Source organism: Peromyscus californicus, unplaced genomic scaffold (assembly GCF_007827085.1).
Source record: "Peromyscus californicus insignis strain IS unplaced genomic scaffold, ASM782708v3 Scaffold_4__1_contigs__length_199733344, whole genome shotgun sequence".
Classification (NCBI taxonomy): domain Eukaryota; kingdom Metazoa; phylum Chordata; class Mammalia; order Rodentia; family Cricetidae; genus Peromyscus; species Peromyscus californicus.
In genome coordinates, this window is record NW_026294562.1 from 80,273,861 (window position 1) to 80,562,218 (window position 288,358).

At 43.1% G+C, this 288,358-nt stretch overlaps 2 protein-coding genes and 1 long non-coding RNA gene across 14 annotated transcripts; 1 reads left to right on the top strand and 2 right to left on the bottom strand.

Annotated features, from left to right (window-relative positions):
• The first annotated feature begins 9,229 nt into the window (after positions 1 to 9,229).
• On the top strand, positions 9,230 to 19,267 carry LOC128094201 (uncharacterized). Its single transcript, XR_008212854.1, has 2 exons — positions 9,230 to 14,737; positions 14,861 to 19,267. It is a non-coding gene; the product is annotated as an uncharacterized LOC128094201 (long non-coding RNA).
• Positions 18,422 to 193,850, bottom strand: Tnrc6a (trinucleotide repeat containing adaptor 6A). Of its 8 annotated transcripts, XM_052712381.1 has the most exons (26): positions 193,569 to 193,850; positions 166,530 to 166,655; positions 105,084 to 105,131; positions 85,889 to 85,976; positions 77,864 to 77,885; positions 59,631 to 60,023; positions 45,374 to 47,959; positions 43,976 to 44,152; positions 42,854 to 43,029; positions 41,673 to 41,705; positions 40,140 to 40,220; positions 39,587 to 39,638; positions 34,555 to 34,697; positions 34,016 to 34,162; positions 33,722 to 33,859; positions 32,941 to 33,069; positions 32,402 to 32,479; positions 31,985 to 32,192; positions 29,939 to 30,070; positions 26,153 to 26,311; positions 25,584 to 25,724; positions 24,138 to 24,245; positions 22,741 to 22,962; positions 21,522 to 21,592; positions 20,853 to 20,992; positions 18,422 to 20,441 (listed from the first exon to the last, which is right to left on the bottom strand). In XM_052712381.1, exons 2-26 carry the CDS (start codon positions 166,607 to 166,609, stop codon positions 20,066 to 20,068), a joined length of 5,928 nt encoding a protein of 1,975 aa, XP_052568341.1. In that variant the 5' UTR covers positions 166,610 to 166,655; positions 193,569 to 193,850; the 3' UTR covers positions 18,422 to 20,065. The 8 variants fall into 8 exon arrangements, with proteins under 8 accessions (XP_052568341.1, XP_052568343.1, XP_052568342.1 ...); XM_052712383.1 differs by lacking the exon at positions 105,084 to 105,131; XM_052712382.1 differs by lacking the exon at positions 41,673 to 41,705.
• A 28,317-nt stretch (positions 193,851 to 222,167) lies between these two features.
• Positions 222,168 to 254,541, bottom strand: Rbbp6 (RB binding protein 6, ubiquitin ligase). 5 transcript variants are annotated; one of them, XM_052760636.1, is made up of 18 exons: positions 253,756 to 254,541; positions 248,366 to 248,465; positions 245,886 to 245,922; positions 241,473 to 241,517; positions 239,394 to 239,482; positions 239,181 to 239,277; positions 238,713 to 238,852; positions 236,764 to 236,877; positions 235,724 to 235,896; positions 234,289 to 234,730; positions 232,753 to 232,849; positions 232,558 to 232,636; positions 232,415 to 232,469; positions 229,609 to 229,677; positions 227,404 to 227,766; positions 227,014 to 227,115; positions 224,446 to 226,200; positions 222,168 to 224,138 (listed from the first exon to the last, which is right to left on the bottom strand). In XM_052760636.1, exons 1-18 carry the CDS (start codon positions 253,919 to 253,921, stop codon positions 222,578 to 222,580), a joined length of 5,484 nt encoding a protein of 1,827 aa, XP_052616596.1. In that variant the 5' UTR covers positions 253,922 to 254,541; the 3' UTR covers positions 222,168 to 222,577. The 5 variants fall into 5 exon arrangements, with proteins under 5 accessions (XP_052616596.1, XP_052616598.1, XP_052616597.1 ...); XM_052760638.1 differs by lacking the exon at positions 236,764 to 236,877; XM_052760637.1 differs by lacking the exon at positions 227,014 to 227,115.
• Positions 254,542 to 288,358: the final 33,817 nt, after the last annotated feature.

The window sequence follows — 288,358 nt, forward strand, 5'->3', positions numbered from 1 at the left end:
TCTAGATGCCCAGTGGGGCATGAGTTGCACACAGGGGCTGAAGTCATACAGAAGTCCTGCTCTGTGGCTTCCCATGTCACCAGCCAGGTAGCTTTGGAACAGGCACTGTAAACTTTCCAAAGGCCATGGTTTGTGCAGCTTTTGGGTGGCTTGGCATTTTGACTGTCCCATTTGAAATCCTGCCACGGACTTGCTATGTGCCTCAGTTACTGTTCTACTGCTGTGATAAGGTACCGTGACCAACACAACTTATAAAAGAGTTATTTGTGCTCATACTTCCAGAGGGTTACAGTCTGTCTTCATTAGGGTGTCTATTGCTGTAAAGAGACACCATGACCATGGCAACTCTTATAAAGGAAAACATTTAATTGAGGTGGAGGGTTACAGTTTCAGAGGTTCAGTCCATTTTCATCATGGTGGGGAGCCTGGTGGCATGCAGGCAAACACAGTGCTGGCTACATCTTGATCAAAAGGCAACAGGAAATGGTCTGTGACACTGAGTGAAACTTAAGCAAAAAAGACCTCAAAGCCTGCCCCCACAGTGACATGCTTCTGTTGTGGGATATTGGTATACCGTGTGAAGGTGTATTGCTGTGACTGGTATAATAAAAAGCTAAATGGCCAATAACTAGGCAGGAGGCATAGGTGAGATTTCCTGAGAAAGAAAGGAAGAAAAGGGATCAAGGTGCATAGGAGAAACCAGGAGACACACAGAGGAAACAGGAAATCTAATATGGAAGAGAGGTAATGTCACATGATAGGATGTAGATTAATATAAATGGGTTAATTTAAGTGATAAGAGCTAGTTAGGAACAAGCCTAAGCTATAGGCCATTCTTTTATAATTATTAAGTCTCTCTGTTGTTATTTGGGAGCTGGCTGGCAGGACAGAAAAAAGACCCACTTCCTTCAACAAGGCCACAGCTCCCAACAGTGCCACTCCCTATGAGCTTATGGGGGCTAATTATATTCAAACTATCACATAGTCCATGACCATCATGGAAGGGAGCATGGTAACAGGCAGGAAGACATGGGACTGGGTGTGATATGGGCACATGGTAGCTGAGAGCTCACATCTGATCCACAAGCACAAAGGGGAGAGAGATAACTGGAGAGGATAGTGTAGACTTTGGACATTTCAAAGCCTGCCTCAGTGACACACCTCTTCCAATAAGGCCACACCTCCCAATCCTTCCAAACAGCTCCAACAACTGGGGACTAAGTCTTCAAGTATATGAGCCTATGGAGCCATTTTCTCTCACACCACCACACCATGCCTACCATGAATTCTTTCAGGACAATGCATCTTCAAACCCTACAAACTGTGAGCTTAAGTCAAAGACAGCTCCTCACCAGCATGCCTTCACAACCCACCTGGGCTTGACTTTGATCACAAATTCTCTGAACCAGATATGGGAAACTCAGGCTTTCATGCCTTTCTTACTCAAATAGAGGAGAAATTTGAATGAACTTCCTGGCTTCAGTTGCTCTTAGTTGACTTTAAAAATCACTGATTTTGGGCTGGGGATACAGCCAGTCAGTAATGTAGTGTTTGCCTTGTAAGCAGGAGATCCTCTGAATCAAAAGATGGAAAAGTGTGTGTGTGTGTGTGTGTGTGTGTGTGTGTGTGTGTGTGTGTGTGTGTGTTATAGAATATTCCTTTACTCTGTGTGAAGATGTGTCACTGTGATTGGTTTAAGAAGGAGCTGAATGGCCATTAGCTAGGCAGGAAGAGGTTAGGTGGGACTTCTGGGGACAGAGAGCTCTAGGAAGAAGAAAGATGGGGTCACCAGAGGACAGGGAGAGGAAACAGAAGGTGTAAGATGAATGAGAGGTAAAAACCCACAAGGCAAAATGTAGATTAACATAAATGAATTAATTTAAGTTATAAGAGCTAGTGGGACAAGCCTAAGCTATAGGCTGAGCTTTCATAATTAATAATAAGTCTCCGTGTCATTTTGTGAGCTGGTAACCCAAATGAAAATTCATGTACATATGGCTTCCACTGTGGGGGCACATATTTCCACATAGGACCTGAAAAAGCTTAAAAAGAAAAGTTCCAAAGACACAGACATAGCCCCAGATGCAGCTTCCAAGTTCTGCAGTCTCTCAGGCAGGCCATACTGTAAAGAGATGGGTCTCCTGGCCACTGCCTGTGGGATTGAGCTGTCAATGCACAGTGAGCTAAGCTGCCCGATGGGTTTAAGGTTTGACTCATGCAGTCAGGGAACTCTGCAGGTGCCCAGTAAATCAAGGTCCAGACATGAAAAGAAAAAAAAAGAAGTATAGACAGTCATTAAAAATAGTTTAAAAATAATAAAGTCTTTAAAGAAAGAGTAAAGTAATAATATAGAAAAAAATAAGCCACATAAGGATGGAAAATATCACATCACAGGGAGTTTGGACCTTATGTGGTGCTTTGTTAATTTTGAATTTTTTTTTTCCTGGAGCTGAGGACCGAACCCAGGGCCTTGTGCTTGCTAGGCAAGCACTCTACCACTGAACTAAATCCCCAACCCCTTGAATTTTTTAAATGCTAATAAACAGAGATCAACAGCTGCTGAGAGACATTGAATTGTGGAAGGGACTACTGAACTAAATCAGCCTAGATACTTTATGGATGTCTTGGCTTCAGAATGGAAGTTCAGAATGAAAAAATGTGTTGCATTGGGGGAGAGGTTGTGCTTTTGTTTCCCCAGATAATGAAAAGCTGTGTATTCCTTCAAAATTGATAGAGATCAGATTTGACCAGGGGAGACCTTCTGAGGATGTTGGCTACAGACATGAGAGAGGAAGCCAAGAAAGACTACAGGACAGGTGACATGTAAGCTGATCCCTCTGCATGGGAACAGGTTGGAGAGGAGATGAGACATGATAAATCTTATTGGCTACAAGTCCTCATGATGTATTATTTACATGTCATTCTTTCATATGTCATGGATAGAGATTGATATTACAGTTTGGTTAAGTAGTTCAAATGGACTTATAAAGTTGACAGATGCCTTTTACCTGTTCACACAGAATAAAAAAATCTTCTTTAGCTGACTTGTGCATGCCGCACATTCCATACTTGTGTTAATGCAAATATGTATGTTACCTTTGAAAGTTTATGTGTTTTCAGAGCAAGGGAACCAGACACCAATGAAAACAGGTGGCCCAGGTGATCCAGCCTCTCAGAACACCTCTGTTGCAGTTTCCTCAGAGTTCTGCATCCAGAACAACTTTCAAGGCTGCTAGCTGAGATGGTCCAGCCTCACAGACTATTCTAGCTAGTACTGCAGATAAGCCTTATGCCTTCCCATTGCACAGAGACTGAACAGCAAATATCATGGCTAGCTCTTCCAAGACTTGACCATTATCCTGATTTTCTCAGGGTCCTCCAAAGATGCCATCGTCCCCAGACAACATGAAGCAGTATAGAGAGAACATGATGCCCACAATCCCAAGAGGTGGATAGTTTTTGGTTGTTCATTGGGTTATGCATGTTTGTCATCATTTAGAGGGGTTGATTACAGGGAAAAGGCTAAACAAAGGAGATTAGATTCAGGGATCTCTTTCTGAAGGGAAAAAGGAAGGATATAGTATAAAAATGATGGGATAAAAGAGTGAACTGTTGAGTCTACTTTTAAACAACCACTAGTCTCAAATATTTTACATTAGTATGGATTTTTGTATATTGATACAAATTTAAGGTTATTTTTGTTATACTGTATATGTTTCTATTCTTATTTAAGATATTGTACCTATGCAGCTCATTTTAAAATGTAATATAAAGTTTTAGTCCTTGAAAGCTATTTAGGATAATAAAGAAATACAGGTGAATAGTCATCTATAACAACCAAACTAATAGTCATATTAAGCATGTTTTTAAGGTCATACAAAAATATATTTTAGATAGATAGATGATCTTCAAACACTTCAAAGACCTACAGAATATGCGTTTAAAATGTTTTCATATCATAAGACTTTTCATAACAGTGAGACATGTTTGCTTCCAATTTACTTCAAAAAAGGATGATGGGTATCAAAGAACCTCCATACGGAGTTTGCTTTCTTTGTGGCAAAAGCTAGCCACTGGAAAGAAACTGCCCTTGCCTCAACTGCTGACAGCATGCTGTCCAAATTGGACAAGCAGGATGCAAAAGAAGGAAACTGCTGAATTTTGCCAAGACAAGGTAGGACAGTCCTTCAAAATTCTGGCTTCATAGAAAGCCTAATGTCTAATATTCTAGATCTGTGGACCAAAGATAGATAGATGCCCCAACATTTCAGAGGAACCTTGGGTGACTGTCCAGGCAGCCAGCTGTTCCTGTCATTTCTCATTGCTCTGCACTTCGTGTTTACTCAGGTAATACTATATCCTTCTCAGGTCTTTGATGGGGTCAAAGACTAGATAGATATATTACGGTTTTCCTTAGTCATGATAGAAAATTAGGTACAAAACTTTGTACTTATCAAGATAGACTAGATAACAGTATTTTTTTCTGAATTTGCCAAGTACAAATAGACTGGACATTGTGGACATAATTCTCATCTGATAATTTTCTTTTTGTTTTTGTTTTTGTTTTTGTTTTTCGAGACAGGGTTTCTCTGTGTAGCTTTGTGCCTTTCCTGGATCTCGCTCTGTAGCCCAGGCTGGCCTCGAACTCACAAAGATCCACCTGCCTCTGCCTCCAAAGTGCTGGGATTAAAGGCGTGCGCCACCACCGCCTGGCTGCTGTGTTGTTTTTATGAGCTGGCAGCCCAAATAAAAATCCATCTAATGTATATATGTGTGTGTGTTCATGTGTCCATGTGCACTGTGTGACAGTCAGTCTCCTGCCAGCTCTGCTATAAATAGCATCTCTCATAGGGGCTGTGACAATAACAGTTACCCCAGGTTACTTCTCAGGGACCTGAAGATCACTCTTGTCAAGACCACTGACCCTTGACCTGGGCATTCACAGGGGTCCTGTGAAGAGCTGTGGAGGATGCATGCACAGAGCACAGGGTATCCCCAGTCACCTTTGCCCACACCTTCAATTCCCAGCTTCTCAATTCTATGCACACACGAGGGCTTATTCTGGGGGAAGCATTGGAGAGCTGGGTCTTCTGCTTCCATGCTTGGCTGCCTGGCCAACACAATCTTGCAAAACCTGTTTCAGTTACTAGAATACTGCACAGTAGGCAAAATTAGCCTGGCTCAAGTGGCATTGTCATGGGGGATAAATTGTTCTTCTTGCTAACTAACACTGGTGGCATTTGGAGCAATTCTCCAGAAGCAAGCACAACTGTGTTTCCACCTGAGAACATTATTATTTTTTATTTCTTATTTTTTTATTTTATTTTTTTTCCCGGAGCTGAGGACCAAACCCAGGGCCTTGTGCTTGCTAGGCAAGTGCTCTACCACTCTAAATCTCCAACCCAAACTTTTTATTTTTATCTTATTTATTCATTAAAGAATTTTTATGTTGTGTGTCTAACATGTGCAGGTATGTATGCTTGGACCCATGCAAGTGTCCTCCTCCATAGGGTTTCTCACTGAACCTGGAGTTTGATGTTTTCAGCCAGACTGGTGGCCACTGAATAAGTGAGCCTCCTGTCCCCATGCCTTGTAGCACTGGGCTTATAGTTTGCATGTAGTTATGCCTGGTTTTGTCTCCACAATTGCTGGGGATTTGAACTTGGGTCCTCATGCTCACACAGCAAGCTCTCTTCCTCACTGTGCCATCTCACCCTCCCCAGAAAGAACTTTTTACAAGAAAAAATAAAGCCTGTGAATAAGGTTGAGGTGTGGCTTGGTGATAGAGCCCAACATTTGTAAATCCCTGAGCTCCATCCTCAGCACCTAAAAAAAAAAAAAACAAAAAACAATAAAACCTTTACACAGACTCCACACAGTCAATTTTGTACCACATGGGTTTAATACAAATTTACCAAAAAGTCTTTGGTGTTCAGAGCTTCAGAATGGTACACAAATGGTCTCACATCACATATCTACAGAGGAGGATGCAGAGACTTGGAACAATGGCATGTCCATCACAATGTCACACGCGTGCTCTGTGTCCATCTGCAATTGCAGGCACTGGGAGGTGGGGAGAAGAATAGATCCCCAACTTTCTCTTGGAAAGCTGATGTTTTGCACAAAACTACACCGGAATGTCTGTCCTTAACAGTCCCAGAGGGTGAGGACCCGAAATGCCAACACAGATGAATGATGGCTGCCTTGTGCTAACAGTGCATGAAGAAGAATGGGGTGCCAATGCTGCAACCCGGATGAATTCGAAAGAAGCCAGACAGAGCAGCCTACATACTGGAAAATTCCAGTTATAGAAACATCCAGGATAGGCAGGCGGAGTGACCCACTCCCAACAGCACTCAGGAGGCAGGCAGGAGAATCAAGAATCATAAACCAGCCCAGGCCGCACAGTGGCACCTTTGTCTGAAGAGGGAGGGTGTTGGGGTAGCTCAGTGCTAGAGCACTTACTGACCTGCTCACGACTCGGGGTTCTGCTCCAGCTGGACACCCAGCCAACTGGTGGCTGCCAGTTTGTGGAGGAAATGGGGGAGACCTGGCAAACGTGGTGGTGAGCCAGCTGTAAGCTTGACAGTGGTGCCAGCTGGATTCTGAGCACACTCAACACTTTGTTTTTATGGTGCTGGCAATCTAACCTGGAAACTGGCACCAATGAGCATACTCAACTGCTTCTGACGTGTGCACTGTAAGTGGACGAGTTATGAGACGTGAATTCTGCCAGTGGGATGGTTAAGTTCTTTCTGATAAATAAACGTTCTTGGAGTAGGGCACTGGGCTTTTGTTGTTGTTTTGTTTCTTGTTTGGTTTTTTGTTTTGTAACTTGAATTCTAAATTGGTCTTTTTTTTTTTTTTTGGTTTTTTCGAGACAGGGTTTCTCTGTGTAGCTTTGTGCCTTTCCTGGAACTCACTTGGTAGCCCAGGCTGGCCTCGAACTCACAGAGATCCGCCGGCCTCTGCCTCCCGAGTGCTGGGATTAAAGGTGTGCGCCACCACCGCCCGGCCTAAATTGGTCTTTTAATAAAAAATCCGGAGCCAGATATTGGGGTAAATGCTGAAAGATCAGAGAGACAAAAAGAACAAGCCACAGCTGAGTCTCACCTCGCCAACTCCACGAATCCTCTGACTGAATGTCTCTGAGTCCTCAGTCAAAAGCTCTCCAGCCAAAAAGCCTTTAGTTCCTGTCTCCTCACGCCTTATATACCTTTCTCCACCCAGCCATCACTTCTTTCCTAGTGCTGGGACTAATGGAGTGTGTGTTTCCCAAATACTGGGATTAAAGGTGTGAGGTCTCAGCCGGGCGGTGGTGGCGCACGCCTTTAATCCCAGCACTCGGGAGGCAGAGGCCGGCGGATCTCTGTGAGTTCGAGGCCAGCCTGGTCTACAAAGCGAGTTCCAGGAAAGGTGCAAAACTACACAGAGAAACCCTGTCTCAAAAAAACAAAAACAAAAAAAAAAAAAAAAAAAAAGGTGTGAGGTCTCAAGTGCCGGGATTAAAGGTGTGTGACTCCCAAGTATTGGGATTAAAGGTGTGTGCCACCATTGCCTGGCTCTGTTTTTCTCGTAGACTGAGTCAATCTCATGTAGTCCAGGGTGGCTTTGAACTCATGGAGATCCAGACGGATCTCTGCCTCCTGAGTGCTAGGATTAAATGTGTGTGCCACCACTGCCTGGCCTCTATGTTTAATCTAGTGGCTTGTTCTGTTCTCTGATTTTCAGGCAAATTTTATTAGGATACACAATATATCACCACATGTTTTGTTTTGTTTTTCGAGACAGGGTTTCTTTGTGTAGCCTTGGCTATCCTAGAACTAACTCTATAGACCAGGCTAGCCTCAAACTCATAGAAATATGCCTGCCTCTGCCTCCTAAGTGCTGGGATTAAAGGCGTATGCTACCACCCAGCTAGGCTTCTTCTTTTTTTTTTTTTTTTTTTGGAGCTGAGGACCGAACCCAGGGCCTTGTGCTTGCTAGGCAAGCGCTCCACCACTGAGCTAAATCCCCAACCCCTAGGCTTCTTTTTTAAATATCTCAATCTTTTTGTAAACTTGTATTATTTATTGACTGATTTCTTTTGTTAGATCTCTCTCTCTCTCTGTCTTCCTGTTTACCTTAAGGAAAATGCAGATGTGTTTATAGAGGTTGGTAAGTGAAAAACTTGCAGGTAGACTATGGGCCGGCTGGTGATCCTGAAACAGCTGTTTGCTGTTCAGTCACTGACCATTTCCTTGCCGGAGGTCAGTTATTATTTTGTTCTATTGAATCTTTCTACTGATTTTGTGAGGCCCACCCACATTGTGGAGCACAATCTCCAGTTTTAAATGTTCAGAAGACCCAAGCATAGCCTCACAGAAACATCCAGAATAATGATGATCATATATTTGCATACCATAGTTTCACCCATTTGACACACAAAATTAGCCTTGGAAGATTCTCTCCCTGACTTTGAAACTCCTCTTCCTTGAGGGGAGGCTTCCTGCCTCCACCTCCTCCCCCTGACTTCAGCCTTTCCGAACTCTGTTCTGGCCAGCCCAGCCTCTCTGCTCCTCTTAGAGGGCGTGTTCTGAATGGTCTAGCTGCTTCTTTCAAGGGCAAGCAGGGCCACTTGTGCAGTTTCTGGCCCCACCTCTTTCCCTGCTTCCTTCACTCACATAGCCCATTGCCTTCCCACCTAGCTTCCTCTTGTAACTCCACCCCAGAGCTCAGAACAGAAGGGAAGGCTTCCTGCCCTCCTGTGGAATTGCTGAGTCTCCCAGCTCTTCTCATCCTCTATCTCTCCCTGTTTGCCTGCTGCCTTGGTCTATTTTCTGTTGCCATCACAAAATATCTGAAGCTGTGTAACTTATGAAAAAAAATAGAAGTTTATTTAGCTCATGGTTCTGGAGGCTGAGAATTCCAAGAACATGGTGCTGACTTGTATTTGGCATCTGGCAAGGGTCTTCTTGCTGTGTCGTAACTCAGTGGAGCCAGAGCAAGCTTTCTGGAGAGAGCTTGCACTTATAACATAACCACCCTCCATAGTCCATTAATCCATTAGTCCAATGGACGGGTCGATTTTTTTTTTTTTCACTCTCCAAAGGCTCTTTCTCCAAGTACCATTAACATATGAGAATGAGGATCAAGTTTCTAACATATGAATTGCAAGGAATGGGAGGTCAGAGGACAGAGGGCCAGGGCACCCCAGCAGGTGCCCACCTTTTACACCCAGTGCATTAAGAGTGGTCTCTAACCAGACCAGTGGTGCAAACTGTAACCTCAACGCTCAAGAAGCTGCAGCCAGAGGATTGTGTTTGAGATTAGCCTTGGCTACACACACAGTAAGAACCTATCTCAAAAGCACAAAAAGAAGACAAACAAACCCCCCTGACCTTCTCCCTTTAATTTCCTGTCTCCTGTCTCCAGGGCGGAGGTCCTTTCCAGAATGTGCAGGTTACTTTGTGAGTGGGTGCCTCTTAGATCTTGCTGGCTGTAGCTCCTTCCCTTCACTCACACAGGGAGCTGTGTTGGGGCCAGGAAAGTTGCCAGGAAACCTGAAGTCAAATAGAGGAGAAGAAAGGACTAGAGGCCCTGGGGGCATGAACAGATGGCCCAGGAGTCAGCGGTCCACTGTAGGAGCAGATCACACAGGACCTCCATGCCATGGTAAGACTCAGCACGTGTGGAAGGCAGGCTTGGCAGCTGGGAGCCCCTCTGCGAGTTACTCTCGTTGCATTTGGAGCTGATGGGTGGCGTGTTGGCCCCTGCAGGGATGCACTGGATTTGTCTGAGACAGCATGGCACTGGGGATGCGGACAGCTGGTCGTGGCTGGACCGCTGCTGCTGTCTTGGAGGCTGCCTGATGCCAAGTTTAGCAGCATTTATTGTTGCTGGGGGGAGGGGCTCACGCCTCTCTCCATTAACAGGGTCTACAGATGTGGCCAAACGTCCCAGGATGGAGAAGGACAAAATTACTCTAGTTGAGAGGAACACTGCACTGGCGTCCCACGAAGGCTCCCCTACCGTAGCACCTGGGCCTGTGGTAGGTCAGGAGGCAGCCAGCTGTGCATTTGGGAGAGCAAATGTCCCCAGGCAGGAGGGCCAGGTTGCCGCAGATGCCAGGAGACAACCTTGGGAGTCCTGGCTTTCGAGCTGGGGTGAGGGACTGGTTCTCCCCAGTTGCTGAAGAAAGTCGTTGGAGGGTTGTTGTAATCATGGTAGTGATGGGATTGAGCCGAAGGAAGAGGGTCAGACACCATCTTGACTGTGGTGGTGGCTCTGTGGGCAAGCCTCTATATCTGAATCTGTGTTCTTAGCTTTGGCGACTGTACGACAGTTGTTTATAAAAATGCAAGAAGCTAGCTGGGCGGCGGTGGCACACGACTTTAATCCCAGCACTCGGGAGGCAGAGCCAGGTGGATCTGAGTTCCAGGCCAGCCTGGTCTACAGAGCGAGCTCTAGGACAGGCACCAAAATTAAACGGAGAAACCCTGTCTCGAAAAACAAAACAAAGCAAACAAACAAACAAAAATGCAAGAAGCTGGATGTTACACAGAATCAGGGCTGTGTCCGCAGAGGATTGGTGGTAGAGGGGCAGAGAGGGTGTTGTGGGGTGGTGGGATGCTGACGTGGCCCTATCAGAGACTCTTGAGAGGCAAACAGTTGGGACTGACAATGCTGTATAAGGGCCAGGGCTGGGCTGTGCACGTGGCCTGCTGAGATTGTCATCCCAGGTAGTTCCAACTCCAAAGCTTCATTAGCCGAGAACCAGGAAGGCCAGGAACGGCCATGGCAAGAGCTCTTCCCTGGTGTGCTCGCTCCATCACTCTGGACACACAGGGTTGCACCTAAGAGCTTTTATTTACTTTCACGATTTACTCCTATTCATGGGTGCGTGTGAATGCTTGCATGTATATATGAGCACCATGTGCTTGCCTGGTGCCCTTAGAGGCCAAAAATGAGTGTCCATTCCCCTGGGACTGGAGTTACAGATGATTGTGAGCTGCCATGTGGGTGTTGGAAACTGAACCTGGGTTCTCTGAAAGAGCAGCCACTTCTCTTAACTACTAAGCATTGCTCCAGCCCTACTTAAGAGGTTTCTAAAATTTGATTCACCTCAAAAGCAAGACTCAATTTAAGAATATTTATTTGGGGGCTGAAGAGATAGGTCAGTGGTTAAGAACACTGGCTGCTCTTCCAGAGGTCCCAGCACCCACATGGCAGCTCACAACCGCCTGTAATTCTAGTCTCCTGGGCCCTGACTCCCTCTTCTGGCCTCCTTGGGTACTGCTTGTATGTGGTGTACATGTACACATGCAGGCAAAACACCCATACATATAAAATTAACATAAAAATGTAGCAGGAATCTTAACAGTTCTTATTAATAAAATCAAACCTGAGGCCAGTTATTGGGGTGAATGCTGGAAGATAAGTTTATTAGGGTACACAATATTTTGGGGAACACAATACCACCACATTTCCTCTCTTTTTGTGTAAAATTTAAAAAAGCTTATAACTAATACAAGAAAAACTATCCAATAAGTATATACAATATCTACAGTCAAGAGTTACATTAACAATGTCTAGTCCATTAACATTTGACAGATTCAGATAAAAAACTCCATTATATATTAACAATGTCCAGTCCAGTAACATTTGATAAACTCAGACAAAAAATTTCATTACTTATCTTATTTAAAACAAGTAGTTCCTTTTTTAAAGTATTTTTCTTTTCATAATAGATTCAGTAATCTACCTTTTGTCATTTTTATATCTTCCCCTTTTTCTTTTTAGTGTAGATTTAATTATCTACCCATTTATCTTATTATTTCTTTATCTTTTTTCTCAGAGTAGATTCATATCTATATTCTCTTTTTTCTTTTTCCTTTTTTTTTAAAACAAAACCTCTGAATCTAATCTCCATGTTCAGCTTTTTTCCTGACCATTAACAATTAACCTAAAATTTTTCTTTTCAGAATAACGATACCTTCGCCCATACCCAGCAGGAAGCAATTTTAAGAATACAACACCCACATTCCCAAAGAGGTGGGGTGGGGTGGGTGGGTGGTTTTTTGGTCTTTTAATGGGTTTGGGGTCTGGGATAATTTTCATTGTTTGGGAGGGTTGGTTACAAGTTGTTGGCAAGGGTTAGGAAAAGGGCTAAGCAAAGGAGATTAGATTTAAGGTTCTTGTTTAAAAAAAAAGAAAGAAAAGAAAAAGAAAAAGACAATTACTAGTTTTAAATACTTTACATTGGATTGGATTTTTTATATTGTATACAAATTATATATATTGAGATTGATATTGTTAGAAAAAGCCATACATATATTTCTAATCTTGTTCAAGATATTGTACTTATACAGTTCATTTAACAATGTAGTGCAAATTGCTGATTCTTGAATGTTATTATTACCAACTATTAGGATATAAGAAATGAAAGTTAGTAGTTACACATTACAATAGAACTTGTAGTCATATTAGGTATGTTTTCAAGATTGAGCAGATATATTTTAGATAGACAGGTCATCTTCAAACCCTTCAGAGATCTACAGAATATGGCATTTAAAATGTTTTAATAACTTAGAAAATTTTTCTTTTTTGTTATGACTATGAGATATGTTGGCTCCTGGCAGTATCAATCTACTTCAGAGAAAATATGGGCATGGAAGAAACTGCATATGGAGTTAACTTTCAATGTGGCAAAAGTTAGCCACTGGACAACAAAGTATCCTCGAATCAACTGCTGACAAACAGGACAAAATGGACAGACAGGACATGAAACAAAAGACTACCGATTCTTGCCAAGACAAGTGTGGTTGTGGCTTTATCAAAAGGCATCTTCTGAGGCCAGGACAATATGGCATCATCCCTGAAGTGGCCTTCACAATCCGGAAAAGGTACAGTGCCCTTTTCTTCGAAGGCAGCTGGACAGGCAATGGGCCAATGGCTTCTGAGGTGCAGTGGAACAGCAGCTGAAATAGTTATTCTTGAAGAGTAACTAAGCTCACATCTCTCAATAGTAGACTGGCATTTAATAGAGGGATGTGGAGAAGAACGGGATGCTGAGATAAAGCCACATACACACATAGCCAAGAAGAATGGACAGCTGAATTCAAAAAACATCAACAATTTCCAGAATTTAAAATCCTGAATCATGACATGACACTAGTGGAATTCAGGTGTTTCCGGTACATGGACTGCTCTAACCCAATGTGAGGTTGAACTGTTGACCTTGTGTACATCCTACTTCACAAATGAGTCTGTCAGATACGCTAAGCCTATAGGCTGAAGATGATGCCCCAACACTGTGGAGAAACCTTGGGTGACTGTCCAGGCAGCTGGCTGTTTCTGTCAATTCACGTTTTTTTTGGAAGTTGCTTGTATGCACTTCCTGTTTTTATTTTTGTTAGGTAATATTATTTCCTTCTTGTGTCTCTGAGGGAGTTGAAGATTAGTTAGTTAGAGTTGAAGATTAGTCAGTTAGAGTTGAAGATTAGTTAGGATAGAAAGTGAATTAAGTACATTTTGGACTTACCAAAATAGGATAGATAATGGAATTATTTTCTCTGAATTTGTCAAATACAAATGGACTAGACACTGTTTAGGTATTTATTGCTTGTATATATGGTATATAGTTATTGTACTTTTGTATATAGTTTTTCTTATAACTTTTTCCTTTTTTCTTTTTATTAAAATAGAAAAGGGGAAATATGGTGATATTTTAATTGTACTGAAATGTGATTTTATTTGTATATTAATAAATAAAGTTGCCTGGTGGTCAGAGCTAATAGCAAGCCATAGCAGAAGCTGGGCGGTGGTGGTGCACGCCTTTAATCCCAGCTCTTGGGGGGCAGAGCTAGGTAGATCTCTGTGTGTTCAAGGATACAGCCAGCATGGAGACACATGCCTTTAATCTCAATACCAACCATAGAAGACCTGGAGGTCTGTACAGACAGGCAGTGATGAGGAGGTCATGTGGTTGGGTTTACAACCAATGAGAAGGCAGAACAGAAAGTCTATAAGAAGACAGACACACAAGAAGTAGTTCTCTGGCTGAGGAGGACAGCAGCGGCAGTGAAGGGTAAGGATTTTAGCTCTTAGCTATTGCTCTGACCTCTTGGGCTTTCATCTCTGCATTGGCTCTGTGTTTCTTATTTAACAAGACGGTTACATCTACATAAAAAGGAAAATATTTATTTTATTTTCTCTCAATGCCTTGAGCACGCTAGGCAAGTGATCTATCTGCTTCTCAATTGCATTCCTGCTGGGGTGTGGTGCATGAGTGTGTGTGTGGTGCATGAATGTGTGCATTTGGGTGTGTGGGAGGGCTGTGAAGCTCAGAGGTCAATTTTTGGTGTCTCTCTGTTGCCCTCTGTCACTATCTAGTTTCCTTCTTTTATGTAGTATTTTGTGTGTGTGGCTGAGGTGGGGAGGGGCACTTGTGTGGAGGTCAGAAGACTGCATGGTGGTCTTAGTTGCTTCCTTACACCTTTATGTGATCTCCAAAACTGAATAATTCTGGTCATCAGGTTTTGCAGCAAGGTTTGTTTTGTTTTGTTTTGTTTTGTTTTAACCTAAAGAGTCGTTTTGTCAGCCTCCTTCTCCTTATTTCCAGAGACAGAGTCTCTCACTGAGCCTGGAGCTCACTAATTCTGCTAGGCTGGCTGACTGGGCAAGTCCCTAGGATCCCCTGTCTCTGCCACTCAGTGCTGGGATTACTGGAGCGCACTGCCCCACCCCACTCTTTTAGGTGAGTACTGGGGAACTGAACTCAGCTCTTCATGCTCACACAGCAAGCAATTTACCCACTAAGCCATCTCCTCATTCCCCAGCTTACAAAGTTCTTAATTGACATCTTTATTTCTATCTGTAGATCCATATGCAGCTGGAAGAAATAAAGAATCTCAACAACTCTCAAGTTTTACTCGATGGTTACATCTATCACTGTACAATGTCACAACTAGAAGTTGCCACCCAGCCGGTCTGCTGACCTCATCCAGATGTTCACAGGTGTGCGTGTATGTCCCACAGCTGATGTGACCATCTCATCATTTGTGTACACTGCAGTATCAGCTCAAGCGCTCAGGACACCAAGCATTCCACCACCACCAGGATCTGTCATGGAGCCAACAGTCGGGCTGCTAGCTGCATGCCAGTACTATGGGAATAAGGCTGGGCCTGGGGATACACCTGGCAGGAAGCGGCAGACAAAAAGTTGGAACCTAGGTGATGGCTGGTAGAACTAATAAAGCTTTGAAACCCTGCGCCCTGTGAAATGAGACATGGGACCAGCACACAGGCACTGCTCACAGGCAGACAGGACTGAGAAGCATGGCTCCTGGCCAAGAGCCCTGGCCCAGTCCTTCTCCAGCCAGCTTCCTTTCATTGGCCCTGGTGGCCCTCCAGGCTCACCTTGCTCTCAGATGCTCTTTGACCACACGTGGCTGCTGCATCATGCCATCTAGGTACCTGCTCGGAGGCCAACCCTTAAAAGGGAGTGTACAGTTTGGTTTTGTTGCTTTTTTCTTTCTTCTATGTCAGGTATCATCAGCTTGCCTTTTCAAAGAAGTTAGTTGTTTTTGTTTTAAGATTTTATTTATTTATTATGTATACAGTGCTCTGTCTGCATGCATACCTGCAGGCCAGAAGAAGGTGCCAGTTCTTGTTACAGATGGTTGTGAGCCACCATGTGGTTGCTGGGAATTGAACTCAGGACCTCTGGAAGAACAGCCAGTGCTCTTAACCACTGAGCCATCTTTCCAGTCCAAGAAGTTAGTTTTTAAAACAACCAAATTCATTAAAACCTAGGCACCTGGGACTGGAGCCATGACTCAACAGTTAAGAGCACTGGCTATTCTTGCAGAGGACCTGGGTTCAACCCCTAGCACCACACAGTGTCTCACAACCATGCTTAACTCCAGTTCCAGGGGATCCAACAACTCTGAGCCTCCACAGGCACCAGACATGTCTGCACATGGCGAACAAATACACATACAGGCAAAACACCCATACACAAAATATTAAGTTTAAAAATTCAGCCGGGCGGTGGTGGCGCACACCTTTAATCCCAGTACTCGGGAGGCAGAGCCAGGCGGATCTCTGTGAGTTCAAGGCCAGCCTGGACTACCAAGTGAGTTCCAGGAAAGGCGCAAAGCTACACAGAGAAATCCTGTCTTGAAAAACAAAACAAAACAAAACAAAAAAAAAATTCAAACCAAACGAAAAGCCCAGATGACTTTGGGGAACCACCCAGAGGCCCACGTACTGCACACATGGCTACAGGCTGCTCCATGCGGGCCATCTGAATGGGGTTTGTAAGTAAAGTTCTCCTTTACTACCCTGAGCGCCCCTTCACATGGCTTGGGCAGGGCTGTAAGCTCAGGGCTGTCAGCCCAAGTCAGCTGCCCTGCAACCTTGCATGTCAGGGTTTTGTTTTGTTTGAGAGGGTCTCTCTATGTAGCCCTAGCCACCCTGGAACTCTCTATATAAACCAAGCTGCCCTCACTCACAGAAATCTGTCTCTGCCTCCCAGATGGGATTAAAGGTGTATGCCACCGTGCCCAACTACAGTCAACCTCTTAAGGTGAAGCACGTGGGTCCCAACAGTACCCCACTCCAGTGTCCTCAGAGGCTTTTTGAAAGAAGGCAGTGTAACTGCCTACTCAAAGCAGTGTTTTCAGATGAAAACATCAGCAGAATCTAACATCTGTATGCAGCTGAACTTAAAATTTAAGCTTAACCGGGGCTGGGGTGGGTAAAGCACATGCTGTGCACCCACAAGGACTTGCGGCCAGTTGCCTAGGGCCCATGTAAAAGAGACACGTCTTGTGAGGATAAGGAGTGATGGAGGAACACATGTGGAGAGATGCTGGGGGACAATCTGAGAAACACGGCTCTCTCGAGCAGTTTCGAGGCTGAGCAGCTGCACTCAGGAGAGCACGTATATAGTGCCTTACATGGACAGAATCCCTCATACACAGCAACTCTCCCTCCCACTGACCCTCCTAGATGCTACCCAGAATCCCACTGGGACCAAAACTCTAGTCATGGTAGGGCCTCTCTGGTTTGTTTGGGTTCTAGCTCTAAGAAGCTAGAACCATAATGTCTCAAATCTAGAAATCATGTCCCAAATCTAGGAATCAGCAAGAACACCGTGGAACTTTGCTGAGGATCAGCAGCTGTATGTCAGTGGCCTCGCTCAGCACCAGCTCCACTAGTCATCAGAGGCACAACCCCATCTTCATATCACATGCCTACATGTGGTCCGACCTGCCAGGGTCTCATTCTGCTTCTGTTGCCTTCCAATGTCAACAAGCACTATGACATATGACAAGGTAGGTTACAGGTGAGCTCAGTGGATGCTTGGGGGTCTGATCTGGTATCTGCGCAATGAATTTTGGTTCTGCAGCAAGCAGAGTGGGGAGGGGACTGCTTTGCTGGGGACAAATAAGCAAGGGGAAGTGGCCTTGTGTGAGGAAGGAAGGTCTGTCGTGCTGGGAGGAGAGCCTGCATGGCAGGTCTGGGCGGGTGGAGCTGAGAGCACAGCCAGATGAGTGGGAGCACCTCTACCAGGCCTGAGCACCGTCTAAGTTTAGGCTGACTCCCAAAGGCCACAAGGAGCTTGAGGTCTGTCAGACAGGTCTGTGGGCAGTGATGGCCAAGAATGACAAGGGAATAGAGCAGTTATTAAAAGGTAAATATCAAAACCACTGAATTTTTTTTTTTAAAATCAAACACTTTATTTCCACATAACAAGCGCAAAAAACTCCCAAACACTTTTAACAATACAATTAACGAAGTTATGAAGTCAGTTATATACTACTCAAAGCCCCAAAAGGTCACTCAGCTTAACGTTCCAAATATCTCCACACATGGTTTTTCAAAGCTACCTTTGGTTTTTGGAAAAACCAGTATGGACGTCAATACACACCGAACGCATTGAACATTTGCTTAGGTTACGGTGTCCGCCATTAGCTTACAGCAGGCAAGCTGGAGCGTGATCTGAAGTCATCCACTGGAATAGACCCAGTTCTGCCCTTGAGCTCCCGCAGTGAGGAGCAGGGGCACGGCGGTGGCATCCCCACTGTGTGAGAGGTATGAGAGGTTAACACTAGGAGGCTGTCGAGTCGCTAAGCTTCATGTTCCGAATGGTCCCGCTGAGGCTTGAGATGGGCACAGGTGGTGGGGAAGAGGTGAAGCCACAGAAGAGCTTTGAGCAACAAGATCCCAAAGATGCTCGGGGGAGGAGGGAGCAAGCTACAGCTTCCACTGTTCTCACATTATCTCAGGGTGATTGTGGAGAAGTTCAGGTAAAACGTTCAAATATTTGCTTAGATTTTTAATCTGCTGCTCTATGAGAGAACCCTCATGTGCAGCAACTCTGTAACTTTCATTATAAAATACAAATAAATTCACAAAAAAGAGACAATTAATGTTGAGCAGCCAAAAAAGTCATGGTTTATTATCTGAAGATTTCATAATTCAAACACAACCAAACTGTACATTTACAATCACATCCTATTTGTAAACAGTTAAAAGCCACTGACCTCTTTTGCATCTTAGGACACAAACAGTTAGAATCAAGGCAATGAAATGATGGCATATTCTGTACTGTTAAAAGTTTACCCTTGTTTAGTCTCTCTTCTTTGACTAAGCAAGCATTATAATACCATTTGTGGGCAAAGAAACAGGAACTGGGAGGAAAGAAATTTTAAAATGGTGTAACTCGTTAGTTTGCAACAACATTTAAAATTTTTTATACAACAAACAACTCTGTAAGCCCAATGTCTTGGTTACAGTGTGCATAGTTACTGATCTCGGCTTTAAGGTACAACAGTTAAACATGAACACGGTCACAAGAGAGCAGAGACATTAGAGCCACTGATGGGGTTACAAAAAGTCACCTAGCGATTATCAGCAAACCATCATCACTCACTAATAAGGGACAGCATCTGAAAGCAGACGGCAACTCCAGCTCAAAGCGGTTTGTTTTCTTTTTTTTTTCTTTTTCTTCTTTTGGCAGAGAAAATTCTTGAACAGAGCAATACGTAATATCAGTGCTAAAAGTCGGGGTTTTCTTTTTTCCTATAAGAAACTACAAGATTTTTGACGGGGAACTGGTTTCCTGAGAACCATGCTCTTTGATTTAGGACAGGGATAGAAAACAGAAGAACATGGCCAAATGCTGCTCTTTTTCCCAGAGATAGAAAGCGTCTTTTAAACCACCCTCCTCTTCTTTTTTTTTTTTTTTTGTCTTTTAAATTTTTTTTAAATGATGGAAGAGTAAACATTTTTTTTTTCTCAAAAAACAAACAAAAAATCTGTAAACAAGAAGGTTCACCGTGGGAACCTTCAAAACAACATGGAAAGCCTGTTCAAAGTGCAGGGCCCGTCCTGGGCAGCAGGCGGGCTGCAGGTCACAGCGGTGGCCACAGTTTCTCAAACTGTAGAGCGAAAATTCTTTAGTTTTACAACATGAAAAAACTGGTGCAATACTTTCATTAAGAATCCTACGTCAGTATCTTCACTTGATCTTCTAAACTCCACGATACCACAATAAGGTAGGCAACATGAGGCATAGTAGAGCGCGCTCGCCTTAAGAACATCCTTGAGTAAACATTTACACTGGAACAGCTGCCCCCCCCCATATTGCCGATTAGACGGAGAGAACATCACTCAGTGCAAAGGTAAAAGCTCATACATCAGCCCAAAAAACGGTTTTGCAAAAAAAAAAATAAAAAATAAAAAAAAAATAAAAATAAAAGGTGGGGTTGGGGGTGGAAATGAAGGAAAGAAGGAATCCGAAGGCTAAACATGATGAATACACAAGTGAGCTCATTCCACACGGTTAGCTGTATGGCGCTATTTGGGAGTGTAAATAGATAGATACCCTTTCACATTATAATATTGGCCTGCATGATTCAAGTATTCAAACTGATATGTTCTGGGGAAAACAAAGTGGAAAATGTGCAGAAAAATAGCTGTTCCCACAGGTGGCCCTGGCTGCAGGCGGCGAGCCCAACTTAGTGCTCCTTTCCTTCTTATCTTGAGGTCACAGTTTGCGTCTATACCTATGCGGTTACATGGACTCTCCACCCCCACCCAGGTGGTCAACAGAAAGAAAAGCATTAATGGGGGATGGGCTGCTAATTCCCCGGGGGTCGCTGCTGCTTGGGGGACCCCACAGGCTTGTGGAATAATGTGGGGTCCCCCAGAGGGAAGTGCCGTGAAGGTCTCCACAGTTAGTTCCCGACAGCCCAGCACCATTCCAGTGATTGAGATCGGTCCGGCTGGAGAATGAGTGGGAACAGTCGAGGGAGCCCAGCCGGCTCTGGCTGGACCCAAGAGACTGCCAGCCAGGAGAAGGGGTCAGAGACTGACTTTGTGCAAAGAAGCGACTGATCTCCTCTTCACTGGCAAACTCAGCGAGAATAGTAGTGTTCCCCAGCACACACCTAGGGGAGAGGGCACAACATGAGAAGGTCTTCTGGCTGCTGCACGGCTTCACAAGCTCAATTAGCAGCGGGGTCTGCTCTAAGGAAAAACCAAGGAGGCGCAGAAGGAGCCTGGACTCCCCCACGCTCACAGTGAGCATCCCAGAAAGAGTCATGGGGTGTCTAGACCAGGTCTGTTTCCTGCAGGCAACACAAGCAGTTCTCCATTTATATAATATAAAATTTATAAAATATAAAAGTTTTTATTTATCTGGGGGTCTTGTACTTCCTGGACTGGCCTCCAACTCCTGGGCTCGGATGATCCCTCCTCCTAAGGCTCTCCAGGGCCACCAGGTCTCTCCAGGGGTCCTGGGCTGGGCTTCTCCTCACGGCTCCCCAGACCTTCCCCAACAGGAGTCTTGGGCAACTTACATGTGCAGAGACTTTTGTGCCTTCACTACCTCTTCTTTTGAACTGTAACGGACCAGAGCATTTCCATGTGGGAGGTTCAGATGGAATGTAATCAGTGGGCCATGCTGCATGCACAGGGTGCGCAGAGTTGAGCCATCAATCTAGACAGAGCAGGCTGAGGTTAGGGGATCCATTGTAAGGGCCATCAGGAGGTACCCCTGGTCCTTCTCATGCCAGGTTCAGTATTCCTTTCTTACGTCCACTGGGCCTAGAGCTATGTGATGAGCCACCACACGTGGTATGGTTTCGGTTCTTTTCTTCCCCTGCTCCAGAACAGGACCTGAAGGCACTGCTCTCTAGGGGAGTGGGAGGTAGCCCAGGGGCTAAGAAAATGCTCAGATATAAAAGGGCAGGCCAAGGTTTTTTGAGGTGCAGCACAGCCCACAGACACATGCCTGCAAACCCCATGCCAACACTACAGTCTGCATTGGGTGAGATGGAGGCACCTGCGTTTTTGTGGCTCCCCTCAATATAACAGCACAAGGACCATTGGATCAGACCTAAGGCAACTGAGTATCACCCTCCTCTGGTAGCCTTGAGGACCACTGGCGGACTGTCTTGGAACAGCAGTGCTCCCACGCTCCCTTGCCCACCGTGCCCACTGTGCACATGGAGCGGGCGCCTCCTTACCTGAGGTGTGAGGTTTTTCAGAACAAGCCAATTCGTTATTCTCCCTGAGCTGCCCTCGCCCCAGCTGGACCCTAGACAAAGACAGGGACAGTCAGCGCGTCCTATCACTGTGACCTGAGGGACTGTTCAGGACACAGTCCAGTCAAATGACAGTGAACTCCAGTCCTCAGGAATCAAGACCCCCACCTCTTTTGCCTACTTTCCCCTAGTGTAACAAATAGGCCTGGGGTATCAGTTCACTCCAGCCTGGACCAGGCGCCGACCCCTGCTGCGGGTGGCTCTCTCCGGGAGGCAGAAAAGCCACAACGCTCCACCTCTCCAGCATCATTTCTTCTAAATGTTGCTCCTGGGGCAGGCCTCAGGGAAGCTTCCCTGCATGTACCCTAAGATATGAAGTGAAGCTTTAGGGGGACTGAACCGTTTGCAGCACCCAGACATCCTTGGATTTTGTCTGGGCTACCATGTGCGCCCCCCATCTAGCCTTCCTGCATGGCCCCATGGCAATCACTTCTCTTCTATCAGGAACCACCTGCCCGCCCCCGTGACTACTTACAGGTATTTCACAACTATGTGACTGTAGTTTTCCTGGGATAATCTGACCTACGTCTATTTGAGCTTAAGGATCAATAGCACGCCCTTTCACTCTCAAATGTCTGCTTAAACAGTAAACTTCACGGTCATTCTTGGGATAGGCCAAGCACTACCCAAACAAACCCACTCTCCAAGGCTCAGCTGGGCTGCCCTCCACATAGTCTCTCCAACAGGCTTGCAGCCTGCCGTGAGCAGGAAACCAACCGACTTTTAATAAGATGCCTTCCCAAGAACTTCTGAGAAAAGATGACGACCTACTAACAGGACTGCTGACTGAAGTATCTGTGGGTAAGCATTCTTAGTTATTTGGACAGGATCTCACGTACAGATGATATCAACCTCCTCACCCTTACTGCTCCTACTCTCACTCCCCTTGTGCTAAGATTTCAGGCATGCACCACCACACAAGTTTGGGTAAACATTCTTAAGGAAACCAGTCAAGACTCCTCAAGACAAGAAAATTGTAAAATGTGGCAATGAACTAGGAATCCTGATCAAGCTCACCCCACCTTTGCAGAGTGTGACCTCCCAGCTGACAGTGTTGGCCATGTTAAACGGAACAGCTGGCACTAGTCAGCCAGCACTCAGCAAACAGCCCGTAATCAAGCACACAGCTACTGTGTCCTACCTGGGGTGTATCTGGCATCAGAATTTCCCCATCCTCCACCTACACGAAGGGGAGAATTATCCCACGTAGACAAGGGTGGCTTCTGACCAGTCAGCCCTGGAGGTGGGCGGGATGGAGCAGTGATGTTTTTAGGTGGCAAAGGGACTTTCCACAGCTCATGAGCCAGAGAGGTGTTTGTAACTGAACCAGGAGACCACGTCAATTTGGAATCACTATTTCTGGCTATTCAAAGGAGAAAGGGGAAAAAAGAAAATAAGAAAAATTGAAGAAGGTGGAATAATGTCAGAAAAAGAAAATTTATACAATAAAATCCACTGTCCCATGAAAGGTGAGTCAAACAAATGGAAACTTTAAAAAAAAAAAAAACCACACAAAAAACCACCTAAATGCAACTAAAGGCCTAAAGGAAAAAAACCAAAAGCCTCCCTCAGGACCTATACGCCCTCATCTGTTACTGTCTCAAGACTGTGCAAGCACAGAACTGCTCTCTGAGGCCACAACACAGACTATAAGAGTCCATACCTGTGGACTCCTAGGCCAACTGGGCTACTCCAAAGAGAGACAAGGCAGCAGATAAATTTTACGGTCATCATTTCCTCATGAAGTTTGAAAAGCTATAGCAGTTACCCCAATTCAGGAAGGTGAACTGGCAAGCGCTCACTGGCTGCTTGTGGGGGGCTAGGCTGTTAATGTCCTATCCTGACAACAGAGCCAAGATCAGAAAGGTAAGTGATCTGCACAGCTAGGATGCAAACGTAGGCCTTCTCTAGCTTAAAAACAGCGGAGTGAGAAGGGGCAATGGATTCTTGCCCACTCTTGCTGGCTCAGAGCAGTGCTAACGGGGTGGGGGTGCAGTGATGGAGCAGAGATAACTGTGCCAAAACAACACTAAAAGACATGGGGAGAGAAAGGAGTAGGAAACTCTTCATCAACTGTTGAGCATTCACACCTGAGTTATTACGAAGTGCATGGCCATTAGGCCAAGGCTCCTCCAAGCATGGCTGCAGGAGGCCTGACCACAGCACAAGTTTACTTGAGCAGCAACAGATGCTTACTGAAAACCCAGGGCCACAGCCCCCTAGCTCACTGCAGAGGCCTGACTGTCCAGGGCACACTCACTCTGGCAGTTTATAAATTCCTATTTTCTGCATTTTGCACAATTATCAGTCTGTGAAGGATTAAAAATTAAATAAATGAAAGCAGATGCTTTGGATTAAGCTGTACTTTATCACAGAGATGTGTGGCAGATGTAAAGTGTTTTACATGACTGCCGAACAGCAAATTTAAAAGGGGGAAAATGATGTTTGCAACACTTCCCTTGGATCACAAACAACCCCCAGCCCCTTGAAAAGGCAACAGAGGAAAAGCAACAACCAGGCTGCTCCTGAGAGGCCCACCTGAAGTGCTTTGTGCTGTACTGCTGAGGGGAACATTGTAGTTGGAGGCACGAATGGATGACCAGGCACTAGTTGAAGGCAGCGTGGTGTTCAAGGATGAGGATGACCCTGCAGAAGAGAGTCCAGTTAGTTACCAGAGCAGGACATGGTGTCTGGGAAGTTGCAGGGTCACAGCATGTCCCAAGATAGTAGCCAAGAAGACTTGGATTAAGGATGGGGCCCAAGACAGCAGCTTCCTTCCTGATGACTGTTTCTGTCCTGGCTCAAAACAGGATTTCCTTCTTGCTCCCCAGGAATGGAACAACGGCCAGGAGACCCAAGCTCTCCTTTCAGCACTGGGCACTGAAGAGCTGCTCTTGCTGCTCCTAACTCGGAACAGCAGTGACTTTCTACTGGCAAGGCAGGCCACCAAAGCACCCTGTCCCACATGACCTAAAAGCCAGGCCTTCAGCCTCCTCCACACCTGGGCTCTGTAGTCTTCCTTCCCATGGCCAACACATCCTCTTCCTCCAGTTTAGCTCTAGACCTGACCATCACCTGGTTACTAGGACAGTCCCCCGACTAACCTCCCACAGCATTCATTCCACACCCCATTTCGATACATGGACCCTTCAACTCTAAACTTTTAGTGGTGGCTCTTCCTTTAATAGTAAATTTAATCTTTCAACTTTCAGAACATTCTATCCACAAAGAAGCAGTTTCTATAAACAACGAACTCTTCTGTAACTCCCTTTAAGCCTAGCCTTGTGCCTCACTACCATTTGCTGAACTGGCTCTCACCACGTCTCCACAGCTGTTTGGGAGATTCTGCTATTTCAGAATAACAGATTCTTCACTTAGCACTATGATGTTGCAAACACTTGCTACCTTAGTAAACTACATAGTAGTATAAACTATTGGCTCTTTTACATTTTCTTTGTAAATTACTAAAAGGGACAGAAAGGAGAATACATTACAAGTTTTCAATTATTTTAGTGTTTCAGTAATTCATTTCATTAATTTTTCTTCTAGTGCAAAATAATGGACAAAATATCTACATATGCCTAAGGTGAAAAACAGCCCCGTGGTAGTTACAGGGTAATTTCACCTAATAGCCCTTTAGACAATACATATGAATGTCACTCTTTGAAGCCTTGAAAGCCCAGGCTGTTTCTCCTGAGGAAAGCATGTCAACACTGTTGAGTACAAATTAACTGTACACTTGGCAGTTGCTGACAGCATTATCAGAAAGCCAATGTTTGCAGGTCCTTGGTGTTCACTTACTCAAGCCAGAATGCCTCATCTTACAAGGGGGCCACAGTTAGCTGCATTTTTATGTCCCAATTCCCATGGATGTGAGGAATGGAAGGAACCCCAGTTAAAGTTTCACCAGCCACCTTGAGACGTTCTTAGCCCACAATATGCTGAATGTACAATATGCTGACACCAACTCATGCCCCTACGTACCACTGTTCCTGTCCCTGAGGTGATCAACTTCCCGCACAGTATTAATCGAAAGACTGTTAATCACACTGCCAGGAGTGACGTAAGGGTCAGTTTCAGGGTCAATGTTTGGATAACCTTTCCATGGTTCACCAGGGCGAAATTCTGCAAATGGAAATTCAAAATTAGTGCATGGCTTTAAAATCCAAACTAAATATCCAAACATTCATTCCTAAATTCTATGTGACACCTTCTAAAAGGCCAGGCTGGTAACAGGATTACATACCCCTATATAAACTTGCTTATTTATACAAGAGAAATCATGTCTCTAAGTTTCTATCTTTACAGCATTACAGCAACTCAGGCAGGCCAGAGATGCATTTCCAGTGAGGCTCAGTGTCCAGTGATTCCTTTGACACAGCCAGACAGCAACCACTGACTAGGGGTTTGTATGAGACTCTCACTACTTGGAGCAGAGGGAGTGGAACATACAGACGATGACCCGACTTCATGCTTGCCTTTTAGTCCGATCACATGACCAGGTTAAACCACTGGGGAGGCCAGACATCCCGGAAAGGCTATGAGCATCTTACCTGGTGGCCAGTTAACACTGCTAGAGCCGTTAGGCGATTTGGCACGTGGCCAGCCATCTCCTATTGAACCTGGAGGACTGGCTGGTGAAGTACTGCTATTCATAAAGTCATAGGGAACAAATGGAGATTCTTCCAGCCTAAAACCACTTGAAATAGCACCTACAAAGAAAAACACGATGGTGCAATGTAAGCAAGCTACACTATCAGTCACTTCTTAGTTTCTCCAATGTAGGAAAGCTTCTCATTAGGAATGTAGGTGCCAAACTGTCCAGTTTATTATGTGAAGATGCAAGAAAAGAGGAAGCACTCTGTGCTCCGTGACAGACAGCACGGTGGGATTTGGACACATCACATGAAGAGTGGGTGGAAAGAACCACAGTGGCTCCAGGGTTCTTCCTGGTGTTTCTTTCTGTGTGCCCCTCTGCTTATGACTTCATTCTGATAAAGACAAAATCTTTCTCCTGAGTGCTAGACCTCTATCACTACTGATTTGAAGTTTTTGGGGTGTGTGTGTCTGACTTCCTGGGGCTGGAGTTACAGTCAGCTATGAGTCGTCCAGCACAGTGCTATAAATGAGACTGAGGTCCTCTTCACCATATGGAAACTGCACTGTCTCTCCAGCCCCACCTCATTATGGCCTACAAGTTTTACTCTAGATATATATATCTACTCCTCTGCCTCTGCCTCCTTTCTGGCTTGATCCAGACCCCATCAGACTGTTCTCTTCAGCTGGTCTTCCTCCAGCTGAGCAGTTATCAGTTTAAGACTTTGAGGTGAGTCTCTTCATTCAGCCTCTTTAGACTCAGCACTCCCAGGCATTCCTATGGAGCACTGTCTCGGACTTCTGAAATAGCTCCATGTGCTCCCAATGCCTATTATACTGTACTCACGGGGATCCACATGTTTACTTGGGCTAAGAAATGAGCTTCTCTAGGGCAAGTGTAATACACAGGTTCAACTGTGTGTCCTCAAGTACTTATTCATCTGTATGTTCTAGGTGCCAAGAAAAGTCCTAGGAAGGCACAAGAAATTCCATTAACTTTTGAAGACAAATGGGTAATAATCCTAAGTATATGTGATTATTTCTAAAAGAACTTCAAGTAGCTGCTGAAAAGATAATTATCAAACTTAAGATTTATATATTTATACACATGCACACATTATATTTATACACACACACATATATATGTATATATATACATATACACACACACACACACACACACACACACATATATGTATGCCAGTATATAAACTATAATCCTATCACTGGGAGGCTAAGGTATGGAGATTGTGAATTCCAAGCCATCCTGCACCACATATTAAGATCCAACAGAAAATTGCAGTATTAAAGAGTTTAATGCCATACTATGAACAAACCAAGTTAAACTCAGTGAATGTTCAAAAATAGAATATAAGGACAATACAATCACTTGGGGGAAATATCTCCTAAAAGATCATCAAGAAGGGAATTAATGCCAGGTTGTGGTAGAGTACTCCTTTAATCCTGGCACTTGGCAAGCAGAAGCAGGTAATTTCTATGCATTCCAGGCCAGCTGCTCTACACAGCAAGACCCTGTCTTTATTTATTTTTTTTTAAGGTTTATTTATTTATTATGTATACAATATTCTGTCTGCATGTTCTTGCAGGCCAGAAGATGGCACCAGATCTCATTATAGATGGTTGTAAGCCACCATGTGGTTGCTGGGAATTGAACTCATGACCTCTAGAAAAGTAGTCAGTGCTCTTAACCGCTGAGCCATCTCTCCAGCCCAAGACCCTGTCTTTAAAAGTGTGTGTGTGGGTGGGGGGTGGGGGTGGGGGGCTGGAGAGATGGCTCAGTGGTTAAGAGCACTGCCTGCTCTTCCAGAGGTCCTAAGTTCAACTCCCATCAACCACATGGTGGCTCACAACCATCTCTAGTGGGATCTGATGGCATAAAGTTGTACATGCAGATAAAGCACTCATATACATAAATAAATAATAAAAATCTTTAAGTGGGAGAGGGGGCTGTGCGGGGAAGAGAAGGCTTGAGACTATTCTGGAAATAGATACAGAAATAAATAGACTCCTAAGAATATATTGCTATACCCATAGATCAGTGTATTGCTCAATCTTCATTACAGAAGCTTCTTACAGTAGCTGGTGGTTAACACTGAACCCATAACTGGTCAATGTGCTGAGATTAAGACACACCTGAATGACCAGCTAGCCCTAAATGGATGTCTTTATCACAGCCTTCCCCTCAAGGCGCAAGGGTCTACACAGAAGGGACGGAAAGACTGGAAGAGCCAGAGGCAGTGGATGACTTCAAGGAAATGCTATTTTCTAGACACAACAGGGCAGAGGCACATATGAATTCAGAGGCTGTGAGAGCATGCATAAGACCTGTGCAAGTTCAGGTCAGATAAATCCCAGCACTGAAGGAAGGGACAAGGATACAAAGTCTCACTCCTAGCTGAGGAGCTATCGGCACTGACTCCGGGGGACAGGGGAAAGTCAGTTTCCTTTCAAAGAAGTGACATGTGGTAAATCAACCACTCCAGCGCAGGTCCCAGGAATACTCTGTCAACACAAACTGGCCTCCATGGTTGGGTTGTTGTTTATTTAAACACACGCACACACACAAGCACATGCATGCACGCACGCACGCACGCACGCACGCACGCACGCACGCACGCACGCACGCTTGCTCGGTGCATGTGTTTAAGGTGGGGGAGGATGAGAATGAATGTGAAGCTGGGTGGGTAGAGGGAGATGGGGAGGAGCTGGAAAGAGTTGGGGAGAAGGATGAATATCATCAAAATACATCATAGGAAATTCTCAAAGAATAGATAAAAACATTATTTAAAGAAACTGGAATGTTTAAAAAATATGCATCTGTGTCCTACATCCCCAGATTGCTCTTCTGTGTCATCTGTAACATAGCACAACTGAAGTAAATTTGCTTTCTACTTGAAAGTCTCTTAAATAAGACTTAAGATAGTTCCATTTTTAAGGCTGTGCTTGGTTTTGTGGTTTTTTCAGACAAGGGCTCTTATGTAGAGGAGGCTGGTCACCTTAAGCTCATTATATAGCTCAGGATGACCTTGAATCGAGCCTTCTGTCTTCAACTCAAGTGTGGGGACTACAGGTGTGTGCCACAATGCCTGGCTATTTTTACAAAAATTAAGAATAAAAGGTTTGCTCTGGCTTACCCAAAGCACACTTCTGCAAATAAGGGAAAAGTCTAAGATGAACCTGGCTTTGGAATATATACACAAAAGATGAGGATTCAGTGTTACTTGGGCCTATTTCTAATTAACTAATTTTAATTAACTATTTATCATAATCATAAATTAATAAATTATTAATTAGTTAATTAATAAATAATTAATTGGGTTTTTGTTTGTTTGTTTTTTTGAGACAGGGTTTCTCTGTGTAGTTTTGGTGCCTGTCCTGGAGCTCTCTCTGTAGATCAGGCTGGCCTTCAACTCACAAAGATCTGCCTCGCTCTGCCTCCTGAGTGCTGGGATTAAAAGCATGTACCACCACCGCCTGGTGGGTTTATTATTTATTTAGTTTATGTGCATGTGTTGTGTGTATACACCATCATGTTCGTGTAGCGTGCATGTGAAGGTCAGGACAAGTTGGTGGAGTTGGCTCTCTCTTCCTACCATGTGGTCTTAGATCTGAACTCTGGTTGTCCAACTTGGTGACAAACACACTCATCCACTAAGTGATCTGACCTCCATACTGCCCCGCATTCTTTTTTCAACAGAAGTCAAAGACTATAAAATTGATACCATGTTTGCTGGAGTTTTGATCCAAAGATGTGTTCACAGAAATGCTGTCCACTGTAGTCCACTTCCTTAGTCTTGACTGTGGCTCTTTAATACTGTTCATATCCATATTTACATTCAAGTTTGAGTTCAAGCCTTGAAAAAAAATTAAAATCTTACAAAACAGGACATTTTCCTTTCACTACCAAATTTCTACTTTGTAAAAAGCATATGCAGCTACTGTTTCCAATGCTGCCTAATGTCCCTCAACAAACACAAACACACAGTCAAATCACAGGTGCCCTGGTTCAGTAGGTACTCTAATGCGCCACAGGACTGTTTTCAAACCACAAAGGCTAGTGCTGTTATAGGTGGGAAACTACTCTTCCATACAAGCTCGATCATTTAAAAACTTCCCAGATAGGAGAAAAAAGTTATAAGGGGACCATATAAAGTTGGTAATTATACCCCAAGTTTAGCCATTTTCCCAGAGTGCCGTGTATAATGTATGATCACTCTCAATTGTCATTTGATTTCAAGTTGATTAATTTCTAGATGGCTGACTAGCCAAAAGACGCTATTAAACAATAACAGTTCCTAACTTCAGCAATGACACCTGAGAGAAAGACTCCCAGAGCTGACAGCACAATTTATTTGAGTCTTTGCTGACAGAGTTTATGTCCTCAGATAGTCTCTTGGACAAAGGACAGATGATTCTGTCTTATATACTGCTGTCAGAAAACTGGTAGCAAGTCAGTGTTTTTTAAATTGTGATCCAGGGACTATCAGCTCTAGAATCGCCTCAAATGTTTTGTCATGAAACAAAAGTCTAAACACAGTCCCAAGTAGTTCTTATTCTCAAGTTTGAAATTCAGTGGTTTTAAATTCTGGCATTAGGCCTGTAATAAATTCTTTTAAACCATTCCCAGTTCCATTTTTGCAGAAAATAACCAAATTTTTGCTCGTAGACCTATCAATTAGACCAAGAATTTATAAATATTCTGGATAAAGTTTCAAAAGGCAGCTTAGAGAATATGTGGGCTATACAGCTTTCTGTATGTCACTATGCAAAAGCAGCCACAGATAGTATGTTCAATAACATGGTTCTGTTCCCATAAAACTTGGTGAAACTGGACAGTGAGCCACACTTTGCTCTGAGGCTACAGTGGAATGTCTCTGGAGACGACGCAGAACGGAAAGGCCACCCGGAAGGAAACCCTGCCCTGCACTTGCTCTCCACAGCCCCGTATCTGTCGAGTGGAGTCACTTCCCTTCATCATCGGTACCTTCTCTAGTATCAGCCATGGTGCTAAATGACACAGAAACTGTTGCTGCCAACAAGCCCAAGGATCTTGCCCTAGCACAGAGTTTATTATGTAACATCAGTAGAACCAAATTAGAAACCTCCCAGTCAGAGAGAATTATTAGCAGGACCAACACATACTCCAATTGCTGTCTACAGTCCAGAATATGCTATGAGAACTAAGGTCTTCAACAGAGCTGGGGTAACAACCACATGGTTCATTTTCATGAAACCACTGTTCAAGTGGGAGGAAGGATAAAAAATGAATGAGGTATGCTTAGCCAAGAATCAAAACATAACCAGGAACCTGGGAAAGAGAAAACATACAAGCCTCGAATTTCCTCAGTGAATAAGCGCCTGGTGATACAGAGGAGAAAACAAGAGACAATTCTTCCTCATACCCATTTTCTTAAGCCAAGTGCAAACCTAATGGGGCCTATCCTCAGTAGGTTCCACCAGCAGCACCTGCTTGTCACTTCTCTTCCCAGTAACACTGTCGCCTGCCTTTCTGCCCTGCACACCTACAGTCTGAATTTGAAAACAAGTGTGTCCTTTAGTGTATCCCTCTCAACAGATATACAACTTTCTGAAATACTGTAGTTTTCATGAACAGATAGACACCATCCCTGAAGCATGAAGGTGAGCTTAACCTAGGAGAAAGTACAGTTCCTTTCCACTAAGTAGCATCTCTAAGGCCAGCGCTGTGCTGGAGAGCAGAGCTGCAAAGGCAGTGGAGGTGCATGTGTAGTGGCCAAGCAGGAACTCACCTATAGGAAAGTTGCTGAAAGCATTTACTGGCGATGGCCCTTTCTGCAGCTCGGGTGTAGTGTGGGGCATGACATTGTCAAGGAAGGACTTCATGGCTGGCTGATGAAGCGGCTGCTGAGAAGGCGGAGTCTGCTGCTTCACCAGCAGGCTTGGATCAAGTTGACGAGACTGTTGCATCATCTGCTGCTGGACACTAAGAGGTCGACCCTTCAAACAAAATGATTCAGGAAAATCGTGAGGGTGTATCTTTAAAGGTGCACATTCTTTATTTTTGAACTCACCTCCTTCTCAGAAGGAAGGACACCAATCAAAGTTCTATAGCTACTATGACTTCTGGACAAACAGCAGACTAAAAAGCTTATTTTATTAAACTTGAAAAAAATTCTTTCATTAACCAGTGGAGAAGGCTTTTCTACCTGCTGGTCTTGCTGCTGTCGGTTAGCAGAAGGCACGCTTCTCGGATTCTGCACCCTCTGCTGCTGCGCTAACAATCGCTGAAAGGAGATGGAAAAGGGCTGTCACTGTTTAGCTGTTACAGACTAAATGCTAAGGATGACTATGGTCAGCAGACCTACAGAACTATACTACACAACCAAGTCCTGCCTCATGTAGAAAACCTCTTCCTTAGAATCGTTATCTTGTTTCTAGAAATTCTGCAAAAACCCTGTCTTTAGTCCAATCTAGCTTTTGCAATGCTATGGCCAGAATGAAGGGCTCTGCATATGTTAAACTCTACCAATAAAACACCCCCAACACCCAGCTGTCACTTTAACGGAACTCTCTCCCTCCCCAATCATGGTTCCCTTCCTGGATCTCCCCTGAACACATCTTGAACTTCCTATACGTTCAGAACCTCTTCATCTTTTCTGGCAGGCTATCAGCTCTATGCAGGCTATGAAGACAGTGTCTCTGTTTACTGCAGTGCCTGCATACCAGGAAGACAAAAAACACTTACCTGTAACTGGGAGATCTGAGAAAGCTGGTTTAGTTGGGATAGCTGGTTCAGCATGGCTACCTGTTGAGGGCCAAAGAGCGGGTTCAGGCCACCGTTGTTTGGTGCATACTTCAGCAATGAAACTGGAACCTTAGGATCACAATGGTAAGTTAATAATGTTGCTGTAATATCGTAGACTAGCTAAGCATATTGTCAATTTAATTATCAACTGGGCAGTTAAAAGTAGTGGGCTGTTCCATGAAATGTTACAGCCATTCAAAGTGTTTTCCTTACTAAGAAACAGTTCACACACACTACTTTAGAGTAGGTCACAATGATGAAGATAAACCCCAGCCATCCTATTTGACTTTACTGTTGCCCTCCTCAAGAGGTTTTACAGAAAAAAAGATACATTTTAGATTTAAATAACCAGTCTTTATCCTTCTCTCACACGTCTGCAACAACAGCGAATCAGCACTTGCAGTATCTCAAGATATCAATAATTATTATGATGCCCACTAGTCATCTCAAATGTAAATTTTAATATTTATTTGTATAAATGTTTTGCCTACATGTATTCAGTTAATCACATGCATGCCTGATGCCCAAAGAGGCCATCAGATTCCCCAGGAATAGAGTTCCAGACAGCTGGGAGCTGCCATGTGGGTGGCAATCAAACTAGGTCCTCTGGAAGAGTAGCCATCACTCCAGCCCCCAGACATAAATTTATTCAAGGTTTAACATAAACTTATTCAAGGTTTTTCCCTAGGAAAACGGAGGAGAGGAGCAGGGGCCTGTCTACCTGAGGGGAGAGTAATGGAGGAGGCACTTGAGCACGGAGATTAGGCTGAGATGAACTGAGAGGTTGTGCTGGAGGCTGCTGCATGCCCCGGGGTTGTGCTGCTGTGTTTCCAACACCAAACATACTGGGATTGCCATTCTAGAAACAACCAACAAAATAACCAAGTGATTCTTCAGGGAAAGATGCTCATTATCATTTGATACTACCATTTAAAACACAGTAACCACATACAAGAGACGTTACTACTAAGACAGACCATTCAAGAGAAAGCCTGCAATGCACATCTGGACTTACCTGTCTAACAGAATTCAAGTTTTGCGTACCCAGCCCTGCTATGGAGCCAAGGGCCTGGTTAGGTAGTGCACTATTTGAAGGGGGAAGCTTCATGCTTTGACTGGACATAAACTGCATGTTTTGGGATTCATCTGCTACAATGCCATCCTGATTGGACAGACAGAAAGATGTGTAACACCAGCCAAGCAAACAAGTAGAAGGGAGAAATCATTGCAGGAACAGAGGAGAAGTCACATGACATTCCAGCACCAACAGGAAACAGGTAGAAAACAGAAGAGATCAGATTAGTGTTAATTCTAGAGCACATAAAAAGAGCCAAACACATATTTCATGGGATTAAGAAGAAAATATACACATAACCTCTACACTAAACTGAATATAAATGAAACAATAAACTAAAAACCCATTAATAGGAAAGGCATTTGATTATATATTTTTTTATTACATACATTTTTCCTAAATATTATGGTATTAAGGGTATGGTTGATTAGTCTCAGAGCTTAAAAAAAGAAAAAGAAAAGAAGAAAGAAAGATTGTACCTTATCAAAATAAGGATTGCGCTCCATGGAAGACTCTTTGGAAATCTGAGGCCGAGAACCAGGACCTTTCCCGACCGTTCGATTGTAATCACCAATATTTAGGCTATGTTTATCTATCTCCATTCGCTTGTCTTGTAACATTCCTAATAAATGTAAGTAACTATTATTAGTAGGAAGAGAATCAATTTATTTCATTTAGAAAAGTAGAAAGCAAAATGCTCACTTTCCAAAATGAAACAATTTCTGCTTCAACAAACACATGTAAAAACTATATTTCTATTACATAAATTCTGTACCTTACGTATTTTAAACAGACAGTACTATCTTAATGAACCAATTAGCTTGAAAGGGGACTGGTAAGCAGAAAGCAGCTAACAATCTCATTTTAAAGACTTCTTAAGCAACTTAAGACATCTTACATCATCTCTTATCTACTTAACATTTTATGTATATGTGGTCACTCAACATTTTATGTATATGTGGTTACTCTTGGAGATATGTCCCTTTCCCAAGATAGGGTCTTTCTTTGGCCTCACCAGTTAGGATAGACTGGCTAGCCAGGCAGCTCCAGGAATCCTCCTGTGTCTGCCTCTCCAGCTGTGGGAATACAGGTGCATGCCAGTATGCATGGTATTTTTGTGGGTACCGAGGAATAAACCCCAAATCCTTGTTTGAGAAGCAAGAACTTTAACCAACTGAGCATTTTCTCACCCCTAATTTGCTTAATTTTATAATAAAAATAATTTCCATTAGCAAGGAACAAGATAACAAAAACCCCACCCACTTTGATAAACCATCTATTAAATGCTTACTATGTGTCAAATGTCACTTTAAATGTTCCAGTTACAATAATTAAATGTTTGTAACTTGCTATTATTGTCCCTATTAAGCAGCTGGAGAAGCTAGAGACCAGAAGGGGCAATGTCTTCTCCTCTATAAGATATCAGATATTGTCTGGCTAGGCATGGTGGTGCACACCTTTAATCCCAGCACTCTGGAAACAGAGGCAGGTGAACCTCTGAGTTCGAGGCCAGCCTGGTCAAAAGAGTAAGTTCCAGTACAGTCAGAGCTACATAGTGAGACTTTGCCTCAAAACAAAAAACAAACAAGATATTCTCTACCCATTACCCTCTGACTGCTCTGCCATTAAGTATGACCTCTCTTATTTTTGCTGGACACTGCCAATCTCTAATTATCTACCTAGTTTAACAAACTCCGGAGAACCCAACAGTGCTTTATCCTAATCATTGCACTGGCTGGGCTGGCATTTCTTCTCCTCTCCACAAGTAAGCCCACCACCTCTTTTACCTTGGGTATATACCCAGTGGGTATATATCTCTCTATGGAGAGCACTTGATTATGCCTCTAACATTCACTCACTACCAAGGTTTCAATGTTACCACCCCCATTCAAGTGACTCACCAAATAAAAAAACTTCATATTCTGAATGCTGACTTAGCATATCTACTCCAGTGGCCTACCATCTCTTAACAAAAATTTCATCTCTTAATTCTATACATTTTCCCAATCCTAGAATCTCACCTGATGATTCTCTGCAAATGTTCTGAGAGGTCTATCACCATCAAAATACTCTCATTCCAAGAGAGTGAAAAAGTTTTTAACAAAAGGAAAAATTTCTTTAAACAGGAACACCTTTTAAAACGCTATTAATTTCTTGAGATACATCAGGTATCTGAAATCTACCTTTTAGTACCTGAAAAACCATCCCCAGATCATCAATAATCCCAAGCAACACCCCTCCTCAGTTCTCTCCCCAAACGAGAGACACCAGTACACACCTTGGACTCTGTCTTGCTATCAAACCTCCATTGTTACAGCACTGCTAATAATGGCCAGCTACTGGCATGTCCTTTCATTCCAAAGTCATTTTTTGACTGTTCTATGAAAACATATCTAGATCTATTTATCCATTTTCTTTTGTCAGCCAGCACTGGGGCTTTACCAGAAGATGCTCCTGGGTCAACGAGGAGTGAAAAGCATAGCTTAAGGGGGTCCAGAGCACTGTTAGCTTCCTCAGGCCTGTTTGGTCAGCAAAACTCCGTGGTCAGCTCCTCACATACCTCTAAACAGCACTGTAGCAGTGTTTGGTGAGCTACCTGTGTATCTGTAGCATTACCCAGCAAGTTCTACAACTATGACACATCCTAACTTTTCTGCCTTTCAGCAAGCCATGGTAATGGCAGATTTGCTTTCGTGGGGATAGACACATTCTGCATATAAGCCATTCTTGTCTACAAAGCTATGAATACGTTCTTCACTGTCCTGGAATATTTCACCGTACTGTGTCAGGCCATCAGTTTCTTCATAGCAAAAGAAGTGTGGTAATTCTACATCCTTAGGATGTTATTACTACACAGGCCATCACCTGAATGTTGTTAGCCAACTGGGTAGAAAAGCTTATTGAAGATTTCAACAATAATGCCGGCTGGCAGACAACATCCTCCGAGTATAAATTCTGTTCTCCAGGACACAGTCTGTGGGACATCTCTCTCAGTGATGTCCAGGCCACTGCCAGAGCTCCTGCTTCTGCTCCAGGAACTCTGCCGTTTAGACCTTGGTTCTGGACAAGGCTTCCAACAAGACAAATCTGGTTCCAATGAAATGCACAATAAAGCCAGCCACCTGGAGAATCTGTGCCCTAAATGACAATGAGTAAGCACACAGGCACAGAACCAGTCTGTGGGCTGGAGCAAATAGCTTTGAACACAGAGTGGAAAATGGTGTTCTGACACTTAGTGAAGGCAGTCGAGATATTCTGGAACTCAGTGAATGTTATGAGTTGCTTTTTAGTACTTCTCTGCTTGGTAAGGGTCACGAAAACTTACAACAGTAAAAACAGGCAGTACTATTGAGGATGGAAATCTTTGAGATAAAGGTTTAACCCAGAACTATGGCTCCAGTTAAGAATGGGTAAGGAAGAAATAAGAAATGCAAGACAGAACCACCAATACAAATGATAAACTGTGACCAACTAGAGAAAAATGAGGTACAGGCTTAGCAGCCCCAGCTTGAAAACCTGAAACTTTCTGTGTGTATTTTGCTCAAAGTATAGGTTTCAGATTATAGATGTTCAACTGGTGGTCTGTGCAAATATTCTCAAATCCAAAATTTCAATATTTGAAATTCTTCTCGTCTCCCCTGCAGTGTGTCTCATGTTTTCAATTGGTTATAAAATGTGTGCTCACTTGTATGGGCCAGTCATTTCCTTTCTCTTTCCCATTCTGCTTTATTCAAGTTACTGAAAGTTAACTCTAATTTAGTCTTTAGGCAAGAAATTGGCTTGAGAGTCACTTCCTCAGTGACACAATGGCTCTTGGGGATTGCACCCCCCGTCTTCCTCACAAGAAAGCAAGCTGTTGGGAGACGAGTATAAGATGAGAATGGAGTCTTTTAACCACTATGCTCAAGTTCAAGTGTGCACAATGCCTATGGAAGGTGAGGTGTCAAAGGGTTGGGGTGAATGGGACCAACTACTGTTTTATTTACTGCCTCTCAGCACCCACCCCCTACAATTAACATTTTGGGCTAGCTCTTTCTATAAGGGGAGAAATGCATTTTTATCCTTTATATTATTGTTCTCTTTGCTAGTTGGCACCAAAGCTGTGTGAGTAAAGAGTGCAGGAGAGAGGGCTGGAGAGATGGCTCAGAGGTTAAGAGCACTGGCTCTTCTTCCAGAGGTCATGAGTTCAATTCCCAGCAACCACATGGTGGCTCACAACCATCTGCAATGAGATCTGGTGCCCTTCTGATGTTCAGGTACATGCAAGCAAGCGGAACACTGTGAATAGATAATAAATCTTAAAAAAAAAGAGTGCAGGAGAGACACTGCAAGAAAAAAGGGCCATCCCCCAGTTCCGGGATGCTTTTGCTTCCTTCTGTAGACCAGGCTCCAGGGCTCACCTCATCAGAAGCTAGCAGCCGACACCAGGCACCGCAGAGCAGTGCACTGTGCTTCCAGAGTAACATTTTTCTATGAGTGGCCCTTCCCCTTTCTCTGCGTGCGGAACTCATGCAATCACAATGGGGTGGTACCACAATTACACACCTGGCTGGTACATAGCCAAGATCTCTATACAAGGTATGGGTGCTCTGCTGGGCACCATCCCAGCCTCTTTGCCTTTTACAGGCAATCTACTACTACTACTCTAAGTCCTTGTTAGTTAATAATTTGTAATTTATACACATCTTTCCTTATCCCTTTTATTGTATTCTCTCTGACTGTACTACCATCTAATAAGCTGTAAGGGCAAAGTGGACTCAAATTTCATCACAAAATCTCCTGTGCCTTCTAGAGCCAACCATTTATAATAATTATCAATTAATCCTACTCTCCAGTGAATTAATCTAGTCATCCCACCGTCTTTCTGTGTGTGTGTGTGTGTGTGTGTGTGTGTGTTGGGTGGGGTAACACAGAGGGGGACTATTTGGGGAAAGGACCAGTAGGGAGGGGAAAGAGGAAATCACAGATATTTATGAAAATACTCTAACAATACACAATTACAAAAGAACCTCTTTAATCCCCAAACTCTTGATTAGCCACCACCTAGTTATCTAGCGCCTTCACCTCAGTCAGGCTGCACCAGCTACCCCAACCCTGTCTTCCTTCAACCACCACCTTAGATTTCTTGTCTCAGTCATGGACTGCTTGGCACTTCGGACTATGGTTTGGGATGTATCCGTCATTTATCTAGGTCTTTATTATGCATAGTCCTCTGATCCAGACTACTAAATCTTCCACTCAAATAACCTCCTCTTGATGGGACTCTGCAACAACATAGACTGACAGACACTACACTACCTGAGATGTGCACAGTGATGTGTCCTTTAAGGGAACATCAAAACTCACTTCCTTAAGTGTGCTCACACAGCGCAGCAGCAACAAGGAGTCTTCAGTTAGGAGCCAGGGCGGCTCTCCTGCACTGGGTAAGGGCTCTTTCAACAAGACCTTAACTCAGCTAGGCTTGTTTACCAGTGAGAAAGACTAACTCAGAAGGACTGAATTTTCTCTCACCTCCAGAAAGATCCATCTTATTGCTCTGTACATTTTCTTCTGGTGAGTCTCTCTGGAGGAGGAAAAAGCAACATGTTAGCAGACTTTACCAAGGAAAACAAAAAGTGAACTACTTTCCTGTATTTTATCATTTAAAATGCAAGCACATCATACTTTTTTTCTTTTCAAAACTGTATTTATGTGTTTGGCACATGTGTGCAAGCGCCTGCAGAAGTCAAAAGAGTTTCAGATGCCCTGGAGCTAGAGTAAAGTAGCTGTGAACCACCCCCAATAGGTAGGTAATGGGAACCCTGGTCCTCTGAAGAGGAGCAAACGCTCGTAATTGTGGAACTGTCTCTCCAGTTCTTTTTTAAAATTTATTGTGTTTTAGTATATTTTTAATCTGCAGAAAATTATAAAATTTAAGAATTAAGGTTTGGCAAATTTTACTCTATTCCTATTTTAAAGACTTAAAGATGAGGAATAATTTTTAAGAAAATAAAATAATAAAACTAGGATAAATTATGAACCACCACTAAAGAGGGTAGAGGTTGCTAAGAAAACATATACTTACTGAAAAACTGATATTTGAAAACTGTTTAACAAATGGATTTATCCACGCATCTTCTTGTTTGTTTCCACCTTTCATCATTCCCTTTGTAAAATAAAAGAGTAGAAAAGATGCCATGGCCATCTCTAATTATCCGGACATAGTGATGGACTAATAAAACTTCAAGACAATTCCCAACTCCCATTTTTAGCCAATATTTTCTCCTTCAATCAACTCTTACCAGAGTTGTTAGCAATTAAATAAATAAACTCATTTGATTTTCAACTTCCTTTGCTCCAGTCCTCTGGTATAGCTGTAATGTATAGAGAAATCTCTAAAGGCAGGCAGTCAGAAGGAAAAGACAAAAGCAAAGGGCCTCACTGACCCGTGAAGAGAAAATCGGGCCTCTGTGTAATGGAAGACTATGGGATGCTCCCACTTCACAAATGGACCATGCTCTCTGACATGTATCATCATTTGGATTTTGGAATTCTTATACCAAAGTAAAAAATAGTAAGTAGGTTCTCAAGTTAGTCCTAACAAAACAATTTAATCCATAATTTAATCATGATAGGAGCACTTTACTGAAAAACCAACCCCCCCCCAAAAAAAACCCACTAAGTATTTATACATGATAATGTCTTTTTTAAAAAGTTTCAACTTGTGTAGCTAAGAACACAATATTGTGAGCAGCAGCTGAGCTGCTTGGGTGGACTGGGCAGTACATTGAGAACCAAGGGGCCATGACTGGCAGCAGTCCCAGGGGAAAGCTGGAAGCCACAGAGACCAAAGGACCTTCTCTGTGTATTAATGTCCCTTTCCCAATGCTACTACCTGTTCCTTCTGACTGTGAAACAGAGCACAGCTTCTTAACTCCCCACAAAGGCAGATTTCTAAAGCAAGCACCTAACCCTCTCCAAAGATCCTGAAGGCATCTCTGGTTCCTGCTCCCCTTCCATTGCCTCCCATGGTCTGAACAATTGTCATCCTCTGCCCCTTCCATTCTTAAATGTGCTTCTAACTGTTTCTCCTTTCCACCTGGAATGTTGTAGTAGCCTCCTGAGATCCCTACCTCTGATCCTTCCTCTACTCCAACTGGTTACACACAAACATTAGGCAGCTCTCTTTAAATAAGGTTTTAAAAGGCCACTGAAGTTGCTTTCTACTAAATTTCACTGGCTCCATACTTCACAGTGAAGAATGAAGTTCAAGTTTTTTAGAATGATGACAACACTTTCATTATCTATCCTTCCTCTAACTACAGAGCCAGCTTTCTTTGTCACTTCTTTTTAGAAATCTACCTTTCAGTTCTATCAGGCCACCCCAGGCATCTTCCACATCCCAGCACACACTTGTGTGGAGCTCAATAGCCCATGAAGCTCGCCTGATGCCCCACCAGAGACTAGGAGCCCCTGAAGGTCCGCTCTGTAGTGTATTGGAACCCCAGCACCAAGCACAGTACCTGGCACACAGCAGAAGCTAAATAAGAGTTTGCAGTTGCTTTCTAAAGATTTGTACTAGTAGAGACAGAGGAGAAAGAGTAAAAAGGCTACACACCCTTTCCCTTCTCCTTTTTTTGCCACTCAGACCCTGTAAGGAAAGACAAAGTCACAAAACAGCATGGTCCAGTGGGAAGCACAAGGTTTTGACTCTCCAGACCTAAACTTACGTCCTTGCTATGTCACTTACTAGTTAGGCAATTTTGGGCAAGTCACCACATTTTCCAGTCTCAACTTCCTCCTCAGTGTCCTATCTCAGAAGGTTAGGAGGACCAAATGATTTATGTAAAACATGTAAAAGCACATCATTAGCTACATGGCCAGGCATCCATAGGCAAATCCAGCCAAATGAAAAAATTATAAAATGAAAATGGCAGGTCCTAGAATTGAATCCCAGGATTAAAAGGGAATAACCTTGGCCTTGAGTTAGGCCAGGTGCCCACTAAATACATGACTTATCAATAATAAGTCAAAAGAAAATCATTCTCAAATAGGGCAATGAGGACATTTTAGAGTCACTTGTGAGACTGGTAACCTATTTTGAAAGATGCTCCAGGAGACTCTGCCTCCAGCCCCCAACCCCCAATACTATTTCCCAAGAACACAATAGGAACACAGTGGTTCCTAAACCTGGCTCTACATTAGACACTATTTGGTAAGCTGGGTGCAATTTCCAAAACTTCAGAAGATCTTGGGATACAGTAGACTATGTGTTAAACAAGTACAATCCATTTCTCATGTAAAGCCAGGTATGGGAACACAATCTGCAACTCAGCCCCTTCCTGGGGATTTTCATCCCAGGACCTGAGGGATGAGGAAGAGACATTGGTGATCAGTGAATAAAGAGAATGGTGACTCTGGGTAAGGGGAAAACTGGGACTCTGAGTGAGGAGGTAAACATACAAGATGGAGATGAACTGGCAGTGAAATGGAGTCAACATGGAGATTTGCCCTTCTCTTCATCCTCACCACTGCTGGTACCACCTGGGGCTGGGGTTGCCCCAAGCAGTACTGGTGGAGCTGAGGAGGAGAGAAATCCCGAGCTGTAGCAGTGGGGAGAAAGGAAGTTCCCGTGGTCTTACGTTTTTCTAGGTAGCTGCCCATTCAAGAGGCTACACCTAAGTTGGGGGCTGCCTGGACTGTACTGACTGCCATAAATGGGCAGAAGAGATTAATTTTCTATGGGTAAACTACCTTTGAGATTTAAAGTTTCAAGAGCAAAGCTCACGAAATGTTTACCTTTGATGACATTTTCTTGGTATATGGTGGCCAATTTAAGGATGAGTTAAGCTCTTGAGACGAGTTACTGTTCCACATTCCAATCTCTACATCCTCCTCTTCTTCCCAGCCAGTGGGGCGACTTCCAGGTAATGGCATATCATCACCACACCAGCCATCTTGCATAGATTTGGGTCCTGATTTGTAGATTTGTGATACAAAGACAAACAGACTTTAATGAAACAATTCATCCAAGAGGACAAGCATATACCAAAGTGCAGAGACACTGGAGCTAAACAAAACACATCTTTACTTCTCAAATATATGTAATAGAAAAGGTGTATTTATACTGCATTGAAAGTTCACTGCAAAGAATTAAAACATCAAATGAAACTTTCCATGTTTTCACAAATCAAAGAGTTTTCTTTTTCAAGACAGAGTTTCTCTGTGTAGCTTTGGAGCCTGTCCTGGAACTTGCTTTGTAGACCAGGCTGGCCTCAAACTCACACAGATGTGCCTACCTCTGCCTCCTGAGTGCTGAGACTAAAGGTGTGTGTCAGCACTACCTGGCCAATCAGAGGGTTACTAAACAGAGGCAATGGCAGCTTCTTGCATGTACCCATTTGATCCTTAAAATGACATAAAGGACAGTGAGGATGGATGAGGCACAAAAGAATCAGTTTTGCATGTTTCTACAAGACTGGTCAAGGAGTACTGAAACCACAGGTAGCAAGCAATTATGCTCCACAGACAGCCCTTGGAGTTCCTACAAGGTGTCCTAATGCCAACATGGTAAAAGAACAACATTCACCTGCATCTCAGGGTCTTTCCAATTCAAGATTTAATGGTTTGGACATTTGTCCCATGTTATACTATTTAGTCTCTCTGGTTGAATGGCATAATAGCTAAGTCAGTTTTAAATAATCCAATAAGGTGAGAAAGAAATTTGATTTGGTGGAGGATATGTAAGTCATTAGTAGTTACAGTTTTGAGAAAAATATATTGAACATCATATAAAATAAACCATATCATCCTGCTAAACCAGTGACAATTTAGGAGCACTTGCCTATTATTTAAATGTAGTTTATGAGTTCATCATCAGCACCACTACAAAACAGTTACTAAAGATCAAAAATGACTCACCAGATTTGCTTAATGATTGTGGACCAACAGAGCTGGAGCCCCATGTGGATGCACTGGATGCTGCAGTAATGGGTTCTCCCCAGCTGGGACCACTGTCTATGGGCTTACCCCAGGCTGAAGTACCATTATCCACAGTCGTGGCTGGAGTAGAAGGCTCCCCCCAGGGCTCACCCCAGCCTTTAGAAAATGTGAGAAAAGAAGTCATCAGCATAGATAGAAGGAAGCACAGCAAATAAAGGACAAGGAAGTACTGTAAACCACATGAAGAACTTCATAGTCACATACTGAATAATGATGCTGTGACAAGCATGAGGCACATTTTTATGTAAAGAATATAAATTATTCTGCACTAATATAATTTAACTGTACAATGTTTTAACCTTTTCTTTCAAAACTGCCGTCTGGTGCTAGGGCAGATTCTTTTGAATAATTTAATTATAGCAAATCGTCTTCCTTTGCGCATGAAGTTAGTTCCTAGAAATGCCAGGTTCTTCTGAACTGAAGCTTGTGAACTAAGGCAGGCATGGTGTGAAGGGTTATACTAGTCACACTTTACTGAAAGGACACCCTTCCCACAGCACTGTTGTGGAGAACAATGGACTATATGACTACCAATAGGTAAGCAACCTACTTTATACACACTGGATAATGTTCACTTAAAAGTATACAGGAAAAAAAGGTCTACACTATTACATTAAAGTTGTCTAAACCACGCCCCCCAAAAAAAGTCACAAAAGAACAAAAAAACAAAGATGACTGCCCTAAGAGTTAAACATAAATCAACAAACCAAACTCATATTTAAAAACAAACAAACAAACAAAGCAAACCACAATTAAGTACCAAGAGAATTCATGAAAACATTGCCATTTCCCTATCCAACGAAACATCACTCAACAAAACCTCCATTAACAAAAGAAATACAGGCCTGTCACATTTAGAGAAAATTTATACAGAAAAGAATTCACTCAGTACAGGGGAGGATAAGTAGGAATATACTAGGAAGATACAGTGCAATGTTTTAGATACACACACTATATCCATTATTATTTGAGTAGATGTAGACTTCTAATTTAGATGCCTAATTTAGAAAATTCCTCTAACATCAAATACCAATTATCTACAGTCATTTGGCTTTATTGTATTTCAATAATAAAACCAAACAGTTCAGCCTTGCCTCAGAATAACTGAGAGAAGTATGTAACAATGCCACTTAACCCCTTCTACACTCCTAACAGAGAACAGAGTATGTAAGATAGAGCTGTTGCCTGGTGAACATGACCCCTGGAGCACAGCTTGAGGCCTTGATGTGCACAAGTGCTCTGTTAAATAAATCTATGACAGTGTGTCAGCACAAGCTTGCTTCTAGAACACCACTGGACTCCAAAGAGGATGCTTACCAGAGCCACCGCTTGCCTCCTTGCTTGAGACAGCATTTGCAGACGGCAGCAGCCGATGCATCTGCGCTTGCTGGTCGGGGCGGCCGCTGCCATCCGGGATGTTTTTATTCCACATGTTCACATTTTTGTAGTTGTATTTGCTCGGATCACCCCAAGCCGCAGTTCCATCGTCAATCTCCATTTTTCGTCGTATAGATTCTGGGGATGGCTCCTCCCAGCCTGTGGGTTCTTCCTCCTTTGTCGGAGCTGGAATAGGTCCTCCCAGCCAGCCTGTACCAGGAGGCTTGCCGGTGGCTGGTGGGATTCCCCACGATCCAACAATGTCTTGTTGCTTGTTCCAATCTGGAGAACTAACTGGTTTTGATGAATCTCCCCAACCTAGAGACTGATTACACTTTGGAGGATCTCCCCATCCCTGGGAAGAATTAGGTTTAGAAGATTCATCCCATCCTGATGAATTATTTGGATTTATATTATTTCCCCAAGTAAAAGAACTAGTTTTACCAAGTTCGTTCCAACCAGAAATGGACCTGTCACTGTCACTACCTCCTGAGCTGGATTTCTTATTAGCCTCACCCCAATGATTACTCCTGGAAGTTTCTCCCCAATTATCACCGGCAGAAATGGACCAACCTTGGCTTGACTTTTGTCCATCACCCCACCCCTGTTTGTTCTTTTGCGAATCATTCCATGCAGACTTCTCTTCTTTGCAATTCCCCCACTGATTGCTCTTGATCATTCCTGTAGCAGCAGAATCATCTTCCCACCCCCCCTGGCAGTTTGAGCCTTTGGAATCTCCCCACCTCAGAGTAGGTTTGGGATCGCCCCACCCTGATACAGATGAGGTATCATTACTATTAGGGCTAGTCTTATCTACACATGCCCCTGAGTTAAAAGTCTGTGTTGCAGAGCTTCCCCAGGCCTCTGTCCCATTGTCAGTCTTTCTTTCCCCTCTGGGTGATGTCTCTGTATCCCAGGCAGTATTCTGCTTAATAGGAGTCTGTCCCCAACCGGAGTTGGACAGGACACGTGGATCTAAGTCAGTTCTGTTTACAATGCTTTGGAGTAATGTGTGCTGATCAATTTTTCTTCTGTCTCTACTCTGACCTTCCCCAGTTACTTTCTCTTCAAGGCGTCCAGTGCTCTCTGTACTGCCATCACTCTCCACTGCGCCTCCTGTTTTGGCCCACACACTGTTTTGCTCACTTGTCTGAGATGTGGCAGAACCCTGATCCTCTTCCTCAGTAGACTTCCATCCATTTGTAAACTTCTTACCATTGCCATTTGCACTGTCATTGGAATGCTGATTGCTAGGCAGTTTGTTCCACTCAACACTGGGTAGACTACTGCCAGTGTTCTGTGCAGGACTTCCCCATCCTCTTCGACTTCCTCCAGAATTCGCACCATTTCCACTTCCCCAGGGTGAACTCTGGGAATTTGTTGTCCCAGGCTCCCATGCGCCTCCCCCTTTATTTGTGTTAACTTGAAAGTTAGTGCCTATAGGCCCATTTATGCCAGGCTGCATTAGAGTTGCATTCACAGTGTCACCATTGGCTTGGCCGTTAGGGCCTGCACATTTGTCTCCAGAGTAATTAGAACCATAGGCACCCCATGTAGTACCGTAGGAGCCTCCAGTTTTTGACTCTCCATTGCTAAGGTGAGAAAGGGAAGTGCCATTCATAACTGACGGAGCCTGTATCTGAGGATGATTCATTGTGCTCACACGCCAGGCCCCTGGATTACTAGTAGGCAGTTCATTATTCTGTACTGAACCGGAGTTTGGTAAACTAGAGGTCATAAAGTTAGTAGTGTTATTTGGTCCAGTTGTTTCAGTGGTGATATTCTGAGGTTGACCACTGAACGAAACCTTCTGTGTACCACTTACTTCAGGCTCACACGTTTCCTGAAGGCTGCCCCAGGTACCATGGGTAGAAGAGCCACTGACTTTAGAGTTGATACTCTGATTGTTAGGCAGCTGGCCTATGGTACTACACTGAATATTGATGCCAGAACTCCCACTCCCTACAGGCCCTTTTAGGGCAAGTCCATTGTTTTCTAATACTGGCCAGGCACCATGGTTGCTAGCTGAATTCAAAGTGCTTGGATTTAACCCTCCATTTGATGAAGAACTTACAGTGCCCCAAGCATTCATTCTATTGTTACTATTTTCTGATTTGCTTTCAGGAGCATCCACAGAGACCTGACATGTGCTTATTATGGCTCCATGGGGGAAGCCCCATGGCCCAGTACTACTTCCGTGACCCACATTATTGCTGCTGCTGCTACCAACCACAAACTTGCTTTGAGAACCGAGTCCAGTGCTGTTGCGAAGGCCATCTTTTTCACCACCTGTGTTCCCTGAAGCCATGACAGTGATGTTTCTCTCTGACTCAGAACTGGAGGCAGAATCAGCATCCATACATTCTGAAGCCAACTCAGGATCACTGCCAGGGGCCGAGGGCCATGCTTCTTTTTCCAACAAGTCCTTTACAGCATTCTTAGAGCTTGTGCTACTGTCACTTGTAGAAGACACAGGTCCCCGCTGGCAATTTTCATAATGGGATCCTGAAGTATTATGATTTATATCTAGAATAAAGGAGAAGTACAACTATTTATAAAGTGTTAACCATTTCCAAAATGATATTAGTAGGCTGAGAAGAATGATGATCCATTAGATACATGTCGCTCCTTAGCATTAGCAAGATGCTCCGCAGTATGGCTAAAGTACTGGTTATCTTCCAGCCACCAACTCTCCATGGTCAGTAACTTCACAGGCAGAATTATGCTGCTTCATTCAACACCCTACAGTATTGCATGGAACAGAAAGCCCCAAAGGAATACCTGCTAAACGTATGAACTGGTAAAATCCCAACAAATCAAGAATTTTGGAGTAGGAAAGACTGGGTGGCAGTGATGAATTAGGGCAATCCAGGCTCAGAGACTTGACTTGGGAGAAAATGGACTAGGGAGTAAGAAGCCCAAAACGATTCAGTTTCCTAAAATAGCTTTCTACGAAACTCCTTTGGATGTTGTAACAATTTTGTAAAAATCCCAAAGCCTTTGCACTGTATTTCTATTTTACTAGTATATACATTCAAATACAGTGTTACATACAAGCAAGAATAGTAATTTAAAAAAATTTCCTAATCTACTTTCATAACTATGTTTACTAAGGGACAACAGGGGAAAAAAATTGGTATGTTGAAAATCACCAAATTATTATCTGTAACTCAGAAGCTAATACTGAAGGCCATAAGAAACCAATCACATAATCCAAGTATTAGATGCACTGCCATGTAACTATCATCTATTTTTATTTATTTTTTCTACAGACAGGGTGGATATATGTTTTTGCTAGTTTCTCAGTCTATCTCACTTGGTTTAAGGGTCTGGTGGGTAGAAGTGCATCTTAACAATGGCTTCTTAAGACATCTGCATGAGGGGTAGCTTACAAGTCTAGAAAGAAATCAAAGTCACATTAATAGTATGATTTACTACTATGGAAAAATGAGTCTGCTTCTACTACTTTCTCTCAAGGCACAAAGGCTAAGAAGCAAATGGTGAGTTGTTAAGAATGGCAAGAAGCGCCGGGCGGTGGTGGCGCACGCCTTTAATCCCAGCACTCGGGAGGCAGAGCCAGGTGGATCTTTGTGAGTTCGAGGCCAGCCTGGGCTACCAAGTGAGTTCCAGGAAAGGCGCAAAGCTACACAGAGAAACCCTGTCTCAAAAAACAAAAAAACAAACAAACAAACAAAAAAAAAAAAAAAAAAAAAAAAGAATGGCAAGAAGGGCTGGAGAGATGGCTCAGAGGTTAAGAGCACTGCTTGTTCTTCCAAATGGTCCTGAGTTCAATTCCCAGCAACCACATGGTGGCTCAAAACCATCTGTAATGAGATCTGGTGCCCTCTTCTGGCCTGCAGGGATATGTGCAGACAGAACATTGTATACATAATAAATAAATTAAAAAAAAAAAAAAAAAAGAATGGCAAGAAAAGCAACTAATGATTGATCTGTAAAATAACCAGTAAGCATATTCAAGAAAGTACTGCAAAGGGCAGACTACTGCTCCCTTTTAGAATTATTTTCTCAGAAAGTATCAGAAACTAGGTGTGGTCACACCTTTGGTGCAAATCCTCAAGAGGCAGATCTCTATGACGCAGAGGAAGTCTAGACTATGCAGGAGAAGCCTGTCCTTCTGCCACCCCCAAAGGCAGTCAGTCCATTTAGTTTGTCTTCTAGTCTCCCTGAGAAGAAATAATTCTATACTGCATCACATAGCAACAGCTCTGCAAACATCTGCACCAAATCTTTGGGACAATTCTAGAACACAAGTATTGCCCTCACTTTGCAGTAGAGAAACCAAAGGACAGAAGTTAGAAAACTTATAGAAACTGAATGAGAGAAGGAAGATGTGCTGGACAGTTTTATGTCAACTTGACACAAGCTAAGTCATGAGAGGAGACCTCCTCAATTGAGAAAACGCCTCCAGGCCAGGCATGGTGGTACAAGCTTTAATCTCAACACTCAGGCCAGCTGGTCTACATATAACCCCTTTCTCAACAAACAAACAACAACAACAACAAAATGCCTCCATAAGATCAGGCTGTAGGCAAACCTGTAGAGCATTTTCTTAATGATTGATGGGAGAGGGCCTAGCCTACTGTGGATGGTGTCATCCCTGGACTGGTGGTCCTGGGTTCTATAAGAAAGTAGGCTGAGTAAGCCATGGAGAGCAAGTCAGTAAGCAGCACCCCTCCATGCCTCTGCATTGGCTCCTGCCTACAGGTTCCTGCCCGTTTGAGTTCCTGTCCTAAATTCCTTTGATGATGTATAGTGATATGGAAGTGTAAGTCAAATAAACCCTTTCCTCCCCAATTTGCTTTTTGGTCATGGTTTCATCACAGCAACAGAAATCCTAAGACACAAGATAATTTAGAGTCCTTCCATAAATCAAAGTAGCTAGAAATCTGTGACCGGCACACCACCACCAACAGGACTCAAACTTGGATTCTTCATAGTGGGTAGAGGACAACCACCTGTGAAATGAGGTTATGTTATTTTCATTTGAGGGTAGGGAGCACTAGGAGCCGAACCCTTTTCATGTTGGGTAAGCATTTTATCACTGAACTTCATTCCTGGTCCTTTGTTGAGATGAGGTCTCTCTGTGTAGTCCAGGCTGGTCTCAATTTGTGAACAGTCTTTCAGCATTAGCCATAAGAATATTGAGATTACAGGCATGTGCTACCAGACCCAGCAAAAAAGGGTACTTTTTAATAAATTCGGTTGTTTGATTAACCATAACTACCTTACACAAAGCATTTAGTTACTGCTGTCAGCAGTTGAGAACTCCATTAAAGGTTGAGCATAATGGACCATGCCTTCAACCCTAGCACTTAGGAGGCAGAGGCAGGAGGATGTGTATGAGTTTGAGGCCAGCCTACTCTACATAGTTCCAGAATAACCAATGCTATGTAGAGGGACCCTTTCTCCAAAACAAAACAAGCAAACAAAAAACCCACCAAACCAAAAACAAACCAAGAGACATTGTGCCACTTATCCAGCCTGTGAGACCACAGGTAGGACCTTCTCTCTGTATGCCTTGGTTTCCTCATCTAGACAATAGAGGCTAATCTTAAATGATTGCTGTAAGGATTAAATGATTAACAATTAAAGGTGCTTTTAATTGTATCTGATCCACATAAGGCACGAAATGAAGGGCACCACCATTATTAATGATGCAAACTCACAATTATCATTCTTTCATTCTATCTCCCAAACATGTTTTCATTTATCCTATCACTCTCATTAAGAACAAAATGACAGCACACATCACAGCTAGTGTAAGGTCTCTGCTTTACTATTATAAACACAATGTAAGCTATTATATTCACACCCTACAATAATACCTACTTCTAGAAAACATGTGGGGTGAAGCACAAAACTTCTTTACTAATTTTCCTTAACTCACTATTTTTCCTATTTTTAAAAAAAATATTTTTATTTACATGTCTATGTATTTGTGTGACTGTCATCCCCTCCGTGTGTGTGCGTGTGTGCGTGCATGCATGCATGCGTGTGTGCGTGCATGCATGCATGTGTGCGCTTGAGGAGGGCACTGGGTCCTCTAGAGTTGGAGTCCCAGGCAGCCTGGGTGTTGGGAAGACACTTGTTCTTTGAGAAGAGCAGCAAGACCTCTTAACCACTAGCTAAGACCTAAGCCTTAGCCTTTATTCTTCCCCGTGCACAATAAACCAAAACCATCACCCATTCTTAAATACAAACCTTCCCTCCAAATCTAGAGCAGCTCAGTTTTCATTACTATTCCCCACCTTGGATCACTGCATATGCCCCTGCTACTATTAACCGGCGTGCATGTATTGACACTTCCACAGGCAGGAATAAGAAAAAAAACACTGGGCATCTACAACAAAACTACCCACGCTGAAAACAAGAGAATAGACTTGGAGTTTTACCATGAAAATACACAAAGTGTTCCCACTGCAACATGAAAAAAGAATACATGTCAACAACTCTATCATTCAATTCTGATAAATTATAACTCAAAGATAAATAAGGACACAAAAAGACCAACATAAAAACCAACCGTATGGACACGGTTTAGTTGGCGGAGTGCTTGTCTAGCATACACAAAGCCCTGGTTCAGTCCCCAGCACTGCAGAAACTGGGATAGCATGGTGATACAAGTCTATGATCCCAGCAGTGGAGGGATGTGGTGGTGGAGGAAGGAGGATCAGAAGTTCAAGGTCATCCTCAGCTGCACAATGAGCTAGACAGAGGCCAGCCTGTTTATACAACAGATCCAGTCAAAAATTACCAAGAAAAAATTATTTTCATATATATCAATGGGGAAAAGAGATCTCCATCTTCAAAATCATATAATCACTTACAAAATTAGTGACAAAAATACTTGAAAGTCCTATATTAGCTTTTATTGCAGCCCATAGAAGAGAACTTGCTACAGAAACTCAACCTCGGATGAAATGAAGTAGCAAGACACAGGGCTTCCCCCTCTTCCCCCCACCTCCCAGTTTCTCTGTGTAGTTTTGGTGCATGTCCTGGATCTCGCTCTGTAGACCAGACTGGCCTCGAACTCACAGAGATCCACCTGGCTCTGCCTTCAGAGTGCTGGAATTAAAGGCGTGCACCACTGCCGCCCAGCACGACACAGAGTGTCTTGGCTTAACCAGAGTGTCTAACAGGATTAAAGTGACTCAGACATCACGTGTAGCAAGTACAAGAGCTGCCCCCCAGTATCACACAGAGGGAGTACACAGGGTCCCAGGACAGACAACAGCAGTGTCCCGAAGGACTATATAAGTACTACAGCTAAAACTCAAGTCAACTTAGAACAGAACCAAGTAGATGCCAGACAGAGCAAAGGTCAACGTTTTACATTTGTAGGAGAAAAGGAATATTCAGTACTTGGAAAATGCTTGTTTTTAATGAGACAATAAATCAAAACCACCAAATAAAGTTTTAAGAATAAGGAGGAAAACAAGTTACTGGTAAAGAGGATTTTTTTATTCACTAAAGAAAAGGAACCATGCTGGCCATGGTGAATCTCTGTGAGTTTGAGGCTAACTTGGTCTATACAGTGAGTTCCAGAACAACTGGAAGTACCTGGTCTCAAAAGAAAAGCCAACAGTAGAAGCAATGCTGCAGCTGTGATCCCAGCACTCAGGCTGGTGCAGGAGCATAGAGAGTTCCAGGACACATTGGGTCACAGAAGTGACCCTTTGTCTAAACCTCCTACTCCCACCCCACACCAAAAAAGAAAGAAACCATAAAATAACTAATTGGATCTCTTATAGAGCATGCAAAGTAGTAAGCAGCCATCTGACGCCTGCAAAGGAGTTCCATCACCTTTAATGCTACTAGAAGTGTTTTTCAATTCTGGCCTTGACCTTACCTGGAGATGTCTGTGGTGATCTAATGATGCACTGTTGTTTTATGTCTTCTTATTTACGTTAGGAAAATAGGGAGAAGTACCTTCAGTGATATGACCTAAAACTCCATTTTAAAACTGTAACATACTTGACACTTTCAATAAATCCTAAGATAAATTGTTTTTAAAGTGGGTTATCTCAGATGACTCTCAAGGTATTTTTGATTATGAAAATGCTACAGTGTAGAGAGGGAAATGGTGGGAAAGGAAATAGCAACTCAGGAATCAGAGTCAGAGGCTGATCAGACTCGAAAGTCCAGTAGAACAGGGAAGCCAAAGTCCATTACTCTAAGCAATGTGGAGGAAAAACATTCAGGCTTCTAATCTAAGTACATGACCATGACTTTCCCCCAAGACATAGTGAAGGACATTGAGTGGTAAACCCCTGTATTATAGGGAGAAAAGGGGCATTACTGAGTAAATGTAAAATACAAGTTTTCATATAACGTAGTGCTATACGTTACTAAGAAGTGAAATCCAAATCACCACCAGCTGAGCACGGTGGCACATACCTTTAATCCCAGCACTTGGGAGGCAGAGGCAGGTGGATCCTCTGTGAGTTCGAGGCCAGACTGGCCTACAGAGTGAGTTCCAAGACAGCCAAGGCTACACAGAGAAACTGTCTTGAAACCACAAAACAAACAAACAATGCCATCAGCATCCCATTTAGAAACTGTTCTAGGAGAGTGGGCTAGCTGACCCACACCTAGAAGAGTGAACAGTGCACTGGGGATACCTATGCAAACAGGGTCTATAGGGCAGAGCCACAACTGGTGACATCAGTTAGATGATAATACTCTTAAGAAGCACTGAAGCTGAAGGAAAGTCAATCATTTTTTTTTTTCCTTTCAAATACTTCAATGTTTCTTTTTACCTCAAACACTTTAAGTCTCACCAGAAGGAAGCTTCAGAAGTAACTAGTACTCAGGGCTGATCATGATTCAGTAAGTAATGGTCAGAGTACCTACTTCTGGGCCATTGGTCTAGGAGCAGTATTTTCATGGGCAAGGTGGTCTATGACAACCATTCAATTCTGCTGAGGCAGATGGAAATCAGTCACAGACAACATGTCAATCAGAAGGTACAGAAAAGGCTGCTGAACGCATTTGTAAGCATATTGCTCTTGACCAGATGTTGAATACTTCCACTAGGCAACTGACAGTCAAAAGGGGAGAAAAGAAACAGGAATCCACAAGTTCAAAATGAGCACAGCATGGTAAACCAGTGAGTCAGGAGTTACAAAGGGGAGAATTCAAGAGGATTTCCATGACTCTAGATAAGTTCCTGAATGAATGGTGGGCCAACTTTTGGATGCCAACTTTTCTGAGGCATCCATAAGGCAGAGGGATGTGTTCAAGTTTGGACACACTGAGTTTAAAGGAACCTAATATTAGCTGAAGATTCCGGAAGACATGACATACATGGAGAAACATGAAACAAAGCCAAGTAAAAGAGTGAAACTTGAGAACTAGAACTGGTTAGAGAAACTGCTACATACACAAGAGGAGCAGAGGGTACAAGAAAAGAAGAGCTAGACAATGACACAGAGGCCAAGGGGCAAAGAAGCTTTTAAGAAAGACGTGATTAGAAAAAAAGTAAAAACAAACAACCTCTACTTACAAGAGACTTTTGAAAACAAAAACAAAACAGAACCCACATTTTAAGATTTTTAATAGTCTGCATCCGACATCCTGGTACCAATGGCTCTAGTTAGTGAGCAAGAGGCAGGTTACAGAGAACTACAGCAGTGTATGACAAGACAGTAACCACAGCCATTCCTTTAAGATCTCTAAAAATAGGAGGACAAAAATTCCCTCAGAGTCTCAGGGGTAGAGAGGCTTAGGGGAATTCAGAGCAAGTAGAGACTCCAGTGTGCTGACGGGCAAAAGGAAGGACAAGCCAGTGCTAGAAGCACGAGTTACACACACTATCTTGGAAGAGACCAACGAAGGGGCAGGATGCATTTCAATCTGCAAACACTTTCAGAATCCTAACGTCCTCCAATTCTTGTTCATTTCATCATTAAAGCTTAAATGTCTTTGAGCTTCCTAGAAAAAAGAAAAAGAGAAAAAAAAAGGAATGGGGGAGGGAGGGATGGAGGGAGAGGATGTTTCAAATATCAACAGGTAAGTTGATAAAGAAGAATTTAAGAATGTTCTGTACCACCACCTTAATAAATACACTAGAGTGCTAGAAGATGATGCCTTGTATTCTTTCACTACTTCACAAGTCTATTTTGCCAATAGACAAATAAAACCTTTACATTTTATATCTGAATTCATTCCTGAACAATATAGTATTGTCTTACATGCTTTTTAAATATTTTATACCATGAATAAACAAACAAAGTTACCTTGAAATGCCTAGCAGAAATGTGATCATCAACTATTAGAAGATAGTACTGAATTGTTAATAGGCCTGTGGACAGGGGTGTGATAAATGGCAGGGTCAAAGCTGGAGAAGAGACCACCCTTAGTCTCAGGGGGCTAAACAAAGAAGTGCCATGAAGCTCACCATTTCAATTTCAAGTGGTTCGACCATAATGAACATGTGCATATGTGTGTGACAGACAAATCAAAACAAAATGTGAGTCAACTAAGAAGGCCATCAGCCCTTGGCCTTGAAAGGACAGACACTCACTGTTCTAGTCTTTGTACCGCATGGATTAGGTCATGTGGAAGAAGGAGATCAGAGCACTTTGCTGAGTGTTATCACCACCACTAGTCTTCCAACTCAGCTATCTGACAAGAGCAGGACCTGTCCAGGCTATAGGAGTCGAGTGCAAAGAAGCAGTCTGAAACTTTGTGTGTTTACTACTCCTACTGTGTATATTACGTGAGTGTGCATACCCATGTGCCATAGGTCAGGAGACAGACAACTCTGTAGTGTCAGTTTTCTCCTATCAAGTTTACATGGGTTCTCGAGATTGAGAACTCGGGTCATTAGGATTTGCAGAGCAAGTGATTTTACCTTATGAGCCACCTTGCCAGCCCCCATCCATCGCACTGTTGGAGGCCAGATCAGATAATAACAGGCCAGGGCTTAGCCTGCACAAGGTCCTAACAAAAATGGAAGTGCAGAGTTGCTTGAGAAGAGAAACCCTTACCTGCTAGCCCATCTCATCAAAGTATTCTTTTTACTCTTTGCACCAGAGTATATACCAGAATAAGAGAGGCATCCTTTTCCTTTTGACTATGAAAATTATATTTGGATTTCCATGTATTGCCTCATGCCAAATCTACTCCCTAACCTAAAAAGGCTAAAGAGAGACAATTCTGAACCTCTGGTAGTAGTCATCTACATAATTAGAGTGTCTCTGAGTGACTGACCACGCTACTTATTCTGTCCAATACAGTATCATCACTAATAAGTTGGTTGTTTCCTAATGTGTAAAACAAGTATGGTACTACCTGATGTGTGAAATGAGAATAAGCACCCTCACTAGTGTACAGTCATAACACAACCCTGTCAGGAGCAGTCCTACGATCGTCACACCCACTGTCATTAGCTCTGCAGGATCTGATTCTTATAAGGAGCCTTTTCTGGCTCACTGACTTCCCATGGTCTGTTTTATAGCTAAAGTTTCAGCTACCACTTAAACAGAACACACAGAGAAACATTAATGTAAGTATATGAAATACGCTTGCAAGAGGAGATTCACAATTTATCTTTTAAAGACGAAAAGTATCAGGGCTAGAAAGCTGGCTCAGTGGTTAAGAGCACTTACTGCTTTTGCAGGGGATCCAGGCTCAGTTCCTAGCGTCTATATGGAGCTCACAGCTGCCTGGATCTCCCGTTTCAGGAGATATAATACCTTCTTCTGGCCTCTGTGGGCTCCTGCACACACACGGTACATATATACTCATGAAGGAGCACACGTACACATGTATTAAAAAAAATTTTTAAATAAATCTTTAAAGACAAAAGTGCCAATCTTGTTCTTCGGAGTGTTTCAGTTTCACAGTCTGCATTTCCTAACGGCTTCAGGATTTAATGCCTCCAAATAAATGTGGTGCCCTGCTTGCCAACCTCTTCAAAAAATAGGTAGGGGGGTCTTCTTCATCGCTTTCTTTAGAGGCTCTTTCCTATGCTCACACATGATAACTTCTCATCAGAATGAGCACCTACAAAACTTGGCTATCTTGACCCATACTCATTTTGTACACATGTACATGATGGGGTATGTGTGGGTATGTGTGCATGTGGAGCACAGAGGCTGATGCCGGGTGTCTCCAATCTTATTTTTTCAGACAAGGTTTGTCCCAAAGCCTGGACTGGGCCAATTTGGCTAGACTGGCTTGCCAGCAAGTCCCGAGGATCCTCCCTTACTCTGTCTTCCCTGTGCTGGGACTACAAATGTGGCTGTATTAACAGGGATGCTGAAAGTCTGAACTGGGTCCCCATGCTTGCACAGTACGCACTTCCTGAGTGAACCGTCTTTCCAGTTCCCCGCTTACTTCTGAGATACACAACTCTTACATTTCTGTTGCCTCCATTTTAAAAATAGCTTTGGTCTTTCTTTTCCCAAATGGAAGAGGCATACTAAACTTTTCTGAATACACTATGTCACTTTACTATCTGTTTATCACATACCACCTTACCTGGCTCATAGTAGATACTCAGGCATTTGTTGGATAAGGAATACTCTAAGACTTTAGCAACAGATTGCTTATGCCAAAGACCAACACCTTTTCTTCTAACCTGGCTTCCCAAATGAAATTCAACTTCTTAATTACCTACAACCTGGCCTATATACAATGTTAAACTGTTTTTGAAAGTGTAGGTCTTTCTATAAATATTAGGGTGGCTAGCTAGTCTTATTTCAACTTGAAATAAGCTAGAATTATCTGAAAGGAAGGAACAATTGAGAAAATGTCTCCATAAGATCCAGTTGTAAAGCATTCTCTCTCTCTCTCTCTCTCTCTCTCTCTCTCTCTCTCTCTCTCTCTCTCTCTCTCCCCCCCTCTTTCTCTTCCTGTTTTTGATACAGGACTTCTCTATGTAACAGCCCTGGTTGGCCTAGAACTTGCTTTGTAGACCAGGCTGGCCTTGAACTCAGAGATCTGACTGTCTCCAAGTTCTGGGATTAAAGGCGTGTATCACCACGGTGGCTAGGTGGTGCCATCCCTGGGCTAGTTAGTGGTCCTGGGTTCTGTAAGAAAGCAGGCTGAGTAAACCATGGAGAGCAAGTCAGTAAGCAGCACCCGTCCATGGCCTCTGCATCAGCTCCTGCCTCCAGGTTCCTGCCCTGTTTGAGTTCCTGTCCTGACTTCCTTCAATGATGAACAGTGACATGGAAATGTAAACCAAATAAACCCTTCCCTCCCAAGCTTGCTTTTTGGTCATGGTGTTTCATTGCAGCAACAGAAACCCTAAGACATAGAGATAAGATGATTTATTCAGCATTTAAATATGAGGCACTGAGCTGACTGCTTTAATGTCTCATATACAATTTAGACTTTAAAGCACCCTTATAAGGTTGGGTACTAGTGTCTATACTATAGATTAAGAAATAAAGTCCCTGACAGGTATGGAGGTATACACCTTTATTCTTAGCACTTGGGAGGCAGAGGCAATGAATTTCTCAGAGTCCAAGGCTAGCTAGAGTTCCAAGGTGAGACTCTGTCTCAAAATAAAACAACCCATGAGAAGATCTCATGAATTATTCTTGACCAATATGACACAGGTAATAAGTGGTTTGGGGACACATGAAGTAAGTCTTAGTCAGGATGACAATATGTGTCCTTCTAATAATGTGCTGCTCTAGAGACCTGGATTAGAAATGTCTTCCTTTTCCTTTCCTATTACATCCAATGTATTGTCAGAGAGCACCATGGTGGTTCTGAGCACAGCTCTCTTGCTAGCTGTGAAGTAACGTAATATATCTTAACACATAGAGTAGTGTTTGGTACATATACATAAAAGAGCATCTAGGCAGCAAGTGAGTAGTTACCAGGGATAGTCAGGGATAAAGATAATAGCTACCCTGTAAAGGGTGCTGAAGAGGAAATGTACATAATGCAGAACACAAGGAGTGGGGAGGGCTTGATTTTAACTACAAACTTATTAAATATGGGACCTGACAGAAGATGAAAGCAAGCACAACATTCACTTCTAAGTAAGATAAGTATGTAACTGACGGTAAAGGATTCTCCCCTTGAGCTCCCTATTCAGGATTCTTAAAGCCCAGCTCTAGAGCTCTTGCCACACAAAACATACCACTGAAAAACTATAGGTTATAAAAATGTTACTACAATGCCAATGAGTCCTGTAAGAAATGTCTTTTCTCACCTGACTGGTTTTTGCTGTTCTGCACCTCTCCGTTATTTTGTGGCTGCTGATTTGTTACAGCACTGCTTTCTGATTGGCTGTTTAACACCTTAACAGCAGATCCCAGGTTTGCTGCTATGACAGGAAAATGCTGACCCCTCTTTAGAAGCTGTTTGTGTTCCTGGTGGCGAAATCGTGGAGGTACTTCACGAGGATACCGAGGCAAGGCCTGTGGCTGCTGCTGCTGCTGCTGCTGCTGCTGCTCCTGCTGCTGCTGTTGCTGCTGCGGCGGCGGCTGCTGATTGCTGGCTGTAGCTCGCTTGGCATTATTATTAGTGCTGGTTGCTGTGGAAGTGCCGTTATCAGAGTTGGCAGGCTGAGGCTGGCTTACACTGGGCTTTATCTGTTCTGGCACTAATTCCAACAAAAGAACAGAGGTGGAAAAGATTAGCCAGTGAGGGATACCTTACCTTCAAACTCAAAGGCACTATGCAAATGACCTCAACAGAAGCTTTAAGTGTCAGAACATCCTCACTCAGAGGCTCGAGTTTCTAAAGAGAGGCTACTGCCTGGAGTCAAACTTAACTTCTCCTGACAAGCTACTCAAGTGTCTACAAGGGTGGATGCTCTTGACCAGGATGACACTCATGCTCCTTCTCTCTCTCTTTTGGTTTTTTGAGACAGGGGTTCTCTGTATAGTTTTGGAGCCTTTCCTGGAACTCACTCTGTAGACCAGGCTGGCCTAGAACTCACAGAGATCCACCTGCCTCTGCCTCCTGACTACTGGGATTAAAGGTATGTGCCACCACAGCCTGGCGCTCATTGTCTCTTTATCATATTACACTCTGGCCAGAGAGTAAACACATGTTATTTAACTATGGACCAAAAGAACAAGTGGGGCAAATTGACTGATGTCCTAAAACAGTGGTTCTCAACCTGTGCGTCATATTAGATATTTACATTATGATCTTAACAGTAGTGAAAGGGTTGCAGAATTAGGAAGGTTGAGGACCACTGTCCTAAAGGAATCTTTAATTCTCTACTAACTGTTCTTGCTCTACTCTGTTTTTATATCCTTAATTTTTTAAAAAAAATAAGTATTTTTGTATGTACTGGTGTTCTGCCTGCATGTGTATCTGTGCACAACATGTGTACAGAGCCAGTGGAGGCCATAAGGCGTCAGATCCCTGAGGACTGTAGTTACAGACAGTTGTGAGCCACCACCTGGGTGCAGAGAATCTAACCCAGGTCCTCCAGATGAGCAGTCAGCCTCTTAACCACTGAGCCATCTCTCCAGTACCTCTGCTTGGTTTCTACTTTATCATTTGAGACCTGAGTTCACTATGTAACCTGAGTGCTCCAAAAATTCATTATATAACTCAGGCTGGCCTGAAACTTGCAATCCTCCAGCGCCATCCTCCTAAGTGATGGGGTTACAAAGGGGTACAACCATGTCGGGCTTGATCTCTACTTAAGTACTTACAAGATACAGGTGGAAAAGCCTTCATTTCCACACAAAAGGGTTAAGTTAACAATTTTCCACTGGTGAATATATCTAAGCAAAGGACAAGCTCAGAATAGGAAGCAATGCAGGTGACAGGATGGACCCAATGCAGGTGATTCCCTGTGAGGAATCACCTGGCAGTACCTTAGACAAATCTAAGAAAATACTTGTCTGGTACATGAGTGACTGGAAACTGATAGGTGACTCCAATCAGCAAGAATATCTGTAAATGAACCGATGGAAATACCTTAAAATTGCAAAAATAGACCTCATCTCTGAAACCACAATGGGCACTGTGTCTGGACTTTAACTCCAGCCCCAATGAACCTGCTGTCTCCTCTGTAAGACACCCAGCCCAGTATCAAAGGCTTTAGTCATTACAAAGCACAGAACACATGCTTGTTTAAATACTGGCTGTTTTGTAATGGCTGGTATGGTGGTTTGAAAGACAATGGCCCCCAAAGGGAGTGGCACTATTAAGAGGTGTGGCCTTGTTGGGAGTATATATGGAAGTATGTTAGAGGGAATGTGTCACTGTGGAGGAGGGCTTTGAGGTTTTATATATGCTAAAGTCATGCCTAGTGAGACAGACAACTTCTTGGTGTCTTCTGGTCAAGATGTAGAGCATTCAGTTACCTCTTCAGCACACATCTGCCTGCACGCTATTATGTCCCAACATGATGACAATGGACTAAACCTCTGAAACTGTAAGCAGGCCACCAAAATGAAACGTTTTCCTTTATAAGAGTTGCTGTGGTCATGGTCATGGTCTCTTCACAGCAATGGAAACCTTAACTAAGACAGCCAGCACACCATTCTATACAACCCCACTACAGAACAAAATAAAACTCTGATACTGGTGAGGACACTTGAGGAAATTCTGGTAAAGGCTTAAGCACTCTAGAGCAGCAGTCATCCTTAGTCTGACTGAGAAATCTCGTTTGTTTCTCTTCTAAGAGGCAGAGATGGCCTTAGTCAATCACCCAGCAAACTATAACCACTCAATAAATAGATGCTATTGTTGTGGTCTGCACAAGAGCTATTATCAGGTGCTTCTACTGTAATGATGCTGTGACGGAGGCTGGTGACTGGTCACTGTGCTGTTAGCGTATTCAACCAAGCTTCCTCCTGCACCATCAGCTCCAGGGCTGCCTTTCACTCAACAATCAAAACTAATCTTCCTTCTGTAAAGACTTCCTGAGTTTAACTGATTTTCTCTCACACTAATACTTTCTAATACATAACCATGGCCTCCCTTTTTTTCCAAGGTGATTTTACTTTTTACAGTACTCAAGCAGACCAAGAGAAATTACAGTGAAAAACTAACAAATACTCTATTGTTTGGAATGCTTTCATTCTTTATTATTATTAATTATATTTATTTAGTGTGTATCAACTTGGCACAAGCTATTCATCAAAGCAGAGGGAGCCTCATTGACATAAATGCCTCTTCTGTAAGATCAGGCTCTAGGCAAGCCTTTGGGGCATTTTCTTAATTAGTGATCAATGGGGGAGGGCCTAGCTCATGGTGGGTGGTACCATCCCTGGGCTGGTGGTCCTGGGTGCTATAAGAAAGCAGGCTGAGCCAAGCGGTGGTGGCTCACGCCTTTAATCCCAGCACTCGGGAGGCAGAGGCAGGCGGATCTTTGTGAGTTCAAGGCCAGTCTGGTCTAGAGAGCGAGATCCAGGAAAGGCGCAAAGCTACACAGAGAAACCCTGTCTCAAAAAACCAAAAAAAAAAAAAAAAAAAAAAGAAAAAAGAAAAAAGAAAGCAGGCTGAGCAAGCCATGAGGAGCAAGCCAGTAAGCAGCACTCCTCCATGGCTTCTGCATCAGCTCCTGCATCCAGGCCCCCACTGCTTTCAAGGATATGAAACTGAGTGAAATAAACTCTTTTTCTCCCCAAGTTGCTTTTGGTCATAGTGTTTCATCACAGCACTAGAAACCCTGACTAAGACAGTGTGTGTGTGTGTGTGTGTGTGTGTGTGTGTGTGTGTGTGTGTACACCTGTTGGGCCAGAGGCCAACTTTCAGTGTCAGGTACCACCGTCCACTGTGTGGATCATGGGGACCAAACATGTGGTTCTCACTGGCCCCACCGTTTTCATCCTTTAAAGGAATATTTCTATTGTGTATGTTTGGTGTCTGCCTGCATGTTTGGAGGAGCACCATGTGCATGCTCCTAACTATTGAGCCATCTCTCCAGGCCCATCTTTTCATTTTTGATGCTTACTGACAAGCCTTTAAATAATTTGGGCAAAGTATTTTCTTGGTCTAATTTATGTATTAATTTTTCTCTCCTAACATAATGATCCCAATAGGTAATAATGATGTATATTCCTTTGTGCATCCCACAGTAATAAGGAAAGATTAGTGATTTAAAGTACATTTTATGGCTGTCAAGGTGGCCAAGCAAGTAAAAAAGCTTGATACTAAGTGTGACAACCTATGCTCAATAAGTAAAACTCACATGGTGGAAAAAAAAAAAAGACCAACTCCCACAAGATGTCATCTGACCTCTGCACATGCACATAAACAAAAACAAAAAAAAAATCATGAGTCCAAAGTATCAGAATATTCTAAAGTGCCTCCAAAATAAGAGGAAGATAAAGCATATTTAACTAGAAATTACAGGCAACATTAAAAAAATCCTGTAATTTGGTTTTTATGTGCTTAGTGCCGCACTCAGCATGCTATCTGACACCAACTGTGAACTGTAAAGTAAGCTCCTGCTCCAAGAATACAGAGTTTATTAATACTTAGAATATTAGTGAAAAGCAAAACCCTCTGAGGGCCAGTGAAGTGGCTCAGCTGGTAAAAAGAGTTTGTGGGCAACCTGAGTTCCATCCTCAGAATCCACACGAAGGTGGAAGAAAAAAGTCCTCTGACCTCCAAATGCGTTCAGTGGCACGTGTGCCCCACATAACTCTTCCACAGGTGCACACTCACAATAATACATAAATACACTGTGACAATAACCTAACCAAGGTGTGATTTATGTAAAAAGCAACAAGGAATCTGAGAGTAATTTAACATACAATGTTCTTAGTAACCACTAAAGACATGTGTGAGAACTCTAAGTAAAATGTGACCAGGCATGCAGAGCAGTATCTGTACTATATACACTACCTCATTCAAATAAATGCCATAATTTGAATCAATAACAAAGACTGGCTGAAAAAAAGGCCTGAGAGGGTATATTCTACTTTTTATACTTCAAGACATCATTAAAAACAAGTAAAGACATCAGGCTGGAGATATGGCTCAGTGGTTATGAGCACTGACTGCTCTTCCAGAGGACCAGGTTCAATTCCCAGCACCCACATGACAGTTCACAACTGTCTCTAACACCCAGAAAACAGGGTGCCCTCTTCTGGCCTCCGTAGGCATTAGACATGCACATGGTGTACAGATATACCATATACATTAAATTTAAAAAATTTAAAACTCAAAAAAAAAAATTAAAGCTACTAAATAAATTTGAAGGGGTACAGACTATCTGGGTTTACAGGTAATTAATACTGGATAATTCTGGCTGTTGTACACATGTACTTAAATACTTAATTATGTCAGTAAGCACCCAAACCATTAGAGAGAAGGGAAAAAAGAAAACTGAAAATTTCATCTACTCAAAAGACACAAAAATGAAATAAAAAAATCTCAAAATTGTGATTAACATAAAATGCATAAGATATGAAGAATAAGTCCCAAAAATAAGTGTAATCACCATATATATGAAGTTAAAATTCACTCATTTAAAGGTAAAGCCTCTTAAATTTGTTGAAATAAGATTTAAAGTATATTATGAAAACTACTCCTAAAACAAAACAATGGAGAAAAATGGAAGGAAAAAGGGTATAAAAAATATATACTGCCAAGAAATCCTAAGAAAATGTAAATAAAGCAGTAGTAGTATCACATGAAAAAAGAAACAGGGACAAAGACATAATGAATGAAAGATATTTCATGTTAATAAAAAAAGAAAAATTATGCAAAGATAAAATTTTTCAGAAATCAAACCTCACAGTATCAAAACATATACCAAATGTAAAAACAAAACAAAAAACAAAAGCAAAACACCAGAGGCTGAAGAGATGGCTTAGTGGTTAAGAGCACTGGCAGCTCCTGTAGAGGACCTGGGTTCAATTCCCAGCAATCACAAGGAGGCTCATAGCCACCTATTATGGGATCTGATGCCCTCTTCTGGCATGCAAGTGTATACGCAGATATAGCACCATATACATAAAGTAACTCTTAATAAATTATTTTTAAAAAAAGAAAAAAAACATTGAAAAAAAAGTTGACAGTGGTAATAGCTTTAAGATAACACCCATGAAATAGTCATTAAAACTTAATACATGCACTAAAGAAAGTATTGACAAATTACAAACAGTATAAATAATGAAAAAATTTTCTGGGTCATAAAATAATGTCATTATAAATGACAAACTAGTAAATAAAACTGCCTTAAATACCAAAATCGCAAGATTAGGAAAATAATAAAGCACTAAATAGAACATATTGAGATTCAGCTAAGCCAATGCTCAAAGACAAATTCATACCCTATTTCCAATAATCAAGATATAAAAATATAGAACTCAGGAAGGGCGAATAAACTAAAGGTGACAGAAAGAATGAATCAATAAAAATACTAAGAAAAACCAATTTAAAAGAATGTAAAAGTTACATTTATTTGTATGTGTGAGGTTGCTCATTTGTCACAGCAGTCAGAGGACAACTTGTGGCAATCAGTTCTCTCCTTCCATCATGTGGGTTCCAGGGATCAAACTCAGGTTGCTGGGCTTAGCAGCAAGCACCTTTATCTACTGAGCCATCTCACTAGGTCCAGAAACCAATGATTATAAGTGAACTGACAGGCTGGATCATATTAAAACAAAACAAACAGCACATTCCAGAGTTAACACACTGGAAATGAAAAACAAGAGAAATACTTTGCTAACAATTACTCTCAGGGGCAGGGAATTTGGTTCAACTGGCAGAGCACTTGCTTGGCATGCATAAAGCTACCCTGGGCTTGATTCTCAGCAGGAGGATCAGAAATTCAAGCTTATCCTTGGCGACAAGCAAGACCCTATTTCAAAAATAACATTAAATATAAAAATAAGATTAAAAAAAAATACTGAACCCTATAGCTAGTTGAAAATCTAGAGAAGGGAATGTTTAATACTGACAAAGAAAGAATGGGAAATGTAAATAGGTGAGCTAATTAGTGTAGAAGAAACAGAAACTTAGGAACACACCCATTAGGACTGGGTCATTTATCTATACTATTGTATTTTTTGTTTGTACACCTTATACTATTTTAAAAAATGTGTAGCTCTCTATCTTTTTATGGTTCCAGAGCACAGTATAAGATAGAATACCAATATAACATAACCATAAGTCAAGACATTAGTGGTCACAGCCAGATAGCACATACCTGCAGTAGCAACACTTTATTTGTAAAGGGGAAGACAGTAAACACATGTTTTAGGTTTTGTGAACCATACAACCTGTCACCACTCTTCAACTCTGCCACTGCAACATAAAAGCAGCCATAGATAACAGGCCAAGCAACAACCTCCAATAAAATTTCCCACGTAGAATTAGGTAGTTAAGTGTATTTGGGGGAGAAGCTGTAGTTTTCCAGTCCCTGACCTACAAAATGTAGTTTGAAGATCCTACAGAACAGCAAAATGACCTTCCAACTAGGCCCACATCAGGCCAAGATGACTTCAAAGTTAAACAGATGAAGGCCCCACACATACAAACTCATACTAGTGTGTGTGGCACAAGAATGTGGAGTGGGGGGTAGGGGCTACAAAGGTGTGACTCAGCCATTAAGATCAATGGCTTGCAGAAGACCTGGGTTCATTTCCCACATAGTGGCTCACAACGTCAGTAACTCTAGTTCTAAAGGATCTGAAACCATTTTCTGGTCTTCTCCAGCACTGTATGAAGTGGTACACAGATACACATGCAGGCTAAACACTCATACACATAAAATTTACAACAACAAAAAATGCACACAGAATCACTCCTTTATACCATTAAAAACTGAGAACTTCAAAAAGTTGTGTTTATATTGGCTACATCTATAAGTATTACATCTAAACATTAATAAACTTTTGGTGAAAAATAACTATTTTTTCAAACAAAATCAATGTGAAGTGTTGGCTTTTCTTTTTTTTCTTAAGTATTTTGTTCATCTTTCTAAGGATGTTTGGCTAATGTTAGGAGGATTTTCACATATGCTTCTGCATATGTTATGATAATTTACCTTACATAGTCTCTGGGTAACTCTACTATATAGTCATGAGAGAAAATGAGTGAAAAGAGCAAAAAAGTTTCTATCTTATAAAGAATTTTGATTTTACAGATCTCAAGAAATAATTTTTAGGCACCTCTGAGGGTTCCTATACTCAATACAATTTTGAATGCCATCACTATAGAAAATCCATGCATGCAATGTAATTGAATATAAACAACTTGAACTAAAAATATAAATTTAAGATTCAACATATAGAGAGAAAAAGAAGTCCTAAAGAGTTATAAAATGACAAAAGGTAGGTTTAAGAATCAGAGAAGAAATGGCTAGAACAAGCCTAGCCAAAGGCAGGAAGGAGATAAGAGGTTGTTTGTTCCAGTAGATCTTGATGTTTTTGAGACAGTCTTACTGTACAGCCCTAGCTCGCCTAGAACTAGTCATTTAGAACAGGCCAGCTTACATCTCAGAAATCCACCTGCCTCTGCCTCTCAAGATCAAGAGCCGTTAAGGCCAACATCAATTACATAGCAAGTCTGAGGTCCACAGGACAGCTCTGGCTATGAGAGATCCTGTTTCCAAAGATAAAAATTCTACCCATCAAATAACTAAATTAAACTCTGAATGCCCAAATGCTTAAAGTAGGCCCAGTTCCCAGTGCCGACAGACCCAAGTTGCTCTCAACGAGAGAGGTTTCTTCCTGCAATGTCAGCAGTCAGTGCAGATGTTTAACTGCTCACAGTGCTGAGAACAAAAGACTGAGTGCTAAGCCCTACATGAGACATCTGTATCAACACCAACACCATCAAGGCTCAGCAAACATTACGGAAGAGGAGATGGAGAGAATTTAGGAACCAGAGGATGGGGTGCTGTGAAATGCTGTCCTCTTGACAGGGCACGGCTGTTACAATCATGAACTCATAGCAACTGTGGCTACCTGAACAAGACCTTCATAAAAAAAGAAAATCAAACCCTTCCAGCATACAAGGAACTAGATGATGGAGCTCCAGGCCCCACCCCTAACAGGAGCTACTGGCATGGACAGCTGCTGGGAGAGGAAGAATTATTCTTCTTGGAGGATGTGACCTTTGTACCCAAGCAGTACTAGGTGAACTGAGTGAGTTAACAAACAAACAAACAAACAAACAAAACAAAACAAAGACACAAAGTTAGGATGTATGTTGGGGCTGGACATGGAAGGAGTTAAGAGTAGAGGGAAATGGGGTGAGTTGATGATATTTTATTGTGTATATATATATATATATATATATATATATATATATATATATATATATAATTATTGAAAACTTTAAAAATCTTAAAATACAATTGTTCAAATGATTTTTTCCTTTTTTTAAGATTTGTTATGTATACAGTGTTCTGCCTCTATGCCAGAAGAGGGCGCCAGATCTTATTACAGATGGTTGGGAGCCACCTTGTGGTTGCTGGGAATTGAACTCAGGTTCTCTAGCAAGAACAGCCAGTGCTGAGCCATCTCTCCAGCCCCCAAATGATTTTTTTCTTCATGTACCATTTGTAAGTATTCTTCAAAAGTTTTATACAGAATAGAGGCTGTGGATGTGGCTCAGCTGGCAGAGTGATTGTCTAACATATACAAAGTCCTGGGTCTGATTCCTAGCACAGTATAAACTGGATGTAGGTGGTTACATCTGTAATCCCAACACTGAAGAAGTAGAAGCAAGAGAATTAAAAGTTCAAGCTCATTCTCAGCTACACAGTTTAAGGCTATCCTAGGCTATGGGAAACTCTGTTTCAGGGAAAAAAAGAGTCACAAAATAGTATCATTATAGATTTGAAAAAAAAAGTTAAAACAGCACATCTGAAACTTAGCTGTGGAACAATACTACATGGTGTCTTCCAATACAAAACAGTATCACTACCTTAAACTCCTAAACCCTCAGAGTCAACTATGCTAGCAATATACTCTTCACAAGGAGAAGCTGCTCTTCCTCTCATCTCTCCAACCTCCCGAGAGCCACCACCTCTGCACAGACTTTCAAGACACATACCCAATGAGATGTCAACACTTATCAGAACATTTCAGTAAAATGGGTTTCCAACTTCTGTTGCCTTTCCACTTCGTAGCTTTCAGTAGGATACAGAGGAAAAGCATTTGATCAGCTTAGTGCCTCAGAAGTACCATGGTATCTTAACTTCTATCTCCTGGCATTTTTGAGACAGCAGGGAAAGAAGCCAACTAGTTGAACAATAAGAAGAATAAAGAGAAAAGAGAAAAACACTGGACTGGCGCAAACACCGCTGTCCTGCAGATACCTTCCCATCAGCATGAAAAGTCTGTGTTCTGCAGTAATCAGTCAGCTCTGAAATGCGAAATGCAAAAGATAGAGCCTGTCTTTAAACTGGAAAGCCTTAAGATAAAATGCCAAAATTTTTACTGATAAGTAGAGTTTTAAGGTGCTAGGAATTAGTCTAGGGAATAGTTGCTCATTAATCCACTAATTCCTGCTAATTCTTACTAAGTGGTATGACTTGAAAAATATTTAAAATAGTATATTTTATGCAAGCATGAGCAAATCTTAATATTTCTGTTGAGAAGTCCATAGGGGCCCCTGGCGGTGTTGGCGCAGGCCTTTAATTCTAGCACTCGAGAGGCAGACAGGTAGATCTCTGAGTTTGAGGCCAGCCTGGTCTACAGAGCAAGTTCCAGAACAACCAGGGCTACACAGAGAAACTCTGTCTCAAAAAAAACTGAAGGAATAAAAACAAAAAGAAAAGTCCTTAAAGAAAAATATCAAACAGCAAGACACCATAAACTACCAGTTCAAAATTAAATAGCAAATAAAAAATAGTAAATTGAGTTCACTCAGTTTTAACTTATCTTACAAATTCTAGAGAACAGCTCTGCCCCCTAAATGGCCTCTATCTTCCTACTCAAAGTCTCTCTTCCCCACCCCTTACCAGCAGATTCCTCTTGACAGCTCTGCAGATCTAGATCATGAGTGGCCTTGTTAGCCAAACCCAGGATGAAGTGCCTCTTAACAAAAGGCTAGCGCTGTCTACTCTAAACTACAGGGGCTTCTTTGCACATGAAACTATCTACAATGTTCACAATATAGACTATCGCTGAATCTTGTCCAAATATGTAAGATTCAAGATGAACAAAAATCTCCTTTTCACCTAGAGGCACACCCTACAGAAGAAAATGGCCAGGCTGTCCTTCTAATGTTCCAACAGCACTCTCCAAATGTGCTAGAACTAATTTAATTACCAGAGGTTCTTCATCCTCACAGACCTATTTCTTATCAGAATCTGCTTTTGAAACTGAGTGACATAAAGGTCCACATGCCAAGCAAGTCTGGAAAACTGTTCTATAAGATACTATAGACCAACACCTACAGAGCTCTAGCTTCGTCTGTGACTCAAAAATAAAGTGACAATACCTAAAAATTCAGCTGGAAGTTAACAGAAAATACCCAGTGAACAATTAATGCTACAGAATGCTTCAGAAGTTCTACAATCGTCTGGACTATAGGAAAAATTTTCTAACAGAAATATGGACCAACGGTGGGTTATCTAAGCATAAAAGTAAGTCACATAAGGTTTAAAAACTTGTAATTTAACCAAATAAAATTATTCTGGTTTTAAAATATACATATATTTCAAATTAAAAGGATCTGCTTTCTCCTCCTATACCCTTCACCCCACTTTCCCTAATATAAGGAAAAGATGAATGTACTGCTTTAGTTTAATGAGGCCTAATTTAAGAAAATATTCAATATAACCACTTAGCTTAGTTTTCCCCTCATGGCCACAACCCCACATCTCAGACTAGAAATCTATATAACATGAGAAACACAATAAGCACTAATCAGACAATAACTAATAAGCATGTACAGTTAGTTCATGTGAATTGCTAACAAAATTTCAAGGTAAACAAAAACGGGCAAATCATTAAAAATTAGTACAGTAAATATGACTGCACTCCCAGAGGACCTGGGTTCAATTCCCAGCACACACATGATAGCTCATAACTTTCTGTAACTCAAAGATCTGATACCCTCACACAGATACACATGCAGGCAAAATACCAATGCAAATAAAATAAAAATATTTTTTTAAAAAAGCAAGAAAATCCCACCTTTTTTTTTTTTTTGGTTTTTCGAGACAGGGTTTCTCTGTGTAGCTTTGCAACTTTCCTGGAACTCACTTTGTAGCCCAGGCTGGCCTCGAACTCACAGAGATCTGCCTGACTCTGCCTCCCGAGTGCTGGGATTAAAGGTGTGCGTGCCACCACCGCCCGGCAAAAATCCCAATTTTAACCTACCAATCTTAAAGATTTACTCTTTGTGTGTGTGTGTGTGTACACATGTGTATACACACTCCTGTAGAGTTATGATTCACCTTGACTTGATTGGGCTCTGCTTTAATGGAAGGAAAAAGCAAATTACTACCTAGGTGGGGAGGCCCTGGAGCTGCTGCAGAAACTCCTAGCACGTCATTTCAAAAAGCTGAAAGATGGCTAGGATATTGTAAAACCACAATGGTGGAAACTTAAATTTCCTCTATTTCACCTGGATGCCAGATAATGTGTGTCTATTATTTTTCATTTTATATATATATATAATAATAGATATTATTCCTGTTCTACAGATAGTGAGAGAGACACAGAAGAAAGCTGCTCATGCAAAAGTGTCTAGTAAACAGCAAGTAGAGATAAAAGGTTAAATCAGTGTGATCCCCAAACAATCGTCCTTTTTAATGTAAATTAACTTTCATCTTAATTTAAAATTAAGAGTAACTCAAACTCTCTAACAATAGGAGAATGGCTAATAATGGATTATTATTAAAATATTAAAAATGATTTCATTTCAGTTATAAGACGTTAAGGGAAAAACAAAGGGAAACAAACCAAGATTTGTATTCACTTCTGACAGGGATGAGCCATAGTTGTAGGTTTTAGCTCAAAGTGCTGCTCTCTAAAAACTCAAATTTTCTACCCACATACTTGAGTGCACAGTATCTCTCCAACACTCTGCCTCCAGGCCCCACCGCTTCCAATCCACTAACTCTTCATTCTACAACACAGACATGGGCTGGATTATCTCCCCCTTTGAATGTAGAAGTTAAAGAACCTGTCTAAAACCACAGAAAAAAAGACTGCAAAAAGTGACAATCATTTCCACTTAGTGTCTTCAGCAGTGACTCAAACCTCTCAGCCTCTGGCCATCCCAGCAACACTTCCCTTAGGATACAGCAGAACAAAGGCTCTCGTTCAGAATGCATTCTGAGAACTGATGCTAGCTTAATTAGAATACTGTAAGTGTACATTAATACAGGTGAAATGCTTTGGTATGTGCTGTCTTTTTGGAGGACCTGTTAGTGGGTGTTAATGATACAGCTACTCCTTCTAACTCATCTTAATTCCAAAAGCTTAAAAGAGAAAGTCCCTGGGTTGTTTATTTTGAAACGGAAGCCCTAATTATTGCTTTAGTAGAATCTCGGACTCTCAGTTCAGGGCACACAACTCTGGGATACTCCCACATACTCCCCAAAACTTTGGGCTCTTTTCCTTAATTCCTGAACCTAGTTATTGGTTATAGCTCCCAGATAAACTGCTTTCTCCTATCTCCTGTTTCCTTGGTCCTTTTCAGAATCACCACACACAACCGAAACACACTTTCATTTTCATCAATTTAAACCATTTACTAGTGGCTATCCATTTCTAAAACAAAATGAGGTCCTCAGCATTTTCTGTGAACTTACCACGTACATTAATCCAAGCTTACATGGGTAAATCATCTTCCCTCCTTAGTAAGAGGAAAGGGAAAATGGGGATTCTAATAACCAAACAAAACTGTTTTCTGAACTATTTTCCATGACAGTAGGCAGCTATTTTTGTCCCATCTTGTTAGCACAGAGTTACAAACCTTATTTGTTACACAGCTCAAAGCATCTCTCACAGGAAGAAAAGAATCTGACATTAGGAAGTTCTTAATCAGCAACCATCTCTGTTCCGTTTCAAATATCACCAGACATTGGTCTCCAAATCATCTCACAAAGTAGAAGAACCAGAGTGGTCCCCTGAATAATAAGCCAGAGTAATCTCACTACCACCCTAATTCTCCTAGGAATTAATCTCCCATCTGAGGGATAGAATGAGCTACAGCTATGCACCTCAGAGCATGGGTACAGATTCTCGGGGGTATTACATTAGCTGTGAACAACTTCTTCCGTAGATCCAACAGCCTCAATCGTCTACACCATATTACATGCTTGAAGCCACAGCTTTCTGATGTCTCAATTGTCTACTCTGAAGCTCTGTGAAGCCACTCAAATTCCTGAACTTTGCTCAGCATGAGATTTGATCATTGAAAAATAAGAACTAATGGGATTTCAGAAATGAAAACTGTAATTGCATCATATGACACAGACGTACCTCTTCAAGGATGTACCCCAAAGAGATAAAGGCAGCACCCTGACTCCAGGCCCACTGCAGACTTATTTACAATAGCAAAAATGTGGCAAAACATGAATATGTCAGTAGATAAAGAAACTGTAGCATACACCTGTGTATGAGCACACAAACAGATGGAGACACACACACACACACACACACACACCCAGGGAATGTTCTTCAGCATCAAAAAAGGGTTTCTTGACATTCAGAATGACAGAGGTAACCTGAAGACTATGCTAAGTGAAATAAGCCAAAATACTACATACTCTCACTTAAATGTGGAATTAAAATAATAATAGATTTTAGCTCTAGCCAGATGCTAAAGTGCTTGCTTGCCATTTGTAAGGCCCTTGGCACAATCCTCAATGCTGTCAAAACAAGGAAATCCCAAATACCTCAGAACTGAGTAGTTATCTCTCGGGACAGAGATGAGCCTGAATGGATTAAAGGGTGCAAAGCTGGGGGCTGGGAAGACAGCTCACTGGGTCAAGGCCCTTGCCCTCAAACAGAAGGAAGGTGGATTTAAGTTATCTTGCTATCAAAAATCAGAACAAATTAAAACAAGATAAACCATATAGGGTGACAAATGTGCCAGTTTATTCCAACAATAGTGCTTCTTCACATTGTGCATCAGAACAATTCAACATAGTCCAAATCTGACTGTCCAATGTTCTAATTCATAATTTCTACCTACTATAAACCTCAAGCGACAAACATCACAGACATATATATAGCATAAAAATAAAATAAATGTTTATGAATAAAATAATTGTGACAGTTATGAAGAGAGCTGCCAGTAAATCAAGGATGAAGTGAAATAATAGAAAACAACACACAGCATCCTAAGTGACTTTCTTATAGTCAGTTTAACATTCTTAGACTTGTGGAAGATCTAAGAACCAGAAGGTAGTTTAAGCAAGAAAGTAAAAGGATGATTTATGTTTAGAAAGATATTAAACAGTAGGTACTCAAAGATCACACTGAAGAAATAAATATCTATGGATCAATCAACAATCTAAGACAGGATATAATCAAGTGTCCAAAATTACAGGTGTAAGAAAATTCTGAAAAATGAGAAAGGTAGAGACCAAAAACAGCTGGAGCAACCCACTGGAAGCAAGGCTAAAGGGCACAACGAAGGCAGCCTTGCTCAAGAACCTGGACCAAAAAGTAAACAGGAAATAACATGAAAAAGACAAAGGCTCTTAAAAACTGTAAAAAAAACATGGGTAGGGACAAATGGGTTGGCTAGAGCATAAGAGGTCAGATTAAAAGAACCCTGGAAGAAGCAGAGGAGTTTGGCTATGAAAAGAGAAACCAAAACAACAACAAAAACCAACTAGGGACAACTTTATACTCCTACACAGGCAGGAGTGAGGGCAAGCGTAGTTTTAGGAAGATTAATGGTGACTGTCTCAGAACTCTGATTCAGTCATCATCTCCTTTTCAGCTCCTCTTCTGACCATAGGATCTCACAATGTAGCCCTGGCTGGCCTCAAACTCACTATTTAGACCAGGCTGGCCTTGATCTCAGAGATCCTCCTGCCTGTCTCTGGGATTAAAGGTGTGTGCCACCACAGAGCAGCTCAGCAGCTACTAGTCTTGTCTATTATATGTGGCCTCTCATCTCTCTACCCTGGACTCTTTCTCTTCCCTCTCTGGTCTTGCTTCTCCGTGATCACAAAGTCTCCAGGCCTGTAAATTGTCAATCCCCTTAACACCTCTATGCAGAGACAGATGTTCCATCCATCCTTATTACCTGTTCTGTCTACTCACCTCCTCTGTCTTAAATTTCCACTCCTGTTTCAGCCAGTTTTCCATGTACAGAGGCTAACAGCTTTAAAATATGAAAAGAGCTGGACATGGTGGCACAGGTCTACCATTCAGAGCTCCTAGTTCCAGTCTAGCCTGGGATACAGAAACAACCCTGTCTCAAAACAAAATAAATAAACCATGCCACTCTTTTGCTTAAGCTCTTTATTAATGGCTCCTAGCTGCCTAAAAAAGTCCAAGCTCCTTGGTATGTTCATATGTGAATGCATAACATTTACACAAATTTATAAAGCTCACTTTGACCTGATTGTCGCCTATTTCTTCAGCCTCAACTCTTTCCACTCAAGACTCTGTGTTTAAGGACTACTACCACTGCTCATAATATCACATTGTTTTTCTCCGTGATCTGAACTAGCTCATCCTTTCTGCATTTCATTCTTTGGCCATTGAATCCATAAAGACTCCTAATTTCAAGACTTTCCTTCATTTCTGTTAGATGGAAAGCACTTCCCCTTGCTTAACGACAACTTAAACAACTTAATCAGTCAAGCTACATTGTATTATGTTCTGTTTAACAGTGCCTCCAATGCCCACTATGTAATAGGGGCTCTAAGGATTAACATTTCTTTGTTTATGCATGCCATCATCTCCTTCAAGACATAGTCTCTCGTTGGCCTGGAGTTCACAAATTGCTTGGCTGGCTGGCTATTGAGCTCCAGGTATTCTCTTGTGTTCATTCCCAGCACTGGAATTGCAATAGCAAGCTGTCATCCTCAGCACTTCCCATGGGTCCTTGAGGTTAAATTCCCATCTGACTTAGCTCCCCAGTCAGAGATTAGAAGTTCTCCAGAAACGCCGGGCGGTGGTGGCGCATGCCTTTAATCCCAGCACTCGGGAGGCAGAGCCAGGCGGATCTCTGTGAGTTCAAGGCCAGCCTGGGCTACAGAGTGAGTTCCAGGAAAGTCGCAAAGCTACACAGAGAAACCCTGTCTCGAAAAACCAAAAGAAAAAAAAAAGTTCTCCAGAAACTAACTACCAGGTGGGGTGAGGACAGGCCACTCATGGGAGCCCTGAAGCCGAACAGATGAAAGAAATTCCCTTTTCCCAGGAGGTTTGAAACCTGAACTCACAGCTGAATCTACATATGCATATTTCTTGGCTTCTGTTGAATCTTTTCAATAAATCAACACTGGTATTGTCAAAATGGAGAGAGACTGAGAATTTCTCTCCAGCTTTGGTCAAGACTGTAAATAAATCCACCTATACCCTCAAATTCCTGTCTCTCAGTTTTTTCTTAGGTTCATGTAAACTTTCTTCAGTAAAATACAGGTTTGATCTGTTATTCACTCTTATACAAGAGTATCTAATAGATGACACCTTAACTAGTGTCAATCCCACATCCATAGGTTGTATTGAGTGCACAGACTAATGAGATGCAGAGAGTATACTTCTGACACAGCTAAAACCCCAATTTGGTATGCTGGAGCCAATTAAGTTCAGCCTCTGAGCTGTACAACTTTCACTACTAAGTATTCAAGGACTGGGAAGCTGAAGAACTCCTGGCTCAGGATTTGGGAGGGATTAGGCTCTAAGTCTTCAGCCCAGGGTGCACTAGGTAACCTGGCTCAATGACCACAGAGCTAGCAATGTGTTGCTTAAATGGTAATACAGGAACAGGTGTCACCTTTATAAAGGATAGAGAACAAGGAGCGAAGCAGGCAGAAATTTAACCCCACCCCATCCCAGCTCCACCTCTGCACATAAGACTTTAGAATGGGGCTGGAGAGATGGCTCAGAGGTTAAGAGCACTGGCTGCTATTCCAAAGGTCCTGAGTTCAATTCCCAGCAACCACATGGTGGCTCACAACCATCTGTAATGAGATCTGGTGCCCTCTTCTGGCCTGCAGGGATGTGTGCAGGCAGAACACTGTATACATAATAAACAAATAAATCTTAAAAAAAAAAAAAGACTTTAGAATGAAAGACTGAAGGGAAGACATGTGCCCGAGATGCTCATCAGACAGCATTAGAAAATGGGGTCTACTCAGAAAACAGCCTTAGGGCAGTATCTTCTCCATGTGGTGATATTCACCAAAAAAAAAAAAAAAAAAAAAAAAAAAAAAGCCCCAAAGGACACCATGGTGACCTCACTGCAGCAGTCTGTCCCACCCCAGTTTTCTCCATATACTTCTCTCTCCCATCCCAAAGTGAATAAAAACGTACATAAACAATTTTCTTTTAATGAAAAAAGAAGAAATAGCTTTAAATAACGTACCTTTGATTTTTTGTTCAGTGGCCTAAAATGAAAACAAACAAACAAAAAACAATGTAAATATGAAACTGAAAGAAATGAATTGTTATGATAAAATGCTCATATATTACTATTATATAAGATATACATTTTTATTAAAGAAATTATCATTTAGATGAACTGTACAGGAAAAGACACGCAAAGCATTCTTTTCCCACAGATGTGCCCCATTGTTCTTGATATAAAATTTCTGCAATGGTTCATTAGACATAAAGCATAGAAGACATTTTATGGTGGCTTATAATTTTTCAAATGTGAGCTGCACTTTTCTCATGTTATGTTTAAAATAATTTTATAATGATCACCTTTGTATAAATAGGTTTATCACAAATTTTCCATGTTTGAATGGCTTCAAATAATCAAAGATGAATTATACTTTCTGCAAACATTATAAATAATCACACTGACCAAATTTGTAATAAATTTAACTTCTGGAGATCAAGTTAATATATTATTTACAATATATACTATATAATATCTATATATAATGTATACTCATATAAATTATATAGCTATATAACATATAAAGTTTATTATATATTATGTTATATATATAATATATATAATATATAATATATTATGTTATATATAATATATATTAGCTATGTTAATAGCTAATATAGTCAACTTTTCAGTATTTGTTAAGTGGGAAAGCATTTTTAAGCTTCTGATACGTTAACATCTCATGAAAATGACTGGTAAACCTGCTTCCCAAGGCCTGTGCCTATGTTTACTAACTAGCTCTCTGATACCTACACTGAGGAGAAGGCAGGAGGGCAGTGGGGCCGACTTAGGCAGCCAGCTCCCACTACAAGAGCCTGGACAAGAACTGTAAAATCAGCAGAAGAGGTCCCCAAGTAAGTTATGGAGACCTGAAATTAAGATTCAAGAACGCTCAGGCTGACTAGAAAAGGCTATTAGTAACTGAATAACAAAGAATTCTTTTGAAATTAAGACAAGTTTTACTTAACTGCCTCAAGGCATAATTCATTTTGCTTAGCTGAATAAAATTACTAAGCTACCAAAAATTCCATTTTAAATTTTACCATTATAACTATATATATATATATATATATATGTATATATATATATGTATATATATATATATATATAATTAAAAACTACAAGTTACTCTACTTTTGAAGCCACACCAAATATTCATCTTTCACTATGGTGCTTTGTCCAGTTTTAGAGCTCTAGAGATATACAAAATAATGGAGGCCCATCTTCTATTTTATGGATCAAAATGAAAAGGAAAACAGTGATGGAAGGGAATGCTAAAAGGCCTGTCAAATAGCTTGACACTAGTTATTTATTTCAGGGTGAAGTAATTTTGAAAATCAGATTATAGAAAAAAATAATAATTCTTACAGAGAACTCAGTAAGAATTCCATGAAGTGTGAGAAGTACCATGTCATATATGTTAAGTAATCTTACAAGGCCAAAGAATCAGCATAAGAATTACTTTGTGAGCCCAAAGCCTTTCTTTAAAAAAACAAAACAAAAAACTCCATATTTTTTTCAAAAAAAGATAAATTGCAAGACACAGAAATTATGACATTATTAAAACCAAAGGCATGCAGTGATACTTTTCCAGGCTTTAAAAGACTGTGCTTGTGTGGGAAAGCAGTTTTATGTTGTTCTAGAACAGTAGTTCTCAACTTCCTAACACTGCAACCCTTTCATACAGTTCCTCATGTTGTGGTGACTCCCAACCATAACATTAGATCTGTTGCTGTAATTTTGCTTCTGATATAAATTGTAATGTAAATATCTGTGTTTTCTGATGGTCTTAACCAACCCACAAGTTAAGAACAGCTGTTCTAGAACAATGGACAACCTCACCAGTATTCTGTCACCTACAGAGAATGGCCCTGAGAGGGTCATCCAAGGTATCTGACCCTGGGAAACTGACCTAACAGGGTGAAGGAACAAAGGCAATAGAAATCAAGAGGTCCTTACAACTGATGAGAAGGAAATGAAGAATTTTGCTTCTTTAAAGCAGGTTTCTGGAGGCTAGTCCAAGAACCCAGTGTGATCATCAAATTATTATAATGAGACTTTCCAAGTGAGCCCAGTATTTTAATAGTAATTGTCTCTATTGCCCCAACCCATAGTCATTAGTCATACATATGATTATTGACCACTGAAATGAAGCTAGTTTAAATGGAGATCTGCAAAATATATACCAGATTTCTAATAGTGAGCATTTTTCAAACAATAAAAACTACTTCAATAACAATATTTTGTATGGATTGTGTGTTAAAACAGCAATATTTGGGCTCTATTAAATTACATAAATATATTAGAATTGTCCTTAATGTTTTCTTGTGTTGTTTTTAAATAGGGTCTCACAAAGTAGCCCTGGCTGGCATGGACTAATAGAGATGCTTCTGTCTCTGCCTCCCAAGTGCTGGGACTAAAAATTGTTTCTTTTACTTTTAAATGATCTTGCCTTTACAACTCTCTGAGTCTCACTTTCCTAGTCCTTCAAACGGGGGAAGTTATCTGTTCATATTTCAGAGCTATTTTGAAGATTAAGCAATAAAACATGACAGATTGGGGTATGGAGAAAATATATGTCATTATAGACTATTACAGGTTCTAGCAAATCAAACATGGAAGCAAATAGTTGGTGTTTGAAATAATCAACATTTTCTTACTTTTAAACAATCTTTAGTTGTGATTCCACTACAAATGGAGATATCAGCTAGGAGTAGACAGGACAATGGGTGCTTCATTCCCAGCAGATCTGCAGTACCTGTCCTAACTCTCAAAGTGTCTAAGCAAACTATAGGAGCTCGGGTTCTGAACCCTGGCTTTACTGCTGACAATGTGTGACTTGGCCAGGATTGGTTAACTTTTAGAAAAGAGCTAACTTTCTACTTCATCTGCCAAATGGGGGCAAATGCATTTCTCTCAGCACCATCATGAGGCTCAGGACCAAGTTGGCTCAAGTGAAGGCATAGGACAGTGGGGAGCAGTCAGTAGGTACATATGTTCCTGTACTGTCAGCAGTGCTGCCTGCCTGAGCTTAGCCCAGTTCTAACGCTCACATTTGGAAACGTGCTGACACTCATCCCCAGTTCTTTGTCTTTCTCCTTTCTGATCATCTACAACACCTTCCCAACATTATAATCTAACAGTGGTGCTCTCTGCCTCTTGCTTGTGGGAAGAGAAGAGGAAAGGGAAACTGCAGTCAGGATGTTTTTTTTTAAAAAAAAAAAGGTAACTAAGACAGAATTAATCTAGTTCAACTCACATTTTTTTGGTTTTTGGTTTTTCAAGATGGGGTTTTTCTGTGTAGCCCTGGTTTTCCTCGAACTAGCTCTGTAGACCAGGCTGGCTTCAAACTCAGATCCACCTGCCTCTGCCTCCCAAGTGCTGGGATTAAAGGAATGAGTCACACCCGCTCAACTTAACTTTTAAAAACTGAGCTAGCTACTACTCAACAGTCTTTTCTATGAGTTAGCAAATGGTACCTGGTCTGCTGATAACAATCTTAGAACTGAGGAAGAGGAAGATGCATGAAAGGAGAGAGCTGTAAGAAGTGAGCATCTCACTGCCCTCAATGAGCGCCTCCTCAATCTGGTCACCAAGGTTACAGAGAAATGTACTCATGAGACTCTGAGTATCATTTCCCAAAGGGAGGAAAAGAAGTCAGATGTTTCTACAACCTAAATCTCTTTTAGGCTTTAGTAATTCACATCTATAAAACCTATAAAAGTTCCTTCAATTCCAACAGTAACAGCAACTAAAACAGCATGAATGTTGAAATATACTTTCTATCAGGAAATTCCAGTTTGAAGTATTGTTTTCCCCACCCCTTCACTGTTACATGCTTTCTAGGAACTACAATTACATGTTTAAGTGAAGGATATTCTAAACTCCCCCTCTATAATTAACCTATTTCTCAACCACCCTTTAATTCACTGCAGTTCCCTGAAGATCCCTTTTGAAATTGTCTTCTAAAAATGAGCCTGGGGAGCAATTCGTGCTAACTCTGCACTGCTGCTGTGGCTCTGGCCCATCTTCATGGCTGGAGCTATGCCTGCACTCCATCCAATTATTTTCTAGGTCTAAAACCAGAAGATCCTTCATTATATAAAAAATATTGTACATATATAGCCAGAGTTTTAGAACAGAAAAAAATTTAAAAATGAATTCAAGTCACTGAGCTCCATGTTCATTTACTAGGGTGGGAAATACCATTTTTAAAAAGTACCCAATTTTTATATAGAATTTCTTTAGAGAAAGACTAAATATTTAAATACATACTTAAATAACAAAATAAGAAAAATTGTTATAGTTAAAATACTACAGTGAATTTTGAGGTTTCTAATAAGCTATGAAGGGGGAGGGGCACAGGAATCTGGTTCAGTGTAGAGAGCTTGCTTAGCATCCTCAAAGCTCTGTGTTTAGGCCGGGCAGTGGTGGTGCATGCCTTCAATCCCAGCACCTGGCATTGGCAGGTGGATCTCTGTGACTTCAAGGTCAGCCTGGTCTACAGAGCGAGTTCCAGGACAAGCTCCAAAGCTACACAAGAGAAACTCTGTCTCAACAAAACAAAACAAAAAAAGCTCTGTGTTTAATATCCAGCACTCAAACAAAGAAATTGTGTTACTTGGTTCTTTATTTGAAGCTGAAAATAGCTCATGATATGAACTTATATTTCAAAGGCGCACAGGGGCTGTTAGGGAGTTAAATCTAAATGTTTTCTGTATGTGTAGCACGAGAACCTACACTTTATGTACCATTATAAAATTTTCCTTAATATATTATATCTCAATTTAAAAGTTCACCTGTATATGGTGAAAATAAAGATAACGCTGCATGGAAAGCAGAATAGTGTGATAATTTTGAATACCTAATGGGAAAACAAGGTTTCAATTTTACTTCTGTTTCTGTTGCCATGATGAAACCAAGATTAGCTACTGAAGTCACCTTATACTGAACACAGATTAGAACAGATAACAGCTGAAGTCTTCTTTAGAAGGAAAAGTGCATAGTTCATACATAGAGCAGGCAGATTATGATGAGCTGATGTTCAAACATTCATGTAAATGGTCCTGCCCACCTGACTCATGTTTGTCTCCTACCACCTACTAGGATTTACTTGCTGGATCCTACAGGAAACAAAAAGAAAGCTCCACAAAGCTTGTCTTAACAGTTTGTGACTCACAGTCTTTCATATGGGCCAATCTGGGAGTTTCCTTTTTTTAAGGAGCTATTTGGTAGCAGTGTATGGAAATACCAGCTGTCCTTATTTTGCCAACAGGTTGCATTCAAATTCAGTTATAAGCTGGTTTTCTGCAACTTAGAGAAGCTGTATTTACAGTGGCAGTCTAGACAATGAAACGTAACAATAACTGAGGGCTTTAACCTTTCCTTTCGCTGTTTAGTGGATCGGTAGAATATACAGCATACCTCCTCATGTGGAAGACCTGGTAAAAGCAAGCCATTCTTATCTCTTGGCCTCTGGTGGGTGGTTCTAAAGAGACAGGGGGAGTGTGTGAGGGTGGGAGCACTAGCCGAGGCAGGGGAAGAGGAGAAGAGTAAAAAGCTGTCATTGCAGATCTGATGAGATGCCAAGTAACAGGAGAAATCCCATTCAAGTGCTACATGTAAATTTATGTATACATAAGGGAGCAGCTTTACTGACTTGGTGATTTAGAAAGTTGATTGTGGGGGAAGTTAAAAAATGGACTTTCACGCCGGGCGGTGGTGGCGCATGCCTTTAATCCCAGCACTCGGGAGGCAGAGGCAGGTGGATCTCTGTGAGTTCGAGGCCAGCCTGGGCTACCAAGTGAGTTCCAGGAAAGGCACAGAGAAACCCTGTCTCGAAAAACCAAAAAAAAAAAAGGGCTTTCACAATTGATTCAATATTTACTAATATATGCTATGACTTAAAAATTACACTACAAAACAATGTTTAGAGAAATTATTCTACTAATGTCTTCCTTTTGCAGAATTTCCTCTGTGAACAGGGCAAATTCCAAACACGTATGTGTAAATATTACTTTAGGCTCTTTCTCAGACACACTGCACTGTAACTTACCAGCTAAACCTTGAACTACTTAGGACCAACAAGGCCTAAGGAAACAATACTCAGACACTAGCCAAACAAGATTCTACATTAAGCACAACAAGCAGCCTCCTCACCAACCTCTAGTTTATCTCAGGAGTTCTTTTATGGGCAAATGACACCATGGTCCAAGAGTATAGTAAGCTTTTCCCAACCTTAGACATAGAGAGAACACAACTCTTTCATAAATATCAAACAACGAGGGACCAAACTGCAAAGACAATACTATATCAAAAAGCCTCTGGTGGAGGCCCAAGTCATCAGCCAACACCAGACTCTACACTAGAGCCCTATCCAAACTCATACAATGCATATACTATGTATTCTTTACAGCTTCCACCAAGAGCAACCAGACTTGACTGGTTGGTGAGTAGTGTCACCTACCATTTCTCTTCACACAGCCCTCCAAAAGGCTCTGTACTTCACCCCTCCCCCTAACACCTGCTGATGGTGCCCAAAGTTAGCACACCTAGAACTGATTTATTTAACACTTCTACTTTTTCTGTACTCTCTAAGCAGGTCAACTGTCCCAAATGTACTTGACCACTCAATATGGAACCTAAAGTCAAGCTAGGATGTTCTATCTTCATAGCCACTAAGCAAAGTCTATGGATTACATCAACAGTCCCTTAAGCCAGTCAATCCCTTCCGATCCAATTCAATACTTTCCTAAGGTAAAATACAAACTTTCTGTCACTCTTACTAAAATATTTTCAATAATTTTCCCAACACTCAAAGCCTCAAGAAGAGAATTTACCTACCACTAACTGCCTCTGGGCCATCTCCGGATATTCCTACCCCCAGCCCCCAGCTTCCACATTTTAAGATGTACAGACTACAAATTCCTGGTTTGAGTTTTCTGTGCTTTGGGTACTTTTCTGCTCCTTAATCACCTGACTCATTTCTATCCTAAGAAAATGGCCTGTCCCTCTTGCTCCATCTCAAGCTAAGGTATCTTTCCTCTGTGCTTCAACAGTTTCCCATAAAGACATGCTTCATGTATGTGTGCCTTATGTATCCTGTTTCTTAGTGAATAATGATAAGGTAAGTGCTTTGCTGTACTTAACCCACTTCCTAGCACAATGCTTTACCTAAGAGAGATACATGTTTAAAAGCACAGTAGGACATTTTCATTAAGAGAAATGGAACAGTCATTTGCTGGGTCTTTTAGAACATTTTAAGGTCCTTGAAAACTTGATAGAGAAGACTAGGGTTAGATTTGCTGACTTAGCATGCTCTGCTTTGGGTCCCGTTTCTTATCTTGTATTGTGCCTAGAGTTCTTCTCCAGTAAATGCCTTAGGGCTTGTTTTAAAGTATCTTAATTTAAACTGAAAACTTATAAAGTCAGGACAGGTATCAATTAAAAGGGCCTTTTATTCTTTATCGTGTCAAAATTACTTAAATATAGTTTACTTTATTTCCTATTTTGCACATGTATCTTATTACTTCATTTAACTCAACATTCATTTTACAAAATATAAAGAAACTGAGGCCCAAGAAGGCTAAATAAAATTGATGGACACATCATTCAAAACTATACGAGCAAGCAAGGCTTTAAAACCCTGTCTATCTTCATAGCCATTAAGATATGTATAGCTGTACAGCTACAAATTCTGTGCTCTTTCTACTTATAAAACTATAATAAAATACATAAGAATCACTAATTGAAAGAAAAAGACCTATGAGATGTACTTACCTTTGAAAACTCAATACTGGCAAGATTATCTATGCATTGAATTACACATTCAGCAAAGTACTATATATGTACATTCAAAGACATTAAATACTAAAAATGAATCTTCAATGAAGTTAATAAACTTAAGCAGATGCTTTAACAAAGCCATATGAGTAATTTCCTCTTAGTCTATGTTCAAACTGCTTAACAAAGTTTATCATATACTACCTTCTTTTGAGCAGCTTCCTTCTTTTTCTTGTCGTCTTTTTTCTTTTTCTTTTCTTCCATCAACTGTTCTTCTTCTTGCACTAAATCCCTGAACCACACAGTTGCAATTAACTTTCCCAAAGTGGATTTAGAAATAAAAATAATGTTGCACACAGGTTCATTTTCACTTATAAGAAATAAAGCAAAGTTGTCTTTATTCAACACAACTTACAACCACCTAGCCACATAGCTACCATGTAGTACAATTTACTTTTATTAATTGACATAGCTTTCCTTCACAAGTGTGAGAGCTTTCATCCTAATGTCATATCAAGGAAGGCAACAAAAATGGACAAGTTTTACACTGGGAAACTGCAAGTTCCTTCCAATTCTAGAATGTAAACACTAGGTAAGTTGCAGCTATCTTGCTAAGGGTCCCAATTATCAAGCAGTACCTAATGATGACGGATTGGGATGGTACTTCTGGCTTTCTCTGTTCTCTTACACTCTGTGTGTGTGGCGCATACACACTCTGTGATGATGGATCAAACCCAGAGCCCTGCACATGTTAGGCAAGAGCTCATTACTGAGCTACAAACCCAGTCATAAACATTTTTCCAGTACAAATTATTCACAAATAGGTAACATGTATTTTAGCATTATAATAATCTCAAACTATTCTTTCTTTGGAAACAATAACATATTCATTTAAGTTTGTTTAAATTTTTGGAAACTCAAAATTTCAAAGTTGCCAACAGAAAGATCCTCTTGTTCAGATATCAGGACTAGAGAAACTGTTTCCTCTTTCTCCCTCCACCTCACAGAAATTCAGGGAGAAAGCAAAAACTACTTAAAATTAACAGTGAACTACAACAAAGGGAATCATATCCAATAATAAACATACAGGTCTTAGGTCGATACACCTGCCACGCCTCTAGTAGAGCTCTAGAAAACATTTAAGACGAGAACAGAAAGACACTGGGAGGGGGATTAACGTAAGGAATAGAAAAGCCAGATCCATTCTAGCCACAACCACCCCAATCCTAATCCCTGAGTCCTTCCTGCCTACATGGTTACAGGAAGCATCTGCTTTAAAAACAAACTTAAAACCGAAAGAATGCTGCTCTCTAAGGAAACTAAAACTTCCAAAGGAGGCTCACAAGTCTCCTCCCAGAGTTCATAGCTCTCCTTACTGGAGGCTACTGGTTCTCAATCCATCACTCAAGTGGGCCTGACATGCACATGGTGCTCTGGATTAGTCCTGCCATTCAAGGAGTCTACTGAGAAAAGAAATCTATGAAAATATGGAGGAAACTCTCTAGCTACTCCCATTAGTCAGCCCAGAACCTAAGTTTCATAATACCAATTAGTAAATGTTCTGCATATTGAAGAAAACCACAATACAAAAAAATTGTATCTAGCTTTCTGGAGGACACACTATAAACAACAGGCAGCCATGAAGAGGTTCAGTGGGAAGCCTAACCATTTGTTAAGGCTAAATGGCAGTAGGGAACTGAGAAACAAGGCCAGAAAGATGGGCAAGTATGTAGGAAACTGGAAGAGGCTACAATGTACTACAGAGAGCCTAAATCTGGCTTTTCTGATGGAAGAAGTGTAGGAATGTAAGTAGACTGAGAAAACAGAAATGAGTGGCATCATGCACAACTGAAATAACAGATTCATGACAAATGCATGATTAGACTCCTTTATATTCTATGTAAGGACCATCCCAACAAAGTCAAAGGCCAAGGTTACCACAGTATACAAGAGTGGTGGATTGAATGGTATATAAAAAGATGATAAGGGCATGTCCACAGGCACATAGAGAAAATTCAAAAGCAAAAGCTCTAATTACTTGGCTATCGTCAGCCTCCATGTCACCATGTTAGAATTGAGATATAGTCAGATGTGGTGGTACATTCCTGTAAATAACAGCATGCACAGGCAAGAAGATCCCAAGGTTGAGGCTAGCCTATACTACATAGTGAGATCCTGTATCAGAAAAAAACAAAAATGTGAGCCGGGCGGTGGTGGTGCATGCTTTTAATCCCAGCACTCGGGAGGCAGAGGCAGGTGGATCTCTGTGAGTTCAAGGCCAGCCTGGTCTACAGAGTGAGATCCAGGACAGGTGCCAAAAACTACACAGAGAAATCCTGTCTTAAAAAACAAAAGAAAGGAAGGAAGGAAGGAAGGAAGGAAGGAAGGAAGGGAAAGTGTTTGCATCACAGTATTTCCCAAGGCTGAGATAAGGAGTACTTATTTAATACCATGGTCCCCAGTGGCATTCCAAAGACTGTCTACCCTACTTGGGTCAAGATATCACCCTTATTAGCATTTGTTCTTCATGGTCTCCTGTCAACTACAGGCTCATCCTTTTCAGATTTTTCTCCTTTCTCAAACTTTATTTAGCGTTTGTTTTATAAAGTTAGTACCTTAGTACTTAAAATGTAACAGGGGCTGACATTCAAAGAATAGGAAAAAAGCTATTCAACACTGTCATTACAGTCAACCACCCATGCTTTCCCCACAGAGAAACACATAGATTCTATCTATCTATCTATCTATCTATCTATCTACCTACCTACCTACCTACCTACCTACCTACCTATCTATCTTTTTCTAGATTTTCACATGTCCCACAGTCTCAGTATTTTAACCATACTCTCTTCAAGGCTAGTGGCAAGATATTTCAAAGTTATCGTTCTATGAATTTACATGCTGCTAAACAGGAACTGGGCTCCCCCTCCAGGGCTCTCCTTCTATGAGAACTTAGTATTTTTACTTATAGCGCACTATATAAAGACTTTAAGTGCCCAGAGGGAATTTTCTAGGAGACAGAAATGCTCTGACTGGAGTGGAGTTATATAGTTGTATACATCTGCTACATCTATTACCTATAATCAAAATGTAAATGTTGTATATTAACTGGATCCTCCACGTGGCTTTTTAAAATATGTGTTTTTACTTTATGTAAAATATACTTTACTTTATGCTGCAGAGCAGCACTGGGGACCTTAAATAAACTTTCAGGGCCCAGCAAGATGAATCAGTGGGTGTCATCAAGCTTGATAACACAGGCCCCGCACAGTGGAAGGAGAGAAGTGATTTCTGCAGGTGGTCCTCTGACCTCCACCACTGTGCTACATCACCTTCCCACTCACCCCACCCCCACCCCCACCAGACAATAAGTAAATGTTAAAACTTTTAAGAAATTTCATTTTTTCTCCTGTGAATGTATATGAGATGATAAGGGAAAAACTACACCATAACAAATAAATACTGTAAAGTCTGAACCTGAGCAGTTGGATAGTTTTAAAAACCTAAGAGAAATGATTAGTGAGACAGCTCCTCAGATAAAGGTACCTACCACCAAACCTGACTGACAATCTGAGTTTGATCCCCACAATTCCTATGTGAAAGAAGAGAAATGGTTCCTTCTAGTTCTCCTCTGACTTGCATGTACATGACATACACACATGCTCACAGTAAATAAACACAGTAACAAAATAAAAAATTTTTAAAAACCACAAAAGTACAGAACTTTTTAGAAAGTATGACAGCAATGCGGCAAGTTATACTACAGACAGACAGACAGATGGATATTCCTTCTACCTTGCTACCCCATCCTTGAGGATGTATCTTAGAGCAGTAAAGCACTAGAGCATAAGGCACATGCATGTCAAAGTTCACTGCAAGTCTCTCAAGGAGGCTGAGAGCAAACACTGGAAGGCCCATCGATAAAGAAATGGCTGCTGCATGAAAAGCATAATGAAAAGGAGCCTATCTGCTTACTCACTGGAAGGAATGCCCCAAACAGAGCAAAGGGAGAACCGCAAGTTGTAGATTCACAAACAACACTATTCCCTATCTTTTAAGTAGTGTGTCAAAAGTGTTGTTACACATTCAAGATGAATGTGCAAATGTCACTCTCAGGTGACACATTAATCCCAAGCCTCTGGAAAGGGAATGATGCACAGGTGAACACTATAAAATAGTAGCAGCAGGTCGATCCAGGGGAAATATTAAACCACAGCATAGGCATGCCAGACAGCTGAATGTGGATGGAGTAGGCCTGCATGGTGTGCTGAAACAGTTAATAACTACAAGCTGATGCTTGGCCTGTGTCAGAAAGTTGGATTTCAATAGCTTTCATTCCCTAACTGGGGACTAGGTACCCAGTGCCTGAAGTGCACAAGCACTACAGTTCACCTTGACACCTTGGTTTCTCCTCAAAATATGATATAGGACCAGACTCCAAGAGAGGCCTTGAACAATAAATAAACAATTCTTTTTTTTAAAGAATCTATTTATATTTATTTTATGTGTGTGGATTTTTTGTTTGCATGTGTATCTGTGTACCACGTGTGTGCCTTGTGCCCGGTAAAGTCAGAAGAGGGCTTCATATCCTCTGGAACTCGAGTTAAAGGTGGTTGTGAGCCACCATGAAGGTGGTGGGAATCGAACCCAAGTCCTCAACAAGAGCAACAAGTGCTCTTAAACGCTGAGCCATCACTCCAGCCTGAGGACAATGAATTTCTAACAAGCCCTGCCTCTGGCAAATGTCTTAAGCATGTTTCCCTTTGATGGTGGGAAAATTAAGCCTATCTTCTGTAACTGCATGGAGTGGAACTCGGGAAGCCGACACCTAGTTTCCTCAGCGATTTAACCTACATTCCTTGGTTGATTTTTTTTTTTTTTTTCCAATTTCCTTTCCTTACGAGGAACCTGGGGTTAGACATGTTCCCTGACAGGTAGGAAGACAGGGAGAGGGGCCATCCATGACTTAATGAAGATGGCGAATTTCCAAGATGGCCGACTTCTTCCTCACCCTCCTAACCCAAGACAAAAGCCTGGCAGTTTAAAACAAAGGCCTTATGGGCATTTTTCTCCCTCCATTAGTGTCCCTGCTGAGGGCTAATCAGCCGTCCTGTCTTTCTTCAAACTGACCAACCCTAAGTTAGCGGAAGAAAACACTTCAAAAATTTTAAAAATCCCCACCACTCAAGGAGAGGCTGGGCTTCAGCTTCCAAAGTCCCTACTTTGCTTTGCAGAGTCATTTGTGTGTGCTTGGTGTGTGTGTGTGTGTGTGTGTGTGTGTGTGTGTGTGTGTGTGTGTGTGTGTGTGTGTTTTGTGTGTGCTTGCTGTGTGTGTGTGTGTGTGTGTGTGTGTGTTTCCTCCCCCCTAACAAAAGCCTTTTTGGCTGAGTCTGTCTACTGTGTTTGAGAATTTCCCAACTTCTACTTGTCATGCTCAAGATTTTTTTCCCTGCCTTTTAATTATTTACCTGGCAGAGAAAAGTGAACCTGATCAAGACCCCTGGACAGCAGTGACTGACAAAATCACGAACATTCCACACAACTACATGCTGAGTCCTGCAGGTCTTCCTCGTGAACTGTAAAACCTCAAGAGGCAGGGTTTCTCTTTTTTATTTATTTATTTATTATGGATACAGCGTTCTGTCTGCATGTACACCTGCATGACAGAAGAGGGCATCAGATCCCGCTGTAGATGGTTGTGAGCCACCATGTGGTTGCTGGGAATTGAACTCAGGACCTCTGAAAGAACACCCAGTGCTTTTAACTGCTGAGCCATCTCACCAGCCCCAAGAGGCAGGATTTCTACAGATAAAAAAAGCTTTTCCAGTCAAGAAAGCACAGAATGACATGGATCCTAGAGAGCAGAATAAAAACTGACAGGTTAACAGGACTGACAGACTGGAGTCTTAGAAAAGAAAGAAAAGCATTGGGTGAAAATAGGCAGCACACTGTACAGTGCGAGGAAATCTAACTGAATGCCCAAACCACACTGCAAAGCAAAGCAAAGAGGAGCTGCAAACCAGCCAGCTGTCCTCAGGAGAGCAGACAGTACTGACACAGCATACAGCATACATAAGAAAACACACTGCTGGTGACCAGACTTGAAAGCCCAAGTCTGAACATGTGGCTGAGATGTCGAGAAACAAGGAGACAAGGACAGGTGGTTCCAGTTGCTTTAGGAACAGAAACAGGAGGTAATCTTTCTGATGGCCCAGTCAGCAGATCACCTTCACACACAAATCAACTGCATGCTCAAGCCCGTTATAAAATCCCTATCACATCTGCCAGAAAATCATCTGCCCTCCTTTTCCCTTACATATCCCACCCATTCCTCTTGACTTTCCTGTTTCCTTCTCCACATTTTCCTCAGTCTTGATTTCTGATAATCAATAACTAGTCAGTACTACTCAGTAAGTCACTGGTAACCTAACTAACACCAGCAGATGGTAGGACAGAAACCCAATCACAGCATAAACTGGTAAGGGAATGAGACAGCTAGGTCAGTTTACCCAATATCTCTTGCAGTAAAAATGACAGGAACAGAAGAAAACTAATGTAGAAAAAAAAGAACAAAGGTAGCAATAAAAACAATTATGAACAAGGGAATGTGACAGATGATTTTCAATCACAATAGTAAAAAGGACAGAAGTAGTTAAGGGGAAAGCGATGTGAAAGGAGAAGGGACTCTAGTATTCGGAGGTGGAAGGGGACCAGCAAGAAGGAAGGACAGAGAACGGCGCAGACAGTGAGGGAGAAAGATGAAAAGAGCAGACTGACATACATGCACGAAAACGCCATAACCAAACAAAGGATTTTCATGCAAACTTCAAAATATTAACTGTCAAACATGGTAACACCTGCCTGTAATCCTAGCATTTGAAAGGTATAAACAGGGGGATCAGGAACTCAAGGTCAGCCTCAGCTACACTGAGATTTCAAGACATCAGCTTGAGGTACAGGATACCTCTTTCAAACTCAAGGAAAGACAAGGAGACAATAGGCAAACCCACAGCAATAAGGCTCCAGGTGAAACATAATCCCGATCTTACAGGAAGCTCCCATTACTCCCAGGATTTGAGCAATAAAATAAGTAACATTAATAAAGGATTATAAGTCTTTGAAAAATAGGAATCCATGATTTCACACTGACGTGGATGCACAAACAAGTAAATAAAGAATGAAGACAGATCTTCATTGTAAAATATACACTGATGGAAAAAATACATACATGTTCTCAAAGTATGAGGAAAGCTGACATACAGTTAACATGCGTGGCAACGAGACGAAGTACTTCATGCATTTCCCCACACAAAGAAAAGCACCTCAGTCCCCTACACTGCTCCTGTCCAAAACACAGCTCTGGACTTAATGAGGAACTCCAGGCAAACAGAAAGAGAGGCAACCTACAAAACAGCTTCACTCTTTACACACCAAAAAACCCGCACAACAAAGACTGCCACCCAGTTCCAGAGTACAGGCAGCTAAAACAAATATAACCTGTGACCTTCCACTGACTCTCGAACCAGAAAAAAAAAAAAAGTTTCTTTTTGCCTTGCTGTGGCAAACATTACTGAGACAATACATAAAATGTTAATAAGGTCTTCTCATTAGCAATTATGAATGTCAGCGCTGTTTCCCCAACTATGAGAATGGCATTGTAATTACTAAGAAAAAAATACCTTGATTTTAGAAAACACAAGTTTTTAGGGGTAGAAGAGTATCTTGTTACATCAAGTTGCTCTCAAGCAGTAAAAATATGCATATAAAAAGGGAGAATAACAATGAAAGTTTAGGTTGAGGAAAGGTAGTCAAAACAGATAACCCACCATCAGGAAAGTAGCACTCTGTAGTCTACAGTGCAGGAAATATTTATTTTGGACCTACAACCCTGAAATACAGCACTAGGATCATTCCCATCGACTTTAAAGACACTCTTCTATAGCTTGTCAGGTACAAGGCTATGGTAAAACTTACTCAAACTCCATTCTGCCTACCTGAATCCCTAAATCCCACTCCCCTTTTGAAGCTTAGCTCAATTACTACTTCCTTCACATTTCTTTCCAACCAATACAAACCTCACCCTTGACCTTCAATTAAACAATATACATGGTCTAATTATTTTAGATGTTAATCTCACTGTTCCAAAAAGGACTAATTACTGGTCCAGGGACAAAACCAGTTCTACTTGAACTGTACTCCCTGGCAGAGGGCTCTTAATTAGACAACAATTCCTACTTCCTTCCTTTACTAAACCTCCGTAACTGTACTCCTTTCACTTCTTCCCACCCACACACTACTTCTTCAAAGACCAGATCAAAGCAGCCCTTTCTAAGCACAGCTTGCAGTGCAGAGTTATGGGGCCCATGTCAAGAGGAGGAGAACTTAAACCTCCAGCAGCAGCTTGTGTGGCCTTACAAAGGTGTTTAGCATCTCACAAACCTCTAAACCCTAATTACTGAGGTCCAACTGTACCTCCCTAAAAGGCTGTTGTGAAGACTACAGAGAAAGTACTAACTGAAGGCACGTAGTAAGAATACACTAATCATTAGCTACATGAAACTCACTGCAAGACACTGTGAATGACGGGCTACGACAGAAAGAAGGCAGAGCAAGAATAGAGAGAAAATGGGATTGAACACATAAAAACAACTCTTAAAGCACAATGCAGCATGTGATACACCCCAAAGCAACAGTTAACACTCAGGTTCCCAGTCAGATACCACACACCGAAACCACATAACAATATTAAGGAAGAGTATAGATTTATAGCCATTAGAAACACAAACACACTGGATGTGGTGGCTCACGTCTTTAATCCCAGAGGCAGAGGCAGGCAGATCTCTGAGTTCAAGGCCAGCCTGGTCTACAGAGCAAGTTCCAGGACAGCTGGGGCTACACAGAGAAACCTAGTCTCTGAAAAAGAAAAGAAGGAAGAAAGGGAGGGAGGGAGGAAGGGAGGGAGGGAGGGAGGGAGAGAGGGAAGGAGGGGGAGGGGGAGAGAGAGAGAGAGAGAGAGAGAGAGCGCGAGCGCACACCAGAAGGAAAGAAAGAGAGGAAAAGAAAAGAAAAGAAAAGAAAAGAGACAAACACAAAAAAGTCCAACACATCAAGGGATTCATCCCAAGAAGGCAAGATTGGTTTAACATACAAAGATCAATATAATACAATGTTAACAGAATAAAGACAAGATTGGTTTGATGTACAAAGATCAATATAATACGTTAACAGAATGAAAACAGTTAGTTACATGATGGTATCAGTATACAAGAGTAGCAATCACAAAACTTTCAAACGCTTCCACCAAGAAAAGCAACCCGACTGGGTTTAGAAGAGAACGTCACTAAACTGACAGAGGGCAGTTACAGAAAAGTCCACAGCTTACGTCAGAGGTAACAACTGACTAATATAACCATCTTGACACTTGTCTTTCAACACTAGATGAAACAGACAGACAAAACAACAGGGGCTGGAGATATGGCACACTCGTTAAGAACACTAGCTGTTCTTTCAGAGAACTCTGGTTTGGCGGCAGCTCACATCATCTGTAATTCCAGTTGTAGGGGATCCAACACCCTCTTCTGGCCTTCACAGGCACAGACATACACCAGGCAAAACACCCATACACATAAAATAGATGATAATAATAGTAATAATAAATAAATAAATAAATAAAGCCAGCCCAAGTGAAAGGGAAGGAGGGCTCACTCAGGCAAACACACAGCAAGATCGGAAAGAAAGATGTACATCTATCTCTATTCAGACAGCACGGCCTGTGGGTGTGCCTATGAGGGAGTACATGATTAGCATGCATAGTTAAGGTCCTAGTGTTGATCCCTAGTACTAATTAATAAAGTAGATAATTCCATTTCTGATAAGCATCAAAAAATATATTTAGAAATAAATTTTATAAAAGAAGTACAAATTATATACTTAAAACACAGTATATCTTTAAAAATAAAGGCCTAGCCGGGCGGTGGTGGCGCACGCCTTTAATCCCAGCACTTGGGAGGCAGAGGCAGGCAGATCTTTGTGAGTTCGAGTCCAGCCTGGTCTAGAGAGCGAGATCCAAGAAAGGCGCAAAGCTGCACAGAGAAACCCTGTCTCGAAAAACCTAAAAAAAAAAAATAAATAAAGGCCTAAATAAATGGAAAGATTCTATATTTATGAACAACTAGATGACTTAGTGTCATTAAAATGGTGATGTTATCTAAGCTGATCTACAAACTGCTCTTAACAAAAACTCAACTTTTTCATTAAAAATGACAAACTGATCCTAAAACTCACACAGAAATACAAGAGGAACCAATGCAATTCTGAGAAGGAGAGGATGGAGGACTCCCATGCCTGATTTCAAGCTAACTACAAAGCTACAGGAAGGAAGGCAGTGGACACTGGCCTAAGGATAGCTACAGACCAAATGGTACAGAATCCTGAGACAACGCCCTTCATAATGAACAACTCACTCCTCACCAGAGAAACCATCTTTTCAACAAATGGTGCCAAACAACTGGAGAATTGTAAGAATGAAATTGGAGCCCTCATATCATGCTCAAAAAATAACTCAAAACACGATGACAGACCTAAATGTAAAAACCATACAACTATTGCAAAACCAAAAGAATTTTTGCAACCTTAGAATGAGTACCAAGAGCACAAGCAACAGAACTATTATAGGTAAGCAGACCTAAATATTTGTGTTTAAGGGACCAGCAAGAAGGTGAAAATAACATAGAAAATACTTGTAAATCATAAATAGTATATATAGAGATATAAATATAATACAAACCTACATTAAGAACTCTCAAAATGCAACAATACAAAATACAACCCCAAAAATGATGTGGTGATGCATGTTTATACACCCAGTATTTGAAGGAGAGGAAGCAAGAGGGTCAAGGAGTTCAAAGTCAACCTCAGTTACATATCAGGTTTGAGGCTAGCCTGCACTACATGAAACCCTGTTCCAAAAAAACCAAAAACCAATCCATTTCAAAACTTAAAAACAAGCCAGGCGTGGTGGTGTACACCTTTAAGCTCAGCACTTCGGAAGCATAGCAGGTGAATCTCTGTTCTAGGCCAACCTGGTCTAAATAGTAAGCTCCAGGCCAGTCAGAGTAGCAGTGAGACCCTGTCTCAAGGGGGGAGAGGGGGGAATCAAAGCTGGACAGACAGAGACTATAAATAGACATTTCTCCAAGTCAAACAGCCAATAAAGTCCATGAAAAGATGCTCGACTTCATTAGTCATTAGGGAAATGCAAATCAAAACCGCAAAGAGATGCCTTCATCCACAAAGATGTCTGCATACCAATTAAAAAGACAAGTGTCTCCCTTAATTTGTAAGTTACGCCATTAAATAAATCTCCTTTAAAAAAAAAAAAAACGCAATAAACTTTAAAATCTTGAAAAAAAAAAAAAAAAAAAAAAAGACAAGTGTCCACAGTATGTGTGGAAGTGCAGCTGCTGGTGAAGTGGGGATGGCTTGACTGCACTGTACACAGCCTGGCAGTTCCTAAAAAGGTTACAGCAATTCCACTCCTCGGTAGATATTCCACAGAAGTAAAGCATCCATACAAATATTAGAACACAAACGTTGATGGCAGCATTATTCAATCCTTAAGTGAATACAACTAAAATAACTACTAACTGAGGCAGACATAAATAAAATGTGACACAGTGCTGAGGACTTAGCAGTGCAGCACATGCTTGGCATTTATGAGGCCCTGAGTTCCATTCCTACCAACACAGACCAAGAAAAAAAAAGCTCACATAGTTATATAAGTAAAAGATGACAAATGGGATCTGCACAATGAGATGATGATATTTTTCACCCATTAAAAGGAATGAAGTGCTGACAATGATAAACTATAGGTAAAGCTTGACAATGCACTAAATAAGACACACACACACAAACACTAAAGAATTCTAGTGTATGATTCCATATTTATGAAATGCCCAGAATAGGAACATCCACTAGAGCTAGAAGGCATAGTAAATGATGAGGAGTGGCTGCTAAATATTTGGGATTTGGGGAGAGGAAGTGTGAGTGCAAACATGTTCTGGAATCACAGAGGTGATGAATGTATAAGCCACATACTTCAGATGCATGGAAATTTGATCGCAATAGTGCTACCATTAAAAAGCTGAGAGTCTGTGCCCATAGTCTCAGCACTTAGGCAGGGACAGTGAGTTCAAGGCCAGTGGGGACTACATGATGCGGGGAGGAACAGAGAGTGGTACCTTCAGAAGAATTTGAGGACACATCAAAAGCAGGACAGCACTAAACAATCTTAGCACTGAACAGGAGTTGGCTCTGACTCCACAGCCATTGAGGAACTAGAAGTTTCCAATAGTTGGCTTACAACTGTGGCCTGAAATGCTAACCTGCAGTAATTCAGAGAAAGTTCACTTATGTTCCTTCCCATTTTTATACTTTATTTGTTTGTGACAAGGTCTCACGTAGCCCAGATGGCCTTGAACTTGGGTCTCCCTGCCTCTACCTCAGAAGAGCTGGAATTACAGATGCACCCCACTGGGAACAGGACCCAGAGGGCCTTATTCATATAAGCAAACACACCTGCTTGAGGATTCACAACAAGAATGCGTTTTTCTTGCACCCTTTGCAGCAGTTAACAACAGGTAAAGTGATGCTAGAATGCTCTTAAGATCAGAGTATATTTAGGTACCTGCACCATTTCCTCCTGCTAGCTCACATACGCATTTTTCAGGGGACAGAGACACAGGAGAAAGAAGGGACTACAGTCAACAAAACACAGATGCCATCACTTAAAAACATCCAGGATCACTGCAGCAAACTGCCCAATAAATGCTAACAGACTGCAATTCACTAAGGACAGCAAAACAAGTGAACTGGCTCAGGCTTGTTTGTTGTTATACAAAATCCAATCAATTGCTGTTTGCAGAAAATAGCTTTTAAGGTTCAAAGTATAAAATTCTTCAACTAGGTTCCAATCTGTTTTGAACATTCCACTTAAAATGGGAAGCTGAGTCATTGTCACATAACACTACTGCCTTACTGCCGAAAATTCAAACGTTTCTCCCTGCTTACAAGAAAGGAAACGCTAGGATTTCTGCTGCCTAGCCAACTCAACAGAGTATGCAAACGATGTTTAAAGTAAATCTTAAATAGAACTTTTAATTCTATTTATGTTCACGGAACTCCTCTTAAGACTGAAAGCCTGCCTCAGTTACATTTTACTCTTTCTCTTCAATCTCACCTCAACTCCTCTGACAGCATTCTAATGCATACCGAGTCTCTGGTTCTGGGGGTTTTTGTTTTGTTTCTTTGTTCAAATACATATATTGTTCAAATACATATTCAGTTTTCCAAATTACTTCTCTTCACCTGCCATACCTTGTACACTCAGCATGAATACCTTGTCTACTCAGCATGAATCGAGTCTGTGGCCACAATGCCAAGCTAACCTAAATACCAGGCATGATGGTGCAGATCATAATCTCTCAGCTGAGAAGTATAAGCATAAGGCAAAAGGATCCCAAATTTCAAGTCAAGCTGGTCTTCTAAAGTGAGAATTTGTCTCAAAAAGAAAATAAACAAAAATAGACTACACATTACAAACCTAACCAATGTTTCATTTTCTTACCAAGTTTATCCAACCATCACTGATCAAAGTCAAAAACAACTCTTATGTCCACCAACAAGGAAGCTATCTTCAAAAACTCTTTAAAAGGTAGCAATCACAACCATTAGTCAATTTAAAGTAGACTTGTAATTTCTGCAATTTTAATACTTAGGTTTCAGTTTAAACTAAACAGCATTTCCTATAATGAAAGAAACACTAACTAGGCCAGCATAAAGGTGCAAGTGCTGAATAATGCTAGAGAAAATTCCTTTGAAATGATCAAGAACACCTGCAGGGATGTCCTGAGAACACATACATCACCACTGGTGGGACACTTCAGCCAAGAAGATTTAACCTCAGTCTGGTCATTCAGAAGTGATTAGACAAACCCAAACTGAATTATGCAAAACAACTCGTCAAAAAACTGCACTGTCATGAAAGGGGTTGCAAGGACGCTTCAGAGACAAGACAGCTAATGCAACTCTGGATCAAGAAATGGTGAAAAGAAAACCCAGCATGACAACTGAAAATATGAACCAAACTGTAGTGTAAAGTTACACATTCCATGTTTGGTCATTTGACTGTTATGTACAAGATCCTCTTAAGACATGATGTTGTATTCTGGAGATAAAGTGTAATGACAAAAATAATCATGAAAAGCAAGAGTATTTGCTACCCTAGTTTTGATATTTTGCTTAAGATTACAAATGACTTTTTGTTAAGATTAATTGTATTTTTAATTATGTGTGTATGCGCATGTGTGCGTAAAGCATCCGTGGAGTCTAGAACAGGCTAGCAGATTCCCGAGAGCTAGAGTTCCAAGTGGTTGTGAGCCAGCCAACTCAGGCACTAAGTACTGAACCTGAATTAAACTTGGGTCCTCTGCAAGAGCAACAAGAGCTCTTAATTACCTAGCCATCTCTCCAGCCCTCAAATGATTTTTTTAAAAATGAAAATTAAGTGGACTTTATCTCGATTTGGAGTAAGATTTGTCCAGTCTGAATGGAATACATGTAACACATGCCATTTTATTTCCAATCATGGACAATAATTCTGGGGTTGTCATAAAATGAAACTGTAAAAGACTTTATGCCTTTCAAATTATACTTTCAGACATATTTGGCATGCCAAAATTCAAAAGACATTATAAACTATTCTTTTTTATGATGTTCATGTTCAAATTTTCCAGAGTATTGTCAGTTTTAAGCTAAGCCTACAGTCTGTATTCATTTATCTTAGCAGCTAATTTACCACATAATCTCCAAATTAAGCTAGAAAGCCTAGCCTGCAAGCTACATCAGAGCAAGCAACAGAAAAGCCTAACAAAATCAGGATGATCTTTCACCTAAACAATGGAAGGCGAATGGCAACAACAAATAACTTTATCTAGAGAGAGGTATACCCTGGCTCACTCCTGTCTTGGGTCTTGGGTCTCTGGGACATAGCATCTGTTCCAGACAATCATGGTTCAATGCTAAGTGTCCCAGGTTAGATGCTATATGGTTTACAGCACCTTTATATTTGTTGTACAATGGCATTTAATAGTTGGTTTGAGACCAGGGATCACTATCACAAATTATGTTAACTTCTAAATTACAACACATCTAAATTACAGAAATCACTAGAATGGGCATGAGATATATATTGAGATCATTGTTTTGTTTCTTTTTTTCTGTCCAAAAAGCATAAATGTACATTATATTTTATCAAATGTGCAGTGAAAACACTAGAATTGGAGTAAGAAGGTCTGTTGGAGTCCCAGCTCTGTTATCTGGAGACTGTCTCTCAATCAGAATTTCCTCACTTGAAAAGTAAGATACCAGCTGACACCTTAAGACCCAGCTCTGAATATTCACTAACTATGCAACTTTAGCCTCCAAATATACTTTAAAAAATTACAACAGTTGGGGGCTAGAGGGATGGCTCAGCAATTAAGAGCACCTGCTGCTTTTCTAGAAGACCTAGGTTTGATTCCCAGCACCCACACAGCAGCTCACAACCATCTGTAACACCACTTCCAGGAGATCCGATTCCCTCTTCTGGCTTCCATGGGTACCTGGAACCAATATGTGCAGACATCCATGCAGGGACAACATCCATGCATGTTTTAAAAAAAAAAAAAATTTTTTTTAACTGTTTTGCATCAACTGAGTTATACTAGTTAATGGAGGGTTTCTGTTTCCTCTCTAAACTGGTGATTGTAACTTACCATTGTTTCTCTCACATAAATTTCTATTTCACTTGGATGCTGGGTCAATCTCTCATTGAACCTAAATGGAGCTCCCTCACCACTAACATGCTTTGAAATCCCAGGTTCCACTTCCTCAGTATCTCTCCCTTTCACCTCTCTCCAACACCATTTACATGCAAATCTTCATCAACTCTTACCTAGAGAACTACTGCCCATAATCACACCTGCTCACAATTCCTGGGCTACAAGAGTTTCCTATCATATTGGTACCCTACCAAAAGGCAGGCAGTGGCCCCTTAGACAGACCATCTAAAGATTATATGTAAGTTCTCAGCCTGCCATTCAAAGCCCTCCATATCACATGCCTTAAGACAGTTTGATTAACTGCTTGCTATTTCTGATAGATCAAATTCCTGTGTCCTTCCTGGATTTTGAGTCTTTACTTCTACTGTTCTGATATCTTCTCTGCAGACCAAAATGGATTTGGTTCCTATGGAGAGATGGCTCAGCGGTTAAAAGCACTGGCTATTCTTCCTGAGGTCCTGAGTTCAATTCCCAGCAACCACATGGTGGCTCACAATCTTCCTTAATAAGATCTATTACCCTCTTCTGGTTTGCAGGCATACCTGCAGACAGAATACTGTATACATAATAAAATAAACATTTAAAAAAAATTATTTCCTTTAAAAAAAAAAGTTCCATTCCAATGGTAGTCACCCTCACCTAGACATTACAGCTCCCTCCTTTGAATGTACATGGTACTAACAAAGTGAGACAATTCTAACGGCCAAAAATGTATTTTAAAAGCTAGCTAACCTAATGAGCTAAATTTATCCCTTGTGCCATTCTGCTTAACTGCCACTGGACACCTGGCACTGTCTTGGTAAGAATTTGCCACTTATCCCAGGAAAGGAGGAGAATGGCAACACAACTCTGACACACACACAGAACAGAACTCTCAAGCTGGAGATACACATACTGGGGTTTGCTGGGCTTCCATTATACAAAAAAGATGTTTATATGAATTCATCATTTATATACTTAGGACTTTTCATGTTCAAAACCCTAAACCAAGATCTCCAACAGTGCTGTCCCCCATCCCCTGGACCTTTGTCAGACTCTGAAAACACTCTGATCACTACAAACACTGAGTAGGGAGTACTCCTGGTAGATGCTGGACATCCTACACACTGCAAAGAACAATCCTCAAATAATTAGCTGCTGCAAAATATAAGCAGTGTCCATGGTGAGAAACTCCAAGATAAACATATGGCATGCAGTTGTGGGTTCTACTTTTTAGAAGAAATTTCCCAGTTTTTCAAGGTGAAGCACCTTCCCTTCAGTAAGAGAGTTTAAACACAGCATGAAGGCTGAGCACTCCTGCAGTTACTAGTGGTCAGACCTCCTGTAGTTACTTAACTCTTTATACCTCAAACATCTTTTAGTAAAGCAAGGCTAGGAACAACCTAATTCACCCAGCCTGTCAAGGGTAAAAAAAAAAAAAAAAAAAAAAAAGGCATGTAAAGTCTTTGGATGGGTACAGCAGGCATACGATGAACAGTTGTTAAATTTACCAAGATTCGTCCACTCACTGGTTTCTAGAAAATGCTCAGAGTTTACTAGAGTGAATATTATCTGCTATGACTTCCTGAGCAGGGTACTAATGGGTAAAGATTGATACTTTTTACTTGGGAAAAATGAAGCATGTGCCCATCTAATCTAACCACCTCTCCCCCCACTCAAAGCACCTTAACTGGTCCTTTTCATTGAACACTGCTTTAAAATCTCAGTATTTTTCTTTTTCATATTATCTTTGATCACCTGAAGTGCCTCAAGCACTAAGTGAAATGTCATCCATCCCCTTTTGACCCCTACCATCAACTACCTTGTGTCACCGTTATTTATGTACATATTATATAGTTTCCCTACCAGATTGTACATGCCCTCTATGGATACTGACAGTATTTGATTCCTTTTTATGTAACCCAAGGGCCCAACACACCTTAGTAACTGGATGGACCAAGCCTCTCATTTCATAGATTAGACACAGAAAGGCCCAGTGACTTGCCAAGAGTCAAGGTTATTTTAAGTGGCAGAGTTGGAATTCAAACTCACAAGGCCAATAGAAGAGCTTCCAAGTTCTGCCTAGTCATAAGAAATGAAAATCATGCTTGTATTACGATGTGTACCTAAGTTCTAGGTCCCTCACAGAAACAAGACCTCTGTGGCTGCCCTACAAAACAAACACGGAAGGAGAAAAAGACCCCAGATCTACACTGTCACTAAAATGACACGGTAATAATTCAATCTATTTTGTTTGGCTCTGTATCTTATTATTTCTTTCCCGGTTTCTGACGACATAACTTGTTTAAGAATACAGCTGACAGTTATTTAGCCTCTGATAATGTCCCTTTAAGTGATTCCATAATTATTTAGAGTTCCAGAAAACCTCTCACTGGGTAAGCCAACACTGTTCCTGTGCCAAGAGAACAGATTCTCTAACAGTCACCCCAACAGATTAACATAAATTCAAAGAGCCAGAAATTTGGAACAATTCTACATGGTGAAAAGTATTTGTGCAATTACAAGTGTGTTAATAACCCCAACATAAGCCTAGAACTTCCAATAAACAAGCGTAAACCATATTAAGACCTAAAACAAATGAAGCTGTTTAGCTTGTATTAATCTTAAAGTTTCTGAGAGTCCAAATATGATGCAAAAGAAAAAAGGGAATTGGAAAGGAAAAGCACGTTTTAAAATGGATCTGGAAAAGGGTTAAGTATAGTGCAATTCCCTGATGTTGAAGCAATTACAGCTCAATAAAACTAAACGTTTTCCAGAAATGCATCACTTGGGGGTGGGGGACAAGAAGCAACCCTTCTCTTTAAGGCAGTATTTGATGCTTAAGTTACCAGTGCAAAAGCACTCAGGCCCAACAGAAGTGATAATCCCTTACTGAGAACAATTTTTAATTACTTTCCCAGCTGATAAAAAGAGCACACACTGAACACAGACTAAAATGTAGTTTCAAAGGAAAACAAAACGCAGTTTATGCTTGATGAAGTTCAAGGACAAAACTGTTTCCAATGCAACAGAATCCGCCTGACTACAATGTGCAGAGACAGAGAGGAAAAAATGCGAACACATAGTATCTTTTTATAAAGGCAACAATTTAGCTACAAAGTAATAACGGGGAAGCCAAAACAGTTTGACAGCCCGCCATAAGGGCCGCCTCAATCATGAGTCACACAATGCCTGCAACCATTTACAATAGTAATTAATGCACAAGTCCCCTAATTAAATTCTAAAAGGGTGAGAATGCTTTAACTAAGTTTACAAGAACTGCCTTTTGCTTTTCTTTTTAAGAACGAACACACTCGTAATTACGCGTCTCCCTGCAATGACCCCCCCCACCACCACCAATGCAATATTCCCTGAGGCCGTTTCTCCCGAATGTCTGTTCCCTGCGTGCGAAAGCAAATGACACGGGATGAGGGGGACGGGGGGGGGGGGGGGGGGGGGGTCCGTAAACCCAGGAAGGGCGAAGCAGAGTGGAAACATACGTTTATAAAGGGGGCGGGAGACTGAAGGCTCGCCCATCTTACCTGCTAAGATTTCTCTCTACGTCTTTGGTAGCTTTAGCTTCCAATTCTCTGAAATAGGAAACAAAAACAAACAAACAAAAAAAAAAAAGCGGGGGGGGGGAGGGGATGCGCGTGAAAACGGAGCTTCTGCGGCAGAGCGCCCGCGCGGTGGGGGAGGGGCGGGGCTGCGGACTGCAGCGCTGCGGGCCTCCGAGCCCAGAGCCGCAGCCCGCGCGGGGCCGAAGCTTCCCGGGCCGCCCGTGGCCTCCCACCCTGGCCCGCGCCCGCGGGGACTGCCCCGTGCCGCCGCCCCGCAGCTCGAGGGATCCTGCGGCAGCGCCTTAGGCGGGCTCCCGGCCCCGAGCGAGACTCCCCTCCGGTTCGCTCACCTCATGTGTGTAAAGTGCACGAGCGCGTGGGGCGCGGGGAACGAGGCTCGCGAGCCTCAAGCCCTCCGCAGCGCCGCGGGGACAGGCCCGAGCCGCTGCACCAGCGCCATTTTCTACACCGACCCGCTGCTGCCGCCGCCGCCGCCGCCGCCGCCGCCACCGCTGCCGCCGCAGGCCCCAGACCGGAAGTGAATGCCCCACGCGCAACCCCTTCCGGGGGCGCGCTGGCCCCGGGGCCCCAAAATGGAGGCCCTAGCAACTAGGCCTGCTGGACAGGGCAGACGCTTGGCAACCGCCCGACGCGGCCGGGACCTCGCCGGAGCTGTCGGGGAACTCCGACGCTCCCCGCGAGCGTCTTCGGGGTCTGGCGAGCGCAGACCGCAGCCTTGCTTGCCGAGGCCGGCTCGGGTTTGACTCCGATCTCCCCCCACCCCCCTTCTTTACTGCGACACAAGTTTCCTTCCCCTCTGCCCGGCCCCACCCTCACAGAAACGCCTTAAAAAAAAAAAAAAATTCCACCAAACCGCAAATTCCACCCTTGCCGCTGCCGACGAGCCCGCGCCGTTTTTAAATTCACCCACATCTAATTACTTTTGACCTTGAGCCAGATTATTTAACCTCTCTGCTTGTGCCTCTCCTCCTCGGCTGAAGAATGCGTACCTGAGGCTGCCTGTGAGGTTTCAATACGATTCTATGCCTCAAAATTTTACACACCCTTGACTCAGCAATTCCACTTTCACTAATTTCTGCTCAAGAAATAATCATTTTGGGTTTCACTTTTAAGTACTTCATCATCAAGATAATAACTCACGGCACTGAGAAGGTTGAAAACTGTAACCAGCTACAAAGTCCAACGATATGAGATGGCCTTAAAAGCAGCCACTTGCCGTGCATGAAAAGATGGAGTGGGAAGTACAGGCCTGGGGACTTGGTTACAATAAAAGAATGAAAAGGTAGATTCCAGACTAGTTCTCAGAAAAACATGTGAACACCCAACTATGAATACTATAAGATAAATACCTGTAAAGTATATAAATCTACATATAAATGCAGTAAAATACAGCAATATAATACATGAAGATACAGTTATTACAATAACTGTAAAAAAAATAACAACGTAGACACATACCTGAATGTAAATACAATAAGATACATACCTACAGGTAGATGAAGCAATATAATGCATTAAGACACAATAATAATGCACATAGGTACATATATTCTTGTATATTCAGTGCATACATTGCTTCTTGTAATCTGCAACTTTCTCCTCTACTTAAAACCTGTTCCCCCCCTCTTTTTTTTTCTCAGAAAACTCATCCTGCAGATTACTTCCTTTTGCTCTTTTAAATCCTAAATCCTTCAACTGGCTTAGACCTGCTCCAGTCTCTCCCTTGAAACAAGCTATGTGACTGTTAGATTCTGCTCTGGGAGAAATGTGTTTTGTAATAAATAGCTAATGAATGAATGAATGCCCAGAAAGGAATTAAAAGTTGAGCCAAAATGTTAACTACTGTTATGCATTTTACTTCTTTTAGTGTTTTTAATTTTATGAGTCTATAAACATTTTTTGAAAAAAAATTACAAAACATAAAATGAGTATCAAATAATGCCAGGAATTTTTACATTTTATTTTTGAGATGGGGTCTTACTATGCAGCCTGGCTAGCATAGAACTCTCTATGTAGGCCAGATTGGCCTCAAACTCACAGAGATCTGTCTGCCTCTGTCTCCTGCATGCTAGTGTTCTACCATATTCCCTGGCTTCAAATTTCAGTAGGACCTGTCCTGGTTAGTTTCTTTGTTAAACTGACACAAGCTGGAGTCTTCTTGGAAGAGGAACCCCAACAGAGAAGATGTCCCCCATCAAATTGTCTGTAGGCCAGTCTATAGGCATTTTCTTGATTAATGATTGATGTAGAGGGGCTCAGTTCACTGTGGGTAGTACCACCCCTGGGTAGGCTATCCCAGGTTATATAAGAAAGTAGGCTATAGCCAGGGGTGGTGGCATATGCTTTTAATCCCAGCACTTGGGAGGCAGAGGCAGGTGGATCTCTGTGAGTTCAAGGCCAGCCTTTTCTACAAAGCAAGTTCCAGGACAGCCAGGGCTATTACACAGAGAAAACCTCTCTTAGGGACAGAAGGAAGGAAAGAAAGAAGGAAAGGAAGGAAAGGAGGGAGGGAGGAAGGAAGGAAGGAAGGAAGGAAGGAAGGAAGGAAGGAAGGAAGGAAGGAAGGAAGGTTACAAGCTATGAGGAGCAAGCCAGTAAGCAGCACTCCTCCAGGGTCTCTGCTTCAGTTCCTGCCTCCAGGTTCCAGCCTTGAGTTCCTGCTCTGACTTCCCTATATGACGTACTATAAACTGTAAGCTGAAATAGACCCTCTCCTCGCCAAGTTTCTTGCCATTACGGTGTTCATCCCAGTAACAGTGGCCGAACGAAGACCGGGGCTTTCCCTTGTTTATTTGCTCTTGTTTCTGTTCAGTTCCTGTGGTTGCTTCAACACAACTTTTCTCCAATCTCTCTTCCTTCCCTATTGAGAAGTCTAAATGATTGGACTAATCATTCACAAATTATGTATTTGGAAGGTAAGGATTAATTTTTCCTCTTTATCAAAAACCACAATGGGGGCTGCAGAAACAGCTCAGTAGTTAAGAGCACGTGGTGCTTTTACAGAGGACCTGAGTTCAGCTCCCAGCACCCACACAATGGTTCACAACTGTAATTCCAGTTCCAGGATATCCAATGTCCTCTTCTGGCCTCCTCAGGCACCAGGCAAACACATGGTATACATACATATACACAGGCAAAACACTCATGCACATAAATTATTTTTTGTGATGCTGAGCATAGCAAAAATGTATCCTAAGTAGCACTATACCACTGAGCTACATCCCCAACCAATATTTTTAAATTTAAAAAGTCTCTACAGTAATAAATAGAAAGAACTTGGACACATGAACATGGATAAGCTTTCCTGGAAAGAGCCTATTTACATTATTTAATTACAATTTCTTCAATACTTAGTGTGTGCTTTCCCAAACTGTCCAAAGTACTTTACAAATACTAATTAGTCACTAATTGTTTTTCTTCATACAGCCCAATGAGGTAGAAGTATTATGCCCCCTTTGCTAAGAGCCATGATTAATTTTCCCAAAATCACGCATTAAGTGATTAAGATTTTATATATACAGTTTGGCTCCAAAGCCCTCTCCTAACCACCATATTGCAGATCTCAACTGCATTAGACCTGACATCCTTTTTTGATGATAAATACTTTATAAATACAACCCCTTGTGATCCCGAGATGGAGATCATAGATAACATAATCTACTATATATAATCAATCTACCAAATATGATCATTTTAAATGTATACATATATGTATACATACATACGCATGCTGTAAAGGAGAAACAGAGAAACCGAAAGGAAATCTAATGTCACTCGGTGTGTAAGTGCTCTGAAGACTCCATGTAGGAGCCAGGTCCCACACAGGTACTGACAAAGCAGGGTCTAGCCAATAACACCTCAAAAACTGAAATTACACCCAACACACCATTGCTCTAGAATAGACAAGTCCTGAGCAAACAGAAAATAAATTCACTCATATAGTTCAGTTTTGCTTTTGTTTTTAGACAGGATCTATGCATGTGAATTCACTATGCAGGCAAGATTGGCCTCCAACTCACCAAGATCCTCCTGCCTCTGCTTCCTGAGTGTTGAGATTAAAGGCATGTGCTTTCTTATGAACTTTGAATCACCTCCAAAGTAGTTACAATGCCCAGTACAAAGTAAATGTCCTTAAAGGGTTACTAAATTGTATTATTAAGGAAATCATGACAAAAGTCAGTGGGCACCCAGCCCTGACACAATGCTGTCATAAATATTTTCTATGTGCAGCTGATTGAAGCTGAAGATGTGGACCCCAGCTATACATTTCATTAATGAATGTTTCTATGATATCATAAAAGAGCCAAGGAGTGCACCCTGAGGAAGCCTGATACTCCAGTAATGAAATATCATCAAGATGGGAGGGGGAAACAGGGTAAGCATGTTGTAATGGAGCCCATAACAGGCCAATAGTAAGAGGACCAGTCCCTAAGCTCTTCCAACTAGAGACCTAAAAATTAGTTTTAACACCACCACCACCCCACTACCACCATCATCACCATCACCACCATCACCATCATCTTTCAATGCAACTGCAGGATGTTTTATTTTGGAAATATTTTCTTAGTTTTTTTCTTCCTCTCTTTTCTCACTGACACTCTCCAGCACACCCTGAAAACTCCAGGGTCCCTTTCACAATCCCTTTTCCCTTCTTTTTCTTTATGGTGCTATGCTTTACACAAAACATGATTCACCCATTTAAAGTGAAAAGCCTCATGCATCATGACAAATATATCCATGTAACCACAACCACAATCAATATAAAAGAGTTCTATCACTCAAGAAAATTCCCTTGTGCCTCTTCTCGGTCCCTCCCCGCAGTCCTCTCCCATACAGTGGGCACCCAAAACTACCTCTACGGTTTACATCACCAGAAGTCAGCACACTCATTCTAGCTCATACAAATGGAGTCCCACAGTATATACCCTTTTCTGTCTGGCTTCTCTAGCTGAATAAATCTAAGATTCATTTATATTGTTGTATGTACCAAATTTGTTTCTTTTTGTGAATAATATTCCATTGACTAGATATATCACAACTTGTTTGCCTGTCCTCCTATTGATCAGTTATTGTTTTCAGTGGGTGGGGGGCTATTATTATTATTATTTGGTGGACATTTGTGGGGCAATTTGATCTGAACTGAAGCATTCCCTCCTGGAGGGAGAAAGGAAACTCCTCACAAGTTTGGGGAAAAGCTGAAGTCTATAAAGTTCACAAGATTCCTCTCCAAGGTTCTGTCAGCAATACACAATTGCCGGGGAGAAAAGACTATCCAAAGGAGTTTCATGTGGTCCTTCTGAGAGCTTCCGGGTGCAACTCTCCTGAATGGTTGTCCAGGCTGGAGCGAGCTGCCTTTGAGTGACCTCTGCTCCTGAAACTCCTCACCCATATTCCTGTAAGTAACGCAGTTAACTCCTTGGTTCATTAAGCTGGCCTTCAGTGGCATTATGACTCTGGTCTGTGGTAAATGCCCCATCTGGGATGAGTAGACATTTATTGGCATCTCCCCAGGAAAAGTTAGCACAACAATGGGCATGTTTTCATTTCTCTTAGGTAAATACCTAGAGCTATAGTTGGAGTCATAAATGCCCTCAAAAGGCCACGTGGTAAAGGCTTTTCCCCAGCATGGCGCTACTGGGAGGTGGTAGAGTCTTTAGGTATGGTGATATATTATGTATCCTAATAAACTTATCTGAGGATCAGAGATCAGAGGACAGAGTCAGCCGTTAGATTAGACACAGAGCAGGGCAGTGGTGACCCACACCTTTAATCCCAGCACTTGAGATCTCACGCCTTTGCTTGGGAAGCACATGCCCCTTTAGTCCCAGGAAGTAATATGGCAGGGCAGAGAAAGGTATATAAGGCGTAAGGAAACAGGAACTCACTCTCTTTAGGGTGAGGATTTCGTAGAGGTAAGAACTAGTGGCTGGCTGTTCTGCTTCTCTGATTTGTCAGCTTTCACCCTGATATCTGGCTCTGGGTTTTTATTAAAAGACTGTTTAAGATTTGAACAACATTTAGGTACCTAGTGAGAGCCCCTCAAGTTTTTGTGGGTGTGTCCTTGACAGGGGTAGTGGGAGCCCCTGTTCCTTTTTCCTTGGCCTTCTCAGCCACAAGATGTTTCTGCTCTGCATTGTACTTCTGCAGTAGTATACTCTGAACCACAAGCTAATAAGCAATGGTGCTGTGGGATGTTCTGTATGGCAAATGTGTTGCTGATTAGTCAATAAATAAAACACTGATTGGCCATTGGCTAGGCAGGAAGTGTAGGCGGGACAAGGAGGAGAATAAAGCTGGGAAGTGGAAGGCTGAGTCAGAGAGACACTGCCAGCCACCACGATGAGAAACAGCATGTGAAGATGCCGGTAAGCCACGAGCCACGTAGCAAGGTATAGATTTATAGAAATGGATTAATTTAAGCTGTAAGAACAGTTAGCAAGAAGCCTGCCACGGCCATACAGTTTGTAAGCAATATAAGTCTTTGTGTTTACTTGGTCAGGTTTGAGTGGCTGTGGGACTGGCAGGTGAGAGAGATTTGTCCTGGCTGTGGGCCAGGCAGGAAAACTCTAGCTACACAATGGGATCAACTGATCATGGACTGAACCTTCCAAAATGGTGAGCTGGGAACAAGCAAACAAATAATACCAACAACAAAACCATTTTCTTAGTCTAAGTAGATTGTCTCAGGTATTTGTTACAGTAAGAAGAAAGCTGACTAGCATACCTCTAGAATATAATTGCTGCATCCCAGAATACATACATATCGAACTGTATGAGAAACAACAGAGTGTTACTAAAATAATCTGTGCCCACTTGCATTCCCAAGTGGGTGAAGGGTCATGATTTCTCTGTCTCCAGCAGTGCACATTCTTGCTCTCTTGGCAATGTGTTGGGATAATTCCCATGCAATAGTCGGATGCTCTCTAACTTTAAATAAAAAATGCCACTGTCATCTTACTATCCATCTTAAAATAATGCAAAGACGTTGAGGGCTCTGGGCTCCACATCTAGTATCTTTATTGTCCTCCAATGTCTCCTGTAGTTGTGACCTTTCATCCCCTCCCTTGCTCACCTTGCTTCAGTCATTCAGTCTTTCATTTTCTAAAAGATTCCTGTCTCCTTGGTCAAGAAAGCCTTGCCTTCTCACTCTCCACATTTCTTCTCTCACTTCAGTGCTCCTAATCATGTACTCTGAAGCTATTCCGGACTTTCCATAGTGTCAATCACAGTTGTCATGAAACTTCTCGGCCATCTGTTTGCTCTTTGAGTTTGCTGACTCTCTGGGAAGTTTGGGAGAACGAGGCACATGTCTGCCCCGTTCCTCGGATCTCCACACGTAGCAGAATGCCTCGTACATATTAGGCTCTTCATAATGCTTGCTAACGAATGGATGGTCTTCCTAGCCTCTGCTTATCTCCTCCATCTAAACATCCATATTGCTGCCGAAGTGGTTTCCCTAGCAAGTAAATCTGATGAGCTCCTGCTGCCGCTAGATGCTCTTGAATGGCTTGAAGGCTAAAAATTCTTGAATAGCTGCATTCTATGGAACGCCATCTGAAACCCCTCACATAACATAAAAGGCCTTCAAGAGCCTACCCTGCCCTGTTTCTCAGATTCCCTATTTCATGATCCAGTGACATTGAACTACAGCCAGTTTATTGTGTCTTTCAGAAGCTCTGTGACTTGAACATGCTGTTCCGTGTGAATGGGAGACCTTTCCTCCCCATTGTGTCCACCTCACAAATTCCACTTCAAAGTCGAGTTCAAATGCTGTCTCCTTTGCAAGCCTTCCCTGAGATTCTCTGATTCTCATCAGAATAACAGATATGAGTCAAGTATGAATAGTAAATTGGCATCATTCTAGTTCCCTGTTATTGAAGTGGGAGCCCAGCCCTCTGTAAAGAATTGGAGCATTCAGGGTTGGAATCTCACACGTTTTCATGAGACAACTTATTTTATGGAGCCACTGCTGACGTGTCAGGCCCTAGAGAGTAGAGCATGTCCATTGTGTTCGCTGTACTGCCAGCACCTAGCTTAGTGCTTGGGAGGCCCAACCATTTAACTGAAGGTATTTGTGGAATAAAGAAGAACAAATGTCACCTTCCATTCCCAGTATTTCCTTAAAGTGTGTCAAGTCGCATGATCCACTGCTAGGCAGCCGTCTGTCACCATCAGGACTACTGGCAGGAATAGGACTCCTCTAGATTCCCCCTTGGTCTCTTCAACTGCCATTGTGCTTTATGTTACAAATGCCAGCAGCATTCTTTCAATGATTCTATAGCTTGCCCCCAGAACCACCAGGCATCTTCGCGGCTTTAGTGAGGACCAAATGAGAACCTCCTCTCTGGACTAGGTCCCTCAGACAGTTACAGCCAAAGCAACGGGGTTGCTCCCGCCTTTCTCTGATAACGCCCCTTGTCTGGTCATCCAGGCTGTCCTCCTCTGCTGCCGCTCTTCAGGCCTCAGCAGAGAACTGCTTCGTTCGGTATTTTTCATTCGTGATGCTTATGCCTCCTGACCAAGTTGAAGATAATTTGAACGTTAAGATGCATTATGATAGTAAAAAATTATAGGAGCATAATGGGAAATTATATGTCTTTAAATAGATAGATTCATAAAATCCTATTCACTCATTCAAAGTTTGATGATTCCAAACAAGTGGACTAACTAGAATGATATCCACCCCCCACAACAAATTAAAAAAAACAGACCAAATTATGAGAAAACGGTTTTAAAAACAGGAGGCATCAAGCAGTGGAGAAAGTGAGCTGTGAGAAACGTGAGAGACGGGAGACAAGTGATACGAATTCTACAGCCACTTAGAGTAGCAGTGGAGGACCAGCCACCCCGGGCCGGCGGTGCAAGAAGGGTAACCGACTGGCATGGCCTCTGAGTCCAGAGTTCAGAGACTGTGGAAGCCAGCACGACTAGTGCTCACTGGTTAGAGCAGTGGCTCTCACCCTTCCTAATGCTGCATCCCCTTTAATACAGCTCCTCATGTTGTGGGGACCCCCGACCATAACATTATGTTCATTGCTGCGTCATAACTGTAATCTTGCTGCTGCTGTGAGTCATAATGTAAATATCTGTGTTTTCCGACGGCCTCAGGGGATGCCTGTGAAAGGGTTATTTGCTCTCCAGAGGGGTCACGACCCACATGTTGAGAACCCCTGGGCTAGAGTATCAGGTAAGAGAGAACTTGACAGATGCTCCACAGATATGACGAGGATCGTGCTAAGAACCAAGCAGCACATGCGTGTCAGGAAACTTCTTGAAACGTAGCGGGTAAAAACCACTCAAGGGCCAGAAAAAAAAAAAAAAAAAAAAAAAAAAAAAAAAAAAGATGTGGGCTCACAGAGAGCGTGAAATAATCAGGGAAGAATATACTAACTGGCCCAGGGAAAACTGTAATGGAGAATCAGCAAGATGACTCTGCAGATAAATGTGCTGGACTCCCCCAAATGGTGCTCTGACCTCCACAGGAATGCTGAGACATGTGTGTTCCCCCTCCCCAAATAAGTAAACAATAGATAAAAATAATTTAATGGGCTGGCCACATGCCTCAGCAGGTTAAGTCTGATGTCCTGAGTTTGATCTGGCTGAGTTGTCTTCAGACTTCTATATGTGTGCTATGGCACACGAGATGGTGGGGGGAGCTCATAGTCACACTCATAATATGTAAGTAAATAAACACATACATGTAACGAGATTTTTTAAAATATGTAATCGAGCAGACCCCCAGTGCACTGTGGAAGAACTTCACATGCATGGTTTGCGGGAGACTAAAGGACAGAGGAATAGACGAAATATATGAAGATGCACTAGCATTTTTTCCTTCATTTGAGGAAAAGCATAGCCATAGTTCTTGCCTCCTTGAGTTCCCTGCACTGGCAGACGGTAACCTGGAATTGTTCTGTTTTTAGTTGATGAATGAGGATGAAGAATGCTCCAACGGTTTCCTGCTTCCAGGAAATAGCAACAAGATGGCACCTGGGAAAGCAGGAAGCAACCCTCACCAAACATTCAGTCATCTTGATCTTGAACTTCCTAAGTAAGCTCCAGAACTATGAGAAATAAAATTGTGACTTTTACAAAGAAAAACAAAAGAATGAATCAATTAAACCCAACCAAGGCATAGAAACTGTGAATTCTACATAAAAGGGTGGTGTGCATTGGCAAAGAGGTGGGCTGCTGATATGCACAACATGGAGGAATTTCAAGGTCATCATAGAGACAGAATCCAGGCCACGGTGGGGGGAAGGGGCACCAAAGACCGGATGATTCAATGTATAAAGTTTCAGAAAACATAAGTCACTCTGTGGTGACACAAAACCCATCAGTGGTTGCCTGCAGATACCAAGAGTGTGGGAAAGGATGAGAAGGAAGGATGACAGGAAAGGAAAAGGGAAAATGTTGGGAGATGACAGATAGGTTTGCTATCGTGATTGTGGTGATGATTTCACAGCTGTAGACATATGTCAAAACTCATCAAATCATGCACTTTAAATATGTGAATCAATAAAGCTGTTTCAAAAAGACTCTGATGAGAAACAGGGTGTTTACATAATTTTAAAATACCTCCCACAAATTGCTTATAAACTAAAAGGAGGGGGGAGATAGCGTCTCAATGAACTGATCAAAGTTAGCATCACTGGGCCAGCACACATGAGTCTAGCATCCTTGGGAGGATGCAAACAGAAAAATGTAGCATTACCCCTGTGCCTTTCAAGATATACAACTTGAATCTGGTCATGAAGAACTCACACAAATTAAACTTTCCAAGAGCGAGCTGGTGGTTTTTAGGGTGCCAAGATTTTAAATAGTAAGGGAAGTTGAAGGAACTGTTGCTGACTGAAGAAGACCAAAGCCAAGCCTGGTGAAGCAGGTCTGAAATCCTAACTACTTGGGAGATTGCTACAGAGGAGGATAGAATATTCAAAGCCAGCATGGACAATGTAGGGGATTTTTTTTAAACGTTGGGGGTGTAACTCAGTGATAGAGCATTTGCCTAACATGAGTAAAGCCCTTGGTTTCTACCCCCAGTACAAGGGAGTAAGAGGAGGAGAGGAGAAAGGAAACATTAAGAGGCAATGTTTGACTGTAAACTGGCTCCTCTGTATGAATGTAATCGTGAGACTAAAAGAGGTGTGAGGATTGGATGGTTTCCATGTTAATTTCTTGACTTTGGTGGTTGTAATGAGACTAACTAGAACTTCCCAGCTTTCAGGAAATAAGATGTGACTCTATCCCAAAGCAGTGACGTGTGCATTTGGATATACTTCTAGATGGTTAGTGATTTATTTTCCTTTGATTTAGGGAGAAAGAGCTCTTTGGGGTATTTCAAACTTTTCTTTTCATTTGCAATTATCCTAAGATTCCTTTTGCTTATACATTTGTTGACATATTTGGAACATTGTTGACAGAGACTCATAAAAATAGAGTATTTGGTCAAACATAGTGAATGTTATCAATGCTTTGAGGGGACTGTACAAGCTCAGATCCTTGCCAGTCACTAGAAACACATCTGTCTTCCCATGTGGCGAGTGCTTGTCAATCCGTTCCTTACTTTGGCTTGGTTGCAAGTCTCTCCTTCCCCCTTTTCTTCCTTTCTTCCTTCCTCCCTCCCTCCCTCCCTTCTTCCCTCCCTCCCTCCCTCCCTCCCTCCCTCCCTCCCTCCCTTCCTGTGTGTGTGTGTGTGTGTGTGTGTGTGTGTGTGTGTGTGAATTTATAAATAATCTAAATTTCTCTATGAACAGCTCCCATTTCTTCTTTATAATTATGAGAGTTCTTTGTATATTGAAGCAGTTGCCTCTTTGTCTATGGTATGGACTGGAAACTTTATTTTTAATAAACTTTTTAAACATTTTCAACATCTTAAATGATTGTGTTGGGGACTGAACCCTAGATGTTAGGCATACTAAGCAGAAACTCTGCCACTGAGCTACGTACAGCCAATGTTTTTAACCTTTGTGTTGCCTGCCTTTTAACTTGGTCTCAAGTACTTTAATATGTTGTAGCTATTTTAAGTTTATGCATTCATTTTTTTTGTTAGTGTGTGTTTTAAGATTTGTTTTGTCTTGTTTTGTTTTTGAGACAGGGTTTCTCTGTGTATCCCTGGCTGTCCTGGAACTCATTCTGTAGACCAGGCTGGCCTCAAACTCACAGAGATCCACCTGCTTCTACTTCCCAAGTGCTGGGATTAAAGGCTTGTGTCACCACCACCTGGCAAGATCTTACTTTTAAAGTTATCCCCCAATTCAAGATGGTAGGGAGGCTGTTCCTTCGTGTTTTCTTTTTCTTTTCTTTTCTTTTTATTTTTATTTATTTATTTATTTTTTATTTTTTGTTCCCATGGCCATTACTTGCATTTTGCCTTATTTTCTGTCAATTCTATAGGTTAGATCTTTAGTGTTTCCTCAAAGATTACTCCCCAGGCTGGTACCACTGAGCTGTGGAAATTTTATTTTTAAACTTTATTTTTAATTATATGTGTTTGTATGTGGCTGTGTGTGAGTATGGGCATATGAATATAAATGCCTATGGAGGGCAGAAAAGGTCATCAGATTCCCTAGAGCTGGAATTACAGGTGGTTATGAGCCACTGGACACAGTGCTTGGAGCTGAGCTCTGTCTACTGTAGGAGCATTGCACTCTTAACTGCTGAGCCATCTTTCTAGTCCTAGATGTGGAAACTTTAAGAAGCGGGGCTTCATGGGAGGTCGGCTGGTCACTGGTGTGTGTTCTCGAAGGAGATTATGGGATCCTTGTCCTTTCTTCTTTCTCTTAAAAAAATTTATGTATGCATGTGTGATCAAGTGTGTGTGTTCATGTGAGTATACAAGAATATATATATATATATATGTGCATGTATGTTGTTAAGATGATAAAACTCAGCTGGGTGGTGGTGACACATGCCTTTAATCCCAGCACTTGGATTTATTTACCAAATTTATTTATTTGCTTCCATCTATATTGGAATCACAGCTAGATTCTTTGTGAAAATTAACAAGCCGATCTTAAATAGATAGAGAAATTCAATGGATCCAGAATTGACAAAATAATCTTGTTATTAACAAAGTTGGGGCTGAGGGTGTAGCTTCACAGTAGAAAACTTGATTCGTGTGACAAGACTCAGAGTTCCATCTCCAGGCGCTCTCTCTCTCTCTCTCTCTCTTCCCTCTTCCACCCCCTCTGGATCTCCTCTCTCCCCTCCCAAACACACAGTAACAAAGCACAATAACTGAACAGTTGGAGGCTGCTGTAAGGATGGTTACACTGATCCAAGAAATGGAGGCGATGGTCCCCAAATCAGTCTCGCAGTTGTGCTCAGTTTGGTTGCAATAAGAAAGTCAAAACAATTCAAAGGGGAAGGAGTATTTTTTTAAACCAGTGGCACTGGAGCAACTAAAGATGGAAAAGCAAAGGAACGAAGGCGATCCCTGCGACAAACTGAAGAACGAAGGCGATCGCTCTGACAAACTGTGCCTTTTGTTTTCTTTTGTTGTTGTTCCTATCATCTACTATGTGTCAACATTAACTAAAGCTGGATCAGAGATGAAAAATATAACTACAAAACTCCTAGAAGAAAACATAGATCTTTACAATCTTAGGCTCATACATCTTTATGATCCCAGGCTCGGCCATAATTCCTTAGCTATGCCACTAAAAAGCACAAGCAACAACAATGAAAAGGTAGATTGGACATCATCCAAAGTAGACAGTGGATGTATCAAAGGGAATACTAATAGAGTGAAAACATAGCACCTTATTACAGGAGAAAATATTTGCAAATCACATTTTTAGTAAGGGGCTAGCATGTGGAAAATAAATTCGGAATTCATACAACACAGTAACAAAAAGACACACAGCTCCAGGGTTTTAAATATGCAAAGGAGCTGCATGGTGTTTCTGTAAGGAAGATGTGCCATAGGCTAACGAACATCAAAAGATGTTCAATATCTTGGGCCAAGATGGGAGGCATGAGTCATCATGGAAATACAGACCAAAGCCACAGTAGAATTTCATTTTACATCACCAGGAAGGCTATAATGAAAACAGACAGTTAACAGCAAGTGGAGACAAGAATGCGGGGAAATCAGAATCCTCCTGCCCTACCAACGGGAATGGCAGGTCTACAAAAAGCCAAAACTGAACTTTCATTGGACCTACCGACACTAGATGTGTGCCAAGAGAAAGGAAAATGTATGCCAGCTCAAAAATATCCACATAAATGTGCATCGCACTTTTCTTCCTAGCAGTCAGAAAGGAGTACAGATAACTCAGATGTCCATCAGCTGAGGAATGCGGAGACGAATGTGCAACATATCTGCTCAATAAGGTTATTTGTCATAAAAACCAGTGGACAACTGGCCCATCCCATCTTGAGGATAAAACTTGGGAACATTTTGCTAAGTGAAAGAAAGCCAAACAGGAAAGAGCACATGCTATTACTTGATTCCACTTACATAAATTGTTCTGAACAGGCAAAGCCATAGAGACAGGAAGCAAAGTAATGGTTACCTAGGATAGGGGTTGGAGATTGGAAGATCATGGGGTGATGGAGGTGACAATGTGCTCAAATTGTGCTCATGGCTCTACAAATAACCCTATGCCCATTGCACTGCATACTTTTAAATGTGTGAATTCTTAGGATCTGTGGATCGCACTTCAATAAAGCTATTGCCAGAAATGGCAACCAAACGTTGTGCCATTGTTTAGTGGAATGTTGGGTTACTGTGGTATGATCTGAAGGATTTAACAGAGCTATGTAGGAAAGAAGGCAAAAAGGTTGCTTGATTGGAGCCAGGCATGATGGCACCCTAGTCTCTGCACCCAGGAGCTTAAAGCAGGAGGATTTCGAGTTTCAGGCCAGCCTGAGTTATACATAAGACCTGCCTCAAAACAAACAAACAAATAAACAAAACCACATGCACATACTTTCACTGGACCCTAGGAAACTAAGAAGCAGAGGAGTGTGAGCGGGGTTGTTTACTAGAAGACAGAAAAGATTGAAGCTTCTTACCTACTGTTTACATTTATTCTTTTATTGTGTATGCATGTGTGTGGGCATGCACATGCCATGGTGCATGTGTAGAGGTCAGAGGACATTTGTGAGAGATGGCTTCTCTCTTTCTACCACATGGATTCCTAGGCTCCATCTCTGGTCATCGGGACTATCAGTAGGTACCCTGACTAAACCTTCACATCAGCTTAAGATTGGAACTTCCTTATAGAAGGAAGGGAGAACACTAGCCCAGCAGGAGGGGGGAGACGGATGTTGGATGGTGACGACGCAGGCAGAAGCAGTGCCATCTTGTGTAAGCTCAGACAGATGGACAGACGAAGGACAGGAGGATCTGTTTCGATACCTCAGTGCACGGCAGTTTGTTTCTTCTTGTTTTTCTCAACAAGGAAAGAAAGAGGCAAATGAGGGAGGAGAGAGCAGGGCCCTGGGTTTGAAAGAGGAAAGTTAGGAGAGTTGGTCAGGGTTGAGAGAGGCACGCTGAAGCTTCAGCGGCAAGTAAGGAAATGGATTGTGCAGGGGTGGGGGTGGGGGTGGGAGGGGGCAGGGGGCAAGAGCTGTTCCGGAGCGATCTCCTCCTGAGTCATCCAAGGCAGGCCAGACAACCCCAAATGCTTTCAATGTTACTCATTCGTTTTGGCTTTGAGCCTTTCACTCCCTGGACACTCTCCTCGGGACTAGCTGCCTTTTGGCATCCTTCCTCCCAGAACTGAATGTTCTTGCCTAGTGAGGACTGACTCAAGTCCACTTCTCTGGTTCTATACCATATGCACTCATTAATTCAACCTGAGATGGCTGCAGCACATCACATGGTTCCCTTGCATTGTACAGTGAAAGATCAAACAAACAAACAAACCAGAGAAATCTGATAGCCCAAAGGTGGTAGCAGACAGTGATTTGTTAAGAAGCCACATGGAGATGTTTAGCACAACAGCTGGTGGACAATATACCAAGGAATAGGGCCAGGGACCTGGGGTTGGCACCCTTAGATATGGTGTTTGCTGGCTTCCTACTGGTTAAGCCAGCCAGCTAGACAAGGGAGCAACCACTCATCCGGGACCTACTCACTGAGCACAGCCACAAAGCACCTTCATTATGGTGATCCAGTCCAATTGGAGCTCCAACATCAAGAGAAAGAGGCGGATGCAAAGAGATCCTCAGGGCTATAGCTGCCACTCAACACTGGCATTGCTGCTGGGCTAAGAATCTAGGCACACACAGCACAGGGTGCCTGGCAGCAAGGGGCGGGGTGGCATGGGGAAGGAGCAACATAGCCTTTGCCTCCGATCTGGATGTCGAACCTGCTTCAGCTTCTGAACTTCCTGGGCCACACTGGCCTCCAACTTGTTCCTGAGCCTCTCCAGGCTTCTGTTTCCTTATCTGAGAAATGCAAGATCATAAAACCCACCCCTGAGGGCTGCTTGTAAGAAACAGGGCTTTCCAGCCCACCTCTGAGCGCCTGTATTTGTTAGCAACCCCTCTGCAAACCCCCAGCACAGTGGCACACTGGGTACAGTGGGATGTCTAACGGCCACCCTTCTGGTCTCTTCCGGCATCTTTCTTCTTCTTGGAAACACCCAAGATTAGTGTCCCTCATCTGTGGATTTTCTTGACTCTACATGCTTCCTCCTAGGACTCAATTGTCACGAATGAACTCTTCACCTGCCCACCTGCTCCCTTGTCTGTGAAGGCAGAAGACAGCTCCTGCCTGTGTAGTCCCCAGTTGACAGCACATTCCCGTCGAGTGCTCAACAAACACATGTTGATGGGATGAGGTTTAAAATCGAGTGATGTGGGTTGGGGATTTAGCTCAGTGGTAGAGCGCTTGCCTAGCAAACGCAAGGCCCTGGGTTTGATCCTCAGCTCCAGGGGGAGAAAAAATAGAAAAAAAAAAAAAAGAAAGAAAAAAAAAATCGAGTGATGTCTAATGCTCACTCCCCAAGCCTCACTGACTTGGAAAAAGAAACATGCTCTCTTATCTGGCCCATGCTCCCTCCCATGCTCTCTCTCCCTGCCAGCTCTCAGGTTCCCTTAAACTCTCCCTAGAGACTGGGGAAGTTCAAGGAAGACAGCACAGACTCTGCAGACTTCTATACATGGCTTCTATAGTCTTGGCTCTGTAACTTATCAGCTCTGTAACTTGCCCTTTCTGTGCCTCGGCTTACTCATCTATGGAATGAGTCATACGGTTGCCATGGAGATTAACTAAGCAGCTGGCACAGTGCTTCTAACAGCTCCTGGAACATAGTAAATACTGTATAGGGACTTACTCCCTGCACACTGTTCTTCCTGGCTGCCCCAGGAGTTCCTTCTCTTTCACTGTAGCTGGCTGTGGTGAGCTAACCCAATCATATTAGTTACTTTTCCCATTGCTCTGACAAAATACCAGGCAAGCAACTCAAAGGAGAAAGATTTTATTTTGTCTCACATTTCAGGAGATATCAGTCCAGGATGTTGGGGAAAATGAGGTGACTGGAGAGTCTGGGGCAGCCTCATCAGTGTGGTGTAGAAGGGAGCTTGTAGCTGGTCACATTGTGGTGGCAGACAGGAAGCAGAGAGCTCAGGCCAGAAGTGACACATCTCTGCCAGACATATCTCCTGTCCCTCAAAGTTTCCATGACCTCCCCCAAAGAGCTCCACCAGAGCAGAGCAAGTGTTCAAACCTAAGACTGGGCACATTTCAGACTCAAACTTCGAAGCTGATGGTCTCACAAATGTCACTTAATCCAATTCGGTGGAGTCCAGACAACCTCTTTGTATCCGTTAGGCGACCATCAGTCACAGTTTGCAACTACTAAAACCATGGGGCTTCATGCTTTAAAATTATTTTATTTTATTTTGAAGTAAAATTTTGTTATAGAAAAGGTACATAATGAGCTGTATGTGTGTATGTGTGTGTGTGCATGTATGTGTGTGCATGACTGTACGCATGTGTGTGTGTACAGGTGCACATATGTGTGCAGGCAGAGACCAACAGTGAATGTCCTCAATCACGCTCCACCCTGTTTTTTTGAGTCAGCATCTCTCAGTGGGACCTGAGGATGGTCAATTCAGCTACTGTGGCTGGCTAGCCAGCCCCAGGGACACAACAGTGCTGAGATGACAGGAACAGAAGGAGTTTTTACATGAGTGCTGGGATCCAAACTCAGGGCCTCATGCTTGAGCAGTAAGCACTGTTAGCTGGAGAGCTGCCCCCCTGAACCAGCCACCCTCTGCACTTCAATGCAACCGTGAGGTCATTGAGGAGCTTGTGGGTTCTGTTTGGGATCTGGGGACAGACCCAAAGCTGCACCTTAGTCTACATCCTAGGTGCTGCTGTTGTGGGCCCATGGACCACGCTTCACTTTATGAGACGCTAAACAATGAGGATTTCTCTGTCTCACAAACCTTAGTAATGATGCAAAGAGAGAAACATACCAATAAAGGATCCAAAGAAGGCTAGTAAGAAAAATGTAGGGGCTGGCAAGATGGCTCCCAGGGATAAAGCACCTGCCACCCAAGCCCGATGACCTGAGTTCTATCCACGGAAAGATGTTGGAAGGAGAGGACTGACTCCTGAAAGTTGTCCTCTGACTTTTATACACATACAGTGGCATGGGCACACTTATGTTCACACACAAATATCATATGTGAACACATGGATGGAATAATAAATTCTAAAACACTTTTTAAAAAGATACATAAAGTTGCCCAGACATAAGTCATTTCCCTCCATTGTTTCAACATTTTTACATGTTATCAGGGCCTCGGTGTCTGTGATTCTCATGGCCTCAGAATGACTGCTTAAGCTCCACCCATCAAGCCCATGGCTAGGGCAGAAAGAAGAGATGGGTAAAAGCAAGAACAAGTTCTGAGTGTGTGACCCTTTTATACAACAGTGCATTTTATGCCCGGATACCTAAAACAAAGCCTGCTCACACATCCCAATGCTCAAAGGTCAAGAGAAGGTTTAACTTGGCTCAGTGTGCCCCAAACACAATGACAAAGAATAAGAAAAATGGACATTAGGCAAGCAACCATTAAAATCAGACACATACCACCTGTCACCCTCAAGATGATAAGGTCACTAAGACTGCCTCTCCCCACCTCTGATGCTCAGGCCCCGATGCTGGAGTGGTAGAGGACTATTTGAATGCTGCTCCCAGAATCAAGCCTCATTTCTGGCCCATCATCCTCACGCTAAATAAGCAGATTGTCACAAATTCTCCTGAAGGAAGCCTCTCAGACCCGGGTTCAGGCAAGGAGTGCAATTTTTCCTTCCTTCACCCGTCAGCTACCTCCCTGATGGGGAAGGCACTCTTGGACAAAGCTGCTGAATTAAAAATCAAGGGGTGGAGGTTTGAGACATGACCTGATCAGCCGTCAGCCCAGTCACCAGAGGCAGAGGCAGATAGATCTGTTTGTTGCAGGCCAGGCTGGGCAACACAGGAGACTCTGGTTTTTTTTCGTTTTATTTTTTGTTTTTTTAAAAGAAGGGTCCTCAACAAATGCTTTTGTTTGAGATACCAGAGAAGCAGACTTGCATATCCACAAGGATAGCTGTAGCTACAGAAGCTTCTGGCAACCTTCTTGAATACCACAAACATAACGGAAAACACAGCCATACTACCAAAAGATGGAATGGAGAAAAAGAATGAAAAGTTGCCCACGCCCTGTAACCCATGCTCAAGCCATCAGTTTGGTATTCCAATTTCCTCAATCCAACAGATTCAGTTACACTGGGCTTCTGTGAATTGCAGCTTCGGGGGTGAGAACCCTTGGTGTGGAACCTACCCCCACCCCAGGGCTCTTATTGCTGAGTTCACATCCAAGAGCCCCAGTTTCCTTATCTACAAAAGTGGAAAAACAGTTGCCCTGAGGATGAGACTGAACAAGATGTCTGTGAAGGGCTCAGGACAGGAGCCAGTGCAGTCAAGGGCAAGGGGTAGTGTGGGCTGGGGGGTTGGGTTCGGGGTGTGTGTGTGTGTGTGTGTGTGTGTGTGTGTGTGTGTGTGTGTGTGTATGTGTGTGTTGGATATGTCTAGTCAGCCATCAGGGAACCGAATGAACTAAATGTCCTTGACGATGGTCACAGCGGCAGACCTGGGAGGGCTCTCAGATCTTACGCTTGATCACTACATTTCAGATCACTATCTGATCCATGTGCTGGTGTTTGGAAGATAAGTGGCTTGGCTGCTGTTATGCCCACCTGGGCAAGAAGCCAAGGCTAAGCTGTGAGCCTCAGGCCCCAGTCCAAACGCCCAACATGAGATCATTTCTCTGTGAAGCTGTCTGCTTCCCAACAGGTGTAAAAGGTAGGGTGGGTCATTTGTTCTCCCTGGATCTGCCTGTTTCTAACCTTGAAGCTCTTCTCCCCTGGCTTTCCCTCCACCTCCCTCCACCAGAGACATTCGCCTTTCCTTGTACTCAGAGAGGGCAGGACCTATGGCCCACCACAAACAATGTTTCGAAAACAAAACTGGACAGGAAGATTCCAGCTTTCTCTTCTCTCCCCTGCCTTCCTGTCTCCACCCACTCCCTTCTTTGCTTCCTATTTTGAGACAGGGTCTCCATGTGTAGCCCTGATTATCCTGGAACTTGCTTGTAGCACAGGCTGGATTTGAACTTCTAGTGACCCTCCTGCCTCTGCCTCCCATGTGCTGGGTTCAGGTCAGGTGACACCATGTTTGGCTGTTCACTCACTTCCCACTTCCTGTCTTGTCAACAGAACCTCTTCTAGTGAGAAAACTCCAAGAGCCCCTTTACTTCTGGGATGAAGGGAGGAACGTATCTATCAGGAACAAACTTAGAATTAATCTCCCAAGAAATGATGGCGCTAGGCGGCGACTGTTTATATGATTATCTTTTCAGATTGTCATTATTTTAGGCAAGCTGCAGTTGACAGCATTACCAGTTTGCCACAGGGTAAGTAAAGATTTGGCTCAAGTCTGAGACCAAATCAAAGATTCTTGACAAATAGTTTAATGCAACGTCTGCCACCTACAACAACCATGGTGCATATCAGCTTTCTCTGTGTTCTTCCTCAGACCAGCTCCTGGTTAGGTGTGAATTGTCTAGAGCTGACAGCATCTTAAACGAAGGGTGTTAATTTAAGTATCATTAGATAACATTTATGGTTTTTTTTAAGTGCATCAGGTGCATAGACTGCAATTCAGCATAGATCCTAAAGCAGAAGGAAATGTTTAGAAGAATACATCAAAGGATACATGCTAAATTCACTGACCAGGGGCCAGGAAGAGAAGGCCAGGGATGACGGTGGCAATTAAAAGAGACTTCCGTCTGGGCATGGTGGCATATACCTTTAATTCCAGTACTTGGGAGGCAGAGGCAGGCAGATTTCTGTAAGTTCAAGGACAGCCTGGTCTCCATAGTGAGTTCCCTTACAGTCAGGGTTACACAGAGAGACCCTGCCTCAAAAAAAAAAAAAAAAAAAAGCTACACAGAGAAACCCTGTCTCGAAAAACCAAAAAAAAAAAAAGAACATTAGCTTAACTGTTATGTCTTCAGTTTTTAAAGGAAAATAATGTATATGTTACATATGCCATTAATATGTTTTTACTTTTATTTTTTCACATTTTATTTATTTATTTATATGTGTACACAAGCACATGGGTGCCAACCCTAAAATAATTAAGAATTATTTTATTTAGCATTTTTAAAACATTTAATGAGTTCTTGTATGGTTTAAAAAAGAAAGAAGGTGGCCGGGGAAGGGACCTGTCTGTCTGCTTTGCTGCTTTCGGGGAAGGCAGTGCTGGGGCTGGAACCCGGGCCTCTGCACGGACTCCTCCACTGCTTTGCATTCTTCATCCTTCTTTACTTTTTGACTCTTGGGACTCTACCAGGGGTTTCCATAGCTACATAGATTCTTTTGCATGAGAAAGAGGCAAAAGTCCTCCTTCTTCAATCCGACTGACTAACAGCTTGAAGTAGCCCACATCTTCCTCTTTCTAGGTCTACCCCAGGGGCACTAGTCAGTTTTTATATGAGTTGGGGTCATCTGGAAAGAGAGAGCCTCAGACTGGCCACCAGGTGCATCTGTGGGGGCACTTTCTTAATTCACGATTGATGTGGAAGGGTTCAGGCCACTGTGGGCAGTGCCACTCACGGGCCAGGTGGTCCTGGGGTGTATAAGATAACAGACTGAGCAAGCTATGTAGAACAAGCCACAAAGCAGCATTCTTCCTGCCCTGACTACCTTTCATGATGGACTGTAAGCAGAATATGTAAGCCAAATAAACCTTTTTCTCCTCAAGTTGTTTTTGGTTAGTTTTGTCATAGCACTAGGAAATCAAACTAAAACACCCGCCAGGTCTCCAGTGAATTCCAGGCAGTCCTTCCTTGGAGACTGTAACTTTGGAATTAAAAAAAAATGGGAGCAACAGAGGTCACAGAATGGGTGCTAATCAGGAAGAATGGCAAGAAGATGAGCTAGGTCTTGTAGGAAGGTTTAACTCATGTCCCCCTCCTAAGGCCTCTTCTCTCTTGGAACACATCGTGAAGACTTCACTTAACTATTCAAACACAGCTTCCAAAGATGACATTCATTTAGTTTGGGGCTTTGTATGGTCAAACGAAACAGCAAGAGGGCTGGTGATATAGCTTAGTTGGTAGAATGCTTACCTAGCATGTATAAAGCCCTGGGTTTGATCTCCAACACCGCATTAAAAACAGGTGTGGTGTCCCACATAGTTCTCATCCCAAGACTCAGGAGATGGAAAGAGGACAGAAGTTCAAGGTCATCCTTGGCTACACGGTGAGTTCCAGGCTGCATGATGTCCTATCTCAACCAACAACTCCCCAAGGTTTTGGTGTGTTGACTACGTGGAATTCTGAAGTTCTGAGCTGCAGCCACTGTGCCACTGTGGCTTTTTTTTTTTTAAGAGAGGGTCTCACAATGTAGTTCTGGATGTTCTGGATCTCACTATGTAGACCAGGCTGGCTTTGAACTCACAGAGATCTACCTGCTTCTGCCTCCCGAGTGCTGGAATTAAAGGCGTGCGCCACCATGCACAGTTTACCACTGTGACATCTTAATTGGTTAACCATCCATCACAGACTTTTGATTCCCTTTTCCACAAAATAGAGGTAAATAAATTATAAACAGATTGGACCAATGCTTTGGCTTTTGTTTTGTGGGATTTTTGAAACAGGATTTCTCTGTGTAGCTCTGGCTGTCTTGGGACTCACTCTATAGACCAGACTGGTCTCAAACTCACAGAGATCTGCCTGCCTCTGCCTCCCAAATGCTGGAATTAAAGGTGTGTGCCGCTGGCCAATATTTTGGCTTTTATGTAGATAGGTTATTTTAATCATAATGGTAATTTTTTAAAAAGTGGAACATGATGGTACATGCCCAGGGTGCCAGCACTGGGGAAGTAGGCGGAGGAAGATTGGGAGTTCAAGGTCAGCCTAGGACTCTATAAGGAGGAAATCCTTCAGTTTAAAGAGAAAGTGTTTGTGTGTTTGTTAGGATGTGGGAAGTGACCATTCTTAGAAGATTTTTTGTCTGAGGAAAAAAAGTCTCTTTTTGAAGGCCACAGATGGGGAACGTTTTGGCTAAATCATTTCCTATACTTGATCATCTCTTCATTCTCCCCTCACAGCTTCTTCTTCATGGCTGCATCAATGGCCAGCCACCACGGTAAGTGTACTTGCTCATCCTGTTCGCTGTCTGCTCCCCCACTGATCTGCGAGCTTGGGAAAGGCAGCTGTTTTTTCTGTCTTGTTCATTGCTGTATACCCAGCAACCGGCAGAGGATTCAATAGAAAAGCCCTGAGTGAATGAATGAACGAACGAACAGATAATACTGATTTTCTCTAGGCCCACAAAGAACATCTGGAGTGAGAAGGAGCATCTGTGTCACTATACGTCTCTTATTTTAATTAGTTAATTAATTATGTATACGCACATGCACGTCTACCACAAGGGCAACCTCAGGAGTTGGGACTCACCTTCTACTGTCTTTGAGATAGGTCTCTCATTGTTCACTGCCACGTATGCCAGGCTAGCTGACCAGTGAGCTCCCAGGGATGTGCCCGTCTCCACCTCCCATCTTGTAGAAGCACTTGCTATAGATGCATATGCTATCATGTCTGGCTTTATGTGAGTTCTGGAGATCCAGACTCAGGTCCTTTCATATGTGCAGCAAATACTTCACCCATGGATCCATCTTCCAGCTCCTATTTTACATATTTTTTTAAGGGGAGGAATTGCTTTGGTGGTCAAGTTAGTCTTGAGCTCCTTGGCTCAAGTGATCCTTCTGCCTCAGATGCATACCACCTCGCTGGTCAGGGCTATGTGTATATTTTGTCTTCCAGATGCGGATGCCTCCTCTCATCATCTGCATGACCACATCCTGATGCATCCACTCACAGTGTGGTCCCGCCTCTCATCCTAAAGACTGTCCACTTCTTCACTGCCACCAGAGGGCTTTTCGAAGACCTCGTCCCCACCCTATCACTTAGGAATAACATTAGTCATCTCTTCAAACTTGCTTGGGTGCCAGCTCCCTATGCAGGTCCTACTTCCATGTTACAGGTTTATACCACTTAAGATGTTGCTGGGTGTTTTTAAGGCTAGAAAACATACTTCCAACTGGCTTAGGTGCCATAAGGAACCCTGATATAGCATTGACAAGAAGTCTCACTTGCTCCAGTGGCTCAGCTCTCCACAGATCGCCTTCTGAGGTTGACAGAGAGAAAGCAGCCATAGGAGATTGATGGCTTCGCTTCTTCATTCAACAGTGTCCAAGGATAAGGGAATGATGCATCTTCTTTCCACACTGAGGACGGAACTCAAGGCCTTGAGAATGCTAGGAAAATGTCCTGCCACTGAGCTGCATACCCAGTCTCAAGGCCAGTGCATCATGGAGTTCTCTTCAAGGTTTGTCGTAAGTCCTTGTCTGACTTCCCTCTGGTCCTTGTTGGGCTAAGTTTCTTCATTGCACATATCTGTATTTGTTACTCGTGTAAGTTGATAAAAGCAACTCACAATTCCAGGGCAGAGCACATCATGTTTGGTGAAGTCATGGCAGCAGGAGCTTGAGGCAGTCGGTCGTGTGGCACTCAAAGTCAGGAAGCTGAAGGAAATGGATGCTGGTACTCAGCTTGTTTTCTCCTCTTTCTTCAGTCTGGAACCTGAATGATTGTGATGGTGCCACCGCAGTGGACAGGCCTTCCCATCTCAGTTAACCTAATCAAGAAACCCCTTCACAGACATGCCCAGAGGCTCATCTTTTAGGAGACTAGTCGAATCACCATCACAACAGCCTTAACCCAACCTTTTGTTTTAAGACTAGCATACTCTGGCTGTCTGAGGTCGGGATTTCTTAATCTGTCACTGACACAAACAATGAAATGTTCACTGGGTTTGTGTCAGGCGCCATAGTGTTCCTGCTTCCCTGGAGCTGAGGATCACTGAATGCCTCAAGTGACCCTACAGTGATGGAGAGGAGGTCGGAAAGGTATTGAAGAAACAGTAGCATGCCCCTCACACTTTCTCCTTCGAACAGTTATTTGGAATGTATGTAAACTAATGTATGAGGAAGATAGGGGAGGAAAAAGATCAGTTCAAAAAGGTGAATAGTTTGTAGCGGCGTGGCTTCTTAGATCGCTGTGCCCAGAGCACGAGGTAATAAGCTAGTGAGTCTTAACTGAAATTATACTAAAAAGATCATAGTCAAATGGTAAAAGAATAAATTTGACTTCCTCATTTTGTTTTTGTTTTTGTGACAGAGTCTCACACTGTAGCCTAAACTGGCCTGGGACTCTCTATGTAGCCCAGCATGACCTCAAACTCTCAGCAATCCTCCTGCTTCAGCCCCCAAAAGGTTGAGCTAACAGGCATGAGCCGGCCCACGGGTTGACTTCATCCTCTGGTTATTCCATCATTCACACTTCCTTCATCTCTAGCTCCACCCACATTCCTGGAGGTAGAGATAAGATGGTAAACTGAGGCACATGTGACCTCTTATCTTACACCAAGCAGGGAGGAGGTACAGGCATTAAATAGTTAGGGCTGGAGTATATCTCAGCGGTAGAGAACTGGCTTAGCCTGCTTGAGACTCAAGCTGGATCTCCAGCAAAACAAAACACAACATAACCCCCTTCTCAGCAGCACTAACAACAAAACCCCAGATAACGACAGGAAAAGGTCATTGTGGGAACTGGGAGGATGGTTGAGGAGGTAATGAGCCTGCTGCACAAGCGTGAGGACCTGAGATTGACTCCCAGAAGCCGTGTAGAAAACGCCAGTTGTGGTGGCCCACACCTATAACCTCAGGCTGCAGAGGTGGAGACAGGCAGATTCCAGTCAGGCCTAATTGGTGAGCTCCAGACAAAGGAGACACTCAAAGGAGGCAGATGAGATCTCCGAAGAAGAGACACTCAAGGTGGTCCTCTGGCCTACACACATGCATGCATGTGTGAGTACCCCCCCAACACACGCACCACATGCACACATTAAAATACAAATGAAAAAAGCTAATCACACAGATGCTCAGTTTTTGCTGAGGATCCGCTCCCTGCCGCCCTTCTCCAGTACTTCAGGTAAAGCCAGGAGATGCCTCCTCTAGGCTAGCAGGAGATCCTGAGGCAGTGGGAGCATGGAGCAGGGCTGAGAGCTCCACACTAGGACAGGATGCCAAGTTTAGAAGGCAACTTCTGGCAGACAGGATAAGCAGCTTGCCACAAGACCCAGAGCTGGCCCAGGGAGAGCTAAGGGCTGAGCCTACTCATGGCAAAATGAAGACTGTTAATCACCATGCTGTGTGCTGCTTCCACATGGTTGCCCCACTGCTGCCCCCATTTTACAGATGAGAAGATGGAGGCTCAGGGCAGAATCTGATTAAGGCTGCTGAGTGTAGGAACCAAATCAGAATGTAGGTAGATCTAAGAGATTTTGCTGTTCACTACAACCCCATACCATGTCTGCAGGGGCCTGTGTAGGGGCCTCAGCCATACTGCAGCATCTAGTCATTTACTCCTGTCTCCATTCACTAAGGCTACAGCTGCTTAAGAGAAAAGACCAGGTCTATTCAGCTCTGTTTCTAGAACAGTTTTGGCATTTAACCCACGATGCCAATGTTTGCTGAATGAACTAAATAACCGATAACCGGACGAATGAATGGATGACTGCTAGGGAAGCTTCCAGATCCAGGGTATGGCCTCCAGCTAGGAGGATTTGAAAATATTCTTAGCAAACCGGAGATTGTGCCTGAGCCTGTCCTCAGCCTCAGCAACAAAGCCCTCCAAAAGGAAGAAAGAAAGAAAATGGGGCGTAGCAAGGATTCCAGACTGGATTCCATGACGTCACCCGAAGTTGGATGTCTGCACTCGTAAACAAAGGCTCTTGTGACATGGCCCCTGGCCAGGCTAGCCACTCAGCTTACATGGGGGAGGCGGTGGAAGGAAAGCAGCCCCATGTTGGCCTCCACCCTGTATTCCGCCTCTGTATTTAGCAGGTATCTCCTCCAAGGGAAAACCAGGACAGGAAATCGTGTTGCCATGGAGACCAGAGAGGCCTTTCCAGACAGAGGGGAGAATAAACACACTCTGGTTGGACTTAACCCCCACCGAGCCACAGTGGCCTCATCTCCTAGCCAGTGAGGCCGTGGTTTTCTCTAGAAACTTCTAGCGGCCTCTCCTCCAAGCACCCTCGACATCAAGGGCTGAGTGTTTACTTGGCCCGAGCAGTGTCCCTGGGGAAACACGGGTTTGGGAATGGAGGGAGAAGCCATTTTACATGTCAGCTTCAGACCTCCTCAGACTCTCACGGCTGACCACTGAATTCTGACGATGACTAAACATTTATATTGTGTCTGCTGTATGCCAGATTCTGCCTACTGTGGATCTGTTAACTCATTCAGGCCTCATAGCAGTCACTATTATGATACTGTTACCAGTAAGGAAACAGACACCCAGAGACTGAGTGGTCCCCCCAAGTCCATAAGACAGTTGGTAGTGGCACCAGAATCTAAGGGACCGTGAGAGTGTTCAAACCACAGACTCAATGTCTACTATGACCTGCATTCCATGATTCGCTGCATCAAAAGATCGTTATGGGGTTAAATTCAATGTGCATGTATTGAGCACCTACTGTGTAACAGGCGCTATATTGAGCATGGAAAGTGTAATAGGAAAGAGATGAAGACGATACCAGAGATACACAGCTTTCAGTACAGAAAGAGGGGGACCCTCCTGGAAATCCCCAGGTAGGAACAAGTTAGCCCCTTGGGAGAAGTGAAGAAAAGCCAGAGGAGCCGAAGAAACAAAGGCTTGATCACATAGGGACCAAGGGAGATTTATTTCTAATCGGCAGCGGTGGGATTTGTTCCACATCTGACTCGGAAGACACTGAAGAAAGATAAGTTCACATGCACTGCCAGGGTGCCCATCATGGATCAAAGGCTTGCCCCTTCAGGCCGAGTGCCAAAATGTTATTCGTCTTTTTAAAATAACTACCTTCTAGGTTAACATATAAAACAATGGGTTTCCTCATGGCTGGTGGAAGCAGTTCATTGGGAGCAAGTCCTTGGTAATATCCTCTCTGGCCCCTTCCGGTCTCACTTCCTGTTTCCTGGTCAGCCAGCACACGAACAGCTTCCACTACAAGGTCCTGTGGCTGTTTGAGCTGAGTTCTTCCATCATGCCTTCCCTGCCCCGACGGAGATGTGGTGGGTTGAACGAGAGTGTCCCCATAGCCTCAGGTATTTGAACACTTGTTCCCCAGCTGGTGATGCAATTTGTGACGACTGTAGCCTTGCTGGAGGAAAGATGTCACTGGGCATGGGCTTTGAGAGTGTAAAGACTAGCACCAATCCCTGGCCATTCAGTTTTGTGCTTGTGGTTCAAGATGTGAATTCTCAGCATGCTGTGTATACCATCATCCCTGTTGCCTGCCGCCCGTTGCCATGCTGCCCGCCGCCATGCTGCCCGCCACCACCCGCCTGCTGCCATGCTGTCCGCTGCCCACTGCCTGCTGCCCGCCACTCACCACCCGCCACCTGCCACCTGCTGCCCACCCACCTGCTGCCATGCTTCTCCATCATGATGGACTCTTCTCCCTCTGGAACTGTAAGTCCAAATAAACCCTTCCTACTAAAAGTTGCCTCAGCCATGGTATTTTATCATAGTAATAGAAAAGGAATTAATATAGGAGGTGGCAGAGACAGGCTATGAACTGGAATCCCCAGAATCTTAATTCTCAGGGAGAGGGTGTATGTTGGAGAGGTGGAGGAGTGACTCTCAACACTGAACGTTACCCGAGCTGCTACTTCACTCTGGATAAAAGCTGCAGGTAGGGCTTGGAAATTCCACTAATTTATGTTTGAGCTAGACACATAGACTCCTTGACCTCCGCTGTGCAGCAGTTTCCTCTGAGATTAAAACTTTCCATCTAAGGGGGAAGTTCATTAAGACAGAGTGGATGTGGAACACTCCTTCCTTCAGAGAAGTTTCTTAAGACTTCTTAAGAGTATACAACTCAAAATAGCTTCAGGAAGTCCCTGAAACAGACCGGATTCACTAAGGCCCTTCCTCCTCAAGGTTATATAAACTGTAAGGGCTGCTGAGAGACCCTCTAAGAAGAGCCATGTTCCTGGAAGAGGCTCAGGAGTAACTGAGCTATCTGAAAAGGATGCTCTCTGTGGTGGTTTGAACAAGAATGGCCCCCATAGGCTCATATATTTGAATGCTTAGTCATCAGGGAGTGGCGCTACTTAAGAGGGATTAGGAGGTGTGACCTTGTCGGAGGAAATATACCATTGGCAGTAAGTTTTGGGGTTTCAAAAGCCATAGCCAGTGCCAGTGGCTCTCTCTTCCTGCTGCCTGCAGATCCAGATGTAGGACTTCCAACTGCTTCTCCAGCACCATGTCTGTCTGTGTGCTGCCATGCTGCCTGCCATGATAATGGACTAAACCTCTGAAACTGTAAGCCAGGACCCATTAAACGCTTTCATTTCTAAGAGCTGCCTTGGTCATGGTGTCTCTTCACAGCAATAGAGCACTAAGACACTCAACAATTGTTGAGCTACCTGCAGGTTGTGCAGTACATTTCAGGTTTCCGGCTTTTGTAAGCTGTTATCCATGCTGGGGTGGGCTTTGGTGATGCTGCTGTCTTTGAGTCATTTCTGCTCCTTTAAGTAACTGTTCACCTACACTACTGTAAATAATGCCAATAAAACGCACTGGTCACCAAACGTTTTGGTGGTATTGATGATTTGGTCTGCTAAATCTTCCCTACCTGTCTCCCCAGGATTAGTATCATACAGCAACCTCAGATCCAGGGCCCTACAGCAAGAGCATAGGCTTTGGAGCCTCTAAAAGTCACAGCATGACTTCAGTCAAACTCATCAATATTGCTGTGCCTCAGTTTCCCCTGGCATGTAAGGATTATCAGGAAGGATTAAATTCAATGATACATATATGAAACACTTAGTGGATATTGTAAAGCCTGTGCCTTGGGGATCTGAGAGGCCTGTTTAAAGGGCTCTACGGCTTCCTATTGGTTTTGACAAACAGGAGCCCCAGAGGGGACTGGCGGGAAGGAGGGAGGGGAGCAGGTTTGACATATATTCTGCACCCTCATCACTGTGAGTACTACCTACTTTAAAGATGCCTCTGCTTGCCAGGTGGTGGTGACACATGCCTTTAATTCCAGCACTTGGGGGGCAGAGGCAAGCAGATCTCTGTGAGTTCGAGGCCAGGCTGGTCTACAAAATGAGTTCCAGGATGGCCAGGTCTCCACAGAGAAACCCTGTATTGAAAAACTAAAAGAAAAGTAGAAGAAGGAGGAGGAGGAGGAGGAGGAGGAGGAGGAGGAGGAGGAGGAGGAGAGGAGGAGGAAGAGAAGAAGAAGAAGAAGAAGAAGAAGAAGAAGAAGAAGAAGAAGAAGAAGAAGAAAGGAAAGATGCCTCTGCTCCCTACATAGCCTTCAACACCTCAATCTCTTACAGAGGCCACTGCTCCTCTTGGCTCCTACAGCCCAGTACAGCTACAAGAGCCCTGTGTTCTTAGTCTCAGGTCCTTTTGGCTTCCTGTCAATTCATCCTCTCTTTGGAAAAACTCCTTCCATAGAGTCCTCCTTACATGACCAAATTAGAACATGCCTCCTCTGTCCCGATGGGGTCCGACTGAAGCACTTTTCATTGAAATTAATTACCCAGGCACATCTGGGCGACTCCATGTGTTCTGCCCAGCTTCGCCAAACTACAATTCCGTGCCTTTCCATAGCATCTATAGTTGAGTGTCCCATCAAAACATGCCACCATCCAACTCCCAAGAGATAGACAGAGGTGCTTTCACATGTCAGTGGGTAAAAGCACAGTCCAGGTTAAACACAAAGGGATTTGGCAATGTATTTCAGAATTTTAAAAGCTGGGCCCCTTTGGCCCTACTTAGTCTTTAGGAATTCATTTTAAGGATAATAATCCTACCAGTGGACGCTGGCATGCAAACAGCTATCTGGCAGTAACTGCCCAGTTCAATTAATTCAACCATGGGCCTGGAGAGATGGATCAGAGCATAAGAGCACATGCTACTCTTAAAGAGGACCCAGGCTCAGTTCCCAGCACCCAGCATTCACAACCACCTGTTACTCCAGTTCCAGGAGATCCAACACCTTCTTCTGACAAGCGTTCATATGTTGCCTATACATACATACAAACAAAATACTCAACACATACAATAAAATTAATAAATCTAATAAAAATGAATTCAACTGTTTTAAGGGCTGAGTGGGGGAAGGGCTGGCTGGCAATCAAAACCAGGTTCTAAGCCTCACTAGGGAAATGCTCTACCACTAAGCAACATCCAGTATGTATGTGTGTGTGTGTGTGTGTGTGTGTGTGTGTGTGTGTGTGTGTGTGTGTACATGCCATGGCAGGAGTGTGGAGGTCAGAGGACAACTTGTGGGAGTCTGTTCTCTCCTTCTACCATGCAGGTCCTGAGGATAGAACGGAAGTCCTTAGGGTTGGGGGCAAGCACCTTTCCCTACTGAACCACCTCTCCAGCCCCACACCTCAAGTGCCAAGTAAGTTGCAAGCTTTATAAGCCCCACAGATAAAGTAGTACACAAGTCTAATGCAGGCTCCTTCTCACGCAGCTCCCAGCTTCCATTTTAACAACTAGATAATGGAAGGACATGTACAGTGTGCATGCCTAAAATTCCACACTTAGTGGGGCCTTGACAGGAGAATCGTAAGTCTAGGGTCATTCTTGTCTATAAGAAATTCCAGACTAGTCTGAACTACCTGGTCAGATTGTCTCAAAAAAGGAAGTGGTGGGGGGAATAAATTAAATATCTCCATATGTATACCAATAGAAGATGCCCTGTCTCATTAGTAGAAGAAAATTGCAGGTTCCAGAACCGGAAGTTAAAAATCCGTTTATCTTCCCAGGCCCTGGAGTTCAAACCCAGAGAGCTACACAAAGACAGTGACACAGTATGAGCTTAGTGTGTGTAAAGGTCAGGATTCACTCCCTAACACCAAACACCAAACAAAACTCCAGGGTCCCGAAGACCTCTGCCCAGCACTGGTGTCTCCTAAGTATCTTCCTGGATTTCATCAGGTACGTGTGCCACAGTTTGCCATGGAGTATTGGAAAGCTTAGATTTTACAGTGATAAATTGAGCTTTGGGTAATATATTAACGAACCACTGCAATATGACAAATTACCCGAGGATTCAGTAGCTCAAGACCTTAAACGTGTATCATTCCACTTTCTCCCAAGGTTGCAGCCAGGGTATTGGTCAGGCCTATGGTCTCATCTAGCTCAGGTCAGGGAAGGTCCTCCTCCAGCCTCGCTCACGATCTTTGGCAGACCTGCTTTCAGGCTGCTGCTTGTAGGTTCTTCCTCTGTTCCTCGACACGTGGTGGGCCTCTCCATGGGCTACAGAAAAACAGAGGAGTTGACTCAGAGAGCCAGTAAGAGGGGGCACCCAGGGTGGAAGCCGGATAAGAGTCTTCCTATCACCAAACAGGCACATGGAATCTCATCATTTTGGCAGGTTCTATTTATGAGAAGGGTCTCACTCGCTCCCACACTCAAGGGGGAGAGATTCTATAGGGGCATGGATAGCAGATGTAACCACTAGGGGAGACATGCTGGGTGTGGTGGTATACACCTTAATCCCAATACTCAGGAGGTAGGCAAGTCTCTATGAGTTCAAAACCAGCCCGGTCTACATGGTGATTTCCAGGCCAACCAAGGCTACATAGTGAGACTCTGAGTCAAAAAATGGATAAACAAAAAAACCTGGGTATAGTGGAGTCCGCCTTTAATCCCCAGCACTCAGGAGGCAGAGGCAGGTGGATCTCTGTGAATTCGAGACCAGCCTGGTCTACATAGCAATTTTCAGGACAATCAAGGCTAGAGAGACCCTGTCCAAAAAAAAAAAAAAAAAAAAAAAAAATCAATGTTCCTGCCACAGAAAGCTAATCACAAACTGGGTATGAAGGGGACAGTGGAAGAGGCACCAGCAGTCTAAAGCAGGAGCTGATAGACAAGGTTTTCATTAATCCAACAAATGTGTGTGGAATACCTGCTTGCTATCCTGCCATCATGCTATCCTGCCATCATGTCTGTGTATTAACAATAACATGGTCAGCTGAACAGCAAAGTCCTAAGCTCCCCTGACATTGGCAGGACGGGCAGAGAGGGGCTGAGGCCACCCAAGAGCTAAAAGCAGAAAAACAAAGCAGTGGCCTCCTGGTTCCCAGGTGATTTACAGGCAGATCACTGCAGTCTGTGACTGCTGGGTGCTGGTGAATGGGGGGAAGGGAGGAGTCGAGGGTCAAGCTCCAAAGCTCAGGCTTGGTCAGCTGCGATTTCTCGTACTTTTCTTCTCAGAAAGCAAGCTGGAATGAGACTAGATCTAGTGAAGGGTAACAAGCCCTGGAGTCTGCTGTGTTGAATTTATGGAATCCACATGGGCTCAGGCCCAGCAGCCCAGCTACTTAGGAGGTTGAAGGAAAAGGATCACAAGTGTAAGACCTGCCTGACCTATAAAGAGAGTTCAAGACCAGCCTGGACAACTCAGTAAGACCCTAACTTAAAAAAAAGAAAGAAAAAGAAAAAGAAGAAAAGAAAAAACAAAACCCCCTGAAAAATAACAAAACAAAAACCCCAAGGCTGGGCATAGTATCACACACCTTTAATCCCAGCACTCAGATCAGAAGGTAGCAACAGGCAGATCTCTGTGAGTTCAAATCCAGCCAGGTCTACAGAGTGAGTTCTAGGCCAGCCAGACTATACAGTAAGACCTTGTCTCAATAAAAACAAACAAACAAATAAACAAAATACAAACAATTTCTTTAAAGGTCTGGAGATGTAGCTCAGTGGTAGAGTGCTTGCCTGGCATGTGCAAGGTCCTGGATTCAATCCTCAATATGGAAATAAAAAGAATTTCAAGATTCGGTGGGCTACCAGGTGATATTCAGGAGTGGAGTGGGCAGCAATGGAGGATCTCGGAAGTGAGAGCCTCACAGTAAGAAGTGAATGGTGGGGTTGTCATCACATTTAAAGCCGTTCCAGTGAATGCAGAGAGGCACGGCTGGCAGAACCTAGAGACTGGGGATTTATGAGGGACAGGAAAGAGAAAAGAGAGAAAGAAAGAAGAGGCTGTAAGGGTGTCATGGATTCTGTGAAGGGACCTGGTGGAGACAGTGAAGACTGAGTAAGGAACACCATCAGGAAGCCAGTGTGTCTCCATTGGTACAAAAAGGAGGTCATTGCTGCTGAGAGGAGCTTCAGAGATGGGGAGGGGGAAGAAGAAAGGACTGATTGAGAGGAAGGATGGAGAGGGTGAGTGCAGAGCACTGTTGAGTGTTTACATCCTGTGGACACATGCCCGGGATGGGAGCCATTATCTAAATGAAATGTCTTTCCCGGAAGCATCTAGTGTCTGGGAGGCTGCCAGCCTTTCCTCTTTGCTTTGCTCCTAATGCACAGTTCCATTAGGCCAGGTGAACAGAACTGCTCGTGAGGAGAGAAGAAAGAGAAAGGAGAAAGAACCTGTCCTGGGTTCCGTGACAGGAAGTAGTATAATGTCCAGCGGACAGGGAAGCAGAGGTTCTCAGAGCACAAACAGCAGATGGTGTGAGTTCCTAGACTTAATGCTCAGAATCAGAAACGACCCTCCTCTTCCTCCTCCTCCTCCTCCTCCGTTTCTGTAATGTGTATGTATAAAGCACAGGTTGACAATGGCTTTCTTGATTGCTGTCCACCTTGTTTTTTTTTCTAAGTAATTTACAATTTTTAATTAAAACATAATTGCATCACATGCCCCTTCTCTTTCCTCCCTCCAACCCCTCTGACTCCCTCTCAAACTCATGTTCTCTTTTTCTTTATTATTGTTACATATGCATAAATATATAAATACAAGCTGTTGAAGAATCGGGGCTGACCACAGGATACTGGATAATTAATTAGGGGATTCATTCCTGAGAACCAAATCTCCTTCTCTCAGCAGTCATTAGCGCCTACAATTCTTCGTCAAGGGGCGGGCCCCATGAGATTCCCCCCATCCACTTCAGCGTTTCTGTTGTTGTTGTCCTTGCTCAGGTCTTGTTTAGGCAGCCAGACTGTTGTGGTATCATGAGTGGGTACAGCTTCCTGGTCATTTCTAAGAGACACGATCCCACAGCAAACTTCACAGTCCTTGACTCTTCCCATGTTTCTGCCTCCTCTTCTGAGATGTTCCCTGAGCCTTAGAGGACGGGATTGCGTTGTAGATGTATCCACTAGGGCTGGCACCTCACACTCAATTGCTCTCTGTATCTTGAACATTTGTGGCTTTCTGTCTGTGATGGTCTCTGTCTGCTGACAAGCGAGGTTTCTTGGATGAGAGGTGAGAGCTGCATTTATCAAGCAAAGAGGGCTCTTGAACAAAGGCAGTTTGAGGCTGAGGGTGGGTGGGTCTGAGTTAGGCCTATAGGTGTGGAGACGATGACAGGGGTGGATGGGAGGGTAAAGGCTCACTGTACCATGCAAAGACAGCTCACAAAGTTGGTCCCTGAGAGGCTCTGGAACCAGGCCTGTGAGTGTGGAGACGGCCTCCATGCTTATCTTTTGAGACAGACCTTTCACCGAGGCTCATAGATTAGGCTAGACAGACTGGCCAGCAAGCCCTGAGACTCCCCTGGCTACACTCTCCTTCCTTTCAGCACTGGTGGGTAGCATTGTGCCCGGCTTTTTAGGTGGGTGCTGAGGACCCTGACTTGGTCTTCATGTGTGCAAAGTAAGCATGATACCCCTGCACGTCTTTCCAGCCCCAGGAACACATCTTTTAGTTAAAATGCACCCATGTCCTAGACTCTAGGACCTAGAGCAACCTGAAATCCCGGGAACTTCAGGCAACCATGGAAGTAGCTTTGTGAGCACTGGGGTGACAGGCCTGTGCTACCTCCTCTAGCAACAGTATTTTCATTTTTACTTGTTTTCCAAATAATCATATCAAAACAACTGTTCTTAGTAATGATCTCTCTCTAGCTCCTGTTCGCATTTTAGTAATACACATTGAGAATCATGGCTTTGATTTTATTTTTCATGCAAAAACATCTTTCTGTACATTTCTGCCCATTCCAGTATGCCATCTCTGTCCATCTTAAGACTTTCTGTTTCTTTGTTTCCCATTTTCTCCTGGGGACTCAGAAAACTGCATGGAGTCAGTAGCGTTGGTTTGAAGAAATTGGGTTATGTTAGCTTCTTTTCCATAACGTTTGCTGTGACTCTTCATAAGAAAACTGTTTTTACATGCTTGTGCAGATTAGGACCATGGTGAATGAGTGTGTGTGCAGGGTGGGTGGATAAGATTAAGAGAATAAGTAACGCCTGCACGGATTGGTTTATGAAGTCTCACCATCCAATGCAATCAACACTTTAAGGAATTGATCTGCTTTTCTGTGTAATTCTATTGCAGTAGTGAGGGAGGGATATCCCGCCTCCATCTCAAATCCAGGCTGTCACTCTCCAAGTCTCTTTCTAAGGAGGTCCAGACTAAGGTTCATTGGAATCATTTAATACTATATTTATTTATTCATTTATTTTATTCGTCAGTGCCAAGGAATTACACCAGAGCATTAAACACTCTAAGCATGGACTCTGTCATTGAGTGACACCATGTTCAGCCCTACTAAGTTTCAATCATATGTTGGAAATAAAAAGTGGACATTTACAAACATCAGACCTGAAATAGCCTTACGTTGGAAAGACATATCAGGGCTTTGGAAGCTTTGGATGAATTTGCTGTTCACTCTCCCCACCCCTATCTTGCCTTTACTATCTACAACCTGTGTCTCCTCTCCCCACAGAATAGGAACCCCTGGGTGAGTGCAGGCCTCCCTCTGGGATGAGCTTTGAAGCCAGATGACGGAGGTGTGAGCTGAAACAGCAGCTGTGTGACCTTGAGCTCTGGCCTGCTTCTAAACCCATCTTTTCTAGCTTCCTTTTTTGCTCTTTTTCATACCTGCAGGAACCTGGAAGTGCTGTGAGAGCCTATGTGATGATATATTATTGATAACCTGGTGATGAACCATTCAGGGGTATCCCGCCTTTTAATGTGTGTGTGTGTGTGTGTGTGTGTGTGTGTGTGTGTGTGTGTGTGAGAGAGAGAGAGAGAGAGAGACAGAGAGACAGAGAGACAGAGAGACAGAGAGACAGAGAGACAGAGAGAGACAGAGAGAGAGAAGCAGGCAGGCAGACAGACAGACAGTCAGACAAGCAGACAGGCAGGGAGACAGACAGACTGGCAGACAATGCTGTGGAGCTAGCTTTCTCCTTTCATCTTTACATAGGTTCCAGGATCAGACCGAAGGCATCTGACTTGAGCAACACTGAGCCATCTCATTGGCTCCACATCCAAGCTTTTGACATTGCAATACAGTATCACTGGGACACAGGCTAGTTATCCTGGGACACATGTGGCCCATGGTCCATCATTTCAACCTGCCTGAATTCAACCACTGTCAATATTTTGTTCTACTTGCTATACAATATGTGTGTGCCTGTATTGCTCTGTAATACACAATCACATGTACCAGTCATTTAAAGACTTTGTACATCTTCCTAGATACTTTTACCTGTATCACCTAAAAATAATGTTCTCCTATATAAGCACAACACCAGAATCACACTCAAGGAACCTTAACAGTGACTTCCTGATGCTATCTCACTGTAGAGTTCATATTCTAATTTCACCAAATATCCCTCGAGTTTCTTTTATGGCTGTTTTAATTCTTCCAGTCAGGCTCCAATCTAATGGCATAAACCGCACTTCTTATGTCTCTTAACATTTTTTTCTTCCTGCAAATTTTGCCTACCCATTTGTACAGGACACTAGATTTGGGAGAATCTAGGGGAATTGTCTTACAGAGCATACCACTTCTTGGGCTCGTCTGATTGGGAACGAGAGTCAACTTTTCCTGGCCTTGTATTTCCTTCTGGGAAGTGACCACAGTAGCTCCTCGTAGTTTTCCACACATGCAGTCAGTGTCAGGACTCCACAAACTAATGCTCATAAAGTGGTCGGTACAGTGCTGGAACACAGCTTCCATAAGCATCGCTGTTGTCACCATAACAACTAGCTCTCTTTGGCTGTTATTACCGCCGCCATCTTTAGTCCCTTAAACTCCAAGGCATATTGACACACAGACTTTTTGATTACTTCCTTGACCTTCTGGGATATCTTGCACTTGTCTTCTCTGTCTCTGTCTGTGTCTCTGTGTCTCTGTCTTTGTCTCTCTCTGTGTCTCTGTCTCTTTCTCTCTCTCTCTCTCTCTCTCTCTCTCTCTCTCTCTCTCTCTCTCTCTCACTGAACCTAATTGGTGAATCTCAGCCAGACGAATCTCAAGAGTTTCACCTTCTCCATCTTCCTGAGGCTAGCTTCTTTTTCCATAACCATAAGGTCAGAACCTCCAAATGGCTCAGGCAGGCACCAGTGAAGGATCGGCTGGTGCCATGCCCACCCAGAGAGGAAGGGCACGCTTTGTCATTGCTGGTGCTGTGGTGACCTTGGTGCTGGGCTGTCTGCGCACAGCTGCTGCAGTGCCGTTGAAGGGATGCTGGGGAACGGAGATTGGCTGGCAAGGAAAGTGAGGAATGTGCTGCCAGAACTCTGGGCTCCCAGCCAGATGCTAATTATGATGGCCTGGGGGTGCCAGCGCCCCTGTCAGCCCGTGGAAGGAAGTGTGGGGGGCTGGTGGGAGTGGGAGAGGTGAGAAGCAGGGCAGGTGACAGGGTCTGACAGGTTGGAGAAATACACTTGTTCCCCCAGGGTCCACCCTCCCTGCAGACCCAAGCTGTCTGGGAGAAATTGTGGCTGTCACCATAGCAACAACAGCCGCTGATGTGTGATGCGCAGTGTCTTTATTAGAGAACCCTGCTCAACCTTGTGCCAGCACTTTCCCATCTGAATCTCGTTTCTTCAGCGCAAAAGGCTTCAGATGGGACTGGGGGGGCTGGGGGGGTGCAGTGGAGACGGGATCACTCTCCACTGTTTCATTGAATTTCTGGGGGATGCAGATGGAAGAGAAGCAGATTTGTACGTGGCTGAGACATCATTTAAATATTCAAGCGGCCTCAGAATTCCCTTCCGTTGCACACTGACTGCTGAAGCAGCATTCTGATCGCCTTCCCAAAGGTGCCAGGCACTGCACTCAGGGGACCCCTACGGGAGGGGTCGCCCAGGAGACCATGAGCCCGGAAGTCAAGGCGAACCCTAAGTGTTGCAGACTCCCACCTGTGCGGTGCCGTGACTTTCTTATTGTTCCCTCCTTAAGGCTCAACGTCCTCATCTGTGAAATGTGGACACTCAAAAACATCAGCTGCTTCAAGGTCATGGCCAGAACTAAATGCACTTAGGGATGAGGGTGGTGTGAAGCCCAACGCTGGGCCTCCCTTAGGTGCTCGGTGTGGTTGACATTCTTGCTTCGGCTCTCTCCCCGAGCGAGCGAGCTGCTGCTACGGCTGGGGCTGCTACTATCACCTCACACCTACAGCTAGCACTCCTCCACCTCCTTTGCTGCCGCTGTGGTAATAACACGATGAGTCACCGGTAGCCAGTCCTTCCCCACTGATGATAACAGAGTGTCCAGACCTAACAGCACTTCAGTGAGAAGCTGGGGGTCCAAGCCTGGGGAGACATAGACACTGCGCACACAGATATGGTGCTTCCGGTGGCAGACAGTGGCTGACTCATCAAACTACCAGGGAATCTAACGGGAGGAAGATAACTACTAATTTATTATTTATTTAAAGACGAGATCTCTCTACGTAGTCCAGGCTAGCCTAAAACTTACAGCCCTCCTGCCTGAACCTCTCAAGTGCTGATTTACAGGCAGAAGCCACTAAACTCAAGAAGTGCTGAGTTACAGGCAGGAGGCACCAAGCCCAGCTGTCTATTGGTTTTGAAACAGGGTCTTAGGGCAGGCCTTGAACTCAGTACATAGCCAAACTTGGACTTCTGATCCTCCTGTGCTGGGATTACAGACGCATGTACCTCACCTGGTTTATGTGGTGCCGGGGGCTGGACGTAGGTGCATGCTACTCAAGCATTCGACAAGCCAGATCTCCTGCTCTGAATATTTTTTTCCAGTGAAAGAAAGCTTGCTTTTTAGCTAGTAGCGGTAAGATTCTTTTCTTAGATGAGCTTGCATAGCTGATCTTTGACGTGCCCCCTCTTTATTTTGTCCTGTGGGTTCACCTGTGTGATTATTTATGTAAGGCTGTTTTTCCTTTAAATCACTCCCCTTTATATTGGCTAAGCGTGGTTCTGCAGGAGACACATAGTAAGTACCATGAAAAAAAAAAATGTGACGCTAGTATCAGGGGCCGTGAGAGAAAACATGAACGTAAAAATAATGAAAGCCTACAGGATCATTAAGGCTGGCTGATGCTCTCTTCATAGAGAAACTTCGGAGACTGCTAAAAAGGGAAGCTAGCAAGTTATAGATGGTGTGGAAGCAAATTGCAGATTTCTCCACTAAGCAGGACTGAAACACACGCACGGCAAAGGAGTGCTGCTTACCGAGGCATTTAGTGCTGTCAGGTCTCCAGGGCTGTCTCTACCGAGAGCCATCACTGACCTGAAGGAAGAACCAAGGATGACCTCTCCTCAGGGGATGTGAAGCAGGAGCCAGAGTCCACTGCACCTCAGAGCATCTGACTGTGGCCATGGAGACAGATGAGGGAGAGTTCCAGGGGGAGGACACAGAATTAGTGACGGCAGTAGAGGCCTCGTGAGGTTCCCTTCAGACCGTGGCACCCAGTTTGGAGTCACAGCACCCAGGGAGGAAGATGAGTCACAGAGGCCTCATTAATTGCATGGAGCAAGTACAATTTCCTCCCCTAAGTGCAGCCTCTGAAATACACAAAGTTGTTGTTGAGCCTGTGGATGAAAACGGAAAGACAGGCGCACAAAGAAGTCCTCCTTTGCAGTCCAGAACTTGTTCAGTACGAGGGTTGATACATGTAAGGAGAATGCGGTACTCAAGACAGTTCAGAGCGATGATGGTATTGATAATGAGTCTGGTTTTAAGAATAAAAAGTTGACTTCAAAGCAAAAGAAGAAATATATGAACAAGTAGAAGGAGCACATAGAATAACAACCATTATGCAAGAAGCAGGACCTTCCCACGTGCCAGCCATTGAATTGTCATGATTCTGAGATTGGAAATACTGTCTCTGTCCTATAGACAAGGCCATTGAGGACTTTGGAGGTCCCAAGAGCTTGCCCACATGTGGTGGCTGTCTTAGTTAGGGTTTCTATTGCTATGAAGAGACACCGTGACCATGGTAACTCTTGCAAAGGAAAACATTTAATTGGAGCTGGATTACAGTTCAGATGTTTAGTCCATTACCAGCGTGGCGGGAAGTGTGATGGCAGGCAGGCAGACATGATGCTGGAGAGGTATCTGAGGGTTTTACACCTAGATCTGCAGGCAGCAGGAAGAGAACGAAACATTCTAGGCCTGTCTTGAGCTTCTGAGACTTCTGACTTCTGAGACTTTCATTCAAACAACACTGGAAGGATGACCAGAGTTCTCCATCCCTCCTTACCTGCCACATTGCTGTCATTCTGCAAAGTGACAGCAGCCCCTCTCACTGATAGGCGAGTCTATTTTCTCTCTTACTAGCCTCGCTGTCTATGTGGACTGGGAATGTAGGCACGAGATGGTGAGCTGGTTCTAAGTATGGGCTGCAAAGAGACCATACACGCTTTCACCTGCTCTTTGGAAACCTGACCACTGCCACATATCCAAGGCCAGGCCAGCTTCCCAGGCGGAAATACCTGTTAGAGTGAAGTCCAGTTCCAGCTGAGGCCTGGGCATTGACAGAGCCCAGCCTGTATCGACAGACTTTCTGTCTCCAGCCTGCAGCTGACCACAGATACACAAAGAAGTCCAGCCCAGCCCAGGGGAACCACCTTGCTGACCCACAGACTCACAAGCAATTAGGAGTCGTGAAGGTTCAAGCCATTAAGTTTTGGACTGGCTTTGGTTGGTAAAAGTGAATTGAAAGATCAAGATAAGTCAGTGAGCGAATCCTAGAGTCGGGGCTCATCCGGGTGTGCCCTTCCTTCCACACTGCTCTTTAAACACAGTGCTTCTCAAGAACACTCATGAAGTTTCCAATTTATTTACAACCACACTCTTTGCTTTCCACCCAATGTGAATTGAACGGAATAATGTTTTAAAATGTATGCTGGGGATGGGGGTGGGGAGATGGTTTAGTGTGTGTATTAAAAGCCAACATGGTATTGAACGCTTGTAATCCCAGCACTGGAGAGGCGGAGACAGGTGGATGCCTGGAGCACATTGATCAGCCATCTTAGCCTAATCAACAAGCCCCAGGTCCCAGTGAGAGAAGAGACATTGTCTCAGAAAACAAGGTGGCAGCAGCTGAGAAGGAATACTTCAGGTTGACTTTTGGTGTGTATATGCACGCACACATGGCACTTAAACAGATGAACACGTGCATACACAAATCCACACAAAACACTACATATACACATACACATGTGCACACCACCACACATAAGCACTATATATAAATGCACACACACACACATGTATTATGTTGGCTTCTCATTCCCATCAGAATGCCCTCCCCATCTCCAAGTCTTGTCCACTAATAAATATTACAATCTAAATTCATGCACGAGTCCATCTGGCGTGTGCCTGCTTCCCTTGGCTTGTTGGTACTTTTGTTTACCACCCTTTCCCAGTCAAACACTTTTTCTCTGATACAAGACTCTTCCTGCTCACAAATCTCCATCAGACCTTGGTGAATAATCCTTTTCAGAAATTCTCACAGCCTATTCTTCTGGGAGAATTGTTGGCTGGGCACCACGCCCATCTTCTGACAGCTCCCTGCTTCCATTTATACTTCCTTCAAGAAAGAGGTAATTTAGCAAGCCTGAGATGGCCAAACCCATCAACAGTTCAAAGGAAGGACTTCTCCTTGGTCTCTTCCTGGAAGGTAACCTTTTAGCCCTTGGGAGTCTTACCTGATAAGAGTCTTAATCAGCTGGGCAGGGGGCTATGTCTAGCAGCTCATGTTGTGTAGTTGATGATGGGGGCCCTGGGCTATGATATATATATCATAAATGAGGTTCACCCCTGACCCAGGAACTAAAGACTGGATAACTGATCCCAGATAGAAACCAGGGATGCTGAGGCTTGGCTTGGCAGCCCTGGCCACATTCATTTAAGTTTTCGGAGTCACCCATCATTCACACTGGGGAATGAAGTGCAGTTGCCTACGCCCTGGGCATCTCTTTCCCATGCTGATTTTAGTATGCATCCTTCATTGTCATAAACTGTCACTCTGACTACAGTGGCTTTTCTGAGCTCTGAGAGTTCTTACAGCTACCCACCAAGCTGGAAGACGTCTCTGACCTACCTTCTCACCCTCTCCTCTCTCTTCTCACTTTCTCCCCTGGAGTAAGTGAAACAAACTGTTCTACTTGTTTCTGGTCAAAAGGTTCTAACCATCCTGGGATCATCCGCAATCCCACACTCTCCTCTAAGTGGCTGGTGTAAATTTCTTTTGTCCGTGGTTACGATGCTGGTGATGATTTGCTCCAGCATAGTCTGTACTTTTGCAAAACTCTGCTATGTGGACATGTTTGTGTGAATGCAGCATCCCTATGTTCGACTTTATGCAAATAAGGGGAAGGCTTCTTAACTCATGCTCTCACACCACTAGTGGCCACATAGATTCTACCGCGTCGATGTTCTTATAACTTTCTCCAGCAGTTCTCTGTTCTTGGCTACTTAGATGGTTTGACCTTGTTCTTTTTTTTATTTTTTTCCCCCTTTTTTTTTTTTTTTTGGTTTTTCGAGACAGGGTTTCTCTGTGTAGCTTTGCGCCTTTCCTGGGACTCACTTGGTAGCCCAGGCTGGCCTCGAACTCACAGAGATCCGCCTGGCTCTGCCTCCCAAGTGCTGGGATTAAAGGCGTGCGCCACCACCGCCCGGCTTGACCTTGTTCTTATAAACCAAACCCCAACACTGATTCCTGCACAGGAGTCATTAGGTACTTCTGTCATTATTATCTTGAGACAAATTTTTCTACACACGAATTTCTCAATTAAAGAGAAATTTGGTCCCCAGATGTTCATGCAACTGGTGAGGTGATGAAGACTTGAGGAGTTGGGGCCTAGCTGGAGGAAGTGGGTGACTGGAGGGTAGGCCTCATGGGTTCTAGTCCTGTGCAGACTTTAGCATCTCTGCTTCCTCACTGCTGACTGAACAGAACCAGCCTCCTCATCTACAAGCTATTCTAGCCACTGTGCCTTTACTTCCGTAACGGACTGTTTGCTTTCATAGCGTGAGCCCGAATAATGCCTCCTCCCTTCAGGCGGGTGTCTCGGGTATGACGTCACAGCAATAGGAACGTAACTAACACAGAAGGTAAAGGATGACAACCCTGGAAATATCAACAGCCTCCTGCAATTTGGAGAAAAGCAGGTGAGGAGAGGAGCCGGAAGGTGGGCAGACTAGCACCTAGGTCAGACATGGTTTAGTTGAGAGGGTGCTTGCTATTACCATGGCCTTTCACACAAGACCAGACAGAAGAGGAACCCACAGAAAAGCAACCAACCAGCTTTGAGGGAATGTGGCCTGGGTGGCGGGCAGAGACACCCTGCTGACTACTTCCTCACCTCACCTAGCAAGCAAATGGAGGGTGGAGTCCCCCAAGTAAGGCTGGGAAGGGAACACCCAGGGCCAAGCCTACCAGAGAAGGGGTTTAATGAAGCCGCAGAAGCAGAGCCCAGGGGCCTCTTCACCTCGTCCTCTTTGCTGCCTGTACTTCCTGTCCCAGATGTAAAAATGAACAAAATACAGTGTACCGGCAAGAACAGTCATTTCCCTTCTGCTTTTGTAGGTCGATAGATAATTCCAGAAATTGACAATTCTGGAAACAGATTTAAAATTTTCATTCAATTATTATTATTATTATTATTGGTTTTTTGAGACAGGGTTTCTCTGTGTAGTCTTGGCTGTCCTGGAACTCACTCTGTAGACAGATTGGCCTCAAACTCACAGAGATCCACCTGCCTCTGCCTCCCAAGTGCTGGGATTACAGGCATGCACCACCACTGCCTGGCCAGATTTAAATTTTCTAAAAGGATAAAAGTCATTTAAAACAAAGATTAAAACAACATACATACATAAATATATAGCACAGCAAAGCAAACAGCGCTTGTATCAAATTATAAAAAGCATGGGACATATCAGAGATTACAAGATGACCAAATTATGACAAGTTATACTTGAAATTTCCATCAGTGAACTTGGAATTCAAAACCCCAAAAGAATCAAATTCAGATTTGATAAAGAGAAAAATTCAGATTGCTCAAAAAAGTAAAAACCTGGGCTGGTGGGGCTAGAGAGATGGTTACAGGCGTAAACCGCACTTCTTAACTGTTGCAGAGGATCTGAGTTCAGTTTCCAGCAGCCACAGCAGGGGCTCACAGCTGCCTGAAGCGCCAGCGTTAAGAGATTTGTTTTCACCTCCAATAGCACCCACACACACATGCACATATGCGCACACAGACACATACATATAAACATAATAAAAAAAATAAAATCTCTAAAACCAACAACAATAACAATAAAACCCAGGGTTGAGGACTAGAGAGAAGGTTCTGTGATTGAGAGCACTCTGTTCTTGTAGAGGACCTGGGTTTGATTCCCAGAGGTCCACATGATAGACGACAAGCATCTGTAACTCCAGTTCCAAAGAACATGGCACACCGTTTGGTCTCCATTGGTGCCAGGCACACACATGGAAGGTAGACATACACGTAGGCAGAACACCCATACCCATTGAAAACAAAACAAAAGAGTAGTTGGAAGAGCAATTATTTCAAAAGCAACAATCGAGCACACAATAAAAGCTCTTGGGCTGACCAGATGAAGGCACTCAATGCCAAGCCTGACCATGTGAGTTCAATCCCTCAGACTGGACCCACACAGCACAAAGAAAGGACCAATTCCCACAAGTTGTTCTCGGCACATTTACTCCCCACCCCACCCCTAAAATAAACACAAAATATAATACATTTTTTAAAGCAAAAACTTAGCTTTGGGTTGAAAACAAAAGAATATATAAAGGGTTTTTTTTTATATAAGACTGGGATTGAAAGTCTGAACAAGGCCACAGCAGATAAAAGGTAACAGAGAGCTAGGTTCCCAATGTAAATATCAGATGAATTTGGATCCAAGACTAATGAAGGCAACCAAGACACACAGGGACACTGAGTCAGGACAGAGGGTGGAACTCCAGCGAGGCGGAAAGCACCATAGCAAGGGCAGTGTCCTGCAGACTCTAAGGACCAACCCAGCCAGTAGTCATCAAGGAAGTTAAAAAGAAACGTTCCGGCCGGGCGGTGGTGGCGCACGCCTTTAATCCCAGCACTCGGGAGGCAGAGCCAGGCGGATCTCTGTGAGTTCGAGGCCAGCCTGGGCTACCAAGTGAGTTCCAGGAAAGGCGCAAAGCTACACAGAGAAACCCTGTCTCGAAAAAAACCAAAAAAAAAAAAAAAAAAAAAAAAAAAAAAAAAAGAAAAGAAACGTTCCGAGGCGCTAAAGGTTTGCCTGGCTTACTTAGTTACTTTGTAGCAGGTCTTGTATATCCAGGCTGTCCTCAAAATTGCTATGTAGCCAAGGGTGACCTTTGAACTCTTGATCCCCCTGCCTCCACCCCTCCAGCTTTGAGATGACAGGTGTGCACTACCACACCCAGTTTATGTGGTACTGAGGATGGGACCCAGGGCTTCCTGTATGCTAAGTAAGCTCTCAATGGACTGAGATATATTACCATTGTGGGTTGAGCCATTCTGAATGAAAGTGAATTTTTTGTTGTTGTTGTTTTGTTTTGTTTTGTTTTTTTGAGACAGGATTTATCTGTGTAGTTTTGATGCCTTTCCTGGATCTCGCTCTGTAGACCAGGCTGGCTTCGAACTCACAGAGATCTGCCTGACTCTGCTTCCCGAGTGCTGGGATTAAAGGTGTGCGCCACCACAGCCTGGTAAATGTAGATATTTTTAAAGGTCATCTTTGTAGTTTAGTGTCAAGTGCTATAATATACAACAGAAAACAACATCTTTAATAGTCCTGTGGAATTTTTATAGTTATGAAGGATATTAACAGTCTGCAAAGATCCTTAAAGTAGAAATGTATTCATTCTCTTTCTAAGCACGATTCAAGGAAGAAAGAAGTAACAAAATGAAAGAAGAAGGGAGCTGGAGAGATGGCTCCAGGTTAAGAACACCGGCTGCCCTTCCAGAGGTCCTGAGTTCAATTCTCAGAAACCACATGGTAGCTCACAACCATCTATAATGAGATCTGGTGCCCTCTCCTGGAGGGCAGGCATACATGCAGACAGAACACTGTATACATAATAAATAAATAAATAAATAAATAAATAAATAAATAAATAAATAAATAAATGAATGAATGAATGAATGAATGAATAAATAAATAAATAAATAAAAGATAAATCTTGATTTGAATGATCAGAAAAAAGAGAGACAGTTCAAAAACATATCACTAGGAATATGAAATGTAAGTACTCTTACAGAGCAAATAGGAAGATGATATTTTGCAAAACTTGCACAACTAAATTGATATCTTTCGGGAAAAACAAATAATTACAAGAATAAACACAAGTTTTGATTTGTATTTGATTTTTTTTTAATGTGTGTATGAGTGTTTTGCCGGCACACATATCTGTGCGCCACATGCATGCAATGCCCATGATGGCCAGAAGAGGGCATCGAGTTCCCTGGAACTGGAGTTACAGACTTTTGAGCCACCCTGTGGGTGCTGGGAATTGAAACTGGGTCCTCTGTAAGAGCAGTCAGTGCTCTTAACCACTGAACCATTTTCTTTGAAGAGTAAGGAAGTGGCATTTATTGAGAAGCAAAGAAATTGCTCACTATAGCCACGAGGGGCCTTGAAAATGAGTTGCCCTTAAATTTTACTTTTATACTACAACTAGGACTACTATTGATTCATTTTTATAAATACTACCATTACTAATCATTTGGTTCTGGGGGTGGAACCCGAGGCCTTGCATGTGCTAGGTAAATGCTCCATCACTGAGCTGCATTCCCAGCCCTGGACATCTTAAAGAGTTAGGAACAAAACTGAGCACACTGCCCAGCTCGCCACCTAAAATCCAACAGCTCTACATGCTTTCTTGGAGGAAGTACTTCCAATGAGTTGGCTTCTGAAATGGCTTCTGGAAACAAGCCATTCAACTTTCTTACCAATGGTACCAGAGCACAGAGAAGCCAAAGATAATTTTTTTTTTTTTTGAGAAAACCACATAAAAACTAAAATCCACAACATTGTAAAAAACATCATTGCTCTGTGGTCACTTAGAAACAATACTGGCTAAACACAGCATCATCAAGGGGACCTAGCATGGTCTAGAAATGTAGGAAGGCAGGAAATACTCCGAATTAGGAAGTGGGTCAATAAGCATCATTCACTGTATATTTTGGCTTTTTGTGTGTGTGGTATGCATGTGTGTTAAGGTGTATGTGGGTGGGTGCATGGTCATGTGAGTGTACATGCATGTGGAGATGCAAGTCTGGTCCACGGTATCTTTCTCAATTGCCCTCCATGTTATATATTAAGGCAGAGTATCTCATGAACCCAGAGCCAGCCTGCTCCAGGGTTTCCAGGTCTCTGCTGGGATTACAGGTGGGCCACCACATCTTTCTGGCTTCTGTGTGGATTCCTGGGATCCAAACTCTGGTTTTCAGGCTTGCTCAGCAAGTGCTTTACCTGCTGAGCTGTCTCCTTTTAAGTCCCTTGCTGTGGATATCGCTCTGTATAAATAAAATGCTGATTGGCTAGTAGCCAGGCAGGAAGTATAGGCGGGACAAGGAGAGAAGAGAATTCTGGGAAGTGGGAGGCTAAGGCAGAGAGAGGCTGCCCGCCACCATGATGAGAAGCAGATGTGAAGATGCCGGTAAGCCATGAGCCATGTGGCAACTTATAGATTAATAGAAATGGGTTGATTTAAGACATAAGAACAGATAGCAAGAAGCCTGCCACAGCCATACAGTTTATAAGTAATATAAGTCTCTGTGTGTTTACTTGGTTGGGTTTGAGCAGCTGCAGGACTGGCGGGTGAGAGAGATTTGTCCTGACCGTGGGCCAGGCAGGACCAGGAAAACTTCAGCTAGTCTCTATTTTGCCTTAAAAGAAAAAAAAAAAAAAGGGGGCTGGAGAGATGGCTCAGAGGTTAAGAACACTGGCTGCTCTTCCAGAGGTCCTGAGTTCAATTCCCAGCAACCACATGGTGGCTCACAACCATCCCTAATGAGATCTGGTGCCCTCTTCTGGCCTGCAGACATACATGCAGGCAGAACATTGTATACATAATGAATAAATAAAATCTTTAAAAAAAAAAAAAAAAAAAAAAAAAAAGAAAAAAAAAAATCTTAGCCAGGCAGTGGCGCACATCTTTAATCCCAGCACTTGGGAGGCAGAAGCTGGTGAATCTCTGTGAGTTTGAGGCCAGTCTGGTCTACAAATCCAGTTCCAGGGCAGTCAGAGCTGCCTCAAAAGAACCAGGAAAAAGAAAGAAAAAGGAGAAGGAGAAGAAGAAGAAGAAGAAGAAGAAGAAGAAGAAGAAGAAGAAGAAGAAGAAGAAGAAGAAGAAGAAGAAGAAGAAAGAAAGGAAAATCTAAAAAATTTAATTAGCAGAGTATTACAAAATACTCTCTCACTATTCCCTTGTACGTCTGTCTAAAACCCTTTTTTATTTCAAAGTATTACTATTTTATTGATTTTATTTCCCTTAATAAGTCTCTCCAGAGTTTTAGTTTATTGATTTTTACCAAAGGCCCAGATTATGATTTTATTTAATGTTTTTCCTCTACATTGTTTAACTTAGTAATGTCTGTTTTCATCAGGAGTTATTCTATTTACCTGTTATTTATAGTCATTTGGCCCTTTCTCATATATTCTTTTTTTTTTTAGGTTTTTCGAGACAGGGTTTCTCTGTGCAGCTTTGCGCCTTTCCTGGATCTCGCTCATCTAGACCTGGCTGGCCTTGAACTCACAAAGATCCGCCTGCCTCTGCCTCCCAAGTGCTGGGATTAAAGGCGTGCGCCACCACCGCCCGGCTCATATATTCTTTTTTTTTTCTTGTGTTTTTGTGTTCGGTATCCATGCATGCTTTTTGTGTGCTAGAATGTGGTGGTGGGGGGGGGAGATGGAGTTTACATACATGTGGAGGCCGCTGGTTGATACTGAGTTTCTTTTCTCAACAGCTCTCCTTTATTTTTTGAGACAGAATCTCACTTGAACTCAGAGCTTTCCCAGTTTGGACAGTCTAGGTAGCCAGTTTGCTCCAAGAAATCTGTCTCCTGTACTTTGGAGTTACCAGCAGGCAGCCATGCCCACCCAGCATTTAGGAATTTATGTTAGTGCTGGGGATTAAAACTTACCTACAGAGCCACCCCTTTACCCCATTTTCATATCTTTTTTCATTCTTTCATAATAACGTTTATGATTATGATTTTACCTCTGGTTGCAGGGCTGTCTACATCTTAATCAGTTTTGAAAACTCCATGTTCTTTTTACTTTATTTTGATTTGTTTTTCAGGACAGGGTTTCTCTGTGTAGCTGTCCTGAAACTCACTCTGTATACAGGCTGGCCAGGAACTCAAAGAGAAATGCATGTGCTGGAATTAAAGGTGGGCACCACCACTGCTCGGCCCCTTTATCATTTTCTACAGAAACAGAAATTGCAGTTCTAGTTTGCTCAAGGGATGGACCATTCTCCTTCTCCCCCTCTTCCTCTTCTTCCTCCTCCTTCTAAACCCCATCCCCCCCTAAGGATCTCACTATATACTCAGGCTGGCTTTGAACCTGAGATCCTGGTGCCTCAGCCTCTGGGAGCTGGAACTGCAGGTGGGCACCATTGTGCCTGGCCTTGGAAGACTTTTTTTTCAAGACTTGTAAGTATTTTGGTATCTTAAAAGAAAAAACAAAACAAAACAAAAAAAAACCTCGAGGGCCAGCAAGATGGCTTGGAGGGCAAGATGCTTGCACATAGGCCTGATGACCAGAGTTTGGTCCCCAATCATACAAGGTAGCAGGAGAGAACTGACTCCGAAGAGTTGTCCTCTGACTGCCACACATGTTGCCTTCCTGTGCGCACACGTGAAAATTTAATTAAAAATCAACTTGATATAATTTGTTATTCGCATCTATCAAGTAGCTGATTCTGTAACTTCTGTCCCGGGAACCACTTAACTTCCATTTGTCCTCATACATTTCTGTGATTATATGTGTTGTATATGTTTGAAGAGCATGTACACTTTTGTGTGTATCTATTGTCTTGCATTTGTTAATTCCATTTTTAAAATCTTGATGCTATTGTATTTTGTTCTATCTGGCTGAGAATAGTTGATCTCCTGCTTGGTTTTGGATTTTTCAACGTTTGTAATATTTCCACGGGGATGACGCTTTGTTCTTTATCTCGGCTTTGCCTGAAGTTTGTGAGGCAATCAAGTCAAAGGCCCCTAACCAAACACTGTAAGGCAGAAGGTGTGGGATCCAAATACTTTTAGAATACAAAACATGGACTTTTTTTTTATAATTTAATTTAATTTTACATATCAGCCACGGATTCCCTTGTTCTCCCCCCTCCTGCCCCCCAAAACATGAACTTTTATCTAAAGAGATTTCTAAAGTGTTTTGAATACTTACTTTTAGTTATTATTACTGTGTATTATGGTATGTGGATGTATAGGTGTGTGCGTCGTGATATGTAGAGGGAGGTCAGAGGACTCTCTCCTTCTACCACATGGCTTCTAGGGATGGGACTCAGATCATCAGTCTTTGAGGCTAGTGCCTTTACCTGCCGGGCCATCTTGCCTGCTCGAACTAGATTTCTAAAACATTCTAAGCACTCTAAAAATATGTTGGATGCTACATGACCGAAAATTAAACTCTGCACGTACTTTTTCATAGTCCTACCCTTTCTTTTGGTCTAAGTCTGAGAGCGGCAAGAACTCTCAGCTTCAGAGGTTGGTTTCAGTGTGTCAGAGTTAAGATACTAAACATCTCATGCGTCTATCGCATCTGCCAGGGTATTCACTTGTTTGTTTGCTTGAAGGTGCAGCGGGTCAAACCATCTGCGCATGTCAGGGAGGCACTCTGCCGAGGAGCTGCAGACCAGGCCTGCCAGAGGAGTGTCATGGAGGAAGGTGCTTGCTTCTTGGATGTTCCAAGCTACACTTGGCATCGGAGTGGCTCCTTCTCACTAATCTAGTAGTAATGGAGTCAGCCAGTATGTGAACTGTGTACATGCTCCTGGATCCAAGACCTTCAAGACAAGGAAGAGTATCAGATGCATGTCTTCAGGTTTCTGTGTATGTGTGTGCATGTCTATGGGTCCCCATGCATGTGTTTATGTAGTGTTGCTCCTCGGGTGCTGGTGTTTGTTTGTTTGTTTGTTTGTTTGTTTGGAGACAGGCTCTCTGACTGGCCTGGAGCTCACCAGGAAAGCTAGATTAGTGAACCCAGGTATCCACCTGTCAACCACCTCCCCAAAGCTGGAATTTTTTTTTCTTTTTCTTCTTAGGTTTTTATTAATTTAAGTATACGAGTGTTTGCATGCATGTAGGTCTATGAATTACTTGTGTCCTTGGCACCCATGGAAGCCCAAATCAGAGCGTTTCTGATTCCCTGAGACTGGATTTACAGATGGTTGTGAGCCACCGTATGGGTGCTGGGGACAGAACCCAGGTCCTCTGCAAGAGTTACCAGTGGTCTTAACTGCTGAGCCATCTTTCTAGCTCATGTGCAGTGTTTGATGTGGGTTCTGGGAGTCGAACTCAGGTTGTAGAATCGTTTTACTGACTGAGTGATCTCCCAAGGCCCCATGCAATTGTCTTTAATTACCAAAAAAAGAAAGAAAGAAAGAAAGAAAGAAAGAAAGAAAGAAAGAAAGAAAGAAAGAAAGAAAGAAAGAAAGAAAGAAAAGAAACAAGTAAAATAAACCAAAATAAATAAACAAGATGAATCATCTTTGCCAAGCATCCAGCTGGGTTATTTGACTGTCAGCAGTCTGGTCTCCAGTATGGACCAGGTGTCTTCACATACTCTAGAGCAAGGAAAATGTTTCTCAGTCTGTGGAAAGCTCAGTGCCTGCCATGGAAAGAGGAGGAGCAGGCCCCGGATTGCTCCTGCAGCAGAAACAGGTAGCGATTATGGTAGAGATGTTTAAAGACAGACTTGGACTTTCTCGGACAATACTATTATTAAGATATTTTATTCATTTGTTTTTGTGTGTTCCTGTGTGTATGTATGTGGGCTCACATACCATGACACACATGTAGGGGCAGAAACAACTTATGGGAGTGGTTCTCTCCTTCCCCCACACGGGCTCCACGGACTGAACTCAGGCTGTCGTCAGGCTTGGCAGCAAGCCCTTTTACCCTCTGTGCCCTCTCACCTACCCAGTACCTGATTTTGTTTAGCTCTGTCAATGCTATGCTTCTTCACTAATAGACATCTGTGAGTGTTACTATGCTGGGGGGATGGTATTCTCTAAAATGAAGTAATACACAGTCTAGAATGCTTTGTGTGTGTGTCCTCTTCCCTCCTGAGCTAACGCTGCTGTCCTGTCCCTTTTACTTGATATTCTGGTTATTTTAGACATCCTTTATCTCGTCTCTGAGCACCTCTGGTTCACTGTGCATTAGGCAGGCCTGGAAGTACGACAGAGCTAGCTAGAAAAGGATCCAGTCTGCCCGCCTGTGTCTGTGCTCTTCCGCTGGGTGGTCTCGCGTTCTGTCCTGCCTGAGGTCGACAGCCTCTGCCTGCCATTTCCAGCATGAATCACGCTGTCTTGTGCTATCAGTGTTCTATTTTTTTATAATCTGTCCATTTGTGCCTTACCCTCAGACACACATTTTGAGTTCAGAGCAACCGCAATCCTGACTGAGGAAAACGCCATTTCAACTCAGTAAACCCTGCTGAGAAGCCCTGAGTTCAGGGTGCTTTTCAACAGAGTTCACGATGATTCCCTGGCCTCTTCTCATCCAAGTGTCCTTCTTGACTAACTTATTTAGTCAGTGTCAGGAGGGGTTAGGGTAGTTTTGAGTTTGAACTAAGAATTAAATGCATCCATGCATGTCCTATAGGTTTTATCCACCATTTCCCCGCCTCTGTCCCACTCCAGAGGAAGGCTGTGCTGTTTGGGTTCTGTTACCCAATTACCATTTATCAACACATACATTTAAGCAATAAAAAAAGAGAAAGCTGAAGGAAAGAAAGGAACAGCAGGGCTGGACCTGAAAGAAGGGCTAGGAACAGCCACCGTGCAGGCTGGGAAACGTTGAGCCGAAGGAATGGATGCCAATGCTCCTGTGGTCGGAGTTTCTGAAACAACAGCAGCTTAGGATGTGTTCCCTGGCCAGTAGCCAGGCACTGGTGGCACAAAGCTTCATAGATTAGTTTTGATCACTGCCTGGCATTTCCCATTTTCAGCTTCCAGAGAGGCCACCCTGTAATTTGTATATCTTCTCTTTGAAGACTTACTTTTGACATTCATATTAAATATTGTGCCATGTGATAACTTATTTAGCCGCCTCCTAATGTGTGCTGCAATTAGTTCTATTTAATTGGGTTCTTTGTTCATCTTTCCATTTCTGTCACGACTTCCCCTTTCTTAAGTTCTTTCTTCTAAGTTAATTTTAATTATGTGAGTAATACCTGAAGGCTCAACTTCTTATCAAACCCAAGTCGATCTGGGTTGTCTTTCTCCATCCACGAACGTTCAGAGGTAGCCACTCCTCTGTATGTGTGTGTGTGTGTGTGTGTGTGTGTGTGTGTGTGTGTGTGTGCATTAAGTGTGGGTACATTTACACACCTTACATGTGTTGAGTGCAGAGGCCAGAAGTTGACTCCCCCACTTGGCTTTTTATTGCTGTGATAAAGATCATGACCAAAAGCAACTTGAAAAGGACAAGGCGTGTTCGGCTTACATGTCCCTATCGCAGTACATTGTTGGAGGAACACCAGACTCCAGCAGGAACCTGAAGGCAGGAACTGAAGCAGAGACTATGGAAGAACCTTCTTACTGGCTTGGCCCTCACAGCTTGCTCAGGCTGCTTCCTCACGCCACTCAGGACTACCTATCCAGGGGTCTTCTCACATCAACCATTAATCAAGAAACCGTCCCACTGAGTTGCCTACAGGCCAGTCTGATAGAGATGTTTTCTCACGTTCTCAATTGAGGTTCCCTCTTCCCAGATAGCCCTAGCTGTGTCAAATAGACAAAAACAAACAAACGAACAAATAAACAAAACCGAACCAGGATATTAACATCAGACATCTTCTTTCCTCAATTGGGTACCACTTTATTCTTTGAGACAGAGGGCATCAGATTCCCTTTAACTGGCGTTACTAAAGGTTGTAAGCCAACGTGTGGGTGTTGGGAATGGCGCCCAGGAACTTGGAAGAGCAGCCAGGGCTCTAAACTACTGAGCCATTTCTTCAGAGTCCATCTATCATCCATTTTAAAAATACAATATTAAAAAATGGTTGCATGGTACAACTTGATTTTTCTCCTCTCCCTCTAGAAATATGTCTTAGATCTGGCTATGTGTCTATTTTAAAATCTGGTATAAAGTTTCTTAGAATAGATATATCACAGATTTTATTGTGGTTTGATTGCTTTTACATAGCCCAGTGAGGTGACCAATATGTGAATTGCTCTAGTCAGTGGCTGCTGTCAATGGTATTGCAGGGTATCTCCTCCCACCTACCTCCCTGTACACATAGTCAGAGTTCCTTCATGGAAGACACTGAGCAGAGGACTGGCCCCTGTGTGTTATCTCGGATGACTAGAGCATCACTGTCCCCCAAGGCAGCTACATGTTGTCCCTCAAGTGCTGGGGTCCATTCCCAGCACCCACATGTTACAACCTTCAAAACCCAAATGTGCTGCTATGAGTATGGAACTCTAATTTTAGCTTTACTTAATTTTTTAAATTTCAAGTGCTGCGTGTGTGTGTGTGTGTGTGTGTGTGTGTGTGTGTGTGTGTGTGTGTGTATATATATAAGGTATTTAGACATTGCTTGTAGGGGCAAAAATTAGTCCAGGCACTATGATCATCCCTACAGAGGAAAGCAAACAATGTTTAAAAGGTCAACAAATAGTTCCCCATAGAATAAAAGAATGTATCAGAGATAAATTCATTAAGGACATGAAAACCGGCACATTTTAACTGAATCATGTCATTAAGATACTGCTAATGGCTGTAGCGTTAATTCTCCACAACCTGACAGAATCTAGAATCATGGGGGGATGGGCCATTGGTCATGTGGGGATCACCTTGACCACAGATGTGTGAAGACTCATCTTAACGGTGGGTGGGACCATTCCCTAGGCTAGCGATCCTTTGCTGCAATGGAGACCGTGTATTCATTGTTGATCATTGGAATGGCCTTCATCACTCTCTTCTGACTGAGGACCTAACGTAATCAGCTGCTTCAAGCTCCCATGGCTGTGAGTTCCCCATTATGATGAACTGTGAGCTGAAAGAAATCCTTTCTCCCTTGAATTGCTGTTTTTCAAGTTTGTTTTGTTTTGTTTTTAAATCATAGCAACAGAAAAGAAACCAAGACACTACCCTATTAAAGTTGGGTATATTCACTCTTAAATGTCTTCCAAATGTACCAAGAAGCATTGCCAATTCACAATTTTGTGGAGTGGATTGTTGTAATCTTTTACATTTGGTGTGGCAGAGTTTTCAGTTAGCGATGGGAAATTTGTTCCTGCCGTGCCAGATGGTGCTCCAGAAATGCAGACTCATCGGGATCTCCAAACAGGAGGGAGACTGATGTTTCCCTTTATGGCTTCATCCCACCGTATGATGTATACTCAAAATATCTGTGCAGCTTTCAGGAGCAGGCTAGAAAGTGTCATGGATACAGTTGCTAAAACTGTTCAGTGTGTATGTACAATGCTATGACTCACCACCAATGTATGGAACCTGTGAAAAGAATTCAAGTCAGCGAGCATAGGGATGTTGGGGCTATGCCAACATTTGTTGCTTGAATTGTGCACGGATTTCACCAAGACTCATGGGACTGTCAGTTCCAGTTCAAGATTTTCTTGAGACAAAAAGACATGTTTCGCCAGGTACTTAATAGTCAAAGACAGAACATGACAGTGGTTTCTGGATTTTCGTCAATATTAGAGTGCACGTGAAGACACCACACATGAAGCGCAAAGGGAAAGAAAAACGGACTTTTGCCCTATCTAGAAAGGGATTGGAACTTATATTAAAACCTAACTTTTCATGATGCAAACCAGTCAGTATGCTTTTGCCCACTTTCAAACACAAATCCCGGGCTGGAGAGATGGCTAGGTGGTTAAGAGCACTGGTGCCCGTCCTGAGGACCCAGATTCCCAGCACTCACATGGCAGCTCACAATGGTCTGTAACAGGCCTAGGGAATCCCACAGCCTTTTCTGTCCTCCACAGGCACTGCACGCATGTGGTGCACAGACAGACATGAGTTCAAAACACCCAGATACATACATGCATACACACACACATACATACATATATACATAAATACACACACATTAATAATTAAATAAATCTCTTTTTAAAACCCATGAAGCTATATGAATAACATTTTCAGTGGTGATGACCAACAGTATGCAAATTTTCTGCAGAATCAACGAGAAAAGTTTGAAGAACACATTGGTGGTATTAACAAGCTTTGATAGGAGGCAGAAGCAGGTGGATCTCTGTGAGTTAGAGTCCAGCATGATCGACAGAGTGATTTCCAGGACAGCTAGGGCTACACAGAGAAACCCTTTCTTGAAAACAACCAAAAAACAAACAAACAAACAAATAAACAAGCTTTGAGTTACATTTTGGTGTCTATAACCACCTTTGCATCTCATGCTCTCAACACTGAGTTGGTTCCAGATACAGCAGGTTGAGATGGTTTGGACAAAAGCAGTTTTAAAATTGCTGAAACAGACAAGCTTTTGCTTCAAGGTCAAACAATTATGACAAAGATGAGCTACAAAGATCCCTATGGAGGAAACGAAGACTAGAGAGCGAAAGCCCACTGGGTAATACGTCACTAGTGGGAAGATGTGTCCATGTCTAGACAACACGGGTATATCATTCTTTTCAACTGTGAATATAAATGTAGATCATACATCTCCAGTGGAAGTTTAGCATCAGAACTGAACTGTGCTTTTAAGAGTTAAAAAAAAAAAATCACCCTGGGTTTCAAAGACTTAAAGAGCAACAGAGAAGAACACACCACTGGGTAATTTTTATATTGAGCACACGTTGCGACGGTATTTTAGAAGTGCTGGATTCAATAAAAAATCTTATCAATTTCATGCGTTTCTATCATTAGAAAACACACAGCTACTAAACACTTAAAAATGACATGTGCTGGGCCAGGGTTGTGACTCAGTGGTACAACATTTATCTGGCAGGCTGAAGGCCCTGGGTTTGATCCCTAGCACTGCAAAATGAATGAATGAATGAATGAATGAGAGTGGTTTTCATTTTCCACAGTGTAAAGCTAGAATCACTTCCCTTGTTATTAATGCTTCCTTTCCTGGGAGAATCAGCTCCTAAGATTACATCTGACAAGAGGACATTGTAAGACACCTGACTTCTGTCCCCACACGGAAGCATCTGTGGGGATCTGAGCATCTGGCGGTGGACCTGAACCGTTAGATACAGACTCCTGGGACCTGGACTCTGCAGCAAGTAGAGCCAGGACAGTACTATCTGGAGTCTAACTGAGCCGTACTGCCTTCGGTGGGGGTGGCTAGCAGAGACTCAAGCCGCATTTCTGGTTCGGCACTGTGGCTAAGAAGATGCGCCAAGCCCCAAAGCCCAGTGAGATAGGTCAGTCTCCACAGGGAACAGAAAGATGGAGGCTGGAAGGCAGGGGTGTGGGAAAGGGAAAGATGGCCTCGGAGGATGAACTCCACGCACAGGGAAGCTACAACCAAGGATGAAGGGACACAGCAGGGGTACCCAAGGCAGCTAGACAGAGACCCAAGCACAGGTTAGGGCTGCATGCCTGCCTGCCCTGATCCTCAGTGCCGAGAAAACGTCCTCTTGAGTTTGGGAGTGAGTACCTGGGTTAATTAATGAAAAAGACTCTCAGGAGCCATTGTTGTCATGGCAACCATGAAAGGACCATGGGGATTTGTACAGACAGACAAAAGGAAAGGAGCAACAAGTGCTCCCTCCCCGCTTCCCCCTCCTGCCTGGATGCATGAAATGGGTGTTTCCTCATCCTACCTCCTCTGTTGCCCAGGCCAAACGCTTGTGAATGGGATGGATTCTGTCCTTACCCAAGAGAGGCTTAGAGGTTCGGATGCTCAGTCTCAGACTTTATATTCAGGTTTGAGTAAGGACTCGGGCTTCTGGCCGGGTCTCCTGTAATCCTGCCTTCTGCCCTAGTTCCAAGGTCACTCCCCCTCTTTCCTCTACCTGAACCCTCGTTCCAACACCTCGTACAGGATAGAATGTTCTTCTCGCAGAGGTTGGAAGTGATTCATAGACCTAGCCCCGTGACCACTTCCTGCCCACTGTCTGCTGCTCACACCCTGCCTGACAATCACACCGAGGGTGGAAGGAAGCTTCTAGACTCCCTCCGGGAGTAACCACACACCTGTCACACGATGTCTTGATCCCGTGGTGCCCTTACTCCCTGCTTAAGATGTTCCCTTGTAACATTCTGTTCTGCCAGACTTTTCCCTATGTGCCCAGGTGTCTGCTCTCTCAGGAAAGCCAGAGTCACAGATATCAGCTCAAATAGGTCCTCTGTGGTGTTTACCAAGCCTGAAAAATCTCAAACAGACCTAGTCAAACTCAGTCTACAAATACCGTCTTTTGAAGCTTCTACCTTTTAATCAATAGTATCGAATTGAGTCATTTTCTCCTAAGCTTTCTCTCCCATTAAGTTGTCCAAGAGACTAGCTTATTTGGCTACTGTGTTCTGACTGAATTTAAGGGGGATAAGAATGTTTGTATAGATCATGTATTCCTGGCACATAGTGGGTTCTCAACAAATAACCACTGAATGAATAGAAAAAAAAATGATAATTCTGCCTCTTAAGAGACATGGATACATATTATCAATGGCTGGTATCCAGGTTTATATTTAACACTCAGGCTCTATCTCCCTTATAGTACCCTAGGTGGTTACTATAGCTTACTATAGGTGAGACACAACCTTGCCAATACTTAGCTGAAGTAATTCCTTCATAGAAGCAAGTGGAAATATATGAAACCAGGGTCTCCTTCCCTTCCCATTTTGGTGGGTTTTACTTCCTGTCTGTCTTGCAGCATTCTTACAGACCAATTTTAGCAGCCAATAACCAGGGCATATCATGCTGACCAGCAGACCCCTCTCCAGCCAGCCTTTTCTCTAGTTTCCTCCTGGATCTCCAGAGACGCCTCCTAATGGGTCTCCCTGATTCCTCCCCCCTCATCCCCCACCCCCGGCTCCCCATGCATCCGCTGCAAGCAGCCACTGCTTTCTGTGACACTGGAATTGCACTGGTGAGTAGCAGAATGGCCAGATGAGTCACTGTCAAACTGTTTGGAAACAGACATGTGTATGACCAGAGAAAAACCACTTTCAGGAAGGGATGGATGTCGTCTGCATGGGGGTGTGGGTGTCAGCTGCTGCTGTCTCTGCGTCTCAGGGGCAGAATTTCAAATCTTTGATTTGTACCCCTATTCAACACGTCAGGATTGGGGGTGGCTGCTTCCTTTGTTTTCTCAGAGCACATCAGGGCTGCCAGGACTGACCCCCACCCCCACTGTGAGATACATTACCGGTTCCATTCCTCGGGCAGGGGGGTATCTTGAGATCCAGGACACCTGGCTTCTAGGCCGGGCTCTGCCACGAGTTGCATGACTTTAGGCAAATCACATTACCTCTCTGGGCCTCAGTTTCCACACCTGAGAAATGAAGGGATTGCAGGTTAGCCATTTGTCACCGAATACCCATCCCTCGCCCCAAACACAGCCCAAGTGTGTTTCCCTGTGAAATACACGCACCACATATAACTCCTGGTGCAACCACGGCCTGAATCCCTTTCCTTCAAGAAAGCCTACTATAACAAAGGGACAGATAATACTTAAAAAATAAGCCATCTTTGGTCTGGGGCTCTAGCTCAGTAATAAGGGCGCTTTCCCAGTGTGTGCAAGACCCGAGTTGGTCCTCAATACCAGAAAAGAAAAAAAAAAAAGCCAACCTCAAACTTAGTATTTTGACTACAATAGAGTTACACTTACTGAGTATCTAAATGTATAGTTTTAGGATAGAGGAGGGAGGGAGGGAGGGAGAGAGACAGACAGACAGACAGACAACACGGTTGGGGAGGAAGGAGATGCTGCCAGGCATGGGAGCTCTGGAAGTCACTGGACTGCAGAACATGACAGCTGGTTTTGAGGGTCCCAGGGCAGGCAGCTAAGTGCTGTGGATAAGAGAGTGGCCATTGGAATCAGACTACCCAGTTTATGATCTTAGCTGCCAGGTGAGTGATAATGTTAAAGACCAATTTTATACAAGGCTCTGTCTTCATTTCTTTTCCTTTTGTTGATAAAGTACTTGAACTGTGACGGAGCCACAGAAGCCTGAGGGCACGGGTCGGGCTGCATCCATAGTTCAGTGGAGAGATGGCTCAGTATGAGGACACACACCTTTAACACCAGCACTGTAGAGGCAGAGGCAGGTGGATCTCTAAGACCAGCTTGGTCTACGTAATGAGTTCCAGGACATTTAAATCTACTAGTAAGACCTTGTCTCAAACAAAACAAAACAATACAACAACAAAATCCACTAACCACCGAAGCCCCTAAATGCAAACCAATGATATCCGCTCATGCGCAGTGAAGAAACACAAGTCTGTACCCAAGCTGCAGGAAGATGATGAGATCGTAAGCTGTCTCCGGTACAGCCATTTTCATGGCTTATTTGGGCTCATTCGAGACTCCACTGCGGAACTCAGATCATCTGGTTCATAGGTTTCATGAGTCACCGTATGCAATTGCTCCTTTTGTGAACAACGCCAGCAGCTGCAGAACCAGGTAATTTCTAAGGTCCTGCCTAGCACCAGGCTGCTGGGACATTGCCTGATGTCACCCGTACCTGGTTCTCTTTTCTACATTACTGTCTAAGAGGAATGCCACTTAAGCTACATCCACTAATTGAGCTGTCAGGATTTAAATCTTTTAGCTGCTACCTTCTTGAAGATAGGGTATCACTTTAAAAAAGGAAGGTGCTGGAGGGGTGACTCCGCAGTTGAGAGTCCTGATAGCTCTTCTGGGGTGCCTCGGTTTAATTCCCAGCACCCACAAGTAGGCTCACACAGCCATCTGTAACTCCAGCTCTGGAGGTTCCAATCCCTCTTCATGGTGCGCAGACATACATGGTGCACAGGCAAAACACTCACCTCACACCTTTAAAATTTAAAACAAACAACAGTGCTCACGTCGGGGACATGGCTGTAACTGCGGCACTGAAGAGGCAGGAGGATCGTGTTCTAGGCCAACAAGTGCTGACTTATCTCAAAAAGACCACCAGCAAAACTAGACAACGCGCAAATTCAGGGGCTAGTGTAACAGGTACTTCCATGAATGACTAAAAGATTGAATGAAGCCAGTCCTGTCTGCTGACTCCCTTGAAGCATGAGAACTCTGGGCTTTCTTGTCTCACGTGATAGATGCTCACACAAACACTGAAAACAAAGGGCTGGGATGTAGCTAGTTGGCAGAGTGTTTACCTACCACACATGAAGTCCTGGGTTCAATCCCTAGCCCCGAATAAACTAAGTGTAGTAGTCCATGCTAGTAATCCCAGCACTTGGGAGGAGGCAGGAGGATCAGAAGTTCAAGGTCATCCTTGACTACATAGTGAGTTCAAGGCCAGCTTTGGCTATCTGAGACCCTGCCCTAAGAAATAGAAACACTAAAAAAACAAAACAAATCTGAAATTTGAAGTGGAACTATTGAAACTATTTGTCGGTATTCTCTTTATTTCATTGTGGCAGGGGACAGAAGCCAGCAGCTCCTTCCGGCTGTGCAAGTCTGCTCTGCCAGGCTGCACTCTGGGCCAGCATTCCGATTGCAGATCCTCACAGCTCCTTTCCTTTCAAACCTCTGCAGTCTGGCATCTGCTGCCTCCGCCCCAGTAATGTGGCTTCCAGTAACACCATCAAGATCCTGTAGGCTGCCAAATTCGGCAGACAGTTTCTATCCTTGTTTTACTTGCTTTCCTGATGCTAAATCCTAAAACCATTTGAAATGTCTGCTGGGGGAGTTTGAATTTATTATTCTTATATAAGCAAAAAGACAAAGGAGTCTTGAAAACAGGGGAATAATGCTAAAAATAGCCAGTGATTCAGTTTTTCCAAGAGGACCATCTCAAAAGAGACCAAGTATGACACACAGCATTTAAGATTACAGAGACTCAGCCAGTCATGGTGGCACACACCTGCCATCCCAGCGCTTTGGAGGTTCAGGCAGGAGGATCACCAGTTTGAGGTCAGCCTGAGCTACAGAAGGGCCAGCATGTAACTCAGAGTTCTTACCCAACATGAACAAGCTCCTGTGTTCCATTCATTCCCTGCACTCCATGGAGAGAGAGGGAGGGAAGGAGGAAGGGAGGGAGAGTCCAGAAATTAATTTGTTTCAAAATCTTAAAACAAGATGTATTTTATGTTTCTGAGTGCATATGCTTGCTACTACGTGTGGCCCTGGAGGCTAAAAGAGGGATTGGATTTCCTAGAGCTGGAGCTATGGGGGGTTGTGAGCCACCTGAAGTGGATGCTGGGAGCCAAACTCTGATCCTCTGGAAAGGCAGCAAGTTCCCCAGACAGAGACTAATTCGTTTAATCATTCACCTGTTCATTCACAGGCATGTAACACACAGCGCGCGCGCGCACGCGCACACACACACACACACACACACACACACACACACACACACACACACACACTGAATATCTGCAATGTGTCAGGCATTATTACAAGATGTTGGGGATGCAAAGGGCAAAGCAAGCTAACAGATTTTTAGAGCACATCCCACCTAGGAGTAAGACAGCTGATTGTGAATTAAGAACCCTCTTGGCATGTAACATTCATACAGAAAACACACAGGCTATCTGTTTCAGTCTGGTGAGTTTTCACAAACAGAACACACTGGTTATTTGTAGCACCTGAATAGAGGCACCATATGAGCAGCCTCCTAGACTCTCTTCTGGGACCCCTTGCAGACCCTTGTTCCTCTCAACAGCAAGTGCTTGAATTCTGTATATTGAAATAATGCAGAATCTATTCCAAGTGAATCCCTGCCTTTGTTCAATGTTATTGGTGAGATTTGTGGACTGTGGTGCACAGCTGCAGACTATACATTCTTGTTATTGTGGATTCTCTCTGCCTCTCTACTTGGGAACTTTCCGCAGTAATTACATTCTCCCTTTTCGGAACACTGTCCCCCCTTTTCTCTGCTCTCTTTAAAAGAAATATTTGGTTTTTTGTTTGTTTACTTATTTATTTAGTGTACATTGCATGTATGTGGGATGTATATGCCTCTAAGCACACATGGGAAAGCCAGAGGAGGATACCTCTCTCTACCTTATTCCTTGAAGATAATGTTTCCCCATCATATACTTTGGTTGTAGGACATAAAGAAATCAGTCTGAAACTAACTAGGAAAATGCTCCCGGCTGGCTAGCTTTCAGAGTGGTGGAAAGTGCTCTGAATTCCACCAGGGGGAGAAAAGACATTCATGCCCTTGCCCAACACTGGACCCTGTATACAATAATACGGACATACTTCCAGGAAGAATGTTTGCAGTGATGGAATAGGGGCATGAAGGTAACGGGGGTAACCAACCACTTTCTGACTGGCTTGGAGGTCTGCTCCATGGGAAGGAATTCATGACTGGTCCTGTAAAACTGATCAAAAGCTCATGGCTGGGGAGGTCATAGGCCATAGGAGAGATGAAGTCTATGCTTTAATGAGGCTTAAAGTCTCTTGGCTGTGGGTGATAGAGTAACACAGAAACCAAACAGATACACAGATGTACAACCAGAATGACCTTTTATTTTTGCTATTCTGGGATGGAATACAGGACCTCTGTGTGCTAAACAGGTGTTCAACTAAAACCCCAAGTCTTTTTTTTTTTTTTTTTTTAATTGAGACAGGGTTTCTCTGAGTAACAGTTTTAGCTGTCCTGGAACTCGCTTTGTAGACTAGACAAGCCTTGAACTCACAAAAATTCACCTACCTCTGCCTCCCAAGTGCTGGGATTAAAGGCATGCACCACCACCATCCAGCTCCAGGTCTTTAATATAGTGAAAAAAAAAACCCATATTTTTTTCTTAAAAGAAGCAGCTGTGTGGAGGGGGGAGGGCAGAGCTGGGAAGACTGTTCAGTGGGTGAAGTGTTTGCTATGCAGGCATGAGGTCTGGAGTCCAGATTTCCAGAACCCATGTAAAAGACAGGTGTGGTGGTGTGCACCTGTAACCCGGTGCTGGTCAGGGCAGAGACAGGCAGATCCCTAGTGTTTGCTGGTTAGCCAGTCTAGTTGAATTGGTGAACTCCAGAATTAGTGAGAGAGCCTGTCTCAAAAAACAACATGGAGAGCAACAGAGGAAGACACCTAGTATCAACCTGCGGCCTTCATGCACATAAACACACACACACACACACACACACACACACACACACACACACACACACACACACACACACGTACAAACACCCACAATTTCAAAAAAATCATAAGGAAGTTGGTACTGTAAAGAAAATTAACTTGGTTATGGTGATAAGACACAAGGGTATGTGTGTGTGGGGGGGTAAGTTTAGATTGAGGACCTCTTCAAAGAGAAGCTGCTGGAACCTACTTCTAAAATGCCTGAAGGAACAAAACCACAACGCAATCCAGCACAGGAAAGAAGAGATGGCGAGGACTTTAAGGCCAGAACAAGCATGGTGCATTCAAAAGTCAGCTAGGACTGAGTATAGTCCAGTGGTAGAATATTCATCTAGCATGCACAAAACACTCAATTCAATCCCCAGCACGGACAATAAAGACTAGCCAGGGAGCCACTGTGGTTGGAACCCCCACGGAGGAATGCAGCAAGTTAGTGACCCCGGCTGGGGTCAAGTCTTTCCAGGACTTGTCGCCACACTGAGGAGTCTGGATTTCATTTTCAATGTGAAGTCAACAGAAGATTTTTAAGTAGACTGCTCACATGGTTCGACTTAAGATTTTAAATGACTGTGGGGCTGCTGTGAGATGAACATCGAGGAGGTGATTGAGCAGAGGGAGACGCAAACAGGGCACATGCAATCAACATTAACTCAGAAGAAGATGGCGGGCAGTATAAATAGAGATCGGGGAATGCCTAAGAGACGGGCTTGGTTTTTGAGACAATGACTCTGCGTAGCCTAGGCTACAAACTCTCAACCCTCCTGCTATATATAACCTCTCTAGTATTTCGACTGTAAGTTGTGTTTTACTGCTTTAGAAATTTCTGGAACATTTAGGACGTAGAAGCTATCTGGAAGAAGTAGGTGATGGGGGTTGGTGCAGTCCTAGAGGGTAGCTTCTCCCTCCCTTCTTCCTCTCTCCATCTCTCTCTCTGCTTCTGGTCCACTGCGAGGTAAACATTACTGTGCAACATACCACTCTTACCATGATGTTCTCCCCAGCACAGGGGGGTAAAAGCCTTGTTCAGAACCCCCCCCCACAACCATGAGGCAAACTAAACTTGCCCCCCTACATGTTGTTCTTTTGAGTCACTGTTGAATCACAGTGACACAAACATGCACAGCAGCACGTGAGGTGGCGGGGGGGGGGGGGGGGGGTGGGGGGGGGGGTGTCCAGAACTTGCAGCCACCTGAGCTAAATACTCGGGCAGACGGTAATGGGATTTCCTGAGTTAGGAAGGACAATGGTGCTGCAGGCCACAGGAATATATCATAAGAACTCAGCTGGTTATGGCAAAGCCACTACCTGGAGGGATCATGGAATTCCTCCAGAGGAAGCCGAATTCCAAGGAGCTTTGGTGTTATTTGGCTTGTTATATATCAGCTGTATTCTGTTATGAAAATCATGTGTGCCTTCATAGTTTTCCCAATTGACTTTTCCCTAAGAAGGGCTAACAGTGTGGACTGATCACTCTCTGGACATACACATTCCAGGTATTTGGAGAACAGCCTCAGGAGAGGCTTTTTCTGGAATCAGATATCTCCCTTATCCACTTTCAAGAACTAGCAGTAATAACAATCCACATGAAGATCTCCTGATTTAAGGCAAATTCCACAAGGAGACACCGCCTAGGTCAGGTGGACGTTAAGTAATAGCTTTACACAATTTAGCTCAGACCCTCCTTCCTTACAGTCTTACTAACTTTATAGACCTCTAACTCCTTACCTAACCACTTCTAGGAATATTCAGATAACTTTCTGCGCTGACAGCTATGCTCAGCCAGAACCCCAGTTCAAGCCTCCCTGTAATTATCATCATTGGCAGCATCCGGGGTCAGGTCCATCCCCAGATGGAGGAAAGTACTTTATCAGAGATACCTCTGTATTCTCTAAGAACAGACTTAATCATCCAGGCTACCTGTTTGAGAAGGCCTGGCAGATGTGCCAATTAAGCTTTACTTCCCCCTTTCCCAAACCTTAATTCTAGTTCCAGATCTCCTGTACACAGGTTGCCTAGCAACCGAGCACACTTTCCCCCATCCTGCAGAAAAAATGGCAGATAGCTTAGACAGATAGGAGCCACAGGAAAAAAGAAGACAGTTTTATTTTCTCCCATTGACCTAGCAACTTATAGATTCTTAACATTTTCTACCAATCACATTTAAGATTATAGTTGAGCACATAAGAGCCCTCTTCTTAGATATTACCTGAATTTAGCCTTTAGTTAATTCATTTCCCCATTGGCCACTTCCCTTTGGGAGTTGTAATGATAATTAATGGTTATTGCCTCCCTATGTGATTCTTATCACCCCTCCATTTGACCCTGGAAGCCTGGCTTTGCTAAGGGAATACTACTTGTAAGTGTATGTATACCAGGACTTCCAGGGACGGAGAAGAGAAAAGAGAATGGAAGAACTAGATGGGTAAGAACTTGAGAGGAACAAACTGAGATGGGGAAGAACTAGATTGAAGGGCTAGAAGAGAGGACTAGAGGAATGAGATGGAAGACGAGGAAGAGCCAGATGGGGAAGAACTAGATGGGGAAGAACAAGATGAGGAGAGAGAAGGAGATGGGAGAGGAGATGATATGGGAAAGAACAAGATGGACGAGAACCTGGAAGGGGCAGAACTAGATGAAGGAATTAAGATAGAACCTAGAGGGGACCACAGATAAGTGTAGAGAGAAATCAGGCAGGAAATGAGCAAAATATGAGAGCAGAGTATAAGCTTGTAGAGAGAGAGAACCGACATAGAATAATAAAGTATATGGACTAAGGAGTTTTGTGTACATAGATTCATTTCTTTTCATCAAAGATTAATTATCAGCTGGTTGTAGATTCTTCCTGGACCCTGGGAGGGGACTATCAAGGGGCTGGACCCCCATAGTCCCCGATACAACGGGAATAAATGCATAGAGAAAGGAAAGGTTGTTGAGGGGATGTCAAGAATTCTAGGTTGGACCTGCAAAATCTGGGATGCCTATTAGACAGGCAGGTGGAGATGATGAACAGGAACCTAGACATGTCCCGAGTCTATGGCTGATATGAACAGACAGAAACCTTTTACACATCCAAACAAAGGATTTAAGTGCTAAGAAATTGAGGTCTGAGTGCAGACCCCAGGATGTTCTGATATTTATGGTAAGTGTGAGAGGAGTGGAACAGAGGACTAGGAAGAAATAGGAGGCAAATCCAGAGCGGAGGGGCCTGAGAAGACTGTGACTAACTGGGTCAAAAGCCCCTGAGTGGCATCTAAGACTTAGCCATAGATAAACACATGGAAGGCACTTGGTCACCTTTGCTAGAAGGATTTCACAGGATTGTGTAAATGTGATTGGTGTGGGTGACAGTTGTGGGCCCCAGGACGCACGTACAGTTGTATGTTTCCATATGTCTAAATATCAGTGTTACCAAGAAGCTGTGTGGAGGGGGAAGGGCAGAGCTGGGAAGACTGTTCAGTGGGTGAAGTGTTTGCTATGCAGGCATGAGGACCGGAGTCCAGATTTCCAGAACCCATGTAAAAGACAGGTGTGGTGGTGTGCACCTGTAACCCGGTGCTGGTCAGGGCAGAGACAGGCAGATTCCTAATGTTTGCTGGTTAGCCCTCCCACACAGCTGTTGTCCTACTCTGACAAATGAATATTTATCATAGCTATTAAAAGACAAGCTTCAAGCCGGGCGGTGGTGGCGCACGCCTTTAATCCCAGCACTCGGGAGGCAGAGCCAGGCGGATCTCTGTGAGTTCGAGGCCAGCCTGGGCTACCAAGTGAGTTCCAGGAGAGGCGCAAAGCTACACAGAGAAACCCTGTCTCGAAAAAACCAAAAAAAAAAAAAAAAAAAGACAAGCTTCAAATGTGCACTTTCTCAGTTCCACAAGGTCCTCGCGGATTGACATAGCAAAGGCTGGTCCCTGACTGTTTCTTCCTTATTTTCTCTCATTTCATTCAAAATCCATCCACCTACGCTTCTCCAACTACCAGCTCAGCAAACAGACATCTTTTAGGCATGAAAATACATATACCACAGCCATGTGTATGGGAACATTGTCCCACGGACCCTGAGAGACCTGGAACCATTTAGACAGAGAATTCAGAATTCTATTCAGCCTAAGTGAGGTCTGCAGATGCCCTTGTGTGCTGGCACAGTGTACCCTCGGCCTCACAGAGAGGAGTATGGCTGGAGTGGGGGCAGCAGGAGGGTCTCAACAGTAAGTGTTAGAGGGGGCTAAAAAATGGGAGAATCGGAGGTAAGGGGGTGGAGAGAGTAAGTGTAGACAGCTCTCTGGAGGAATGTGTCCTGTCATGGACTAGTAGCAGGAGAAGATCCAGAGGATGCTTTAGTTTGAGTTATTGCTATTTGTTTGTTGTGCTTTTTGTTTGTTTGTTTGTTGAGACTGACTGGCTTTATACTTGTTATATTGAGGAGGATGGACTTGAACTCCTAGCTCTCTTGCCTCCTCCTTTCAAGAGATGGGACTACAGGCCTGCACACCACACCTGGATAGAGTTTCTTTCTTTTCTTTCTTTCTTTTTTTTTTTTTTCTTTTGTTTGTTTGTTTGAGACAAGGTTTCTCTGTGTAGTCCTGGCTGCCCTGGAACTCAGTCTGTAAACCAGACTGACCTTGAACTCAGGAATCTGCCTGCCTCTGCCTCCTGAATGCTGAGATTAAAGGCGTGCATATTTTAAAAGACAGAACTTCTGGATGCTGATGGAAATCATCCTGTGGGGAGAACAGCTTGTGAAGAGAAGAGAAAGGGATGCTATTAGGAACAAGGTACTTGAGCAAGAAGAAGGAGAAGGAGCAACCCAAGGCGAAAGTGAAGAAACTGGCCTGTAGAAGTCCATGGACAATTCTACTTGAGACGAGGGAGAGCAAATGCTATAGGTCCTGATATAGGTGGCTAAGGCCGGAGGGAGAAAAAAAAAAAAACAACCAAAAACCCACTACATCATTTCTAAAATGTTTTCGTGTTGGCTAGTTTTATGTCAATTTGACACAAGCTGGAGTCATTTTGGAAGAGGGAACCTCAATTGAGAAAATGCCCCCACTAGACTGGCCTGTGAATAGGCCTGTGGTGCATTGTCTTGATTGGTGATTGATATGGGAGGGCCCAGGCCATTTTTGTGAGCAGTGATAGCCCTGGAGTGATGGTCCTGGGAGCTATAATAAAACAGACAGAGCAAGTCATGGGGAGCAAGCAAATAAGCAGCACCCCTCCATGGCCTCTGCTTCAATTCCTGCCTCTAGGTTCTTGTTTTGAGTTCCTGCCCTGACTTCTCTGGATGATGGACTATGAACTATAAACTGAAATAAACCCTTCCTCCCCAAGTTGCTTTTGGTCATGATGTAGACCGTTCTCTGGAGGAGTATGTCCTATCATGGGTTATCACAGCAATAGGAACCCCAGCTGTTAGCTAACCAGCTCCAGAGAAGGGCATGGAGCAGGGGTTGGAATAAGAGTGATTGACAGATTTGTGGTCCAGCATGGTGGCATACACTTGTAATCCAAGGAAGGCTATGATGGGGGAATCGCGAGCTTGAGGCCAGCCTGGGCTACCTACCGAGTTGAGGCCAACTTGGGCTACACGGCAAGACCTTGTTTCACGAAAACAAAGACGTACATATTTGTGCTTTAATTAAAAGTATTTAGAAGAGTTTGATTGATTTAGAATGAAACTGAGGGCTGGAGAGATGGCTCAGCTGTGAAAGGCTAGGCTCACAACCAAAACTATAGTGTGAAACTGAATGTTCTGAAGCTTTCTGGTTAGTAATTATAGACTCCTTGTTTGTAGATTGTGTTTAAGTGTTTGGCTGTTATCTGTTGAATTAGAAGTTGGCTTTGTCAGCTATCGGAAATGCTTCAGAGTCTTCAATTTGTAATTGTAGCTAAAATGCCAATGCCAGGGAGATATTTATTAACCAAATTTGTAAATGGTATTAATATTTAGAACTCACTGTGTCCAATTTACAAGCTAACTCAGCTACACACAAGAACAAATAAAAAGTCCATTGTTAGCTTCAGACATGATGCACTGGATTTATAAATGCAGCAATGGAATCTGGGAATGATATAAAAGGTCTAGGAGGGACTGGGGTTTTAGAGCCATGGTCTTAATAAACGGAGCACTGGTTAGAATACATGTAACTGTGAGCGTATTTGTCAATGGCCTGTGGCTCATTGTCAAGTATGAACAGCCATGTCTGCTGCCTGTAAGACTCCTTCTGTGCCAGTCCCGTGTTTTCACTTTCTGCATTTTGATGACTGCTCCTCACAATCCCCTCACATTTCACCAAAATAACAGATGAAATATACTTATGTTCATATGCATTTTACATATAAGTTCATCATTAGCCCCAGACAGGAAAGAGAACTGTGAACAGGTCAGAGATTCCCACAAAAGCACAGTGGGAAACATGGTGCTGAACAGTCCTGGCTCTTCTTCCCAAGGAGGCCTCTGGGAAAGCCAAGGGGAGATGTATACCAATATGCCCCCTCTGTGTGTGTGTGTGTGTGTGTGTGTGTGTGTGTGTGTGTGTGTGTGTGTGTGTTAGTGCATGTATGGAAGTCAGAGGACACCTGCGGGAGTAACTTCTCACCTTTCTCTCCTTCCCCCATGTGGGTTCTAGGGATCTGCTTTATATCTTCAGGCTTGGCAGTAAGTGCCCCATTAAAGAACCATCTCACCAGCCCTCCACATTGTTATTTATTATTATTATTATTATTATCATAATTATTATTATTGAGTCAGGGTCTCTCACTGAAACTGGAGCTTACTGATCCAACCAGACTAGCTGACTAGCCAGCTCCAAGTGTCTTCCTGCTCCTACCTCTCCAGAGCGAAGATTACAGGCTCCTGTTGCTGTGTCCACACTTTTATGTGGGTGCTAGAGAGGCAAACTCAGGTCCTCTTTTCCAAACGAGCCCTATACCTAGTCCTCCAGCCCTCCTTTTTAAAAGCAATGGAGACTGTGATTGGAGCAATGTCTGTCCCGGATCTCAGCTTCATGCTTCTCTCTAAAGCAGGAGTAGCAATGGGGCTGCAAAAGGCCATCACTGCTCTGGGTGACACTGAACTACACGAAGGATGCAGAGCTCTTCCTCTGGAACGCAGGTCACTTGGAACACATTTACCTCAGTCCTTTAAAATCCCATGAGTTGTCTCCTGCTCCTTAAGGAAGGAACAAGATCCTCATTTGAATTACTACTCCAACTTCTAAGACCATAAAATCTAGAGAAAGGGAAGTTATGGACATGTGAAACACAGCCTCCACAAAGACTGGTAAAAATCTATGCCTTATGTGATGTGCATGTGTGCGTGCATCATATCTGCAATGAGAACTTCATCAGATTTTTATGTTGGAGTTAGTACGTGTGAGCGCCTGTATGTGTATACATGCACTATGTGCGCGCCTGATGCTTGTAGAGACCCCAGCAGAGGGCACCAGATCCCCTGGAACTGGAGTTAAAGAAGGTTGTGAGTCGCTCTGTGGGTGTTCATGACTGAACTCAGGTCCCTCTGGAAGAGCAGCAAATGCACCTAACCACTGCACGGTCTCTCCAGTTCCCCACCTATCCACGTTAAGTCACCTCTATATTACTCATACTATCTGAGGTAACATCAGTGTTGTAAAAAATAGTTCCTACACTGCATTGTCTAGAAAATGATAAGAACAAATGTGAACATATCCAGGGTCAACAAAATTCTTTTTCAAATATTTTCAATCTAGATGGTTGAAGTTATGGAAGAGGAATGTGTAGCTGGGCCAACTGCACAGGTTTATGGCATCATAAATGAAACAAAACTAAACCAAACTGTGTTAGATGAAGGTAGGGGTTAAAATCTAAAAGCTAAACAAACACACAAGTGCCATTACACAGAGCAGATTGTATTTGTATATTTAGGAATATATATACATAATAATATGTTATTACATATATATGTAATAACCATTATGGAAAAAGAGGCTATGAATTCAAAAGAGCCAGGAGGGGTATGTGGGAGGGTTTAGAGGGAGGAAAGGGAAGGGGGAAATGATGTGATCATATTATAATCTCAAAAAAAAAGATAATTTAAAAACATGAAAAAAAATATCTAAAAGCTGGGGGCTGGAGCGACAGCTCAGTGGTTAGGTGGACTTACTCCTTTTCCAGAATGTTCGATTTCCAGCACCCATATCAGGATGGTTCATAACTGTCTGTAACTCCAGCTCCAAGATCCAACATCTCTAATCTCCAGCATCTGAGGGCACCTGCACCCATGTGCACATACCCACGGGCAGTTACACACCTACATATACTTAAAAACAATAAAAACCAATCTTAAAAATATCTACAGGGCTGTGGGGATAGTTCAGGGGCTAAGAGTGATCACTGCTCTTTCAGAGGGCCCAGGTTTGGTTCCTAGCCCACTTCAGACAGCTTATCAATGCCTGTAATTCTCATTCCAGGGAATCTGATGCCCTCTTCTGGGTTCCACAGGAGTTGTATACATGCGGTACACACACATACAAATATATACTTATGGCATACACACACAAACCTAAACATAAAACACATTTTAAACTCTTTCTAAAACTCATATTTAGGCCTGGGAAGGCAGCTCGGTGGGTAAAGTGCTTGTTGTGAATATGGGGACTGGAATCTGGATCTACAGCACCCACATAATGCCAGGCGGGTACAGTAGCCTCCTGTAGTCCCAGCACCTGCAGGCAGAGACAGCGCTCTCCCAGAGCCAGCTGGCTAGCTAGACCAGCCAAATCCGTGAGCTTTGGGATTAAGAGATCTTATCTCAATGTATAAGTTGGTGAGTGAACAAGGAAGACACCTGATGCTAATCTCTGGCTTCTGCACACATGCCCACTCATGCACATGCACCCCCCCACACACAAGTGCACCTGCACGCATGTGAACACATACACAAAAGTGTGTGTGTGTGTGTGTGTGTGTGTGTGTGTGTGTGTGTGTGTATGTGCATGTGTACATCTGTTTATGCCTATCTTTGTCTTTTCCTCTGTGTCTATGTCTTGGCTAATGAAAGATCCCATTTATTTTTTTCCTATTAAATTAGAACGTATTAACAACTCTTTTTTTTTAAATGGTGTAGCAAATGTTTGGTGGCCCTGGCAGTTGGTTCAATATTGACCTAGAAATAGTGGTGGGGTCCCACGAAAGACCACTTTTCATTAGCAGCTAAGGACACACCTCACTCCAAGCCTGAAGGGTTACAGTTTTTAGCTAGGCAGGTATCTAGTTGCAAGTAAGTTTCTAGTGTGCTTTGGGTTCATCCCTAGAAAGAACTTCTTCACATTTCCAGGCACTTTGTATAGTTATTAAATACATCCCCTCATATGTCGAATAACGTGTCTTTTCTTTACTGAAGGACAAAGAAGCTGAGTGTTAGGGAAGTGTCCACAGCCGCAGCCAAAGCCTCCTGCATTGCGTTCAATTTCCTGGTGTCTTATTCTCAGCACTGAATGTCCTCTTATGCTGGTTTGTCTTCCCAAGCCACTGACCACAGCATGTCGACACACCGCTTGAAATCAGAGATAACATTTCTTCCCGTCTCCAACAACGACGAGGACCGGGCCTGTGATTTTTCTGCCATTGTTAATGCTATACAGAAATTGTAACACCTCTTTCTCTTTCCATTATTCTCACGAGCATTGTCCCCACTGGAGAGCTAATGTGCGTTAGTGTGAAAAAGCATGAGTCACACCACTCAGTGCTTCGCAGAACACACGGAAGAGGCACAAGCTACGGGAAGGAGAGCGGTGCTAACTGTCATCCTCAATGCCTGCTTAAAATCAGACTGCAGACTGTTAGTGGGAACCATCCCCAGCAAGTGACGCACTAGGCAGCTTAGCGCTCAGACATGTCTGTTTTTGAGGAGTCACGTGAGGTCAAGGGCATCCTTACATTCATGTCCTTTGTTGTAGCACCATTCCACTCTCTGAGATGCTGGCCACGTGGCTTGCTGGGGCCCAACGAGATGGTAGCAAATTCAGCCATCCAGAGATCATATATGTTATACATTTATGGTTCATGCCCGTGAGTGTGCATGTCCAGGTGTCTGCATGCAGAGACCAAAACAGGATGCTGGATGTCTTCTTCTATACTTCTCTGTGGTGCTGCCTTGAAATGGAATCTTGCTGAGCCAGATTGCCTATTAGGTCACACTGGCTTGTCAGCAAGCTCTGGGGAGCCCCTGTCTCTGCCTCCCAGTGCAGGGGTTACAGACACGTGCAGCCATGCCTAGCTTTTCTAACATGGGTGCTGTGATTCAAACTCATGTCCTCATACTTTCAGAGTAAGTGGTCTTGCCCACACCTCCCCCTACCCCACAAGGCATCTCCCCAAGCCCCACACAGAGGTTTGAAAAGTGCTTGCATGTCGGTGCCCCTGTGTCTTTACTGTATGAACACGTTTTGGCCTAAACTGAACAAGGCTAACCCATGGGTTGGAGTTGAACTGCCATAGCTATCTTAGCCAACTCTGCCCCCCAAAAGAGAACTCAGCCCAAACCAGGTGAGGTACAGGCACGACCCACAGCTGTGGGCAGACTTCATGACCATGTGACCTTTGGGGGTGCAGAGGGCCTTGTGTTAAGCAAGGCCCCTGTGCTTGGCTTAATGCTCTCTGGCCATCATCTTGAAAGTCTTAATAATTTTTGAATAGAGGAACTTTTCCCTTGTGCATTTGGTACTGTAAAGTATGTAGTTGGTCCCCGTATATCTGAGCTCTGACTCCTGAGTGAGCCTGTCTGAGATGCAAAGGACCTCCCTGCCACTCTACAGACACCAGTAAGCACATCCTTGTTCCTTAAGTGGGTTGTGTTGCTTAGTAGCACTGTAGCAATATGTAAACCAAACCTTCTTAGACAGCTTTACAGTCTGTCCTCTTCAGCACAATCTCAATACGCTTCTTTTTTAAATATTTATTTTTAGTGTGTGTGTGTGTGTGTGTGTGTGTGTGTGTGTGTGTGAGAGAGAGAGAGAGAGAGAGAGAGAGAGAGAGAGAGAGAGACAGGGGCAGAGAGAGAGAGAGAGAGAGAGAGAGAGAGAGAGAGAGAGAGAGAGAGAGAGAGAGAGAGAATGTCCATGTGGTGCACCATGTGCATGTAGTACCCGCAGAGGCCAGAAGAGGGTGTCAGATCCCCCTGGAACTGGAATTACAAGGAGTTGTGAGCCACCATAAGGATGCTGGGAATCAAACTCAAGTCCTCTGGAGGAGGAGCCAATGCTCTTGACCACTATGCCATCCCTCAGCCCTAGAACACATTTCTAATCTGTGTCATGTCTCACAAAACAATAGATTACATGAAAAGCAGCCAATAGCCTCGGGGTTTTACTTCTAGTGATTGCTACAGCTCAGAATTATCGAAGTTTTTTTCCCCCTTCCCCCAGCACTGAGGATTGAATCTTGAGTCTCCCCAGGCTGGGAAAAGTGCTCTGCTGAGCTGTATGCTCAACTATTGTTTGTATTTTTTATTTTGAGATAGAGCCTCACTGTGCTACCAGACTTGCCTTGAGCTCACTCTGCATTTTGGGTGATGACTAAACTAGAAACTTAATACTTTTCTTTTAAGTACAGGAACAAACCCCAACGCTTTGATCACACCAGGGAAGCTCTGGAGCACTCAGCTCCAACCCCAGCTTATTTTGCATGTGGCTGAAGAACACTGGTGAGTCACACAGGTAATTCCACTTTGGAAATGAGGTGAGACCTCTGGCTGAGTCACACAGCTACCTGACAAAGTTGCTAATGGAAGATACGGTGCAGACAATCTCTTGTTCAGTGAAATCCAATTTCCAGATCTCCGCAGCCGCATTTCTCATTCACACTTTCCCTGCCAGCTGCCCTGGTGAAATCGTCACATCACAGATGATCTGGAAGCCCTGTTCTCTCATTAAGCTTCTGCGGCAATGGTTGGAACTATTTTTATCATTGCTTTTACACTTCAGTGAACAACATTTTAGTCATTAATCTATTTTTGTTAATCAGAGCCACAACACAACATAGTAGTAACAAAAGGCAAATTTTACACTAATAAACAATGATAAGCAAATGATAGAGCTAAGAAAGACTATGTCCTACCAACTGAATTCCAGCTATATCCTGTTGAAGACTGACCATCTTGAGTCCAGTACCTTTGAACCACTGTTAACAGCAGTATGTGGTCAGTTTTTATTTTTATTTTTTTGGCCATTTCAAACTTATGAAATGATTAAGCGGGTGACTTTTTTTTTTTTTTTCTCACTGCTTTTTGCCACAGAAACCACAAAACTACAGGACTATTTTATCGATGCGTTGATTTCACTTTAGGAACATGGATGTAAAAAATAAAGGCTGGGACTGAGAAGATAGCTTAGTTGGTAAAGACCTTGCTACATGAGCAAGAAGAACCCAGTTCAACCCCCAGAACCCAGTTAAGAAGCTGGCATGGTGGCATACACCTGGACTCTCAGCACTGGTGAGGTAGGAGGCAGAGAGGACATGTGCAGAGGTCAGAGGTCAAGTTCCTAGAGTTGTTCTTTCCTTCCACTGTGCAGGTGGACCCTCAGACAAACTCAAGTCCTTACTCTTGGTGGTAGGCACAATCATGTGCCGAGCCATCTGGTTGACCCCCTTTTGAAGTCTTCAAGCTGGGTGAGCTGGCCTCTTTCCTGTCTCCTTTCACATCTCCTTCATTCCTCCTCCTGGGCCTCCCTCCCTCCTTTCCTTCCATCCATGTTTTCTCTCGATTCGTACAGATGTGGAGACACACGACCTTCTCTGCCCAGAGAACTGACCTTCCACCTCTGTGCCTACCTTGTCCCCTACATCTGGAACATTCCTTAACTGTTTCTCTCCTTATCATTCTATGGACTGCAACATACCTTTTATCATCCAATTTGAGAGCTCTCTCTGTCAAGGTCTTTTCTTCTGCTCACATTTGTGGTTGTTACCTTGGCTGCAATTATCAGCCTAGATTTCATTTCTTTCCATTCCCCACACAAAAGTGTGAAAATGTCTAGAGTGACAGCTGAGTTATTAAGAATCCCAACCTAGCAGAACTGAATCTACTCCACTGCTCCCTGGTCTCCCATTACTCGGTTCTGCTTATTGACTTATGCCTCAATGAATAGGCAATTCCTTACCTTCTAATGTGATTCTCAGGCAGTAAGGAGACAGAATTAATTATATGATAGTCACCAGTTAACTTCACGAGACAAGAATACATTCTGCTTTACCCTCTCCGATTTACTTACTGAGAGTGAGACCCCCCAACAATAGGGGCGCCTCTAAGTTCCCTAACTCTAAGACATAGAACATGCTTAGAAAGACATAACAGATACAGCCTTATCACAGCAACAAGACTGCTTCTTTAGCTCTGATGATAATTAAGAAGTCTTTGGGGGTGGGGCTGGGGAGATAGCTCAGCAGTTAAGTCCACTTGGTGCTCTTCCAGAGGACGTGGTTCAATTCCCAGCACCCACATGATGGCTCATGACTGTCTGAAACTCCAGTTTCAGGGGACCTGACACCCTTGTCAGGACTCCAGTGGCATTGCATCCACATGGTGCACACACAAACATGCAAGCAAAACACGGCTACACATAATATGAAAACAGATAAATCATCAAAAAAAAAAAAAAAAAAAAAAGAAGGCTTTAGTGATGGGGCCGTTGTTCAGTAGCCGAGTTCTTGCCTAGCATGCATGGGCTCTTGGTTCTATCTTCAGTGCTGAGAAACAAAAACAAACCTATCAATCCATCAATTATATTCTCTCTGAGGAGAAAGTAGTGATTTAGCACAGTGTTCTCAAACTTGTTTGAAAACTCACTTCAGCAATCTACATTTTGAACCTGAACAAATGTGTTTATTTAGAGGTCATCCTTTGGTGCCACTCAGCAACCTTCAGTATATCACAAATCATCATGAAATATAAAGTAAATCAAGGCTCAGAGACCATCGCAGAAGGGGGGGGGAGGCTGTATTAAGAGCCATAGGTTGGGGAGGGCTGCTGCAGTGAAATCGTATCTTCATGGCAGAACCACCACACTCATGAGTTCACACACAGAACCTATGGCTGTTGGCACATGACCTGCTGAAGAGCAAGCCAGTCAGCTTCCAGCATGCACCTTCACCAATGGAGCCATCATGCCGGTACAAAAATAGGTTCTTTAAACAAAAACAAATTTTGTTTAAGAAAAAAGTATAACAAAACATAATTCTTTGTAATTTAACTTTTTTAAGATTTATTTATTTATTATATATACAGCATGTATGACCGCAGGCCAGAAGAGGGCACCAGATCTCATTACAGATGGTTGTGAGCCACCATGTGGTTGCTGGGAATTGAACTCAGAACCTCTAGAAGAGCAATCAGTGCTCTTATCCTCTGAGCCATCTCTCCAGTTCCAATTTAAATTTTTTTTTTTTTTTTTTTTTGGTTTTTCGAGACAGGGTTTCTCTGTGTAGCTTTGCGCCTTTCCTGGAACTCACTTGGTAGTCCAGGCTGGCCTCGAACTCACAGAGATCCGCCTGGCTCTGCCTCCCGAGTGCTGGGATTAAAGGCGTGCGCCACCACCGCCCGGCTAAATTTTTTTTAAAGTTGGTTCTTTGAGCAACTTGAGGACAGAATGGGTAAATGCTTTGTAAAAAAAAAAAAAAAAAACCTGAGCTGGGTGGTGGCAGCTGCGGCGGCGGCGGCGGCGGCGGCGGCGGCGGCGGCGGCGGCGGCGGCGGCGCACGCCTTTAATCCCAGCACTCAGGAGGCAGAGGCAGGCGGATCTCTGTGAGTTCGAGGCTAGCCTGGGCTACAGAGTGAGTTCCAGGAAAGGCGCAAAGCTACACAGAGAAACCCTGTCTTGAAAAACCAAAAAAACAAACAAACAAAAAAACCAAACAAACTGGTGGAAGAAAAATGCAGAACATATAAAAAGGACATCAAAGCCTATAGATACAGAAAAATAGTAAAATGTTATGACAACTTTGTGAAAATAAAATTGAGAATCACAGAATGATGGGCAAATGCCCAGAAAAACAAAACAAAACACATTCATCAAAATGGAGAAATCTTGAGTTTCACATCTACTAAAAACAATGAATCCATATTTGTAAATTTCCCAAGAAGCAAACTCTAAATCCTCATATCTTCACCAGCAATTTCTTTAGGATTTATTTATTTAAACTTATGTGCATGCATGAGAGCCTGCATGAGTCTATGTGCAGCACATGCAAGCAGCAACCTACAGAGGGCAGAAAAGGGTGTCGGGACACCAAGAACTGGAGTTGCCAGTGGATGTGAGACACCATGTGGGTGTTGGGAACCAAAGTCTGCTCCTCTGCAAGAGCAGCAATTTCTCTTAAGCGTAAGCCATCTCTCTAGCCCCCGTGACTAGGAAAGTCTATTTAATATCCAGGGAAGAAGTCTCCTAACCTAATCCAAACTCCTTCAAGAAACTATAAGACAACGCAGAAATTTTCCAAATTCATTTTCTCAATGTGGCACAGGTTTCTTACCCAAATCTGGTAAGATTGTTAGGAGAGAAATTATAGGAATATTCCTCTCCTGAACATAGAGTAAATTAATATATATTCAGAGACCAATTCAAACCTAGAAATATAATATAGCCAAGGTAAATCTGGTTGCACAAAATGATGCTACATGGTCATGGTAAAGCTGAGACCACTTCGGGAACTTCTGCCTAGAGTCTGAGAGTTAAACATCACTCAGTACCCTAAAAGAGCAAAGCAGAAAAATCATGTTAGAATTTCAAAAGACAAAGAAAAACCCCTTGATGAAACTTAAAAAAAAAAAATGACAAAAAGAAAACTCAGAGCAACAGAGGAACTTTCTTAATCTGACAAGAAACAAAACTAACAACAAAGAAACCCTTGGGCAACCATGTTACCTAATTGCATAATGCTGCACTCTATTCCTCTGAGGTCAGGAGACAAGGGTAATTGTTTTTGTTTCTGTTACATTTTATTAGAGGCCTTAGCTGGTGCAAGGAATCAAGAAAAAAAAAAAGATTAAAAGATGTATGAACTGTAAAGGAACGGCAGCTACTAGCAGAGAGCAGTTTGGTCCTCTCTTGCAGAGTTGAACTGATGCATGGTCTACAATCCGGGACTTCTCCCTGTGTACACTCAGCCTGGAGACATTTGACACTGGCACAACACAAAACACGCACGAGATGGTGTATAGTAGCATTATTCATGAGAGCAGAAAACCAGGGAAACATTCCAAATGCCAGTCAAGAGCAGATGATCAGCTGTAGTCTGTCACTGGTGGAAATGAATGGATTCCACAGCTACTCTCATCAATATGAACAAACCTCACAAAATAGTAAGCAAAGAGATAGAAGAACACCTGCGTCAGAGCTACACTCACAAAAGGCTGAAAGGAGTTAAAGAAGACATTCCTTAGGAGCACACGTGGGTGATAAAACTATAAAGTCAAGACCAACTAGCTGCTGGGGAGGATGAGGACACACGGTGGGCAAGCTCCTTGGGTACCAAGTGGCTGTAACAGCCTTCTGATGCTTCGGGCTGCATGTATGCACTTTGTATGTGCTCTGGTACACCTCATTTAAGCATCTTCTCATTCTTCTCTCTAAGAAAAAGTTTACCTATTTTTATTTTATGTGTATGAGTGTTCACCTGCATGTACCAATATTCACCAATGTGTGCAATATTCAAGGAATCCAGGAGAGGGCACTGGATCTCCTGAAACTGAAGTCATTAGCAAGTGAGCCACCATATGGGTGCTAGGGATCAGAGCTGGGTCCTCTGGAAGAGCAGCCTGTGTTCTTAACCACTGAGCCATCTCTCCAGGCCCTAAAACATCTTTTCAAAAGCATTTCCCTTTGTATCTCATTACTAGTTTACAGAAAATACAAAGGACAGAGGAATGTATTAAATAACATTGTGATTGGCTAAACCCAAACTGGGCCAAGTGATTTTATTATCACAAATCCTAAGGGGGGGGGGGGGGGAGAAGGAATCAATCAATTAAAGAAGGTGGTAAGTGATATACTAATCAGTTGCTACAAATGGGCTTATTTAAATGTTCAAACTGATAAAAGATTAAATGACAGATGACAATTGCCAATATGCACGAACTAACTCAGGATAAGGACTTACTCTTGATTTGGGGGGATGTAGTGATGGCATAATATGTTTAAAGCAGGCAGGGCAGTCCTTGGAGCTGGAAGTGCAGTTCCACAGCAGAGTGACTGCCTAACTTATGGAAAGGCCTAGGCTCAATCCTAGCACTGAAAAAAAAAAAATTAAAGTTTTGTTTTGTTTTGTTTTTTTAATTAAAAGAGAGGTAGTTAAGAACATGTAGGGCTGGGTGTGGTGGCCCATAACTTTAATCCCAGCACTCTGGAGGCAGAGGCAGGTAGATCAATGTGAGTCTGGGGCCAGCCTTATCTATACAGTGAGTTCTAGGACAGCCAGGACTATATTGAGAAACCTAGTCTCAAAACAAAACAACAATGCCAGGCAGTGGTGGCGCACGCCTTTAATCCCAGCACTCGGGAGGCAGAGGCAGGTGGATCTCTGTGAGTTCGAGGCCAGCCTGGTCTACAGAGTGAGTTCCAGGACAGCCAGGGCTACACAGAAAAACCCTGTCTCGAAAACAAACAAAAGAGAAAACAACAAGACAACCCCCCCCCAAAAAAAACCAACTAAAAATTCTATATGTAAAATTATATCATACCTAAGATTTGATGTAAGATAGTTCTGGATAGGAGGGATGATATGGGGTAAAAAAGATTGCCTATGAGCTGAGAATTATTGACGGTAATAATGGTTGTGTAGGTTTTGCTATGTTTTCTATATGTATATGTCTTCAATTATGAGTAATAGCATAGAAAATAAAAACCCAGCACAAGTAAGGGGAGGAACTCTGGCTAAATCAGGACCTGCTCTGAAAGGAGAATCAAAATAAGGAGTGTGGAGTTTGGGATTCCCTCTCTTATCTTATTCCCTCAGAATAGCATCAGTTTTTCCCAGCAACAACCCAGACCCACATTTCTCAAACTTCAATGTGTTTATGAATCACCCAAGGTTCTTGTTAAACAGTGGGTGAGGATGCAGAAGGCCTGGGGGGCGGGGGGAGGGGAACCTGGAAGCCAGCCTTCCTACCAAGTGTGCAGAAGGCCTGGGTGGGTAGAGACCTGGAAGCCAGCCTTCCTACCGAGAGTACAGAAGGCCTGGGGGGGAGGGGGGTACCTGGAAGCCAGCCTTCCTAGCAAGCCTGCAGGTGCTGCAGAGGAAACTGATGCTCCCAGCAGGCTATCTGGCAGAAGTCGGTCACCTGGGGTTGGGTGATGTGAAGTATGCCTGTAATCCTAGCACGCAGAAGGCGGAGGCAGGGGCCTCTCCTGTCTCAGGCCAGCCTGGGATGCAGCTCTTTCACTCACTCTGACTTCTACTGCTTGGAGAGCTCGCTGGTTCTCCATCACTGCTCTAGGTCTTACTCTGCTTTTGTAGAATCCATGGCTCACCTTCTTCCATTCCTCTCCTTCTCAGCCCTCCCCCTTTCTCTCTCTCTCTGTGGGAATATTCAACCTGACTACCCTCTACCACCATCTCCAGGTACCTGGTCCCAAGCAGTTCATAGTTACTGGAGACAGTGCATGATTTTAAACACATCTCTCTGCTCTTTTTTTTTTTTAAATGTTCTCAGATTTTTTTCTTTTTTTATTAAGCAATTTTTTATTCATTTTACATACCAATCACAAATAAGCATTCTGCTCTGCTCTCCAACCCCCACTCCCTGCCTGAATACTCCTATCCCCCTCTTCAAAATGACCTGTATCTCAGCTACACACTGCCCAGCTGCGTGGCTACTACACTAAACCACCTCCTTCCCATCCCTACCACCCCCCAGAGCCGTGTCCATTTTGCCCCTGGATCTTTCTATGTGCTGCCATTGTGTGAAAATAGAAGCATCCTGAATTCTATCTGGATTAAATTTCATTTTAGGGCAACGTCTCAAGAATCTTCTTGGACATTCTCAATAATGTGGGGAGACTTTGCTGCACCACACCCCTTTCATCCTAGATCTTCAATATCTTTCCCAATCAAATATTCAGACCCTTGTTTGTCCTAAGCATAAAATGGTGTATGATCAAGATAGATTTATCACTAGGCACCAAACTGACTTCATATTACCTCTTGGCTTCAGTTCCTCCCAATATTATAGAGGCACTATCCAGTTTATCTCTTGTGTGTGTGTGTGTGTGTGTGTGTGTGTGTGTGTGTGTGTGTGTGTGTTTGGTATGCATGTGTATTTACAGGTGTTCAAGCACATGGGTCATGTTGGGTAGCTCATCTTGGTCACTCTCCACTTTGGCGGGAGCTGGAGAGGAACTCTCCAGCTACAAATGGCGCCCACACTCCATCTACCTTTGGTTTTTGGACAAACTCTCCCTGAGCCCGAAGCTCATCCATTCAGCTAGCCTCACTGGCCAATGAGACTAAGAAATCTACCTGTCTGTGTTCCCCCCTACCAGCCACCAGTGCTGGGGTTATAGGAGCATGTCACCCACCCCAGCTCTTTACAGAGGCTCCAGGGATTTGAACTCAGGTCCTCGTGCTTATGTGGCAGGCACTTTGCTGACTGAGCCATCATCTCCCCAGCCCCAAGCTTATCTACTTGAATTCATGTAGAAAGTCTGGGGGAAGAAATAGACACAGTATTTTGTAACTTTCCCAATCAAGGGGTGTGTTTCTCCACCCTGGCCCTGACTGTGCAGTTGGTTTAGGCCAATGGGGGCCGCAGCAGCAGGAATGCAACAGAGGTCTGAGAATGACTGCAGGCTGAGGTTCCCCTCTCTGGCTGCTGGTGGGACCCAGCCATCCCACGACAAAGACTGGAGATGGAGCTACACAGCCCAGGCCATTTGTTTACTGGTTTTCTGTTTTATTTTTGACAATTTCATACACGTATACAATGTACTGTGTTCTTATTTACTCCTTATCCCCCTTCTGTTTCTCCTGACCCCCTTTTTTTTCCCCCAACACAGCCCCCTCCTACTTCCGGGTCTTTTGTGTGTATGTGCTCAGGTCTTATCCAGTCACAGCTGCTGTGTGTTTACAATTGCAATGGCCACGCCGTATCCAGAAGATAGCATATCACAACACTCCTCCATCCTCCAGCTCTTACAATCTTTCTACCCCCTGGGCCTTGGAGGGAGCGATGCAGATGTCCTGTTTGCACTCAGCCGCTACTGCTCCCATCATCTGACCACCAGTTACCAGTCTCTGCATTAACCAAAGTGCACTGTTAGAAGGCCTGATCAATTTCAATGCCCCTGCCCATCAGCAGTCGCTGATCATGACCTCTACTCTCGGCCAGCCTCCTGGCCACCTACCTGGACAAGCTAATGCTGCCAGGCACAGTGTCACTCACGTCCTCTGGGCCGAAATGGCTGAGTCCCAGAACAAAGAGCTACAAACCATCCTTGTTTTAAGTCACTTCCTTGGAGGTGGTTTGCAACCCGACACACAGTGGTTCACTTCCTGGGGATTTTCTTCACGCTGCAAATCCAGTTCCCTGCTTTAGGCTTCCATGGTTGCTGCTCATCAATCCTGGGATGAAACCTAAGACCCCAAGCAAGGTCTACAGAGCCCCTTACAGTCCAGAACACCCCAACTGGCACAGTCACATCCACGCACCCTGCTCAGCCCACAGGCTTCTCACTGCTCCTCAAGGGACTGCTCCTGGTCACCTAGCCAGACCTTTGTCCCTGCCTCTCCCTCTGGTTGCAGAGATCTTTTTGACCCTTTCACCTTGTTGGCTCTGACTTCCTTCTCAGATCACATCATCACAGAAGCCTCCGTTGACCACATTCCCTTTGTCCCTGCTTCTCAGCCTGAAATCTGTCTTCCATGTTTTCCTGGTACCTTGCTATTTTCTTTCTTAGCCAATACCCTGGTTGGAAACAATAGATGGCCTTGTGCAGTGACTTGAGTGATCTGTGTAAGAACAGGGTGTTTTTGTTTTGTGCACAAATGTGGCCCCAAACCTGCACGGTACCTGTTGCATGGTAACCGTTGACTAGCTGCTTTTTTTTTTTTTTTTTTTTTTTTTTTGAGGCCGGTTACCATGATGGTTAACTGTGTAGTCCCTAGGGAGAAACTGCTGGGGCCCAGATCCCACCTGGTCATTTGCCAGCTGTGTGACTTTAAGGAAGTAAGCTAATGTCATTCTGTGCCTCAGTTTCCCCAAGGGGCTAAAGGTGACATTCTCTCCCTGAGCTGCTGGGTGGACTGTGCTCAGTTGTTTCTTGCTGAACAGATACCTGCACGCCAGCAGCCACCCACTTGCTCTTTGCCGACAGAGGCTGCCACCATGGGATTCCCATGGGATTCACATCAGCTTCCCCCAAGGCTAGTTTCTCAGCTAATTCTGCCTCCATCTGCAAAGGTGTGGCCTCACACTCAGAGCAAGCTCCCCTGTGTGTGGCACCCGAGAATGCCCCTGGGCCCTGGATTTGGGGGTCTGCTTGCAGCCTTGATGTCTCCCTCAAAGTCAAATGTTTGGAGTCCCAGGGATTTGCCTCCTGATGGCTGTCACCCTGCCTCCTGTCACCTGATGAGCCTTGGCTTGGCTGGCATCTGGGGGGTTAACAGACAACCTTCAAACAATCCCAATGGCAACATCATCTGAGTGAAGGGGAAAAAAATGACAAGGGACCTTAGTATACATTTCCAGTCTCCAAGTCCTTAGGACCTGGCCTTTTCAGCCCTGGACAGAAACGACATACAATCTAGGTATCCAAAACAAAAACAAAAACAAAAAGATTTGTAAAATAAGATGAGAGGTGCGGCGCGGGGAGCGGGGCGGGCGGGCGCTGGGGGCGCGATAAGGGGGCAGAAAAGAACAAGGTAAGGGGGGGGGCTTAGAGAAGGCAGAAGAAAAGAGTAGCAGGAGACAGACTGGGGACCGCAGGAGACACGCAGTTGCTTGGTCCACCCCAGCAGGACCTAGCTTAGCAGGGCAGGGCCCAGAGCTTAGCTCCCCAGAGCCGCGGGTGCTCCCCCCCTCCCCCAGCTCCCTTCCACCCTGCCTTGGGAGGGTGTCCTGTGCATGCTAATGAGGCAGTTGAGGACAGCTTCCCGGATAATTGTTAAAGTGTTCAGCAACTTACCAGGCTGAGAGTCAGAGGACTGCAGAATGATGGGGGGCACGGCTCCTGGGGTGGGGGCAGCACAGGGGCCTGCCTGGTCTCCAGGTACCCGGAGCTCACAGGCTGCAAAACGAAGAAGGGTTTTCCATTCGGTCAGGCACCAACGCAAAGGTAGGGAGAGCCAGACCAAAAGGCAAAGGAAAGGAGGGGAACCTGCGTGTGTTTTTGTATTTAAATTGTTTTTGAGCCCACGTAGCCCTGGGAGTCACATGCCGCCTCCAACATCACCGGAGCCATCACATGATACAGGTCCCCCATCATGTGATGAGAAAAATCTGCCTAACTTCAGACCCCCCCACCCCCACCTCTGCTCACAGACTGACAGACGAAGTGCTTCTAGAAGAACCCCCCCCACCCCCAAATCAGTGACAGAGGGAGGGACGCAGATAGGGGAGGCTGAGCCCACGCAAGGCTGATCTTGATGAATTGTTAATGCGCCTCTCTCTCCTAAGCGCTGAGACTTGGAGCAGTGCCAGCCTCATTTGAATTCCAGCCTTGAAGAACCAAGTGTTGCCACCGCTGCCCCAGCAAATGCAGGGTGCTTGAGCTCACACCATCCTGCCTCATTCTGGGGAGCCTGATGACTGCCCCCCCTACCCACAGCTTCCGAGCCTCGTCACCAACTGTGGAGGTGGAAGCGGCGGGGAGGATTGGGGGGGAGACCTGTAGAAGAAGGAGCCGGCTGCAGTGGAACCTTCTAGTCCCTCTTCCCACCCCTCAGCCGCAGTCTGAGTCAGGTGGGGCCGGCTGGCTCTCTGATTACAATGTCTCCTTTTATACTTGGTTCTGGGACCTCTGTGGGTGGAAACCTTCGTGTTCTGTCTGTCTGTCGCTCTCTCCTCATTCCCACTCCCGAATCAAGACACAAATTGTGTTCAAAAATCTGCCGCACAGTTTCCTCCCTTTGTGTTCCTTTATTCACACACTCAGATCCTCTTTTTCTCATACAAGCTCCTTCTCAGGTTACACACACACACACACACACACACACACACACACACACACACACACACACACGGTTGGAGATAGGACAGAGGCTACAGTGTGGAGCTCTATCCTTAACAGGCATCTTGTCTGTTAGAGGCACCAGAAACTCAGACAGATGTGGCAGATCCCAATGCCAGAGCCACACAAACGCAGTGTGAAAATCTTCTATTGGCCCAGCCTGAACTGGGCTTCTGTGCCCCCCCCATCCCATCTCCACCCCCAAGCCATTCAACAGAGGAAACTTCCTCTGCTACCGGCCCCCCATCATCTGCTTGATTTGTTTTTTCTCTGCTTCGATTTACACATCAGTTGGAGATTTTCCCCCTCCTCCGTGGTGTTAACATTAACCTCTGGTTCTCATCCGGGTATGAAACAAATAAGCAAACAGGTGGGCTACTCTCCTTGGGGGGCAGTGTGACTTACCGTCGCTGGGCATTTCAGGAGGTTGTGTGGAAGACTAGATGGGCAATAACATCAAATGTCCCCCGAGGAAGGGGCTTGCTTCGGACCAGAAGTGTTTGCCTACGCTGTCCTAGATAATGAGAACAGAGGAGGGGTCTGTGGAGAAATGCTGACTGCCTGACTTTGCTGGGCTCGATAAGGACAAGATAGGTTGTTTCCCACAGACCAGAAAGGCTGTTTTGGGTAGGAGTTGGGGCTGGGTGTAGACCTATATAGTTTTCATGCCAGAATTTGTATGGCTGTCCTCTTCAACATGGAGGACCAAGCTATCATAGAGAAATTCTGGGTAAATAGAGTTGACATTCTTGTTTTGTTTTGGTTTTTTGTTTTTTTGAGACAGGGTTTTTCTGTGTAGCTTTGCGCCTGTCCTGGAACTCACTCTGTAGCCCAGGCTGGCCTCGAACTCACAGAGATCCGCCTGGCTCTGCCTCCCGAGTGCTGGGATTAAAGGCGTGCGCCACCACCGCCCGGCTAGAGTTGACATTCTTTTAAATGAGCTCTCAAGATAGGAGGAAGAAAGGCTCAGCATGACCATTAGCTGTGTCCATCTTGAGACTTAGCTCTTGGTGGGAACATGGCTGTCTTAGGGGACAGGGATTGTAATTATTAGCAGAAAAAGAAGATCAAGTCTTGTGCCGGTAGACTTGCACAGCAACTGGAGACCCTTAATTGTACGTGTATGTGTGTGCATGTCTGTGTGTGTGTGCCTGTTTGCCAGCAGGGGCATATGGAGAAGAGCGGTTACATTGGGTATCTTCCTCAATTGCTCTCCAGCTTATTTTTTGAAACTGGGTCTCAGGTTGAACCTGCTGCTCACGGATGACAAGGCTAGCTGGACAGTATGCCTTAGAGATCTGCCTATCTCTGCCTCCTGAGCCCTGGAATCATGGTTTGTGCTCTCCTAACTGGCTTTTCCCATGGCTAAGGAATCTGAACTCAGGTCTTCATGCTCATATGGTAGGTATCTTACTAACTGACCCCCAGCACAATGACCTTGTACAGTACTGTATCCTCAGAAGAAAGGTACTTGGTACATGACTTTTTGTGTGTGAGCCTGCCTAGACATGGGGTTTTCAGAGTAGACCTAATTTCAAGGTATATTTGTAAGAATATTTATGGGTGAGATTAATATCCCCCCCCCCCCCAAGATGGACTCTCACTATGTAGCCCAGGCTGGCTTTGAACTCTTGATCTTTCTGCCTCTGGCCTCCTGAGTACTGGTACATGCGCCATCACAGCTGACAGAACTTAACACGTTGAGCCATTCAGCTGTGTGCTTTGCCCTTCTTGATGTGGATGGACTCCCTTCAATCCTGTGAAGGCTTGAACAGGGGAGAAATAGCAGAAGAGGAATTTCTCCCTTTTGTTGCCTGCCTATCTGTCCTAATTTGCCTTCTATTGCTGTGATAAAGGCCCTGGTCAAAAGCAACTTGGGGAGAAAAGAATTTATTTGTCTTCTACATCCTGATCACAGTCCATCATAGAAAGAAGTCAGGGCAGGAACTCAAGGCAGGAAGCAGGAGGCAAGAACTAGAGCAGAGACCGTGGAGGAATGCTGCCTACAAAAAGACCATTGAGTTCCTTTACACAGACTTTTTTTTTTAAAGCTACATGTCATGGCTTGCTTAGCCTGCTTCCTGCCCAGGGGTGGCACCACCTACATTGAGCTGGACCCTCCTACATCAATGATTAATCAACAAAATGTCCCACAGACTTGCCTCTGGGCCAATCCGATGGCTGCATCTTCTCAGTTGAGGCCCCCTTTTCCCTGATGACCCATCTCGTCTCAGGCCTGCAGAGTAGGGTTCCCAGTACCCACCTGGTTCTCAGACCTTCAGACTCCAGCTGAGCTCTGCCACTGGTTTACCTGCATCTTCAGCTTACAAGCAGCAGGCTGTGGGACTCTCAGCTTCCCCAGCCATAGGAACCTCATCCTCTCCCTTCCCCTTCACCGATTCTGTCACTCTGAGGAACCTAACTGGTAAACCCAGAAGAACACCAAAATTCTGCCTGAACTCATTGGGTGGGCGGAAGTGGGGGTCGGGAGCGGGGGAACGGGACACACGACACAGGACTTCCATGATAATTAATAGTCGAGACATGTTCTTAAGTAGCTTTGATGCTTGAACATATACTACTTTTATGACCCAGGGATAACAAAAATGAGGAATAGGGGCTGGAGAGATAGTTCAGTGGTTAGCAGCACTGGCTGCTCTTCCAGATGACCAAGGTTCGGTTCTCACACCACGTGGTGGCTCACAAAACATGGGTAACTCTAGTTCCAGGGGATCCAATGACCTCTTCTGAAATCCACGGGCATCAGGTATACACATGCTGCACAGACATCCATGCAGGCAAAACACTCACACAATACAATAAAATAAATAAATAAATGTAGCCGGGCGGTTTTGGCGTACAGCTTTAGTCCCAGCACTCCTCGGGAGGCAGAGCCAGGCGGATCTCTGTGAGTTCGAGGCCAGCCTGGTCTACAAAGGGAGATCCAGGACAGGCACCAAAACTACACAGAGAAACCCTGTCTCAAAAAAACAAAACAAAAAATAAATAAATAAATAAATAAATAAATAAACAAATAAATGTAAAAATATTTTTTAATAAGGAATAATCTGGAGACACATTCATTAAATCCAGGCACCTGAGAATTGCCTTTGGGTTAAGTACCTGTTGCAAATGAGTTTATCATCCAAAGGTATAAAACATTTCAAAAAATTGCAGAACACTAGTATACAGAAGAGTAAGAATAGACACATAGAAATTTCACATAATAAAACAATTGCATTGACTCTTTTTTTAAAATGGTGTGGGTTTTATTATTTTTAAAAAAATGGAATAGCTGGAACAAAATGTGCCCTTCTGCTCAAAGGAGCCAAAACAACAACAAATGTTAGAAAGAACACCCAGAACAACAGCTCTGAAAACAGAGGACGGTGACCTGACTGTGATTCCAGGAGAGCTGATGAACGCAGATGGGGTTTGCAGAGAGTGCGGAGGGAGAGGCACAGGCTGGCATCCAAACGTCTGCAGAGGACCCTCGGTCCTTCACTGAAAACTGCCCCAGACAACAGAAAGCCCCAACCCCAGAGGTCAGAGGGCAGCACAGCCGCAGGAGCATCCTTGACCATTACCTGAGAAGAAAACACATTCGTGGAATCAGGGAGACTCCTCAGAAGCTGTTACCTCAGCTGTGGGACCAAAGCAGTCCTGGACTAAATAACTGCTCCAGGAAACTAAAAGGTTTGGAAACAAAACTTGAAAGAACTGTAGTGTTTCCAAGCCATTTTACTTCATCTGAAGAAGCCCAAAGGGGCTAAAAGGCAGCTTAGTGATTAAGAGTACTGGCTGCCATCCCAGTCTCAAATGGTACTATAGAGCTATAGTAATAAAAACATTAGCATAAAAACAGACATGTTGGGTTGGGGATTTAGCTCAGTGGTAGAGCGCTTGCCTAGCAAGCTCAAGGCCCTGGGTTCGGTCCTCAACTCAAAAAAAAAAAAAAAAAAAACCCCAGACACGTTGATCAATGGAATTGAATCGAAGACCCAGACATAAGTCCGCACATCTATGAACACATGATTTTTTGATAAAGAAGCCAGAAATAACACTGGAAAAAAAAAAGACAGATCTTTAACAAATGGTGCTGGTCACACCGGATGGCTGCATGTAGAAGAATGTAAATAGATCCATACTTATCCCCTGCACAAAACTTAACTCCAAATGGATCAAGGACTCAACACAAGACCAGATACACTGAATCCAAAGAGAAAGTTGGGGAATAACCTTGAACTCATTGGCACAGAAAAGGACTCTCTGTACAGAACACTGATAACACAGGCTCTAAGAACAATGACTAAGAAATGGGACCTCCTGAAACTGAAAAGCTTCTGTATGGCAAAAGACACTATTGTTCACGCAAAGCGGCAGCCTACAATTTAAAAAATGGGGTACAGATCTAAACAGAGAATTCTCAAAAGATGAAACACAAATGGCCGAGAAACACTTAAAGAAATGTTCAACATCCTTAGTCATCAGTGAAATCCAAACCAAAACTTTGAGATTTCATACTATGCCAGTCAGAATGGCCAAGATCAACAAAACAAATGACAGCCCATGCTGGCCAGGATGTGGGGTAGAGGGAATCCTTAATTTTTGCTGGTGAGAGTACAAACTTGTATAGCCACTATGTAAATTATTATGGTAGTTCCTCAGGAAGCTGGGAATGGTTCTAGCTGAATATCCAGCTATACCACTCTTGAGCATATACACAAAGGACTCTACATCCTTCTACAGAGACACTTGCTCAATCATGTTCATTGCTGCTCTATTCACAATAGACAGAAATTGGAAACAGCCTAAATGTCCATTAATGTATAAACGGATAAAGAGAATGTGGTACATTTACACAATCTAAGATCTTGAAATTCTCAAGTAAGTGAATGGGTGAGGCTAGAAAAAAAAATCATCCTGAGTGAGGTAACCCAGATCCCAAACTACAAATATGGTCTGTATTTGCTTATATGTGGATGTTAGCTGGGAAGAAGTCTTTGAGAAGCAGGCTACAGGCCATATAATCACAGAGGTTATGTGTAGAATAAGGGGCTAAGGGGAGGGATGCTTCTTAGGAAGGGGAAAGAGTCATGAATGGTTGTGGGAGGACTAGAATGGGAGGATCAAATGGGAGGAAGAGAGGGAATATGGGGAGAGACAGCTAAAATTAAGGGCTATTTCAGGGGTCATGTGGAAACCTAATACAGTAGAAGATTCTTAAAATATATACATATATGAAGGAAATCTAAATGGAGTCACCAAATAACGAGGGAGACAAAGCCCCAACCATCAAATAAACCTCTAGCGCCAGGAATGGGTTACATCTAACCATGTTGTTGGCCAAAGGGGCCCCATGGGAACCCCCAAACAACCTAGGATACTGCCGAGGCTATTGGTTTCTCTCCACAAACTGGTGGTGAGGCCCTGTGGCTGAAGACAATAGCAACATAACTCACTGAACATGGAGAAGTCAAGCTGGTCCCTCCCTAGAGCCTTCACCCCTACTGACTAACGTTTGTGGTACTGGAAAGCACTCTGCACACTATCAGAGGAAACAGGTAAACACCAACTCGGCTATGAACCTTTCTGTGATCTACAATGGCGACCCGCCTTCAAGATACACTGATGTACTAGTAGCACAAAGGTTGCAGGAATTAACTACCCACCGTCTGACTGGATTTAAGGCCCACGCCACGATATGGAACCCATGCCTGGCACTGCTCAGGAGGCCAAGAACCTGAGACTAAACACACCATGGACCTGGGGGGAAAACCAGATACTACTGTTCTGCTAAAGGAATGTAGCAATTAAATGACGACTAATGACATTCTGTTATATGCTCAGAGATCAGCGGCTTGCTCAGCTATCATCAGAGAAGCTTTCCTTTGCGGTAGATGGGAACAAACACAGAGACCCACAATTCAACAAGAGGGTGTAAAGAGTGAGTGTAAAGAATGACTTTAGGACACTTAGTCCTAATAGTCCTCCATCAAATCTCTCCCTTCCAGACTCAGGGAACTCTTCAAACGAGGCAGAAAACTTGTAAGAGCCAGTGAGGATGGAAAACACCAAGGAAACACGGTCGTCTAGACACAACAGGACAGGCACACATGAACTCACAGAGACTGTGGCGGCCTGCGCAGGGCCTGCACAGGGCGAAACCAGATGGAATCCCGGAACTGAGAGGCTGGACACAAGCCCCATCCCTAACCAAGAAGCTACCTCCAATTGATAACTGCTTACAAAAGAAATGCTAGTTTTCTCCAACAGAGTCTCATCACTGGGTACACAAACCACGATTAAGGGCAGGCTCCGTGCTCAGCAGTAGATAATCTAACACAAAACAAACTCAATGGTACTTTTGGAGGTTTATTTTTTGTTTGTTTAGTAATGCTTTGTCCGGACTTTTTTTCTTTTTAACCTTTCAGGCCTTTTGCTCATATGTTATGGTTTCCAATTTTGTTCTAGGGGTTTTCTGTGTGCGTAAATGTGTGTGTCTCTGCTTCTGTATGTGTTCCTTGTGCTTTTTCTGTGGCTCCTTTTCCACATTTGTTTGTTTTGTCCTATTCTTGCTTGTTTGTTTTGTTTTTGGTTTTTTAGACAGGGTTTCTCTGTGTAGCTCTGGCTGTCCTGGAACTCACTCTGTAGACCAGGCTGCCCTCAAACTCACAGAGACCCACCTGCCTCTGCTTCCCAAGTGCTGGGATTAGAGGTGTACACCACCACTGCTCGGCTTATTTGTTTGTTTTTATTTTAACTTATTTTATTAACTTTTTTGATGTCTGTTTTCTAATGAGAGAGAGCAACAAAGGGTGTGGAACTGGGTGGGTGGGAGGTGGGGAAGATCTGGGGTAGTGGAACCATAATCAGAATATATGTAGGAAAAAAAAATCTATTTTCAATTAAAAAAAAAAGCACTGGTTGCTCTTGCAGAGGCCTTGGGATTGATTCCCAGCACCCACATGGTGGCTCACAACCATCCATTACTCTAGAACTCTAGCTCCAGGGTATCTGATACCCTCATCTGAACTCCAAGGACACTAGGCACACACATAGTGCACATACATACATGCAGGCAGCATACCCATACACATAAAATAAAATAAGTCAATCTAAAAGAAAAGGAAGAAGTTAAAAAAAAAAACAAAACAAAATAAACAAACAGGGCTGGGGCTGGGGCTTGGCCCCTGGTACATTGTTCACCTAGGATATGCAAAGCCCTGGGTTCCATCTTCAGCTCCGCCTAAACTGGTGGTAGTGGTGCATGCATACAATCTCAGTTTGGGATTGGAGGCAGGGGGATCAGAAGTTTAAAGCGATCCTCTAAACCTAGTGAGTTTGAGGTCACCTTGGCCTACATGAGATTTTGCCTCACAATAACAAAACACAGAACCCATGGTTTCATCAAAACAAAATTGAAAATGCCTACGATATAATCTCCAGTGCAGGCAAGGAAGCAGAAAATGTAATCTTGGTATGCTGACAGTTCGGGCAGAGGAATTGCTGCACTTTCCAGGCTGCTGGCCTGGGTTACATAGTAAATTCTGGGCCAGCCTGGATCCCAAAATGAGACCCTGTCTCAAAAAAACAAACAACAAAATAAGCAAAAAGAAACGCACAGCAACAAAGAAGTCAAAGTAAGGGCAGAAAGAATCGAGAGAGAGCAAATAAATCACTGGGCAGAAGTTCGCGGAGAAAAAGGAAGAGAGAAGTGAAAAAAGCCGTTCTGAGCGAGGAGAAAACTCAGTGGCCCAGCACAGGAGACTTCAAGGAGAAGGGACATGGAGAAATGGGGTAATGAGCTATGCCTGAAAGTCTTCCAGATCTCAGATGAAAACCATAGACACACAGGCTTGAAAGGCTAAACAAATAGCAAGCGTAAGAAACAAAAGAAAAAAAGATAGCAAACAGCACTCCAAGCAGCTGGGTATCGGGGTGCAGCCCCGTCGACCCAGCATTTGGGAGAATCCCAAGGTATCCACAGCTATTAGACCTTGTCTCCAAGGGGTGGGAGTGGGGCCTCATGGGGAGAGTCGTTTTTTGCAGAGTGGGTCACAATCAAAAAGGCAAAGGGAGCCTGGTGGTGCATGCCTTTGATCCCAGCACTTGGGAGGCGAGGCAGGCAGATCTCTGTGATTCAAGGCTAGCCTAGACTACATAGTAAGTTCTAGGCCAGTCAGGGCTATAAGACCCCATTTCAAAATAAAACAAGAAACAAGCAAAACCCAGATAATACCAAGTTTTGGTTGTAGGAATTAGAGAAAGTTAAACACACAGGTGTAACTGACCCAGGTAATCCTGAACACAAGTGTTTACCTAGGTGAAATGGAAACATGTTCATGCCAAATTCATGTAGGAGTGCTCATAGTGGTATTATCCCAAGAGGAAAAGGCATGAATACCTCAAACGTCCATCATCGAATGATTGGATCAACAGGATGTGGAATATATGTACAGTTGTAGAAAACAATTAACTAATCATGTGTGTGTCAGCGTAGATGAACCTTGACAAAAACTATACTAAGTCACCAAAAATCCATGTTGTGTAAATGTCCTTGTGTGACATTGTCAGAACAGGCAGTGTCTTAGGAGTTGTGTAGGGCCAGGGTATGCGGTGGGTGGGATGAAGAGTATGGAAAACTAGAGGGAGAGAATTTCCTTTGGAGATCAATAGATAGAAAGCTGAACACTAGTATAGAATATTAATGTAGACACAAGCTGGTCTATTTCAATCACTAAATATTGTAAGCCTTTAACCAGGTTGTGTGTTGGGGGGGGAACTGACCAATATTAGGAATGACAGGTGGCATTACCCCAGATTATGGTAGTAGAATTGATAATCGGAGAACACAGTTGTTGTTTTTTTTTTTTTTTTTTTTTTGGTTTTTCGAGACAGGGTTTCTCTGTAGCTTTGCCCCTTTCCTGGAACTCCCTTGGTAGCTCAGGCTGGCCTCAAACTCACAGAGATCCACCTGTCTCTGCCTCCCAAGTGCTGGGATTAAAGGCGTGTGCCAACACTGCCCGGCGAGAACACAGTATTATGGCTGATTTTATGCTAATAAATTTGATAATTTAGATGAAATAGACAAGCTCCTAAAGAAACAAACAGTAACTTTCCCTTAAGGATAGGTAACCCAGGGACCAGTAAGATAGCTTAGCAGGTAAGGGTGCCTGTGGCCAAGCCTAAGGCTCTGAGTTCAATCCTGGGGGTTTATAGGACAGAATGAGAGAAGTGACTTCCACAAGTTACCTCTGATCTCCACATGTGCGTCATGGTGTACACACTCACATCTGCACCCACAATACAAAAGCAAATAGATGTAAGCAAAAGAATGGACAGCCCGCACAATTTGCATGTATTAAAGAAGTTTAAACTTGGGCTCAAATCTTTTCAGCCAAGAAAACCCAAGAGCTAGACGACTTCACTAAGGAATTCCAGGAAATTCCTAAGGAAGAACTCTTTCTACTCCTAAATGGGCTCTCCCAGAGAGCCAGAGGAAGAATTCCTGGGTCCCTGTGGGAGGGCACCATCACTGGTAGAAACCCAGCAGAGACAAAACACAGATCAAAATCCCTGTTGAACTCAGTGGGAAAAAAAAACTTAATAAAATTTTAGCAAATTGAATCTAGCAACACATGGACAGACAGGCTACACAAAGTAGCCATGTGGGATTTGTGCCAGCAAAGAGGGTTGGCTTGACAATCGAACAGTGTAATTCATACAATATGCAGAAAAGAAAAACATTGTGGTTAGCTTAGTATACAGTACAGGGATGATCTGACAAGAACCAACAGTCCTTTCTTTAAGACTTATCTTTTTTTTAAGTGTGCCTATGTTTTCACCCATGGATGTGACTACAGACACATTGGTGCCCAAAGAAGCCAAAGGAGACATCAGATCCCCTGGGACTGGAGTTACAGATTGTTGTGTGTTATGGGATGTTTGTACACTGTGTGAAAATGTATTGCTGGGACTGGTGTAACAAAATACTGAATGGGCAGTAACTAGGCAAGAGGTGTAGGCAGGACTTCCAGGCAGAGAGAGAACTCTGGGAAGAAGGTGGAGACACACCAGTCAGATGTGGAGGAAGGAGAGATGAGGGCATTACGGAGAGATGAGGTAACAAGCTGCGCCACAGAACGTAGATTAAAATAAATGAGTTAATTTAAGTTATCAGAGCTAGTGGGGCAAGCCTAAGCTAAGGCTGAACTTTCATAATTAATAATAAGTCTCAGTGTCATTATTTGCGGTCTGGGTCTGATGAAAACCTACTACGTGGGTGCTGGGAACTGAACTCTCATCCTCTGGAAGAGCAACAAGGAGGGGTCCTCACATGTTTGAAGGTATCTGTTAAGAAGTCTACTGTTAGGCCGGGTGGCGGTGGCACACACCTTTAATCCCAGCACTCGGGAGGCAGAGGCAGGCGGATCTCTGTGAGTTGGAGGCCATCCTGGTCTACAGAGCAAGATCTAGGACAGGCACCAAAACTACACAGAGAAACCCTGTCTCGAAAAACCAGAAGTCTACTGTTTTTCAGTTATCTTGGTGGCTACACCTGAATCTACTAATATTTTAACTACTGTCTGTGACCCTGCTGCCACAAAGTCAGCACCTGGCCAAGGCCTGGTGGGATTTCCGGTCCTGCCGGCACCAGCTCTGCTGCCACCACCAAATGTGGTTTTTAACTAAATCTCTATCATTCTGTTTACCAACAAAGACTCCGGAGTCAGATGTCGGCGTGAAAACCTGCTAGCTCGGCCTGCTCTCTTACAAGGAGACAAACATTGTAAAAGCTCCTACTTACATGAGGTAACTAAATGGTGATTTCCAGGGGCTTGGAGGAGGGGGAAACAGTTCTTTAGTGGGGAAAAGAGTTTCACTTGGAATGAGGAAGTTCTGAAGGTCGATTTTGTCTATGCTTGTATGTCAGTGTGAATGTTTTTTCAAGATATACTTTTATTTGTGTATATGTTCCCGTGTGTGTGTGTGTGTGTGTGTGTGTGTGTGTGTGTGTGTGTGTGTGTGTATGTGTGTGTGTGTGCCGTGTGTGCAGTTCCCTCAGAGGCCAGAAGAGAGAGTCCTGGAACTGGAGGTACAGGTGGTTGTGAGTTGGCAGACATGAGTGGTGGGAACTGAACTCAGGTCCTCTGGAAGAGCTGCAAGCTCTCTTGAGCCATCTTTCCCCCTCCAGTGGGAATGTTCATAAAACCGCTGTGACAGGCAATCTAAAAATGACTAATATGAGAAATCTTGTGTTACACAGATGATTGCAGTCAAAATATTGAGACATCAATTCTAAAAGTCATAGAATGTGGAAAATAAGGATAAAACTTTCAATAAAACTAACTTTGGAGGGTAAAAGCATCAATATGTCACAGTGCAAATGCAAAGACATGAAAAATAAGGGGACCAGAGAGTTCATAGAGAGACCCGATGGTCAACAACAGAAGGAGTACCCCAGTGGATACAGTAGGGACCTTTAAACACAACTCATTTACTTATGCCGAAGGAGAACTCTGATCAGGACATTGCATTATGCATAAACATTAACTCAAAAAGAATCATCAAACACTTTGAAACTCATTTTATGAGAACAGCATGAGCCTGATAGCAAAACCAGATAACAGCAGTACAGAAAACCAGAAACCAGTATCTCTATAGAAGGGAAAATACCAGCAAACTGAATTCAGTAATACATAGAAAAGAATTATACACAAGTGAGACTTAACCCAGAAATGTAGAGTTAGCTTAATATAAGAAAGCAAATGAATACAATACTCTCTTAACAAAATAAGGATAAAACCCTCATGACCATGTCAAAAGCTGCAGGAAAAGCATTTGATTGAACCCAACATCCTCCCATAATACAAATCCTTGTGAGGAGTAGAAAGAAGTATTATTTTTCTAGAATGTTATGTTTATGTGTATGAGCATTTTGTCTGCATGTATATCTGTGCCCCATGTGTGCACTTGGTGCCTTCAGGGCCAGAAAAGGCTGTCATATCCCTTATGACTGGAGTCGCGGAGGGGTGTGAGCCACCATGTGTGTGCCGGGAGTTGAACCCAGGTCCCCAAAACTGCTGAGACAGCCCTTTAACCTTAAAGAAGCATTTTTATAAATAAAAATCCTGCACTGTTCAGGGATGTTGACAGAGAGATGGCCAGTCAGAAAAGGGATCTATTGCCAAGGGTGACTATCTGAGCTGGATCCCTGGGACCCACATGGTAGAAAGCGAGAACTGACTTCTGAAAATTGTTCTTTGATTCACCATGGTATGGACGCACACATGCACGTGCACACACAGACACACACAGACACACACAGACACACACACACACACACACACACACACACACACACAATTTTTTAAAACTAAAAGTAAAATGAAACTTTAAAAGCCACTCAATTTATAACAGTATCAAAAGAAAAATCTCAGCCATTAGTATTTTAGAAATAACAAGATGAGCCTATAATTTTATGGAAATGGAAGGGTGCTGTGGGATGTTCTATATGCTAAATGTGTTGCTCTGATTGGTTAATAAATAAAACACTGATTGGCCAGCAGCCAGGCAGGAAGTATAGGCGGGACAAGGAGGGAGGAGAATTCTGGGAAGTGGAAGGCTGAGTCAGAGAGACACTGCCAGCCACCGCCATGACAAGGAAGATGTAAGGTACCGGGTAAGCCACGAGTCAAGTGGCAGCTTATAGATTAATAGAAATGGGTTAATTTAAGATATAAGAACTAGATAACAAGAAGCCTGCTTCGGCCATACAGTTTGTAAGCAATATAAGTCTCGTGTTTATTTGTGTGTTTATTTGGTTGGGTCTGAGCATCTGTGGCACTGGCGGGTGAGAGAGATTTGTCCTGACTGTGGGCCAGGCAGGAAAGCTCTAGCTACAGAAGGGACTGAGAATAATCAAGACAATCTTTAAAATTTTTTAGAACACTGGCTGGAGAGATGGCTTAGTGGTAGGGACACTGGCTGCTCTTGCAGAAGACCTAGATTTAGTTCCTTGTTCCTATACAATGGCTCACAACCATCTGTAACTCCTATTCCAGAGGACATGTCACCCTCTTCTGGCCTCCTCAGGCACTGCATACATGTGATACGCATACATGCAGGCAAAACACCCATACACATAAAACATTTTTAAAAATAGATAAATCTTTTAAAAATTTAAGAACAAGGTTGGAGAATTCAAACTTCCTAATTCCAAAACATCCCATAAAGATACAGTGGTACTGGTATATAGGTAAATATATGTGAGCATATATACATATTATTTATGTCTATCTATGTGAAACAATGGAATAAAATTGAGAATACAGACATACATCTTTACTTCAATTATCAGGAAATTTTGGAAAAGGTGCCAAGCTTCAGCAGGGCAATATTAATTCTTCAGTAGGTGGTTCAGGGACATGAAACATCCCCAAGCAAAAAAAATTTAAAAAGGGCTGGAGAGATGGCTCAGCATTTAATAGTACTTGCTGCTCTTCCGGAGGACCCAAGTTCAGTTCCCATCACCCACATGACAACTCACAACTCTATGCAACTCCAGTCCCAGGGGATCAGACACCCTCTTCTGACCTCTGCTGACACCTACACATACATGTAGGCAAAATTCCCATACAGATATAATAAATAAATCTAAAACTAACCTTTTAAATTTGACCCCCATTTCATAGCTGTGAAAAAAATAATCCAAAATGCATTATGGACTTGGATGTGCAAGCTAAGTGTTGGGTGTTTTTGTCAGAAAGTGTAGAGTAGAACTTCATGATCTTGGCTCAGGCAATGGAGTGCAATGTATGACACCCAAAGCATAAGTGATCAGAAAGACAATAAATATATTGGACACCATCCAAATTAAAAACTTTTGTGTGTTGAAAGATAACACATGGGAAAGTGAGCCAGAGAACGGCAAAAATATTTGTAAACCAAGTATGTGAAAGGAGGCTTTCATCCTTACTATGTGGATACAGGTCAAATAGCATAAAGTCCAATAAAACTGGGAAGAAGCTTAGCGCAATGCCAAGTGCCTGTGATTCCACGTACTCAGAGGCTGAAGCAGGAGACTTTGGGTCAAGAGTTCAAACCCAATTGAAACAACCCAGTGAAATTTCACCGAAAAATAAAACCAACAAATAAAAGTGAGCATGATGGCTGAGGCAGGAGGATTGCCACATGTTGAAGTCTTTCTCTGTCCCACCAGCCAACTCCCAAATCACAACACAGAGACTTCTTACTTAATTATGAAAGCTTGGCTGATAGCTTAGGCTTGTTTCTAACTAGCTCTTAATAACTTAAATTAACTCATATCTCCTGATCTACGTTCTTTTATGTTGCTTGGTTACCTTTACTTTGTATTGCCCATGCTGCTTGCTCTGTGTACTCTGTGCCTGCCTGGCAACTCTGCCTTTTTCTTCCCAGCATTCTCTCTGCTCCCAAAATCATGCCTAGCTATTGGCCATTTAAATTTTTATTAAACCAATCACAGTGGCATATCTTCACACAATGTAAAGGAATATTCCACAACATCTATAAGATCAAGGCTAATCTAGGCTCCGTGGCAAATTCAGACCAGCCTAGAGTATAAGAAGAAATCCTGTCTCAGAAACAAAAACAAAAATACCAATCAAATAAACAACGCTTCCTCCTCAAGAAACCAAACAAAAATGACAGAACATTAAAGAGACATTTCCTTCAAATAGGCAATAAGCACGGGAAATATGGTTTTGGTCTTCATTCGTTAAGGAAGACACAAATCAAAACTAGGAGATACCACTTTATCCACTAGGAGGGCTGTGTTTTAGGTGCCTGGTGCCAGCTGAAGAAGCCAGAAGATGCAGAACAAGGTGCTGATGAGAGTGAGATGATTGGAGGTGATTGACAACCAGAATCTGAATGGTGAAGGGAAGTTGGGAAGAAGCTAAGAAGAGAGGTCATGTGAAGAGGTGGCTTGTAAGCTGGTGTTATTGGGGGAGATTTGCAATGCCCAGAGAAGTGAGCTGAGCCGGCAGAGACCCATGGTCAGGAGATAGATGAGCACATCAGACTGATTTGTAGTAGAATATTTTAAGGTGTGTTACTTTAGTTTAACTCTGTGAAGCTGTGTTACTGTGCCTGTGTAAAACACCTGATGGTCTGATAAAGAACTGGCCAATAGCAAGGCAGGAGAAAGGATAGGTGGGGCTGGCAGGCAGAGAGAATATATAGAAGGAGAAAACTGGGAGGGGGAATGAAGATCTAGGAACCAGAGAAGGAGGAGGACTCCAGGGGCCAGCCACCCAGCTACACAGTGAGCCACGGAGAAAGGGTAAGATTTATAGAATTTAGAGAACGGGAAAAGCCCAGAGGCAAAAGGTAGTCGGAATAAGTTAAGGAAAGCTGGCAAGAAACTAAGCCAAGCTAAGGCCTGACATTGATAATTAAGAATAAGCCTCCGTGTATGATTTATTTGGGAGCTGGGTGGTGGACCTCCTAAAAAAAGAGCAAAAACTTCCAACAACACTGATTGTCTTCATTAAGGTTTCTGTTGCTGTGAAGAGACATCATGACCACAGCAACTCTATAAAGAAAATATTTAAGTGGGGCTGGCTTACAGTTTCAGAGGTTTTGTGCATTATCATAGAGAGACAAGGCGGTGTGCAGGCCGACATGGTGCTAGAGAAGGAGCTGAGAGTTCTATATCTTGATCCACAGGCAGCAGAAGCAACTGTGTCACTGGGCATAGCTTGAGCTTAGAAGATTCCAAAGCCTGCCCTCCCCCACACACAGTGATACACTTCTTCCAACAAGGCCACACCTCCTAATAGTACCATTCCCAATGGGGGCCATTTTCTTTCAAACCACTACACTGATGGAGATGAGCCTGAAAGGTCTGAACTGCTGAGGAAAAGTCTTTAAAAGGAGACAAAGGAGCTGGAGACCTGGCTCGGCCATTAAGAGCACTGGCTGTTCTTGCAGAGGACTGACTGGGTTCAATTCTCAGTTCCCACACGGTAGCTCACAATCATCCAGTTCCAGGGTATCTGACGCCCTCTTCTGGTTCTTCAGGCACCTTGAACTTGGTGTACACATATGTAAAACACATAAGGTAAATATGTCTTTTAAAAAAAGACAACAAACATGAGAAAGAAATAAAGATCTGAAGTCAGAGACCAGTTTGGAATTGGCTGACAGAGTGGTAGCCAAACGAGAAAAGATGACTGCTAACCTGGAAGAACACCACTGTGTCCTGGGGATGCTGGACCAGACTCTGCGGTCCAGAACTCCCCTGTCCTGCCCTGGCCCTCCATCTGCTGCTGACTGCACTGGAGGCCAGCTGCTGCTAGCTGACCTCTAAACTGCCCTTTGGCTTCTCCAGTTTGCTTCCCATTCACATTCATTCTAGAGCCCATCTAGGCCTGGAAGGTAGGGACCAATGTAGCCTAGACTGGATTTGGTTGTGTGCCAATAATGCAGAACTGTGTCCTCTGAGGGAACTCTAAGGGAGAATTCCTTGACCATCTTATAGCTATGCAAAATTGGCATGTATATGATCAAAATCATACGCATCGTGGAAAGGGACAGAACAGTGAGAAAAGGCTTACATAATCCCAGCTTGTCAATCAAAATAGAGAACCACCCAAATTACATCCCTTAGCAACCAGGCCCTCCTTCTCTTAAAACCCTATAACAGAAATTCTAGGCAATAACCTAGGGCCCTTGAGTACTCTATCATTTATCTGGTCTGTTGTACTCTTGACAGCCTATCTAATCTATACCATTGCTTTGCTTCTGAATAAGGCCTTCAGGTGACTTTGCAATCTGTGTGCCCCTCTCTCTCCCAGAACCTGGGAATATCCAGTGCAGACACTGGCCACTAACTGGTAGGAGGTAACTCTGTAAGCGAGAAAGAAGATCAGAATGCAAAGGAGCTCTCCTGGCACCAGCTCAGAGGCAAACTCTGGGGGGTTCAACCAGAGCTGTGGCTTTGATTTTGGCTGCACAATGGACTCTGTTGGGGAAGGTTGTAAAATCCCAATGTGTAGAAGATATCCCAGACGTATTATGAAATTGAAAACTCTGGAGGCAGCACCCACCCAGTCTTCAGTAGTTTGTAAACTTCTCCAATGATTTCAGTACGAGATTCCCTTTTGGGTCTCACTGAACAGAAGGACTATGGACTTGGAGACTCTGCACAGCAGAGCAGGGATTCTGTAGTGAAGTTCAAGTCTACAAATAAAGCCCATTTGGCTCCCCAAATTCCTAGTATGTAGCTTTGTAACAGGTGGAGCAGACTCTGCTGTGAGCAAGAAAAATGTCCGGAAAACCTCCAACAACATGATCCATTGGGCAGCCCTACAACAAAACCCATTTGACCAACCCACACCCACATACTTCTAATGCAAAGAGCTAAGAAAACCTTTTAAAAACATACCATATCGCTGGGCAGTGGTGGCGCATGCCTTTAATCCCAGCACTCGGGAGGCAGAGGCAGGTAGATCTCTGTGAGTTCGAGGCCAGCCTGGTCTCCAAAGCGAGTTCCAGGAAAGGCACAAAGCTACACAGAGAAACCCTGTCTCGAAAAACAAACAAAACAAACAAACAAAAATCTCCACACATCCTATCACAGCCATGAAAAAGAACAGGGCAGAAAACTAAGCAATAGGATCCTATGAAATTATACTCTGTTGGCAGAAATAAAAGTTGGAAAACGTTGAGGAACCTTTCTAACAGGTGAGGGGGCTCCGTAAGTAAAAGCACCTGGCACCAAACCTGATGCCTGAATTAGATCCCCGGGACCTACATGGTGGAACGAGAGAACTGACTCCTGCAAATAGTCCTTTGACCACACATGCATTGTGACACACACACACACACACACACACACTAAACAGATTTTTTAAAAAGATGAAATTAAGAGAAAAGGATGAGAATATTAAAAGTTCAGTTCAGGAAATTAAAAATCTAAGTAATCAGTCCAAGAAAAAAAATATACAAAAACAAATGGAAAATATTATCCACAAATCACTTTTTTTTTTTTTAGAGACAAAAGACATGGCTTTCCAGATAGAAAAGGCTCCCGTGCAATCCGGCAAGGGAGGCCTTGAACTTTACAAACCCACTTAGAAGATGGCTTCACCTGGAGTGGGAGCAGCTGTGAGCGCACACAAAGGTAGGTGTGAAGGACAGACTAAGGACAGAAGTCAGGAATGTGTTCCTCATAGCAAGCCCCAAACAAACAAAAAAACAAACAAAAGACAGCAAAATTCAAAAGAAAGACTCCAAGGCTAAAAACAAAGCAAGAGCAGTGGGGTGTGGTGGCCATGCCTTAACCCAGCACTCAGGAGGCAGAGGCAGGCAGAGCTGTGTGAGTTTGAAGTCCTGGTTTACAAGGTGAGTTCCAGGACAGCCAGAGCTACATAGTAAGAACTTGTCTTTAAAAAAAAAAAAAAAAAAAAAAAAAAGTGGGGTGGGGGATGGCAAAACCAATGACCTAGTGTTTAGAAGGTAAATGTCATGAAGAATTGAAGACATTAATAGAGTGAACTAACACAGAAGGACAGAGGATGTTCACACATCTCAAAGGCCCTGCTCTCCATCCTCTGCAGAAAGAGCTGATCCCCCAACAGCATCATCATGAAAATGGACCAGTTGATGATGACATTCCACTGGCTCAGCTCTAGCATCATGATGATGATCAAATCCCCCTTGGAGATCAAGACATCAGATGCTTTATACAACTCAGAAACAAAGAGTATGGCTGGCAGGAAAAAGTGCTTGCCGCCAAGCTTAACGATAGGAGTTCGATCCCTGAGACCCACGTGGTGGAAGCTGTCCACAGGTTTCCCTCTCCACCCTAGACCCATGCATGTGCCTGTACACACCACACACGCACACCACACACAAATAAAATGTGAAAACAAATGAACTTAGAATAGAAGGAAGTGCCACAAACATTCCTGTATAGAAATGGATTAGTTGCCGGGTGGTGGTGGCGCACGCCTTTAGTCCCAGCACTCGGGAGGCAGAGGCAGGCAGATCTCTGTGAGTTCGAGGCCCTCCTGAGCTACGGAGTGAGTTCCAGGAAAGGCGCAAAGCTACACAGAGAAACGCTGTCTCGGGAAAAAAAAAATCTATTTTCAATTTTAAAAAAAGCAAAAAAAAAAAAGATAATTTGATGAGAAGGTTCAGGGGGCTAGGGTGAATTCCCAGGAGCTGGTAGGATGGTAGCCTGTGAGACAGCCTGTTTTTGCTCAACAGGAAGAAAAAGGCTCTAGCAGGAATAACCAACCCAACTGGGAAGAGAAAAGTAAGACAGATGAAAACCTTGGTTCATTTTAATGTACGGAAGCCATATTTCTGGGATCTATTGCAAACCATTTTCTAAAACGAGAGATTTTTTTTTAAAGATTTATTTATTTATTATGTATACAGTGCTCTGCTTGCATGAATCCCTGCAGGCCAGAAGAGGGCACCAGATCTCATTACAGATGGCTGTGAGCCACCATGTGGTTGCTGGGAATTGAACTCAGGACCTCTGGAAGAGCAGCCAGTGCTCTTAACCGCTGAGCCATCTCTCCAGCCCTAAAATGAGAGATTTTATCAATTCCAGGAAAAATAAAATTTTATGAGGAACTTTATTATAGCAAACGACACAGTTTTGAGGTGTTTTTTTTAATTTTTAAATTATTTTATTTTATTTTTTGGTTTTTCAAGATAGGGTTTCTCTCTGTAGTTTTGGTGCCTGTGCTGGATCTCACTCTGTAGACCAGGCTAGCCTCGAACCCTCCCGAGTGCTGGGACTAAAGGCGTGCGCCACCACCGCCCGGCTTGAGGTGTTTTATATTGTCTTGATTATTGTAGTGTTTATAATGTGTGTGGGGGGAGGGGGGGACTGCATGAATGCCAGGTCACATATGGGAAGGTCAGGTGACAATTCTGTGGAGTCTATTCTGTCCCCTACCTTTGTGTGAGTTCCAGGGATTGAATTCAGGTCATCAGGCTTTTTTTTTTTTTTTTTTTTTTTTTTTTTGGTTTTTCAAGACAGGGTTTCTCTGTGTAGCTTTGCGCCTTTCTTGGAACTCGCTTTGGAGACCAGGCTGGCCTCGAACTCACAGAGATCCGCCTGGCTCTGCCTCCCGAGTGCTGGGATTAAAGGCGTGCGCCACCACCGCCCGGCCTCATCAGGCTTTTGAGGCAAGCTCAATGACGCTAAGCCATCTCACTGGCTCTCAACTTTAGACATTTTACACATAAACACTGTATAAACCCATTCTGATTTAAGCTAGTGGTAATATTTTACTTGAATGGGATCGGGGAGAGGTGCTGCAATGTGTTGGTTATGGCCTTTGCAAATCCGAATTATGAAGATAGTGCAACTTTTTTTTTTTTTTCAAGACAGGGTTTCTCCATGTAACCAGGCCAACCTTGAACTCACAGGGATCCGCCCGTCTCTGCCTCCCAGGTGCTGGGGTTAAAGGCGTGCACCACCACCGCCTTTACTGGCATTTTTGTTTTGCTGTTAGTGACATTTACAAATCAAATGGCTTTTTGTACTTCTGTATAGCTTGGACTGTAATTTTAACAAGCTGTAGACAGAGGAAACAGTTGCTCTTTGGAAGCACCGTCCGCGGCTGCTTCTGCCCTCTAATGGCATAATTCATCTCAGGAGACGCGTCTCTCTGTTGAGGAAAGTGCCTTAAGGACCGACTTCAGTTTAAAAGATGAAGGGCTTCGGTGCACAGCGGTGGGGGGGTGTGCACACAAAAAGATCTTATGTGCTCTGGGAAGGAAGGGAGAATTGCTAGAACATTCGCGAGAATTGGGATGCTCCTATAATTCGAAGACCAGAAGGAGAAAATAATAGCAAAAAAAAAAAAAAAAAAAAAAAAAAAAGGAGCAAACCAACAGAAACTGCATCTTGCACTACAAGCATCAAAAATATTATTAGGGATGAGCGGGGGTGGGGGTGGGGTGGGGTGGGGGATATGCAGTTTGCTTGCCCAGCATGCAGGAAGCCCTGGGTTCCATCCTCCGGACTGTATAATCGGGGTGCTGCAGGTCTGTAATCCTAGCACTTGATAGGTGGAGGTAGGAAGACCAGGAGTTTGTGGTTATCCTGGACTACCTAACCTGTTTGAGGCCAGCCTGGGATACCTGAGACAGAACAAGACAGAGGGAAATGAAGTCCCTTATGGTTTTTTTTTTTTTTTTTTTAAATATCACATCTAGATAGATATGAAGAGCGTAGGTAGGTATCCAGTTGACTAGCAGGTTTGAAAAGATACTTGAACTAGTAAAAATGAAATGATCCTGGAAATGGGAACACTGACCAACACCAAGGGTCATGTCATGAAAATCGGGATAAAAAAATATTTGAAATTTGCAGAAATGAATTTTTTTTCAAAGTGCATTGAAAGAAAAACCTTTGCTTTTTATACACTTGCTTATGCTGATGCCCAACACAACAGAGCGTTACAGTTGATGGTTTCACATTTAGCCCAATGTCCGGCTTTCTACCAGTTCCGACAGCCTGTCTGTCAGTTCTGGAGTGCCAGTACCACAGTCCTGGAAAAGCTATATGGCCTAGCTCTCTATAGCCGTGGGATGAAACCTGTGACCCAGCTTCCTTCCCAGACTGAATCTTCCCTGGAGCCACAACCACTATAGCCCATGCCTCCTGCTTTCCTTGTGAAATTTTCATCATACTAAATGTGATTTTACAACTTTTTTCATTTTCACATGTGCTATATAGTATGCTTTTTTTTTTTTTTTGGCCTGTGTGTGAGTTCATATGTGGGGGTTATGTTTGCAACACATGTGTATGGCCTATGGAGGCCCAAGGAAATGTCAGGAATTTTTGACTGGGTCTCTCAGGCAAACCTAGAGCTTGAAGATATGCTTAGTCTTGATAGTCAGTTTGCTCTGGGGATCTGCCTTCTGGGCCTGGAATGACAGGCTAGCCACCTCATCTACCTGGATTTACATGGATTCTTTTACAGGTGTGTGGCAAACACGTTAACCACTGAACAATCTCCCCAGCCCTTAAAAGTGATTGTAAAGAGACTGTTCCAACCGGGGGTATTGATAGACAACTGCCCTGACAGGCTGCACAAAGCTGAGGCAGGAAGCCTGCCTGGAGTGGGTTCAAAGCCTGGTGAGACTACATAGCAAGACCCTGTCTCAGTAAGCCAGAAAAGCACATCCCTCAATTGCTCCATGCCTTCCTCTGTTGCTCCAGGCTGTAGGTGCACAGTACACAATGCCTTCCAAGGGTGGAGGACTGCCTGAGGAGCTGCCAGTGCGAGGCACCCTTTCTCTCTTCTCCCCATCCCAGCCTCCTTCCTGGTTCTCTACTGCATCACCCCTTCCCTGGTAACTTTTCTTACATTTGTTTTTCAGAAATGAAAAACAATCTACTACTAGCTTTATATGTTATTAAACCTTGGATAACACATGTAGACAATTAACAAATTTTACTAAGGTGCCATTTTACTAAGGTTTATAGAAAAGAGTATTTTATTCTGAATCCTAACTGTATGCCTAGTCTCATATTAGAATTAAAAAAATCACTAAAAACTTTAAAATAAAATCTTAAATTGAAAAAGATTCATCCTTGGCTATGGCAACTTCAAGAAAATTACTAAAACAAAAATCACATTTTAAGGGAAAAGCAAAAATTCAAGCAAACTACGAAAAAGCCACATTTCAAAGGAAAAGCAAGATTCATGTTGTTGTTAATGAGATCATTGTTTACCTTCCATTAATGTTTAATGGAAAACCCAGGGTCTCACTCTTGTAGCCCTGGCTGGCCTTGAACTTGTGGCACTCCTCCTACACTGCCATAGCATTCTGGGATGACAAGCATGTGGCATTGTGTAGCTCCATTAAGTTTTTTAAAAGGTAAAGTGTTTTTTAAAAGGTAAAGTGTTCCACCAGCTGGGCACTGGTGGAATGCTCCTTTAATCCCAGTACTCAGGAGGCAGAGGCAGGAGGATCTCTGTGAGTTTGAGACCGGCCTGGTCTACAGAGTGAGTTCCAGGACATCCAGGGCTACACAGAGAAACCCTGTCTTGAAATCACCCCCTCACCCCCGCAACCCCCGCAAAAAGAGAAATTAACAATTACTTTTTAGAAAATCATTAACATGCTGCTAAAATGATCCCAAAGGCTGGTCACTAAGAGGCAGTTTGGGAGAATGGTAATGTGGCTTGGAAGGTAGACTGCTTGCCTAGCTTGAAGCCCCAAGTTTTGATGTCCAGCACCATATAGATCAGTCCAGGTGGTGCGTGTTCATAACTGCAGGACTTAGGAAGCTGAGCCAGGAGGATTGGAAGTACAAGGTTACTCTTGGGCTCCACACTGAGCCAGAGGCAATCCTGGGATACCTGAGGCAGAGTCTCAATAAAAAGAATCAACAGCTTTGATAAACTGCTTATACTGTGCATGACTGAAGGAATTCACTTGAAATCGTTAGCAGTCCTGTTCATCTCAATTTTCCTGTATTTAGTGCTCCGTGTTATCGTTCACACAGCAGCTCCATGTTTTTGGTGTATACGTTTTCATGTGTAAATGTGGGTATGTACACATGGAGAACAGATGGCAACCTTGTCAGAACCCCCACTTCCACCTTGAGTGTGTTAGGGTCACTTGCTGTTCACCTCTCTGCAAGTCAGGAGAGCCAGCCTGGGAGCTGCTGGGGATCTTCTTGTCTCTGTTTTGCATCTCATCATAGAAGTGCTTCAGTTGCAGAAATGTGGTCCTGTGTCTGGTTTTTCTTGGGTTCTGTGGATCTGAACTCAGGGCCTCATATTTTACTTAAGCCATCTCTCTAGAAGCACCATCATACATTTTAAAACCAGTGGGCCATTTGCTGGTAAGGATGTGAACCAGTGAACAACACAATCTTTATACATTGTTGGCAGGAAATAAGTTTGCACAGCCAATTATGGAAAACAATATGGAGGTTTCTCAAAAGACTGGAAATGGCCAGTGCTTTGCACCTAGAATTACTCACTATTCAGAGGCAGGAAACATGGGTTGGGGGTTGGAGGTGGGAAGATACCTTGAGCCAAGGAGTGCAGGTCCAGGCCAGGCAGTGTGGCAACTCCATCACAAAATTAGCCAGATGTAGTGACACACACCAGTAACATGAGCACTCAGGAGGCAGGAGTGGGGGCTCTTCCGAAGTAGTGAATGATAGCCAGCCTGGGCTACATACTGAGACCTTCTTCTGAACAAACTTGCCCCTATGATCCAACAAAACCCATTTGGTATATATATCCAAAGAAAATGAAATCAATTTATAAAAAGAAAAAAATACCCTCTACTCCCTCTTCAACACTATTCACAATAGCAAAAAATGAAAACCCAACCCCCTACCCCCCACAAAAGTCTAAGTGTCCATCAACTGATCATCAAATAAAGTATTATACACAGTAGACTACTTTTCAGTCCTAAAAGAATGAGAACCTGGCATTTGTAATTTATGGGTGTCCTTAAACACTGTTTACAATTTTGATTACAGCTTCTCTGTGTGCACGTGAGTGAACATGCATGAGCAGAGGGTGCACATGTGGGGTGAGAGGACAACTTGCTTGAGTTTGTTCTCTTTTATCATGTGGGTTCTGCCCATAGCCCCATCCCTATGTGGATATAAAGGTTGATCTGATCTGTCAGCTCACACCTGCAGTTCCAGCGCTTGGGAAGCTGATGCAGGAGTTTGAGGCCAGCCAGGCCTTCCTGGGTTAGATTATAAGACCTTGTCTCAAACCAAAAAACAAGAAATAACATTAAAAAGTTGATTTTGCAGATGAAGTGTAGTGTGATGGTGTTCAGCAGAGGCTGAGGCGGCTATGGCAATGATGGTGGCTATCAAGTTATAGCTTGGCAGGAGCAAGTAGTTCTGGTGTGCTGTCACACAATACAGTGACTACACTGAACAACAATGTCCAATATATTTCATAAAGCTAGGATTTTAGTTCCCACACACACACACACACAAACAACTGGGAAACTGGGACCAGGTGCAGGTACGTGCCTTTAATCCCAGTACTCAAAAGACAGAGGCAGGAGGATAACTACAAGTTCAAGGGCAGTCTGATGGCTAAAGCTATAGATCACTGGCAGAAGATTTGCTTTCCTAGGTTCAATCCTTAGTACAAAACCAAACACCAACAAAACAGACCCACAAAACAAGAGTTCAAGGTTACATAGTAAGATTGGAAAAGACAAAAAATCCCAAAGGGCAGGAGAGATGGCTCAACAGAGTCCTGAATTTGGTTCTCAGCACCCACTTGGGGCAGATCACAAAACCACCTAAGTCCAGCTCCAGAGGGATCTGGCACCCTCTTCTGGCCTCTATGGGCACTGCACTCACATGCATAAAGCCACACAAACAATATTTTAAAAAAGGAAAGGCAAGTTTATATGGTAAGATGTAACATGGCCGTTTTGGGGACCAGCAAAACAAAATGGAATCTTCCTGTTGTCTGATTCCTCCTCATAGCAAAGTGCAAGTTGGGACCAGTCAGGTACTAGCATGAATAGCAAAGGTTGGGGGGGAAAACACATGTACTGTGACTGGCCAGAGGTATTTTTAATGGTTAAAGTAAAAGTATCTGGCAGTGCCTAGAAAATAGTAATTAAAAAAACAAAATCAAAACCTTTCTATTGGCTGATATTTCGAGTTGTCCTCCAATCTCTACACCTCTACATTCACAGACAAAATAAAATCTCTATCACTGATGAGGAGGTCAAAGGCCAACCCTGGGGTTGGACCCTCCCTTCCACCTTGAGTCAGTGTCTGTTGTCCGCTGCATAGTGACACAAGCTTCCGGACATGACCTCTACCTTCCATCTCATTGCAGGAGCACTGGAATTACAGATGCACATGGGACATCTGGCTTTACTTGGGTTCTAGGGGCTGTGGAAGAATCTAACCCACTACGCCCCATCTCCACCTCTGAGTGTTTCTAAGTTCATTTAAGGCTTTCAGTTCTGTTAAACATTGAGTGTACCAGCAGTTTGGGGGTTATATGGCCATGAGGGCAGGCACAGGTTCTGTGGATGCTGGCATATGAAAAGATACAGGTCACAAGAAAATAACGGAAAAGACTAAGGAGTTCAAACACCAACAGAAGACACTGGGACACTGCTCTTTATTACAAAGGAACACCGCCTTCAGGTGATCAGTAGCCAGGAAACTGTCACAGGAATGAGCTGCAACTAAAGAGAAGGTCAGCTAAGCTTAAAGAATGAGCCCAACAGGCGATCTTTGTGAGTTCGAGGCCAGCCTGGTCTACAGAGTGAGATCCAGGCAAGGCACAGAGAAACCCTGTCTCGAAAAACAACAAAACAAAATAAATGAGCCCAATGTGAGCAAGATTGGATAGTTCTGTGTACCAAATCTTCAGTGGATGTGGGAAATGGGATCTAGAGTTACAGATCTGATCAGCAGGAATTAAGAGTATCATCTATTGGATTGTCTCAGAGCAGAAGTGGCAGTGTACTGCATGTGGGCTGGAGTGGTCAGGACACCCTGCTCCTGACAGCAAGCATAAGCGGGCAGCTGTGCGACTGGCATCATGGCAGGGCGGAGCCATCACAGCAAAACTATTTGGGCTCAAAGAGAGCATCTCCAAAATGAACTTGGGCCTGGATGATGTTCACACTTGTGTTACATCTCTTTAAACCAGTCTCAGGTGCTGGAAGATGGTGCAGTGGTGAAAAGCGCCTACTGCTCTTGCAACTCCAGCTGGCTGGAGGGCTCCAATGCCCTCTTCTGCCTCCATGGACGGACACATGGACACACATACACACACAGAGAGAAAAAAAGGAGTATCACTTAGAATTTGAAATGATACATGTTGCCTTTTACATCACATTCGAGTGTGTTGACTCAAAGCTGAGAAGCAGCAATTATAAGGAGTACAATATACACGGCACACTCCAGGCTAAGGTATCAAGGAACACAAGCTGGAAGCACCTTGCTGTACAAGTAAACAAACCTTCCTTTTGCTTCTACTACCAAAGTCCTTGGCTCCCGCACAGCACCTTAGGACAACAGACTAGCAGTTTCTTAACCATGAATTATGAAAAGCCCTATTCATGCCATGTCTTCTAAAGTCATCCTTAACCTGTCCCCAAATCCGTCCAGTGCCATCACTGGGATCCTGAAGAGCAGTGAAGGAGAGACCCCTGCCAGGATCACTACCACTTTTGTCAGTGGGGCAGAGGACAGGCACAACCACTCGGCTTAAATGATTTGTTTCTTCAATGAAGTTAGTATCAACTTAGCAGAATTCCAAGAAAAACCAATGGCTAGAAAAGAGGCCCAATTCCTCATCTCTAAGATTTAAGCACCCCACCCCCTTTCTAGAAACCCTACTTCTAACAGAATTACTGGAAACCAAGATCTTCTCCCAGCCCTCTCTGAAGTACATTTTCAGTGTTTAAAATTCTGTCTATTCAGCTGGACTTACAGGCTGGAAGGATGCTGGAAAGAGAGGAAATGAGACACTACTGTCTTTAAATAATGTACATCGTCAGCATGTGAAAAGTTGACTGAAAACTTTTATTGTAATCAAAAAGTGACATAACGGGGCTGTAATGAGTTCAGCAAATCATTCTGCTGATATTTTTGAACTGATACCAGCATTTGCCAGGCAATTAAAAAAATTCAAATGTGAAAATTTCACAGTACAGTAAACTCCACCCCAACTAATTAATGGTGGTTAAAAATAATAGGCCCTAGCAAAAGCTCTCATGTTCCATGGTCACAACTCACAATTCTGTACAAAAGTTCGTTATAAAGCTCTGATGTAAAAATGAAATAATCAAGCAGCAAATACTTTAAGTGCAGCACAGGTCTTCCATTCATTATTTACAAGGCTGGAATCTCTTTACATTATAACAGAGTTTAATACAGATGACTTAGTAATTAAGTCAATGAACACATCCGTCCTTCACACAGTGACAGATTTCGCTTTTTGGTCATCTTTCTCCTTCTCCTTGTCCTTGCTCTTCTTGGCTTTCTTCTTCTTGTGTTTGTGTTTCTGGCTCTTCTCGGCCTCCCCGTCCACACCCGCGTGCTTCTTATGCTTCTTGTGCTTTTTATGTTTCTTGTGCTTCTTCTTCTCTTTCTTCTTCTTCTTCTTCTTGCTGTCCTGGCTTCCTGCTGAGCTGGCACTGCTGCTGTGGCTTCGGGTCTGGCTACCAGAAGGGCTGTGACTTCTACTTGGACTAACACTGGGGCTGCTCTGACTCTGGCTCCTGTCTGCACCTGGCTGGCTGGCTGCGGCTACACTCAAGCTCTCCTTTGCTTTCTCTGTTGTTTTCTCTTTCAAGTCCTTGGAGACACTGGCGACAGCTTCCTCTTCCTTCACAGACACATTACTCTCACTGTCGCTCTCATTATAGTCTGGTTCAAAAGCAGCCTCGTCAGTCTCTCTAGTTAGATCAGAGGAAAGCCGAGAGGAATGACTCAGCTGGGGTTTTGGCTTGATGGTGCCCTTATCAATCTGTCCAGCAAGCAGCTCTTTCTCAACTGGAGGATCTGGTAGGTTAGGTACGTACGGCAACTTGCCACCACTGGACTCCTTCCCATTTCGAGCCTCAGCAGCATGTTTCTCCCGTTCCTTCCCAGAGGTTTTATCTACAGATTTTGTCTCCTCACATGAGCGTTTGGTATCATGGGGGGCTTTATGATCATGAGGCTTTTTGTCTCTTGGGGGGCTAGAATTACTTTTTTTGGACTCTGTCCCCTTTTTAGGCAAATCTCTCTCCTCCCTTGGCTTACTTTTCTGTCCAGATGAAGAATCTTTACTCCGAGGAGGAGAGTCCTTCCTTCTTGCTAACTCACTTCTCTCATCTCTTCGCTTGGAACTGGAATACTCTCTGCTGTCATAGTCCATTTTCTTGTCTCTACCGGGAGTAAAGTCTTTAGTTGCGGAACCACGAACAGATTCATACTTATCTGAAGTCCTGGTCTCTTTGGAAGACTGAGACAGAGTCTTAGAATTTCCCTGTTCACTCAGACGCTCCGTGGTGCTCTCCTTTTCTGGCTGGGTGCTGCTCTTCCTCTTGTCAAGGAGTTCCTTCTCTGGCCCTGAGTGGTCCCTGTCTTTGGTTCTCCCCTTCTCACTGGACGCAGAGCCTTTGGAGCTTCTGACCTCGTGCTGCAGCATCTCGTGGCTCACCTCCTTGGTGAGCTTCTGAAGTTTCTCCGACTGCTCACTCTCTTTCTCAGTGTACTTGACTGGAGCTGACGGCCTAGTAGTAACATTTTTTACAATACTAGATGGTTTCCCTACACTCTGTATAGGTTGTGTGGATTTAACATCTTCTTCTTCAGATTCGAAGTCATCTTTATCCCATTTGGACTGAGGAACCTGGATCATAATTATAACATCTTCAGCAGGAGCTGTATTATCATTGTTATATTCCTCCATAGTTTTAATGACTGTTCTCTTTGTATCTGTCTTTTCTTCAGATTTCCGCACAGGACTGCCTCCAGTTGAGCTTGTACTGAAATGAATAAATATATCTTAATTAATGAAAAACTTACTAATGATAAAACTTTGATAAGTAAATTTTTAAAAAGCTAGCTTAAAATAGGATGTCTTTTTAACCTTAAAAAATTAAATTATGCTCTAAGAATCATACACATGATCAAACTATAAAAACCAATGTGGTTCACCTCTCCCCACACCTTCACAATGCTGTAAGTAGGCTAGTCTGTAGAATTCCTATGATCCTGACTCTCAAGAACATAAGCCTATGTAAGATCAAAGGACATTCCCCCAAAAAGACACCTGTCCCCTTGCCTCCATACCTGGTGTAATCCACAAGCGTGGAGCTGGAGCCTTCAGTCCCAGCTACTTTCCGCTTGGCCTTTCCCTTGACTTTTTCCTGTTTAATTTTGCTAGACATTGACTCCATTTTTTCAGAGGGTTCTTTTGAAGTAGATGGATTTTCTGCATTTCCAATTTTTTTCCCAGTTTCTCTGTTGAGTTTGATTTTTTTGGCTGGGGCAGTTGATGATACAATCTTGTCCTTTTCTGGGGTCCTTTCTAGCTTTTCACCATCACCTTCCATTTTGCGCTTTGGTGATGGTTTCACTATTTCAGCTCCTTCTACTTTAGAGATTTTCATGGACGAAGATTCAAAATCTTTATCTACGTTCTTTTCTTCAGTTTTTCTCTTCCTTTTTTCTCCCTTGCTATCAAGTAGTTTACTCTTCTCCGGCTTCTTGGCCTTTTCATCCTTGCTGGCTGGCTTTTCTGACTTGCTGTCTTTGGAACAGTCCTTCTTCCCCTTCTCCTCCTTGGCTGCCTTTGTCTCCTGGTGTTCTTTTGCAGATTTAGAGTGGGCTTTTCTGGGAGTCCCAGCCACCTTGTCATCCTTCTGAGACAATGAGGAAGGTTTTACAGAGTCGGTCTTGGCAGCCTCCTCTTTGGCTTTTTTAAGTGGAGGTTCAGACCGAGGAGATTTTTCACGCTCCCCATCTACCTTTTCCTGGGGTCCTTTAGAAGGTTTTAAAACATTTTCTTTCTTGGCTGTAGCAGACCCATCACTTTTCCGTTTGGTCTTGTCACTTTTTACTTTGGGCTTATCTTTTTCTCTCTTGTCTTTCTCGGATACTGATTTGAAAGTGATAGATTCTGCATCCATCGGTTCATCCCTAACAGGTGTAGCATCGTCTCTACTTGGGAGGACAAATAGTGTATCTGTCTTAGTGTCATCAACACCTGATGACTCCCTGGATTTCCTGGATGTCTCTAACAGCTCAGAGCTCAGAAAGCTCTCACTCTCCTCCCCCTTTCTTCGTTTTCTGTGTTTCTTATGCTTGTTTCCTTTGTTGTCTCCCGGAATGTTCTCACTCTCCTTCTCTTTTGATTTTGTGTTATCTTTCTGATTGTGACTATCTCTTGTTGAAAGCTTTTCTGGATAGTTGCCACCTAGATTTCTATTTCTATGACTTTGTCCAGCAGCATAGTCTTCTCTGCGCCCTCTTGTGAAGGGGGAGTTTCTGATATTAAGAGGTAAGAGTCTCTCCGGAGAGAAGTCGTCTCTGGGAGCTGAGGGTCTAGGCTGCGCCCCCACAGCATACCCTTTGTAGTACTTCTCGTACCACTCCCGGTACTTCCTCTCCCACTCCCGGTAGCGTTCCTTCTCAAACGGGTCTCTAAAGTCGACACTCCGCCCGTAATAGGCTTTGATGTCATAAGGGGGTGGAACTTCTCTGTATCTATTAAAATACTCACGCTCTGTTTCTCCTTGAGGTACATTACGTTTAGTGGGAGACTGTCCCCTAAATGCTTGAGGAGACCTTGACCGTGAATGATAACGTCTATATGGAGGTGACCTTGACCTAGATCGGTGATATCCATGAGATCTAGACCGTGAACGGTAATTACGGCTCTTGCCTCTGCCTCTCCTGGGGTATGGGGGTGATCGTGAATAGGAGCGAGAGTGTGAGCGGCTGAAGGATCGAGAATAAGAGCGTGACCGTGTTGAGCCAGATCTTGACTTTGAGTAAGTGTATGAACTTCTTGAATACGATGAACCACTATAGGGAGATTTAGACCTAAAAACAAAAACACAGTTGATGGTTGAGAAATATATACAAAGTAAAAACAGACAGATTCTAGCATTCTTTTCTCGCGGTTTTATCTTTCTTTGCATCAAGTTTCATCTTAGATGATTAAAGAGGTACAATGACCTCTATTGGAATGGAATAAACTACATCAATCACTCGTTACAAAACAAAAGGCAAGTCTTGACAATCAGAGTGGAGTGCATTAATGTACCGCGTGTTTTATGAGCTTCTTAACATTAAACAAATGCCAATTAAATTTAAATTTCCTGTCTGATTATTTAATCTAGGAGTCTATTTTTATCTTACACTAGCCAATAGTCTAGCTTTAAAAGGAACCACATTTTAAATGTAAATCTAAAAAACAAACTTCCAGGGAACTTCTATAATTCAGTTTTTTTCTATCAATACAACGACGTGTACTCTACCACTGCTTTTTAATCACACAGGTTAATGTTCCAGCAAGAAGCTGTAGCCTTATGGCAAAGGTCCTCAGAATGCTCTCTGGCTAGTTCCCTATGTCTTTCCTTCTGTAAACATTTCCCCTTTATTTCATATTATAAATAAACTTCAAGGGACAAGGACAATTTAGTCCCCATAAATGCTAGTTCTACACAATAGAATTTACACTGAGACATTATTTTAATAGACATATTGGGGAATAAGTTACATCTCCTCCATTCTGTAAAACTGGACCGAATCAGAAAAATCTCCTAAGTGCAGTGTTATTCATATCCACAGGTAATCCCTGGATATTCAAAGTCCCATTTGTAATTCTGTGGTGAAGGCTTGCAAAACACTAACCTGGAAAATGAGCGCCTACGCTCCTTTTGAATCTTTTTGTATTCCATCAATTCCTTAGCAAAATCATTTGTAAACTCATCTAGCTTGGACTTTTTCTTTTCCCTAGTAAAATAAAGTTAAAGAGTGAAAGTTAACAAAAACCATTTAAGAAAACTAACAAGACAAATGTAATTAGATCATGAATGAAATGAATGAAATTGCCATTAGTTTTCTACTTTAAAACTATAAATAACTAGGTATCCCTGAGGAAGTTGCTTGTATGGCTTTGGTTTAAATTTTAGGTGAATTGTCTTAACTAACTGGAAACACAGGAAAATGTTTCCCAAATACCTATTTAATGTTGTATCAGAAAATGCAAAGTGTATGGTAACTTCAAATGAGAAGACTCACTCTTCCTTCAGCCGCCGCTGCTCTCTATAGAACTCTTCCCTGGACAAAGGCGGTGCTTGCGTTGTAGGGATGGTGTTTGAATGAGCAGTCTGCACTCCTGATGATACCCAAGGTGTTGAGATATTGGCAGGAGCTGGTGGAAACCCTGGAGGAGGGACACTATATCCTGCAGGTGGGGGCTGGCCAGGAGGAAACTGAGGAGAGAACTGTGGGGGAGGTACACCTGGAGGAAGAGGAAGCGTATGGGGAGGCGGCGGATACAAAGGAGGTGGAGGAACAGGCACAAAGACTGGAGTTGCTGGGAGTGACGGGCCTTGAGTCCTCTGGGATCTTTCGCTGTGGTGTCGCCCGCGGTTTATACTTCTGGAGAAATAAATTCCAAGGTATTATACCTTTAAATTAAATTCATCTGAGACAAATGAGGTTGTCTTTTTCTGTTCTTAATTATTTTCTAGAGTACAAAAAAATAGAATCAACTACTCTAGCACAAATGCAATTAAGATGTATTTGTATACATAAACTCTACAGGCCAGGTATGGTGATATGGGTCTACAGTCCCAACTACTAAGGAGGCTGGACAATCACTTGAATCTGAGACCAGCTTGGGTAACATAGCAAGAACTTGCCCAGAACAAAAAGCTTTCAAGTGTATTTCAAAATCCTGAGTTCTCTGTGATAGTGCCCAGTGTTTTTAGCCACTAAACTACCTCTCCACCCCAAGATTCTAATTTTTAAGGCCACTTAGCAGCTGACAGGAAACATATTTTGAAGGAAGTGACAGGTTAACATGGCTGTGACCTAGTTCTCCCCCAAATGCCTTTCTAGACCTAAAGTTTACATTAAAAGCCACCGTAACTTCCTTTTGGAGGAAGTGGGTGAATACCAAACAAAATAGAATCATACTAATTCCAATATTTGTAATCAAAACTGAAAATGTCAACATTTTTCCTTATAAACAGAGGTAACAATGCTAAAGTTTCTGAATTGTCTCAAAGAATCTGAGTGTGCTTTTGTTAAACTACTGGCTTTTGACACAATGAGTAATTGGTATGTAACAGCAGCAGGAGGAGTTTAGACTTAAGTGTGCTCAGAACCATGAATTAATACATATCACCTTCTTTTAATGCAACCTAGGCAAAACAGCAGCTAACTATCCTAAGATTAGCAATTCTGAACGGAGCACTAGACGATCAGTAACAGTCTGAACAGATCTGGAAGTCTTTGAACCCTGATTTAAATAACAACCACCATAGTAAAACCTATAGCTTCTTAACACTGTAGGGGGAAGAACCCTCAACGAATCTCCTGGCCTTTTCCTTTGGAAAAGAGAAGGTGAGGAAAGCCTGGGACAGAAAGAAGCACAACTCTTTTTCCCATCTGGGAGCTGAACTGGGGAACTTTCATAAGCGGTATTCTCCATGTACTGATAACAGACCAAGTAATCACTGAAGAAACACAAAGGACAGAGCCTGAAGGCCACAGAGATAGCTCAGTGAGGGGGTAAGAGTGTTTGCACAAGTGCAAGGAGCTGAGCCCGAACACCTACCCCCCACCTAAAAAGCCATGTGTGGTCATGCACGCCTACGTTTAAGCCCAGTGTTGGCAGAGGCAGACAGGAGGACTGCTGGGGCTAGCTTCCTACCAGTCTAGCTCCAATCTCAGTGAGCTACCTTTTCTCAAAAGATGAAGGCAGGGAATAATAGAGCAGGGTACCTGACATGCTCCATGGGCCTCTGTAAGCATGTATGCTCACATACATACCAGAGACGGAGACTTAAGTCATCATGCTAATTCATCTTCTCTATATTATGCTGTCCTATATTTCCTCCTTCCTCCCCAGACAGGTCTTGTACTCTCATCCAGGCTGGCTTCCAACTCACAATCTGCCTGCCTCAGCCTCCCAAATGCTAGGATTATAGGCGTGCACAACACTTAGCAAAACAGTTTTTGTAAACGTACCTTCAAACGAGATTTTATTCTGCATCTGCTGGGGACTGAGCCTAGGGCCTTACACATGTCAGGCAAGCAATCAGCACGGAACTCTATCTAACCCCTAGTACCCAGATTACTTAAGGACAACTGCTGAAGACTTACTAAGAGTAAGAAGGAGAACAAATGATGTCTCCTTCTCCTCAGCACCTCCGTGTTTTACTTCTTTACCCAGTGTGCCATGGGGTTATTTTCCAAGACGGTTAGCACGCTTACCTGTAACAACTTCTTTCCCCTCTTCTAATTTGCTGTGGTGGAGAAACCAGGTACCCAAGCTTGTTGGAACTGTGCAAGGTGTAGAAACAGAATAACAGAATTGAATATTTCTCTTTAGGTATAATATACAACCTATCAGCACACATACTTGAAATTATCTATTTTAACTGTTTTGAAAACGTTTCCCTAATGTGAACTCTTAAAAGTTGATCCAGCCGGGCGGTGGTGGCGCACGCCTTTAATCCCAGCACTCGGGAGGCAGAGCCAGGCGGATCTCTGTGAGTTCGAGGCCAGCCTGGGCTACCAAGTGAGTTCCAGGAAAGGCGCAAAGCTACACAGAGAAACCCTGTCTCGAAAAACCAAAAAAAAAAAAAAAGTTGATCCAGAAGAGATCTAAACAAATAATATTCTGTATTTTCATCAGCACTCTACAAACTTACTGTTTAGAAAGGGCCCTTTAATTTGCAAGGCTCTATGTAGGTATTTTACATGCTTGAGTAGAATACTTCGAGTGCTACAAATGAAAAAATGGAGGCTGAGGAGAAACCTACATCTCACAGTTCTGTACCCAGTAAACGGATGCCAATTCAGGTGTGTCTGTCTCTAGACTTTATGTTCTAGAGACACACTGATATATTCTGCTAATCTCTCATCAGTCTATTTTCTCTATGAGAAATATGAGTTAGCCAGGTGGTGGTGGTGCACCCCTTTAATCTCAGCACTCGGGAGGCAGAGGCAGGTGAATTTCTGTGAGTTCAAGGCCAGCCTGGTCTACAAAGTGAGTTCCAGGACAGGCTTCAAAGCTACACAGAGAAACCCTGTCTTGAAAAACAAAAACAAAAACAAACAAACAATATATATATATATATGGCTTATCCATCAAACGAAAAGATCAAAGATTTTAGGATATAAGTCCCATAGAAATATCTGCATAAATTAGAATATTAAATAAACTTATTAAAAAACCATTTAATTTTATGTGTATGAGTATTTTTCCTACATGCATATCTGCATACCAGGTGCATGCCTGGTGGCTTTAGAAGTTTGAGAAGAGGGCATTAGATCCCCTGTAGCTGAGTTACAGATGGCTGTGGGTGCTGGGAATTGAATCCAGGTCCACTGGAAGATCAAGTACTCTTAATCACTGAGCCATCTCTCCAGCTCAAATCTACTAATTTTTAATCCCATAAAGCACCCTACAGACATCGATATTCTTTGTGTGTCAGGGCAGAAAATCACATCTTGTAGATTTCAATAACTATTAACAAGTCAGGAAAAAAATAGGGAACTCTGTGTGGTAGACATTAGTCTTACGATGTTTACTTACTACATTCAATTTTGATCATACAAATAAACAGGAGAGAGTTGAACCTTTTAGAAAAATAAAAATCTAGAAAATTTGAATATGGGATCAACTTACTAATGTGAGATCCTGACAAGATCCCTATGTTCTAAGGAAGAAAAGGATTTATCAGTGTGTATTTTACTATTTTGGAAAAGAATTACAAAGTAAACTTTGAAATGGGTTTTAACTTTATGACAATTTAAAAAAATCTGTAGACAAACCAGGTAGCCTGAAAATACTGAAAGAATGAAGAAAAGGGTGTTATGGGGCTGGAGAGATGGCTCAGAGGTTAAGAGCACTGGCTGTTCTTCCAGAGGTCCTGAGTTCAATTCCCAGCAACCACATGGTGGCTCACAACCATATGTAATGAGATCTGGTGCCCTCTTCTGGCATGCAGGCACACATGCAGACAGAACACTGTATATATAATAAATAAATCTTAAAAAAAAAAAAAGGGGTGTTATGAATGCATTAAATGTTGCTAAAAGTCTATTTTACTGTTTTTTTTAAACCACAAAACATGTAACCTTATGAAGTTAAAATTTACTAAACTTAGCACCAGGCGGTGGTGGCGCACGCCTTTAATCCCAGCACTCGGGAGGCAGAGCCAGGCGGATCTCTGAGTTCGAGGCCAGCCTGGGCTACCAAGTGAGTTCCAGGACAGGCGCAAAGCTACACAGAGAAACCCTGTCTCGAAAAACCAAAAAAAAAAAAAAAAAATTTACTAAACTTATACAGACTGTACACAGCACAATCCAGCCAAGAGAAGTCAAAGACTCAATAATAGATCAAAACTGGATAATTACTGTGCACACGGCACCTCTGAGATTCCACTGTAGGCATTTACTTAAAGCGCTGGGCGGTGCTAATGATCTCCATGTGCAGTTTGCCCTTACTAAATTGTGTATCATACATTTTTCACTACATATAGTTCATATAAGGAGTCAATGTGTTACTAGGGGAAGGTCAGTCAAGAGACTATGATTTGGGGCTGGAGAGATGGCTCGGAGGTTAAGAGCCCTCCCTGGCTGCTCTTCCAGAGGTCCTGAATTCAATTCCCAGCAACCACATGGTGGCTCACAGCCATCTATAATGTGAGCTGGTGCCCTCTTCTGGCGTGCAGACAGAACACTGTATACATAATAAAGAAATAAATCTTAAAAAAGAGACTATGAGTAAAGTTTGGGGAGTCAAATGTGATGGGCTGTGGGCAAAGTTCCAGAGCAGAATACTTCCCTAGCATGCTGAAGCCCTGGGTTCAATTCCCAGTAACACACACACACACACACACACACACACTCAATCGTATGAATGTCAATGTCTCAAGCTTCCAGGTTTTTTAAGTGTCAAATACATTTATTCATTCAGATAATATTGGACATATAATCTCCTGTCTAATTTGTAGTCTCTACTTTTTAGTTCAAAGGCAAGTATCTGAAGGTTATTTTGATATGTACTTACTGTTCCCAACCTGGTCGACCACCACCTGGACGAGCAGCATTTATTCTTACTGGACCTTATAAACAAAAAAGAATGAATGTTGAGATTCACTATTAATTATTTCCTAAAGGGATAAGGGTCCAAATCAAAATAATGTTACTTACCAGTTGTGGGGATCAACTGTCCATGTAATAATGACTGTCCCAACAAAGATGGAGTTCCAAGGACAGGCACTTGGTAACCCTTTAGGAATAATCAAAGAACAGGAATAGTATTTAAGTTTTACAAGTCAAAGCAAAAATCAAAAATTGAAAAAAAACAAAAAACAAAAAAAAATTTCTAAAGCCAGCAAAATCTACCTTTTCCTCCATAAGAGCAGTAATTGCAATTGAGGAGGCTCCCTTAGAATGTTCTGATGCGAGGGCAGCAGCTGGTAATAATTTATTATCCGAATCCCTAGAAAACAACAGAACATAACCAAGCGTCACCAGGGTGGATGATAATGAGTAAAATGACAACAATCACTACTAATACTGCTCATCTACATCCTGCATTAAAATGAGTTAATGACAATTTCTGAAAAAGTTAAAGGACAGGCTGTAAAGCGCTCTTTATACATAATGTAAAAGTCTGGGCCAGTGAGATGCTTTAGCAGTATAGGCCTAACTGGAATTAGATCCTCAGAGCCTATAAGCTGGCACTAGAGAACCAAGTCCTTAACAGCTGTTTTCCATCTCTACACATGGCTGGGGCAGCCACATGCCTGCATGCCCACAGATACATATACACTTAAAAAAAAAAAGAAAAAAAGGAATTGCCTAAAGAAATGATACATATGATAGAAAATCAGTGCAAAAATTTAAGACTTCAAAATAAGAAAGTCAAAGAGGGCACTTTATGAGGACAATATTCTATGAGAATTCTCCGTATTACCTTTTTTTTTTGTTTTTTTTGTTTTTTGTTTTTTGAGACAGGGTTCTCTGTGTAGTTTTGGTGCCTGTTCTGGATCTTGCTGTGTAGACCAGGCTGGCCTTGAACTCACAGAGATCCGCCTGGCTCCGCCTCCCAGTGCTGGGATTAAAGGCGTGCACCACCACTGCCCAGCTTATTTCCTTTATTGACTAAATAAAGGCTAAACCAGAACAGTGGGATACCCTATATATGTAAAGATTTCACTCTTAAGATTTTCCTTCAGTATGTTATGAAACAGGACCTGACATCCACGTTGCATGTGTTGGTAAACCACAAAGTCCTAGGTTGCTTTCAGAAGGTTACATGTCGTCACAACTTATTCTTTTTTTATTTTTCTTGTTTTTGGTCTTTCAAAACAGGGTTTTTTGTGGAGCCCTGGCTGTCCTGGAACTCACTTTGTAGACCAAGCTGGCCTCACACTCAGAAATCTACCTGCTGCTGCCTCCTGAGTGCTGGGACTGAAAGTGTGCATCATCACTTACCAGGTTGCAATTTAGTTATTTCACTAAGCTCAGGGGTCCAATAAAGAAGTTGTTACTTTAGGGGATGGAAAGATGGCTCAGTGGTTAAGAGCACTAGCTGTTCTAGAGACCCAGCACCCATACAACATACTCAAAATTATCTATAACTACATTCGAGGAGATCAAACACCCTCTTTTGCCACTGCAGAAACAGACATACACACAGGCAAAACACTCATACATATAAAATGAAAATTAAAAATTAGGAAAAAAAAAACCCCAAAACCAAAAAACAACCCTTAATCCTAGCAACCAGGAGGCACCCAGAGGCAAATCTCTGTGAATTTAGAGGGCAGCCGTGGGTCTACATAGTAAAACCCTATCTTAAAAATGGTTAACTATAGCAAGGAAAAACTGCACCACTGCCCTTATCTGTCCTCAATAATAAGATAAGAGACTTACCGAAAAGGGCCATCTGACTTTTCCGAATGGACTGATATAGACACTGTTGCAGTTATATCAGGTACTGGAGCTGGGGCAGAGGATGGATTTCCAGGCACAGAAGGAGCCAAGGAAGACGGATTTGAAGTTAATGAAGATATAGAGGGAGTTGAGTGAGCTGAGGAAGAAGTCACTGGAATCATCAGAGGATCCTGCTGTCTTGATATTGGAGATCTCATCAGAGGCTGCAGGTTCCGCTGAATGAGTGGTCTTGGGGGTGGTATTGGGGGTGGTGGTGGAGGTAACTGTTTTCGTAGTCTTTTTGTATAGCCAGTTTCATTTTTGAAGTTATTAACAGCCTGTCGTAAAAACTTGTTGGCAATTAAAGCATCAGGAGAAACATCGTTCTGATGACATGTTGGACATGTATGTTCATCTGATTCCAGGAGTGCTGTCCTAATACCTATGTATGATAAGATGTTAAGCATGAGGTGGTGTGGTAGGAACTTGGTGTTCACATAATGAATTAAAGACAGCCTATACCTCGCAGGGCTAAATCATGAGACTCTTGTCTAAAATACAAAAAAACCCAAAAGAACAAAAAGAAGGAAAGCAACTTAGTGGAAGCCAGGAGAGGGGGTCTGATCCTCTGGAACTTGAGTTACAGATGACTGTGAGCTGCCACATGGGTGCTGGGAATGGAACCCAGGGTCCACTGGACAGCAGGCAGTGCTCTCAACAGCCATCTCTCCAGTCCCAAATACATTTTATTGAGACAAGATCTTACTGTGTAATCCAGGCTGGCCTTGAACTCACAGTTATCCACCTGCCTCTACCTCCCAAGTGTTTGAGTTAAAAGCATGTGCCACCATGCCTGGACCTCAAACAAATGTTTAAACAGACAGAAAATGCATTATCAAATACTCATCCTTATTTGGCTAGCAATGAAAATATTGTACAAAAAAATAGAGCTAAGTCTAGAAAAGAGTGACAAACATTTTACATGCTTTTAGTGTCTTTGAAATGGCTTAACAAAAATCAGCATTAAAAAACAAAACAAAGTAAAACAAAAACCAAAATGGGGCTGGAAAGATGGCTCAGTGGTTAAGGGCACTTACTACTGTTCCAGAGGACTGGGGTTGTGTCTGTAACTCCAGTTCCAGGGTATCCAATACCCTCTTCTAGCCTCTCTGGTCAGCAGGCACAAACACACATGACGGCAAAGCAATCACACACACAAGGAAAACCCAAGACTCTTATTTAAACTATCGACAAAGGTCAGGGGGGATATTAGATTCAAAGCCAGCTTAAGTTCAAAAACTAAGTAAACGAACAAAGGCCCACAAGACCGTTATTAAAAACAACCAACCATCCACCCAAACCACGACACCCTGTAATTTACCAGCAAATACAAATATTCCGAAAAAAGTATCTCTAAAGGGTCCCACTCTCTTACATTCATCACAGTAACTGTTTCCACAGCAGGGAATGACAACAGCATCAGTCATAATATCCTTGCAGATGAGGCACAAGAGCTCATCTGGGATAGGATCGTCTTCTTCTGAAGATGATGAGGGTTCCTCTGGTAAGAAGGGTGGTTTCTCTTTCTTCCCGATGGCATAGGCCTCTCTGTAAAAGACAGTTTCTGCATTTTAGGATGGTCAGAAGGCAGAGCAGTCATGCTCTATGCTCAGCATACTGTATTATAACAGAACATGTAACCTCAGGACAATGACACTGAGTTTAGACAAACATATCTTCCAACATACAGGGGCAGTTATGCCTATCCTCAACAGACACAAATCAGAACTCCAAATAAGTAAACAAAAGTAAAGAAACACTTTAAAAGCAACTAAAAGGATCTTAGAATCCTTAACTCTTGGAACTAAAGGCCAGAGAGGTAAAACATGTTAAGATATCAGAATGTCCTATGTAAGTGTCAGACAAAGACAGAATCGGAACTTGAGAGATACCCTAAGTCACAATTTCCCTTTAACCAGGTGTTCCTTTAAAAAAAAAAAAAAGAAAAAGTAACAGAAAAATCCCCTCCCACATTCCAGGATTCTGTCACACCCATGCAGACATCAACTGAATGCCACAGGATGGGAACTGTGCTATCTATAACCAGGCTATCAGCCAGACTAGGTAACCAATGATCTCCTGTAACTACTTGAAAAGATTTATCTACCTGTCAATTAAACATGACTTAATGATCAGAATACATTACACAAATATGAAAGAACATACTATAATTTTTTTGTAGCTTTTTGTAGAAATGAATTTTTCAGGAATGGTAGGAGTTAAATACATCTAAAAACATACAAAAAGTTATTCTCAGACTTGCCTCTACCGTTTCACAAGTCCCCACTTCTCTATACTCAGACAAAGTTGTAAACCACAGGAATTCTTAAGAGAAAATCTTTGTTTCATTTAGGAACAGGATGTGCTCATCTCAATGCTGAAATGAAATAGTCTCAGCTGGATGGAGGAGGGTACCTTAGGTGTGTTATTTGTGTTGCAGCTGCTCCATAGACATCACCACGATTCCACAAATAAGTATCAATTTGCTTATGCCCCATTGTTCCCAATTTGTGAAAGAGGAGTCTCCCACTGCCCAAGAGAAAAGAAAAAAGGGAAAAAACAAAAAAGGGGGAGGGGAAGAGAACAGGATAGAAAAAGAAACAGAAGAAGAGTCTGAGTTGCTTATCAGTGGTGTTAGTGGAGAGGGTGAATGTTTTATTTAAATATTAGGGCTCCCATCTCTCCCCATTATGGGCTGTGCGTCTGACATAAATGAGCTTTTCTCCCCCAGGACTCAAAAGCAATGAATTATTAGTTAGGGCTCACAGGTGATGTTAACTTTTTCAACAACTTTTACATAATACAGATGAAGCAGTCTGCTCTTAAATTGACTGCAAAAAAATCAATTCCAATTGAAAATTGTTGCATAGCATTTATGAAATGTCTCTGGACTAGCTACAGCGTAACAACAGACTGCATAAGATGATCACAAACTCAGGATGGTGGCTGATGAAAGCAGAGGGGTGAAGCAGAGCATGTGCGCAGGGCTGGAGTGGAGGGAGCATCAGTTCTCTGCAGCAAACCATCTGTCTACTAACGTGCACATCCCTGAATGGACATCCTTTCAGTACCAATCCCACCTGCTCACTACGCTACTTCAACATGCGTGTAGGAAGCTGGGGAAACTCATCTGCCCCTGAGAACATAGACACCTGGCATCTAAACTGGTGTTAATCAAAGGGTGTTCTAGGATCTCAACTTCAAAATCTTTTGGAAGGCTAGCTTAAATATACAGAATCAGGATCTTACCACAGCTTCTAAATAAAAACTAGAGGTTCGGGGCAGAGAATCTGGAATCACAGTCTAGAGGAACACTTACAACATACCTATGTGTGTTTATACTATAGGAGATAACAAAAGAAGATAGCTAAGTACACAGTAAGAACAGATCTATGGCAGACTAAGCTGAATCAGACCACTAGACAGTGTTTGTTCCTTTGTTAAAATCTAGCTTATAAGGGCCTACAAAATGGGTCCGCAGGTGAACTGCTTGCCAGGCTTCCACGGTAAGTTGCAAGGAGAGAAGCAACTCCACAAAGTTGTACTGACCTCCATATGTGCACAATCATACACATACACACACACACACACACACACACACACACACACACACACACACACACACACACACACACACACACGGAGGTGTACATCTGTAATACCAACAGGAGGAAGCTTGAGGAAGGGTGAGCACAAGTGTGAGACGAGCTTAAACTACAAAGTCTTGCCTCAAAAATAACCCCCCAAAAAATTAAAAAAATAATAAAAAAAAAAATAATAAAACCCACCACCACCACCAACAAAAAAAACCCAAAAAACACTGAGACATTTTACAGAGCTGGCTGGGCTGAACTGAACTAATAATGGTTGGTAAAACGAGCCCTACTTTAGTCTGAAGATGATGTCATCTATCTAAAGCTAGCCAAGACTCCTCAGTATTTCACTTATGCCCAGCATTGAAGTTTGCCTTGGCATCTTGCTGTACTTTCATTCTTAAACATTTGCTTCTCAAAATGATTACATCTGTTTTACTCACTTAGGAAACGGAAATAGCATATGTAAGATAATGTGGGAGCATGTATGTGAATGAGGAAGAAAGGAATGACAGAAAGAAAAAATTAGAAGACTACAAGGGAAGTGGCACTCACTAATGACAAAAATCCCCAAATTCATTTAAAATTTGCATAAATGGAGCAGACTGCAGCCTCTCAGAATTAACACAGAAATGTAACACGTGGAAATGAACAATTCTGGAATGGAAACTTCCCAAGGAATCCAAGTAGCCAAGTTACAAGCCCAAGACTGAAACACTATACCCTGGGACTGCCTGGTCCCCACAGGTCACACCTAACCTGCATACTTACGCATCTATAGTTGGTATTGCGTATTTTCCAGTGTTCGTAAGCATTGCACCTTTCATGTTAGGATCTTTCACTTCCATCATAAAACTTCTAGGAATTCCAGTGCTCTTTTTGATTCTAGGGCCAGATTCAAAGTTCTTATCCTATTTGGAGGAAGGGAGGAAAGAAAGACAAAACAGTCTTCTTTAGTAAATGCCTATACACCTCATGCAGTGCTCATCACTGACACACAGGAACTCAATTTAGTTCTCAGAATTTGCTATGTGAACTAATCACCACTACTTCAGACAAACAAGACTTAGAGACAAGCAACATGCTCTACTCAAAAGACAGCCAAGACCTGGGACCTGGCAACCTAGACTCCAAAAGCTGTGCTCATCTGCCATTTACATGGAGATTTTTACCATGGCAAATATGGTTAAGAAATAATTCTAAGAAAAACTAGATCTACCAGTTTCTACATGCACTTACCCCATTTGTTGGGCAATTCTTAATATAATGACCAGGTTTACCACAACGAAAACAGGTATAAGATGGAGGTGGTGGACCTAGAGGTTTCTTCATGTAACTGAAAAAGAAAAAGAATTAATATGTACACAGAAATTTAAGAAAAACAATGCTTCTAATTGCAGGGGCAAACACACCCCAAAATTCCTATTGGCATAACAGTATTTATGAACTTACTTGATTGGGTCGTATTCATGGCCAGATTGCGACATCATTGCTTTAATTTTATCTTCCTCAGAAGCATTGGCTTCAGCCAGATTGGCAGTCTGTTTAACAGGTAATTATTTGACACACACATTAGAAACACATTAAGACCACACAGCAAAGACAACACACTCGTCCTACACAGAGCAACATCCAAATGAGCTGTGCTTTCCATGGCTACCTGGAGAAGCACTGGGAACTCTTACAGCACTCTATGTCTAGGGGAGGTTGGGAGGCTGAGGAAGTCTTTCTGGGAGCACTCAGACCTTAGACCTTGTCTGTACCTTACATTAGGATCTATACACATGACTGTTCGAGGAACTCAAAGCCAGGTGAGATAAAATTAAAAGAGAAACACTTGATGTTGTCAAATCTTTAAAACATTTCAAGTGTCCCAGCATTGAGACTGTAATTTACATTTAGAACTTGGAAGGCAGGGGCGGGGGGGTAAACGACAGCATTACTACACACTACAAGTCACAAGGCTCTTTGGCTAGTGGTGTCAGTTTCTAATTAGTTCAAAGGTATGCTTTTAAAATTTAAAGTTCACATAAATTTTATGAACTTCAGAAATCTAACAGTCTAGATATAAACAGGGTCTAAGGGAGTGATTTTCTAATAACCTGGATCTTCAAGCACCTACCACTCACATCAGTCACTCAGAGTTTTACCTTTACATTCATCCACAAAACAAGCAACCAGTTTTAACACTTTATTGTAATTTTATATACAAAGAATGCTTAACATTAACAGAGCTTGAAACAACAGTAACATTTACAGAAAACTGATTACAGATGTTTAACAACTAATTTGTTTGAACCCAAACATTATTTTACAAATAGATTAAAAAAAAAAAAATCCCCAAACCTCCAAAACTTCCCAATTCCTCCCAGCCAAGTAACAATGGTAGAAATAGACCAGAACTCAAATCCGGTCCTTACAGTACATAAGATAAACAGTATATACTATAACCTGCCAAAGATGTGAACTCTATGCTAAACCACTTTGCATTAGAAAATGATAGAATAGGATGGTTCATCCACTTTGCTTAGGATCATTAATTTCAGTGTTTTGTTTTCTCAGGACTAGAGAGCTTAAGTAGCAATTTGTTAACAGGACATCTTTGAAGGATACACCCTAGGAAAAGGACACAGCCCACAACGAAGCCAAGGACAAAATAGGGACAGCACTATCAAATATGCCTTTTCATTTTCACTTGTTAGCTGTTAAATTAGACTTCACACTTCTGAGAGCAGGGAAAAGACTTTTGGGAAGCTGGGCAGCTCCCTTCTGAGCCCTCAAGCCTACCTGCTCTGTTCTAAAGACACAATCTGCGATCTAAAATACTGTCTAAAAAAAAAAAATCCATCACTAGTGCTTTTCCAAATAGAAGATACACATTGTTGAGAATAAATGCAAGCAACCTTGTCAAACAACATGGTATACACAGTGATTTCAGGAGGTAACAATTTGGCCCTCTGCCAAAAACATACACACTCATATTCCTACAAACAGCTTTTCAAGTATACACTTACACAATTCATGTAGTCTGTGTTCAAACAAATTAGGTTGTTTAAAATTTTTCTAATTCAGACAGACTACAAGTCTAAAGCATAAGGAAACAACTGTATCACATTTAAAATAATGACCTTGGTGGGATCAATTCAAAATTTCAAGAATTAACCACACAATTGTCCATGTAAAGGAAATCTTCTGTTTTGGCTATTTTAAAGTCCACATAATTCACAGCCAAAACCAGGAAATTCCTCCAGAATTGTGTTAGTTTCCAGTGTCTAATTAAAATTGTGTGAGGGGGAAAACAGTTAAATGTAGCTTCCTGTGTTTCTTCAGTCTTGAAGACGAACATTATGCGGGGGCGCTGACCAAGTTACTCCCCTATCTTCTCAGACAGCAACTACTCTTTCCAGGGCAGTAATAGTATGTACAATGCATTCACAAATCCATCCTCCCCCACCCACCTTAAAACAGTACTGCTTCATATTTTTAAAATGTTAGACTTATAGTGTCAAGAATATATATATATATATATACCTTTGTAAGCTGGGCCAGAGAAATAGATGCAGAAGAGTCATCAATCTGTTCACAAAAAATTAAACACACATTCAAGTTCCACACTGAAAACATCTGAAAGTGATTATTAGCCCCTAAAGTCACTTAATGCTAAATATTGGGCATTTTCTTACTTTTCTAAAGAATGTTTTGTTTGAAGCCTGAAAATATGTTCAAGCTATTTTATCTTTTGTTTCATTTCATACCGAGTTCTAAAGGCTATGATGTATGGGAGGACTTCCTGCAGTGAAAAATCAGAGGGTAGAAAATTCCTCTACTGAAGAGTGGTGACTCAATACTACAATGTGAGTCCATGTCTCTCAATGGTCTCTAAATTTGATAATGCTCACAACAATGTACACTGCAAGAGAGAACTAAAAAAAAAAAAAAAATCTAATTTCCCCAACGCCATTAAACATTATAAAAACAAGCAGCTCTTTAGGCCTCAGATAATTGCTGTAAACAACAGCTCCCAGGCAATTCCTAGCTCCTCTTGTCAAGAAACCACAGGTTTCCTTATCAAAGCAGTTGCTAAGCCATGTCACCCCAATGCCCCCCTTAAAAAAAAAAAAAAAGAAAGAAAGAGAAAAAGGGGGAAAATAAACACAAAAGTTAACCTGGGAAAGAGTCAAAGAGCTGTCCTACACAGTGATGGATTTTAGCATTTGGAGAAAAGTCAATTTAACCAAACAGGGCAAGGATATAAGAAGGCTTTAAGAACATATTATACAATGTTAACCTTTTTAAAGTTTTTTTCACTTGATCCCATTAAATGATATAGTTTTAAAAAGATGTTTATCTGCATGTACACAAAGGCGTTTCTTAGTAATCAGCTTCTCAACAAGATTTCCCTAAAGCTCCTTAGATTCCTATTCAATGTTATAATTCTTGTATGATACTGGTCAGGATTCTTTGGAATGGACAGACTTCAAGCAGGATATCTGGCTCAAAGAAAATGTCTTCAAATATCCTTCTAAAAGTATTGAAAACACAAAACTGAAATGTAACAGGCTTCAGTATGAAGTCACCAATGTCCACTATAAAAAAAATTTGATAAATACAAGAATTACATTTGCTAAATTGAAGATACATTTTAGTTAGCCATGGTGGCACCTGCCTATGATGCTGAGGCAGGAGGACCACAAGTTTCAGAGTTGGGCTACACAGTGGGTTGACACAGCATGACCTCTGTGGCAAGAATCTGTTTCATAAAAATAAATCTTACAAATACCTTCAGTTTAGTCTGATGGGTACTATTACTGAGATGTTTATTTAGACAAATGGCTCTTTGTTCCACACGTAAGCATGGCAGAGTTCCTCAGGTGCTAACCCCACATTTCTAATGCATAACCACTAACGCATAAGCAAGAGCTCTCTTGCTTAGCTCTTAAGAATTTTTTACTTAAGGACTAATCTCAAGAAGCAGAAAAAATAAATTAGGAAAAATATATAAATATTCTTATCCAGAAGAAAGCCTAACCGACTCAGGTTTATTTTTAAAAGGGCTACATTTTAAATTACCAGGAATTACTGTAACAGGTGACAAAGGTCTAAATTGTTGCTAACCCAATCAAATCCACTCTGTAACTAATGCTATCATTGTTTTGCTTTCTTTTACTTCTTTTTATCATGGACTTCTTGAGTTCAAAGTGGTTTCCCACAAATTACATTTTAATTATGGTTTTTCCCACCAAAAATATCTCTATACTATCTAAGAGGTCAAAGATACCAAAAATTTAGAAAGAAAGGCACCCAATTTTACATTATAGCAGGGCATTAAGAGATGAGAAAAAATGTCCACAAAGAATGGCTGAAAAATTATGAGGAATTTACATTTGCTAAACCATCAAAAAAAAGTGACTTCTCGGTAAAGTACTGTTAAATGTGCCAAATTTAAAAATGATGTGTACTACAGGTATCACTAAGATTAGCCTTCCTTTGTATTAGGACCTTGCTTCTGGAGCAGGTACTGGACATCATTTTAGGTCAATTACACTTAAATGAAACTGAAAGAATGTAATCCCAATGTTCAGTTAGCAGAACATCTAGCTTTGGATGTTCTGATCAACATGGAAGGATGACTAAAGGCTTTGGGGAATAAACAGTCATCTTTGACCAGACTTGGCTTAAATCACCAAAAATACACTGGTATGTGGTGGTCCACACTTGTTATACCAGCACTTGAGAAGCTGAGGCAGGAGGACTGCCATGAGTTCAAGGCTGGCCTGGGCTACATAGCAAATACCAGACCAGCTAGAGTTGTTACACAGCAAGACTTGATGTCTTCAAAAAGAAAACAAAAAACCAAGTTGCTTAGGATGTCATAAGTCTGCAATCTCAGCACAGAGCAGGTGAGGCAAAACTCAAGCACGCAGAGGCAACCTCCCATACAGAGGGTAGCCTGAGCTATGAGATCCTGTCTCAAAATACAAAACCAAAATGTATAGGGACAGACTTTTCATAATCAGAATTTCTAAATTTTGCCCAGGGTCTCTATTTTGCTTGTTAATGTGTACAGCCAAACCATCCTTATTCCTAAGTTATGAATACTAATTAGTCAATGAACACGTTTCCGTGATTCTAAATGTCAACAAAACATCCAAGCAAATAAAAGATAGAGACAACAGATTATGTTATGTCTCTATCTCACTTAATTCTACCTAAAAATTAAAACTGTTTAAAACATTAAAAGAAAGAAATCTGAATAAGCTTACAATAAATTTCTTATAAATGTAATACAGACATGCCAGGGAACACACAAGGCTAAAAGAATGTTAACTTTATTTATGAACATGTGATTTGTGTTTATACACATGCTAATAAACAAAAAGGAAATAATTGTCTTCAAGAAATAAAACTTCATCTGAATTAATTTAAATACTATATAAAAATAGTTTATACAAATGTGTTACATTTACTACTACAGTCACCGGGACAGTTTTTCTAATTTGTGCTAGCATTTGGATACACAAAAATCAGTTTTAAACCAATCACCAGCAAAACAGAAACTTGGACAGTTTTACAGCATTATGCTTTAAAAAACAAAAAACCCAAAAACAAAAAACCCCAAAAAACAAACAAAAAAAACCCCTCAAAAAACCCACCCATATATCCAAATGTGGGAGAAAACCCCCAAACACTGACTTTTTATCTTTGAATCACTGTATTTAGACAGCAACTAAAGGCCATACACTTTAGAGAACAAGTTCAAAGTTGATATATTCTACTTATCATGGTTAAGATCCAACGATCCAAGGTTAGTGAAATGCCTCATACACAAATATCAGTAGTACTTAAAAAGAATAAAATGAAACAGCAAGCAATACCCCTGATTTCTAAACGAAAATTTCAATACTGTGTTTTCGTGTACAAGTATTCAGCCTGAGCAGTCAAATGTTTAGAGAACCATCAAGTTACAGAACCAAATTAAGATAGCCCTGTGTTCTGAAGCACCTGTCCCACAATTTAGAAGTGATGCTTTTACTTAAAAGCTCAAAGCCAAAATAGTGTCACACTATGGGTTAACTGTAATGTAAAAAGATGTTACCCTAGTTAACCAGAGTTGCTTTTGATAAGATACAGCTTCCAATAATCTATAACTAATGCAGCACTTTAATATCTTATGAAAAAGGCAAACATTCCAATTTGAATAGACTAGCTTGTGAATGAACTGTACAAAACCATTAAAATCACCGGCATGTTTCTGCACTCTTGGTGGTGGAGATGCAGTTTCAGTCTGCACTGTGTGGAACAAGGGTACACAAAGGACAGGAGCTCACAGGTGCCAAATAAAGCAAGACTGACTAATAAAGCTTCATCAAAAGCCTCTCAAAAGCTCTTTTCTAGGATGTGTTTGAACTTGGAGAAAGGATCAAACAATAATATAAGTTCTGCATGTTGCTAATCCATTTTTGAAAGCCATCAATCAGGCAGGAAAAAAACTCTAATAAACTAAGTGAAACAACGTGAAAAGGGCAAAATATACACTCCAAACAATTTTTTTTTATTGCAAGAAACAAAAAGCACAAAACAGCCTGTACATACATACAAAATACTAACTATAGACAGACAGATGTAGAACATGTTGTCATGTTCTTCAGAGTTAAACCTACACCATCTAAAAAGGATCATACATTACTGTACACCACAGTGTCATACAGGGAGAATGCTATCATATTTAATATGAAACAGTGTAAAGGGCATCAATTACCCATTTCTACAAAGTAACTACAAATTATGTCACATATATCCATATTCAACTGAACTGTCATCAAAATACAATTTATTTACAGTGTGCACTATGGTCAGTTGGGTATTCTAAATGATTTACTTCACTGAAACATTATAAAGGTAAAAACAATTGTGTAGAAAAAGGGTGATTGTGTTTTTACATACTGCTTTTGTAGTTCCCATCACTGGTTCAGTTCGACTTCTAAAAAATAAAACAGAAACAGAAACTAACATTAGCTATTTATGAATTTCATGTATATACATATGTGTGTATTTTTAGTCTCATTTAGCCTAGGCCACTATACAGTCAAGGCCAGATCCTGTTGCCTCTTCCTCCCCATGTGCCAGATTAATATGTGTGCATCACCACTGTGACTGCTAATAAATCTTAATACGTATCTCTAATCTCACATCTTTAGGAATACAATTTTCTTTTGATACAAATCAATTTCTGATACAATGAGCAAGAACTCTGATTACTATTTGCCACTGCCAAAGGTTTAAAATACATTCATGTTTCTAAAAAAATTTCTTATTGAGGCATTCTGAAAGGTATTATAAACGGTATTATAAAGGTATTTATAAACGTTGTGATTTACTTATAATGGACTGAATAAGTATTCCTTTTTTGCTAAATCTAGATATAAATTTCTACATATCCAATTTCTTAAGCAGACCACTGTCGGTAATATGACAGACCTCTATCTGCTGTGCTCAAAAATTAGCTTTCAAATCCAGATAGACAAGGTGATGATTATAATTTTTAAAGTATTTAAAAGCCAAGCAGTGGTGGCACACACCTTTAATTCCACCACTAAGGAGGCAGAGGCAGGCAGGTCTCTGTGAGTTCCAGGCTAGCCTGGTCTACAAGTGAGTTCCAGTTATAGAAAAGACTGTGTTTCAAAAACCAAACAAACATTTTAAAACAATAGCCAATTATTAAAATTTAAGGTCTCTGGAAGATACAACATAATCTGAAAATATTTTATAAAATCCATTTTATGCTTTTATATAATTGGACAAATTGTTGCTAGAACAACATATAAGCAAACCCCAAATCTCTTTAGTTTAGACAGACTAGAAGAGGGACCAGAACTGAGGTCCTAAGTAACAGGCTTTTAAATGCTAAAGTTTACTGGAGAGAACACTAGACAGCACCTAAAATGAATTTTTAAGTTCCTATGTGATTTTGAACTACTGACAAAAATAACTTGAACTTTCAAGCATTTGCTCAAACTGAGAAGCATTTTATGAGGCCAATATTATAAACAAAAATCCTACATATAAATTAATAAGCAATTTTATATGAAGCAACTTAAGATGTCCATGAACTTCAAATATCCTTTTCTCAAGTTTCTGAATATCAAAAAAAATTCCAGAGATGAAATATATGATACTTGTTTTAATTATTATTTTTGTTTGTGTGTCTTTTTTGAGACAAAGTCTCTTTATCATATAGCTATATAATAGCCCTGGGTGTCCTGGTACTTGCTATATATACCAGATTGGCCTATGTAGATCCACTTGTTTCTGCCTCCGAAGTGCTGGGATTAAAGGCATGTGCTACCACATCCTGCTTGACACAAGTCTTTAAAAAGCACACAGTAAGTGTAATTTCATGCTAAAACATAAAAAGAATTCTACCCTACTCATGTATTACAGTTCTGCTATCAATATAAAACTTCTCAGATGACCATGCCCAGTGAAGACCTGTAATTTCAGCTTCTCAGGGGGCTGACAGCAGGGTATCAAGTTCAAGGCCATTAGGTCTACAGGGTCAGTTCTACCACCAGCCTGAACAACTTAATAGGATCCTGTCTTAAAATACTAAAAGAAGGAAGAGGTCTATGAATGTGGATCAGTGATAGAGTTCTTCCCTAACATGAGCAAAGGATTAGGTTTAATCCTCAACACTGCATAAACAATAAAGAAAAATTGTTAATGATATAGTTTTGTCTCTTTAATAAATAGAAGCTCTAAATTATTTTCGAGGATTGTCATAATTCCATTTTAATAACAGGTATTCATTCAATGCCAAGAACTATTTAATTCCTAATATACCTCTATAAGTTAGAGGGACAGTTATCACTAGGTATTTATGGGGGACTAGATATAGGATCCTTACTTCCACCCACTGTGGATACCAAAAGGATGCGCAAATCATTTATAGAAAACAGCATTCACTTTCATATAAATGATGCAATAAATATTCTGTACCTTAAATCATCTCCAGAAAATGTGATTTAAGCACTTCTGATTCTGTTACTCTGCACTTACTGCAGACACAGAAGAGGTGGATAAAAGTTCTGAGAAGTGAGCCAATTGCACTCATAACCCTGCTGCAGGGAAATCCTGAGACAGAGGCAATAATTTATCCAAAATGAGGCAGTAAATGAAGTCAAATGAGTCTGACTCTTAGTTTCTATGGCCTTCAAACTAAAGCCTCTTATTGATAAAAAGTTTATATTGGCATTACTTAATATTCATGATGCTGCCAGGAGGAAAATCAGAAAAAAGGCAACCAAAAAAATCCTACTACAGCTTTTATGATTAGCACAATAAAATTTTAATGTTAGTAAAATGTTTTGAAAACTTAAAAAAAAAAGCCTATTTTGATAAATGCATGAGCTTTTATAAATACTCACATAACATATGTCTTGCTTGTGGACTTAACACCTCCAATAGGAATTCTTCTGACAATTACTGATGAATTTTTAGGAATTAGTGCATTATCGTCAGTATATTCTGTAAACAAAGAGCCAAATTTCTATTTAGGGATTTGACTAAATACTCAGGATTAAGAAAACTTCAACCAAACATCAGTTTTACGGTAAGTGAGCTTACAGCACAAGAACTCCAAAATGCATGTTCTTTGCATTTAGGTTCCTAGTATTGTTAGAAGAAATATCCTAGTCCTAAGTGGGCTCCTTCAAATGATACAATATAGCTAGTCAGGTCCTAGGCTCTAGGACCTCCACTTTGGGAAACTCAGTCTCCCAGCTCATTTAACCAAGAAAGGCTTAACATGCCAACTATGGGCTATTTGAAATGAGAGTGTACCTTCCTAGTCCATAAGCACGAGCTTCTCATGTAGCATATTACTAGAAAAGACCAACTATGGGCTATTTGAAATGAGAGTGTACCTTCCTAGTCCATAAGCACGAGCTTCTCATGTAGCATATTACTAGAAAAGTCAGGCTAAACATGAAATTATGTTCTATTGGTTTTTTTTTTTTTTTTGGTTTTTGAGACAGCGTTTCTCTGCGTAGCTTTGGAGCCTGTCCTGGAACTCACTCTGTAGCCCAGGCTGGCCTTGAACTCACAGAGATCAGCCTGCCTCTGCCTTCTGAGTGCTGGGATTAAAGGCGTGCGCCACCCCCCCCCCCCATCTATTGGTTTTTAAAATAAAGAATGGAGAGTGGGTATTATTTTTGATAAAATGTTGTTTTAAAGCCCTTCTGAAGAACTTGTGTTTGCAAATGAAAAGCCAGCCACACACACAAAAACTAAATGAATAGTTTTTACTCAGAGGGGGAACAATGTGAGGAAAAATAAATGACACAGAGACTACTAAAATGTTGAAGAAAATTAAAGAATTATATTAAATAAGGTAGGAAAGTATAAACCATATACTGATTTATACTTTGTTTCCATGTAAAAAAGAGAAATTACTGGTGTGTTTTCTGAGAAGCGATGACAATTTACGTCCTAAAAAGACTTATTCTAGCATCTACATAGGAGACAAACTGAACAGAAACAGTTTGTCATAAGAAGGCTGCCTCTCTGGTGATAGGCAGCATTAGACAGTCACTCATGGACTGAGTATTGCAAAAATGGAGGAAGAACAGGCATGAATTCCTAGGTTTCTAGCTTTTTAGCAAACAGACGTCACTTTTTAAGAAGACTGAGAGGAGAAATGAGTACCATTTTTCTACTCTATAATTACAATAGTTCTGTAAGAATGAAATTAAGGGGACCTTAAGTGTAATAAGAGTTTAAGTGTAGTAAGAGTTTAAGGAAGAAAGGAGTAAAATTATCAAGTTAAACACACACATACACAATTTAAGAGATGCAAAAATCTCCCTCAATCCCACAAAACAAGACCAGGGTTTATTTTTTCTTTTTCTTTGTTTTGTTTTTTTGAGACAGGGTTTCTCTGTGTAACTATGTGTCCTAGCTATTCTGAAACTCATAGAACAGGCTGGCCTGGAACTCAGAGATCTACCTGCTTCTGCCTCCTCACTGCTGGGATTAAAGACATGTGCTACCACTGCTGGGCCAGGGTTCACTCCTAATGTCACTTGCCTCACTTAAGGTACCTAACACAAATTTAGTATTCCTTTTCTACAGCAAACTGCCCAACCAAGAGTTCTTTAGTGTGTTTTCAGTTGTTGACTATGTCTCACAGGCATCCAATCAAGAGTGATGCAATTTCCTAAATGCAGGCATGAAAGGCTATCATTATCTTGGACAGTCCCCAAATTCCAAGAAAGATGAGTAAGAAAAATCAGAAGCAGGAAATTGGAGGATTTTTAATAAGTTTAACAATTCTAGAACCCAAACTTAAGTGTCAAACATTTGGCTGTTTCTTTACATCTTAACAAACCTTAAGTGTATTCACAAAACCTTTAAAAAACAACTTATTAGTAAGGTGGGGTGGTGAGAAGCCTACATACATTTCCAGCACTCAGGAGTCTGAGGCAAGGGAATTGCCACTGAGCTCAAGGCTAATCTTCCATACAACAAGATCTTGTTAAATAAACAAAGACAACTGAATTTGATCAACACAGTGCTGTATTATAGTACTAAAAGGGTGCTCCAATACCCTCAAATACAGGTTCTAGCTGTCCAATTAAGGATTTGCATTTATGATGGTTTCCTAAGCCCAAGAGAGTCTGACTCTTAACTCCTTAAAAAGCAGTTCCTCTAGATTCAAAAGGCTCAGGGGATGGAGATTTAGCTCAGTGGCAGAGCATTTGCCTCAGCTCTCGGGGAAGAAAAAAAGGCTTACCAGTATGAATTTTATCTAAAAACAGAAAAGTCATGGATGGATTAAAAAAGATAAATGTAAGGAATGGACAGCCAGAATAAGGATAAAAACGAACAAGAAAACCCCTCATATTCATCTTCCAAATCAATCAAGTTCATTTAGTATGAAGGTTACCAGGTGAATGGGAGGAACAGTATAAAAACAAAATTTTCTCCAAAGATCATTTGGAATTCATTGTAAAATAACAGTCTAGAAACAAGCAGGCTTAAGTCCTAAACAAAACTTTGACACAAACATTTTAGTTTTACCAAAGGTTTATGGTCCTTGATAACTGACAGATTTCCAGAACTAAAGGAATGTTTTACAGAAACAATGCAGATCAGTAATTTAAACTTACTAAAAATCATCCACTTTAATCTTTCTTCTCGGGTCTTAGACTCCGGGCACTCTCTAAGAAACTCTAAGTACAGTAAGCATTTATTTTGCAACCTTTAATTCACTAGATGGTTCTAAACCAAGTAGAATTCTCACTCAACCGCCTTGTAAAACTGGGTCCATGTCTATACCCTACCAGCATGCCTGGTGCCTTTGGAGCCAGAGGGCTTCAGATCTCAGAACTGAAGTTCCGAGTTTTGAATTTCCATGTGGGCCCTGGCAACAGAAGTGGGTTCCTCTGCAAGGGCAGTAAGCACTCTTGACAGCCAGAACCATCTCTCCAGCTCTGTAAATTTCTGTACCATTATCAACCCCCCTCCCACACCCCCTAATCTGAGTGAGTGCATAAAACAAAGAAACCTCCCACAACTCTTTCTTAACGAACCTAACATCAAACTTTCTCCAGTTAAGGTCAGAATAAGAAGAAAACATGCTGTGGGGCAAATAACTTCCCTGCATTTCAGGTTGTGGATTATATGTCCTAAACTAGAAAAAAATAATACAAAGTCACAAAATGTCAATGTGTGGACAAGAATTCTTAAATCACAACTTACTCCAGTCTAAAAGCTGCCTTTAACTGTTGGTTGGTAGCAAGATGGATAAAGTCTAGTTTTAAATGATTCAACCATACAATACTGTAATAAAAATAAAACCTATACAGTAGATGATAATTGTAAGTGGCTAATATCCCTAATTCATCTTTCCTCTCATTCATAAAGATGCATTGTTATAGCAATGCAGCCAATAATTCTTAAAAAGCCATGTGTTTTGTAAAGTAGACTTCAATACTTTGGCTGTTTTGGTGGACTTCTTAGCTGTTTATTGCCACAAACACCTTTCCTCTTCCAAAGTAGTGAGAAATTACAGAAAAATAGTTACCCAAAGGGAAGGAAGTAGACAATATTCTTTTGGCATTATAATGATGCATGTCTGCATTACAAATGAAAAACTGGTATTCTACATGACAAGATTTGGTCTACCTAACAACTACAGGCTAGTAAGATGAGACCATCCCCAAAAACTTTAACTAAAAAAACCCATGCCACACCTTGTATCAAATTTAACTTGGTGGAGCACGCCTTTAATCCCAGGACTCAGGAGGCAGAGGCAAGTTGATTTCTGTGAGCCAGAGGAAAGCTTGGTCTATGTGCAGAAGTCCAGGCCAATGAGGGCTACATAATAAGACCATGTCACAAACAAAACGACCCCATTTTCTTATCAGTAAATGTCAGAAGTCTGATCTACTAAAACCCACCCATCTGCATTACTATTCTGAGAAAAAGAAACCAAAACAAGTTCAGAGTCAGAAGATACATCCACCATTCAAGTCCCAATATTATTGTTTTTGCAGGGGTGGTGTCATACCCCTTTAATTCCAGCACTCAGGAGGCAGAGGTGAGTTCAAAGTGGTGCACACCTTTGATCTCAGCACTAGGGAGGCAGAGGCAGGCAGATCTGAGTTGAGACCAGCCTGGTAAACAGTAAGTTCCAGGACAGCCAAGGCTGTTACACAGAGAAACCCTGTCCCAAAAAGAAATAAAAACAAGTCCTAGCCGGGCGGTGGTGGCGCACGCCTTTAATCCCAGCACTCGGGAGGCAGAGCCAGGCGGATCTCTGTGAGTTCGAGGCCAGTCTGGGCTACCAAGTGAGTTCCAGGAGAGGCGCAAAGCTACACAGAGAAACCCTGTCTCGAAAAACCAAAAAAAAAAAAAAAAAAAACAAGTCCTAATACTATCTTTAAAATTAAGAACTCAAGGATTATAACAAGTGGCGTACTTGTATTCACACATGGTAGCACTCCACTGTTTTTCAGAAACCTAATTATTTATATATATTTATTATATACACACACACACCAATCCAGGGCCTTGCACTCTGAAGCTTTCCAGAATTGCTAAGAGTTAATGTGACGAACTAAGAGTTTACCTACTTCTGGGTGTGGTCTAACACCTGCATTCTCCACACTTGGGACTCTCAGGCAGAGGGACTGTTGGGGTTGGAGATTAGTCTGGGCTACAGAATTCAACTTTTGAGTACGTATCAATAATTCTGACATTACACCATCGAACATTTTATATTCCAAAAAAACGATTCCAACACTGATTAAATTCTCAAAAATACCTCCTTTCTACAAGCAACCCCATATAAATAAATAAAAGGGGGCATGCAATTTGCTGTTAACTTCAAATCAATGTTAGGTAACTTCAAACAAGTTACATCTACTGCTGCTTTAACAAATGAGAAAAAAACTTCGTCTCCTGAAGAAAAAAAACAAGTTAGAGAATGTCACAAGGCAAAACCCCAACAGCCTTGGATAACAACCCTTTCTCTTCTCAATCCCTCCCCACTGGTAAAATTCAATATAGTAAAGGGAGGGGAGCACATTTGAGAAAAACCAGATTAAATACGTTTTTGGATTAGCCTGCTACAGATGACCCCAGCATTCCGAAGGCAAACAGGCCAGTTAAACTCCAAGGTCGGGTGCTGCAATCCTTAGCTATCAATGAAATGCTGTGTATTATAACGAATAGGAATGGAAGTAAGGCTTCACAAGCAACTGACAATGCCCACCTCGACCCAATAAATACCTGCGGCCCATGTGCCTCTTACCTTCTTTCGTCTGCGCGTTGGTGATCTGCAGATCGCTATCGGCAGCTTTCAGCTTTTCTCTCCCCATAATCTGCTTCTTTAAGTCGCAGAGGGAGATATGGAGCCCATCAAAGGTGACGGTGTCATAGTTGAGTTTAGAGGAAAATTTATAGTGCACACAGGACATTGTGGCAAAGGATTCCTAAGGTTCAGCGAGGAGACGTGGACACTCTCAATATATGTATATTTATAAACTTAAGAGCAAAATATGTACACACACAAAACACTCAAAAGACAACGAAGGACCCTAAGGCCTCAAATTAAATACCCCCCAACCACAAGCGGGGGTTCGTGAGAACAATAATCCGGAACCCCCCCGTACTCAGAATCGCTTCATGTGGGAGGAGCAGGACGGGAAAAGGGGCAATCGAGGATCCGCCAACCGGCACAATGTCACCCGGCTGGGTCCCCCTCGCTCATGCTAAGGGCCGGCAGGAGACAGGGCAGGCGGTGCAGTCAGTAGCGGTCAGTCCACACGTTAGAGTCCGAATGACCCCGCGGGGTCAGGGGTCCATAGCGGCCGCACCTCCCGGCAGGTCTCTCTCCGTGGATGGGGGTGACCCAGGCCCCGGGAGAAGGTTGCGGGGAGAGGGCCTAGGCCCGGAGTCCACGAGCGGCCTCTCGCCTCCTCCCGGCTTCCGGACGACCGGCGTCGGCGTCCCCAGGCCCAGGCCCCCACCGCACACACACCCTGGCGCCTGCTCCCCGGAGGCCACGAGCGGCCCGCGGCCTAGGCCGAGATCGCGCGATCGGCGGAGGAGAGGCCTTCCAGCGGCCGCCCGGTTCGGCTCCGCCTCCCCCCCGCCGCCGCGCCGCCTCCTGACACAAAGCCGGTGCGGGGCCCAGCTAGGCCGCGAGGCCCTTCCTCACCACCCCGGGCCCCGGCCGACGGCTTCGTAGGCCCCGGGGACACTGCCGAGGCTGCCCGACTCTTCCTCTTGCTGCTCCTCGCGCTGCTCCCGCTCCTGTCGCCTCTGAGCCCACGACCGCGTCGGGAAGCCCGGAAACGGTCGGGCGGCGGCGAGGGCTTCGCTGGATTGCCTCTTTCCTTTTTTTGTTCTGCCCCCCCCAGGCCGCTCTCCGGCCCGCACCCCGCGCCGGCGACACCTCCGCGCCAGGAACTATGGCGGACGCGGCCTGGCTTCGGGCGAGCGCCCCCACTCCGGGGTCTCTTAAGCAGAGACAGCACGGGCGGCGCACGCGAGGCGGGGCTTGGGCGTGCGCCGATAGGCGGGCCGGGGGCGGGGCCGTCGCGTCACAAAGCGCACCGGCTCGCCCACGTGACCTCGCGCTTTGTGACTCGGAGCGTGGAACCAGAAGCAACGCGGAGAACGGGAGGAACTATGCGCGTCGGGAGGGAGGGGGAGGCGGACTGTCCTACTGGGCCAGCCTGGAAGGGGCGCTCAACGCAGCCGCGGCTCAAACTGCGGAGGGGGCGTACCCAGGGGTGAGCAGCTGATTCCACCGACCGCGAGTCTTGTCACTGTGACGGCTGCTGCGCCAGCGCTCGCCAACTCCCCTCCCAACAGCCTGCCTACCCTGAACTAATCAAACGCGCCTGGGGAGACGATAGACCATCATCACCACCAAAAGCATCTAAGAGAGGTGTCCGGCTCTTACCGACACCGCGCCGACCGCTGACGTTTGCAGCTCGGGGGCCCAGTTGTCTGGGTCTGAAGTTAGCCCTGGGGCTTTGATGTAACGCCTGTCTTCCAAGACGCTGTCAGAGAGAGAATAAAGGATTTGCTGGGTAGCGGTGGATTACATCCATGAATATATTTCCATATTTAAGACCACGCCTGGCACATTTGTGCCTCAATAGAGGTGGCAAATTAACAACAGCAGAAATTATCTCCAATGTATTTGCCTAAAGCCCACAGCGGTGTACTTTGAGTTTTCAAAGAAGGGAGTGATTGCCCCGGTGCAGGGTCCTAATCCCGTTTTTAATAACAGGCGCCAGGAACTTGTCTAAAAGTCCCTTGGAAGGGTTGGCATTCCTTTTCTCATGTGGCATGAGGACGTATTGCATCTATAAATTCATAAATAATAAAATTACTCTAAAACCGTAACAATTACTATAATTTACATTGTCTGATGCCCAGCTTCTCTACTTTTACAGGCTAGGCTCAGAGAAGTTGCACAACTGGACACAAAATCATACATCCAAGAGGTGGCAGAGTTTCCAGAAACTTCCTAAATACCTATGTCCTGAATTCTGGCAGAATTTGGTTTAAATCAATCATCTTGTCAGAGAACCCCTCCTAAGGCCATCTAATTTAATTAAGATAGTCACCAGTGTTGGTCTCCGTTTATCGCAATCATCAATTTAGTCTCAGTCATTACCTTATTTTCTTCTTAGCAGTTATCAGTAGCTGACAAGTTCTATACCTGTTTGTTCTTTTGGGTTTATTATGATGGTGATGATGATGATGATGATGATGATGAATTTTTTTTACTTGTTTATTCTGGTCTCACTGTAGCCAAGACTGGCCTTGTACTCACAATTTTCTTGCCTCAGGCCCCTGAATGCCAGGATTGCGATTTGTTTGTTTGTTTGTTTATTTATTTATTTATTTATTTTTGGTTTTTTTCAAGACAGGGTTTCTCTGTGTAGTTTTGGAGCCTGTCCTGGATCTCACTCAGTAGATCAGGCTGACCTTGAACTCACAGAGATCCGCCTGGCTCTGCCTCCCAGTGCTGAGATTAAAGGCGTGCACCACTGCCGCCCAGCACGGTTTATTTTTTTGTTCATTGGTCTTTCTCATTCTCTCAGTTAAGAAAATGGATTTTGCCCCGATTTTTGCCACATTCCCCAGTCTTGAAAGAGTATCCGGATACTGTAATACTCTGTGATAGACTTTCGAATAATTAGATACATTTTGATTTATCTATAGAAAGACTGTGGCAATACGATGTTAGGGAACCATCAAGGATAACCCCAGAGACTGAAGCACAGCTTAAATAAGTCACTTACAGATTAATTTTCATAAGTAGTAAGCTTCTCCCTCCTTTACCTTTCTTTGATAATTCAAAGTTTCTTGCTATATGGTCCACTTCAGGGTGGCTTTTTCTTAAAAACCTGGGTGAATGTCAGGTATGGTGGTACCCATGTACTTGAGAGGCAGAGGCAGGCAGTTCTCTGTGACTTCCGGCCCAGCCTAGTCTACATAGTGTCTTCTAGGCTAACCAGAGCTACATAATGAGATTTTGTCTCAAAAGAAAAAAAAAATGGGCCAGAAAGGAAGAGCCTGTGTTTCATCTTTGGTAAGGGGTAAGGGAGTAAGTGTGTATGGTTGTGGCAAGAATTACACCTCTTGAAAGAAAACTAAGAAAAGACAATTAAGTCATCCCGATAATCACTCAGCCTAGATGGCACATCTCAAGCCATCTCTACACTATAGTTAATTCCTTTACCAAATCCAACAGGTGATCCATGAGCCATGACCTGGGTTAGCAGAATCTAATCAGGAAGAATTTTTTAAAATGTATTTATTTTTATTTTATGTGCATTGGTGTTTTGCCTGCATGTATGTATGTGTGGGGGTGTCAGATCTTGGAGTTACAGACAGTTGTGAGCTGCCATGTGGGTGCTGTGAATTGAACCTGGGTTCTTTGGAAGAGCAGCCAGTGCTTTTGACCACCAAGCCCTCTCTCCAGCCCCGCCCCCCGGGGGAGGAGTCTGTGTCTCTGGGAAGCTTGCAGTCAGTAGGATATGCTGCAGCTGATCTACTCTCCCTCAGAGACTTAGCTTCCTGGGTTTACAGATGCACTGAGTGGGAAGCATAGAGCTGCCACATACATTTCCTCTTTTTGTGTATATTTCTTGTTTTGTTTTTTACCATTTTGCTTTAGTGTGATATATTTGTTACAATTGAGGAAATGCTATTAATGTATTATTATTAGCGAAAGTCCATAATTTACATCCCCAATACTCTGTGTTGTACAGTCTATGGTTTTGTTTTGTATAGAGGATCACACCCAGGGCCTCCTGAATGCCAACTTGGCTCTGTTCCACTGAGCCTCATCACCAGCCCTCATTCTGTGGCTTGACAAGTATATGGCTAACATAGTCCACCTTCACAGCCCCAAAGTCCCCCATACTCTACCTCTTTAGTCTATCCTTCCCACCACCCTCAAACTCTTGCAGCTACTATCTTTTTACTTGTTTCATAGTCTGGCCTTTTCTAAAATGTCACATAGTGAGAACCACATAGATTGCTTACATGTAAGGCCTTTGGGTCTCTTCCCAGCAACACAGAAAACACGTTTTGTTGCAATTTTTTCAGACTTTCTTTTTGAGACAGGGTCTCATGTTGCCCCGGCTGTTCTTCAACTTGCTTTAGAGCCACTGATGACCTTGAACTTTTTTTTTTCCAGATAGGATTTCACTATGTAGCCCTGGCTGTCCTGGAACTCACTCTGGACACCTGGCTGGGCTTGAACTCACAGAGTTCCACCTGCCTCTGCATCCCTAGTGCTGGGATTATAGGCATGGACACCAAGACCTGGCCAGACCTTGAACTTTTGATCTTCCAGCTTGTACTTCCCAGGTGCTGGGATCGCTGGCACAACCTGGGATGTAGATGGTGCTTGAACCCAGGACTTTGTGCATGCTTGGCAAACACACTGCCCACTGAGCTTTGTCCCCAGCCCTGATTTCATTATTCTACATCAGTTACCCGAAAAACAAGAAACTTTCATTTCTCTTTTACTCACACTATCAAGTGTTAGTATTTTTAAATCTTTATTTATTTATTATTTGTGTGGAATCAAAGAGAGGAGACATGCACCTGCCTTGGTACGTGTGTGGAACTCAGAAAACAACTTTCAGTTGGATTGGGCTCTGGAGATTGAAGGCCTGGTTTATGTAGCAAGCATTTTTACTCACTGAGCCATCTCATACCCAAACATTCATTTTATTTTATTTTATTTTATCTTTTTTCTATTATCAGCTTGATACAGTACAAATTCTTTTTTTTTTTTTTTTTTTTTTTTTTTTTTGGTTTTTCGAGACAGGGTTTCTCTGTGTAGCTTTGCGCCTTTCCTGGAACTCATTTGGTAGCCCAGACTGGCCTCGAACTCACAGAGATCCGCCTGGCTCTGCCTCCCGAGTGCTGGGATTAAAGGCGTGCGCCACCACCGCCCGGCAGTACAAATTCTTATCTTAATAGTGAAATGTTTCACTGAAGTTTGCCCAGTGATTGAGTAAAATCAAAACTTATTATAAGCCACAGTCATCCTAGGGTCCCCCCTGCTATGTAGCCTCCCTGGTTCTGTGGGTTGCAGTCTGCTTGTTCTTTGCTTTATATCTAGTATCCACTTATAAGTGAGTGGTATGGCTGGGTCTTGAGGTAGATCGATTCCCAATTTTCTGAGAAACTGCCATACTGATTTCCACAGTGGTTGTACAAGTTTGCACTCCCACCAACAGTGGAGGAGTGTTCCCTTTGCTCCGCATCTTCTCCAACATAGACTGTCATTAGTGTTTTTGCTCATAGCCATTCTGACAGGTGTAAGGTGGTATTTCAGAGTCATTTTGATTTGCATTTCTCTGATGACTAAGGATGTTGAGCATTTCCTTAAATGTTTTCCAGCCATTTGAGATTCTTCTTTTGAGAATTCTGTTTAGCTCTTTAGTCCATTTTTTTAATTGGATTGTTCAGTATTTTGATGTCTAGTTTCTTGAGTTCTTTATATACTTTGGAGATCAGTCCTCTGTCAGATGTGGGGTTGGTAAAGATCTTTCCCCATTCTGTAGGCTGTCATTTTGTCTTATTGACCGTGTCTTTTCCCTACAATGCTTCTCAGTTTCATTAGGTCCCATTTATTAATTGTTCAAACATTAATTCTTTTTGTTCTTAATCCCAGTGCTTGGGAGTCAGAGGCAGGTGGATCTCGGAGTTCGAGGCTAGCCTGATCTACAGAGCAAGTTCCAGGACTACACAGAGAATCCCTGTCTCAAGCCCCCAATCCCCTAAAATGAGGTTTGTTAGCTTGATGTGACTATGATTTCAGAGGGTATACAGATGTCAAACTAATCAAAACATCGAATAGGAAAGTACAATATATCCCAATGATCTTGAAAAAATATTGAGATAATAAATAAATATTCTTCCCTGGCCTAATGCCATTATGATATAGCCTAACACTTTTTAGTTTTTCTTTCAGATTTGGTTTTTTGTTAATTATTTGATACAGGATCACATCATATAACCCACACTAGCCTCAAACTTTTATGCTCCTGCTTTAGCCTCCTGAGTGCTGGGCTTACTGACCTGTGGCATCACACCTGTGGCATCACACCTGTGCTATCAATCTGTACCATAACATCAAAGTGATTCCATTAAAATCGGGAACAATACAAGGCTGTTTTAAAATCCAGAAAAAGAGAGAGCACCCAAATTAACAAAATCAGAAAAGAAAAAGGAGACATAACAACAGACAATGAGGAAATCCAGAGAATTATCAGGTCATATTTCAAAAACTTGTATTCCACAAAATTGGAAAATCTAAAAGAAATGGACAATTTTCTGGATAGATACCACATACCAAAGTTAAATCAAGACCAGATAAACTATTTATTTTATTTATTTATTTATTGTTTTTTTTCGAGACAGGGTTTCTCTGTGTAGTTTTGCGCCTTTTCCTGGAACTCACTTTGGAGAGCAGGCTAGCCTCGAACTCACAAAGATCCACCTGCCTCTGCCTCCCGAGTGCTGGCATTAAAGGCGTGCACCACCACCACCCGGCTCAGATAAACTTAAAAGTCTCCCAACCAAAAAAAAGTTCAGGCCCAGATGGTTTCAGAGCAGAATTCTACCAGAATTTCAAAAAGGAGCTAATTCCAATACTCTTCAAATTGTTCCACACAATAGAAACAGAAGGAACGTTACCAAACTCTTTTTATGAGGCTACAGTTACCCTGATACCCAAACCACACAAAGATGCAACAAAGAAAGAGAATTACAGACCAATCGCCCTCATGAACATTGATACAAAAATACTCAACAAAATATTGGCAAATTGAATCCAAGAACACATCAAAGAAATTGTCCACATGACCGAGTAGGTTTCATCCCAGGGATGCAAGCATGGTTCAACACACAAAATCTGTCAATGTAATACACCACATAAACAAACTGAAAGAAAAAAACCATATGATCATCTCATTAGATGCTGAAAAAGCCTTTGACAAAATCCAACACCCCTTTACGATAAAGGTCTTAGAGAGATAAGGAATACAAGGAACATACCTAAACATAATAAAGGCAATTTACAGCAAGCTGACAGCCAACATTAAATTAAACAGAGAGAAACTCAAAGTGATTCCATTAAAATCGGGAACAATACAAGGCTGTCTGCTCTCCCCATATTTATTCAATATAGTACTTCAAGTTCTAGCTAGAGCAATAAAACAAAAGAAGATCAAGGGGATACAAATTGGAAAGGAAGAAGTCAAGCTTTCACTATTTGCAGATTTGTATATGATAGTATACATAAGTGACCCCAAAAATTCTATCGGGGAACTTCTACAGCTGATAAACTCCTTCAGTAAAGGGCAGGATACAAGATCAACTCAAAAAAATCAGTAGCCCTTCTATACACAAATGATAATAGAGCTGAGAAAGAAATCAGAGAAACGCCACCCTTTACAATAGTCACAAATAACATAAAATACCTTGGGGTAACACTAACTAAACCAGTGAAGGACCTGTATGATAAGAACTTTAAGTCTCTAAATAAAGAAATTGAAGAAGATATCAGAAAATGGAAAGATCTCCAATGTTTATGGACAGGCAGGATTAACATAGTAAAAATGAAATCTTACCAAAAGCAATCTACAAATTCAATGCAATCACCATCAAAATCCCAACACAATTCTTCACAGACTTAGAAAGAACAATACTCAACTTCATATGGAAAAACAAAAAAACCCAGGATAGCTAAAAGAATCCTGTATAATAAAGCAACCTCTGGAGGCATCACCATCCCTGACCTCAAGCTCTACTATAGAGTTATAGTAATAAAAACAGCCTGGTACTGGCATAAAAACCAACATATGGACCAATAGAATTGAATTGAAGACCCTGACATTAATCCACCTGATTTTTGACAAAGAAGCCAAAACTATACAATAAAAAAAAAAGAAAGTATCTTCAACAAATGGTGCTGGCATAACTGGATGTTAACATGTAAAAGATTACAAATAGATCCATATCTGTCACCATGCACAAAACTCAATTCCAAGTGGATCAAAGACCTCAACATAAATCCAGTTACACTGAACTTGATAGAAGAGAAAGTAGGAAGTACTCTTGAATGCATTGGCACAGGAGACCATTTCCTAAATATAACACCAGTAGCACAGACACTGAGAGCAACAACTAATAAATGGGACCTTTTGAAACTGAGAAGCTTTGTAGGGAAAAGACACGGTCAACAAGACAAAAAGACAGCCTACAGAATGGGGAAAGATCTTTACCAACCCCACATCTGACAGAGGACTGATCTCCAAATTATATAAAGAACCCAAGAAACTAGACATCAAAATACTGAACAATCCAATTAAAAAAAATGGACTAAAGAGCTAAACAGAATTCTCAAAAGAAGAATCTCAAATGGCTGAAAGACATTTAAGGAAATGCTCAACATCCTTAGTCATCAGAGAAATGCAAATCAAAATGACTCTGAAATACCACCTTACACCTGTCAGAATGGCTATGATCAACACTAATGACAGTCTGTTGGAGAGGATGTTGGAGAGTCTGTTGGTCAGGTGGCTCACAACCACCTAAAAGTCCAGCCTCATGAGAACCTAACCTCTATTTGCACTTCCAATCATACGTGTGCACACACATATAAACAACAACAACAACAATAATAAAACAGTTCATCTTCTTTTGTTTTTTGTTTGTTTTGTTTTTCAAGACAGGGTTTCTCTTTGTAACAACTCTGGCTATCCTGGGACTCTCTTTACAGACCAGGGTAGCCTCGAACTTACAGAGATCTGCCTGCCTCTGTCTCTCCTGTGCTGGGACTAAAGGCATGCACCATCATGCCCGACTCTAAAACAATTCTTTTGTTGTTGTTGTTGTTGTTGTTTGTTTTTTCGAGACAAGGTTTCTCTGTGTAGCTTTGCGACTTTCCTGGAACTCACTCTTGTAGCCCAGGCTGGCCTCGAACTCACAGAGACCCGCCTGGCTCTGCCTCCCAAGTGCTGGGATTAAAGGCGTGCGCCACCACTGCCCGGCTCTAAAATAGTTCTTAATAAAGGAAAAATAACTATGCCATCACATGTTTTCGTTAGTATCTAAGCCTCTGTTGTTAAGTAGCTTCAGATCCCCCAACCCTCCGCTACTGCTGTGGCATTTAGGCACATCCGCAGGGCATCTCATTTTTCTCTTCACTGGACAAACTCGCTGTCTTCGCTGTCCTCTACTTCTGGTGTCTTTTCTGTGCTGGCCTTGGTGGGAGCTCCTCCTCACTGAGCCTGTGTCTCAAGCTCCCCCATGACAGTGTGAAGAGATGTTTTCAAAAGTTGATGTGAGTGAGCCATTGTTGCTTCACCAATCCTCTATTTTTTTTTTTTTTTTTTTTGGTTTTTCGAGACAGGGTTTCTCTGTGTAGCTTTGCGCCTTTCCTGGATCTCGCTCTGTAGACCAGGCTGACCTCGAACTCACAAAGATCCGCCTGGCTCTGCCTCCCGAGTGCTGGGATTAAAGGCGTGCGCCGCCCGGCACCAATCCTCTATTAATCCAACTCTCATTCCACTGGTGACGTTAAAAATTTTCATAGCCTGGGGCTGGAGAGATGGCTCAGCAGTTAAGCACATTTGCTGCTCTTGCAGAGGACCTGGGTTTGGTTCCCAGCACCCACATGGCAGCTCAAAGCATCTGTAATTATAGTTCCGAGGGATCTCATGCTCTCCTTTGGCCTTGGGCACCAGATACATGTGTGATGTACATACCTACATACATACATGCATGCAGGCAGGCTGGACACTTATACACATGAAAGCAAAAATAATCTAAAACACAATTTTAAAAGTTTGACAGTGTCATACGTGAGACATTGATGTTAGGGTTCTTTATACATTGTAGGTAGGTGTTCATCAGATCAATCACTTTGAATTGATTGGCACTCTCCAGTAAATATGAACATCTCTGTACTCTCCAAGTCAGTAATTCTGCTGTTGGTTGTCCATACAAGAAAATTTACTGTTGAAGAAATTTACGGACCCTCCCCTTGGTAATAACAGACGACCAAAACAACCTAAGATCCATCAACAGAAGAGTGGAGGAGCTTATTGTGATCTGTCCAGATGGTGGGATATTACATGGCTGTGATAATACAAAAATACGGCTTTATGCCACAACATGGTGCAATTTTTAAGCTTTTTTTTTTTTTTTTTTTTTTTTGTTGTCTTTTTTGTATGACAGGGTCTCTGTAGCCCTGGCTGTCCTGGAACTCACCATGCAGACCAGGTGGGCCTCAAAGCCGAAATCTGCCACCTCTGCCTCCCAAGTGCTGGGATTAAAGGTGTGTGCCCCTATACCTGGCATCAGCTTCTTAAGTTAGAAACAAAATGCAAACAAGTATCAAAAGACGGAATATTGTGGGGTGTGGCACATGCTTTTGATCAGGAAACTGAGGTGAGAACGCTGAGTTTGAGGCTACCTCCAGCTACATAGTGAAACCCTGTCTCCAAAAACAAGCAGCATAGAGCTGGGAGGTTCTTATAAACCTGAAGCCAGCCTGGGCTACAGTTAACAAAAAACAGCTAAAACAAAATAAAAACACTAACAACAAAACCTGCGAACAAAAACCAAAAGAAACCTAGTAATAAACATACATGAAAGACAATAGATAATTTTTTAAAAAATTATGTGCACATGTATACACACACGCATGTGTAGTGATCTTACATGTGCCACTCATGTGCATGTGTTGACATTGGCAGAAGAGGGCACTGGATGTCCTGGAACTGGAGTTAAAGACAGTTGTGAGTTTACCACGTTGGTGCTAGGAACCAAACTCTCCTCCAAGAGAGCAGCAAGTGCTCTTAACTGCTGAGATATCTCTCCAGCCCCTAGATGACAAGTTATGAAATAACCATTTTTACAAATTCCAAAGACATACAAAACTGAGCACTGCATTACTTTCTAGGGTTCACATTCAATACAACTTTTAAAAACACTTTGGGATAGCAATTACCTTTGAGCTTCATGATAACGATGTGGGGAACCTCCAGGAGCTGTGTTACGCCAAAGGCTCCGCTCCTGGGCCAGATGAGTAGGGTCACAGGTATTCATTATTCAACTGCAAATCAAGAATGAACAATAAGGCTGGGCAGTGGTGGCACACACCTTTAATCCCAGCACTCAGGAGGCAGAGCCAGGCGGATCTCTGTGAGTTTGAGGCCGGCCTGGGCTAAAAAAAAAAAAAAAAAAAAAAATGAACTCTCGGGAATCCGTAAAGGGAACAAGGATGACAAGATACCATTAGGAGACAAAAGCCAGCTTCCCTTAGGCAGTAAGGGTGGGGCCCAATTAGTGGATCTTGAGTGAGTCACGTAGCTCACAGGATCCCTCCACTGAATACACAAATGACTGTCTGGTTGGGCTGAGAGAACATGCATAGATGTAGGGACTCTTTACTGGCTCAACCCATGATTTACTCAAAAATGACCAATATCAATAGAGGTCATCTCACTTTCCATCCGGTTCCCGTCATACAACTCATAGAAGCCCACCAAGCAGGACAGATGTTGTCGGTATTTCCCTCTTGGAGGAGCTCCTACCCTCAGAGGTTCTTTTTTACTCTTTTTAAACAGAGAGAGAGAGAGAGAGAGAGAGAGAGAGAGAGAGAGAGAGAGAGAGAGAGAGAGAGAGAGAGAGAGAGATTTGTATTGTGTATTGGAAAGATGGCTCAGTGGTTAAGAGTGCTTGTTGCTCTTGCAGAGGACCTGGGCTCAGTTTCCAACACCCACATGGTGGCTCACAGCCATAATTCCAGTTCCAGGGGATTTAATCTACCCTCACCCCCTCTTCAGACCTCCTTGGGCACCATGCACACACATGGGGTACAGAGTGTACATGCAGACAAAACACATAAAATAAATATAATAAAAATATTTTTAAAGATTTATTTATTTTTATTTTGTGTGTATGGGTGTTTTTTCCCCCACGTGTATGTCTGTGCATCGTGTGTATAGTGCCCAAAGAAGCCAGAAGAGGGTGTGGGAGCCTTTGGCATTATAGGCAATTGTGAGCCACCATGGGATGCTGGGAACTGAACCAGGGTCCTCTGGAAGAGCAACCAGTGCTCATAACCACTGAGTGGTTTCTCCAGCCCTCTTTTTCTCAATAAATCTGTGTTGACTCTATTCCTTGTGCGTGTTTCTTTATTCTTCTTGGATGTGAGATAGAGAGTTCCTGGAAGCCACGGCTTTGGGTAGCTCTGGTGGGTGTTGAGTTTTTAGGACCCCAGCTTGGTGAGTTAAGCCCACTTAAGAGCCATCAGAAACATGACCTAGCCATTTATTTGACCCCATGTCTCTCCATCCTCAACTGCCAACAAAGACTCCCTCAAGCATTAAGACAGAAAAATGTAGCTCTTTCTAAAGGAGTAAGCTCGCTTCTTATACCTAGTTAAGATTAGATTAGTTGCCTGGTGGTGGTGACACATCCCAACACTCGGGAGGCAGAGGCAGGCGGATCTCTTGAGCTGAGGCCAGCCTAGTCTATAGAGTGAGTTCCAGAACAGCCAAGGCTACACAGAGAAACTCTGTCTCGAAAAATCAAAAGAAAAAAAATTAGATTAGATTAGTCTAATTAGTTTAGTCTAGACTAATTTTAACTAATCTAGTTAGGCTTTTTTTTTTTTTTTTTTTTAAGGCAGAGTATCATGAATCATGCAGTTTAGCCTGGAATCCTCTTCTACTTCTCAAGTGCTGGGATGACAGGCGTTTGCCACCATGCCTGGCTCTTATACCATGACTAAAAGTCATTTTTGCTTACATTTAAAAATGTGATTCGGGAGTGAGCGCGCGCGCTCGCGCTCTCTCTGCATGTGCCTGGTCTCTCTCTTCTGTCCCCTCCTCCTAATAAAGCTCTGATAGTGGGTTTTTTTTTTTTTAAAATGTGATTCTTTTAAGTTCTCTCTCTGTCTCTCTCTCTCTGCAGTGTCTCTGAAGAGGGCCTCAGATTCCCTGGTGCTGGAGTTACAGGCAGTTGTGAGCTGCCCTGTGGGTGCTGGAACCCAGTTTGGCTCCTCTGCAAGAGCAGCATGCGCTCTTTCAACTGCCCAGCCATTTCTCCAGACCTAAAATATGGTTCTTGTTTTAAATAATAAAGATCCCCCCCCCCCCCCCCCCGGCCACCCCGCTTCTATAGAGAGAAGAGCTGAGATTAGTTACAAGTGAAACATTCTTTAGTAAGGCAGGCCATTCGCCTTTGGAGAAGCGAGGAGAGGAACTCGAACAATTAGGAGAACAAAGAAAACCCCATTGCTTTTACAGACTGTATTCTTTTTCTTTTTCTTTCATATGCATATAGTATGCGTGTGTGTATACAAGTTTGCATGTGTGTAGGCACATGAGTGGGTGCCCTGCATGGGTTTGTATGTAGAGGAGGCCTGAGGTTGGTGTTGGGAATCATCCTGCCTAGCTCTTCCACTTTACTCATTAAGGGAGTCTCTCTCTCTCTCTCTCTCTCTCTCTCTCTCTCTCTCTCTCTCTCTCTCTGTCCCCCCCCACCCCCAGACAGGGTTTCTCTGTGTAGTTTTGGTGCCTGTCCTGGATCTCGCTCTGTCGACCAGGTTGACCTTGAACTCACGGAGATCCGCCTGGCTCTGCCTTCTGAGTGCTGGAATTAAAGGCGTGTGTCACCACCGCCTGGCAAGGCAGACTCTCTCAATCGAACCCAGAGCTGGAAGATGGGGCTGGTCTTCCTAGTCAGCTTGCTCCAGGAGCCCTTGTCTGTATTTGCTGAGGCTAGGATAATGGGTTGATGTGGTGTCCAGCATTTATTTATGTTGATTCTGGGGATCCAAGCTACAGCCCTCATACTTGTGGGCTTAACCACTGAATCATCTCCATGCCCCTACTTTTAAAGACTTTTGAGGGGAGGTGGGGTCTCTGAGTTATTAAGTTTAATGAAAGCACGAAATAGGAACGAAAGTTGTAACCCTGGATAGTAATCCTGGTGTCCATCCCTGCCTTGGGGCTGTGACACACTAGGAGCTAAGCAGAGTTGTTGCAGAGAACCGCGGTGTGGCTGATCCCTTCTGCTGAGACTGTGTCTGTGAGCTAACAGTTTGCTTTTCTGGAAACACTAAAACCAATTCATTGAAAAAAGAAAGGGTTCTCATTTGCTTATATTGAAATCAGAAAGAGGACCTGGCCATGAGGCTCGGAGAGCCTCTGCGGACCTGGAGCATGAGCATGCCATCAGCAGCTTCGTATTAGCCAATGTAGGAAGGAAAAGAAGTCAGACATTTTTTCTTCTTTTGCAGCAGAGTGTCACGTAGCCCAGGCTGGACACAAGCTCTCGATGCAGCTGAGGGTGATCTTGAATTTCTGATCCTTCTAGGTTTAGTGGTTCCATCACCACAAAGTATGTGTGACAGTGAGGATCAAACCCTGGAGGATGTTACCAACCGCACTGCATTCCCCGCCTAGGAGTCACAGAACATCATAGGCTTGGATCTTAGCCCCAGCTCTTGCTGTGTGACCTCGGGGAAGTCGCTTGTCTTCTGTGGCTTTAGGCTTCTGTGGCCTTGCCTCGTGACCTCTGTGACTGTATTCAGAAGGGCCCTGAGTGTGGCTTAAGTCTCTGCTGTTACCTGACATTTTTTGTACATTCTGAGCACAGAATTTTAATTTTGTGTGTGCATGCCAGTAGGTATAAGTGCCTAAGGAGGCCAGAGGCATCAGACCCTCTGGAGCTGGAGTTACAGTGATTGTGAGCTGCTTGGTGTGGGAGCTGAGAATTGAACTCAGGTCCTCTACAAGAGCAGTATGTACTCTGAACTGCTGCCATCTCTCCAGCCCAACACAGAGCTTTACATTTTATTTATTTATTTTTATTTTTTGGCTTTTCAAGACAGGGTTTCTCTGTGTAAAAGCCTTTCCTGGAACTCACTTGGTAACCCAGGCTGGCCTCGAACTCACAGAGATCCGCCTGCCTCTGCCTCCCGAGTGCTGGGATTAAAGGCCTGCGCCACCACTGCCTGGCTTTTATTTTTTTTTTTTTAGTTCCATAACTTATGTTGTAGATCCTGTTTTTTTTTTTAAAGATTTATTATTTTTATTTATTTATTTTTATTTATGTGCCTTGGGGTTTTGGACTGCATGATGTCTGTGTGAGGATGCCAGATTCCCTACAACTGGAGTTACAGACAGTTGTGAGCTGCCATGTGGGTGCTGGCAACTGAACCCAGGTCCTCTGGAAGAGCAGTCCATGCTCTTAACCGTTGAACCATATCTCCATCCCCATGTTGTAGGTCCTGGTTTCTTTTATGATATTTTTTTTTTATTGCTTAAGAATTCCATAGATACATGTAATGGTTTTTGATCAAATCCATCCCCATATCTCCTCTCTTGTACCTCCCAAGCACCCTTTTCCTTCCCAACCTCATATGCTCTTATTTTTTTAACCCACTGAATCCACTCAGTGTTCTCTGTATGTGCGTGGATGTAGGACAGTCTACTGCAGCCGCTTCTCTGAAGAAAACTGATGCTCTCTTCCCCGGCAGCAGCCAATAGCAACTCATCTGGGGGTGGAGCTTCCTGAGACCCTCCTCCACCCATGCTGGGAGTTTGACTGATTTCCTGCAGCTCTAGTTTGGGCAGTTACAGCCTCTGTGGACCCTGTTGTTTGGATTTGTACTGTAGGGTTAAAACAGTCTCTTCTTAGAAACAGAGACTAGTGTGGTGGTTCCCAAGGGCTGGGGTTGTCCGTGGTGATAGGAAGATGCAGCCCGGCACTGCTGCCAACAGCCCGAGGAGTTGCTTCCCTCTTAGGGACCTCCACTCAAGTAAACTTGGATCCCTGACTACACTGCAGAAAAGAATCCAGGACAAGCCCGGCGTGATGGTGCAAGCCTCTAGTCGCGGCACTCAGGAGGCAGAGGCAGGCAAATCTCTGAGTTCGAGGCCAGCTTGGTCTACAGGACAACTAGGGCTATACAAAGAAACTCTGTCTTGAAAGAAAAGAAGAATCCAGAACAAGCCAGAGTATGGCCAAGTTAGTGAGTTTATTAAGTAGAGATAAGGCACAGGGCATGCCTCAAAGTGGAGCATGGGCATCTATTGCTTAGTTTTTAACATTTAAAACATTTTATTTGGAATGTATGTGTATGTGTGCCACAGTGCACGCATACCGTGTGTGTGTGTGTGTGTGTGTGTGTGTGTGTGTGTGTGTGTGTGTGTAAAGAACAGGGGACACCTTAGAGGAGTCAGATCTCTCCTTCTACCTCGTGCGTCCTGGGGAATCAAACTCAGGCTGTCGGTTTTCTCAGGAGAAAATACCACATGAAGTGACTCCGCAGTGGCTACATGTATGATTCTGTGGTTTTCTAGGTAGCGTCGCTCAAAGGTTGTAACTTATAACACGGTTTAGAGATTAACATTTAAAACTTAAGTAACCGGTAAAGTTAAGCAAAAAAAGAAAAAAGAAAAGAAAGAAAAAGAAAGAAAAAAACGCAGCCTGGTTTACTTGTTTTTCTTAAAGGATTTCCTTTGGTAAATGAAATAGTAAGATGGTTTATGAAGTAAGTACACTGTTTAGGAGTGGGAGAGGGAGGTTAAGACAGTTAAACTCAAGGCCTCCGACGCCCTGGCCCCGAGTCAGCACAGGCTGCTTTTCCAGCCGTGTCTGTGATGTTGTGAGGTGGCTGACTGCTATCTCTGCAGGCCGTTTTGACTTTATCGTTCATGAGAAGCTTCTTGGCTCTCAGCCAGCAGAAACGCAGGCCAGAGCCTCTGCTAAGGGGCATCTTTCCCTTCTATGTCTCCTTAACCTGCTCCCCTTAATATCCTGCCTCAGGGAGCTGGGAAGAGAGAAACGAGGAAATGGTGCTCAATTTCTCACTTTTGCGAAATGAAAGTTTTCTAGCCACCTATATTCACACTGTGACTATACTTCATAGTATGGAACTGCACTTTTTTTCTTCTAATTTTATGAGATAGGGTCTTACTGTATAGGCCTGGCTGGTCTGGAACTGGTTATGTAGACCAGGCTGTCCTTGAACTCAGAGAGATCTGCCTGTCCCTGCCATCTGAGTACTGGGATTAAATATGTGCACCACCACATCTGGTTGAGCAGTACACTTTAAATGATTAAGATGGCTGCTGTGTGGTATTTTGTTTGTGTTCTGACAAATTAAGCTTGTCTGGAGATTGGAGCCACTAGTTAACCATAGAGGCCAGGAAGTGGTGGCTCACACCTTTAATCCCAGCATGTGGGAGGCTCAAGCCTTTGATCCCAGCACTTGGGAGGCTCATGTCTTTGATCCCAGCACTAGGGAGAAGACAGGTCTATAAAGTGGGTGGAGACAGGATTTCACCTCACCCCGACCCCATTCAGTCTGAGATATGGTAGAGGTAAGGTCTCTGGTGACTGCTGCTCTGCTTCTCTGATCTTTCACCCTCGATATCTGACTCTGGGTTTTTATTGTTAAGACTAATTAGGATTGCACTTCAGATGGCAGATTATGTAATGTATAAAAATGATAGCAAAATAATATTCAAAAGCAATGATGTTGTTAAAAAGATGACAAACAGGCTGGGGAGATGGCGCGACAATAAAGTGCCCACCTTACAAGTCTGAGGGCCTGGGTTTGATCCCAGCACCCAGGTAGGATAAAATCTAGGTACATACCTATAATCCTAGTGCTGGGGGGTGAAGGGATAGAGACAGGCAGACCCCTGGAGCTTATTGGTCAATCAGTTTAGCTGAATAAATGACGTCCAGGTTCATTGAGAGATAACTATCTTCAAGAGGAAGGCCAAAAGGAAGACACCCAACATCAATCTTGGGCCTTCATACACATGTGTGATGGAAATGAGGACATGACTGCTCCAAGGTGTGGCTGAGCAGATTTCTATCGTAGATCTAAGGGAGAGTTCAACAGGGATCTGGAAGAGTCCAGAGCAGAGATAGAAAGTAGCAGATTGAACATGGCCAGCAGAATAGACCAGGCCATAGTGTGGGGTGAGTGGAGCTACAAAGGAAGAGAAGAGAGGGGGCAAGAGAGGGGACCAGGAGCCCAGAGCAGAGGACCAAGGGAGTCCCAAGAGAGCCTGTCCCGGAATGGCAGGGTTATGTAGAAATCAGAGGCTAGGGGAAGGGAAGGGAAGCTCCTAGGCTGGAGAGGTTTAATGTAGAGGGCAGGTGTGGGGAGGGTTGGAGGGTGAGAAGATCAGAGAGGAGCCACAGGTACTGAGTGAGCCTGGCAGCAAGCGTGCACTTTGGTAGGCTAATGGGCACCACAGTTAGCCATTTGTCCCCGGTTTCTGACACATGTACATGCGAGCACATGAATACAATCGTACAACACACCCACATACACACACACACACACACACACACACACACACTTGTAAAACAATGTAAATATACTTGATATTACTAAACTGTACATTTTAAATGGTTAAAGTGATAAATTATAATGATTAAAATGGGAGTAAAATAATGTGTATGATTTTTTTTTTTACATTTTTTTAAAATTTTTTCTGTGTGACTGTTCATATTTCACTACTCACATGTGGAAGTCAGATGACAACTTTTGGGAGTCAGTTCTCTGCTTTCACCATTTGGATTCCAGGGATGGAAGGAAGTCATGTCACTAGACTTGGAGGCAAGCTCCTTTACCCAAGGAGCCATCTCACTGGCTCCTAGTAAAATGATGTTTAAGAAACTCAAGTCAAGCAGCTACCCGCCCCCGCTCCCCAAACAAAGCAGTACCCTATTGAAAGAGTTGTTAAAACAGGTTACTGATATTGGGGTGCACAAGAACCCTGTAATATTTGGGGCATTCAAGTGGCCATCAGTGGAAGATACCTTTCAGACACAGTAGTAACCCAGATAGACATCAGGGCAGCAAGGGGTGTTGGCCAGGTCTTTTCTCTTCACCACACTTATGCCAAATACTTTTCTCGAATCTGCTCCTTAAATCATCAGCCCTGTGAGTCCGTCTCAATATCATCCCCATTATATAAATGAGGCAGTGAAGTTCAGAGAGGTGAGTGAGGTCACATGCTTGATGTCACACAGCATGAGGTGTGCCTGGCTGGGAAGAAGAGCCTCTGACCCAAGGACTACATTTTACTGGCTCCCATGGGAGGCTTGAGTGGTCCTGTGGAGGAGCCCTGAGAAGGGACACCCCATCCTTAGGAGCAGAAGAGCCAACAGCAAGCCTGGCCACATGCCAGAAGAAATCCTTTGCTTGTTTTTATTTTTACTGTTTTTTTTTTTATTTTTATTTATTTATTTTTTATCTTGTCTCCGCTTTTGGATGAACTTCCCAGAGGGCACCGACCTTGTGTGTGCCATCTGTCTGCCCCGAGGCACCTGGCAAGAGTTGTATAATTGTTGGTAATTGTTTGCGAAGCCCTGAAATAACTCTTGATAAGTGGTTCTGCCTGGCTTCTCCAGCAGTGAGGAGCTTGGTAGATGAAAGCAAAGCCGTGCCCTTGAGTCCCTCCTCCGTCCCCAGCCTCCCTCAAGGCCTGGCAGGTGGGGAGCTTCATTTACAGGGATTGTGGCTTAGGCTGTGGGTGTGGTGTGATGCTCCTGGTGAAGTCCACCTTTACACACAGCCCCACCCCCACTCTGTGTCTTCAGGGTTGCGGATCCATGCTCAATGCCTGCTGAGGCCCACCCTCCCCAACTGCGGTTCTGCACTCATGATTCAGCCAACTGCCGACTGAAAATATCTGGAGTAAAACTGTGTCTGTATGGAACGTGTATGAACTTTTCTTCTATTATCATTCCCTAGGGAATATGGCATAACAAATGTTTTTAGATACCTTACCTTGGATGAGAGATTCTGAGTTGTCTGGAATTCATTTACAGAATATGGGTGGGAGCTGGGCATTCTGCTCAGTGGTTGCCAAGTGCTTGCCTACCATACAGGTTGATCTCCAAAGTGCAGGAATGAAACACACTGTGTGTATGTGTATGTGTGTGTTATATGCACATGTGTGCAGGTGCCCTCAGAGGCCGGAATAAGGAGTCAGACTCCCTGGGGCTGTTGTTACAGGTGGTGGTGAGCTGCTGGATGTGGGTTATGGAGACCAAACTGTGGGCCTCTGCAAGAGCAGCAAGCGACTATAACTGCTGGTCCATCTCTTCAGCCCAAGAAACAGGATAAAAAGAAATAGATTGTGTTTGAGCCATACCTGGTGGTGAATGCCTGTAATCCTAGCTATTTGGGAGGCTGGGGCAGGAGGACATGTTAAGGACAGCCAGGGCCGCTTAGTGAGGATCTTGTCTTAAAAGTGAAAAGAGGGCTGAGGGTACAATGCTTGCCTAGAGAGCAGGGGGTACACATTGCCTATCCATAAACCAAGGGCCTCTTGTGTATCTACAGATCTGAGTATGGGGGAGGAATCTTGGAAACAATCCCCCAATAGTGAGGGATGAGTGTATCTCATTTACACCCATGATGGTGCTTGGAGAGAGGTCTCGTTCTTTGTTTCACAGAGGAGGAACACGGAGCCTTAACAAACAGTACTGCATGTTATACTCCCCAGAAAAGAGCCCAAGGTCCCAGCTGGTAGTGTGGGAGCCGGGGTTCGAATCAGTCCTCACTCTCCTGTCAGGAGCTGCCTCCCCTGTGCTTAGGCTAAGCCCCAACCCTAGCATCCCCAATAAGCTAGGCTTGGCCACCTGTCTCCATTGCACTAATTAAAGAGACAGGCACACACTTTTAATCCTAGCACTTGCAGGCAGTTTGTGAGTTTGAGGCCAACCTGGTCTACATAGTGAGTTCCAGGATAGTCAGGGTTGTATAGTGAGATCTTCTCAAACAAAACAAAACAACAAACAGGAACAAAAATCCAACCAATCACTACCACCACCACCATCACCTTGGGGGCTGGAGGGATAGTTCAATAGTTAGGAGCATTGATTGGCTACTCTTCTAGAGGACCTAATTTGGTTCCCAGCATCCACACGGCAGCTCACAACTGTTTGTAACTCCAGTTTCAGGTGATCTGACACTCTCTTCTGGCTTCCTCTGGTACCAGTCATGCAAGGGGTACACAGACATACATGCAGGGAAAATACCCATCCACAAAATAAAAACAAACAAACAAACAAACACCCCCCCAACTCCAAAAGCTCTAAGATAAATAAAACAAAATAAAAAAGCAGAGAATGGCCATTCATTCATTGTGGCCATGTTAGGAAGAAGAACAAACAAAGATGTCCAGCAGTCACGCCCACAAGTCTAATTTTTGTGCACTGACATTAGGTTTAGGTTTAAATAAAAAGCAAGAGGCTCTAAGCTCTAAGCTGTGTTGGTTGAGGCATGGTCCTGCCCATCACTGACCCTTCAGCTCTGTCTTGGTTCTGGTCTATCCTATAAGGTGGTCTGACAGGTTGACAGAACTGTAGGAAGTCTCTTCCCAGGAGGCAAGTTCCTCCTCTGGTAGACATGAAGGCTTTAGTGGTATTCCCCAGAGATGCTTGGGGAAGTTTTGAGACTTCATAGTCCTTTGTTTAAGAGCCTGAGAGTCAAGGTGGGCACACGTGTCTCTGTAGAATATTTCCCCTCTGCCCAAGCTGGTTACTGAACCATGGGTTCCCAAGACATTCAGGTTGCCAGTGAGCTCTAATGACCCTCAGGAGGCTTCGGGAACTCACAGGGGCCAAGGGCGGTGTCAAATTGCAAGGTGCGGTTATTTAGAAGGCAGAGGCAAGGTGACATAAACACCATGGCTCATAGCATCTTTGGCAGTAACACATGACCTGGGTTAGGGCTTCAGACAGCTAGGAGGGTGACATTAAGGACAGCTGTGGCTGGCTTCCTGTAGCTTCCTCAGCCTGTTCCACCTGTCATTCAGGCTGGTGACATAGACTTGTCAGGACTGGGTCATAGGCAACCCTAACAAGCTCAGCCTGACACTTGGTCTTGGGCCCAGAGGGGTTAGAAAGAACGAGCAGTCTTCCCCCATGAGTCAGGAAGAGGCTGACTAAGAGGAAAGGAGAGGAAGGTTGGTATTTTAGTACGGACTCCATGCCAAGGTGTGGCGTTTTTTTCCAAACAGAGGCGGGAGACTCCCAGGGAGCCCATCTTTGTAAGATGCTGAGATGTTCATGGGATTCTGATACACAGCCAGGATAAAAATCCACCCCATGCCTGGGCACTGTGGCACACACCTGAATCCCCACACTTGATGGTGGAGGCAGGAAGATGACAGGTTTGAGACCAATGGGCTCTACCGGGGATGTCTTTCTGTATGCTGTGAATGTGTGTTGCTCTGATTTGGTTGATAAATAAAATGCTGATTGGCCAGTAGCCAGACAGGAAGTATAGTATAGGTAGGATAAACAGAGAGGAGAATTCTGGGAAGAGTCAGGAGTCGCCAGCCAGACACAAAGGAAGCAAGATGTGAAGGCAGAACTGAGAAAAGGGACCAAGCCATGTGGCTAAACATAAATAAGAATTATGGGTTAGTTTAAATGTAAGAGCTAGTCAGTGGTAGGCCTGAACTAATGGCCAAACAATTTTAATTAATATAAACCTCTGTGTGTTTACTTGGGTCCAAGCAGTTGCAGGGCCTCGGGAGCCCAGCAGGACCAGGAAAACTTCAGCTACAGGGCTCCATAGCAAGACTCGGTCTCAAAGAACTCAAATCAACCCACTAAACAAACAAAACCACACAAAATAACCACTGTACAGGTCACACGTGCCACAGCCTGTCTTTAACCCTCCACATACTCCACGAGGGCAACTGAGCAAACCACACAAACTCACTGCCTTTCTGTCAAACAGAACGGGAAACAATGGGCCTTATTCATAGGCCTCTCAATTCACGTTGATGTGGGCCACCACGGTGCCGTGTCACTAAACTTCAGGACACCCTAGAAGCAAGTGTCATCGTCGGTCAGGTTTATATGTGATATCTGAGGTGAGGCAATGCCAAAGGCCACAGGAAAAGTATTTCATTTGTCAGTACACCACACACACACACATACACACACACACCACCAAACAACACCCTCTATCTCCAATTGCTTGGAAACAATAATAATGTAAAAATAGTATTGTTAATAAATAATACTGGGCTGGGGAGATGTAGCTTAGTTGTATTTTGTTGCTATGTAAGCCTCCACGGCATGGGCTTACCTTGGTTTGTTTAATCATCTGGAGACATTTGGGTTCCTTCTTTATCTGTCACTTGCGAATAACACTGCTACAATGTGTGTGTGTGTGTGTGTGTGTGTGTGTGTGTGTGTGTGTGTGTGTGTGTGTTGATATATTGTATATCAAATAAAGCTTGCCTGAGGATCAGAGGACAGAGGCAGCCACTAGGTTAAACATAGAGGTGGCACACGCCTTTAATCCTAGCACTTGGGAGGCAGAGACAGATGACTTTCTGTGAGTTCGAGGCCAGCTTGGACTACAAAGCAAGTTCCGGGATAGGCTCCAAAGCTATACAGAGAAACCCTGTCTTGGAACCCCCCCCCCCCCAAAAAAAAAAAAACCAAAAACACAAAACAAAACAAAACAACAAAAAACATAGATGCCAGGCAGTGGTGGCACACATCTTTAATCCTAGCACTCGAGAGGCAGAGATCCATCTGGATCTCAGTTAGTTCAAAGCCACCCTGGACTACATGAGATTGGTTCAGTCTAGGAGAGAAACAGAGCCAGGCAGTGGTGGCACACATCTTTAATCCCAGTATTTGGGAGTCACACGTTTTTAATCCCAGCACTTGAGATCTTATGCCTTTGCTACCAGTATTGGAGAAGCACACATGCCTTTAATCCCATCACTAGGTAGGCAGTGATATGGCTGGGTGGAGAAAGGTATACAAGGCATGAGGAGACAGGAACTAAAGCTTTTTCGGCAGGAGCCTTTCGGCTCAGGACTCTAAGGCTTTCAGTCTGAGGATTTGTGGAGACAGGATCTCACCTCCATTTTGGACTGAGGATTCAGTAGTGGTGATAAATTTCTCTAGTAGCTTGTTTGTTTGTCTCTCTGATCTTTCAGCATTTATCCCAATATCTGGCTCCAGGTTTTTATTAAAAGACCATTTTAAGATTCGTGCAACAGGGGGGCGCTATTGTACTGTGTGTGGCTGTGCTCACGAGCAACATGAATAAGTGGAAAATCTGACATTTTAAAGCAACCTGTGTCTCTTACCCCAGGCACTCTCTATTTCCTTTTAGGATGTGGGTAACCTGGTGACAGGAGACCAGGGCTCCTGGCATCTTTCTGTTTGATTTTAAGTAACCTTTATGAGTGGGTGCTGTTGATGCCCCCTAGTGGACACTCTTAAGATTGCGCCCATTGGTCTTGGATCTCCTGGGTGTCTGTTCTTTCTTGCTGGAAAGCATTTCCTTGGTTCTGTCCGGTGGCTTGTCCCTACCCTGAAACCCACATCCAGGGTGTTGTCTGACCATCTCAGCTCAGAAGAATTAACTCTTTAGTTACAAGGCTACAAGTTAGGGTTAGAGTTGACTTAACAGTTTCCTTTCTGAAGAGATGCTTCCCATTCTCATCCCCCTAAGTGAAAATACTATGGGCATTCGTGAACCCTGGCTGCCTGGAACTCGCTCTGGAGACCAAACTGGCCTTAACCGTTTGCCTCTCGAGTGCTAGGATTAAAGGTGTATGTCACCATCCCCAGCTTTGACCCCTGAATCTTAAAAACAAACAAACAACAACAAAACAAACCTTTTAGCCAGGCAAGGGTGGCTCACGCCTTTAATCCCAGCACTTGGGAGGCAGATCTAATAGACAAGTACCAGGACACCCAGGGCTACATAGAGAAACCTTATCTCAAACAAACAAACAAAACTGAACAAGCCCCCCAACCCTGTCTGCCTGTCTGCCTGCCTGCCTGTCTGCTTGTCTGTCTGTTGTGACACAGTCTCTCTGAGTAGCTTGTAGCTCTGGCTGTCCTGGAACTCACTATGTACATACACCAGGCTGGCTATGAAACTACAGGGTTCTGTCCATTTCTGCCTCCCAAGTGCTGGGATTAAAGGCACATGCCACCATGCCCGGCCACCAAATTTGCACTTTTTTTTTTTTTTTTTGAGATTTGTCTCGTTATATAATCCTGGCTGGCCTGGAACTTGATATGTATGGCTAGTATGAAAGTCACAGATTCTCTTGCATCTGCCTCCTGAGTGCTGGGATTAAAGGCAGGTGCCATCATCCCTGGCCTTGCTGACCTCTGCGTCTTGATGCACTCCATGGAGCTGTGGAAGTGAGGCCTCCTGGGGAGCTTACCGTGCCTTATTTTGCTCTTTACTTAAAATACACCTCTTTAGTTAGGGCAAGCTGGGGACAGCTGTGATCCCAGCACAACCGATGCTAAGGCAGGGGGATTCCAGGTTAGGGGCCAGCCTGATCTACATAGTGAGTTTCAGACCAGCCAGGGCTACACAAGTGGGACCCTGTTTAAAAAAAAAATTAGTAATATTAAACAGTCTCCTGTGGCTAACGGTTCTCATATTGGACATCACAGAAATTCAGCCATCATATCACTTAGAGTGATGAAATCTTATCCTTAACCCGAGGCCCCACCTCTTCAGGTGGGAGCTGATACAGGTAACAAGAAAATGAACTATGCCAACGCCTCTTTGTTTGGCTCTGTGTACCTTTCTGAGAAATCACCAAACCGCCTTCTATGGTGGCTGTGCCGTGGTGGCTGTACCGTGTTACAGTCCCGGTGGTTTACCAGTTCTCTGTACCGTTGTCAGCTCCGCAGCCCTTGCCCCTCTCTGTTCTGTTTTGTTTTATGGTAGGCATCTAAACACAGGGCATGGTGTGCACTGCTATCTCACTGTGGATTTGCAGTTTCTACAACTCCATTATTCATTATTTGTATCTGTGTGTATGCGCAGGCAGACATGCGCCCTGGCACACGCGTGGAGGTCAGGGCACAAACCTGTGGGAATTAGTTTTCTCCTTCCACCAGCGAGTCCCGCCTGCCTCTGCTTCCCTAGTGCTGGGACTAAAGACAGTTTGATACGAAGAGGTTCTTAATCTGGACAAAGTCTAATTTATCTCCTTTTGTTGGATCATTTTGAATTAATTTTTGTGTTGTATGAAACAGGCCTCCAACTTCATTCATCAGCGTGCGGATATTGAATTGTCCCAACTTCATTGAAGACGCTATTCTTTCCCTCTTTGAGTAGTTTTAGTACACTTGTGAAAATCACCTCGCCCAGGGGCTGGAGAGATGGCTCATCCGGTAAGAGCATTGACTGCTCTTCCAAAGGACACACTTACATGGCAGGTCACAACCATCTGTAATTCCAGTCCTCGGGAATCTGACGCCCTCTTCTGGCCTCCACAGGCACTTCCTGTATGGGGTATGTAAACATACATGCAGGCAAAAAACCCATACACATAAAATAAAAATAAATAAATCTGAAAACATGATTTTAAAAAAAGGAAGTTACCTCACCAAGATGTCTGGGTTAATTTCTAGACCTTGAATTCTGATCCATGTTTTTTTCTATATCTTTATATCAGTGTCACTTGAGTAAAATTTAAAACTAAAAACCAGGAGTCCTCAAACTCAACTCTTCCTTTCCTCCTGTTTTTCTTTTGACAGGGTCTGACATAGCTCAGGCTGGCCTCATACTATATAGATGCAGATCACTTGAGTTTTTGACCCTCCTGCCTCCAACTTCTGAGTGCTAGGATTACAGGTTTGAGCCACCATATTCTGCTTGAGGGTTTTTCTTTTGTTTTTGTTTTTTTTTAAGATTTATTTATTTATTATGTATATAATATTCTGCTTTCATGTATGCCTGCAGGCCAGAAGAGGGCACCAGATCTCATTACAGATGGTTGTGAGCCACCATGTGGTTGCTGGGAATTGAACTCAGGACCTCTGGAAGAGCAGCCAGTGCTCTTAACCTCTGAGCCATTTCTCCAGCCCTGAGGGTTTTTCTTTTTGAATATGTTTGGTTAATGGGAGCTCTTCTTATTTCATGTGAGCTTCAGAATCAGCTTTTCCACATTTGTTAAAAAGGCTGTGAGGGGCTGGGGTGATGGCTCGGTGGGGTGAGGGCTCGGTGGAGGGAGGGCTCGGTGGGAATACTGCTTACTTTGCAAGCATGAAGACTGGAGCTGGGACCCCCCCCAGCACCCACATCAATACTGGGCAGGTGTGATGGTCAGTTTATAAGCCCAGCACTGGGGAGGCAGAGACAGGGGAGTCTCCAGAGCAAGCTGGCTGGCCAGGCTAACTACATCATCAAGGTCTGGGGACAAGGGAGAGACCTTGCCTGGGTACGTAAGCAGGAGAGTGGTTGAAGAAGACACCTCTGGTCTCCACTTGCTCGTGCACCCACAGACACACATGCTTCTGCATATGTGAAAAAACATACCACCCTCCACACACACAAACATGTAGAGGAAAAGGTTGTTGGGCATTTTCACAGCTATTACATCAAGTCAATTGCTTTTGGTAGCCCTGTCATGTTCACGCTATTAACGCTCCAGTTTCACTAATGTCGGTCTCATCTAATGTATTTCACTAACGTATTATAGTTTTTAGTGGCTGATTCTTATACCTCCTGGGTTAAATTTGCTCCAAAGTGTTTTATTCAATTTGATGCTATTATAGATGGAATTGTTTTCTTAATTGAGTTTTCAGGTTGCCCGTAGCTAGTGTATGAAGACGCTGCTGACTGTTTTTGTGTCAAAGCCGCTATCCTGCACATTTGCTGAATTCATTAGCACTAATAGTTTTTGTGGTGTGGCAATTCTCAGGATTTCCTATAGCTAGTTGACGATGTCTACAAACACTGATACATTTACACTTTTGATTTCAGTTCTGATGCTTTCTATTCCTTGTATTGCCGTGGCTAGAACTTGAGGTGCTGTGGTGACTAGCAACGGCAGAAGCTGGCATTCTCCTCCTTCTTTTATTGCTGTGATCATCCTGCTGGGTGTGGTTTTCATGAAGGTTGGTCATCAGGCTGAAGACGTTTCCTTTTAGTCAGTTTCCTGAGTGCTGTTCATAAAAGGGAGTTCAAGCTTCTCAAGTACTTTGTCTGCATCAATCAGGATGAGTGTGTGGGTTCTCCCTCTCTTAACACAGTGTATTGCATTTTAGTATTTTTGGCTTTAAGGAAGATGGAAGCCAGACCCACCATTTCCACTTGCATTTCCCTATAGAGACCTGAGTTGCCTGGTGCAGTTAGGTTTAGAAATTCACAGCCCTGATCAAACAGGACACCAGGATTCCTTCAAGACGATGTTGCTTCCTTCTGTGGCAAAGCAGTGTAGGGACATTGGCAGCTGTTGGAGGTGGGCTGGAGCCAAGGCAGTTCTGGAAAGTTCCCACACAGCAATACTCTGTCTCTTTCCCGTGGTCAGGAAGTAATTCGAGAGAAGAATATAGGTCTCCTTCTTTGATTTCTTTTCTTTTCTTTTTTTTTTTTTTTGGTTTTTCGAGACAGTGTTTCTCTGTGTAGCTTTGCGCCTTTCCTGGGACTCACTTGGTAGCCCAGGCTGGCCTCGAACTCACAGAGATCCGCCTGGCTCTGCCTCCCGAGTGCTGGGATTAAAGGCGTGTGCCACCACCGCCCGGCGATTTCTTTTGCTGATAGGACAAATTTGAAAATATCTTTTAAACAAATTTCATCATCATCATCATCATCATCATCATCATCATCATCTTCATCAGTGTGTGTGTGTGTGGGTGCACATGCCTCCTCCTAATCATCGTGTGTGTGTGTGTGTGTGTGTGTGTGTGTGTGTGTGTGTGTGTGTGTTACATATATCACAGCACAAGTGTGGAAGGAAGTCAGAGGACAGCTTTCTGGAGTCAACTCTCTCTTTTCACCATTACTTAGATTCTGGGGATTGAACACAGGCCGCCAGGCTTCTGTAGCAAGTGCCTTTACCCATTGAGCCATCTCACTGGCCCCTGAAAGGATAAATTTTGAACGGACAGGGGCCATCAGCAATATCCTACCTAGAGTGGAACTGTTACTAGTGAAGTTCCTAGAAACAGTCACTGGGATGGAGATGTGATGACAAGTACTTTATGTGGCAATTGATCCGAAGAAACTCTAGTAGGAAACTGGAGATGTGCACCAGGAAGAGAAGAAGCCAATTCTGAAGGTTTATAGAGCAGGTTATTGTTGGAGCCACTGGGTTCCAAACCCACAGAAAAACCTTGGGAGAAAGTACAGAATATGCCCCCCAGAGTTATCTTGTATACATCTATATCTATAGGGAGGCGTTGACCCAATGACTACTTTTGTCAATACACTGATTGATTAGTTTCAGTTTTACTTATTATTACGAGAGAGAGAGAGAGAGAGAGAGAGAGAGAGAGAGAGAGAGAGAGAGAGAGAGAGAGAGAATGAATCTCATCATACAAGTCCTGGGATTCCAGATGTGAGCCACTGTACTGTATCTAGTTTTCTGAGTCCCAGAGATTGAATTTAGGCTTGTGTGTCAAGTACTTTTACCTACTAAACTATCTCACCAGTAAATGACTCTATTAAAAATGTTTTAAAAATTAATCATTTAAGTTAGTGTAACAAAACGTGGGTCGCAACAACACTCATCATTTATTTCCTCAAAGTTGTGTATTCTGAAGGGTGTGAGATAGAATACTTTTTTTTTTTTTTAACATGTTTTATATACCAACCCTGTGTCTAATGAGTAACTGACAGAGAGATGCCCTCCTGGCCGTTTTGTAGGCCGGTAATTTGCTGTGCATAAGAGTCTTAATTTTGTGTAACTCCATCCTTGACTCAGTGACTCCCATTAGTCCTTGCTAAAGGCACTCCCAGCCTCCTTTGCAGGTGTACTGGACAGGCTTCCGTGGTCACAGAGAGGACTTGGGAAGGAGGCTCACAGCTTGTAGATGAAAGCCACTGTGAGAGAGTGTGCTTTTGAGCTCCGCGTGAGCCTTTCAAGGTGTCTTTTCACTGGTGCTTCCAGACGGTGACCCATTGTTTCAATTTCTTCTTTAGGAAAACAAAAACAAAAACAAAACCTTTCCAAAAGAGGGTTGGTGGGATAAGGCACATCGCCACTGTTTCAGGTCAAGGCCTTATCTTCACTATTCAACTCTCCTCAGCCTTAAGCAGAAATTGTTTTTCTCATAACGTTCCTTTTTGTTGAGACGGATTCCTATACCTTAGGGTGTCTCCCCACCTTTTTTTTTTTTTGCAGTACTAGGGGCTGATCCTGGGCCTCACATGAGCCACTAAATCTCTTTCACTTACTCAAAGTGTAGACCGAGTTCCTACCCCACCACCCACCGCTGCAACCACTAATTAACTGTCTGCCTAGCCTCTCGGTGCTGGGGATTGAACTCAGGGTCGTGCACATGTTACCTGAATACTGTTCTACTGAGCGGTACTTTTTTCTTGGCGGATTTGTCCATTTTGACGGTTCGTATAAACAGAATCATAGAGCGTGTGGCCTTTTCCGTCTGCTGCCTTCCATCTGTGCTTGCTTCACTCGTCTGTGTCACAGCATGTGCTATTACTCCGTTCCCTTCTATAGCAGAATTATCCTGTAGCGTCACGATACTAACCCTTAAAGATGGCTATTGGGCTTGTTTTATTTTTTTGTTATCATGAACAATAGACATTTGGTTGCTGTGAGTATTTGTGTGCATTATTTTTTCTTTTGGTTTTTCAAGACAGGGTCTTGTGTGCATTTGTGAATGTGTGTGTGTGTGTGTGTGTGTGTGTGTGTGTGTGTGTGTATGGGTGCATGTACTTTTCTTGGGTGTATAGCCAGGAGCAGAATTTCTGGGTTCTATGGTAACTCCATGTTTGATATTTTAGGAAGCTGTCAAATTTTTCCACAAAGAGGCTGTTCCAGTCTGCACCCCTCCAGTGACATAGGAAGGTTCCAGTCTAGTTTCTCCACATGCTCACCGACACTCGTTCTTTCTGATCATGGCCTCCTGGTGGGGATGAAGTGATACGTCATTGTGGATTTAATTAACTTGTCCCCAATGACTGGCGGTGATGAGCATCTCTTCCTGTGCCTGTTTGCTCCTTTTTGCTTGCTTGGTGCTTTAACCCAGATTTCCTCCCCGAGGGCTCTGAGTCTCTGTGTGATGCTTGCAGCAGGCTGGGTGGCTGCGGCTGCCTATTCATGAGTGAAACTAGCTCAGCACACTGAGTTTCCCAGTACATCCTCTGTGTCAGAGACACCCTCCGCTCTGTCTGCATCAGGTAGTGGAAATTCTGGGTCTTTGTGATAATGACAACCAATTAGTTCTGCTAGGATAGCAGCACCACCTTTTGTTGCTAGGCTACTGATGCATGGAGCTTCAGATGACCAAGCTTCAGCTTAGTGGACCGATCACTGTGCCACCTAGTAGAAGCGTCTCTTCCAAAGGAATCAGCAGGGTTTAAGGTTTCAGGGAGAGGTGATATAGATTCCCTAAGTGTGTTGGTGGAGGTAACACTGCTACCTGTTTGAACTTAGATCTCTGTTTTCTGTTAGAGACACACTAGCACATTCAGGCTGTTGGCTCAGAGTGTGTATCACAGCTTGAGGGACAGCACTTTAATCTGCAAGGCATCATTCCTAGGCCGGAGTCTTGGTAGCATCTTGAATGGACCATTTCAGTTTTCTATTACATATTACATAGGCATTGTCACAATGTGAATATGAAGCAGCCCTTCAAAAGCTCACGTACCGGGGACTTGGTTGCCAGCTGATGGGCTTTGGGAAGTGAGTGAATCCTGAGGTCCTGAATTAATTAACATTAATTAACATCAATCCCTTGATGACTTTGTATCATGATGGCATTACTGGGAAGTGGTGAGAGGTAGGAGGTAGGAGGTAGGCTTAACTGAAGGAAGCTGGTCATGCAAGGCATCCTTGGAAGGATGTGTCTGGTCCATGCCCCTTTGTGTCTGTCTGTCATCCTCTCTGCTTCCCATCTGCCATGAGGTGAGTCGCTTCTGCCACATGCTTCCACTGCTGTGATGTCCTACCTTACCAGGGAACCAGAATCAACAGCATCAAGGACCTCAGACCAAAATTTCTAAAACAAAGACCCCGAATCCGCCCTTCCTCCTTGACGTTGATTCTCTCAGGCATTCTGTCACAGTGATGAGGCATCTTCTTGTGTGACATGGAGTGTCATATTCACAGTCATTTCTTTCTTTCATAAGTGAGTTCTTTAGACTAAGAAAAAAAGCCAGAGGCCAGGTGTGGTGGCGCACGCCTTTAATCCCAACACTTGAGAGGCAGAGACAGAGGCAGGCAGATCTCTGTGAGTTCAAGGCCAACCTGGTCTACCAAGAAGTTTCTAGTGCCACACAGCCAGGGATACACAGTCAGAGCCTGTCTCAAAGCAAGCAAGCAACAAACAAACAAAGAAAATCCCCACCAAAACAACAATAACAACAAAATTAGTGAAGAGACACCATAATCGCCGCAATTCTTATAAAAGACAGCATTTAATTGGGGCTTACTTAACAGTTTCAGAGGTTTAGTACATTATGGGTATGGTGGGAAGCATGGAGGAATGCAGACAGACGTAGTTCTGAAGAGGTAGCTGATCCAGATCCACAACCAGATCCACAGGCAGCAGGAAGAGAGAAACAGGTCCTGGTTTGGACTTCTGACACATCAAAGCCCACTCCCAATTCTTGGTGTTCTCTTTTGCTTGGATCCATGGAAGAATTAGGGTCCCTCCAAGATGAATTTTAAGCTTAGCAGTAGCAGAGTGAATCAGCTTCTGGCGATCTGACTGCCTGTTGCTTTGCAAAAAAAACAAACAAACAAACAAACCAAAAACAAAACTTTTTTTATTGTTGCACAATTTATACCTCTTAGCAAGTCAATTTCCACATACCAAAACCTCTTATCTGGAGTTGTTTGAAGGAACCATTTGCCCAAGCAATTCCCAGCCATGAGACCTTTGATTTTCCAAGTCCTCATGGCTAGGTTTTGCAAAGGCTCTGAATGCTTCAGGAAGAACTCAGATAAGAAGCAAACGCTTCAAACAAAAGGTAACAATCACAAAAGGTAGCATCACATAAGGCAGTTCAAAGCCCAGGTGCTAACACTCCGAATTCAAGTCAGCTGCAATGCTCTATGGGATCTCCCGCTGCAATTAGTTATGGTTTTTATTGCTGTGAAGAGACAACCTGACCATGGCAACGTGTTGTATGATATTTTGTTTGTGTTCTGACAAAGTTTGTCTGGAGATCAGAGGTGAGAGCTAGCCACTAGTTAACCATAGAGGCCAGGCAGTGGTGGCACACTCCTTTAATCCCAGCATTTGGGAGGAGGAAGCAGGAAGATCAGGAGTTCAAGGCTACCCTGGCTCACACCTTTAATCCCAGCACTTGGGAGGCTCACACCTTTAATCCCAGCACTAGGGAGGTGGAGACAGGAATATAAGATGGGTGGGTACAGGATCTTGTCCCCATTCAGTCTGAGATTTTGTAGAGGTCAGAAGTCTCTGGTGGCTGACTGCTCTGCTTCTCTGATCTTTCAGCTTTCACCCTCAATATCTGACTCCGGGATTTTATTGTTAAGACTAATTAGGATCATGCTTCAGCAACTCTTATAAAGAAAAGATTTAACTGGAGTTGCTCACTTACAGTTTCAGAGGTTCAGTCTATCACCATCATAATGGGAGCATGGTGTAGTGCAGGCAGACATAGTGCTGGAGTAGCTGAAAGTCTTGCATCTTGCAGGCAACAGGAAGTGGACTGAGACACTGGGTGGTATTCTGAGCACAGGAAACCTCAAAGCCCACTCCCGCAGTGACGCACTTCCTCCAACAAGGCTATACCCACGCCAACAAAGCCACACCTCCTAATAGTGCCACTCCCTATGAGATGATGGGGGCCAATGACATTCAAACTACCACACCCAGTGACACACTTCCTCCAGCATGGCAATACCTAGTCCAACAAGGTCACACCTCTTAATTGCTCTCAAGCGGTGCCACTCCCTAATGACCAGGCATTCAAAGATACTAGCCAGTGGGAGCCGTTTCTACTTTAACTACCACAAACAGGTGCCAAGCATCCCTTGAGTCTTTAGAGAGTGGTGATGTCCTGCAGACAGGAAAGGGAAACAAACTCACACTTGGATTTTTGTGATTCTCAGTGGGGAGAATCATTCTCAGTAAAGGAGCCTCCTACAGGGTACACATGGCTCAATGCAATCACCCTGCCACCACATTTGTGTACCTTCAGGATGTCACATATTGAGGATTCAGTGTTAGTATACGATGCCAGGACACCAAATGCTCAGCAACAGCAATAGCTGGGTCAGTCTTGGAAGGGTGCCACATTGTTGGACCCTTGCTGAGTCTGTTTCTGCCACCAATTAATCTCTTTAAGGATCCGC

Coding starts and splice junctions, on each gene's coding strand:
- Tnrc6a (XM_052712381.1), bottom strand. CDS start 166,609: ATGCAACTCGTGGCAGAGCCCGGCCTAGAAGCCAGGTGTCCTGGATCT. Junction 43,030..43,975: donor ACAATCATTAAGCAAATCTG/GTGAGTCATTTT, acceptor TCTACAAATCAG/GACCCAAATCTATGCAAGAT. Junction 34,163..34,554: donor GCAATCCTTATTTTGATAAG/GTACAATCTTTC, acceptor CTGTCCAATCAG/GATGGCATTGTAGCAGATGA.
- Rbbp6 (XM_052760636.1), bottom strand. CDS start 253,921: ATGTCCTGTGTGCACTATAAATTTTCCTCTAAACTCAACTATGACACC. Junction 239,483..241,472: donor CTCTGGCCCAGCTTACAAAG/GTATATATATAT, acceptor CCTGTTAAACAG/ACTGCCAATCTGGCTGAAGC. Junction 232,637..232,752: donor CTGCTCTTATGGAGGAAAAG/GTAGATTTTGCT, acceptor TTATTCCTAAAG/GGTTACCAAGTGCCTGTCCT.